The sequence below is a fragment of the Lipophrys pholis genome, assembly GCF_963383615.2.
Source record: "Lipophrys pholis genome assembly, chromosome: 6".
Lineage (NCBI taxonomy): Eukaryota > Metazoa > Chordata > Actinopteri > Blenniiformes > Blenniidae > Lipophrys > Lipophrys pholis.
Genome location: NC_137629.1, coordinates 9,485,358 through 9,773,715, shown reverse-complemented (window position 1 = coordinate 9,773,715; position 288,358 = coordinate 9,485,358). Strand labels below are relative to the sequence as shown.

The window sequence follows — 288,358 nt, the reverse complement described above, 5'->3', positions numbered from 1 at the left end:
ATGGTTGACACAGAACTTAACCAGACAAGAGAAGAAGGACCTAGCAAAGTTGTCAGATAGGTTGAAGGAAGTAGAAAGAGGGGAAGAGGAAAAGAATAGAGAGAAAAAGAGAAACAGAGACTAGAAGACATAAAGGAGGACAACCTAATTATTATGCGCTGAAGGATAAACCACACCACATTGACAAGAGACCAGATGACTCTGAAGACAGAGACAAGCAGCTCACAGAACTGCAACTAGAATTGACACGTACCCAATCACAGAAACGCTCAACAATTCCAATAGGAGAAAGAATTGAAGGTTTAAGTCATAAATCAATACACTTGAGCTTTAAAAAACTGGATAGTGAACCCATCATAGGTCAGGGCACTGTGTGGGAGTGCCAGGGGACCTTCCAGACGCCGTTCTTCATGTGTGAGAGCTGCAAACTGATATTTCATTACAATGACATCTGCCAGCACATGATCAGCCGGAGTCACGAGGTAAATTATGTGCAGAAACATCACACTTAGTTATTGTATTTCTGAACCCTTCAGGATTTGAACAAGGAAGAGAAACTGGCCCTTTCAGATTTAGTCACCTGGGAGCTGGCGAAGCGGGAGTGTTTCCAGAAGATAGATGATGGATTGTATTGCTGGGAGCAAAGCTGTATGAATATCTTCAGAACACCCCATTCTGTGAAGCTTTAAAACCGGTGCAGAGCATTTGTGAATGGAAACTGATAAAATGTATTGTAGATACCACAAAAAGCTCAATCCAAGCCCAATGTGACGAAATGATAACAGAATGAGACTATAAAAGTGATAAGACTAAAACTGAAAAACTGGACTCTAAGGAACTGTTTATTGGGGGTAAAAAAGGAAGACAGAAGTGAGCGATAGAGAGCAGAATGGGGAGGGCTTATATTGTGAATGTGCGAACAAGAACGTGCCCACAACAGCTTCCCTTATTAAACTGGCGAGTGTGCCAAGGACACACAGAGAGAGAGAGAGAGAGAGAGAGAGAGAGAGAGAGAGAAGGAACGCAGAAACAAACACACAGAGCAGGGATAACTGAGAGAAGACTTGACTATTAGAGGATGAAATTATTTTCGGTTTTGATATATGATTACATTTGAATTATTGCAAATGTCCACAGATAAAATGATTAAAAACAACAATAGATAACATGGCCATTGAACTCATAGATTTACTAAAGTAGTTGATCCCACAACTACTGTTTTATTAACTTTTTAAGTGTCACACATGTCCTTTCTGCAGCAGCAGGAGCAATACAGTGGCTGCAAAAGTATTCATACCCCTTGAACTTTTCCACATTTTGTCACATTACACGCCACAAACATAAATATATTTTATTGGAATTTTATGTGAAAGACCAACACAAAGTCTCACACAATTGTGAAGTACAAAGAAAATTATACATGACTTTTTTCACAAATAAAAAACTGAAAAGTGCAGCGTGCAAAAGTATTCAGCCCCCCTGAGTCAATACTTTGTGGAACCGCCTTTTGCTGCAATTACAGCTACAAGTCTTTTGGGGTATGTCTCTACCAGCTTTGCACATCTAAAGACTGAGATTTTTGCCTATTCTTCTTTGCAAAACCGCTCAAGCTCAGTCACATTAGTTGGAGAGCTTTTGTGAATGGCGGTTTTCAGATCTTGCCACAGATTCTCGATGGGATTTAGGTCTGGACTTTGACTGGGCCATTCTAACACATGAATAAGTTTTGTTTTAAAGTTACTCCTCATTCACAATTTTTACACCTACAGCAATAGACTGTGTCAACAGTGTGGAAACCCTGGCATTAGTGGCCACAGAAATATGGTAAAGTAATTTGTATCATTGCAGAAGTCTGTGTTGGACAGTCCTCATTAGTCTTAGTGCTTTCACCTGTTTGTCGTTGACTTGGGTTCTATATAAGGGGACAAACCGAATCACTGGGACAAAAATCTCCAACCAACGTTTGGACGGTTACCTAATTGAAGTGTTTCTTTGCAAAATGGTCACAATTCTGTCAGAAAAGGTGGAACTTTCTTCCTTCCTCAGGAGGTGACTGAGAGCAGGAAAATAAGTGGGGAGTGAGGAGAATCTGTAGGGCTGGTGCGCCAGACAATTGTCTTCAAAACCATCCAGGACAATGTGGTAAAGAGTCGTCTGTGGAAGTAATATTGGTGAAAAAAGTTTGTGTACTTGTAAAACTGAATTTGTAGTTGTGTATCGTGAGTTGTGTACCTGTAGAATTGTTTTTTTGTACGTGTAAAATTCTCTTCTCTCCACAAATACAACACCACACTTACAAGTCACTACTTCTTTTTTTTTTTTTTTTTTCTATTTTTTTTTTTTGCCCTTGTCCTGTTCGGCAGCTTGGGCCAACAATATGATGTGATTGTGAGCCTTCGGAGTCAGAACAGATTTTGGTCTTGCAACAGGGAGAGACCTGGAGTCTCCTCCTGTTGCCTTCTCCGTCAGAAGATGGCATGGCTGCCGTACACGACCGGGGGGGAACGCTCAAAGAGAGAGAGAAGAGAAAAGAGAGAAAAAGGTTGAGGGAGGAGGGAGGAGGGGGGAGGGGGTAGGGGTATAACATACAATATCCTTGTTGTGCTACATATATTATTTGCAGTTATCACACTGATCCAAATATTTTCCAACTGTTTTTGGATTAAACCAGCCTGAGCTGCTCTATCTAGACAGTAAAATGATTTCTTAGATTAACCAGCCTGAGCAGCTCTATCTAGACAGCAACGTGAAGCAGGAACATGAATTAACAAAGAGGCGACAACAAAAGAGGAACATGACCTCCAAAGTTTGAGCAAATGATGATAGAGAACAAGCAACTTCAGAAGCACCTTTCGTGAGGAGTGGAAGTGTGTGTGTGTGTGTGTGTGTGTGTGTGTGTGTGTGTGTGTGTGTGTGTGTGTGTGTGTGTGTGTGTGTGTGTGTGTGCGTGTGTGCGTGTGGTTTGTCCACTGGGTGGGACCGGAACTGCTGTGGGGGGACCCGTGGCGAGACCCCGGGGTCCGAGGCCATCGGGCCCGGACACCGCCACCCCGGCAGACGGAAGCCCCCCAGGCCCGGGGAGACCCCAGCGAACCACCCCAGAGAGCCACGTCCCCGCCCAAAAAGCACCCGACGGCGAATGCAGAGAGGAATCCCCCCCAGGCAAGAGGGGCCCACAAGAGAAGGATAAAGGGCACAGGACCCCAGGCCCCGACCCAAGCCGCCAAGCCGAGAAAAGGCCGGAGCAGGGCCCCCGGGCCGAGCGGGTCGAGAGCCCCCCCAACCCCGGCGGCGAGTCCCGCCGCACCCCCGGGAACAGGCCCACCCACCGCCCCCCCCCAACCCGGCAAGGCAGAGACGGCCCCAGCCGCCGCGCCCCGGACCAGCCCCGCCCCAGCCCCGCCCCCAGACCCAGGAAAGCGAAGGCCGGCGCAGGCCCCGGTCGGAGGACAGTCAACTCTGCACCCCCAGGAGCCTCATATCCCACCCGCCCCATGACCCTCCCCCCGGGTTTTAATTGAAATACCCAACCCCTGACCCACCCCCCACAGACACCCACCCCTGACGCAGACGCAGACGCACACACACACACACACACACACACACACACACACACACTCGGGACGGTGGGGGAGTGATGACTCTCGCCCCCCCAGGCCGCCGGCCGGGCCCCCACCCGGCCACCGCGGTGTCCCAACCTCCACTAATCCAACAGCAAATGGAGAAGGAGCACCGCGCCCCAGCCCCCCCACGAGCGCCATGCCCGAGGGAGCGCGCCCCCCGCATCCCAGCCGCACTCACCCCGGGCCGGGGCGGGACCCCAGCAGGAGGTGCTGGGGGGAGCCACGTCTCCCGCCCTTCCCCTGCCCTATATGTGTGTTGGATGTATGTAAGGGTGTGTCTTTGTGTTTTGAAGAGGTGGATGCAATGTGTGTGTCTATGGTGCGGTTTAAAATTGGGGGGTAGCGGGGCCCGGGCATTCTACCGCTGACAAGCGGCAGAACCCCGAAAGCGGCTTATCCCCTCAAGACCCTGCGTGACTAAGTGTGGTTAAAATTGTGGGTGGTGCAAAGTCGGGGGAGGACCCAGACCGCAGTTAAGTAGCCCGGACCCCCCACCTAGGCACCGCCCCACTGTTCCCTATTGTGGAGTAATATAAGGTGAGGTAAGGCAGGGAGGGTTCTGAGGGAGGGGGTCCCCCCGTCGCTAGGACCTTGGCCCAGCTGGACCCCCCGCGCTGCCCCACCCCACCCCCGAGCGGCCGGCCTAGGACCCGGGGAGCCACACCCCCCGCAACAAGGCGCCGTAAGGGGACCCGGGCAGGGAGCCCCCACCCCACCCAACGGCCAGACAGCAGAGTCTGAGACCCGCAGGGCCCAGTGCGAGCCCAGCCGGAGGCCAGTGGTCAGGGCACCCCCCCTCATTCGCCCACACAGCCCCACCCCCCAACACACACACACACACACACACACACACACACACACACACACACACACACACACACCAGGCCCTGGAGGTCACTCTCAGTCAACCGTCCATCCAGAACCCGGAGCCCCCCCGTCCCCCGCTCCCCCCAATCCAGGAATGAGGCAGACCCGGAGCGCGGCAGCAGGGGCCAACCCGCCCCACCGGGGGAGGGGGCCAGAGGGAGGACCCACCCCCAGCGCCACAGCGGGCACCCCCGCCGGAAAGGGGGAGGCCCCGCACCCCCAGGGCCCGGACGACCCGCCCCCAACCCCCCCCAGCCGACAGCCAAGCCGGGGCCCGACGCCCAGCCCCCCCACCCCACCCCAGCGGGCCCAACCCCCGCCCAGGGCAGAGCCCCCCCCACACCCCCGCCCAGGACTCCCCAGGCCAGGCCGCAGCCCCCCAGCATAGACGCTAGGACCCCCCCGAGCCCACAGAGCCACCAACCACCAAAGCCACGACGCCCCAACCACCGACGGTCCCCAGAGCCCCGGGGTGGAGCCACCACCCCCCCACAGGGCTACATGGTGTATTTAATTATTGGAGACCATGTGGACTCAAATTGTGTCAAATGATTTTTCCTACAAGCAGACATTCTCTCCAATGTGATGTGGTCTAGAAGTAAGTTTTTAAATAACTTTATATTCAGATTACTTTTGGATTTCCAGTTCATGAGGATCGCCTTTTTTGCGACGCTTAGAGAAACCAGGAGCATGCAGGACTCATTTTTTTCTCTTTTAATTTCTGTGAGATCTCCTAACAAGCAAAGTGAAGGTGAGACCGGAATTGGGTAGCCCAGGCATAACGATAAGTCTTCACAAATCTTTTGCCAGAACGTTTGGACTGGCGTACACAGCCAAAGTGCGTGTAAATAGGTATCGGGGAGATCACCTGTGCAGTTTGAACATATGTTAGTGGGAGTGAGCCCCATCTTGAACATCCTTTGTCCTGTGTAATGAACTCTATGAAGGACCTTGTATTGTATGAGCTGTATATTGGGGTTTTTGCTCATTTTGAATGTATTTGTACAGATTTCTGACCAAAACGTTGGGTCTCTGTTGATGTTGAGATCTTCTTCCCATTTGAAGGTGGGAAGGGATATTGAGATATTTGAACCTGACAGGATTGAGATAATTTTAGAAAGAGGTTTAGGAGCTGAGATCTTCAGGAGATTTGTCACTGTCTGAGGTAAGTTCAGGTTAATCTGTTCTAGTTTGAACTTAGTTTGTATTATTGACTTAAGCTGAAGATATTCCAGATAGTTGCTTTGACTGATGCCATATGTTTCTATTAGCTCATTAAATGGAATAAAAGAGTTATTGGAGATAAGTTGTTCTAAGTGTCTTATTCCTTTATTTTGCCATCTTGGGAAGTTTATTGGTTTCTTTCTTTGCAGGATGTCAGGATTGTTCCAGATGGGTGTGAGTTTGCAGGGAATGAGTGAAGATCCATTTATTTTAAGAAATTCCCACCAAGCTGTCAGCGATGTGTTTATATTGATGCTTTTAAAGCAGCTGTGCTTTTTAATGACAGGACTGAAGAAGGGAAGATCTCTGACTTGGAGATCTTCACAGAATGTTTTTTCAACGTCTAGCCAGCCTTCATCTAAGGGTTTCTGATTGATCCATTTTACAACATAAAGTAGTTTATTGGCCAGATAGTAATTATAAAAATTTGGGAGTTCTTGGTCCTTGGTGTTCTGTAGTGTTTTTAAACTTATACGTGATGGTTTATTTTTCCATAAGAATTTTGAGACATGAGAATCAAGAGTGTTAAACCAGGTTTTTGGTGGTTTTGCTGGGATCATTGAGAAGATGTAGTTAATTTTAGGCAAGACCATCATTTTGATTGTTGCTACTCTCCCCATAAGTGAAATTGGGAGTGTCCTCCATCGAATGAGGTCCTCCTCTATTGCTTTAATAAGGGGGGTGTAGTTTAAGTGTACCAAGTCTGAGAGTTTGCCTGAAACGTTAATGCCGAGATATTTGATGTTCCCTGGTTTTAGTGGGGTGTTCGGTGTGTGCTGAAATGTAGAGTTGATAGGCAAGACGACTGATTTGTTCCAATTTATAGAATATTCTGAGATTGAGGAGAATCTGTTTATTAACTCTTTTGTTTCTGGAAGAGAGGTCTGTGCGTTTTGCAGGAAAATTAGCACATCATCTGCATAGAGACATATTTTATGTGTTACATTTGCTGTTCGTATTCCTTTTATGTTATTGTTCTGTCTGATGGCTGCTGCTAGTGGTTCGATAAAGATTGCAAAGAGAGATGGTGAGAGTGGACACCCCTGTCGGGTGCCTCTCTCAAGATTGAACCTTGAGGACATTTGGTCATTGGTTTTAACACAGGCACTGGGTGAGGTATACAGTATTTTTATCCAGGAGAGGTAATTTTCTCTAAATCCAAATTTCCGTAGTGTAGCAAGAAGAAATTTCCAATTTACCCTATCAAAGGCTTTTTCTGCATCTAAGGAGGTGATAATGGCTTTTTGTTTATTGTGGTGGCAGTGGTCTATAAGATTAATTAATCTACGTGTATTAGTGGAGTGTCGTCCTTTAATAAACCCAGTTTGATCTGGGTGTATGATGTGGGGTGTGATTTATTCCAGTCTGCTTGCTAATGTTTTACTAATTATTTTAAGATCTACATTGATTAGTGATATCGGCCGATAGCTAGATGGTAGTGTGGGATCTTTATCCGGTTTTAGAAGAAGACTGATATTTGCACAGTTCATATGTTGGGGGAGAGTTGAAGATTCTTTAATTTCCTCAATTATTCTGAAAAAAATAGGTGAGAGTAAAGACCATAATTCTTTGTAAAATTCAGTGGGGTATCCATCAGGTCCTGGAGCTTTACCATCAGGCATGTGCTGGAGAGCTTCCTGCAGTTCTTCAATTGAGATGGAAGACACAAAGTCACAACTTCTTAACTACAGGTGCACAAATCCTGATTAAAAAAAAGTCATGCTGATCTTTTTCCTCCAATTGTTGCAGTGCATCTGGTGAAAAACATATTTGTGCATCTGTATCGATGTGAAGTTCTTCCACACAAGTCACAGATTGTTTTCTTTAACTACAAATCACACATCGCGGCTCCCCTCCGCTGAGATATCTGGTGAAAAAGACCTGTGCTTTCTGTCAATGGAGAAAAAGGCGGTGTTTATCTGAGATTGAAGGATTTCACAGCCAATCAGAGAAGAGGGACTTCTGACCCACAGCCAATCAGAGAAGAGGGATTGCTGTCCCAAAGCCAATCAGAGTTTGTCTGTATCAGGGCTGAGAAGCAAAGTTTCCGCTGCTTGGAAGAAGCGTTCCCGCTGCTCCAGATCAAAATCATCAATCATAATTCATTGAATCAACAGCAGCAAAGAGGTATTGTCTTTTAAGTCACATTAAAGGGAGATTTATACTTCAGAACAAGAAGAAAGTTCGGCAGTGTGGGGTCCTGCCGAACAAAATGACGTCATTTTCTTCGGCCAGAGGGAGCTGGCCAAAGAAATTTGTTTCGGCTGTGCCAAGTCTGCCAAGTGTCCTGGCCGAACTGTGTAGGCCCCTTCATACTCCCTTAAACCCATAAGAACAAGAAGAAAATTTGGCAATGACATCAGCCAGCTGCTGAAAAAAAAGCTTTTTCAGCAGGACTGTTCATACTCCGATAAGAAGCTGCCGAACTCGCAGGCCACACCCCCTCACAGCAGCCACATGTCTGTGAAGTGTCATTTAACCTTTTCAACAGCAGTTTATTTTTCGCCTCCAGTGCTTTCAGAAATACATTTTGCTGAACTGTTTCAGTAATAAAAGAGAGTTTTTGTCCAAGCGCGAAGTTGGTCCGGATCTAACTACAGGAGCTGACAGCTGTTCGTGATGCGTTCAGGTGCATCACGTAAGCCTGCTCTCCGACATTTTAACGAGCTGCGGCGCTGACAGTAGCGATGTTACAAGCTAAATATGTTTAAAATATGACTGATAGTCATGAGCGAACTGGAACACGCATGCATGTGGTCGACCCCGTTGCTATGTATGATGCAGTCTGCTGAAAGCTGTGATTGGTTGTTAGAGAAAGCGCTCTGTGCTCCTAGTAATGAATGGAGAGTAAAATTAACCCATCAAATATCTTGAGCTGTATAAGTTAAAGAAACTTTAATTTGATTTGTACACACCTTAAAAATGATTGAACTTTCCTCGTTCACATGCCGATTATTACATTGATTTGATTATTATCTTTTCTGTCAATGAAGGTTATTTTTACCACTCAATGAATTTGATATTAATGGTGGATGCAGCAGTAATCAATTTGTGCGATTTACTACCAATGTGGGGCTGTGAAAGTGCCATAACGGTCAGACTGATCACTTTGCTGACGGAGGGTTGTGACAGAACCCAGTCATCACTGCTACACTGCTGCATCTTCCCTGTTGCGATGTACCGCAATGTTGTGATAACCTTCATCTCAGGCGTTATTACGTTGCTTTACTGTGGGTGAATTAAGCTTCTGCCTGATGAAGTCGAACACAAACATTATTCCTGCACGATCGAGCCGGTAGTGTGTCATTAATTGTTGTCATTAAACACAGTTTCACCACCAGGCTTCAATTTCATACTACGCACAGACCCTCCCCTCACCCCCGAGCGCCTTCGCGAGCGCAATTTCCCAAAAATTGTACACAGTGCGCAGCGCCACTGATTCAACGAACATCTTTCTTTTCTCTTTGTGTTTTCGTCATCTTGTCTGTTTAAGAAACTCGTACACTTCTTAAAAGTCCTCCTCACTACTTTTAGTGGTTTTCCACCTTAGGGGCTCTCTTGGGGCTTAAGAAGCTTTGTGAACTACTTTTATCTCAGTAAGGAAAAATTCTAAGAAATATCTTAAATTTCGAGGAATTCCAAGATTTTTTTTTTTTTTGAAGAGTGATGTCACTAAGCGCTACTTTTAACCTTAGGTTGCTTTGTGAAAACGGGCACTGGTTTTTAAAAGAAAAAACTTAAAGAACAACAACAGAAAGGTGGGAAATTGGCCTATGACATGCTGGACCTCTAAAAATCAACTATAAGCTTTAGTTTCAGTAGTTTTCAGTTTAGTTCAGTCACTGACTGCAATATGGAAGGGGACCAACAAGAGCTAGAGTGAGGTAGGGCTTATTACGGTGTGTTTGTTTTTTTTGGTGGTAATGTATATATCAAAATGTGGTTTTGTTTTTGTCAGTTGGATGTGGTGGATGCTGGGGTTCCATTGTGCAAAGGTGGACACTGGACTGCGGATGTAAAGTGCATTGTTCTGTGAATAAATGTTCCACTCTATTAAAACTCAGACTGTGTGACATGTCGTGTTTCCAAATGGTTGACTACTTGGTGCCTCGACAGTCCAGCTGTGATTCCCCAAGGTAAACAAATGCAAGTGTTCTCTGAAAAGTTACTAGATTTGTCCTCTGTGTACTGGACAGATGGAGCTTTGTTTAGGTCAGCCGTGTCAATGCTTATGAAAAATATCAGGACACGTTCAGAAAAAGGTTTTGAAATTGATTATAATTCTTAATGTATAGCTTGTCCTGGTTCTGTGAAATTGTGGACTAAATGCAGATTAAATAGTTTAATCTTTTGTGATGTTTTAGACTTCACAAATTAAGCCAAGTTTCTATTGTTTTTAACAATGTACATATATATAACTTATCAGCTGCTACTCTGCATGATACTGTCTTTGAAGGTCACACAACGGAAATCATGAGAATATACAGTCCAACATTTACATATGCTCAAATGTCTTGGATTTGACATCAGCTATCTGGAAATGTAAAGGCATCTTTCAGTTCTCAGTGGAATTACAAGTGAATGTGATTTTGATTTAGTTTGAAATGTAGTAACCAGTTATTGTGAAATAAAACTAGGATTTCTAACATGTGCTGTTGTGTAGCAAGTGACTTCAAAACATTTCTTACACCTTTATACTAAACAAAAACAAATAAAGCATCACTAAGTTGCGTTTCCTCAGTGTTTTTTTTTGTTTAAAAGAAATTTGCCCTGGAAAATATGAGTGTGACACCTCAGGGTTTCCTCTACATTCATTTAGGAGTGGCAGGCCACCATTCCGAATGATCGCTGCAGCTCCTTCCTGCAAGTTTCTAAAGGTTATCGCCTTCACATGAGGTCATGTGCCCTAAATAAAAGGTATTCTAATGAATGCCAAACACTCAAGAAACATGTACATTTAATATAAAGATTCCCCAGAGCTTATTTGTCAAAACAAGAAAAAAAAAACCCACCTCAACACATCAGTGTGATCCCCAGGAAATAATTCAGACAGTTATTGCTATTGATAAAGTCTTCTTTTTAATTTAACACTAAGAAAAGTCTGGATTGGACCTGCAGTGGGCCACATGTTGAACACACAGACTATCCAGACAGACATGTGGAGACATGGTGCTGTGTGAAGTTGGGAGTCCTACTGATGAGCGCACTGGTTCTCCGAGCTGCTGTCTGAGCGAATGTAGAGCATCTCCACAGCTTCCTGTTTCATCCACCTCTGATCCTTCCTCTGCTGGTTCTCCTCCATGTCTGCAGCCTGACACTCAGCCAGAGGGGAGCTGCGCGCGCACACACACACACACACACTCAAGTGATTCAAAGTCTGTGTGCAGATGAACCAAACTGTGAACCTTTAATGAGATTACAGAGGAAATGGAAGAGGTTTTTCATCCGACTGATACAGGTAAGATTCATCCAGATTATAGGGAACTGATTCTGGGAAGAATGAAAATCAAGTGTGCTCAAAAAGCTGACTTGTTAAACAACAGGAAAAATTCCCTGAACCATCTTCAGATTAATATCAGGCTCAGGATGATTCTTTAATGAGCAGAATTAATTTCACGTTACTTTGTGAGAAGAACTAATACAAATAATGAAAGGTAAAACTATTCATTTTGCTGAAAAACCAAAGTGTAATATTGACAGATTAAATTCTAAATAGAGCTTTAGAATCGTCCCACATTTTAATACAAGTGATCAGATGGTGTGATGATCATCAGGCAGCATGTCATAAAAAACTGCAAACACTTCACTTCCTGTCTTTAGTTCCATGTTTGTGGCTCCGGTTTAGACTCAAAACTGCACTGGATGTGCTCGATTAATGTTTTAACACAAACCTATGAGATCATTTCAAACATATTAAGAGAGTTGAACACCTGAAAGGCTTGAATGTTTGGGGTTGTTGCTGTGGTTTATGACAAAAAAAGCTGAAAAATACTCATAATACTGAAGTGTGATGAGTTTGGCCACATAAAGTACAAAAGAAAACACATACAAATACTGATGCAATCCTGTGTTTTGGGAGGAAATAATGAAAACTTTAAAATACATTAAAAGACATTTATAGTGACTTGATGAGTTACCTTTCAGAGCTTAAGAGAGTAAACTTTAAAAGTTTTGACTCCTGATTGACTGTGTAACCACACGCACACACACACTGACCAGGGGTTTGGAATGACATCTGGCTGATCTTCACTGATCTTCACACACTTGGAAGGTCGCGGTGCAGCTTCAGCAACTAAATTATCAGAGGAACATTTAGAATTTATATTTATCCCCTTTGTTCCATCTACTCCAGACACGCCCACGAACGCCCGCCCACCCGCACACACCTTTAGCTGGGCTTACTAGCTCTTTTTTTGGACTGGTTTCCGCTTCAGGCTCTGTAGGTTTAGCGTCTGTCTCGTCCGTTGCTGTAGCAACAGCCTGTTTGGGTTTGTCCGACTTGGCATTCCCTGAGGAAGCAGTGACGTCCACAGGAAGCCTCTCCTTCTTCCTCTTCTGGACGAGGGTCTTCTTGGCCTCTGCAGATAGAAAAGAGCACAGTGAGCAGGGTCTTGGTGTCAGAGTGTCGGGCTCAGAGTCTCCGTGTTCACCTTTTGGCTCGTATTTGTTCTGCAGCTCCTCCACTCGCAGCTGCAGCTTGAAGTTGTCACTCTGAGCCTGCGAGAACAGCAGAATTAAATTTGGGGAAACGTCAGGACATCTCTCAACAGCAACACAAGGCTCTGAGTGTTCATGTTGAAGAGGACGGACCTGTTTGAGCATCTGCTCAGATCTGAAGAGTTTCCTCTCCAGCTCCAGAGCTCTCTGGCTCTCTGACAGAGACTTCATCCTCTGCAGCGACAGCTCGTCCCCCAGACGCTCCGCGTCCTTACTGAGGACAAACACACTTCAGTGTCACGCAGAGGCAGGCTGCTGGCAGGTTCATTTATCTCCTTCTTGGTCTTCAAAACTCCTTCAGTGGACTGGGCAAAGGTCAAAGTCCCCCTCCCCCGTCTCAGCCAGAGGGGAGCTGACAAGACACACCCACGCACACATACTGCAGTGAACTCACACACTGTTGTTGAGCTTCATCTTGAGCAGGTCTGTGTAGTACGTCTCGTCTTGGTCCTCTGACACAACAGGATTGGCTGGCCGAGACTTCCGCAGCATCTGGACGCAGAGACGGCATGTTTAGTAGCGATGGCCAAAGGAAGCTTCACCACTTTATTTTCTGACTCTATCAGAGGGCACTCTTGGTTAGAAGAAAAAGGCTGAAAGACTGGCAATGAAGTGTGCTTTCAAACATTTGTTGAACAGACAGCGCCATCTAGTGTCTTCAGAAAATAAAGACAGTGGTTCATGAAGCCTCATTTGGCCATCACTAAGTGTCAGCCTGCTCAGGACCAAGCAGTCAGTCAGAAACACTATGTTTTGATTCTAGATTAGAGTCTTTTATAAACTTTAACAGTCTTTTAAACCAAATAGATTCTGTCTGGAGCCACGAAACCTTTAAAATGAGGTAACACAGCTTAATTTCTATTTACAGAGAAACTGTATCTGATACTGCATTTTAGGTTTTTTGACTCCACATTTGAAGGATAGAAATGTGATTAATTATTAGCCGTTTCGGTGATCTTGGCCATTTTACTTTTTTTTTTTTTTGCCGTTTCACTAGCTTTAGTTGTTTAAGTAGTCATTTTCCTCACGATTTCAGCCTGTCTTTGCAATCCTCACCTCCACCTTCTCCAGTTTCTGCAGTTTGCCCATCAGACTCTGGATCTCCCCATTCCGTTCCGTCAACATGGCTTGCAGCCTCTCTAGCTGAGCCGGGTCGGCTCTGGAGCCCTGCAGCTGCATCAAAGTGGCCATCTGGACCTGCAGCATGCACACAGACACTGTCATTGTTCCGTCATGTGCAGAGGGGTGTCCTCTGACCTGTGGTACCTTCATGCGCTGCATCTGCTGCTTGCTGAAGGCGTGGATCTTCTGCAGTGACTGATACTGGACCTTCATACTAATGAGCTGTCTCTCCATCTCCGCTCGCTTGTCCTCCAACTGCAAATCCATGAGTCAAAGGTTTAATCACTTCTTTTCTGACACTGATTCTCTGCAGTGTAATCAGACTTTGTGTCTGCAGTGTTTCTCACCTCAGCGAACAGAGAGTTTCCTTTGCTGTTTGGATCCTGGGCCTCCTGAAGAACCTGGTCTAACTGGACCTGCAGGTCTCGGTTCAGCTCACGAGATTTCTGTCAAGCAGAGTGAGAAACACACCTCCAGCATGAACAGAAAGGCACAGAGACGATGCCGACGGACTGACTGGGATGGAGAAGTGACCTCCAGAGCGTTGAACCAGGACACAGCCTCCTTCTCCCTCTCCTCCTTCTCCTCTGTGATGTGTTGGAGATGCCTCTTCAGGCTGCAGCTGCTCAGCTCCAGCTGCTGCTCCCTGTACCGACTCTCCTGCAGCGTCTGCTCTAGCTCCACCTGATGCGCGCGCGCGCACACACACACACACACACACACACACACACACACACACACACACACACACACACACACACACACACACACACACACACACACACACACACACACACACACACACACACACACACACACACACACACACACACACACACACACACACACACACACACACACACGAGTGAGGGAGTCTCTGCATGTGATCCTTCTGCTTGAGATCTCCTCAGTCTCCCTCACCTTGACACTCTCCAGGTCTATGATCTTCATCTGCACCTCTATCATCTCCGAGGTCATTGAAATCTGCGTGTGCTCGCTCAGAGCTCGCAACTCCTCCAGCTTGTTGTTCAGCGTCTCCGTCTGCACCTCCAGCTTGTGCTTCAGCTGCTTCTCGCTCAGCTGCGATTCGTCCAGAGATGCCTGCATTCGCAGCATCTAACACAACAATCACATGATCCAAATATCAGCTTCTTTAGTAGACTTTTACTTTTTAAACTCTCTGAATCCAGGTGAATGATTTCTCTGTGATAGTGAACTTCTGGAAAGGAGCTTGTGAGATGCATCTCACCACTTGCTGGTAGAGGTGCACAAGAGTGCACACGAAAAGAAGTTTATGATGGAACTTTCATGCAGCATAAACACAGAAAACTATGTTTCAAACCTTCACAGCTTTAAATGACTAATTCTGTTCATCTGTATTGAATTGACCTCCATTTCTTAAATACTTTTAATTCTGTGACACCATGTCTACTAAAAATATATTTCACAAGGATTATTATAGCTCAATGGAGCATCAGATGATGGAAAATCATTTAAGAAGTGATGTTATAAACGAGTATTACAGTATAGTTCAGCCCAAATATTAGATCACATTTAAAAATAGTAAATTTAAGAAATTAATGAAAATTATAATAATTTTTTTTTTTTTTTTTTAAATGGGTAAAAATTAGGGATGTCCCGATCCGATCGGTAGATATCGGATCGGGGCCGATATTAGTGATTTGTGAGTGATCGGGGATCGGCAAATCCAGCCGATCACCCAACCAATCTAAAAATAAAAGAAGAAAAAAACGCGATCCGCAACGTCACCTAATAACCACAAAAATCACGGACTACAAGCTCCGGTCGAGCTGCAGAAGCTAGAAGCAGGTGGAGACAGTTTTTGTGGAGAAGGCCAGGGAGAAAAAATATATATATTTTTTTTTCGTCGTGTGGATGTACACAACAGTTTACAACAACAACTAAAGAGAAAAAGAAGAATTCTAATTCAATAAGTGAGTTTTACAATAATTTCTAGCTAAACAAAGCTTCTGCCAATAGTGCTTTTAGCTTCAGACATCTTAGTTGCTCCAAAAATAGACTATTGAGTATATTTGCAATAGCAATGTGAGTATCGGATTGGGAAAGTATCGGTATCGGCCGATACTCAATTCTGAAAAATCGGATCGTATCGGGGGCAAAAAAGTGTGATTGGGACCATCCCTAGTAAAAAGTGTGACAAAATATGACATGGAAGCTCGTAACAAAATAAATAACTCAGTTTTCAGTAATACATTTAGAAGAAACAAAACATAAATGCAAAATTCTGATATGACTGGTTGTGAAACACTTTATGAACTCTTAACATAAAGTGGGACAGAAACACAGTAGTAGCATTGAAAAAGTTCTCGGTGTAACTATTTGGTTAATTAAACCGTCAGCAGCTTCTACACACACTGTCATTTTGCAGCGTAAAAGCAGCAGTGTAAATGTTTGTAACAATGCTGTGATTGCACTTCAATATGTGTGTGGCTTGAAGAGGAAACTGATCATTTTGAGACCATAAAAATCTCATTCCTCACTCCTGAAGGGCAAAATTACCTAATCGCCATTATTACATCTGACACAAGGATGTAGGAGCATTACGAAGGAAAATATAAGTAAAGTTGCTGTCTTTATGTGCACTCTCTGTGGAGATGAGCTGATAAACCTTAATGTGTCTGACTGTAATGAGAAGACTGGTTATGATGGGGATGATGCACCTTGCCCTGCAGCTCAGTGAGTGCCAGGTTGTGGCTCCTCTCCAGACACTCCTGCTGCTCCTGCAGCTGCCGTCTCTGCTGGAGCTTCACACATTCGTAATCCGACTGCAGAGACTCCAACATGCGAGCCTTCAGCTCCCTCTCCTTCTGCAAGGAGTACTTGTCCTGCTCCAGAGTCTGCGGAGGACAGCAGAGGACGACAGGACAGTTAAGCACAAAAGCAGTCCAGGATAAGTGAGAACATGTAGAGTTTCTTCTCTCGTAGGTGTACCACTGACCTCCAGCGCCTTGGTCATCTCCACCCGCTGCTCATCCAGCCTGGTCTGCAGCTCCATCTGCTGGTTGAGGAGGTCCAGTCCGGCCTGAGCAGCCTGATGGACCTGCTTCTCCCGCTCCCTCAGCTGACTCTTCAGCAGCTCTACCTCCTCCTGGCTTGTCATCTGGAGAGCAGCAGGGAGACATATTGTGAGCGTACAGCCTGCTTCATGTCTCCAGAGGGAGCTTCATACAGGTCTCAACATGAAGCCAGAGACATAAACTAGTGCCGTGATAAGAGTTACATTTAAATTTGAAAGTTTGTTTCCTTTGTTGTGGTGCAGAAGATGAAAATGTCAAGACTTATGTTTGACACTCCTGTTTTAATCCATCAGTAGGACCACAGAATACAAGCAAACATCTGATTCCTTCGATGGAGTTTTAGGTTTAATCCATCAGGAGGACCAAGTGTAAGGAAACACGAGGATCTTTTTAATATACAGTATTTCAATGAAGAAATCAACTGTCAATAGAATGTTAGGTCTTTGCTTGGAGCCTCATTCTTCCCCATGATCAGTGGATCAGAGGTTACACATTGCATGCATTTACAAAATACTACACACAGTGATCAGGAAGCTCTGGAAACTCAAACACGACTTATTTATTGAACTTTTGACAGATAACATCTACAAAACATGCCCGATGTAGCCGTTGTAGACGTTTAAATGTTCTGAAATGGCCTTTTAGATTATAAGACCTTAGAATACACGTGAACCATGATAGACTCAGTATATGTGGGCGTACATATTTTAATTCTTTATATATATTATTTTATAGGGTTTTTTTGACTGTTTACTTCAAGCTATGCTAGCGAAGCTAACTGCTAACTCAACAAACTCCGTAAACTTTCCTCAACGTAAACGAACGCGTCACACTAAAACTACTGTTACTGACGTGGTACCCAGAACGATATAAGCATAAAATGACACAACGGTGAAGATATGAAACAAGAATTGAGTTACTTTGTCGATGTGCCGTCTTGTCAACCCGCCACAATGCTTTGAATCCTTCTTCTTCTTTTGCGTATTATGGCAGTTTGCTACCTATTTCAAGGAGCATTACCACCACCTACTGGGCTGGGGTTGGAACGAGATTAGGCAGGTACAGAACAGCGTTTATCCCAAATTCTTCCTACTAATCTTGTTCTCTGCAGAAACCTAAATAGACTCCTCACTATCTCCTAATGTTCTGCTCTAAGTATATTAATTAAATTAAAAGCACCCTTTGTTTTCTCAACTGCTTCCTTTAATGTTCTTCTTTCATCCTCATATTGTTTTTACATTCCATCATGACATGCTGTATTGATTCAACCATCCCACACTGTTCATATTTCTCATCTTTATGTTTTCCCAACTTATTGTGTCCCATTTAATCCAGTATGCCCAATCCTTAATCGTGTCATTATAGTCTTTTCCTTCCGGTTTCTTCCTATCCTTCTACCCTCACCAACTTGTTTCTGAATTGCATAAAAATCTCTCCCTGTTTCCTGAGATTCCCAATATTCATGCCACCTTTTTAGTATATGTTTCTTAACTAGTGTTTTCTCCTCAGCTTTGCTCAACTGAACTGGAAGTTCTATTATTTGTGATTTAAGAGATTGTTAGTTAAAATGTCTACATTCTCACTCCCCTCAATTCCAACATGAGCTGGAATCCAGACAAACCTCAGATTCCCCCCTGTTTTCTGGATGTTTTATATTAAACTGTGTATTTTAAAAATCTACTCCTGCTTGCATGATTTCATTGTTAATATGCTTGTGAGGGCTGCCCAGCCATCTGATGCTATCACTGGTTTACATATTTCATATTCTGTTATATATTTCAATGCCATTACTATTGCTATCAACTCCAATGCATACACTGATAGATGGTCTGTACACCTTTTCTTAACGTTTATTTTCCTGCTGGAAATATATACTACTGCTCCACACTGACCTATTTGAGGGTATTTTGATCCATCTGTAAAAACGAATGTATTACTTATGTATTTGTTATATAAATATTTTTGAGCTACATAACCCGCTTCATTCTTTTGCTTTATTTTCTTAATCTCATTTATGATTTCAAAATCTACCACTGGCATTGTAAATAACCAGGGAGGGATATTTGATAGTGGGACTGTATTACTATAACCAATCTGTTCTAAACCTGCCTGCATGCTCCACAATCACATTACCAATACACCCAAAGCTATTTACATATATGTGTTCATACTCCCAACAGTCTCTTAATGTATTTTTGATTGGGTGAGATATTCCATGTCCCCTGATATTTATCAAATAGGCCAACAAGATTTTTAACCTCCTTAGTATTAGTGGTTGCTCACCCATCTCAACTTGTATTGCTGCTACTGGAGAAGTTTTAAATGCTTCACTACATATTCTCAGTCAGCTTGTTGAACATCTAACGTTTTAAGATGGTTTTCTGCTGCCAACATGTAGGCTATACATCCATAATCTATTGCTGCTCTCATAATTGCCTGGTCTATATTAAAAAGTGATGCTCTTGATGCTCCCCAGTCTCTTCCTGAAAGGTATCGCAATAGATTATTCACTTTTTTTGCATTTTTCTGTCATTTTATCAATATGTTATTTCCATGTTAGTTTCTCATCTAGCCACAAGCCCAGAAAACTTACTACTTTAACCTGTTCAATTTCTTGACCATATAGTTTCAATGTTATGTCCTTATGCCTTCCATAAAAGCATATTGTTTGTGTCTTACTCACAGAAAATCGGACCACTCAGCTCTATGCCCACTGCTCCACTTTCTCAATTGCCCACTTTAGCTTTTTCTGTAACTTTTGAATATTACACCCTGTTACCCATAAAGCTCAATCATCCGCAAATAAAGATTTTCCTACACTTGAATCAACATATCTAAACATATTTTTTATCATGAAATTAAATAATGTGGGGCTACACACACTTCCCCGGGGCATTCCATTCTCTATTTAATATGTTTTTGAATAGTCCATACCAACCCTGACTTTTATCCTTCTATGAAATAAAAAGCTTATTATCCAATTATACATTTTATACCTAATTCCTCCAGTTCGATTAGAAGACCGTCTTTCCATAACATATCAAAGGCTTTTTCTATGTCAAAAAAGATTGCAATCACCATTTCTTTGTTAACCTGAGCTTTCCTAATCTCTGATTCTATGCTCAGGATGTCATCTATTGTTCCCCGCCCTTTACAAAAACCACTTTGGTATTCAGATATTAGACTCTTACTTTCTAAGAAATACTTCAATCTTTCCATCACCATTTTCCCCGTAGTTTTCCCCAACTGCAATGTCATTGCTATAGGTCTGTGGCTTGTTGGCTTTGATGGATCCTTCCCCAGCTTTGCTATTGGTATTATTATTGATTCCTTCCACTGGTCTGGAATTCCAGTTAGTAGTCACTTCCTTGTAAACACGTTAACATCCATTGATGTTGTCATGAGACGGAACTGAGGCTCAAGCGCAGACAGCAAAACAGGAGACACAGAATTTGGTTCACGGATTTATTTGAACCAAAAGAAGAGCGGAAACAAAAAAACTACTAAGGCAAAAAACTAATACTAAGAAGTAAACAGAAAACGATCAGGAAACTCCTGACGGAAAAGCTACTAGAAAAGGTAAATACAACGAAGCAGGCTCAGGGGGGGGGGGGGGGGGGGGGGCTAAACTAACTGCGTAAAACATAAGGTACAAACGATCGCAGCCAAAGAGGACGGGCGGAGGAGTCTGGCACAGGAGTGGGGAGAATCGGCCGAAGAGTGGGAAGGTTAGAGGGGATTGTAGTTCCAGGCAGGCAGGAGGCAGACAGGAATCCAGCGACAAGGAGGGCCAGAGTGAAGTAGTTTTACGGTTTGGCGTCGGTTCATGGTCAGCCGGTGTTTATATAGGAGGTGCAGGTGGGGAGGCCACTCCCCGCCGCAGCTGGAAGCAGTTGAGTTGATTGGAGGTGAGAGGTCATGCCCATGAGGCAGGGAGGCCACCAGATGGTGCCAACGGACCAAATTAGGGTTGAGAAGTAGAGGGCATGACAGATGTTGAGTATAAGTGAAACCAACATGGAGGGAAATGGAGGGAAAAGCACATGGAAGGACGCAATCCTATTGTCTCTAACAGTGAAGCTCAGATGGTAGATGACATAGAATAATTTAAGTTAAAATAATCCAACAGTTCAACAAGCCCCCTATGACAAAACAACAGAAGAGGAAAGGGACGTCGCCCGGCGAGGCGCAGCCGGGGCCTCACCCTGGAGCCAGGCCTGGGGTTGGGGCCCGCATGCGAGCGCCTGGTGGCCGGGCCTTTGCCCGCGGGGCCCGGCCGGGCCCAGCCCGAAGGGATGACGCGGGTCCCTCCTCTTCCTCCTGTGAGCCCACCACTCACAGAGGCAACCGTAGGGGTTGGGTGCAATGTGGATTCGGTGGCAGTCGACGGCAGGGGCCTCGACGACCTGATCCCCGGACACGGAACCTAGCTTTTGGGATATGGAACGTAACCTCGCTGGGGGGGAAGGAGCCTGAGCGTGTGCGGGAGGTAGAGAGATACTGTCTAGATATAGTCGGGCTCACCTCCACCCACAGCTTGGACTCTGGAACCCAGCTCCTTGACAGGGGCTGGACACTCCACTTCTCTGAAGTTGCCCGCGGTGAGAGGCGGCGGGCTGGCGTGGGCTTGCTTATTGCCGCACAGCTCAGCCGCCATGTGTTGGAGTTCACCCCGGTGAACGAGAGGGTCGCGTTCCTACGACTTTGGGTAGGGGACAGGTCTCTGACTGTTGTCTCGGCCTACGGACCGAACAGCAGTACAGAGTACCCGACCTTCTTGGAGTCCCTGGGAGGGGTGCTGGATAGTGCTCCAACTGGGGACTCCGTTGTTCTATTGGGGGACTTCAACACCCACGTGGGCAACGACAGTGAGACTTGGAAAGGGGTGATTGGGAGGAACGGCCTCCCTCATCTGAACCCGAGCGGTGTTCTGTTATTGGACTTCTGTGCTAGTCACTTTGGCCATAACGAACACCATGTTCGAGCACAGGGGTGTCCATAAGTGCACTTGGCACCAGGACACCCTAGGCTGGAGGTCGATGATAGACTTTGTGGTCGTGTCATCTGATCTCCGGCCACGTGTCTTGGACACTCGGGTGAAGAGAGGGGCAGAGCTGTCAACTGATCACCACCTGGTGGTGAGTTGGATGCGCTGGATGGGGAGAAAGTCGGACAGACTCCGCAGGCCCAAACGTGTCACGAGGGTCTGTTGGGAACGCCTGGCCGAGCCCTCTGTCCACGCAGTCTTCAACTCCCGCCTCCGGGAGAGCTTCTCACGGATTCCGGGGGATGTTGGAGACATTGAGTCCGAGTGGACCATGTTCTCCACCTCCATTGTTGAAGCTGCTACTCGGAGCTGTGGTCGCAGGGTCTCTGGTGCCTGTCGTGGCGGCAACCCCCGAACCCGGTGGTGGACACCGGAAGTAAGGGATGTCGTCAAGCTGAAGAAGGAGTCCTATCGGGCGCTGTTAGCTAATAGGACTCCTGAGGCAGCTGACGGGTACAGGCAGGCCAGGTGGGCCGCAGCCCGGGCCATGGTGGAGGCAAAAACTCGGGCCTGGGAGGAGTTCGGGGAGGCCATGGAGGAGGACTATCGGTCCGCCCCGAAGAAATTCTGGCAAACCGTCCGGCGCCTCAGGAGGAGGAAGCAGTTTTCCACCAACACCGTTTACAGTAGAAGTGGGGAGCTGTTGACCTCAACTGGAGATGTCGTCGGGCGGTGGAAGGAATACTTCGAGGACCTCCTCAATCCCACCATCACGTCTTCCGCTGAGGTAGCTGAGGCTGGGTTCTCAGAGGTAGACTCGTCCATTACCCAGGCTGAAGTCACCGAGGTAGTTGCTAAGCTTCTCGGTGGCAAGGCACCGGGAGTGGATGAGATTCGCCCTGAGTTCCTTAAGTCTCTGGATGTGCAGGGACTGTCCTGGCTGACACGTCTCTGCAACATTGCGTGGCGGTCGGGGACAGTGCCTCTGAAGTGGTAGACCGGGGTGGTGGTCCCTCTTTTTAAGAAGGGGGATCGGAGGGTGTGTTCCAACTACAGGGGGATCACACTCCTCAGCCTCCCTGGGAAAGTTTATTCCAGGATACTGGAGAGGAGGATCCGGCCGTTAGTCGAACCTTGGATCCAAGAGGAACAATGCGGTTTTTGTCCAGGTCGCGGAACACTGGACCAGCTCTATACGCTCCACCGGCTACTCGAGGGTTCATGGGAGTTCGCCCAATCAGTCCACATGTGTTTTGTGGACCTGGAGAAGGCGTTCGATCATGTCCCTCGGGACGTCCTGTGGGGGGTGCTCCGGGAGTATGGAGTCCGGGACCCTTTGCTAAGGGCTGTCCGGTCCCTGTACGCCCGGAGCAGGAGTTTGGTTCGCATTGCCGGCAGTAAGTCGGACCTGTTCCCAGTGCACGTTGGCCTCCGGCAGGGCTGTCCCATGTCACCGGTTCTGTTCATAATTCATCATTATGGACAGAATTTCTAGGCACAGCCAGGGACCGGAGGAGATCCGGTGTGGGGACCACAGGATCTCGTCTCTGCTTTTTGCAGACGATGTGGTCCTGGTGGCTTCATCAAACCTGGACCTTCAGCGTGCACTGGCGCGGTTCGCAGCCGAGTGTGAAGCAACTGGGATGAGGATCAGCACCTCTAAATCCGAGGTCATGGTTCTCGACCGGAGAGCCCTTGTCCCAAGTGGAGGAGTTCAAGTATCTCGGGGTCTTGTTCATGAGTGGGGGGAAGATGGAGCGTGAGATCGACAGGCGGATCGGTGCAGCGTCTGCAGTTATGCGGTCGCTGTATCGGTCCATCGTGGTGAAGAAGGAGCTAAGCCAAAAGGCGAGGCTCTCGATTTACCAGTCGATCTTCGTTCCTACCCTCACCTATGGTCATGAGCTTTGGGTCATGACCGAAAGAACGAGATCCCGGATACAAGCGGCTGAAATAAGTTTCCTCCGTAGAGTGGCTGGGCGCACCCTTAGAGATAGGGTGAGGAGCTCAGTCACCAGGGAGGAGCTCGGAGTAGAGCCGCTGGTCCTCCGCATCGAGAGGACCCAGCTGAGGTGGCTCGGGCATCTGTTTCGGATGCCCCCCGGACGCCTCCCTCGGGAGGTGTTCCGGGCATGTCCCTCCGGTAGGAAGCCTCGGGGCAGACCTAGGACACGCTGGAGAGACTATGTCTTTCGGCTGGCCTGGGAACGCCTTGGGGTCCCACCGGAAGAGCTGGAGGAAGTGTCTGCGGCGAGGGAAGTCTGGGCTTCCTTGCTTAGACTGCTGCCCCCGCGACCCGGCCCCGGATAAGCGGAAGAAAACGGATGGATGGATGGATAATCCAACAATGCATTTTAAGGAGCCTAAATTCCTTATTTCTTGCTTTAATTGCTTTGTCACATTTCTCAAACCACCATGGGACACTTTTACTAGTCTTTGCTCCTTTTGTTTTTGGGATTGTCTGTTCCACAGCTTGTATTATAGCCTTGACTATAACCTCATAAAATTTCTCAATATTTTCCATATCTCCCTTCTCAATAGCTTTACGTCTGTCCTCACTCGCAATTCGAAAAGCTTGCCAGTCTGCTTTATCCAATTTCCATCTTGGTGGTCTTTTTCCTCTATCCTGGTTTGGATTAACTCCAATACTACTTTCTATTGGATAGTGATCACTCCTTAGCGTTGATTGATTTAGTACACACCATGTTGTGATACCCGCAACATCAGATGATATAAGAGTTAAATCTATGGCACTTTCAGTATTTGTTGGGCTGTTATATCTTGTACCTCGTCCATCATTAATCCAAACCAATTGATTTTCTTCTAAAAACTCTTCTATCACTATTCCATTTGTGTCAGTTCCTTGTCCCCCCACAATGTGCTACAAGGATTAAAATCCCCACACCATATCACCTTTCCTTGTGTTTTCCCACTTGCCTTATATAAATCTTCCTTATTAATTCTATTACCTGGATTGTAATAATTAATTATTGATATTTCTATCCTCTCTATCCAAATTTGTGAATTTATGAATTCATATTTCTTACTTATTTCCTCCATTTTATAATTCACCCCTTCTTTACAAATGTAGGTACTCCTCCTCCCATTCTATTATCCCTATCATTTCATAGTCCTACATACCCATCTATTTTAAAGTCCCATGGTGGTTTTAACTAAGTTTCCTGGGTACATATCAGGGGTCGACATTATGGCTTGTCTGAACGTCCGGGGCTCGTAAAAGCTTTGCTCAGGCAAGTGAATCATCTGCCCACCTTGCCCGAACGGGCTAATGGTTTTTAGGGATGGGGCCGATCCGATCCAGGATCCGATATCAACGTAATTCATGGATCAGAAATTTCCGATCCAACCTGCGGAGATCTGATCCATGAAGCCTCGTCTGTGCTTTACTGTTGCTGAAATGACTCCACAAGTGTTTCCCTGCCAATGTTGCCAACTCCTCAGTAAGGAAAGTGGCTATTGGCTGTCCTCAACGTGGCTAGAAGTCACTAAATGTGACGTCATCACCTAATTCGCAATTGGACATTGGCGTGTAATTGTAAGGCACGCTGTAGGAAACAGGAATGACGTCGTGGAAGAGACAAAGTAAGTTAAAAAAAAAACCGCTCTGAATATGTTTAGAACTGCAAATGAGCTGTGTTAATGTGATTAATTTTGTTGTGATTGAAAAAACATTTATATTTACTTGCTGCTCGGTAAACCAGCAGTGGCCTTGCGCATGCGCAGTTCATTCTCAGTGTGGACGCAGTGTGGTGAGGGTCTCCTCTGTCTGACTGCAGCTGGGACTGCTGCAGGAGGGATGGAGGCTACTGTGAGAGTGACCGCAGGTCTGTGAATGCTTTGGGACGGAGGAGGGGCACACAGCAGTGCCCACTGCTCGTTTGACGACAGTGGCTGTTTTCCAATACCCATACTTGTTCATACTTGTGCTCTTGTGTATCCGTGAAACATCATCAGTGGGAGACCAAGTACCGTTCCAATTCTTAGGCCGTTTCTCACAGAGTACACATGGAATACACAGATGTGTCCTCACTCTGCCCACTTTTTCGAGGATGCATTGACTCAGACCTGTGTAGGATTTGGAAGCCAATTTACCCATAATGCATTTGGCAAGAGACACCGGAGGAGATGGCAGAGAAAAAAAACGCGTGAGTAGAAAATGTGAAATATTAGCGTAATTGTTCAACAGAGTGTAGTTTTATGAGTGTTTTACGCGCCAATATAGTTGCCAATATAGGTCGACATTTCTAAATCACACTTAATTGAACATTTGTTCCGACATTTTCGGAGATTGTGCATCCAGACAGCCGGCTGAGATGATGCTGGCTGTGATTTTTCTACGGTGGTTAAACATGAGATATAAATCATTTTGTCTGAATCGTTTTTTTTTTCTAATCTGTTTATTGAAGTTTTCCAACTGTTAATATATAATTACAAAATGCAGTGCATAGAGGACAGATTACAAAACATCAATTATTTCTCCAGACTTCAAATTGAAATATTCAATATAAGTATTGGATATTCCAATGTACATACTCGCACTAGATTATATTTTTACCATGATGTAATTAAAATAAAGGAATAAAATTAATACAATAAAAAATAACAATAAAAATAAAATAAACAAAAGGAAAATATATATTAATTAAAAAACAAAAAAGGGGGAGGGGGGTCCTCGTAATTTGTTTCATGTTCAGCCATTTGTATGCTTGTGTTTGCTAAAGTACTCCAGAAAGCCGCTCCATGTTGGATAGAAATCTATTTTTCCTTGTAGTTCAAACTTCATAACATCATGTAGCAGGTTCATATAAATTGGAGGTTTTGTTTGATTCCAGTTTAGAGGATCAGTCTTCTGGAAAGCACTGTAACAAATGTTATGACTGTCTTTTGTCTATTCAAGAGAGTAGCAGTGAAAGGGAGCACTCCACATAGTGCAAGTAAAGGATCCGAGTGTAATTGAGTTTGACAAACATTTGACAACATTATAAATATTTTAGTCCAATACGGTATTATGTTAGGGCATTTCCAGAAGGTGTGGGCAAGTGAAGCCTGTGCAGGACTTTGAATTGCAATAGTCCATGCTGGGCACAAACTGAAGATGAGTGGACGTTGTCCTGAGCCTTAGTCCATTGAGCAGGAGTGATGTTCATTCCCAGGTCTTGTTGCCAGGCTTCTTTTAGGTGATTAAGTGAAGGCATATACAGTGGCTTGCAAAAGTATTCATACTCCTTGAACTTTACCACATTTTGTCACATTACACGCCACAAACATAAATATATTTTATTGGAATTTTATGTGAAAGACCAACACAAAGTGTCACACAATTGTGAAGTACAAAGAAAATTATATATGAGTTAAAAGATTTTTCACAAATAAAAAACTGAAAAGTGCAGCACGCAAAAGTATTCAGCCCCCTTTTCTCTGAGTGCAACCAATTGCCTTCAGAAGTTGCCTGATGACTGCTGAATGATTGAATGTTGACTTAATGACTAAATAGAGTCCACCTGTGTGTAATCTAATCTCAGTACAAATACAACTGTTCTGTGATGGCTTCAGAGGTTTGTTAAGAGAATATTGGGGAGCAAACAGGACCATGAAGTCCAAGGAACACACCAGACAGGTCAGAGATAAAGTTGTGGAGAAGTTTAAAGCAGGGTTAGGCTATAAAAAGATTTCCCAAGCTTTGAACATCTCACGGAGCACTGTTCAATCCATTATCCGGAAATGGAACGAGTATGGCACAACTGCAAACCTACCAAGACACGGCCGTCCACCTAAACTTACAGGCCGAACAAGGAGAGCACTGACAAGAGATGCAGCCAAGAGGCCGTGGTGACTCTGGACGAACTGCAGAGATCCACAGCTCAGGTGGGGGAATCTGTCCACAGGACAACAATTGGGTGTGCACTCCACAAATCTGGCCTTTATGGAAGAGTGGCAAGAAGAAAGTCATTGTTAAAAGAAAACCATAAGAAATCCCGTTTGCAGTTTGCCAGAAACCATGTGGGGGACACAGCAAACATGTGGAAGAAGGTGCTCTGGTCAGATGAGACCAAAATTTAACTTTTTGGCCTAAATGCAAAACGTTATGTGTGGCGGAAACCTAACACTGCACATCAAGCTGAACACAACATCCCCACTGTCAAACATGGTGGTGGTAGCATTATGCTCTGGGGAGCTTCTCTTCAGCTTGGTCAGTTGGTCAGGGTTGATGGGAAGATGGATGGAGCCAAATACAGGGCAATCTTGGAAGACAACCTGTTGGAGTCTGCAAAAGACTTGAGACTGCGGCGGAGGTTCACCTCCCAGCAGGACAACCATCCTAAACATAAAGCCAGGGCTACAATGGAATGGTTTAAAACAAAACATATTCATGTGTTAGAATGGCCCAGTCAAAGTCCAGACCCTAAATCCCATCGAGAATCTGTGGCAAGATCTGAAAACCGCCGTTCACAAACGCTCTCCAACTAATGTGACTGAGCTTGAGCTGTTTTGCAAAGAAGAATGGGCAAAAATCTCAGTCTCTAGATGTGCAAAGCTGATACCCCAAAAGACTTGCAGCTGTAATTGCAGCAAAAGGCGGTTCCACAAAGTATTGACTCAGGGGGGCTGAATACTTTTGCACGCTGCACTTTTCAGTTTTTTATTTGTGAAAAAAATTTAAAGTCATGTATAATTTTCTTTGTACTTCACAATTGTGTGAGACTTTGTGTTGTATCTTTCACATAAAATTCCAATAAAATATATTTGTTTGTGGCGTGTAATGTGACAAAATGTGAAAAAGTTCAAGGGGTATGAATACTTTTGCAAGCCACTGTAAATTATATTCATTAGTCTTCTTATATTAAAGAATAGGTGTCTGTTTTTTATGAACCCTGTCTGGTCCAGAGATATAATGGTGGGGAGTATAATTTTTTATAAAGCCTATAAACTCTGCCATGTATTCATCGGATGCTGGAGCCTTTGAGTTTAGCATATTATTTATCGCTTGTTTCACTTCAGTTAATGTTATCGGATTCTCTAATAAAGTCTTGTTTTTTGTACTAATTTGAAGAATTTCAAGGTTTCTAAAAAAATCATCAATTATTGTGGCATCATTTGTCGATTCAGAGGCGTATAATTGAGAGTAAAAGTTCTTAAAGTCTTCATTTATTTCTTTTGGATCTATTGTCGTTTGTCCTGAGTCCGTTTTAATTTCAGTAATTGATCTTGATGCTTCTTGTTCTTTAATATGAGATGCCAAAAGCCTTCCTACTTTCTCTCCATGTTCATAATATCTATGCCTTAATCATGTTAATAATCTGGTTGTTTCAGTAGAATATAATAAATTAAGTTCTGTTTGAAGAGATTGTCTTTTATTATAAAGGTCATTTGTGGCAGATGTTGCATATTGCTTATCAATCTCAGAGATTTCATTAATTATGTTAAGTTTTTTTTTATTTACATTTTTTATTATTAAAGCTACATAAAGCAATCAGCTGTCCAGGCAAATAAGCTTTATGTGTTTCCCAAAGGGTACTTTTAGCTACACCTGGTGTGTCGTTTGTAGCCAAGAACAATTCAATGTGTTTTTTAATTTCTTCCTGACCCTTTTTGTCAAATAATCGATTGTTATTAAGTTTTCAATTCTTTGCAGTTTTATATGCAATATTAATTTGTAATAAGACAGGACTATGATCTGATAAAATAATTGCTTCATGCTCGCATTACTGAACTTTTGACAGTTAATCTCGATCTATCGGAAAAAAATCTATCCTAGAGTAAGAATGATGTACCAGTGAAAAGAAAGAATATTAAATTTTATTAGGAAATAGAGTTCTCCAAGGATCTACAACTTTGTAAGTGTTCATGAAGGTTGAGCCGGTTTTAGCTGATTTTGATAGAGTCACTGTTCTCCGTGAAGATCTGTCCAGTTGCAGATTTAATATCAAGTTGAAGTCCCCACCAAAAATGAGTTTGGGTGTGTCCATATTAGGTATTGCTGAGAAAAAAGACAATATGAACTGGTCATCATCAATATTGGGATCGCAGATGCTGACCAATATGATAGGATTGTTATAAAGCGTTTTTGTTAGAATGATATACCTGCCCCTACTATCTGGAATTACTTTGTTCGCAACAAATGGGATTGTTTTTTTAATTATTATGACTGCCCCTCTACTCTTAGCACTGAAATTAGAATGAAAGATCTGCCTTATCCATTTTTGTCTGAGTCTACCGTGGTCTTTATCTTTAAGGGGAGTCTCTTGGAGGAGACCGATATGTGTGCCCAGTTTCTCTAGATGGGAAAGTATATTGCCTTGCTTCACAGCTCCATTCATTCCTTTGCAGTTCCAAGAAACTATCTTAACTGTATTCTCTGACATTCTTGTTAGTTAGCGGTAGAAGAAGTCATACAGGACCAGATCCCAAGAGGGTAGCAAGATGAGTGGGAATGGGGAAGGGAAGGTGACAAAAAAATAAAAAAAGGTAAATAAGATGCATAGTAAATAAAGCACAACTTGGCCTGTGTCCCAGAACTCCAAAACCTCCTCAGTCTTTCCCCAAATGAAGAACACATCTTCTGCAGAGAGTGCAATGAAAGTAAACAACCAACTAAACTTGAGAGGTATGAACCCCTAGCTTTGACTTCTCACTAAGTTCTGCTTTTTAATCATTAACTAATATACAAATTCACTTTCCAGATCAGCTTTGACTGTTAGAATATCTGGGAGCTATCACATTTTTTCTCCTTTGCTTCTAAATGAATGAACTACAATAGTTTAAAAAATAAAATCTGTGGTTATCTTAAAGAATAGAGAAAGGAGAAAAGAAAGAAAAAAAAGTCTCATGTTTATAATATGACGATATACGAGATTTATCAAACAGAATGCAATTATAAGCCAGATCTTCAAAATATGCCAAATTAACATGAAACATATACACTCATTTGTATAAAGAATGAAATATCAGATCAGACCGTATTCTCTCTAAACCACAGAAGCAGTATTTCCATTGTTCAAACTCCAAACTTCTCAGTTAAACCTCTGTGAGCATAAACAGTATTCAAAGCTTCACATTTCTTCTTCAGCAGATGCAATTCTAGCAACAAACCTTTCAGCCTCCTGTGGATCGGTAAACACGTATCTGGATCCCTTAGCAGTGATCACCAACCTGGCGGGGTAGTACAAGCTGTATGTGGTGTTCGAGGCTCATGACTTGGCTTTGACCTGCTTGAACGACATGCGGAGCCAAACCACTTCTGGAGACATGTACAGAAAGATATGCATGGGGGAACCGTTGTATAAGAGCTGGCCCTTCTCCATGGAAGGAATCTTCTCCTTATCAGCATAATAATGCATGCAGGTGAGGAGTGCACGGGGACGCTCAACTGTTTCTGTGTTGGGGCAAGGGTCCTGTGCGCATGGTCAATAATGAGTGGGAAGCAGAAATTTTCACTCCCCAATATCTGCACCAAAATCTCAGCCACGAAGCGGGTGGGATTGCACCGTTCTGAGTTTTCCTCAATCCCAATAATCCAGATATTCTGTCTGCGGCTTCTGTTTTCAAGCTCCATGCACCTTTCGAGCGCCTTTTTGTAATCTTTAGACAGCCGATCGTTTGTTTTTTCCAGTGTTGCAACACTATTTCCAAGATCAGTGAGTGACTTTTCCACCTCGTGCTGTGTGTTTATCGACTCATTATGATTATCAGCCAGTGTCTTCATCTGCGAGGAAAGCTCGTCTCTGAGGGTTTTAATGTCATCCTGAGCTTTCTGCTGAAGCGTGGCTATGTCCCGGCGTAACTCTCCACGAATAGTCTCAATCTGTGTTTTTATGTCAGCAGACAGATCCTCTCGAAACAACCTCAGTTAGTTTTGCAATGTCCATACCGTAATAGCGAAGTCTTCCATATGTTCACTGGCCTTTCTTGTGATTTCCCCCACGTTGCTGTCCTCCGGTGTGACTTTAGCATTAGTGGGGGTCGGAGCTAGCTGGCTAGCGTCGTTAGCATTTGTCAGAGTTGCTTGGATAGTTCTTTGCGTGAGCTTGCGGGATGCTGATTTGGATGTCATCGTCAAGTTAGGCTCACCAGACGTCAAGTATATCACCAATTGGTCTTGTTGGTCTGGCCTAGAAAGTGTAAATTGTTGTTTTGTAAGCGGAGCTGCCCGAACTCGATCTTCACTCCATTGGGCGGAAGCGGAAGTCCTCCATTTTGTGTGAATCTTAACGTGTCTGTGTAAATTTAGATTAGTTACTGGCTTTGCTAAGGGTAAAGATCATGTTTAAAGCTATTAAACTTGACTTTAATGCTTAACGTGCCTACGACACCAAAACATTTAAAAAAAAAAAAAGCAATAAGGATTAAAGTATTTTCATAATAAAATGTTTTTGTCATGCTCCCATCATCCACAAGTAAACAACTCTGAAAAACGAGTGAAATTAGTCGTGATTTTCAATTTCCGCCGAGCGAGCTCTCTCAGCCCCTCCATTTTGACGGTGACGTCACAGAAGTGCAGGTGCCAGCAGTCGGACAAGGATGGACGCGCCGCAGCAAAGCGAAGAGAGAGAAAGGTTTTCAGACTATTCCTCTGTAGTTTAAGACTTTTTTGAAGAAAAAGAGAATGAGAGTGTGTCTGAGGGGGCATCATGCATCCGACCTTATGGATTTGAGCCGTATCTTGATGACCCGAGAAACACAGATAAAGAATCTGAAGACGAGACTGTCAACGATCGTCACGGCAACATCAATGTGAATGTGTCCTTACCAAATGACATCGGGAGACTACAGAATAAAGAATGGTAGATATATGATGCATCTGATCTACCACTCAGCCACGTCCTAAATCCAATATCACATTAACAATGGTCATATATTCTGTACAATAAATTAATTATTACTAGTCTACAGGCGAGGCTGAGCTTGAAATTAAAGTGGATCTCATTATATCTTACTTTATTGCAATACAAAAACTAAATAATAATAACAACAACATAGTAATATATTTGATAAACAATTTGTTGTTACATTTCAAATTTGGATCTAATAATGTTTTACATTGATCGTATTTGTTTTATTCAATTTGATCTAGGTGTTCCTGTGGGCAGTATGAGCCAATGATCTCTGTGGAAGAGAGTGTGTGTTGTAGAGAACAGGCCAGAGTGATAGAGAAGAGAGAGGAGCAACCTGAAATCAGGTGTATAACTGAACACTGTGGGTTTGAACCTGTGTGTCTCAACACTAAGGTCTTAGCGACTACATACAACATGTACCGTCAACACTACAGACATGATGTAAGTATCCCATATATAGGCCTATGTGTAAATTCCAAATACAAGTAACCCAAAAAGTAAATTTGCTTTATATTCATTTTATCATTTAAAATCTGCAAAAGAGGTTGGTCACAATCATATTTTAGTTCAAAACATATAATATAAAGTAAACTTGCATGTCATTGTAGCTTTGTTTTTACCCTGCTATTTTTAAATGTGAAGTACTTTGGTCAACCTTGGTTTTTAAATGTGGTACAGAAATAGATGATTGATGTCATTTCAGCTGGAAGCGGTACACTGCCTACAGACAGTTTATCTATGGGTGCTACCAATCACTTGCGGGTGCCACTTCCATCATTTGCGGTGACTGCCATCAGGAGGAGATTTTTCTCAGTTGATCACGTGGGATTTAGTTACCAATGATATTAAAGGTATATCAGATACTCTTGGAATATTGTCACTTTTGTTACATATAAGTTAGTTGAGGATAAATGGGTTATGTTTCATGGTGTACATATTTGCTGTTCATGAAAAATAGATACTAGTATTTTGAACATATATTTGTGAGCAATCATAATTCACCACTGCACCACTTAACTGAGATATCAGTTTAGCAAACAATTTTGTTTTAGGTCCCAAAATGACTGCCTGTACCAAAACCTTGATTCAAGAAAGATTTTACCCAAAAATTGGATCCTGTGACAAGATTCTAACAGTGACTGTCAGTGAATATGGCAGAGTTTGCAAAAGGTATTAGGATATCAGTTCCCCAAAACGTGTAAGATGTTGTATTTGGGAAACATAAACCATGATCCTATGCAAACAAAATATGAATATCTGTTTAAGATATTGCCAGCAGCAAGCAAGAAAGTGATTACCAGATTGTGGTGCAAAGTTGAACCACCGACCTGGGAGCACTGTATATGTGCTGTTCAGGAATTATTTGTAATGGAGAGACTCACGCACAAACTAAGATTACAGGAGTCCCAATTTTAACAAAAGTGGGAAAAATTGACTGATTTCAGGAGGACAGAACAAGACACCACCACCACCGGACAATAGAGACACTGGTTGATGAAAGATGGATAGATTTTGTATATCTGTTTTGCCCTGACACTGTAACTGTGAAAACTGAATGTTATCAAGTGGTGTGGATAACTTTCTATCTTCTGCTGAGTTCAACATGTCCAAGAAAGAGGGTCAATCAAACTCTGTGTCCAGCCAGATGGAGTCAGCACATGCTGTTCACAAGTGTACTGGACTTTGGCTATGCTAGGCCACCCCCAGGTGAACAGGAACAGACTGTCACAGGTAGACCACTCCTGGGTATGTTTAATCTTTTGCTGATACTTCTCTTGGCTGGTGATGTTGAACTAAATCCTGGGCCACAGCCTTTACCTGGATCAGCCCCAAGGCTAGCTGGACCACCTCCGGTGCTAGCTGGGCCTCTACCTCTGCTAATGGGGCTAACACCACTACTAGCTAGGCCTCCACCTCTGCTAGCTGGGCTAACACTACTTCCAGCTGGGCCAACGCCACTGCGAGCCGGACTATTACCACTGCTAGCTGGGCTTCCACCTCTGCCAGCTGGGCCTCCACCTCCGCTAGCTGGGCCTCCACCTCCGCTAGCTGGACCACCATCTCTGCTAACTGGGCCTCTACCTCTGCCAGCTGGGCCTCTGCCAGCTGGACCTCCACCTCTGCCAGCTGGGCCTCCACCTCTGCTAGCTGGGCCTTCTCCTCTGCTAACTGGGCCTCCACCTCTGACAGATGGGCCTCCACCTCTACGAGCTGGGCCTCCACCTCTGCTAGCTGAACTACAACCTCTGCTAGCTGGGCTACCATCTCCGCCGTCTGGACCTCCACCTCTGCCACTTGAGTCTCCACCTCATCCGGTTGGACTTCCAACACCACTGGCTGGGCCTCCACCTCTGCTGGCTGGACCTCCACCTCTACTGCCTGGACCCCCAACACCGCTGGCTATGCTGACATCGCTGCCGACGGGACCCCCACCACTGACAGCAGCTCATTCAGACTCCATCAGCAGTGCAGCCGGTGCTTGCCCGTCGGAGCCTGTACCCGGACCTTCCCCATCGCGAGTAAGGAGAATCAGCTCGCCCCTTGTCAACGGAGTGTGCTCCATCGGAAGGCCGGAGTGCATAGAGAGTCTCAACAGCGCGGATTGTGTATCTCTGCCAGGGTCTGGGCCACACGCTTCAGTAGTCCACCAGCAGCGTAAACAACCAAGGGCAACAAAAATCCAAGAGGAGTACAGGTACTTCCAAACTGTAAATCACGTTAAAATAATCTGGGAACCCAAATGTAAATCACGGAGGATTCTTGGGGGTCATCTTAACATAAGAATTTTCATATCAAAGAGAGATCAAATCGAACACTTGCTCACAGACTCTAACTATCTCGCGATAGTGAAAACTAGTTAAACTGTAATATACCATCAAATGTGATCGACATTCCAGAATATTCTTGTTTTCGTAAGGACAGACAAATAGGTAAAGGTGGTGGTTTGCTTGTATATGTTCGAAACATACTTAAATGTATTGAATTTAAAGTTGACCCCTGTGAGTTAGAATGTTTGGCTTCAAACATTGTTTTATCACCTAGAATGAATTTTAATATTGTAACTTTATTCAATCCGCCATCTTTTAATGTATCTTTTTATAGGAACCAGGACAAACTGCTTAAAATGTTTACATATGATAGGGAAACCATTGTGCTTGGAGATTTTAATATTAATTGGTTGGACAAACATGTTAAACAAAAACTGAAAATAATAACCTCAAAATATAAGTTACAGCAACAAATTGCTGGGCCATCAAGACTAACAAGAACTAGTAAAACTTTAATAGACCTCATTTTTACAAATAAACCAGAGCGTCTAACAAAATCCTATAACCTCATAACAGGATTGTTCAACCACAACTTAACATTGGTATTGAGAAAATTGACACAGAAGTGGCTGCAATATGTTACACAGGGTGCAAAAATTAAAACGATGAAAGGTAATCGGAAAAAAGATTTGCCCCAAATGGAAAACGATATGTGTAATATTAACTGGAATCCTGTCTTACAAATGCAGAGCCTAAACGAGTGCTGCAATCTACTCACAAAAAGTGTAACACAATTAATTCAGAAATACACAAAGCCAATTAAATCTCGGATAAAACGCCAGTCTTTGCCCTGGGTCACTAAAAACATTTGTCATTTAATGAAGCAAAGGTATCTGGCATCTAAAAAGTCAATCTTAACTGACCTAAACACTGATAATGCAATCTTTAGAAGCCTCATGAACAAAGTGGTCAGTGAAATGAGAAAAGCTCAAACTGAGTACTTTATGCACCTGATGCAGGAGTCAGGGTGAAACAGCTCTTGTCTCTGGAAACATATTCATAGACTGACCAAACAAGACTCTAAAGAAGAAAACAATCGACGTCCCAAACAACTAATTATCGATGGGGAGCTAATTAATAACCCTATAGAGATTGCAAATTAATTTAACAATTATTTTGTGACCTCAGTTGAACAAATCACTGAAGGTTTTAAATCAGTAGCTGTTTAAAATATGGCAGTGACTCAAACTGGAACAGCATGCTCTTTAGAGCAATCCAACAAAACTAATATTAAACAAAAAATCAACAAACTCAAAACTTCTAAAAAAAGGGATATATTACGTTTGGACACTGATTTTTTAAAGAAACACATAGATTCTCTAACCGGGCCCATAACTCACTTGGTAAATCTGTCCACCACTAAAGGGGAATTCTAGGTCAAGTTCTAATCTGCCCAATCTTTAAATCCGGTGACTCTGACCATGTTTATAACAACAGGCCAATTTCAATTCTCCCTGTGATCTCTAAAGTGATAGAAAAGGTTGTGGTGGAGAAATTGATTGATTATACCAAACAAAATTAAGCTCTTCATCCAAAACAATTTGGCTTCAGAGCAACATATTCAACAGAACTGGCAACCTGCTGCCTGACAGACTCAATTAAGAAAAGTTTACATGGAGGGAACGTGGTTGGGGCAGTGTTTTTGGACCAGCGTAAGGCCTTTGACACAGTCAACCACAACATTTTGATAAATAAACTTCAAAAACTATATTTTTCCCAGCAGGCTCTCAGTTGGTTCAAATCTTATCTGGAGTCAAGAGTACAGAGTGTACAGATAAATGGCACAATTTCAGCCCCTCTGGAATACAAACCAGGGATTCCTCAAGGCTCGATACTGGGCCCCCTGCTGTTCTGTCTTTACATAAATGACCTGCCAAACATCTGCAAAGAGGCTGAGTGTCAACCTTATACTGATGACACCGTTATTTATGTCTCAGCTAAGACTTTAGAAATGGCTGCAGAGCTACTAAACAAACAGTTGGTCAGTGTCTCCCAATAGACCTTTTTCACGACAACCGGAAGTAGCACCTCATGGAGCTCGATCACTTCCTGTTTGTGCCGGTCTCATTGAAAATGGACCTTATCTTTTCACTGATGCTCCTGAACTTGCCAGCTTTTTCATTTGCTGATGCGGAGGCCATCACAGCGGGGAATACACGAACAAATACACTTGAAGAAGGGTATAAGTTCTTCCATGAAGAATATATCCACAGCTATCAAGGTAAGAAAAGACGTACTTCAGTGAGCTAACCGCTAGCTAACCGCTAGCTAACCGCTAGCTACAACATATGATGAACATAAACATGGTGATTAAGAAGCCTCATCTAGTCTGCTTAATTATTAGAGGTATTTATTGGAGGCATGATCTAGATTTTTAAATAATATTTTACATTCTGATATGTGTTTGCTATTATAATATGAGAACGTTATTATGATGATGCCAGATGTTCACCTTGACCCTGCTTTGCTTCTGCATGCTTCTAGTATCAGATATTGTGGAGGGACAGGTAGTGGTCAGAGCTCCATGCTTCAGGTCCATGAGGAAACATGAAGAACCTCACAGACTGCAGGTTGAAACAGTCAGAGAGTCGCTGGGCTCATGTTCAGTGGTTTGACTTCCTGTTCTTCAGCTGTCATAGATGAGAGCTGAAGAACTTTCATGTACGATGGACAACTCCTGTATGACTAAGAGCTTACTATTTCTCTTCTGCTGTTCTTGATTCTATTACTTGATTAAAGCTAATTATGTTTTAACAACATTTAATTTCTATATATGTGCTAAAAACACTTCTCTGTTTTAGATCTCACTGGGTGTTGACAAACTGAGTTGTTGGTTTATTCCTGTAGTTGTGCAGCTGGTAAAGGCTTTTTCAACCATGTAGTTGAACTCCTGTATCAGACTGCACACTACGCCCAGCTCCAGCTGCCAACGCTTTCTCCTGCACTGACCTGCACAGGGGATCCATCCTGAACCTGCCAGTGAGGTGGTGGTGGGGAAACAGATGTGTGCAGTCCACGCTGTACAGAGCGTACACAGGTATCATTTATTGGTAATTAATGTTTTTATGCTTGTAATGTTTCCTTTGTCTTAACTTACTGTGATTATGTCACTCATGTGTTTGTAGGACCACTTCCTGATCCCAACATCCTCACATCCTGACATCCTGACATCAGGAGAAAAACTATGCCAACTGGAGTCCCAACCACTCATAGCTTTCATTTTAGATTGCCTCTCAACTTTGGAGTTAGTCCCAAACAAATGATGTGTCCCAGGTTGCTTACCTCAAGGTTCAGGATGGCCACACAAGTCTGAGGCGTTCACACACATACGACTGGCAGGTACAGGGTCAGCTGGCAACACTGGATTGGAATGGTGCAACTTTGTCACTGACACATTTATAACAATAATTGTTGAGCGAGAGTGGCGTGATGAATCGTTCATTGACCAGATGAAATCAAAACTGGACATGTTTTACTTCAACACCATTAATGTGTTTATTTCAATGTAGTAATGATCATATTAAAATGTATAAATGACCCTTTTGTCACTTTGTGTTTTGAACATTAAATCTCAAGTTGTGTGAATCACTGTAAATAGTGTCTAACACATCAGCAATAGGCTGCTCCTTCATGCCAACAGCCACCTTGAAGGAGAACATTAAAACTCAAGGCATTCTGGGGCAGCGCTGGGTTCAGGCGTCATCTCCAACTGTCTGTGCTCTGGTCCAGTATATGAGGCGGGATGCAGATGGAGCAATGGACTCCCAGAAGATCCGGAACACACTCTCAGATGGGAATTTCATCTAGTGCACCTGTGAAACCAAAAAATAAAATAAGATCATACAATAAAATAACTCACAATGTTATAAACGTTTTAGTATAAAAATTTTTCTCATAATTTCATTACTTTATTTTTCAAATGTAAAATTAAATTGAAACCGTCTTGTTTTCATTTTCACTGGTTAGCACGATTGTTTTAATTATTGAGCTCCTGTGACATTATTTCCTTGTGGATCAACACATTGTGTGAGTCTAGGTGCAAGAATACAGTATATGTATCCGTCATTGATTTGATCTCTAGATGGTCTAGACTCTAGAGCTACACACTGGTGCTGCAACGCGTCCTGCAATTGCATTATTAGTTGTATTTGATCTTATATGACAAACTTATGCAATTTACCATCTTAGATATTTACCTGTGGGTGGATGAGCCACATAATGGTGGTCTGCAGTAGCAGCTTCAGCCTGGAGAGCTGTGAGAGGACAAGCTGTCATTTCTGAGCCCTCTGGAAGACAGAATCCCTCCTAGGTGGTGCAATAAAGTCATTCCAGGGAAAGAGACATGGAACAGTTCCACTTTTAAGGCGACTGGTGGTGGATCCGCTGACAAAATCCTCCTGGGTGAAGTACTGGCTGCATACAAAAGTGCTCCCTGGCTTTATGCAGAATTTCAGACCCTCATCCCTTCTAATAGCTTGGATTAACTGCCTCTTTTAGCCTGGGTCCCTAGGAAAAGCGTGGTAAGAGAGGTATGGTTGTTTTCTTGCCCCCCACAAGAGCAACCAGGAACAGAACAAAAACAACCGCGTCGAGACTGAGCCATTATCGTCACTGTCCAACACTAAAGCGATAGCCACCGGAAGTAAATGAGACCACATCCGGTTTAAAACCCGGAAGTGTGAAAAAGGTCTATGGTTAGAGGAAAACTGCCTGTTTTTGAATCATTCAAAACAGTGGCTATGTGTTTCTCTCTGCGCAATAAATCCCTGAAGAACTTCCAGATACTGAAAAAACAGTTGATAATGTTGAGAGCACAAAGTATCTTGGAGTTCTCTTGGACTGCCACTTAAAATTCGAAGTGCACACAAAGAAAATATCAAAAACGATCAAGACCAACTTGAATTGCTTCCGTTTATTAAGACCTTGCTTATCCATGAATGCTGCTAAATTGTACTTCCACTCAATGATTCTCTCACATGTTTCATATTGTATCACTATGTGGGGACAGGCTTCGCAGTCGGCCATGAAAAATGTCACCTCTCTGTACAAACAGGCATTAAAAGTGATGGACAGAAAGCCCATGAGGTGGCACTACTGTACAATTTTAGAAAAACACAATTTTTTAAGTCTCGACAGTTTTATTAAATACGCGTTCTTAAAATTAAACTTTAAATGTGTGTATAATCTTGCGCCTCAGTTTGTATGCAAAATGATAGAGGTGCTGCAAACGGTGACTGTAAACTAGCCAAAAGTAAAACCACTTTCGGTCAAAGCAGCTTCTCAGTTAAGGGTCCACAGATCTGGAACAACCTACCTGCCGAACTAAAAACCCTCACAGATCTGAACCAGTTCAACAGCAAAGCAAAGCGCTGGTTAAAGACCAACCAAGCATGCGGACATTAAATACATTTTTAAAAAATCTGTAAACTAATTATATTATAGCACGTTTTATGTATAACTATGTATAACTGTTTGCTTGTGTCTGTTTTATGTGTTATGTATAACTATGTACAACTGTTTGCTTGTGTCTGTTTCATGTTGGGGACCGGGTCTGCAAATTAGCCTTTGGCTAGATGGCTCATGGACATGGCATCGGTTGCTATTTTTGTAACAATGCTCTCTGTTCTGTCCCTCTTAAATAAACTAATAAAAAAAACTAAAAAAAAACCTCTTACCATTTCTTCCATGGCCTTCTGCAAAGAGGTTTATATTTCAGTCAGCACACCCGAGTCCAAGGTTAGGCAAGCAGGCGTCGGATTAGCACTAGCGCTGCTCGTGCCAACATTTTGTTTGGCCGCCGCTGCATTCTTGTTCGTCATTGTTTGCTCCAAAACAATTACCACTCCAACATAAGACGTAATGACTACCAAATATTAACAGTTTGTTACCGAAAAGCCGAATTTGGATAGCGAATTAAGGTAAAATCGAAGGGTTTGATCGGGAGCCCTCTGGAAAGTGTCCATCTTCCTTGGCAACCACACCCCCTTGCATCATACTATTATTTAAATTATATAATATTATGTTATATGCCACAATGCCACAAAATTCATTGACTTGATAATCAAATTGAACAAAAGGTGAATTCTCCATCTCTGAACGACAACACACGGTCCACCTTTCCACTTTGTAGATACTGGTACACCTCAGTACTCTTAAAGTTTATCACAACTGCTTCGTGAGCCACTAACGACAGGACAAAGATGTCATTCTACGTTACCACAGTCCACTTTCTCATGTCGTCCTCTCAGGTCAAAACTAAGGAAGGATGAGGCAACATATGATGCCATCCGATCATCCCAGCACAATTTTCATGTTTTCCCACTTTAATATCCTGGTAGCAGTGTTGTTTGTTATGTTTTATAGTAGTTTTAAAGATGAAATAAAAACACTGAGCTGCCGTCCACCATAATGTAATCTGTCAGTAACTGAAAATGCCCAAGACAAAATACGGAAGAACGGAGAATTGAAAGTGGGGGGAGCAGAATATGGTCAATAAAGCGTCCAGGGAATTGATACCAGGTGTGCAGGACTTGGAGAGCAATCAGTTCTCCAGACCATGACAAGTAGACAGGTCAGGGTGAGTGGCAGTCTGAGGAAAAGTCTATTTGGTTACAGGAACTCAGCAGTGGGCAGAATAATTGATGATAAGCATCAACTGTTTGACTGTGGATATCAATAAATTAATTTCTATGTTCAAAGACAAAACTGCGCCTCGGACCTTGATCATTGTTGCCCCTGAACGCATCAAAACCAGTTATCGGTCCTCCAGAGCTGCATTTTATACAGGTTAAGGTGCCACTACTAACTAACTAACTAACTAACTAACTAACTAACTAAATGTTAAGTGTATGTATTGTCATGTAGGCTGATTATTTGAGTTGCATCCATGAAATATTGTAAAGTTATAGGAATAAGTATTCTGAGCTAATGTCTTTCAATACCACCTTTCTGTGTGGAGTTTGCATGTTCTCCTTGTTTCCTCTGGGTACTTCGGTTTCCTCCCACAGTCCAAAAACATGCATGTGAGGTTAATTGATGACTCGAAAAATGGCCCAGAGGTGTGAATGTGAGCTTGTGGTTGTCTTTCTCTGGGTACATCCGAAAAGTCCCTCCTATCTCCTTATCTATCGACATCCTGTGGATGACGTCACGGGGTTAACGAAAGGTGTTAGAGGTCTTCCTAAAGGAATTAGTGAAAGGCGATCACGTTAGTGTGGCAGTCGAACCGCACTTTCACTTAGTGACATTATAATAATGAGACGGTGCCACAAGTTAGTGACGACCGCCACGGTGGGGAAAGAACTACAAGTTTCCGAAAATGCGACTACAAAAACGCATTTGGGTTTTATATGATTTAAAGTTGTGCAAGGCAGATTATTACGTTGGTAACTTACATGATCTGCTCCCTTTTTCCAACATCGTGAGTTTCCCTGAATGCTTGGATGAGCGGGTCCCTTTAAATGTTGTCGCCGCAAGGAATTGTGGGGCAGCATGAGCTCGCCTCCTTTGCGAAAGGATGCATCAGTGGTTCTTAAGCTAAAGGAGGCTCTAAAGGAAGCAACTAGACTCCTTTCCTTTGCTTATTGAGAATTCGGACAGTCCTTATCATGGCCGCCACACAAAACACTTCCGGGGTTCAGGAAAAGTCGATAGATAAGGAGAAAGGAGGTACAATTCAGACGCACCCCCTGTGTTTTTGTACTGTGATGGACTGGGGTCCTGTCCAGGTGTATCTTGCCCTCAGGCAAGGGCTCCAGCACAATGTGACCTTGAACAGGATATGTGGTACTGAAAACGAAGTGGTGTTTTTGTTGAAAGGTGGGGTAATGTAGGCCTCTGGCACACCGCCTAAGCTTAATGGCCTTTTCCCTTAATTATATTACTTTAAGTTTTATACTTTAAGTAGTTTTCAAGCCTGTACTTGTACACTTGACTATAAAACTGGAGTTGAAACTTTATGTGGTGGGGGAATACCTGCAGGTGCAATACTGCAGGTGCAGGCAGCCACATAATCAGGGCCAGGCTATTTAAGACAGGTGCTCCCCTTTGTTCTCTCTCTGCTTCCTGATCTCTGTTCCTGCTGTGGCTGGCAGTGGTTGGTCCCCCAGCCCTCTCCTCTCTGCATTTAAGGAACTAGCTATTGCCCCATACCAGAGGTGGTTCTCCTGCCACGTGACCACTGCTGTTTTGTCTTAGTTTGATTTAGTTTAGGTTTCTGTGTTTACCAACTGGGTTACATTACATTATTTTTCTTTCTGTTGTATTGAGTTCTTTACTTTCTAGAGCTGTGTGTCACGATGTGGAGAGTCTAGGCACCTGTGGTGAGGTCCCTTCACTTGGTTTTTTGCATGTGAGTCGATACACAGGGACACTTTGTAGACTGCACCAGTTTGACGTGAGGATTGCCGTGAGCTTGCTGAGTTGCACTAAGGTGAGTAGTGGTGGCACCCCTGGACACTCCTCCGTGTAGTCTGCCTCTCCACACGTGGCGCCGGCCCGGTTTTGTTCTTTTTGCTTTGGATTGAATTTTACATTGAGATTTCTTAAACTGTAATTGTAATAAAACAAGACTTTTATTCCACTGTTTTCTTAAAGAGTTGTCTCTTAACCCTTCTGTTTTCCGCAGTTCCAGTCCCTGCCGGTTCTGTTCTGTTTTTGTTTATTAAAAATAAAACTATTTGATTTACTCATAAAATTGCGTCTGTCTGCCGGAATGAACCTGGGTGCCTGTTGATCTATTGTTCAGACACTTTTATAGTAGATTAGTATTTCCTGGGGTACCATCCCCCAGGTGGCGTTGTTGGGCATTTTTCATATTTCCTATTTTAGTACACCTCGCCACATTTAACTTCTACAAAAGTAATTTTTTTTTTTAAAACCAGGATTTATACTTATGGAAGAGTAGTAGGGCCACTGAAGAAAATTTTTTTTTTCGGAGGCTCAAAAAATCCAAAACCTTCAGCATTTCAGAAAAAGTCGCAAATCAAAGTCGAGATTATTTTTTTTCACGGACAGACGTCTATCCATCGCTCATCATTTGCTCTTAGATGTTAAATCACGTAATTCTGATTATATAGGGTTGCTTGCTGCTTATGGAGATGTGATTTTACACAGGACACAGGATTTACTTGATAAGAACACATTTAAATTAGCAGCACGGGATCCATGCCTTTGTCCTTCGAATTCGACGAACTTCCACAACAGAACAACGCTGCAGGCTGCACTGTCTCTGATAGTCCCAATATTGATGATAACTGCACCGTGTTTATGAGCTAAATTCCATCCTGAAGCATCTTTTCACCACTTCACTAAAGCGCCTGCGATGCACTTTGTAGAAGCAGTCACACGCGCTGGCATGTGGATAGACGGACTTTGTAAAATAAACTTCTTTCCACCGTGAAAAAAAAAAAATCTAGACTTTTTATTAAGTGCATGAAGGTTTTTTGGGTTTTTTTTCAGCCTCCGAATTTTATTTTTCTTCAGTGGCCCTAAAACTCTTCCGCATATACTTAATACTTGATCAATGAATAATAAATGTGAATACTTTTCACACTCGGTGTTGCAGCAGGTCGGTGTGTTGCAGCCGGTCGGGGTGGGGGGTACTGCAGCGGGTCGCTGTTGTGCTGCAGTTGGCCGCAGTGTGCACACTGCTCGGATTTTTGTACTCCGCCTGGCCTCACGGTGCTAGAAAGCGCTTTCTCCATGCAGCTTCCCAGCGACGGCTGATCCCTCTGTGTCTGGATGGAAGAGACTCCTTTTGCACGCCCTTCACCAGAGACAGGACTCGGCTCTCCGGCTCTCCTCAAACACCTTGAAGGACGACAACCCCGACCCTGGGCGTCCCTGGAGGGCTCGCCCCTGTGTGAGGACAGAGGAGGACGGCTCGCTGCATCCGTTGCCTGGATCAATTCATTAGCCTTAGCACCCTGCTAGCTGAATGTGGAGCTTCGCCTGCTGCAGCTGCCATCGAATATCACGGGTGTCATCTCTCGTTTCTGGCTCACAGCGGCCGACATGAACCTGAACTGAACCCCGCGTCTGTGTGCGGGGGAAACACTCTGTCTGGAGGAGTAAACGCATCTTGCGGGGTGTTAGTGGATTCATGTCGGCTTCAGGAGCTAAGGGGCTAGCAGGCTAGCTTCATGGAGACTGCCATTGCACAGTATGAGCTGCTGGATAATATGGATTGTAAACACTGATGTGCCCAACACGATGAAATTGAATTCTTTACGTTTGATAGCTTGTTAGAAAGCCACCGTGACAATGGAGTCTTTTCTGCAGATAGCCCCCCACTCATTGGCCATCGTGCTGTCCAGGGTGGGGGCGGCGGAGGCGCTGGGACCGGCTCGGGTGTCGGAAAGCGACGAACTGCCTCGGCACCACACCGGCTACGAGATCTTCGCAGACTTCAAGGCGGAAAACACCCAGCAGCATGTGTGGAACCCCCGCATCACCGAAGCTGTGTCCGAGACCTTCTTCCTGGGATGGATAGACGAGCATGTGCTGCTTATACAGGGGAAGGAGGACCACCTTGAGGTTCTGAGGGAGGGATGGATGCGCAGATCTCTCAATCCACCTCGGGGATTCACCATTAAGTACTTGGGTAAGGCCTGCACAACTCCCGGAGGTAGCTCCCAGGGGTCAGTGTGGAAAGATCAACCCACCTCACACTGTCATCCAGCTGAGTAGGACATACTGCATAACTACAAAATAACAAACAACCAAACAATAACATTAGGGGGGAGATGTAGGATCATCCCACCTCACACTATCAACTTGAGACCTGTACTATGAAGCGGGCTTAACATACCCGGGATATCATCTGAATTGACAAAGCCAGACATGCACAATCCTTGATTAGACATCCATATGGACTGATGACGCATCGGATGCTTTCAGTTGTGAGTCTCAACTATTAAACTATTGATATAGACTATAAAACTAGAATACGGACCACAAGTCATACCACTACGGGTCCGCCATGTTTGTTTACAAGTGTATGAGCAGAAGGAAGGGGAGGCAGGGGGAGAGATGTGCACATACGCAGTAAGAGTGCTCATAGCCTCCGGCAGTCTCTGCAGAAGGGAATAGCGTCCTTGAAAGAATCTTTCCACCTTGGGAGCCGGTATAAAAACTTTGCGGATACAGTACGCTGGTGTCGTGTAAACGGACCCCGCAAAAGTGAAGAAAGTTGTGCAGATTCACTCTTATTCGTTGTCGTGTAAACGGGGCCTAAGAAGCGGGTAATCAACTCTGTGATTCAATTCAGGCTTTTCCTATTGGGATCAGTGCACATTTACCTAAAACGGGCGGAGTTTGCAGTGTCTGGCCAATGACAAACCCTGCTGATCAGCTTACACAATAGAGGAGCAGGCAATTAATAATGAATATAATTCATAAACAGACAGCACTGCGATCATTCAATTAAATTTTATTACATCTCATATGTTTCGGGCAGAGCTTCCTCAAGTGCTGTTCTTTTTGTTTTTCCATAGAGTTATTTTGACGCTCAGCCCCTACCCCCACGCTGGACCGCGGTTTTTCATTTTAAAAATAAATTTTGCATTAATGCTTTACAGGCTTGTGTGTGTGCGCGTCCGTGCGTGAGTGGGTGATATAGGGATTCACCGATCCACGTTTTTTTGAATACTACACTAAACACAATAATATTTAGTTATTTATTTCTGTAAAGTCTTAGCTATTTAATCATGACTAAGAACAGACAAAAGTGGCGGGAGCAGCAATTGCTGTTCACACCAATATGGATATTCGTACCATTTGGACAGCTGGCAGTACTACTCCCCACTACCAAATGTGCCCTTTTCTATCTCTACCGTCAAGCAAAGCCATGTTCTTGAAGAACGCAGGGTCCATATTCTGGGGGTACATTTACAATCTTACATCGGATTGCAGTAGTAACTGAATTGAACCTAGACTCATCAGAAAAAATGTCAGATTCCGTTTTTTTTTGTTTGTAATACCAAATGATAAAATGGATTAAAGAACAGTCTGCAAAACATAAAAATTACTTTATTCAACAGCACTGAACAACAGTAGGTCTTTTAAAGGGGACATATCATGCTAAATCCACTTTTTTAGCCCTTAAATGCATTTTGTTGTATATTTAGAGTGTTTAGAAGTACAGAAAAGTTCAAAGTAGTCTCTTCAGGTGCTCCGTTGATATCTTTATATTCTGTTTTGGTCATATTTTGCGATCGGTTTCGATTTTTCTATTCTCTATTACGTTTTTTGAACAATGACGTCACAGTATTCTCAGCGGAACTGCCAAATTAGGACATCGACATTTCGAGCAATCCGCCATTTTTGTTTCTCGCTGCGATTTTGTAGTCCAACCGAAGTTACGAGAGGATAAGTCGAAATGTTTGGTTGTTGGATGTAGTAACCCACAAGCTTCGTTACACCGTCTCCCAGCATCAGAACCTTTTCGAAGTGCCTGGTTGAGTTTGATTTTTCACAGAAATGTACCCACATCTGTGGGTAAGGTCATTTTTGTGTGCGCGAATCACTTTAAGGATGACTGCTTCAGCAACCTCCGCCAGTATAAAGAAGGATTTGCCGAAAGACTTCGTCTGATTGAGCGGTCAGTTCCTTCTATCTATGGAGACGACGAACAGAGCACTTCGGTAAGCTGTATATAACGCTAAAAAGTGTGATGATAAGACGTCCCTGTCATTGTTTTGTTAGCATTAGCAGTTGCACCGTCTTCATATGTTAGCGCTGTGTGCTCGTTTTAGATTATAATGTAACTTCTGTGTTAAATAGTCGTTGTAATACAGGCAGTATTGTAGTAGTGGGCATGGATGGAGAAGTTAGTGTAAATATAGAAACACACCATTGCGTTACATCCATATGAAGACGTTGTTCTGTAGGTGCATCATCGTCATTTTCATCTCGCTCCGCCGGGTCCGACTCTGGCTCCAACATGTATGGCTGGATGGACAAATCTTCCGTTGTTGACATTTTGTAAATAATGTGTGAATATAAAGTTTCTGCGCCGCTAGATAATTGTATCTGTTCTATCAAACTACAAAGATGGCCGAACAGGGTGGCGTTGAACTGAGTGTCACCTCTGCAACCTGGAGAGGAGGAGGGGTATGAAGTGTCTCATTTGCATTTGAAGAGACCGCCCCAAAACGAGTTGCTCTCAGAAGCGCATCAGAAAAGGGGTAGAAAAGGGGCCTGTGGAGCTATAATAATGAGGAATTCAGACCCAAGCATTGCAGTTTCGCGTTGTATAGACCACAACTGTATGATTTATATGTAAAAAGGAAGGATTTAAAAGCATGATATGTCTTCTTTAAGTAGAGATGGGGCCGACACGATCCAGTATTGGGTTCCGATACCAATGTAATTCACGGATCGTGACTTTCCGATCCAACCTGCAGAGATTTCCAATCTATGAGCCATGTCTGTGCTTTACTGTCTGCTGAAATCACTTCATAAAGCCTGGCACACATTACAGGATTTTTAAAATCTTCAACGATAAAGAGACCACACACTTGATGATCAAAAAATATTCCTCTTCTGATCTGGTAATGTGTGGTGTGACTACAGAGCTCATCACACACTATCAGATCCTTCAGCAGAGTATCAGGCTCTGCACCATAGACTTCTATAAAACTATATATATAGGTCTGTGTTCTTCATGCTCAATATTCCAAATCTTGCTTAGTCAAACGTGACTTCAGTGTGAAACATAGCATCTAGATGTAAACAAACATGTTGCCACATATCAACCTCGGGCCTATATTATGACTCCTACGATTTTCTTTTATCAAGGTACCTTCAGGATAAACCCTGGGATATCCGTACTGCGAAGCAGATTCACTTCTTACTGGGATAAATCACCCCGGTACTCTGATGTACCAGACAAGGTAATGATAATTGGTCTACTGACCAATCAGATTGCTTGGAAAATGACTTGCCTATTTTTAGAATATCCTGATTGGTGCGCGGATTGTGCCACCCACCTGGTATAGTCGGAGTACAGGGCTTGACATAAAGGACAAATTTTTACTTGCCCGGACAAATTTTTACTTGCCCGGACAAATTTTTACTTGCCCGGACAAAGTTTTACTTACCGAAGTTTAATTGAAATTTATAAGCTTGGGTAATGTATGAATTCAACCAATAAATACATTGTAATATGTTTCTGTAATTGTTTTTTGAATAAACTTGAGGCTAGACAAACAAAATAGGATTTCACAAATTATTTTTACAATTTACACTTCTTTCCATTGGAGAATCCATACAGATTCTGACAAAGTACTGAAACATTTAGATATTTTGCCTTTAAGAGTTCATTTACATATTTAATTTAGGCCCTGTTTACACAACGTTTCCCGTGACAACACCTAATCCGCCAAAAAAAAGGAGTGCATTTACACTGCAGCAGCGGACACAGAGACGACGATGTAGTTAGTATGCCAGGCCCCTGGAGGGTGCTGTTGCTTGATTTTATAATGAAACTACACAGACGTGTGCAGAGAACAATACACTATAAACGTGAAGAAAATGGAGAGAACCTGACATCCGCATGGACTGATGACTGATGGAGGCTATCAGGGGTGAGTCTCAACTATTAAACTACTGATCTTGGACGATAAAACTAGAATATGGACCGCGGGTCGTACCACTACGCAGCCGCCACGTTTGTTTACAAGTGAATGAGCAGGAGGGAGGGGGAGAGATGTGCATGCGCAGTAACAGGCTCTGTGGCCTCCATCAGTCTCTGCAGGAGGGAATTGCGCCGTGAAAGAATCTTTCCACCTTGGGAGCCGAATTAAAAACTTTGCGGATACAGTGCATCCGCAAACTGGTGCCGTGTAAACGGACCCCCCAAAAGTGAAGAAAGTTTTGCGGATACACTCGAATTCGTTGTCGTGTAAACGGGGCTTTATTTACACATTAACAGAGTCATTTCAATTACCTTAGAATAGTTGAAATAACCTGTCTGCATTATATACAAGTACTGCATTAATGATTTAAAGGGAAGAATTAAATTGTTGCGCATACTCGGGCTGAACGATTTTGGAAAAGAGTCCAATTGCGATTTTTTTTCCTCAATATTGCAATTTAATGTGCGATTATTTTTTCAAGGTCCTCTTCTCATGAATTTTTCAACAAACATAAGAAATAAATCAGTCTGTATTATAATAAACAATATCAGATTTATTATACATAAGTTGTTCTTTCTTATAGGCTAGGCTCATGTTAAGATAAAGTCAAATGAAGCATGTATTAATATGAAAGACAGTATATTTATCTTCTACTTCAATTACAGTAGTAAACTTACTAAATACAGTGACTTGCAGTCTTGTAAGCATTCACCACAACAAGCCAACGGCTTGTCCATTGTGCTTATCAAAGCCGTAAACCCAGGCTTGGTCAGTATACTAATGCAGGGCTTGACATTAAGGATTTTTAGCGGTTTGCTCATCTACATTGATGTAGGGAAGCACCGTTCCGCGTTTTTTAACTTCCGATCTGATCCCGATATTTAAATTTGTTTATCTGCCGATATGATTCTGATAGCAGAGCTCTTTTTGCTTTAATATTGTTATCTTTATTGTTGACTTTATATGAGGCTGTAATAATCTCCTCTCTACAGTAAAGTATGAAATGTACTAATGTATAAATGTATTCTCTCAAAAGGCAACTTGAGGTTAGTATAACATCAGAAAAGGAAGCAGTACAAACTATTTTTGTTCCATTTGGACAATGTGGGGGTCTGCGTGACGTCATCATCTCATAATAAACTTGTTATAGCTTTAAAGGGGACATATCATGCTAAATCCACTTTTTTAGCCCTTAAATGCATTTTGTTGTATATTTAGAGTGTTTAGAAGTACAGAAAAGTTCAAAGTAGTCTCTTCAGGTGCTCCGTTGATATCTTTATATTCTGTTTTGGTCATATTTTGCGATCGGTTTCGATTTTTCTATTCTCTATTACGTTTTTTGAACAATGACGTCACAGTATTCTCAGCGGAACTGCCAAATTAGGACATCGACATTTCGAGCAATCCGCCATTTTTGTTTCTCGCTGCGATTTTGTAGTCCAACCGAAGTTACGAGAGGATAAGTCGAAATGTTCGGTTGTTGGATGTAGTCACCCACAAGTTTCGTTACACCGTCTCCCAGCATCAGAACCTTTTCGAAGTGCCTGGTTGAGTTTTATTTTTCACAGAAATGTACCCACATCTGTGGGTAAGGTCATTTTTGTGTGCGCGAATCACTTTAAGGACGACTGCTTCAGCAACCTCCGCCAGTATAAAGAAGGATTTGCCGAAAGACTTGGTCTGATTGAGCGGTCAGTTCCTTCTATCTATGGAGACGACGAACAGAGCACTTCGGTAAGCTGTATATAACGCTAAAAAGTGTGATGATAAGACGTCCCTGTCATTGTTTTGTTAGCATTAGCAGTTGCACCGTCTTCATATGTTAGCGCTGTGTGCTCGTTTTAGATTATAATGTAACTTCTGTGTTAAATAGTCGTTGTAATACAGGCAGTATTGTAGTAGTGGGCATGGATGGAGAAGTTAGTGTAAATATAGTAACACACCATTGCGTTACATCCATATGAAGACGTTGTTCTTCAGGTGCATCATCGTCATTTTCATCTCGCTCCGCCGGGTCCGACTCTGGCTCCAACATGTATGGCTGGATGGACAAATCTTCCGTTGTTGACATTTTGTAAATAATGTGTGAATATAAAGTTTCTGCGCCGCTAGATAATTGTATCTGTTCTATCAAACTACAAAGATGGCCGAACAGGGTGACGTTGAACCGAGTGTCACCTCTGCAACCTGGAGAGGAGGCGGGGTATGAAGTGTCTCATTTGCATTTGAAGAGACCGCCCCAAAACGAGTTGCTCTCAGAAGCGCATCAGAAAAGGGGTTGAAAAGGGGCCTGTGGAGCTATAATAATGAGGAATTCAGACCCAAGCATTGCAGTTTCGCGTTGTATAGACCACAACTGTATGATTTATATGTAAAAAGGAAGGATTTAAAAGCATGATATGTCTCCTTTAAGACCTCAGAATCATTTTATTAATCCCTGGGGCAATTCTTTAGCAACGCCACACAAACAGCAGTGTTTCCAGCTCTAACGCAACACAAATGATTGGGACTGTTCTCCGACAGTTTTGTGCGGAGTAGGACGAAGCTTCATGGAGGTGTGAATCACCTGCTGAAGTGGAGGAGCTGCTGTTCATTGTTTTGATTCCGCGATCAGTGCCATTTGGCCTGAGCAAAGGTTTCACTAGCCCCGGACGTTCGGACAAACCTTAATGTCGAGTGGAAAATGCGCTATGTAAATTTTTATTTAGCTATCTAGCTATTTAGCTATCCAGCCACCTACACATGAATGGCATTGAAAGAAGAACTGGAGGAGAGATTAGTTAATCAATAAGATGGAGTATGTCATTGCTCAAGCCTTGAAGGTTGGTGCTATTAATTCCTACAGATGTTCCAACTTTTTTGGATTAGTTACAACCCTCTCTGTCTGCATTAAATCAGTGTTGGACCACACTGTTATACCAGACCCATGTGAGTATCAGTCAAACAGTACTGTACTTAATAATAATAATAATAATAATAATATATTTCATTTGTATTGCACTTTACATTTGTGAATCTCAAAGTGCTAAAAACAACAATATAGTCTAAAAGCAGCAATTTAAAACATTTAAGAAACTGCAATAAAATCAATAAGAACACTTAAAAAAAAAAACGGCGATGAAATTCAATACGAGCTGCAAAACAGAAATGTATTTCGTCCCTATTATAAAACAATCAACAGTCTGTGGAGCCCTCAGATGTTCTGGAAGAGAATTCCACAGGCAGTAAGCAGTGGAGCAGAAGGCCCAGTCACCCATGGTGATGAGTTTGGTCCCCGGGATAAGAAGGTGTGAGGAGTTATTGGAGTGGAGGGAGCGTGCTGTGGTGGGTGGGCTCTGCAGTTTTTTGAGGTAGAGTGTGCATTGCCATGAATACATTGGTAGGGGAGGAGGCAGATCTGCAAATGTATTCTGGTGGTGACGGGGAGCCAGTGGAAGGATTTCAGGACTGGTGTGATGTGGTTATGTTTTTAGGTTTTGGTGAGGAGAGTCTAGCTGTGCTGTTCTGAATGTATTGGAGTTTCTAAAGGTTTTTGTTGGTGATGCCATAGAGGAGTGAGTTGCAGTAATCCAGCCTGGAGGAGATGAAGGCATGGATGAGCTTCTCAGCATCAGCCACAGCAAGTGATTGGCAGAGGGTTGCAATATTTTTGAGGTGGTAAAATGATGTTTTGCACAGGTGTTTGATGTGCGTTTTAAAACAGAGATAGGAATCAACCCGCAGACCAAGGTTGGCGACAGTGGAGGAGAAAGGAATGTCCTAACTGGAAAGGTTTATGGAGGTAATGGAAGATGACTGAAGCTGACGTAGCATGCCAACTAGTTTGGCCTCTGTTTTGGAGCTGTTAAGTTGGAGAAAATTGAGGTTCATCCATGCCTTTATCTCCTCCAGGCAGAGGGCGAGTGTGGAGGTTGACGGTGGGTGTGAGGTGGAAGCTAAAGCAGGATAGGGGCGAGGGTCTGTTTTTATGTACAGTTGGGTGTTGTCGGCGTAACAGTGGAAGGATATTTTGTAGTGGGTGATAATTTGACCAAGAGAAAGCATGTACACTGTAAAGAGGGTTGGGCTGTGGACAGACCCTTGGGGAATGCCACTGCTGACATTCTGCATTATTGACTTGGCTCCAGCAATGGAAATGTATTCTGTTGTGTTTGTGAGATAAAACCGGAACCAGTCAAGACCAGTGTTGTGAAGCCCGATGGAGGTGGTTGAGGAGGATGGTGTCATCGACGGTGTCGAACGCTGCAGACAGAACAAGGAGGATTAGGAGGGAGGGTGGGCCAGCATCTGCTGCCATCATTTGTGACCCTAATCAGGGCTGTTTCAGTGGAGTGTGCAGGCTAGAGACCAAATTTACACAGATGTTTGATATGATTTTCAAAAGTTAAGTGATGGTCCAGTCTCATGCCAAGGTTGGTGACAGCAGACAATGACGATGATGATGATGACGGAGCAGTTGAAGAGAATGAATTGGTTTTCAGGTATAGTTGGGTGTCGTCGACATAGCAATGAAATTAAATTCCATACTGGCTGATGACACGACCAAGGGGGAGCATGTAGATGATGAACAGCAATGGGCCAAGGACGAATCCTTGGGGCACACCGCAGATAACCGGAAGAGTTTGAGACCTTACAGTACTCATGCTGACAAACTTTGTCCTCCCAGAGAGGAAGGATTCAAACCAATCCAAGGCAGAATTTTAAAGTCCAATGTCTTCATGGAGGCGTTTGAGGAGAATGAGGTCCACAGTGTCAAAAGGTCGAGGAGGATGAGCATGTAAGGAGACCCAGCATCAGCTGGCAACTGCTAAGCTAAAGAGCTGATTGATATCTATGCTGGGCTTGAGCGGTGGGCGCCCAGCCAATCCTGGTCTCAACCAGCCAGGCTGAGCCGTCTGTACCCGAGCCCGGTTCCGGCCCAAGTGAGCCAGACAGAAGGGCATCTGTCCCGCATCGTGTCTGCCCTGCACCCCTGCGGCTGACCCGCCAATGTGTGGGGAAGAGAGCTCATCTCCGTGCTAACAGCTAAAAGCTGATTGACAGCTAAGCTAACAACTGAATGGTGTGGTGTGTTCTCTGCGTGTTCTTCTGCGTTTTCCGAGACCAAAGACCACGAAACAGAGATTCATCCTTTCAAAACAATGTCGAGTTTGATTAAAACTAACAACTGGAATTCAATGTGGACCGCCGGGAATGTTGCTACAGGCCGCACTTTAAGAACCTATGATGTAGAGGAATCATTCTTTTCCAAATTTTTTGTACAATTCTTGCTTTCTTTGTTTTTAATTTTCCTGTTCCTTTTTCCGACTTCTTTTATTGTTGTATTTGCTGTTATACAATCCCCCCCCCCCCCCCCCCCCCCCCCCCCGTATTACAGGTATGTCTACTGTTTGAAGGGATGCTTTAGTTTAGATTTGATATTGATGATTGTGTGTATAGATTCCTAAAATACTCTCTAATTATATTTTCTATTTGTTTTGGCTCATGTTAGTTTGTTTTTAGGTCCTGTTTTCTATGAACAGTCCTTCATGCATGTTGTTTTCACACTTGTCCCACCAACAACTTAGCTGCTCTCGGGCCAGATTTGTAGTGAACTTTTTTTTAGTATGGGTGCTTTCGGTTCAGTTTCAAATTGAAGTAGTTCATTAATTTGTTTCCTCTTTTTGGTAATGTGTTGCTATAGTTTGTGGTCCAACTTTTCTCTATGTTTCTACCCCAATTAGTTAAGTTCAACCTCTAGCTTGTTGTATTGTTTTACCTTTTCTTTTTTATATTTGCTTGCAATTGCAATACTTTTCTTCTTAAGACTACTTTTGTCTGCTCTAACTGTCCAGATTCAGCTTTTTGTGCAATTCACTCTCCTGCTGCAGGCTGTGTGAAAGGCTCTACAATATTAGTAAATATATTAGCATGTAGTCTTTGGTCTTAAACTGTATTCATAAAAGTTTATTCTCTCAGTCCTGCATTGCGTCTCTCTGACTACAGCAGCATGATGGTTGCTGTTCCGCTTTCAGGAATTTTTATTTATTTATTTGTTTGTTTATAATGACGGTTGAAACAGACACATTGCTATTTTTAGATACTGCGGGATACCGCTCAACCCCACTGCCACATATGGACAAGTTGAGCATATGTGTTCCTCTTCTATTGCTCATATAGGGGTTCTCCTGACGAAATAAAGGCTAATGAAAATTTAGGGCATGTGTTCCTGCACTCTGCTGGCTGGAAAGCCTATTTTGTTTTCATGTTGCTTAGAACTTGGACACACAGAATTGTCTAATTTCTTTAATTTCTTTTGAACATAGCTCCAGGAGAGTGTGGTCTGATGGAGGGAGAGAGGAACTGAGGCTGGATGGATCATCTGAAGTACTGGCTGGCAGATGATTACCGTATTTTCCGGACTATTTAGCGCACCTGGAAATAAGCCATACTGGCAAAATTTGAAAAAAAAAAAAAAAGTACATAGATAGGCTGCACTTGACCATAAGTCCCAGGTGTTGAACATCATCCCCTTTGCTTGCTCTGTCATCAACTTTACCATCAGAACCAAGGAGTGAATCCAGCAGGGTGGCAGGAGGTGCTGATTCAGCAGCTGGAGTATTGGTGGAGGTGCGACTGCGACTCATTTTCTCTGCAAGTACCATTGTTTGCACTTTAGTTTGGACATGTTGGACATCAGCAGGTGAAAGATACTTAACTCTCCTAAACCTTGGGTCAAGGGCTGCTGCAAGAATCACTGTGTTAGTTGCTTTATCTGAGAAAGCAGTCTCCCCTGTCCATTGCTCCTGTGGCTGCTCTGTAGCTTTTTGTTGCAAAGCCCGGAGCGGGGCTGATTCGAGGCAGCACTCTGGGTAGACTTCAATAACCCCTTCACAAGTGGAGGTATGGCAGATATTGTGGTGTATTTCTGTCCACTCAGGAACACAGTGGCACATTCAAAAGGTTTTAGAGCTGTTGAAAGCTCTTCCAGTAGACTCCACTGTTCTGGTTTCAAACACAGGTACCTTTTGTCTCTCTGAGTGACAGAGCTGTCAGACAATGTTGCTGTTACAGGCCACCTTTGCACAAGCATTCAGGTTATCATATAAAATGTACTATTTCACCGAGTGCTAATGTCTTGAATGAGGCTGTGCTCAGGTGTGACCATTTGTTGTTGTTTTTCTTTCAGCTTAGTGCAGGCCAGCTCGCTTTTCTTAAAATGCTCAACGAGACCTCTTGCGGCTCCGATAGCTTTTTCAATGCTTGGATTCTTTAACACAGCATTGATCACAAGTTAGCCAGAGCAACGCACAGAGGACCACCCATACTTTTCCATCAGGATTTTTGCTGCAGCCACAACATTGGCACCAATGTCATGCACTATGGCAATGATTTTACTAGGAGGAATTTCAAACTTCGCTACTACCTCCTCCAAACACTCTGCAATGTTAGCTGCAATATATCTGTCCTGCAGTGGCATGGTGGTGAGGCAGGTTGACTGCATGTCCCAGTCATCTGTGATTTAGTGGCAGGTAACACCAAGGTAGGCTTCATTGGCTACACTTGTCCACAGATCAGCAGTGAGAGCAAGTTTGCTGTGGTTAGTGTTAATTGCAGTCTTCACTTCCTTGAAAGTCTCTTCATATTTTCCCTCCATGAGCTTTGTAAAATGTGTCTTTGAGGGAAGAGTGTAACCTGGATTAAAGGTGCGGATCATTGCAGTGAAGCCTTCATCTTCGACCATCAACAGAGTCCTCATGTCAGTTACAATCATGTTTAGGATCCTCTCAGTCAAGACAACTGCTTGCTGTGTTGTGCATGTCTTTCCCATCATGAAGCCTGTCATTGTTAGCTGCTTTTTTCTCGAATGAGAAAGACAGTATGAGTATGTATGATAGAACAATTTACAACAACTCAATAATGCCTTATTTTATTTGCAATATTAAGTGAAGGCAAGGAAGTAGCCCGCCGAACGAATGCACACACACACACACACACACACACACACACACACACACACACACACACACACACACACACACACACACACACACACACACACACACACACACACACACACACACACACACACACGTACTCTTATCAACTGTCATTAACCGGCTAAAAAGCAAACAGCAGCATCAGACGAGCTACTGGAGAGACTAAGGGCCTCTTCATACTCCCTTTTTGAACCCATAAGAACAGGAAGAAAATTCGGCAGTGATGTCAGCTAACTGCCGAAAAAAAGTTTTTTTCAGCTGGACAGTTCATACCCCGATACGAAGCTGTTGAACTTGCAGGCCACGCCCCCTCAGAGCAGCCACATGTCTGTGAAGTGACGTTTTAACTTTTCAACAGCACAGTTTATTTCTCACCTCCAGTGCTTTCAGAAATACATTTCATTTAACTGTTTCAGTAATAAAAGAGAGAGTTTTTGTCCGGTTTTAATTACAAGAGCTGACAGCTTTTCGTGATGCGTTCAGTGGCATCATGTAAGGCTGCACTCCAACATTTTAACGAGCTGCGGCGCTCGTACAGTAGCGAGGTTACAAGCTAAATATGATTACAATATGACTGATAGTCATTAGCGAGCTGGAACACGCATGCGCAGCACACGGCAGTGCAGAAGTTTCGACAGTGCGGCACCTACAGTTTGGCCAGGACGGTTTGCACAGCCTAAACAAATTTTGTTCGGCCAGAAGGAGCTGGCCGAAGGAAATTATGTAATTTTGTTCGGCAGGACCCCGCACTGCCGAACTTTCTTCTTGTTCTTATGGAGTATGAATTGGCCTTTACGTTACGTTTCCTCACTTCGAAATTGGAACAGACGTAGGATATTGTAGTGACTTACCCTGCTGTTGAGCTCCCTTCATCCTCCTCGATGACTCCGACAAGTTTACGTTTCAGGTGCTGTATCATCACCGTGGTGCTCCCGTGCCATGTCAATTTGCTTTTGCAAAGCTTGCATGTTACGCATTTTTTAGTGTTATGAAGCGTGACGTGCTCCCACACTTTTGAGGAATTTGGTCAAACTTTTTTTTCTGCGTCAGTCATTTGGAGAATGTATCTAATTTTTCGCTCTGCCTCTGCCTTGCTCCGTTAAACTCACTCGGCAAATTGGTTATTTGTTATTTTTTTTTAACTTTATTCCAGTCAGTCAACATTGACAAAGCTCTGCAGGTGAAGTAAACGGCTCCGCGACATGGCGAGTGACACAATGTATCAATACATGTATTAATTGCCAACACTTTTATTAATCAATTATTATCGATAATATCAATTCGTTGTTGCAGCCCTAATATCTTTTATTAAGTTGCTCTTATGTGACACTTTTCTTTCTAAATAATATATATATATATACATATATATATTTTTTTATACTTGAGTTTGTAATTGAACAGTTTTCCATATAACAGTCACAACAACACAACAAAGTTGTCAGCATTTTAACATCGAGCAACATTAAGCAGCATTCATGTAACAATAACATGGTATCCGTTGTAATGAACTACCATAGAAAGCAAATGGTAATGAGGTGCCAACATACAGCAACAGCCATCCTTCCATACATGATTGCAGTTATTTGTCTAGATACATTGTCCATTTTGAAGTTTAAGTATCGATCTGCAATATTAAAGCAAAAGTTAACCTTTCCATCTCATGTATGTCCTTAAGGATTTCAAGCCAATTATCTACTATGGGTGGGTCAACTTGTAACCATTTGCGAGTGATTGCTTTTTTTGCTGCTGCAGTTAAAGCTTTCAATAAGTATCTATCATTTCCCATAATTGTTTCTGGTATATCACCCAAATAGAGTGTCATACAGGTGAATGGGATCTGCAGCCTGAGAATTTCTTTTATAGTTTTCCAAATATTTACCCAATATGTTTTAATTTTAGGACAGTTCCAAAAAATGTGGTAGTGATTTGCCTCAGCACATCCACAAGACCTCCAACATACATGGATGGATGATGTTTGGTATGATTTCAATTTTGGAGTGATAAAAAAACGAACCAGATTTTTCCAACAGAATTCACGCCAGTCAGCAGAGCATGATGTTGACAACACAGCCTCACACATATTCTCCCATTGTTCTGTAGTTATTGTATGACCCAACTCCTTTTCCCATCTTTCTTTAATGTAATTGGTGGAGGTTTCCCCTGCCCGTCGCAACTCCTTGATATAATTTTGAAATGATGGGTTTGGATGTGGATCGACCAGTGTTTACCTGTGTGATCAACTGTATTATTTCATTGGGTTTCGTATTTGTATCTCTTTTATCTATTTCTTTTAGGATGTAGTGGCGTCGTTGTAAGTATCTAAAAAAATCACCCTTTACCAATTTGTATTTTTCTCTTAATGTCTGAAAACTTGTAATGTGTTTTTTTTTCCATTATTGTACAATAGGCAGTGATCCCTCCACCAATCCAGTGTTTAAACCCAGGGTCCATATTGTTTGGCTTAAAGTCGGTATCATAAGCGACCCACCTAAACTTTTTTAATTTGAGTTGACAAGTTCAACTGCTTAATGACCTCAAACCAAATGGACAAAATATGGGACACGATGGGGTTCAAATCGTTCTGAAGAGTAGTTGCCAGCTTCTGGTCTCCAAACATTGCTTTTATTGGGATGTTACTGCAAAGTTCTTCCATCTCCTTCCATCTGGCCTCATATTTATCATCACACCAAAGAACTACAGTTTTCATTTGTGCAGAGAGATACTAATTTCTGAGGTTAGGCAGTGACATTCCGCCTCCTTCTTTACTAATGGTCAGTGTATCATACTTAATCCGTGGTTTCTTCCCTCTCCAGACAAAACGTGAAATCTGTTTGTCCCATTCCTGAAACTGACTCACTGGGATTTTTACCGGTAAAGACATAAACAAATACAAGATCCTGAGTAAAACTGACAATTTGATGGTTTGAATCCTTGCACTAAAACTTGCTAGAAATGTCGACCAGTGGTTAAGGTCTTCTCTAATCTTAGTATTAGTTGGGTCATATTTCTTTTTATACAAGTCGCTGGGGTTATGAGTTAACCACACCCCGAGATATTTTATTGTTTTTTGAGACCAATCAACAGTGCTTTTTTTGTATATTTAGTTTATATCCAGAGAGCGAACCAACCATGTGAAGGTCATAAAGATTGACAAGGGATACATCTGGGTTGGTGACATATACCAAAACATCGTCAGCATAAAGTGCTACTTTATGTTCTACTTTATTGACCATGATTCCCTGAATATTATCATTTTCTCATATTACTTGTGCTAGAGGTTCTATATAAAGTGCAAAAAGGGTTGGTGAAAGGGGACATCCTTGCCTTGTAGACCTTTCCAATTTAATACGGTCAGTCAAGCGTCCATTTATTTTAATACATGCCGTTGGGGCTGAATATAAAGTTTTAAGGGTATTAATTGAATTTTCAGCAAAACCCAAGACCAGGAATAAATATTTCCAATTAACACGGATCAAAAGCCTTTTCAGCATCAAGACTAACCAACACTGCCTCTAGTTTATTTTGGTGGATATTTTGTTTGATATGAAGAGAGCGTCGTATATTATCTTGTGTCTGCCGGCCTCGAACAAAACCGGTTTGATCTTTGTCAATCAGTTCAGGAGAAAAAGAGTCTAGCCTTTTAGATATAATAGATGTGTACAATTTGTAATCTTGATTTAAAATCGATATGGGTCTGTAGGAGCTACACAGCATTTTATTCTTTCCCTCTTTAGGAATAACTGAAATAATGGCGAGGGAGGGAGGTGTTGACATTTTGTCAAGTGTATATAATTAAAAGACTTCAGGAAGACTGGAATCAAATCTTCTCTAAAAGTTTTATACCATTCAGCCGGTAGGCTGTCAGGCCTTATTATTTTTCACTTTGATACATTTTTGAGATTTGGTTTCTAATTTCTTTAATTTGGCTCATTATCTGGTCATTTTGATTTTCACTGTGTTGCTTCTCCAATTCTTTCAATTTTTTCTCAAGTTGAGTGAGTGGAGATTCTCTAGCTTTCTTGATTGCCGTACTGAGAGATATAAATTTCCCTCTTACGACAGCTTTTAAAGTGTCCCCTAATATATTTGGGTTCTCCATTGTCATTTAGTTCAAGGAAGGATTTAATTTCAGCTTTTATTTGCTGTAGTACTGTTTTATTATTAAGTAAACTTGTGTTTAGTCTCCAGATTGTTTTCTTTGGTCAAAGTGCAGTGTTAGATAGACTGGTGAGTGATCTGAGATGTCCCTGCTTCCAATCTCACAGTTCTGAATCTTATGTCTGTCGTTCTTAAGGATAAACAAAAAATCTATTCTCGAGTACACAGAGAAGAGAAGAAAGTATAATCTTTATCCGTTGGATGCAGGTCTCTCCAAACGTCTAATAAGCCAAGCTCATCCAGCCCTTTCCTCAATAATTTATTCTGTGGAGTAATAGTCCTCTTATTATTTGACGTGTCCCATTTATCTATCACTGTATTGAAATCTCCTGCACAAATCAGTACCCCTATTGCTTCTGAATTAGCTCCAAAACTTTTTTCAGAAGTTTTAAAAAGGCTTTGTGGAGGAAGGTAAACAGAGAGAAGAGGAACCAATTCACGTTCTACTCTACCAGAATATATCTACCATCATCATCCGTGATCTCTTTTATTAATTCAAAGTTTATAGAGTTGTGTAATAATATCGTAACTCCTCTTTTGTGGCTTTTCTTACAAGAGCTGTAAAATGTGTTTTCGTATCCCAGCTTTTCGTGTTCAGTTTGACTTAAATGTGTTTCTTGTAGAAATATTTTTTGGTTCTTTTCTCTCTTTAACTTTGCCAATATTTTGCTCCTTTTAACAGGGTTATTTCTCCCATTTACATTTCATGTAGCTGTTCTATTATTGTTATACCTCACAACAGTATTTAGATCCACTTATGCTGACAACGCAGCGCAAACAACAAGTAAAACATTGAACTGGCCCAACATGAACATGTGCCACACTTACCGACTGAGAATGTCCCTTAATGGGCAAAAACCTGGTAAAAAAAAAGTGAAAAAAGACTTCCACTTGTGGGATCCTGTGCTGGTCTAGTGTACAGAAATCTTTGCAGTGAGGTATTAGTCTATAACTGGAGATGACCTCACCGGTTCTCCCCCTTCACTTGTTTTACTAAAACATCATCTCCTCCCCATCTCATCAGTGAGATACTCCGTAATTTAAAGGTCATTCGCTTCACACTCCAACATTTAACAATCCAGTGTTTACAGTTACTCTGGCTCCTGGCGACTGAATGCCTGAAGTTTCTCTTTGTAAACCAGGCTCGTAGTGGCGCTCCTCTGGTTCCCCGGTCCCCTGCTCATCTGCCACGAGAACCACTGAACCTGCTCCAATAGTGACTCCGGTTGCTTGAGGACTTTCCCCGGGAATCCTCTCTTGGCCATGTCTCCGGTTGCCTCCTCCGCTGATTCGTACAGCACTGTTCCCTCCTGGTGATGAACCCTCAGCTTGGCTGGGAACGGAGTTTGGAATCATATCTTTCTCTCTTTAAGCGCCGCTTTCACCTCAGCATAGTTCCGCCGCTTTTTCTTAACATCGGGTGCATAATTGTGGTCTAGGTTCACCTTTTTACCGAGGTCTTGGAATCCCTTCTTTTGCCAGGCCAGTCTCAGTATTTCTTCCTTCATTCTATAACTTGCCATTTTGACCACAATGGACTGTGGGCGAGGCGTCTTCAGGCAGCTTCGTCATTAAGGCAATTTCAATAATATTTTTATTACATTTTCCAGCAAACAACAAACACGGAAACAACACAACAGCTCACATACAGCATTTATACCTTCGTTTACATCCAAATATTTCTCCATTCTTGATAGTGATTATATAAAGTATCAGCTCAGAATACATACATCCTGGTACAAACAATAGATTACGCTGACTTTGAGAATCCCTGTAAGAGCATTGATGATATTGGCGGTCCGACATATTGTAAATGAGATCCCAGACTCTATAGAATACAACCAACCTTGAGTGAGACATACAAGTAATACGTTCACTTGGAATGCAGTCCCTGACTATATTGTGCCATGACTTTATAGTTGGAGTAGGGTTGGTCAAAATATCAATTTAATTGACTAATCAAATTTGTAGCTGAAATCGATTTTAATTGTGCAAATCCCCCCCACCACAGTTTTTCCTTTTTAAATTTTTTTTTTTTTGAATTCACGCAAATCTACCACCACCGCAAGTCTCCACCTTCACAACGGTCCTAGAGTGGGTCCGGTACTCGCAAGCTCATCCTCCAATGAAGTGTGGGGGGGGGGGGGGGGGGTGTTTGAACAAACAGTCAGTTTTTTGCTGCTAAAGTCAGTTTAAGTAGCAGCAACTCCATTTCACTGCACAGTTTAAGGCAGCAAACTGTCCAGACGTCATTTGGACGGTCGATCTTTGAAAAAGATGGCTGAAAAAATAGTGCACACCTTGCTTAAAGACGTTTAACTTAGGTGTACAGTAGAACCTTGGACTAGGGAACCCGGTAAGAGTGGATGAATAGTCGAACACAGAGAGGTTTTACATGTTTACGCACCTTGATGAACGGACAGCCTCCCGCAGCATGGTGTTGCTGTGAAGTTTACTTCAGTCAAATATAAGGCCCGTGGACCACAACTGGCCGCAAAAACCTCCAATGTGGCCCCAGAAACCACCAAGCAAGGTGGTTATATGGGATTTTCTTTTTACATTTCACTATATTTTGCAGCAGAATGTTTCATTAGAATTGACATTATGTTGAGATTTTTGTCATTTTCAGTACTAATTGTGTGATTTTGCAAAATTCATCACGTACACTGTGGCCACAACAAAGAAACACTTTCAAGTGTGAATTCGAAGGTTATTATAGCATTATTTTACCAGTCCAGCCCACTCAAGATGAAACTGGACTGTATGTGGCGTCTGAAGTAAAATTTTATTTTGTATTTATTTTGTATACCTCTTTGTATATATTCTATTCATGTATGTATATATATATATATATATATATACAGTACAGACCAAAACTTTGGACACACCTTCTCATTCAAAGAGTTTTTATTTTCATGACTATGAAAATTGTAGATTCACACTGAAGGCATCAAAACTATGAACTAACACATGTGGAATTATATACTTAACAAAAAAGTGTGAAACAACTGAAAACACGCCTTATATTCTAGGTTCTTCAAAGTAGCCACCTTTTGCTTTGATTACTGCTTCGCACACTCTTGGCATTCTCTTGATGAGCTTCAAGAGGTAGTCACCTGAAATTGTCTTCCAACAGTCTTGAAGGAGTTCCGAGAGATGCTTAGCACTTGTTGGCCCTTTTGCCTTCACTCTGCGGTCCAGCTCACCCCAAACCATCTCGATTGGGTTCAGGTCCGGTGACTGTGGAGGCCAGGTCATCTGGCGCAGCACCCCATCACTCTCCTTCTTGGTCAAATAGCCCTTACACAGCCTGGAGGTGTGTTTGGGGTCATTGTCCTGTTGAAAAATAAATGATGGTCCAACTAAACGCAAACCAGATGGAATAGCATGCCGCTGCAAGATGCTGTGGTAGCCATGCTGGTTCAGTATGCCTTCAATTTTGAATAAACCCCCAACAGTGTCACCAGCTAAGCACCCCCACACCATCACACCTCCTCCTCCATGCTTCACGGTGGGAACCAGGCATGTAGAGTCCATCTGTTCACTTTTTCTGCGTCGTACAAAGACATGGTTGTTGGAACCAAAGATCTCAAATTTGGACTCATCAGACCAAAGCACAGATTTCCACTGGTCTAATGTCCATTTCTTGTGTTCTTTAGCCCAAACAAGTCTCTTCTGCTTGTTGCCTGTCCTTAGCAGTGGTTTCCTAGCAGCTATTCTACCATGAAGGCCTGATTCACACAGTCTCCTCTTAACAGTTGTTCTAGAGATGTGTCTGCTGCTAGAACTCTGTGTGGCATTGACCTGGTCTCTATTCTGAGCAGCTGTTAACCTGCGATTTCTGAGGCTGGTGACTCGGATGAACTTATCCTCCGCAGCAGAGGTGACTCTTGGTCTTCCTTTCCTGGGGCGGTCCTCATGTGAGCCAGTTTCTTTGTAGCGCTTGATGGTTTTTGCGACTGCACTTGGGGACACTTTCAAAGTTTTCCCAATTTTTCGGACTGACTGACCTTCATTTCTTAAAGTAATGATGGCCACTCGTTTTTCTTTACTTAGCTGCTTTTTTCTTGCCATAATACCAATTCTAACAGTCTATTCAGTAGGACTATCAGCTGTGTATCCACCTGACTTCTGCACAACACAACTGATGGTCCCAACCCCATTTATAAGGCAAGAAATCCTGTGAAGTGAAAACCCTTTCAGGTGACTACCTCTTGAAGCTCATCAAGAGAATGCAGAGTGTGTCCATAGCAGTAATCAGAGCAAAAGGTTGCTACTTTGAAGAACCTAGAATATAAGGCGTGTTTTCAGTTGTTTTACACTTTTTTGTTAACTACATATTTCCACATGTGTTAATTCATAGTTTTGATGCCTTCAGTGTGAATCTACAATGTCAATAGTCATGAAAATAAAGAAAACTCTTTGAATGAGAAGGTGTGTCCAAACTTTTGGTCTGTACTGTATATACAGTGTATATATATATATATATATATATATATATATATATATACACACACACATTTGTTATAGTTAAAATATAACTAATATATTTTTACATTATTATTACTGTTCTTTATTTATTTGAGAAGAAAACTTTTGTTTTTTTCCCTATTTTTTTGTTTCGTACCTTGATATTTGAAATAAACATTTCAAACAAACAAACAAAAAAAATACCCCTGAAGTCCGCAATTTGCCTTTCAAAATAAGATTTGCAAGGGTGAAGAGTGTATCGGCTTCAAAACACTATTAAATGACAGAGGAGACTTTCTTCCTCAATAATTCAGAACAACTTTTTGATTAGTTGAGCGGTTTCGTTTTTATTAGCTGTCAAAGTTCCGAACGCCAAATGCTGCCGCCTCCCTCCTCTTAAAACCAAAATGTCTCCTCAAAAACGAACAACTGTTTTTAATCACCCATTTTGTCTGGGGCACTTCCTCTCCGCGAATCAAGAGAACCTCATTAGAGATGCCCAAGAGTTTGGGGCGACTGGCCCTACCCAATTTCTTGTTCTACTATTGGGCAACCAATCAAAATTTAATTGCTGGATTTCAACGCATGGAAATGGGACAGGACCAACATGGGCTACAATGGAACTTGACCCCAACTTGCCGATTTCACCAATCTCGATCCTAAGTAGCTCCCTGCCTATCAATGTAAGTCTGAAAAATCTGGGACTAGTTATTAGGAATTCTCTTGAAATATGGATACAATTCAGAAAGCACTTTCACCCAACAATCACTCTTCTCCCTTTTTTACAAAATCACCTGTTCCCACCATCACAAATTGACAATGCTTTCAAAACACGGCACAGAAATGGATTGGTTTTTATCAAGAATCTTTTTTGTAGATGGCACATTTGCCTCTTTCAAGTCATAACATCCCTAAAAGTCATTTTTTCAGATACTTACAGGTACGCAGCTTGGTCAAAAAACACTTCCAATTCCCCCACTTACCACCTAACAACATACTAAATGTTATTCTGGAGCTTGACCCCGACGGAAAGAGGAGGATGTGCAAGATCTACCAGGCATAACAGGAAATTGATCCACCATCATTTAGAGCTGAGGTCCTCAATAGGCGGCCAACTGTCTGGCCCGCGCCGGCCCATGAGCTGCACATCAACGTGAAATAAAGTGGGATTTGTGGGGGAAAATGCACTGCTAACTTGTTTGGACCTCATCCCACACCGTAGTCTGTGCATGTCTGACGTAATTACATCAATGCGTGCTCTCCTCGGACATCCACGGATTTCAATTTCACGATGAAAGTCAAAATTAAACAAAGAAGAACACGAGCTGCAGCATGTTTAAGCGCAAAGTCGACCAGGAAAAGCGTCAGTTGACATGGCCTTTGAATTCTGGACTGAACAGGTTGGTTTTATATTACCGGCCCGTGCTTGATATGCACGCAGACCGGAGCTGTGTGCTGCAGCGGGCTGCTGTGTGCTGTTGCGTGTTATATTTTTCTATCATTAATCTGTCAAGAATGTGGCAAATCGGGAGAATTTGTTCGATTCACTTGTGGATATTGCTGAGAGAGATGTATCCAGCCGCCACAGCACACCACGCACCAGAGGAAATGAGAATCACCATCTCAGGTGCGTCTTGTGGAGGCGCCGGGTAAGTCATATCAGCAACTGAGTTTAAAAACATATGACTCCACACACCTCAGTTATTCTACCAACAGCTACTGAACAGTTCACACACTCCAGATCGCTCAACATTCAGAGAAATTCCATGGAGTTGATCAGAGAGGAGGATGCTGTCACGATGTATAACACATCAACACACATCACTACTAATCCACACGCTCAGATACTAACTTCAAAAATACAGGTGATTCTTGATATTCTTGGAAGATTTATTGGAGCCAAAATATGTTCCAGGAATGTCAGGCCCATTTGAGAACTATATTCAGATCCATTATGTCACATAAAGAATGTCAGGAATGTGGCTGGAAAGCTGGAAAATTATATTGGTAACTGTCGGATAATACTGCGACAAGAAGAGTGGAGGATTTAGTGGAGTGCTCTTCACCTCTGATCAGTGACTTAAAGAAACAGAATCCAGAAACAGGCTTTCTACTGCAACATACATCAGAGGGATTTCCTCATCCCATCACTTTTCTCACTGATTCGTCAGTGAATTCATAATTTTTAGTTTATTTGGCATATAACTGGTGTATTATAACAAAAATTACAACAATAGTAATAATGTTTTTATACTTCAAATGCAACAGACCACAATTAAATAGAATAAATGCATGAAATGAGAACAGAAACCAAAGCAGCACTGAAACAACAATTCTGGAATTTAAAAAGTAACAAACTGTAAATCTCTCCCTGTATTTCTGTCTCGGTCTCTCTGTATGTAAATTAGATAGTTGGTTTTGCGAGTCCTTTTTTGGTTTTACACTTACTTTTTTCAAGAGTGCTTTTTTATGTGACCCTCAACACATGTTTTTAAAATCCCAGGCTTAAATTATTACTACAACCACCTTGACTACTACTACTACTATAATAACAATGATGATAACAACAATAGTAATAGTAGTAATGGTAACAGTAGCTAACATTTGCAATTAAAACAACTTCTACTGATGTCATGCAAATAAACTGCGACGGTTCTGGCCCTTGGTTCGGCATGCTGGTCTGATTTTGGCCCTCGGAGGGGAAATAATTTAGGACCCCTGATTTAGAGACACCAAAGAGGCATGGGAGGAAGATTTAGGCATCGTAATCTCAGATGAAACATGGCAAAATAACTTGGGTCGTATACACCCTATATCTTTGTGCATAAGACGTGGCCTGATTCAATTTAAAGTGGTACACCGTTTACACTATTCAAATTCTAAACTGGCCAGTTTTTATCCTGACATCAGCCCAAGATGTCCAAGATGCAGCCATGATCCAGCCACATTAGGCCACATGTTTTGGAAATGTAAATCTTTGAGCAGCTTTTGGACAGAAATTTTCAAGGCCATATCCTATATACGTGGGGTCACAGTACATCATGATCCGGTCATTGGAATTTTTGGATCAACACCCCCAGACAAACAGTGTACAAATTTACAATCAAATGCCATTGCTTTTTTAACGTTGATGGCGTGGAGATTAATTCTTCTGCAGTGGAAGTTGGCGAGACTTCCCTCATTTAAACGCTGGGTCAGGGAAGTGCTCTCTATGATCCCACTAGAGAAATTAAGATATAGTCATAGCAAACAAAAACACATATTCATTCAAACCTGGGCTCCCTTTATAGAATTTATTCAAAATGTACCACTCACTTAACAACATTAATAACACAATAACATCATATGGAAGACCAGCTGGATTTGGTTGGCTAATTGTGAGGGTTACACTTTTCGCTTTGTAGAAAACCATCATTTTGTCTTTGCCTTTTGCATTCTGATGTGTAATGCCTGTGTAATATGCTAATGTGTGGTTTCTGGACTAGCTAACATGCTAATGTGTGCTTTGTGAACTAGCTAACATGCTGTCGTCTGCTACATAAAGAAGCTAATATTCTAATATGTGGTTTCTGGACTAGTTAACATGTTAATGTGTGCTTTGTGAACTAGCTAACATGCTATCATCTGCTACATAAGTAAGCTAATATGCTATTGTGTGGTTTGTGAACTAGCTAACATGCGATCGTCTGCTACATAAAGAAGCTAATATGCTAATGTGTGGTTTGTGAACTAGCTAACATGCTGATATGCGGTTCATGGACTAGCTAACATTTTAATGTGCGGTTTGAGGACAAGCTGACATGCAGATTATGGACTAGCTACCATCCTAACATGCAGTTTATGGACAAGCTAACATGCCAATGAGCGCTTTCTTTACTAGCTAACACACTAATGTGCACTGTGACATAAATAAGCTAACATGCTCGTGTGTGATTTGAGGACTAGCTAACATGCTGTTGTGTGCTACGTAAACTAGCTAACATGCTAATGTGTGGTTTGTGGACTAGCTAACATGCGATCGTGTGCGACATAAGCTAACATGTTAATGTGGGGTTTGTGGACTAGCCAACATGGTATTGTGCGGTTTGAGGACGAGCTAACATGCAGTTTATGGACTCACTACGATCCCAACATGCAGTTTGTGGACTAGCTAACATGCAAAGCCCCAAACTCCTTCAAAATAAAACACATTTTTTATAATGACAATATAAACCTTCAAATTGGATATAAAGTGTTTAGCTAGTGAAGGGTAAGTTGGCTTTCAAAATAAAAGCCCCAGCAGGGATAGATCTTAATTTTTTTCCCACTAGTCGAGCGGACTAGTGAGCCATGGGTTGCACTAATCCTGCAGACTTTGCACTAGTCCTGCACCCAGTGAAATATATTTTGTTAAACAAAAACAGTTTCATGATCATAGAAATAACAATTGCTTTATTTTAAATGCTACATTTTGTGTTGCAGGTACATCATCTTAGAGTTTTCTTCCCTTATGGTGCATGGCAAAAAACTCGAAAAACGGCTCAGAATTTAGTCACCCCCTGCTTCCCTCATCACCTGTCTTCTGCTGTGTGGTTAAATTGGCTTTCACACTTTTGCTTAGGCAATAGCTTATGCACATCATGCAGCAACAGCTTGAAGTTCTCCAGTTGTTATAATTTTTATAATGACCTGATTCAAGCATACTGCAAGATGCTGTGTAACTGTACTATATACAACAGACTGCTGCTTGATTTATTAGCTCATATTCATGCACCATTGTAGATTACATTAAAACCATGGTGGTGGATCACTTGCTTTGTCTAAAAAGACTCACTCTAGTTACTTCATCCTGTATTGCATGCATTTAAGTATTTTATGGTATCTACAGGACTGAGTCCAGACTCCTCATAGTTCAAGCTTAGCACCCTGCATGCGTGCGCTGATTTGGTACATGTATGTCTCTGTTCTGTGTATTACCAGTCATGAGACAGATATATTTGAATTAAATTACATTAAAATGAAATTAAAATGAAACCGTCATAAATAACCTGGAAGAAGACAAATATTAATTTGAGTGAGTGACTTGAGTATTTTCGTGTACTGCACCTGCCATGCCTGGTATGGCAGCTCTGCATAGTAAGTAATGTGGGTGTTGTTCCCACTCAGCTATGGCTTAAACCCAGCAGGGTCTAGCGTGCCTGAAATGTTTGCTTGAGAGAGTTGCCATGCCAGGCATGGGTTAATGTCTGTGTGATTGGGATGATTGTTAAAGTTTCATTTCAATATCTTCTTTATTCTTTTAGTCTTAAGTTTCCAATTTTAATTACAACAATACACGATGATATACTAGCAGAATATAGTTTATCCACACAAATGATCCAAAAGTACCTTCTCACTATGATCAGTCAAATTTCTAGGGGGGATTTGCATGTGAAGACAGGGTGGATGTCAGTGCCAAAACCCTGCACTTTGTGCTTTCTTGTAATGCCTATTCGCTACAATATATTCATTATTCAATGTTTCCGGGGCTTGACATGTTGAAAGCAACAAATATTTACTTGCCCGAAGTTTAATGGAAATTTACAAGCTTGAGTAATGTATGAATTCGACCATTAAATACATTGTAATATGTTTCTGTAATTGTTTTTTGAATAAACGTGAGGTATATTTGACTCCAGTTAAAAATGGCTAGACAAACATAGGAGGATTTCATAAATTATTTTTACAATTTACACTTGATTCCATTAGAGTATCCATGCAGATTCTGACATAGTACTGAAACATTTAGACATTTAGCCTATCAGAGTTCATTTGCATATTTAATTTATTTACACATTAACAGAGTCATTTCAATTACCTTAGAGTAGTTGAAAACAACTGTCTGTATTATATACAAGTACTGCATTAATAATTTAAAGGGAATTATTAAATTCTTGTGCATACTAGATAATTAATGACTAGTTTTAGACAAAAAAATTATTGTAGTATCACACATTAAATTATATTATTCAGTGACTTGAGTACACCAATAAAAAGACACAAAACTGATGCATGACCGAGTCCAGTAATGTTTAACACAAACTGACAAAATATGTATCCAGTTTGTTGTCACTAAAATATTTTAAAAACAAATATTGAAGCACAATTCATGAACATTCAAATGTTCTTATGTCAGGTGTCTGATCAAGGGACAGCTTCAGGAACTTGCTCATCTACATTGCAGTAGGGATACACCGATCCACGTTTTTTCACTTCCGATCCGATCCCGACACCCAAATTTGTATATCTGCCGATACCAATACGACTCTACCTGACCTGTGTTTGCTTTAACATTATTATTATCATTATTGTAACTCCTCTCTACAGTAAAGTATAAAATGTACAAATGTATGCATGTATTGTCTCAAGAGACAACTTGAGGTTAGTATAAGATCAGAAAAGGAAGCAGTACAAACTATTTTCGTTCCACTTGGACAATGTGGGGGACTGCATGACGTCATCATCTCGTGATAAACTTGTTATATCTTTAAAACCTCAGAATCACTTTATTAATTCCTGGGGAAATTCTTTAGCAACGCAGCAACAACAGCAGTGTTTCCAGCTGTAACACAACACGAATGATTGGGACTATTTTCAGGGAGTTTAGCATAGAGTAGGACGCAGCTTCATGGGGTTGTGAATCGACTGCTACAGCGGAGGAGCGAGTTGTTTATTGTTTTGATTCAGTGCCGTTCTCCTTGGCGAGCTGGTATTTTAAAACGGTGACATCTGGCGGCAGAGTGACCGCCTGGTTGTTGTACGGCTTTGCAAACATCCACGTTGATGTGTTGCTTTGCGGTGTTTTGAACGTAACATCCATCCAAACAGCGACATGTTGTCATGAAAAGTTAGCTAGCACAGTGCAACTATGCCAGCCTCCCAGCTGGCTGCAAACTGTGGAATGGGATTCCTGACTCATTACTCCGCGTCTCATTGAAACCCGCCTCCCTTCAGGAAATCCAGTCCACAGTTCGCAGCCAGCGAGCAGAGCAGCGGCAGGGAAACACTTGTGGAGTCATTTCAGCAACAGTAAAGCACAGACAAGGCTCATGGATCAGAAATCTCCACATGTTGAATCAGAAATTTCAAATTTTGCACTAGTTCCACAAGCCATCAGAAATGTGTAGTAGTCTGTAGAAATATGTATTAGTCTTGGACTGGTGTTAAGATCGACACCTGCCCAAAGGTTTTCATAATCAAGTCCTTGGTTGAGAAAAATTTCACCAAAAACGTAAAGAAAATTATATTTAAGGATTAGCTAGATTGGATGAACTCCAATCTAGCTAATCCTTAAATATAATTTTCAAAAGAAAATCCCCCACATTTTTCAAAATATGCACGGTACTTCAAAATCGTCATCCGCCCTCTTGAGCGAGTGTCCACTCCAACCCCGCGGCGGGGGTTGTGACTGCGTGACCTGTGCACGACTGTACGCACCGACTGCGCATGCACCAGAGCCTACCGGTCGCTTGTGTGAGGCGATCCTCCGTCTCCCCGTCTGAGCAATCACAATTTATAAGCAAATAAAGGTTCCCAGATGGCTCAGAACTCCTGAAGTGAAACATAAAGTACTTTAGGAAAGGTGGAGAACGCCGGGCAGCAGAAGTAGAGCTATTTTTAGGATCATTACGTTACGTTATGGAACGAGCACGGAAGTGAGCCCACAGTGGAGCAAGGCCACAACCCGCAGACACTCATGGACACTCGCTTACTCCCAACACTTGCTGACATTGGTAGCATGAAAAGGCCTTTAGGGTGTGGCCATGACCACGCCGCGAAGTTTGATGTTTCGCCATGAAACAGGAAGTGCAGTGTATTGGCTGAACATGGTCACAGCCTCAAATCTGACACATGACATCACAGTTGGGTGCTGATCACAACCACATGATGACTCTAAGACTTAATGCCATTTGAGGGCGTAGCAATGGTCAAGACTGCTATGGAACAGGAAGTGCAAAGTAAATAGACTGAACGAGATCTGATTGACCTCAAACTTGATATACTGCATCAGAGTCCGGCCCTCATTACAGTCAAATAACAATTATGACCATCAGCCATGGCTTCACCTGCTGGAAACAATAAGTGGGGTGTACATGCTTAGATCTGGCTCTTAACTTCACACGTTTCTTGAGAGTCCACATCTGATCATAGTCAAAAGACAGTCACAACCATAGGGCGTAATGCACCTGCATTAGCTTACACGCTAATTAGCACACGCACTGACATAATCATCCACGTAGCATTTGCTTATGTGCTGTTTTAACATACATGCTAGCATTACCACACATGCTAATTAGCATACATGTCAATGCCAATTCATACTCCATGAGATCAAGAAAGAAGTTTGGCACTCCGGGGTCCTGCCGAACAAAATTACGTCATTTTCTTCGGACAGCTCCGTCTGGCAGTGCTAACCTTCCGGGCCAAAGTATGTCAGTGCCGCACTGCCAAAACTTCAGCATTTCCGTGTGCTGCGCATGCGTGTTCCAGTTAGCTAATGGCTCCGTCATATTTAAATATGTAGCTTGTAACATCGCTACAGTATGAGCCTCGCAGCTCGTTAACATGTCGGAGGGTGGACATACGTGATGCACCCGAAAGCATCACTCGGAGTTGTCAGCTCCTGCAGTTAAAACTGGACCAACATGGCGGCTTGGACAATAACTTACTCTTTTATTAGTGAAACAGTTTAGTGAAATGTTTTCTGAAAACATTAAAGGCGAGAAATAAGGTGAGGTGTACCTGCTCTATTATGGTTGAATTTTTACATATTGATTGAGAGTCCACATGATCACAGCCTGAAGACAGTTACATTGATTGGGAATAGTGCCACATGCTGGTAACAGGAAGCGGGATGAAGTGCACAAAACCTTCACATGAAACACATTTTGATGTGTGTGGGTGTGCAAGGACCTGTTCAACACTTCTTGCATCTTTAATTAAATTTAATTCTTCCCCATATGCAGTACCATATTTTGAGCCACACAAAAACACCACATAAACAGGCGCAATAGCAAAACAAAAACCTTAAGGGCCAGTCCCCAATTAATCAAGGGCTACCTACAATACAAACACTTTTCAACCACATACCAGGGAACAAAGTGGTTATTTGTGAAACAAAAAGTTCAGAATGACAAACTGCTCCTTGCAACAGGAACGACCAAAATAAGAACAATGCTGGCAAGAGAAAAAAAGAGAGCTATTACCTGGTGACAGACACGCAATCAACTTTAGAAAAGAAAAATGTTCATTTGTAGGCTGAGTTTAAAGAGCTAAATCAAGTCATAAAACTGTTTGTGTGACTGTAAACTGTTATGAAACAGTCATACTATCACAGTCAGTGAAGAATCAGTGCAGCAGCAGTCATTTAGGCAGGCAGTCAGTGAAAGCCCGAGCCTGCTCAGGGTCAGAAAACTTTTTCTTGGAGCCTCTGTGGGTTACCTGCAGAGTGGACGGGAATAGCATGACGTAACATATTTCCCGCTCCTGCAGCCACTGCTTCACGGTGTTGTACGCTCTGCACCTCTTCATCACTGATGCGGAGAAGTCGCTTAAGAATGAGATCCTATCTCCGTTGTGTTGTAAACCTCCATTCTGGCCGAGTCGTCGGACAGCATCTATCACCCTCTGCTTGTCTCTGAATGCGTGGAAACTTAGCAACATAGGTCTGGGTCTCTTATTCGGGTCCGGAGTTGGTATGAGGATGCGATGTGCTCTTTCCAACTTGATCCGGCCGGCTTTAGTTTCCACTTGAATGATACGGGGCAGCCAAGTCTCAAAATGCCTAACCGGGTCACCCATCTCTGTGCCTTCCACCAGACGGACGAACCGAATGTTGAGCTGTCTGTTGTAGTTCTCAGCCATGTACAGGCTCTCCGCCAGGGCGCTAACCTGTTTCTCCAGGGACAAGATCCTTGGCTCATATGCTGCAGTGGCATTCTCAGTGGCTAACCTAGTCTTGGCTTCTTCTAAGTGGTTAGGTGATTGAGTTTTTCATCAATCACCTTCATGATATTTGCAATGATTACATTAAATGCCTTACAAGAGCTGGATCGAGGCAGTCCAAGGTGTTTGGCTCCGGCTGGTCACCATCTTGTACATCTCCTCCATCACTGGTCTGTGTGCCTTTTTTGTCTTTGTTTCCTCTTGTTGTTCCCATACTGTCAGACGACTCCGGCCAGACGTTTTCCAGTGACATAGCCTACAACGTTTGCTCCTAGAAAAGCCTATGTCGTCAGGGCATAATCAGGACAGACAATGAATTGCCACTGAGTGGCGATTAGCTACAGGAAAGCATCTGCTCACTCTGCTGCCATCATGTGACCCCGATCTCACACATTTTTTTAATGTTTTGCAGAACAGCAGAGCATGATGCATTCAGTGATTCCACATTTGAATCACAGGCCTATGGTATATTACTGTAGGGATTTCGTACCTCATATAGATCACGTGGTACCATTTATGTAGTGCAGTTAGGGCACGGGGCACCAATTATGCTTGGTTTGAGGGCAGCTTGGCTATAGATAATGATTAATAATTATCAGAGATAGTTATTAATTATGTTGTGTAATTAGGAAAATTTAATCTGATCTGTATCAGATACCTCGAGACCACCAACAGGAAATGACAGCCAATTCAGTTATATCAGTCTCATAAGAATGTTAAACAGTTAATTAGGAATTTGAATTAATAGTTAAATCAATTACAATTACCAGAATTAACAGTAAAGCTTGGTGGATTTTGGAGTTCTTGACACAGAAGAGGTTGACATTTAATTCACCTTTGTGCACATTAATAAGACAGCAAGTATGATTCCTAAAATCTTATTTATTTTCAATGAAAACAAAACACAGATTCAAACTACTGATAAACTGCTTGGTGTGCGTAGGTGTGTGTAGAGAGAGAAAGCAGCAAGTATGATTCCTAAAATCTTATTTATTTACAATGAAAACAAAACACAGATTCAAACTACTGATAAACTACTTGGTGTGCGTAGGTGTGTGTAGAAAGAGAGAGAGGGGTGGAGGGATTGTGTGTGTGACCTGGGACTGAATTACAAAACAAGATGGCGGATCACAAGAAACTACATTCGAAAGGGTTATCAGAGAGACAGGAAGGCTGTCCTCAGTCTCGACCATGTGCTGGGAAAACAATAGGGAAGCCAGTCTTTAACTTGTACTGCTTGCGTGTTCCTGTTAAAGGTCCATTTCTAAAATGAGTTTATGTGAATGGGACTTGCTTTGTTAAACATCTGGAGTCATCAGATGGGGTTCAGTTACGTGTGTGATGTTGCTTTGAAGTGACGTGAAGGATTGCAACTTAACAAGTTAGTAAAGCAAAGCTTAGCATGCAGACCCTGTGTCTGTGAGGCAGAGCTAGCATTGGTTTACAGGTTAACTACTCCTAATATCATTATCAATAGAACTTAGTCACTGTAATAGAATTAATACATCTTCATAAAAGTTAAACAGCTCTGTGCCTAACATCAGGTTTAACTAATCATCTCGTGAAATGCCCAGTTGTTTGTTACCATTTCCTTGATATCTTTGAAGAAGGAGTTTGGTTGTTGTCCAGGCTGGAGAGAAGCTGCTGCTTCTGTAGCAGTTAGCACCTCTTGCTAACTGTGGTTGGCTGTGTTCAGCAGGCTGAGGAGAAGAAAATGAAGTTGCTGAACAAGGAGTATTCTTTCTAAGCAGCGTCGTGGTTGTTCCGTTGTCCCGACCAGAGGTGCGGGTCGCTCGGGTCTATGGTGCTTTTCCTTCTTGATTAGAAAAAAGCACAAAGATGTTCTGCGAGTTGTCGTTTCCCAGGTTTCTTCCTGTGGAAACTAGTTGGTCTTCCCTAGTTGGTGAGAGATCAGACGCTGGGTGCTTGTCTCTGGATCCAGGGGAAGCTCTAATCCTCGTGGTCGGTCAGAGGAGGAGTGGAGGCCTTCTGTTGCACGTCTCTGCTGTTAGCAGGATGCTAACGCTGGCTGAGCTGCTGCCAACAACTCACCTCCTCTGTCGAAGAGCAGGAGCAAAGCTTTTTTCAGAGAATCTCCAAAAGCTTTTGGTAGGGTGGGGGCATTCCAAGGAGTCAAATCCTGGGTCCTCACCCAATCGGTGACTGGCTGAGCATGGGGGCAGTCAGTGTCACTGAGGAGGAAAGGGGGTAGGATTTGCATAGGGCTGCAGTGTCTGCAAGACCTCCTGCTAGGTGTGAAGCTCAGGCAGTTTCCTGAGGCCACATCCACATGAGCCAAAATTATATTTTTTCTTCTCGGCATTCTAAACAAAAATTCCATTCACACGTCACTATGAACATGGCTCAACACAAGGCTTCAGGGCCTGTAGTATAAATGCTAAGCCTTTAGGGGTGCTGTAACTCACCAAACACACCAAAAATAGAAGAAAACATAGACATTTAGAAGTAGTCTCCTGCTCATAAACCTCTATACAACTCTGAATTCTATAGGTCTATGGCCCTGCTCCTCTTTCTGCGAGTGTCAGTAGCTTCTGCAGTTTGACCGGCGCTTTATTGTTGTGGTTATTTGATGACCTTTCGGACCGTGGTGGGGAGGAGAGGGAGGTGATTACGTAATCTTTTTTCCACAAATGATCGTCTTTGCCATCCACACCTTGGGAGGTGGACGGCACACGCCGGGGTTTTAGAATTTCCTCACTCTGGGACCCGTGTTCAAAAATACCCGTTTTCGCGCTTCTAAAACGCCGCCTCGTATGGATGATCGGCCAAAACCGGCTTGTTTACGTAAACTGGCGTTCTCGTGTGGACGGCCCGAGTCAGACTTCACATGTCATGACTGTATATCAGGACAAATGAAGATGGTCATTCATCAGAAATTAAGCACTTTTTTTGTGGTCTTGTGAGATCCTAACATTACCATAGCAAAAAGAAAACAAACAAAAAAAAAACATTCCCCCAGAAAGATCTTCTCTGCCCATTACTCGCATTGCTCACGTGGCCATTCCAGTCATCAGCTCTCTCCATTCTTTTGAAGAAAAATGGCGATTTGATTTCCATGTTGCAGAACTATCCTACAGGGAATGATTATGCCGAATCAGACCCATTGTCTTTCCCTGTCATTAGCAATCACTTTCTCTGGTAGTATGCCTATTATATAAAGGGCTATGCTTTCAATTGTAACCTAAATATTTCATCAGGAATTGCAAGTTTCTAATTTTTTTTTCCACAATTTGTGCAGCAATGTACCCACTTCCTTCCCACACGTCCAGAAGAATGCACTATTGCTTTGTTCTGTGGAGTTGGTTGCATGGCTTGAATAATCCCAGAGATCCATCCATCCATCCATTTTCTTCCGCTTATCCGGGGCCGGGTCGCGGGGCAGCAGTCTAAGCAAGGAAGCCCAGACTTCCCTCGCCCCAGACACTTCCTCCAGCTCTTCCGGTGGGACCCCAAGGCGTTCCCAGGCCAGCCGAAAGACATAGTCTCTCCAGCGTGTCCTAGATCTGCCCCGAAACAGATGCCCGAGCCACCTCAGCTGGCTCCTCTCGATGCGGAGGAGCAGCGGCTCTACTCCGAGCTCCTCCCTGGTGACTGAGCTCCTCACCCTATCTCTAAGGGTGCGCCCAGCCACTCTACGGAGGAAACTCATTTCAGCCGCTTGTATCCGGGATCTCGTTCTTTCGGTCATGACCCAAAGCTCATGACCATAGGTGAGGGTAGGAACGAAGATCGACTGGTAAATCGAGAGCCTCGCCTTTTGGCTTAGCTCCTTCTTCACCACGACGGACCGATACAGCGACCGCATAACTGCAGACGCTGCACCGATCCGCCTGTCGATCTCACGCTCCATCTTCCCCCCACTCGTGAACAAGACCCCAAGATACTTGAACTCCTCCACTTGGGACAAGGGCTCTCCACCGACCTGAAGGGGGCAAGCCACCTTTTTCCGGTCGAGAACCATGATCTCGGATTTAGAGGTGCTGATCCTCATCCCAGTTGCGTCACACTCGGCTGCGAACCGCGCCAGTGCACGCTGAAGGTCCAGGTTTGATGAAGCCACCAGGATCACATCGTCTGCAAAAAGCAGAGACGAGATCCTGTGGTCCCCAAACCGGACCCCCTCCGGTCCCTGGCTGTGCCTAGAAATTCTGTCCATAAAAGTTATGAACAGAACCGGTGACAAAGGACAGCCCTGCCGGAGGCCAACGTGCACTGGGAACAGGTCCGACTTACTGCCGGCAATGCGAACCAAACTCCTGCTCCGGGCGTACAGGGACCGGACAGCCCTTAGCAAAGGGTCCCGGACTCCATACTCCCGGAGCACCCCCCACAGGACGTCCCGAGGGACACGATCGAACGCCTTCTCCAGGTCCACAAAACACATGTGGACTGATTGGGCGAACTCCCATGAACCCTCGAGTAGCCGGTGGAGGGTATAGAGCTGGTCCAGTGTTCCGCGACCTGGGCGAAAACCGCATAGTTCCTCTTGGATCCGAGGTTCGACTAACGGCCGGATCCTCCTCTCCAGTACCCTGGAATAAACTTTCCCAGGGAGGCTGAGGAGTGTGATCCCCCTGTAGTTGGAACACACCCTCCGATCCCCCTTCTTAAAAAGAGGGACCACCACCCCGGTCTGCCACTCCAGAGGCACTGTCCCCGACCGCCACGCAATGTTGCAGAGACGTGTCAGCCAGGACAGTCCCTGCACATCCAGAGACTTAAGGAACTCAGGGCGAATCTCATCCACTCCCGGTGCCTTGCCACCGAGGAGCTTAGCAACTACCTTGGTGACTTCAGCCTGGGTAATGGACGAGTCTACCTCTGAGAACCCAGCCTCTGCTTCCTCAGCGGAAGACGTGATGGTGGGATTGAGGAGGTCCTCGAAGTATTCCTTCCGCCGCCCGACGACATCTCCAGTTGAGGTCAACAGCTCCCCACCTCTACTGTAAACGGTGTTGGTGGAAAACTGCTTCCTCCTCCTGAGGCGCCGGACGGTTTGCCAGAATTTCTTCGGGGCCGACCGATAGTCCTCCTCCATGGCCTCCCCGAACTCCTCCCAGGCCCGAGTTTTTGCCTCCACCATGGCCCGGGCTGCGGCCCACCTGGCCTGCCGGTACCCGTCAGCTGCCTCAGGAGTCCTATGAGCTAACAGCGCCCGATAGGACTCCTTCTTCAGCTTGACGACATCCCTTACTTCCGGTGTCCACCACCAGGTTCGGGGGTTGCCGCCACGACAGGCACCAGAGACCCTGCGACCACAGCTCCGAGTAGCAGCTTCAACAATGGAGGTGGAGAACATGGTCCACTCGGACTCAATGTCTCCAACCTCCCCCGGAATCCGTGAGAAGCTCTCCCGGAGGCGGGAGTTGAAGACTGCGCGGACAGAGAGCTCGGCCAGACGTTCCCAACAGACCCTCGTGACACGTTTGGGCCTGCCGAGTCTGTCCGGCTTTCTCCCCATCCAGCGCATCCAACTCACCACCAGGTGGTGATCAGTTGACAGCTCTGCCCCTCTCTTCACCCGAGTGTCCAAGACACGTGGCCGGAGATCAGATGACACGACCACAAAGTCTATCATCGACCTCCAGCCTAGGGTGTCCTGGTGCCAAGTGCACTTATGGACACCCCTGTGCTCGAACATGGTGTTCGTTATGGCCAAACTGTGACTAGCACAGAAGTCCAATAACAGAACACCGCTCGGGTTCAGATGAGGGAGACCGTTCCTCCCAATCACCCCTTTCCAGGTCTCACTGTCGGAGCCCACGTGGGCATTGAAGTCCCCCAATAGAACAACGGAGTCCCCAGTTGGAGCACTATCCAGCACCCCTCCCAGGGACTCCAAGAAGGTCGGTTACTCTGTACTGCTGTTCGGTCCGTAGGCCGAGACAACAGTCAGAGACCTGTCCCCTCCCCGAAGGCATAGGGACACGACCCTCTCGTTCACCGGGGTGAACTCCAACACATGGCGGCTGAGCTGTGGGGCAATAAGCAAGCCCACGCCAGTCCGCCGCCTCTCACCGCGGGCAACTCCAGAGAAGTGGAGTGTCCAGCCCCTGTCAAGGAGCTGGGTTCCAGAGTCCAAGCTCTGGGTGGAGGTGAGCCCGACTATATCTAGACGGTATCTCTCTACCTCCCGCACAAGCTCAGGCTCCTTCCCTCCCAGCGAGGTTACGTTCCATGTCCCAAAAGCTAGGTTCCGTGTCCGGGGATCAGGTCGTCGAGGCCCCTGCCGTCGACTGCCACCCAATCCACATTGCACCCAACCCCTACGGTTGCCTCTGTGGGTGGTGGGCTCACAGGAGGAAGAGGAGGGACCCGTGTCATCCCTTCGGGCTGGGCCCAGCCGGGCCCCGCGGGCAAAGGCCCGGCCACCAGGCGCTCGCATGCGAGCCCCAACCCCAGGCCTGGCTCCAGGGTGAGGCCCTGGCTGCGCCTCGCCGGGCGACGTCACTTTCCTCTTCTGTTGTTTTGTCATAGGGGGCTTGTTGAACTGCTTTTGGTCTGACTCGTCACCTAGGACCAGTTTGCCTTGGGAGACCCTACTGGGGAGCAAGCCCCCCGACAACGTAGCTCCTAGGATCATTCGGGTACTCAAACTCCCCCACCGCGATAAGGTAGCAGTTCAAGGGGGAGAATCCCAGATATATTGATGTGCATTATTTTTTTCTAGTCCATGTTTCAGTTTATTCCATACGTATGCCAACCCGAATGGCTTCCATTTAACTCGCCAAGATCCTGTCATCTGTGGCGCACATATTTTCTAAAGAAGTACAGCTTCCAACTCAGATCAGTTAATAAAGTCTCCTGGTATTTTTGAAAAACAGTCAGTTATAGAAGTGATCTTATTTGCAGTTATATGATGGATGCTGGAAACCAAAAGAATGTCATCAACATACAGAAAAAGCTTGTGTTTTTTTTTCTTTTTTTTTTTTCTTGTCTCGCAGAGCTATAGAAAGAGGTTTTATAAACAATCAAGTGGTTAAAGTAGGAATCCTTGCCTAATACCTTGGGGGATGTCAATGGGGGATAACCTCCATTAGTAAGAAAATTGGCCATAGGATCTTCGCCTAATAATTTTAACCATTGCATGAACATAGGATCAAATTAATTTTTTGAGCATGGAGAACAGGTAGTTATAGCGAACTTAGCCAGATGTCTTCTCTAAGGAAAAGGGAAAATTTTTCTGGCTTTCCAACATTATGTTCTGTACAAATTATCTGATGAGCAATGTTTCACAACAAATCCAAGCTCATCCATATTTAGAAGACTTGGAAATATTTCTTTCCAGTCTGGCTGCCAGTACCGTAGAAAGGATGCCCTTCTTGATGACATATAAGAGTTACCACACTGATCCAAACACCTTCCAACTAGTGTTGTCACGATACCAACATTTTGGTATCGATACCGATACCACCATGTATTCCATACTTTCGATACTTTGGTTAACATTAAAAAACTACACACAGGCTCTTTGGGCCAAATAAACTCTTCTTATGTTTTGGGATTTTGACACTAGCAGGAAATAAATGAATAATTACCATTGTATATACAGTAAAGCTGCTGCGATTTTTAGATGGAGATGGTAAATGGACTTCACATTTATAGCACCTTACAGCTGTGTGAGCAGCCTCAAAGCGCTTTACATAGCTCATCACATTCACCCATTCACATACCATTGGAGGCTGCAGCATGCAAGGCGCTGTCATTCCAATGGGAGCGCTTTGGGGTTCAGTGTTTTGCCCAAGGACACTTCCGCATGTAGACAGGCAGAGATGGAAATTGAACCTGCAACCTTCCGATTGGGAGACGACCGCTCTACCAACTGAACTGAGCCATAAACTCCATTTGTCAGAAATACAGTGCTGTACTTGAAAGGCATACTTCAGTAAAAGTAAAGATACCTTGAATGAAACCTACTTTGGTAAAAGTGAAAGTCACCAGTAAGAATAGAATAGAATAAAATAGAATAGAATAGAATGCCTTTTATTGTCACTTGTACTAGGTACAGTGAGATTATAAACAACTCCAGTGACAGTGCAGCAGTTAAAAAGAGCAGAATATAGTGTGAAAAGGAGGGTGGGGGGTGTAGGGGGTAAGGTGCACGGTCCAGTCCTGTGAACACAGTGTATTTACAGGAAATAAATAAAAACTATAAAAATTATATTGCACATTATGGGATAATCTGTAAAGTCAGTGCATACGAGAGTTCACAGTGGTTATGGCTTTGGGGAAAAAACTGTTTTTGAATCTGTTTGTTTTTGATCTCATGACCCTGTAGCGCCTTCCCGAGGGCAGCAGGTCAAATAGGTCAGAGCCAGGGTGGGAGCTGTCCTTGATAATATTTGTAGCTCTGCTGAGGCAGTAAAATAATTACTTGAGTAAAAGTTGTGAAGTACCTCATATGAAATTAACTTAAGTACCAAAAGTAAAAGTACACAACACAACCAGAAATATTTTTCACCTCAGAGCCAGAGGACTTACTCATAACACAACCATTATTACAGCCACAAGATCTTCAGGGAAGCCAAAATGAAAGTTTTTTTTACGTCTTTACTGGACATTGCATGGATGTCTTGTCTGGACGTCATACGTATAAATGTAAATTAAAAACAAAACCAAACCATGCGACTCCAATTGAACCCAAACCTCCTGTGTGACTAAGGACCCGTTTACACCACAAAGTGTGACAACACCTAATCCGTAAAAAAAAGGAGTGCGTTTACACTGCAGCAGCGGACACAGAGACAACGGTGTAGTTAGTATGCCGGCCCACAGGAGGGCGCTGTTACTTGATTTTGAAATGAAAACACACAGATGTGTGCAGAGAACAATACACGATAAACTTGAAAAAAATGGAGAGCACCTGACATCCGCATGGACTGATGACGTATCGGATGCAATCATGGGTGAGTCTCAACTATAAGACTACTGATATGGACAATAAAATTAGAATACGGACCGCAAGTCATACCACTACGGGGCCGCCATGTTTGTTTACAACTGGATGAGCAGGAGGGAGGGGCAGAGATGTGCATGCACGCAGTAACAGGCTCCGTAGCCTCCGGCAGTCTCTGCAGGAGAGAATAGCAGTCGTGAAAAAATCGTTCCACCTTGGGAGCCGAATTAAAAACTTTACGGATACAGTGCATCCGCACACTGGTGTCGGTAAACGGACCCCCCAAAAGTGAAGAAAGTTTTGGGGATACACTCGTATTCGTTGTCGTGTAAACGAGGCCTAAATCATGTCAAAACCAAAACATGCCAGTCTGGCTGCTAAGATGTGCAAAATAACCTCTGAAATACTTTAACCCAGATAAATAAGTCAATAATTGACACCATACACACATGACCATCAAGATTTAGAAAAAATGGTAGAGGGAACCTGACATCCAACCCTCAGCACCATCTGATACAACACAGAGCTAACAAATAATAATACTGTTTGTACACATTACCTTAAAGGGGACATATCATGCTAAATCCACTTTTTCAGCCCTTAAATGCATTTTGTTGTATATTTAGAGTGTTTAGAAGTACAGAAAAGTTCAAAGTAGTCTCTTCAGGTGCTCCGTTGATATCTTTATATTCTGTTTTGGTCATATTTTGCGATCGGTTTCGATTTTTCTATTCTCTATTACGTTTTTTGAACAATGACGTCACAGTATTCTCAGCGGAACTGCCAAATTAGGACATCGACATTTCGAGCAATCCGCCATTTTTGTTTCTCGCTGCGATTTTGTAGTCCAACCTAAGGGTGCCGAAGTTACGAGAGGATAAGTCGAAATGTTCGGTTGTTGGATGTAGTAACCCACAAGCTTCGTTACACCGTCTCCCAGCATCAGAACCTTTTCGAAGTGCCTGGTTGAGTTTGATTTTTCACAGAAATGTACCCACATCTGTGGGTAAGGTCATTTTTGTGTGCGCGAAGCACTTTAAGGACGACTGCTTCAACAACCTCCGCCAGTATAAAGAAGGATTTGCCGAAAGACTTCGTCTGATTGAGCGGTCAGTTCCTTCTATCTATGGAGACGACGAACAGAGCACTTCGGTAAGCTGTATATAACGCTAAAAAGTGTGATGATAAGACGTCCCTGTCATTGTTTTGTTAGCATTAGCAGTTGCACTGTCTTCATATGTTAGCGCTGTGTGCTCGTTTTAGATTATAATGTAACTTCTGTGTTAAATAGTCGTTGTAATACAGGCAGTATTGTAGTAGTGGGCATGGATGGAGAAGTTAGTGTAAATATAGTAAGACACCATTGCGTTACATCCATATGAAGACGTTCTGCAGATGCATCATCGTCATTTTCATCTCGCTCCGCCGGGTCCGACTCTGGCTCCAACATGTATGGCTGGATGGACAAATCTTCCGTTGTTGACATTTTGTAAATAATGTGTAAATATAAAGTTTCTGCGCCGCTAGATAATTGTATCTGTTCTATCAAACTACAAAGATGGCCGAACAGGGTGGCGTTGAACCGAGTGTCACCTCTGCAACCTGGAGAGGAGGCGGGGTATGAAGTGTCTCATTTGCATTTGAAGAGACCGCCCCAAAACGAGTTGCTCTCAGAAGCACATCAGAAAAGGGGTAGAAAAGGGGCCTGTGGAGCTATAATAATGAGGAATTCAGACCCAAGCGTTGCAGTTCCGCGTTGTATAGACCACAACTGTATGATTTATATGTAAAAAGGAAGGATTTAAAAGCATGATATGTCTCCTTTAAAACAGAAGGACCACAGGTCCGGATCAGCTTCCTGCTCAACTGTCCTGTTGCTGCTCCTCAGTCATCGAATTCTTTTTCTTTGTAAATCCAAGGTTACGATTATTCAGCCCCAGCAAGTGTAAAGATGTAAGTAAACAGACATGTGACGCCTCCATTTCCCATAATGCATCATTTGGTTAAAGGGACGCAAGCCCGCAATAGAAGTCTTTTAATCCAAATGTGATTCACACGTGCTGTGATGCTCCTTAAGGCCCCTCCATGCATTCCGCATCGCGCGTCCGCAGACCGTGCGCAGGCCGAGGGTGCTCACATGATTGGGTCCATGCTCCAATTTTGGGCTTGTGGCAGCACATATTCCATGCATGCGCAATGGTCCACGCATCCTCATCAACATGGACGCTATGCATCAAAAATGGCAACCTTCGGCGCATACGCAGTTGGCGCACACAGGTCGCACAGTCCGGGAAACAGACTGGTTTGTCCCCCCCTATCGACGGGCGTGCCCAATGGGCAGGTGAACTAAAATAAACCGAGACATCTGCTTTTAAAGCCTTTAGAAAAGGCAAATCCATGCTGCAAAGATATCTACTGCACAAGCAGGGTGGACATTCACTTCCTGCAAGACGGGTATCGATGTTGGCTGGAATATCAATCGTGTATCATTTAAAGAAATACCTATATAAACCTAAGTATGGTGGACTGATTGTGCCAAAATTAAATGAATAAATACACCATTAAATAATTAATTAGATTAGTCATTAATTTATTAAAATTGGAATTAGATATAGAAATGTGCCATTAATTAATTAAAATACCTATTCATTTTATGTGAAAAACAATTATTTCACCATTTAATGAACTATTTCATTGTCTAAATGTGCCAAAATTAAATAAATAAATCCACCATTAAATAATTAATTAAATGTGTCATTAATTAATTAAAATTGGAAATAACTATATAAATGTGTCATTCATTCATTCATTCATTAATTAAAATATGAATTAATTTTATGTATAAAGAAACATATAATTATTTAACTATTTAATTATTTCATGGTCTGGTGTTGCACTGCTTCATGAATTTGTTTTATCTGTCGAACACCCATCAAATTCAGTGGGCGGGGCTAACGCTGATAGAGTCAAACCTTTTGCTTTGGTCTGAAGAGTCTCTAATCACGACTGCTCCGTTATCGGAAGATCTGCATGAACTTTCTATAAGGAGTTGGTGAGAGATGTTTCAGAGTGTAAAATATCTCTCACCCCTGAGGTGTTTAACTAGCACGACCCAGTCTTCACCTTGGTTTTTGTCGGTTGCGAATAAAGATTTGTTAAATAACATATCCAAACCAATGAAGAGATGTATAGCAGGGGTGGGCATTCCTGGTCTTCGAGGGCCACAGTCCTGCATGTTTTCCATGTTTCCCTGCTCAAACACACCTGAGAGGTCATGATGAGGCTCTGCAGAAATCTTGATAACGAGCCAATCATTGCTGTCAGCTGTCTTGATGTGAGGACACATAGAAACCGTGCAGGACTGCGGCCATTGTGGACCAGGAATGCCCACCCCTGATGTATAGTGTAGCAATAGGAACCATTGTTAGTTATGTGTCGCTACAGGGACGTTTTACGCTGCGAAACCTGGGATACCCGACCGCGCTGAATGTAACCTCACGCGAAGAAGTTAAGAAATAAAAGTTCTCCACCCATCGGGTGGAAACAAGATGAGTTTGGAGTTTTACTGTGAGTGAGGAGCAGACTTTAACATCTAGAGCAGGGGTGGGCATTCCTGGTCCTGCATGTTTTGCATGTCTCCCTGCTCAAACACCTAACTTGTCATGATGAGGCTCTGCAGAAAGCTTGAAAATGAGCCAATAATTGCGGTCAGCTGTGTTGATGTGAGCACACATAGAAACCGTGCAGGACTGCGGCCCTCAAGGACCAGGAATGCCCACCCCTGATTTAGAGCCACCCATTATATCAGAATATATTCACTTGCTCTCCAGCAATCCATTATCTGAGATCGATCTGTACTGACTTGATGTGCAGGGAAACCAATCAGGTGTAAGGATCCGCCCACTAACTTTGATGGGTGAGTTTGACAGATGCAATTAATTCATGATGCAGTGCAACTCTGGACTATGAAATAATTAATTAAATAGTGAAATAATTTAATGTGTTATTTTTAACATAAAATGAATTAATATTTCAATTAATTAATGACACATTTAATTAATTATTTAATGGTGTATGTATTTATTTATTTTGGCACATTTAAGCAATGAAATAATCAATTAAATAGTGAAATAGTTATATGTCTTTTACATAAAATTAATTTGTATTATAAATACTTAATTGCACATTGAATGACACATTTATATATTTAATTAAAATTTGAATGAATTAATAACACATTTAATTATTTAGTGGTGTATTTATTTTGGCACATTCAGTCCTCCATACCTAAGGCCCTGTCCACCTGAGCTCAAACCATCTTTTTCCTTCCCATTGTTAAATAAAAAAATACGTCCACACGTCACTATGAATGTGGCTCAAAACCATGTAGTACAAATGCCTGGCCTTCAGGTGGCGCTGTAACTCTGCCACAGAACTACATCAAAAAGGGAGAAGAAGACACTGAGCATGCAAATCTGCAGACAAAGACAAGGAGATTACTTTCTCATATCGGAGAAAAACAATATTTCGCCTTATTAAACAGACTAGCATGAGTAGCATCTGCAGCACGACCTGAAGCATGTAGTCCGCCATTGCTGTTAAGTGACGTTGTTGAGAGGGTCCCAGGGTTAACAGGTCAAGAGGTAAGGCGATCATGTCATAGTTTTCCGCAAATAGGCGTCTTGTCCATCCACACTTTAAAGTTGAGGCGGTGTTTTAAAAGTTCCCGATTCTGAAACCCGTTTTCACGCTCCCAAAACGCCGTGCGATGTAGATGATTGGCCAAAAACGATGAAACAGCGGTCTTGTGTGGACAGGCCGTAAGTATCCATATTTTTGCCACTGTTACCAATGATCTACGATTGAGTGTGGTTGTAGAGGCCAATCCTTGGGTGTGGATGGCATGATGTTCCTGACTTGTGGCCATACAAATAATTCAGGTCCAAGAATATTTCTTTAGGTCACCTTTTCATTTATTTATCTTCTTTAAAAACAGATTTATTCAGTTATTCCCCTGCCAATCTGGTGCTGGTAGTGACTGCCTCTGTGGTGAGCATGGCCACGGTAGGAACCATGTTTCTTCCCACCTTCCACACCTGTGCCTCACCTGTGTTACCTGCACCTTTAACTACCTAAACCCATGTGACATATGCAACCTCAGTAAACTACTGATTTGTAAACTACCGTGGTCAAAAATAATAACACACACGAGTAATAAAAATTAACCTGAAGCTGGACTGAAATGGTTCCATATTGGTATTTAAGTAAAATTCACTCAATATGACTGACTAAACAGATTGCGATTGAAATAGTTTTCTGTGTACAGTTCAAGCACAGTTTGTCATATTTTTAAGATAAGTGCATCAATCAGGTCACTAATGGAATAAAACATGTTTTTTTAAGTAAAGAGGACAAACATTGTGATGTGCATGATCTTATAATAATCACCTCTCAAAGATTAGCGTGACTATTTTCCACTGTATTCTAATATTTCTTTCTTTTTCCAATCATTACTTACAAAACATAAACTCATTGATTTTCATACATTTTTAATTTATTGTAATTGCAGAAATGCAGCTCCTCTATTGTTTTACAAATGGGGTGCTGCAGCATCCTCAGAAACAATGGTTGAAGCGCATTAAAACATCAAACTGGCCCAATCCGGCCCTCAAGGGGACTCTATTAGGGCTTTTGCACGAAAAAGAACCAGTGGCAAGTAGGGCTGAACGATTAATTGCATTTGCGATAATGTCGCGATATGATAAAACGGGATTTTCTAATCGCAAGGGCTGCCCAGCCGGGTCACAGTGCCCAGCACCCCCAACCCACCCCAGCGGGACCACCCCCTCCCCAGAGCAGACCCCCGCCTACACACATCCCCCAGCACTCCCCAGACCAGGCCAGCTCGCAGCCTCCCCAGCATAGACGCTAGCACCCCCCTCCCCAGCCCGCAGAGCTGCCAACCACCCGAACCACGATGCCCCAGCCACTGACGGTCCCAAGAGCCCCGGGGGCGGAGCCACCCCCCCACAGGGCTACATGGTGTATTTAATTATTGGGGACCATGTGGACTGAAATTGTGTCAAATGATTTTTCCTACAAGCAGACATTTTCGCCAATGTGATGTGGTCTAGAAGTAAGTTTTTAAATAACTTTATATTCAGATTACTTTTGGATTTCCAGTTCATGGGGATCGCCTTTTTTGTGACGCTTTGGGAAACCAGGAGCATGCAGGACTCATTTTTTTCTCTTTTAATTTCTGTGAGATCACCTAAGAAGCAAAGTTCAGGTGAGATTAGAATAGGGTGGCCCAGGCATAATGATAAATCTTCACAAATCTTTTGCCAGAACGTTTGGACTGGTGTTCAGCCAAAGTGCCGGTAAATAGGTATCAGGGAGATCACCTGGGCAGTTTGAACATATGTTAGTGGAAGTGACACCCATCTTGAACATCCTTTGTCCTGTGAATGAACTCTGTGAAGGACCTTGTATTGTACGAGCTGTGTATTGGTGTTTTTGCTCATTTTGAATTTGGGATGTCCCGATCAGATCAGTAGATATTGGATCGGGGCCGATATTGGTGATTTGTGAGTGCTCGGGAATCGGCAAATCCAGCCAATCAGCCCGCCGATCTAAAAAAAGCAAAAAACTAACTTTTTCACATCAGCTGCCGTAAAGCGAGCCCCGTTTGCGACCTGCCGTTAACTGACGTTAGCAGCCTAAAGCTATTGAGTGGATAAAATGTCAGCAGTCTGGAGGTATTTTAAGGTTGATAACGAAACTAGTCCAGCGGCCAGTTGTACTATTTGGGAAATGTTTTTTGTTTCCCAATATCAAATTGAAAAATTAAAATCGGATGTTTTCCAATTTCCCGATATGCGTTTCATAAACAAAAATTGGGAAATAAAATACGACCGTAATTCTTTATTTCAAGTTTGATTTGCCAAAAAACCCGGAAGTCGAGTCTCTTCTTCTTCTGTTGCTGCTGCTGCTGCTGCTGCTGCTTCACCGTCCATACTCATCTGGCTGTCGCCTTGGTGATATTCTTGTATAAACTTAATGATTAAAAACTTTGCGCAACTGTCCAAAGACATTTTTATCATGTAACAGTGGACATGGACCCCAACGGCATGACTGCGGGTGAAATATTTCAGGGAGAAATGTGTGAAGATGGATCTCCAGCAGAGCGAGGCTTCTCCACCTACATGACGAAGCATCACCTCCAAGCTGAAGCTGCTTCAGCTACTGCTGAGGTGAGTAGCGTTGTACCAGATTAATTTATGATATACAGTACATGATTAAAATTGCGTCTTTTCATTGATTTGACCGCAGTCTCACAGTGCCCCCTACTGTCAGAAGCAGCACACTTGCAGATTGTCCTCAGAGCTCAGTCATCACATTAAATGAAACATTTTTCAGGAGAGAAAAATACAATCTAAAAACTAAATGATAATTACTAATGTGAGGCTACAAATGTACTGAGATTCAGTAGAGTTAATTTGTAGTTACACTATAATATTTACAGATTCTAAAAAACAGATGACACCGTTTTGTATTTTGGTCAATGTTTCATAATATAATGCAAAAATGTATTATTAGTGTTGTTCTTCTTGATAATATTACTATTAGCAAGCTCTGTATGCAGTTGTGTGTCATTGTCATCATCTTACTGATTTATGTGTTGCTTTAATTGATAGGTTGAAATGATGACAGGATTTCTGTCTTCTAAAGGAAAACATGCCAGTGAAAGGTGGGGAGCAGCTTTACAAGAGATTCAACACAACAAAACACATTTTCTACAGACGACATCAACATCTGTAGGTTTTCTTTGTTGCTCTTCTTTTTCTGAGCGGTACTTTGTGAAAATGACGTGCTCTTATATTTAAAATTCTGATGATTAAATTTCGATGTTGCTTTGCAGGACTGGTATTGTTAAAAAAAAAATTATGTTTTACTTTATCATGCAATTAAATTTTTTGTTGTTTACATGCACTCAGAGGTTATTTGTGATATGCAAATCCTTTTTCTTTACTTTCAGAATCATCACGTTGAAAGGATTTGGGTGAAGGATTGCATGTTTTTCTTACTGTGAGCCATTAGGTTCGTTGAACTAAAATTGGAATTATCATAAATTTGCTCTTTCAATAAAGTTAGTTGAAAAAAGGTTGGATTTCTATTTTTTATTTAAATCTTTTTTTCTGTTTTGTGGCACAATATTAAGACAAGGTTTGTTCATCAATTAAATGAATAAAAAAAACATTTAACCAACACCTGGGATATGAAATAATGATACATTTGTTCCATGCTATTTCAAATAACATAAGAAAAATAAGAATATATTTTGTCATTTGTTTAATTTCAAACATAAATATAAGGTAAAAAGATAGATTGCAGTAGAAAAGCTGACGTGTGTGAAAAGGAGTAAGGGGTACGCTGAATTCAATTCAATTCAATTTTATTTGTAAAGTGCTAAATCACATCAACAAACATCTCAAAGCGCTCTTACAATGATAGAGTACAACAGAACCCAACTAAACCCTTCCAAAGCAAGCAGGTGTAACAAGCAACAGTGGCCAGGAAAAACTCCCTTGCATGGAGAGAAGTTCATAAGAACTCCCTCTTCAGGAAGAAACCGTGTGGCGGGCCCTAACTCTGGAAGGGTGGCCATCCGCCTTGACCGGTTGGGGGGAGAAGTACATGGGATAGGACAGGGAGAGAGAGGAATAGAAGAGGGAGAGAGAGAGTGGCAGACAGGCGAGATAAGTACATATACTAAGAAAAGTCTATGATGATCGTTGGTCTGATGATGAACCAATCTCAGTCTGGAGTTTAAGGGCCGTGCCGTTGCGGTGGGGTCACGGTGCTGTGGTGGGGTCGGGTAGTAGGACCGTCGTAAATCCACTCTGTGAGTCTTGGGTCTGATCCCCTGGATCCTGCTCCCCTCCTGTCAGGGAGAAAAACAGACGGCGGCAGTATCTGGTGGCTACAATAATGTTGTTACACAGAGAGAAAGAAAGAAACAGATGCTCCAAATGTATAGTTACTCCCTTTAACGGGAGAGAGAAAATCCCCTCAGCAGTCTAGGCCTATAGCAGCTCAACTTAGTGGTCCTATTTTATTCCTAATGATAAGCTTTATCAAAGAGGAAGGTTTTTAGTCTACTCTTAAATAAACTAATGGTGTCGGCCCTTCGGACCGAGGCTGGTAGTTGATTCCAGAGTAAAGGAGCCATATGGCTGAAACTCCTGCCTCCTGTTTTACTTTGATGGACTTTAGGGATTACCAACAGTCCTGCATCCTCAGAGCGAAGGGCTCGTGGAGGGTGATACACTTCTAGAAGTTTCTCGATATAGGACGGAGCTTTCTGATGAAGAGTTTTATATGTGATCAGAATGATCTTGAATTCTATTCTAGATTTAATTGGAAGCCAGTGTAAGGATGCTAAGACTGAGGAGATGTGCTCTCTTCTTCCAGTTCTGGTTAGTAAACGTGCAGCAGCGTTCTGCACTATCTGTAAGATCCTAACAGAGGAGTTTGGACAGCCTGACATTAGGGAGTTTACAATAATCTAATCTTGAAGTCACAAAGGCATGAATAATTTTTTCTGCATCTTTGAAGGACAAGAAGTTTCTAATTTTTGCAATATTCCTTAGATGGAAGAAGGCTGTCCTGGAGACATGTTTAACATGGGAAATAAAGGACAGATCCTGATCAAAAATAACACCCAGGTTCCTAATATCAATGTTAGAGGTTAAGGTAATATTATCTAAGGTAATCAAACTATCTGAAAAATTATCCCTGAGCTTTTTAGGACCTAGGATTATAACCTCAGTCTTGGATGTGTTGAGCATTAAGAAGTTGATAGACATCCAGGACTTAACGTCCCTGAGGCAGGACTCTAATTTAACAAGTTGGTCGGCCTGATTGGCTTTAATTGATAAATATAGCTGAGTATCATCTGCATAACAATGAAAGTTAATGTTGTGTTTCCTAATAATATTTCCGAGTGGTAACATATAGAGATTAAACAATATGGGTCTGAGGACGGAGCCTTGTGGTACTCCACACAGGACCTGTTCATGCATTGAAGATTTGTTATTTACATGAACAAATTGAAACCGGTCAGATAAATATGATTTAAACCAGTTTAAGGCTAAGTTTTTAATGCCGATGGCATCTTCTAATCTCCTTAAAAGTATATTATGATCCACAGTATCAAATGCGGCACTAAGGTCCAGAAGAACTAAAACAGGTAGAAGACCTCTATCTGAGGCCATTAGAAGGTCATTAGTAACTTTTAGCAGTGCAGTCTCTGTACTGTGGTTCATTCTGAAACCGGACTGAAGGTCCTCTAACAGATTATTCTCGTGCAGATAATCGTTGAGTTGTTTAGCGACTATTTTCTCCAGAACCTTTGACAGGAAAGGAAGGTTGGAGATAGACCTGTAGTTTGAGAGAAGGCTTGTGTCTAAGTTTGGCTTCTTAATGAGAGGTTTAATAACTGCTAGTTTAAAGGATTGTGGCACATAGCCTATTGTTAGAGACTGGTTAATAATTGCGAGTATAGAATTATTTATTAGTGGCAGTGCCTCTTTCAGAATTCTAGTAGGAATTGGGTCCAACAGGCTAGTAGTTGGTTTAGCAGAAGAAATAAGGGAATTTAGTTCGGCTAGTTGTATTTGCTGAAAGCATTCCAGATGACTGTTAGGTTTAACCAGTTCCTCTGTTATGGGGCTAACAGACGGTAAGGTTTGATGGATGTTATCCCTAAGCGTTGTAATTTTATTTTGAAAGAACTTCATGAAGTCCTCACTACATATATTGATAGGAATGGTGGGCTCGACGCTATTTTGGTTCTTGGTCAGTTTGGCTACAGTACTGAAAAGAAACCGAGGATTGTTTTTGTTTTCCTCTATTAAGGATGAGTAGTAATTAGTTCTACTTTTACTCAGAGCTTTCTTATAAGTTTTGAAGCTGTCCTTCCAGGCTACATAATCTTTGTCTGTTTTTGTTGAACGCCAAGTTCTTTCTAATCCACGGGAGCATTGTTTAAGCTCGCGGGTTGATGAGTTAAACCATGGGGATGACTTTTCCTGTTTTTTCATTTTTACTTTTTGAGGAGCTATGTCGTCTAGCGTTATTTTTAGCATATCTGTCAGACTGTTTGTTAGGTATTCAATGTCTGAGCTAGTAACAGTATACGGGTCAGGAAGATTCACTACTGATTCTATAGCAGTGGGAATTCTTTCCTTGAATTTAGTTACTATGTTATGAGAGAGAGACCTGGTTAACACGGCTTTAGCCGGAGGTTTCTAACTATTTAGAACAAAGTCAAAGGTTATTAAGAAGTGATCTGACAGGAAATCATTGTGGGGAGAGATGGTCAGATGCTCTATACTCAAACCATAAGTTAGAATAAGGTCTAGGGTGTGGAGATGTTTATGGGTAGGCCCGTCTACTACCTGAGAGAAACCTAGAGAGTCAAGTGTAGATCTAAAGCTGGCACTGAAACTATCATTTTCTACGTCAACATGAACATTGAAGTCTCCTACCATGATAACCTTATTTTTAGTCAGGGCTAGATCTGACAAAAATTCAGAGAATTCAGTTAAAAGAGTTGAATAAGGTCCAGGAGGACGATAAATGATTACAAATTCTACAGAATTTACTATTTTATTTGACGGGTGTCGCATGGTCATGCTCAGACTCTCAAAAGAACTAAAAGTTGGATTTTGGGCAGCCAGCGGTTAAAAGATGACGTGCGGCTAAACATCTCGTCACTGATGAGGTTTGGGAGGGGGCCAGAGAAAACTACTACTACGTCTGTAATGGTCCGCGCTTATGTGCACACTGACTCTACGTTAGGTTTGAGGACCTCAGACTTCTTCAGGCGAACGTCGTTTCCACCGCAGTGGAATACAATCCGTTTGAATCTCCGTTTACTCTTGGTCATTAGCTTTAGCTGGGACTCAATGTCACCTGCTCTGGCCCCAGGCAGGCAGCTAACTGTGGCCGCTGGTTGTCCTAGGTTAACGTGTCTCACTATTGAGGAGCCAATAACCAGCGTGTCCTTCTCAACCAGCGTGCTGCTAAGTGGGGCAAATATATTGGAGACACTGACGAGGTGGCAGCGTCCGGGCCCGATTGACTCGGGTGCCGGGGTGTCACTGCGGGCCTCCCCACAACAGTTCCGACCAACCAAACCACACACACACACACACACACACACACACACACACACACACACACACACACACACACACACACTCCCATTCCCAATCTGTTTATTAAATGTATGAATTAGATATTTGAACTTGTAAAAGGCTCAGTGGACTTTGTGTTTTATCCTGTCACTCGAGAGTTGGAGGCGGAGGGTGATGAGGAGGTCGTCACAGCAGCAGTGCGTTCCGAGGGCATAACCGTCCCAGTGTTGTGCTAAAAAGGGATTCCCTGCCAAAAACTTATTCCCGTCCACGTGAGCGGCTTTTATTCGGATTTACAGCCATAACATAAAAATATACTAAACTGTATCATGTATCACATATGTATGATAATAAAATAGGCAATATAAAATCTATCATTTCTTTATTTTACATGTTGCTTGCTGCTGATTGGTCAATCATCTCAATTGCAGTTTGTTTGTTGAGACTTTCCCAGAGACTCACTTTAGTTCTTACCATGTACATACAGTTTAGTATATTTGTACAGTATAGCTGTAAATCCTAATAAAAGCAGCTGGAACAAAACAGACGTCCCAAGCGACTGACGACACAACACAGGCGCATCCACACTGCAGCTTTACGCACGGCTGTCACCGTGCTATTTATGGCCTTCCTCTGAAATTAGACTGATTGTTACACACTTTGTCACAATTGATAATAAGTTCTATCCACCGCTCTGTATCATTGGAAGATGAAACTATGACATATGAACATCATGCTGCTGATTCAGTAGTTATGTTCCACTAAAGAAACATCTATACCACTGCAGCTTGGCTAATGATGATTACGTGTGTCTATAAGTCTGATATTTGAAGATATTAAATGTATGAGATGAATCTGCCTTCAATTCACCACCTCACAATCAGCGCTGCCAGATTCCCTGTCTCCAACATGTGTCTGCGCATGGTTCAAAATTTGCGTACAGGTACGCACATTCTCCTGCTAAGTTTATTTTTTTAGATCACAAACTTTGCATAGGAAGTGGCGTACGCATCTTTCAGGACCCGTTTTGCGCGAAAGCAACCTTTATAAATTAGGCCTCAGATCTTTGCACTGAACCATATGGAGTTGTTGGAAAAAAACAAAGCTTGTTTTCTGAGACTTTATTTTCGTTGGCCAAATTTGCTGTATTGAGTTTCAAACTGAATAGGTCTATTTTGCTATCTATTGTTTTACTTAAGGTTTTAGTTAGAGGCATAACATTAAGAAGTAATTAATAATGTCAAAACTTCTCATTTTTGCATTTTAATCACCTGATTTTCAAAAGTGAATTTTGTCACATAAATCGTCTTGTTTTTTTCATGTCAGAAAGTTGTTACTGAAAGAACCAGTTCAATTGCCAGACAACCTCAGTAAATGCATTTTTTAGCACAATCAAATGGATTTTGACCAAAAAACATAAACATATTAAACTGTGCACCTGTGTGTGCTACTAAATTTGTCTTTGTGCTACTGAAATATTTAACTTGCTAGTAAGCGTACAGTCCTGTGATGACATAAACATTATACTTTGTTTAAGACTCAAGCCATTTTGTTCTGGAGAAAGAGGGAGAAGCGGTTTTTCTGAGTGGTTGTGATGTAATTAATTTTTGACATTTCTGCTTAAAGTATTTACAGATCTGTCAGGTTTCTAATATGTTTCCCCCCAATGTTAGTCATTCCTATGCCCTTGGTAGCACCGTTGCATGAGAAAAACTGGGATTAAAAAAAATTAAATAGCTGCCAGACAAAAGTTTTGAATTATTGAATTCTCCAGGAGCCGCCCAACTTGTGTCCTACTACATGGTATGCTGGCAGAAGTCGGTCCTAGCGACATTAATATTTCTAAAATTACTTTAAGAGACAAACTTCAGAAAACACCTCCAAATCCAAAAGACACTTCCAAATCGAGAAAACACTCCCCAATCAAAAAACACTTACGTATAACAAAAACACTTCTAAATCCATAAAACACTTCCAAATTTACCACGACACAACAGAAACATGTGGTACCTGCTGACTGCAAGGTCGTCACTGATTGGACGCGCTACCAATGACACCCTCACCACTGATTGGACAGAATCACGGCCCGTTTCTGTAACAAAAAGTCATTCCTGCCACGGTCCGCGGTCCGTGGATAGGAGACTGTCTTCCATAGTTAAGAGACAAGATATTTTGTCCTCATTGTGGCTTCCAGGTAATGACAGCTGGTCGAGGCTTTATTGAAGCTTTGACAGTTCATTTAATACATGGTTCATTATTCAAGGCTTCAATGACACACAGTGCTCGAGGAGTACAACTAGTGGTCAGTAAAATGATGTGCAATGGAAACGTGCTGTTGATAGGTTCATAATAGATGCTTTGGATTTGACTGAACATGCTCTTTCATGTTCAACTAATGTTCAACGAATTAATGTATGGTTTCTTGTGGATACAATAATAATGAGTCATTGGCAGCACATCCATTCGGTGTCGACTCTGCCATCAGCAGATACCTGATGTTTCTGTTGTGGTGAATTTGGGAGTGTTTTCACTATTTGGAAGTGTTTTTTGAATTTGGAAGAGTTTTCTCTTTTTTTTTCTCATTTTAAACACCTCAGTTTCACATTTCCATCTCGCAAAGGTCTCAGAGTATCAGTGATCATCATAGGTATCTTTTTTTTTTTTTGCATTTTAGTGACCATCGACAGCCCTCCTTGAAGGTGAATGGTCGCATTGTATCATTATTTACTCTGGACCAGGGAGAGTAGTGTCACACCTCAGTGTGTGTGTGTGTGTGTGTGTGTGTGTGTGTGTGTGTGTGTGTGTGTGTGGGGGGGGGGGGGGGGGGGGGGGGAGTTAGTAAGTGCTAGGTCTACAATGGCACCGGTGGTCTGTATCTGTCATCTTGGTGGAGATCTTGATAACCAGTGTTTTCCAACTATGCCTACCGAGTCCTGGGGGGATTCTGCACGTACGTGGGTCTTGTCAAGAGTCGGAGCTATTTTCACGCATGCAGGTGGGCCTGCCAAAAGAGTCCTGAGGTCTTGTCCAGACGTGGCGGAGCTCCCCAGACCAACACCGCCCCAAAGCCACGGGCCACAGGATGCGACGCCCAGACACCTGATGGACCGCAGAGAAGGGCCGCCAACCCCGAGATCCCCGATGCCCTCCCAGAAGGAGCGAGGCAAGGGGTTAGCCCCCCAACCCGACCACCACCCACACCCGGACTGTGTCCAGGCCAGGGAGACGGCTGGGCCCCATGAGCCATGCCAGAGGAGAAACGTGATGGTCTTCATCCCTTCCTTTTTAATATGTTTCCCAAACCTGGGTGAGCAACATTCCCCAACCCTGTGACTTGGTGTTAGCTAAGGCAAGAGTCGATCTTAACGCCAGTCCACCAGTCCGCCAGTCCAAGATTAGTACATATTTCTACGGACTACTACACATTTTCGATGGCCAGTCCGTGGGACCAGTGCAAAATTAGAAATTTCCAATCCAACCTGCGGAGATTTCTGATCCATGATGCCTCATCTGCGCTTCAGTGTTATTGAAATGACTCCACAAGTGTTTCCCTGTCGGCTGCTCTGCTCGTTCGCTGCAAACTGTGGACTGGATTTCCTGAAGGGAGGCCGGTCTCAATGAGACGTGGAGTAATGAGTCAGGAAATCCATTTCACAGTTTGCAGCCAGCTAGGAGGCTAGCATAGTAGCACTGTGCTATCGAACTTTTCATGACAACATGTCGCTGTTTGGATGGATTTTATGCTCAAAGCACCGCAAAGCAACACATCAATGTGGATGTTTGCAAAGCCGTAGTACAGCAAGGCGGCGCTCTGCTGCCAGACGTCACCGTTTCAAAAGCCAGCTCGCCAAGGAGAATGACACTGACTTCCGTCAAAACAATGAACAGCAGCCCCTTCGCTGTAGCAGTCACTGGTTTTACCACAACTGTGGTAAAACCAGTGAATATAGAAAATTATGCCAATCTCATTATGTAGGCACTTCAGTGTAGTCCAATGTGCTGCTTATATAAGGTTGTAGGTTGGGGTGTGCGTGCGTGCTGGCATGCATGTCTATGTCTTTGCCTCTTTGTGTGTGTGTGTGTGTGTGTGTGCGCGCGCGCACGCGCGTGTGTGTGATAGAGAGTTTGCATGTGCACATGGAACTAAAGCTCCATGTTCTAACTGGGTCAACAGAACCCAGCTGCAGTACTGCAATATGAGTGTGTGTCTGTGTGTGTGTGCGTGCATGCCTGCGTGCATGTGGGTGTCTGAATGTAGTAATACAAAGGGTACAACAAGGGATGCGTTGTCATGGCAACCTTTTCTGTAGCCCGCCCACCCGCTTTTTATGTCGGTGAGTATTATACGGTGAGGGAGGAAATAAACATGGCTGCAGACTGAGGTAGTGTGTGATTGGTCACACCCCCTTGTCTTTGTGTGGTGCAAGGGATTGTGGGTATCCCTGAACTGAATGCTGGTGTGTGAGTGTGAGAAAGAATGGGGAGGAGCAGAGAGAGAGTGTGTGAGGAGGGAGGAGGGAAAGAAGGATGAGCCAGTGTGTGAGTTTGTGAGAGAGAGAGAGAGAGAGAGAGAGAGAGAGAGCGAGAGCTACGCGAAAACAGCAGACGCTAAAGGGCAAAGCTTTTGGATTTGATTCTGATTCTCTGGTATGGACCGGATTACTGTCAGCTGAGGTACGGATGTGCTTCTCACCTTATCGTCCCTTCATTCATCTCTGTCTCCCTTACTCATTGCATTAGCTAGACTGTTAGCAGCATCTCCTTGGTAGCATTAGTAGCATAGCGTCAGAGAAATAAAAAAAAATTCTGACACAAAATGGAGCGATAGCGAGGCAAATATAGACCAATTACAACCAAGAGAGGTAGCAGAGGGTTTTCAGAAGCACACAAAGTGTAGGGATGGAGGGAAGGGAGAAATAGAATGGAAGAGAGGGAGGGAGAGCATGACAAAAGGAGGGGGTGTGGTTTAGTGCTGTGGACAAAGGAGGTTGGCTGATTGTTTACTACCACTGCAGTGAGAGACATGGCTCCCCTTCTCTTACCCTATCTTTTCTATCCTTCATCTTTTTTGTTTTTTGTCCCTGCTGAGGATTTAATTTCTTCCTCTCCAGGGTAGCTAGCTCCCCGTTCTCTGCTTTTGGATAGTCTGGTAGTAACGGAGGCAGGATGTGCTACAAAATGGCTCTTTACCTACAGGACAGGAGCCAAAACTAAAGAGCAGTACAGAACCTTTTAGACCATCACTCAAACCCTACAGTTCCACTGTGTCCTGGAGTCATGACTTCATATTCTGTAGTTCACAAATTATGTAGAACGACAAAGTTCTACACAATTTGTAGTTTAGTATTTAACCATTGTCCCTGAAATACATTGTGTCTTTAATCACAGTCTCCAGTTCATTTGTGTCCCCGTTGGGAAATTTGTGTACATACATGGTAATATTTTAAAATCCAAGATGAAGGCATAATATTGTGTGCTGAAACAACATCAGTAGCAGTGACTCAATAGAATGGTGAACTGAAGTAAAATAGGCTAGCTATGAAATCATAATTGTTTAAGTGTCATCAGTGCCTAATATAGAATCCTGCCTACCTGGGAGAAGCCACACAATCAAATTTGGTATGTCTCCTCCTTCCCTGTCCTGAATTCAGAAGGGAAATTGATTTAGGGACGAAGGAGTTTTTTGTACCTGTTACCCTTCATCCAAGAAAGTCTGAGCCAAACGCCATGAGGCAAGAACTGGAACCCTTTATGTAATGGATAGAAGTTGTCGGAAATGAAGGCATTGCTCTTCTTGTTGTACAGATCTGTGTGCAGTGATTTTTTTAAAACTTTTATGAACACAATCCCTTGACAATGTGTTTCACATCATTGACGTTCACAGAATGATATACAGGTGGACAGATGAGAGGGGAGAGAGGGTCCTCTTCACAAATGAATAATACAGCCTCAGTCCAGTTAGTGTTACAAATACTGTATTCAAGTATTCCTTTACAAGGATCCATCTTTTTAAGTAGGAATCCAATTTGACTTGTAGTTTTGCTGTCAAGTTTTCCATTCAGTTCATAGTACTTAGTCTCTGTATCCACTGATCCAAGGTGGGCATGTGAGGTTTCAGCCAATTTATTGTAATCATCTTATGTTCTATCAACAGAAGAGCTCTTTAAATAAATAGTTGTTGTTTTTTCATTTCCTTTAAAAGGCACACATCCACAGCTGTCGCAACTCAAACGTTTCACTAAGATTTAACATTTTTCCTATTTCCCTTTTTTTTACGCCTTCCCAAAATGTTCTCAATTTCATACAATCCCCCCCCAAATGTGGGAGGAATCTGTAAGTGCACCACATTCCCTGCAGTAGAGGGGGAGGCATTCTTATTTAATGTAAAAATCAACAAAGGTGTTTTTAAATATCTCATTCTCAACTTCTATCAAAATTCTCTTCAGTTTGGGCTGTTTAAACATTTTTGCCACAACACCCAGGACCCCTCTAGTTCTCCATCTACAACCACCACCCTGGCGAAAAAATTAAGGAAATGTAAAAAATAACCCAAGTGCCAAAATGTGCTCTCTAGCGCCACCTAGAAACACTAAAACGGCCACCACGGCCCGTAGGAATGTTGTAGGGAGATCAAACCAAAACTCAATTGTTCATCTCATCAAGAGCTAAAATTCACGCGCCAATACCCTTCCCTGAATCCAACAGGAAGTCCGCAATTTTCCTTTCAAAATAAGATTTGCAAACGCTATCGCCTCTGAGGGTGATTATCGTATCGGCTTCACAACACTATTAAATGACAGAAGAGATTCTCCTGCTCAATAATTCTGTTGGACTTATTAATTAGTCGAGTGGTTTCGTTTTTATTAGCCGTCAAAGTTCCAAACGCAAAATCCCGCTGCCACTCTCCTATCATTCAAATACATCGGAAAACCAAAATGTCTCCTCAAATACAGCTGTGACAGAACACCCCGAACAAGTGGCTACTGTGGCTAAACCGTGACTCAGATTGACAAAATGAGGAGATCAGCAGCGCGACAAGAACCTGCCAAACAAGACAATGTAACAGGGGAAAATTCCATAAAATATGACATTTTTGACGAGAGAGAACAATGCTGTCATTTGGTTTTTTCCCCGCAATTTCAAGCGATATTTATCATTGAGTCAGATGGAGCAAAATAGTCTGTGTCAAACTGCGTCTCTGAGTGTCTAAATTTTCCATCTGACTGCTTCGAAACCCACACAGACTAAAATACAACAAATTTTCATCTCAAGAAATAATCATTTTCTCAAAATATTTGCCCGAAAACTCTGAGTTGTTTCCAAAATATGTGGATAAAATCCATACTCTCCCCCACTCTGGTGACATTACTAACTACAGGTGGTCATAAAACTGCTGCGTCATTCACACCCAGGATTGTGCAATACCACGATATTCCTTGTTTATGAGCTAACCTCATCATCATGTACTACATAAACAAGCTAGCATGCTAATGTGTGCTTTGTAGACTAGCTAACATGCTAATATGCGGTTTGAGGACTAGCTAACATGCAGTTTATGGACTAGCTAACATGCTAATGTGTGCTTTGTGGACTAGTGACCTAGCTAATATGCTGTCATGTATACATAAACTGGCTAACATGCTAATTTGTGCTTTGTGGACTAGCTAACATGCTAATCTGTGCTTTGTGAACTAGTGACCTAGCTAATATGCTGTCATGTGCTACATAAACTGGCTAACATGCTAATTTGTGCTTTGTAGACTAGCTAACATGCTAATGCGCACTCTGTGGACTAGCTAACATGCTAACATGCACTTTGTGGTCTAGCTAACATGTGGTTAGTAGAAGAGCAAGCATGCCAACAAAGAGTTTGTGGCTTGCTAACATGCCAAAGCCCCAAACTCTTTCAAAATAAAAGTCCTTGTTACTTATATTGACACTGTAAACCTTCAAATAGGGCTTTTCCACTAAAAAGAACCAGGACCTAGTTTGGGGCCGGTGCCAGGGCCAGTTCTAAATGAGCACCATCAAAGAACCGGTTCTTTTTCCACTGTTAACGAAGCCAAGCGAGAGCTACGTCATTTCGTCACTCCAAAACGTGATACGTCAATGATTTCACCAATTTTGCACTGCCAGCACTCATACAGGTACAAGGAGATGGACTGTATTCATCGGTTTCGTCCGGGTCGCTCCATCTAGTTTGGCCAGAACCTCAGATGCACCAAAGAGCCAGAAAACATTACGTCTCTTCGTATCTCTATTGGTGTTTTTTCACGTCCGTCTTGCTTTAGTCCAGAGCCCCGGAGTGGCCATTGAGGGGGGAAAAAATAATGCCTGTATGAGTTTGGGGCTTATTTTTTAACATTTGGGCATTACATTGTGAATTTCTGCTCCTTTCACTTTATTTCTGGATGTGTCTGAATCAAATGCTTCAACATCGGAGAAGAATGGAGGTGTAAAATGATAGAACGAAGCTCTAAAACTGTTTCCAAAGGCAACCTACGTAAACACACTGATTAAAGTTCTTTCACATGAAGCGCCGTTAAAAGGCTCATTTTATGCCTATAAAATCCAAGCTTTCATTTACACTAGTATGTAGTTTGTGTTTTAGTTGCTGATGAACCAAAACTATTATAAAGAAGTTCTGTGGGTTAGTAAATAATATTGGTGCGTCTCACAGCGGAGCGCAATGCAGCCGCACACTGCATTGCGCAGCAGCTGAAGCCCCTTAGCCTGCGGTCATAACGCGACCCAAGACTTAGACGTGACGTTAGTTATAATAATGTTACGAAAAGTGTGAAAAAAAACCCGACAATGACAAACTGCGTCTAAATTATATCCGACGCAGCTGACTGACAACGGAGGAGCATGCCAGAGCTCTCAAATGTGGATTAAATAATTCCGTTCCCTCGTATTATTAACTTCAGGGAGCGACCTATTATATCGTTCCCACGCGTTATTTTTTATTCTTTTCTCTATAACCGCTCTGGGGCTCCGTGTTCGCTGTAGTTTTCAGAAAGCCGGTTCAACCGTTCTTCCGCCTTGTAGATAGCGATAACTCCAGCGATAACTCCGCCCCCACCTGATGACGTATCGGGCCCCGGTCTGGCTCCTCTTTGGCCCAGCAACGAAGTGGGGCCAGCGTAGCACCAGTTTAGCCCCTGTTTGGCCAGGGCTTTGGCAGTGGAAAGACAAAGAACTGGTGCTCAGTCTGGCCCTGGCTCCAAACTGGCACCTGGTTCTTTCCGGTGGAAAAGCCCCCAAAGTGGATATTAAGTGTTTAGCTGGCTAGGGGTGACGGGGCTTTCAAAATAAACCCCCCAATTTTTACAAGATAAAAGTCCTTGTTTATTAAAAATGACATCACAACCCTAAGAAATATATATTTAAGGATTAGCTACTTTAGAGGTTATTTGACTTTCAATACTGATGCTTTTTAATGCTATTGCTAGGCTAGTTAGTTTAGCAGATTAGCATGTGAGAAAAGACCAGATTCCAGGTCAGGGATACCTGGGGAGTAACTTATAGGTAGATAACAGCTACTAGCCTTGCATGCTGACAAAGTTTGTTCAATTGAGCTGATATTTGGGGGATGGCCTAAAGGGAGGCTAGGGTTACGGATCAGTAGCTAATTAGCCAGGTACCGCCCACTTTTGACCCCACCCTGGGGTTAGGGTTACAGGACCAAGCCTAGCTGAAAATGGCTTGCTTTGCTTTATCTCAACACCACCCCCATTATTCACGCCCACCATAGTAGATCCTTTTTTCTGGAAACCAGAAAAATTAGGGTTAGGGTTGGGGTAAAGTGGTGGCCTATATGCCACGAGGTACATTATAGTTTAGTTGGTTTTCAAAATACCCCCCCCCCCCACACACACACACACACACACACATTTTTCCAAATAAAAGTCCTTTTTTGTTAAAACCTTCAACATTTATATTTGATCAATATTTAAATGGGCCAGAGGCCATGATTGGGCCAACCCCGACGGGCCAGAGGCCAGAGTGCGAGGTCCCGATCAAAGATGCTTGCAGCTTTAATTTTTCTTAAATCTGATTTTTGATTTTGATATTTCAATCTAAAACATCTCAAAGTTAGATGGGAAAGCCTTAATTTTGTCCAAATCTTCATGTGACATTAAAAAGTGCCTCATTTGAAAGTATCTAAACAAATCTTTGTGCCCAATGCTGTATTGGATCTGCAGTTGTGAGAAGGCCCTGAGGGCCGCTCATCCAAACAGCTAATTCACTCTGGTCAGACCCTTCTCCGCCCGCCTGGGGCGATGGTGGCTCGGCGGTAGAGTCGGTCGTCCAATAACTGTAGGGTTGGCGGTTCGAATCCTACTCTATCAAACAGTCATTGTCGTTGTGTCCTTGGGCAAGGCACTTTACCCACATTGCCTCGTATGAATGGTGCATGAATGTTGGTGGTGGTCGGATGGGCCGTTGGCGCAAAATGGCAGCCACGCCTCTGTCAGCATGCCCCAGGGCAGCTGTGGCTACAACGTAGCTTACCATCACTGTTGGGACTGGTGTGAATGAATAATGGTCTCTGTACGCGCTCTGAGTCAGTGCAAAAAAAGCGCTATATAAATCCAAGCCATTATTATTATTATTGTTATTATTACTTAACAAAACCTGTCATCTTAAACAGGCAAGAAGTCATGAACATAAGCCAGATTTGTTGTCCTACCTGTAGACAGTGGACAATTCAATGGTTTCCTAATCTTTTCCCCAACCTTTAAAGTAGGGCTGTGCGACATTGGCAAAAAACAAAATGAAAAAAAGCTATCTCGATAATTTTTTTAAATATCCCAATAACAATATTCTGACGCTATCTTATGAAATGTGATTTCTTCACAAAAAAAAGTGACAATTCTTCTTGCTTACCAGGACATACATTTATGGATGGACGCAAAGTTTCCCTTGTTTGTCATGGGGGTGCCTCTTACATTGTCGTATTCATACCACAGATTTACTTAAATCTTCTACTCCTTTCTGTTTTAGTTCCAGTCTTCTGCCTCCTCTGCTTCACCTCTTTCCAGCTAAAAACACTGGGAATGAAGCTAGAATGTATTCGTGAGCCTGAAAGGTTTTGAAGGATATGATACTTGGCCTGGGCGATTATATGATCGTGATTAATGATCGTGAGAAATTTCAGGTTGATTACGGTGATCAGCTGTGACATATTTACTCGATCACATGTGGTGGAAATGTGTGTGGTTGCAAGACACATATAATCCAGTAGGTGGCGGTAATGCAAAGAAGAAGAAGGGGGCCATGTATTTGACAACAGCCAATCAGAGTCAACCTTTTCCTGCTCCACTTCCGCTTGTGAGTTGCCGGAGATGTAAACAGAATGAGCGAACGTGGAGATAGACGGGGAGCTGAGAGCAGCGAAACAGATGTCAGCCATGACTTGGACTTATCCTCCGAAGATGAGGCTATTGTTGAAAACAAAAGTTACTCGTCGGTTGTGTGGCGGTGGTTTGGGCATCTCCAAAATGACGTGGAGCAAATTAAGCCGATGTGCAAGATATGTCGGCGGTCAGTGCCCTCAAAAACCGGCAACACAACAAATTTGTTGAATCATTTGAAGAAGTATCACCCAAGTGATTATATGGAAAGCATGAAAATGCAAGCGGTGTCTGCACAGCCTGCCACTGCTGCTAGCACATGTAGCATTAGCAGTTCAGCCATGAGTGGTGCAGCCACTGAACCAAAGCAGCAATCAATCATGCAATTTGTTTATTTGGGGTCTTGTATACCTGCAAAAACACTCCGGACTGTAAACTAGTTCCTGTGTTATTTAATATTTTCTACCTTTGTTATACTGTCGAGTAATTTAAAAAGAAAATATCTATTTTTAATTTGCTTTGTTATTTATTCGTATGTTAATAAAATGTTGAAGTGATCTCTAGTTTCTTTAGTTTTCAGTACAGATGCTTCAAAACTGGCAGTTATCGTGATAATAATCGAGATTGGACGATATGAAAAAATAAATCGGGATAATTTTTTTTGCCATATTGTCCAGCCCTACATGATACTGTTTGTGATATTAACACTTAGTCTGAATATTATCCAATTTTACCCCAAATTGACACATCAAATGCTGTCTGTCTCTACTTCTCTCTTTGCATTATCTGAACTATATACATTGCTGGGATTTTGTTCTCTTTGTCCTTCTTTTTATCCCCCTGATCTAATTTCTCTGCTCAATCTCTTTGGAAAAAACCCCAAACAATTGAAAACTATTTGACCGGTTACATTTTTTTCGCTCCCGCTATTTCCGTCTGTATCATTACTGTTTTGAGCGCTTCTGTTTCTCCATTTCTGTCTTTTCGACCTTGTTGGGACAAAGTCATGGTATTGTTGTCATTATGTGCTGCTTGATGTTGACTTTTAGTGACACAGACATTGTGTTTCTATGCACTGCGCTCCGTGGCACGGAGGCTGTTTAAAACAGGATTTTTCTTTAAAAAAAGAATAGAAACGGAAAGAAAACCACACCTGCAGATGTTGTCAAATCTGAAACCCATCCCCGATTAATTGCGGATCTATGGACAGTTTTATACAGCGCAAAAGGTGAACTCGCTGGGAAGAAGTTAGTGCAGCAAGTGGACTTCGCTTTTGCCCACACACACTGGGGAAATTCTTTCGCAACGCAGCAACAACAGCAGTGTTTCCAGCTGTAACACAACGCAAATGACTGGGGCTATTTTCAGGGAGTATAGCGTGGAGTAAGGACTGAGCTTCACGGAGGTGTGAATCGACTGCTACAGCGGAGGAGCGAGCTGTTCATTGTTTTGATGCCGCGATCAATGCCGTTCTCCTCGGCGAGCTCGCGTTTTATAACTGTGACATCTGGCGACAGAGCGACCGCCTCGCTGTACAACTGCTTTGCAAACATCCACATTGCTGTGTTGCTTTGCTGCTTTGCGGTGTTTTGAGCGTAAAATCCGATTAAACAGCGACATTTCATCATGAAAAGTTTGATAGCCGCAGTGCTACTTCCCTAGCCTGCTCGCTGGCTGCAAACTGGGGCCTGGGGCCCTGTGCCCTTTATCCTTCTCCCGTGGGCTCCTCTTTCCTGGGGGGGATTCCTCTCTGCATTCTCCATCTGGTGCTTTCTGGGCGGGGGCGTGGCTCTCTGGGGTGGTTCGCTGGGGCCTCCCAGGGCCTGGGGGGCTGCCGTCCCCCTGGGTGTCGCTACAGGCCACCCCCACAACAGTTCCGGCCACACCCAGTGGACAAACCACACACACACACACACACACGCACGCACGCACGCACGCACGCACGCACACACACACACACACACACACACACGTGCACACACACTTCCACTCCTCACGAAAGGTGCTTCTGAAGTTGCTTGTTCTCTGTCATCATTTGCTCAAACACTCAAAGTCATGTTCCTCTTTTGTTGTTGCCTCTTTGTTAATTCATATTCCTGCTTCATGTTTATGTCTAGATAGAGCTGCTCAGGCTGGTTTATCTAAGAAATCATTTTACTGTCTAGATAGAGCTGCTGAGGCTGGTTAATCTAAGAAATCATCTTACTGTCTAGACAGAGCTGCTCAGGCTGGTTTAATCTAGAAAATCACTTTACTGTCTAGACAGAGCTGCTCAGGCTAGTTTAATCTGGGAAATCATCTTACTGTCTAGATAGAGCTGCTCAGGCTGGTTAATCTAGGAAATCATCTTGCTGTCTAAATAGAGCTGCTCAGGCTGGTTTAATCTAATAACAGTTGGAAAGTGTTTTGATCAGTGTGATAACTGCAAATAATATATGTAGCACAACAAGGGTATTGTATGTTATCCCCGCCCCCCTCCCCCTCAACTTCTCTTCTCTTCTCTCTCTTTTCTTCTCTCTCTCTTTGTGCGTTCCCCCCCGGTCGTGTACGGCAGCCATGCCAACTTCTAATAAAGGCAGCAACAGGAGGAGGCTCCAGGTCTCTCCCTGTTGCAAGAGCAAAAACTGTTGTGTTGTGACAAGGGCAAAAAAACTAAAAAAAAACAAAAAAAAAAAAAAACGTGGAATGGATTTCCTGACTCATTACTCCACGTCTCATTGAGACCCGCCTCCCTTCGGGAAATCCAGTACACATTTTGCAGCCAGCGAGCAGAGCAGCGGCAGGGAAACACTTGTGGAGTCATTTCAGCAACAGTGAAGCACAGACGAGGCTCATGGATCAGAAATCTCTGCAGGTTGGATTGGAAATTTCCGATCCCTGAATTATGTTGAAATTGGAACCCGATCCCGGATCGGATTGGCCCCATCCCTAAAAACCACTAGCCTGTTCGGGCAAGGTGGACAGATGATTCACTTGCCCGAGCAAAGCTTTTACTAGCCCCGAACGTTCAGACAGATGTTGATCCCTGATCTTGGCTTTCGTGAACACACCAATCCACTATTCTTGCTGTTGAAAACATTAAAAATCATTGACCTTGTGAAGTTTTAAACCATTCAATTACTATAAATGGCAAAGAATCACTTACTGCTGGGTAACATCCTGAAACTGTTTCACGAAAGAGAAGAAGGTTACAACGTAAGGTGACATTTACAGTTTCAAATTCATAACCATCTTGAAATGCTTCTCTATCACTGAGTTTTAAACTCTTGAACAAAAAAAGTAGAAATCAAACAATTGCCAATTTGATTCCAATTAAAAATACATATAAAGATCAGATTCTAGCATGTATAGACTTTTGTCACAGCAACGAGGGTTTGGGTGCTTATGGTGTCACATAGATTGATTGCTGATTGCTTGATAATTTTTTTTATTGTATGCAGTACAAGTGTCACTGTAGATACGCGGGTGTTGAAGTTAAATTGAGATAATAAAAAAATATATTGTACAACTAAAAAGAGAAAATGACAATGCAAAGTGGTAAGATTGAATAAGTCTGGTAAACCGACTTCAACTTATTTCATACCTTCAACTGTATGAAATAAGTTGAAGTCGGTTTTCAATCGCTTCAGTCGCTTTTTTCAATTTGAGAGATGGCCTGTTTGCACGGTTAGGTGAATGTACTTTGTGTATGTGTTCAATGAAATATCTGTCTGATCGTAATTGCAATAGATGAATGGTTAAATAATGTCACACAATTGGTCATACTATCGGTTCTCATTTGCTTGTGCACTGACTGTGTGCTGATAGGCTATACCTGGAAAATTTTCAGTAGATTTCTCTTGTAGCTGTGCCAGATGGGGGCCAATTATTGCATTGCAATCCACGACTTTGTCTCGTGGATTGTCTTTGGCTCGTTTTTATAGATCAGGAGAACCACTTTAGCCAATGCAGCATGTCAGCAGTGTTGTTTTTGCAGCCATTCTAGTTTTAGTCGTAGTTATAGTCTTTTGGACAAAAATGCTTATTGGTTTTAGTCACGCTTTAGTCATTTCTATATGTGATAATTTTAGTCCAGTTTTAGTAGACAAAACCTCAAAAAAGTTTTAGTGTAGTTTTAGTCCGTTTCAGCAAGAAAAATTAAAAATTGTCTCAACAAATTAATTTACCGTGCATCTGGAAAGTATTCACAGCGCTACACTTTTTCCACATTTTATGTTGCAGCTTTACTCCAAAATGAATTGAATTCATTTTTTTCTTCAAAATTCTACATGCAACACTCCTTAGAAGAGAGACAGAGCCTCTCCTTCATTCCTCTTTTATGCTTATTAGTGTGTGAATTGACCTTGATATGAAGCCTCCTTTGAGCCAAAAAATTATTTAACAGTAGTAGCTGCAGAGCCAAGATGGGAAAAATGTATTAATTGAGAATTTAGCAGTGGGGAGGTGCTCACATATAATTGGATGTAGGGGAAACGCCACTCATTCATAACACTTTGGCTTTCCGGCTATTTGTCTGTAGGTCTGTAAGTTCATGTCAGCTTAACGTGATAAAACTCTGCTCTGATAGTCTAAATTCAGCTTTTTGTGCAGTTCACTCTCTCGCTGCCAGCTGTGTGAAACTGCTCTGACAACATCATGGTATAGTGCGAGGATGCACTCGGTTTTCTGCCTCTGAACTGTATTTGTTAAAGTTTATTTTATCAGTCCGGTATTGAGTGCAACAGCTAGATAGTCTGCTGTATGGCTTTAGGGAAAATACGTTTTCTAGAGCATTTACATAAAAGTTTCCATTTAGGTGTTATGGTGTGGACAGACACTGAGATATATGGTGTCATGTTAACTGATGACCACATGCAGCTGTTGGGATTCCTTCATAACTAATTTGTGAACTTCTTTTTATTTGTGCCTGCCTCTTTCAGAGTAACTAGTCCCGCATCGTTTGGAGCACGTACACAAAAAGCACATCAAAACGTGCAGAATATTCAGGAATAATGTGCTATGACTTTTATAAGCGCCACGAAATACGTAAAAAACAATGAAAAATGTCTCAATCAAAGCGGATGGGAACAAACTTTTTTTTTTTACTTTTTCGACGCCAGATTACGTCACAATATTTTCAGCTAGAGACTTGGTTCAAGTTTTGAAACATTGCCGCTCTTGTCTTCTATTCAGACGTGAAAACATATTTTTCTCATCTCTGCCCAATTTTTATCTGTGAGCCTTCAAGTTTGATAAAGTTTTCAGCCGTTTTTGGAGTTTATCATGGGTGTGTATTGGAAAAGTTAGAGTGGGGAGATTTTCATTACAGTGGGAGAAGGTGTCAATTTTCCCCCAAAAAACTGTCTCTATCTTGTCGCCACGGCCACATTTCTTCCTCTTTCTCATCATATTATACATGAAAACGTAGCTACAGGCCTTGTGCTTCTAACAAGGGGCCCCTTTTGTCTGGGAAATAAATGGTTGTCTCAAAAAAAGACTTAATTCGCAGCAAGTGCGCAATTTCCTCCCATCCACTCCAATGTATTTTGTTGAGAATATTCTTGCTCAAACCTAAAATTTGAGACATTTGTCTCAACTCCTCATGGGGAGACGGGACGTTTTTAAAACATGAGAAGCTCCTCTCATGTCCTTCAACGCTGACGATGAAGAAATTTTTCAACCAAGTGTCACGGTTCTCGAACTCTAATCAATTGTTCAGGAGGTGTGTATCACATTTGGTGACTGTATGTGAGCCAGCCTCTGCAACTCAATGACAAGTGCTGAGCCAGTGTCAGGAGCTCCGTCTCCATGGCAACAGACACAGCTGCACCTAAACAGGCAGCCAACACACACTGCTGCACCTAATCTGCCTGGTAACACACACTGCTCCTTTGAAGTAGACATGTGATGTCGTGGTTTACCAGCCAGTGCACACGCACACGTACACACACACACACACACACACACACACACACACACACACACACACACACACACACACACACACACACACACACACAGTCGTGTTAGGTGGCATGCTTTTTAATGTTAATGCTATGCTATTTAGCTTAGCTGATTAGCATGTGAGATAAGACCAGGGGTATGTCCAAAAATTCTGTCCTATCTCGTTATCTATGGACTTTACCTTATCCAGTGTTGCCAGATTGGGCGGTTTTCATCAGGCGGGGAAAAATTATATTGGGCTAGTGATTAAAATTTGGGCTGCTTTTGTCCACATTTGGTGAGTTTTTAATATTGTGAAAACAGCTCTCTCTCTCTCTCTCTCTCTCTCTCTCTCTCTCTCTCTCTCTCTCTCTCTTTAATTAAATAGCCTAAATAAATAAATACTTGAATATAGCTTAAATGATTTGATTCATCCACATATTAGCCAGCTGATCTGGCTTCCAGTGACTGTAAATAGTTCTTCAAGTTCTCGACATTGTTGAAGTTAATGGAAAGACGCTGATTCTGCGTGAAGGTAAGATGACATTTATGTCATATTAGCTTATTTGCACTGGGACTGATTTTGGTAACTGTAGCCCACTTATTCTATGGCATAACTTTGCTCGTTGAATTAAAAACTCAATCAGCTGCTGTGCAGCCAGGTCGTTGTGCGTCTTTCAGCACCACAGGTGTGGAAAGCGGCGAGGAGAAAAAAAAAGAGAAGGTAGAGAGGGAGGGAGGGAGATGCGCTCTGTATGTGCGTAATTTAGTTTTGTTTTAAATTGTTTTGCATGTAGTCGAAGTAAATAACGAAATATATGAGGCCTGCACGGCTTAAAAGTGCACATTTTTACGTGCAGTTGGCGTTATTACTAATCAGGGCCTGGCGCTACGATGCCACAGTTTCATTTTGCAATTTGTGTAGCCTATGGTTTATTTACTGTGCTCTTCTTGGTTGCAATTTGCAAGAACTCATTTATCTATCATTTATATGTGGTTATTTGATACAGATATGAAGCTCTGGATGTGTTTTCTTTTGCATGTGGTATGATTTTGCGGGTCTGCACGGGTGTCTGGCAACTTTGTGGTTTGAGCTGGTTTTTATTGGAATGGGCGGGTTCTAAGACGTGATTTGGCTGGAAACTCAATCTGATCTGGCAACACTGATTAAGGAAAGGTGTTAGAGGGTTTCCTAAAGGAGTTAGTGAAAGGCGATCATGGTGGTGTGGCAGTCGGACCGCACTTTCACTTAGTGACGTCATAGAAATGCGAATGCCGCACAAGTTAGTGACGTCCGCCATGGTGGGCAAAGAACTACAAGTTTCCGAAAAAGGACTACAAAAAGCGCATTTGGGTTTTATATGATTTAAAGCTGTTCAAGGCAGATTATTACGTTGGTAACTTACATGATCTGCTCCCTTTTTCCGACATCTTGAGTTTCCCTGAATGTTCGAATGAGCGGGTCCCTTTAAATGTTGTCGCCGCAAGGAATTGTCGGGGAGCATGAGCTCGCCATGTGGTTCCATGTGGTTCCTATGCTAAAGGAGGCTCTAAAGGAAGCAGCGAGCCTCCTTTTGTTTGCTTATTGAGAATTCGGTCCTTATCATGGCCGCTCCACAAAACACTTACGGGGTTAAGGAAAAGTCGATAAATAAGGAGATAGGAGGGACCTTTCGGACATACCCCAGATTCCAGTTCAGGGGCCCCTGGGGAGTAACCTGTGTGATTTTCAGGTAAATAGCAGGTGTTAGCCTAGCATGCTAGTTGGCATGCTAACAAAGTTTGCTCAAGTAAACTGATATTTGGGGGGTGGCCTAATGGGGGGGACTAGGGTCACGGATCACTAGCTAATTCACTAGGTCCCGCCCACTTTTGACCCCACCCTAGGGTTAGTTGGGGGTATCTGTCAGCAGCAGGAGGCAGGCACAACAAAATTTCCTCTGGAAGTCTAACTATTATTTAAATCTGGAATGGCTGTTTTGGAAAAGTATTTCCATCCAGGCAGCTCGTCTTATTTGGGACTAATTGGCTCGGTGCACTGCTACTTTTCTTCAATTTCACTTCTGGCGGTTGGTATAGCTCGGTTGGTAGAGCAGTTGATTCTCAGTCGGAAGGTTCAATTCCCATCCCTGCCTGTCTACACGTCGAAGTGTCCTTGGGCCAGACACTGAATGTGACTAAATATGTAAAGCGCTTTGGGGCTGCTCACACAGCTGTAAGGCACTATATAAGTGAAATCCATTTACCATTCTGAGCGGTCACCTGTCCAAACTTTATTAACTGTCATTTCATGTAAGAACAGTTTAGAGAAGCATAATGCTTACTTACAGTTTTTATAGCATTAAATTAAAAAGTCAACCATACGCAAGTGCTGGACAAACACTCGTTATTTAGGTATAAAGCCAATATGTGCAGCAGATTATTAACATTTTTCATAATGATGTAATAAAACTGATACCGTTGCTATATTTAGATATCGTGGGATACCTTATTGCTGTTTTACCGCCCAGCCCTAATACAGGCCAAATTTTAGGTCTCTTGGATTGACCCTGAGGAAGGGTTTAACACGGGTATTTCACAGTTGACGCCAAATAAAAGACTTCCTGTTGGGCTTAAAGTATAGGTGTCGGTGACATTTTTGTGTCCTGATGTGCTTCATATCCCTACCAATCTCAAGGACTATGTGACAAGGTTTGGGGCCATGGTATGTGAAAATAAAGTGCCTTTAACTTAAAAAAGTTCACGCATAACGCAAAATGACTGACTTCATGTTGGGTTTAGAGTATGGGTGTCACTGACACAGTTACCTGCTTCACTCATCCACCCTCCCAATCAAACTCTCTAACAATATCTATGAAAGGTTGGTCAGAATGCCCCAACTTGAGCATCAAGTGAGAAAAGAACATAGGGAAAGAATAATTATTTGCGTTCCAATGGAGTCTTGTCCAGCTCTGCTCGGGCTCGTATCCTAAATACAGTCATTATGGCATTGAAAAGAAATTTACGTTTTGTTGGAAAATAGGGGTATTGCACTATGGGAACCTCTGACACGCAGCCTACGCTGCTTCTTAATGGGATTTCGAGATATTACCTTTACTTTTATACTTTAAGTTGACACTTAAACTTCTCCAAAAGTATTTTTAAGATCCAGCATCTATACTTCTACTCAAGCAGTGAATGTGAATTCTTTTGACACCTGTGAGTGAGTGAGTGAGTGAGTGAGTGAGTGAGTGAGTGAGTGAGTGAGTGAGTGAGTGAGTGAGTGAGTGTCTTGCTGTATCATGGGTCTGTTGTGAATGATCTATTGGTCTATTGTAAACTGTCCTGACCTGTGCAGAAATGTGATATCCTTCAGTGGAAATGAGGTGTATTATCAGTGTTCTTCACAATGTGTGCTTCCTGTCTGTTCACAGGTGATGTGTCTCCCATCAGTATGTCCCCTATCAGCCAGTCACAGTTCATTCCTCTGGGAGAGGTTTTGCTGTTGGCTATCTCTGCTATGAACTCCGCCCACAAACCTGTCACTCAGGAAGCTCTGACTGAACACTTGCAGACATGTTTTCCAGGTAAGACTGACATTGTTTTATAAACTCTGAACTTCGTTCGTTTCCAGTGATTTTCATTTGGATTGATGTCAAGCGGTCAGCTGGGCCATTGTAGCAGTGAAAGTTCCTCAGAGTAACTATAAATGCTAAATTATTAAGCAGTTACAAACTGTCGTAAAATCTCTGTCATGGGTTTGTCTGAAGCCATCATGAACAATCTGACTTTCTGTGGAGATGGTCACTCACATCATTTTTGTTTTTTATCGCTACAAAAAACTATTTTCTTATTTTAATACTGTTTTGATATTGTTCATGAAATCTTTTTTATGTTTCCTGTGGTTTCAGTCGTCATCAAGGTAATTTAGACGAAAGAGGTAGAAGTACAAATATTTCTATGAGTAAGCACATTGGTGAGCAAATATGCTTTTAACAGCTTAGGGATTTCTTACCTGATATGAATCAGTGATGCTGTGTTTTGGCCATTTGGCTATTGATAATGATTAATAATTATCAAAGATAATTATTCTTTTTTTTTTTTTTTTAAATGGAGTCTGATCTGCATCAGATACCTTGGGGGCACCACCTGTTTAACAGGAAATGAAAGCCAACTTGGTAATATCAGTCTCATAAGATATACTAAACAATTAATTTGGAATTTGAATTAATGGTAATTGAATAACAGTCACCAAAATTAATAGTAAAGCCTTAAGGATTTTGGAGTTTTTGACACATGTGCGCATTATTATGACAGCAAGTATGGTTTCAAAAATTATATTTACTAACAAAGAAAACACTGTGTGTGTATGTATGTGTGTGTGCGTGCGTGCGTGCGTGCGTGATGCAGAGAGAAAGGTGGGAGTGTGGAATAATGTACAATCATGGACAGGCTCCCATCCAGTACCAACTGGCAGTCAATGACCTGGCCCCAACCTTCAGGGGGAAATCACTGGATCTAAATATCCAAAAGACAAAGGAGCTGTGCTGTGTGTGCCGGGACAGAGCAGCAATTACATCTCAGCTTTTTAATCCTCTGATTGATGATGAACAGGTTGAACAGGTGGACTGTTTTAAGTATCTCAGGACACAGATAGACACCCGACTGTCCTTCCAAACACACTCTGACACCATTTACAGTAAAGCGCTCTAGCGTCTCCATCTCAGGAAACTAAAGCACTTCAACATCAGTAAAAAGATTCTAACAATGGTTTACTGGTCGCTCATAGAATCTATTCTGACCTTCAACATCACATCTTGGTACAACTTCCTCACCAGCAAACAGAAAATAAAACTATGCGGCATCACCGACCAAGCCAGCAAAATAATTTGCTCAACACAAACTCCACTGTCTCACCTGTATGTCATCAGGAAAGCCATCCTTGTCACAGAGGAACCCTCCCACCCCCTTCATCACTCATTCACCCTCCTCCCATCAGGCAGAAGATTCAAAGTCCCACAGGCCAGAAAAACAACATACAAAAAATAATTCATTCCATCTGCAGTCACAGCCCTCAACAGCAGAGGAAACATAATTCCAAGAACTGAACAACTTCCAGCTGGTCCTTTCCCTTCTCGGTTATTTTAAGTAATAATGTTGTTGTATATTGTCTTTTATTGGTATTATTATGAGTAGGGCTGCAACAACGAATCGATAAAATCGATAAAATTCGATTATTAAAAGTGTTGGCAACGAATTTCATTATCGATTCGTTGTCTTGCGCGATTTATGCATCATTCGGCACGTTGCGGAGCCGTTTACGTCACCTTCGGAGCTTTATCAATGCTGGCTGACTGAAAAAGAGTTTAAAAAAAGGACCTCAGCCTGCAGAGCGAGTTGAACGGAGCGAGGCAGAGGCGGTATAGTAGAACCAGTAAGGAGCGGACCTGGTAAGAGCGACATGCTGTACTGGACACGTCACTGTGCACAGACACATATTTAACTGTTAACACGCCTTAATGAGGACAACCTGCCTGATGAGGACAACGGACAGGTTTTCCTGGTAAATTTCAAGCTTAGCGACACTAAAACCAGCCAAAATACTTGGGCTGGGCCGGATTATTGGAATATTTATGCCGCGGGTGATGCGCGTAATGTAACGATCCCAAAAATCCCCTTAGAGGGACGAGTTTGACGTCACACATACTTAAGTTTCACTTTCAGTTAACAGCAGAGAACATAAGGCCCGTGGGCCAAAACCGACCAAGAGGCCCCAATCTGGTCCCACCAAGCAAGGAGGTCATATAGAAATCCTATACAAGGATTTTTTTTTAACATTTCACTCTATTTTGCAACAGAATGTTTCATTAAAATTGACTTTATGTTAAGATTGTAGTCATTTTCAGTAATAAGTGTTTGATCTTACAAAAATATAGACGATTTCACTGTGACCACAACAAAGAAAAACTTTGAAGTGTAAATTTAAAGGTTATTTTAGCAATATTTTATCAGTCTGGTCCACTCAAGATGAAAGTGTACTGTATGTGGTACCTGAAGTAAATTAAATCTTAATATTTATTTTGTATACATCTTATATAGATGTGCATGTGTGTATACTGCATATATATATATATATATATATATATATATAGTTGGGATTTATGGTTGTTAATAGCATTAAATTACTGTAAGTAATAGATTACTGAAAGTAATAAATCACCGGAAGTAATTTATGAAAAATTGTAGTAATTGAGTAAGGTTACTTGAGGAAGATATTAAAGATCAATAAATTATCAAAAATAATTTATTGATGAAAATTTTTTAATTTTAATAAATTCGTTATTTATCTATTAATAATGAAAAGGGGGCACCACCAGATAAACTGGAAATAGCTAATTACCAAAATATCAGTCTATTTGGAAACGTCATCGAACACGGAGAGATAATCTACTAAACAGCAACTATATTTCCCTGAACGGTTCAACTCTGGCTTGGTAACTGCTCAGGTTGTCTAAGGAGACAGCGTTAGATTTCTGATGGTGGCAGGGTTAGTACATGCACCTCATGGGATCTGAGCACGCTGTGACTAAACCCTACTGATAAAAATCTCTTATGCTCCTGGGTTGGAGGTTCTCCCCCCTCACTAGGGGAGGAGTTAACTTTACTCCGAGGGAGTAAATGGATTGAGTGGCTCTGCTGTGCAGGCCGAACAACACTGCCCTCTTCTGGTTGGTCCAGATGGTGCAGTGAAAGGTCGTTTCTCTACCAGTCATTCATTTGACGGGAGTGAAACCTGTGGAGTGGTGCACGGTGGACCGAATGGTCACCAGCACCCGTTGGAGGTTCACCTCTCCATCTGTACCAAAATACTGTTGCCATACCGGAGTATGTGGGTGGTGCTGTGGTTGACCTGGTCAAACTGGGAAGATGACTGGGAGTGTTTTGGTAAATGGAGGTTGGCCTCCATTACCAAAATGTCGTACAGAGCAGCCATGACACTGGATGGGACATGAGTGCCTCTGTCTGAGTCAACGGAAGGTGGGAGGCGCCAGCCGCTGAACGCTTGGTTCAGAAGGAGGACAGCAGACGTGGTGGCGTCAAGGTAGAGCTGGAAGTCATCGACATAAATGTTAAGCGGGCCCTGACAGACATTTCATCATGATCATGATGACTGGATGGAACAGTTTGAGTCGTGGCGAAGGCTTTCTCACAGTGGGGTACCTGTATCTTTCCGCTGTTAAGCTGTCTGCTAGCGTAAGTCACAACCTTGTCTGTGTCATGTGACTGCGCCTGGGCAGCACTGAGACTATGAGTGGGAAAGTCTGTCTGGAGGAGGAACTCTGTGTCGCGATCTAGGTGGGCCAGACAGGATGCTGAGTCAAAGTTTCTCTTTTGTGAGACAGAACAATGTTTCTGCAGGAGTTTCCCACTCCAAGGGCTTGTTTTCGCTAAGGAGGTCTCTGGGGGGTCCAGCACTCAGTGCACAGTCTCTGGAGGACTGTGAGGAGTGGCTGCAGACCACATGGAGGCTCCTAAGTCCTGACACGTTAGTCGGGGCTCTGAGGCTTTGAATGGCGTGAACTCTCCCTGCTTGGGGTTCACTCCCATCAGTGCCACATATGAGCCCGATGTGTTCAACTCTGGTGCGGCACCCCTGAAATTTGCTGAGAGCAACTTTGGTTCCAGCTACCTGAAGTTGATAAAGGACGTGTCTTGTTTCGGCTAAATGTTCCTCAAAGGTGCAGTGACGCATGAGGAAGTCGTCCATATCAATGAGATTGCCGTGAGCGGCAGTGTTGCTCATCGTTGTGTGGAGAATGATGGTAGACACCGATAGTGGATCTAAGTAGTGGATCTAAGTAGCCGAACTGGCACCGGTTCCAGGCGGACTGGTGATTGCCAGTACCAGCTCACTTGTTCCTTTGAACAAGTGAGCTGGTACTGGTTAGCGGGGTCCAACTTCGTGGCCCAGAACCGCTTTGCCACATATGTAGCGAGAAAAGATATGTACTGGTGTACAAAAGATAGCAGTGCCTTTCGGTCAGTGGGGACGCACACCAGGTGGAGGTCTGTGACCCCCCCCCTTTCGTGCAAGTCCCGCGCGAAGATCGTGTGATAATCGCGGAAGACCTCAATGAATGCATCTCCTCGTTTCTGCGGTGTTAAAGCGTTAGCCTTAGCAGAATGTTGCTCGGTCTTTGACTCGAAACCTGAATAAGGTTCTTCTGGTCCAGACGTGGTCTGTTTACCTGAAGTATCTGTTTTCTTTGGTTGAGTCATCGGAGCGCACACAACCATGTCACCTTCGGTGCTCGGTTTTGTACCATTGAGAACCTGTTCGAGGTTCGCATGGCGAGCGCTGGTGATGGCTTTGGTTGTGAAAATGAGGAGAGCGACAATTTGTCCGGGCAAGTGAAAAGTTGAAAGCACTTGCCCGAGCATCTTTCTGTGGTCCACCGCAACGCGATCACCTGCTAACGTGACAGGTGAGCGAGCCAGCTACGACCGCCCACCTGTGCTTCATCGTCTGCTGACATAAGGGTGACTATGGGCAGCACAGCAACGCTGCATGCAGAGGTTATCTGGTGTCTCAACACAGCAGCAAATCACCATTCAATGAACTCAAATGAAGGTATTGCGGATCTTTTTAAGTCGATGTTTCCTGATTCGGACATTGCTAAGACGTTCACCTGTGGCAAGGACAAAACTAGATACGTCATAAGATTCGGGTTAGCACCATACTTTAAGCAGCAGCTTGTTGACAGCATCAACAAAGCTGGCCTGTTTGTGTTGATGTTGGATGGGTCTTGTAATAAGTTCTTGTTTTCCACCAGTTGGCGTTGAATAACCGTTGTTACTTTTTGTGACCGTTAGTTTAATTCATTCTTTTCAGTTTTATTAATTCTCAGCATACCTCATATCTGTTAAATTGTAAACTACAACTGTTAAAGATGTGTTGGTAACAACAACTTAAAGTGGTGAGGTCTTAATTTCTTTTGAAAGGTTTTTAAAAAAAGTCTTAAAAAGATATTGAAATTAACCTCAGGATTCTTGCATATACCCTGGAACAAAAAGTGACTACATTGGTTTCAGCTGCTGTGTTAGCTGACAAATACTTGTTAATGCCCAAAATGGTCTTTTCTGGTGCGAGAGATTAACCATGTTGTCCCTTCAGATAAATCTGCCTCTGGTGCAAAACCCACTCCACTTAAAGAAGAGAAGGAGACCGATATCAGTGAAGCAGACTGGACTAAAATTTAAAAAAAAATTTATTCATCTTCAATGTGCGCAAGACACTCTCTTATTCAGTTTAAAGTGGTACACCAAGCTCACATTCACAAATCTAAACTGGCAAGAATATACCCTTATATTGAACCAACATGCGACAGGTGTAAATCTGAGGAAGCCACTTTAATACATATGTTTTGACTTTGTCCCAAAATACAGCAATATTGGGAGGGTATTTGTGAAGCACTTTCTTGTGTACTTGGTGTAAATATAACATTGAATACCCTTTTGCTGCTTTTCTACTTTTCAACTCTGTTGGCACGCCGCTTGATCCTCTTGAAATGGAAGGATGTTGCCCCACCTACTGTTCCACACTGGCTGAAAGATGTATTATATTATCTTAAACTGGAGAAAATTAGATTTGTGTTGAGGGGTTCTGAAAATAAATTTTATCAGGTGTGGGGGCCTTTTCTGACTTTTTTTAACCATCCATCGACAAAAGTACAAGAGTGAATCTCCATTCAGTATTCTGGCTGTTTTACTCACTGAAGGTCTATATATATTTGTGTTTTACAGATTGTTTCTTTTATAAGTGACAGTGGGGATAAGGAGTTTGTTTTTGTATGCGGTGGAGGTTTTTTGTCTTTCTACATATCATTCTTCTTCCTTTTCTTTCTTTTTCTCTTTCTTGAAAAATTGTTAATGCTGTTCTTTGGACACTTCTGTTGAAACGTTGATAAACATATTAAACACTAAAGAAGAGAAGGAATGTTTTTACTGCCACAGGCCTGGCCATGTGATTGCTAACTGTTTAGCCGCGAAACGTAAGGAGGCCAGTGAAGCCTCCCAGTCAAAAGCCATAGCACTTACTAATACCCCGGCAGGACTGAGGTCAACAACTGTGAACCTTGTTTCAAACCTTCTGTGTTGGATGGCTTTGTTTCTGTAAATGTACATGACGAAGCAGTCCCGGTGAAAATTTTGAGAGACACGGGATGTTCACAGAAATTAGAAACTCTGAAAATGTATGGGATGTATTTGTGGTAATGTAACAGATTTTCTATCTTTTGGGGATGAGGTGTTACAGCGCACAGGCTGTATGGCCTCACCTCTGCCTCTTTGTTTGTGTTCCGTTTGACAGGAGGAATCCTCACCGGCTTCCTCCTCCGCCTGTTCTCATGTGAAGCCCTCTGATTGGAGGACGAGGGCTGATTGGCTCAGCTCCGCCCACTATCTGAGGCCATTTAACAGCTCCAGCAGACTCCTCATGGCGGCTGAGGCAGGAGGTGTCTGCTCAGTCTGCATCAATAAACTTTGGTGTGTGTTTGGACTAGTTAATGTAATCTTTTAAACTTGGCTCCTCTCCGATATTTGAGGGTTTGAATTTAGTGAAACTTTAGTCAACCTTAACCTTTGTGCAGCAGTTTGGTGAAGGTACCAGCTTTTTTGGTATGTGTTAATTAGGTGTTTTGTTCGTTTCCATTTTGCCATTCTCTTGTTTAGTATATTTGTGTTAATAGAAACTTTAGTTCACAGCCTTCTAGTGAAGAAGCTGCTTTTTAGATTAAATCAATCATTGTATTAGTGTTGTCACGATACCAACACCGCCATGTATTTCGATACTTTCGATACTTTTCCAAATAAAAAGAGAACACAGTTGCGGCCTTGTGGATGTAGCAGCAGCCATTGTTTCCCTTCTGTCTCTCTCTCTCTCTCTCTCTTATTCCTCTTTCGCCAGACTCTTGCTCTTTGCTGCTCCGTTAGTGAGGCACTCGATTTCTTTTTACGGAGTTTCCACGTGTTGTTTGAGTGAGCTACACATGTGCACTCCCACATGGATGCAAACGGCATGTCATTTACGCATGCGCATCCAGTATTCTTTTCAAGATAAAAGCTCGGTTGGGAGAAGATTTTTTTGAAAATATGTTGTTTTGACTTATTTTGAAGTTGTGTCCAGGAATGTTGTTGGTAATTAAGGTCAAGTATGACTTTTCAGGTCCTGTTGGGGACTTTTTTTGTGAAAAGCGACTAGCGACAAATCTAGCAACTTTTTCTTGTGTCATTGGCGACTTTCTAGTGTGTTTGGCGACTCTGACGGGAAAGCACATATCGTTCTGCAGTGACTGTTGTGAGCGAGCAGCGGGTACTGCTGTGTGCCCCTCCTCCATCCCGAAGCATTCGCAGACCTGCGGTCAGTCTGACCGCACTCCCTCCTGCAGTCAGAAAAGAGGAGACTCTCACCACACTGCGTCCGCACTGACAATGAACTGCGCATGCGCAAGGCCGCCGCTGGTTTACTGAGCGGCAAGTAAATATCAATGTTTTTTCAATCACACTAAAACAGCTCCAATAAATCACTGCATCTGACTGTCCTATTTCAATGACAAAAACAAAAACACTGGAAACTCCAGCAGAAAGCTCATTTGTGGTTCTAAACATATTCAGGGCTGGGTTTTTTTATTTACTTTGTCTCTTCCATGATGTTATTTCTCTTTCCTACAGCTTGCCTTACAATTACACGCTGATGTCCAATTATGCAAATTAGGCAATGACGTCATTTAGCGACTTCTAGCGACATCTTTGAGGACAGCCAACAGCTAATTTCCTTTCTGAGGAGTTGGCAACACTGGTATGAAGCGCTTATTATTAAATTGTTTTTTTTTTATAGCTTGAATTTGTAAAATGGCTAAATTTACTCGCGAATAAATAAGACAAACACCAAAAATTAAAGTTACAAGCAGCGTTGGTCAGGACCTCGCCCCCTGGCCCAATCGCAGCCTCTGGCCCCTTTAAATGTTATGTACCTGAAAATCACACAGGTTACTCCCCAGCTGGCCCTGATCTGGAATCTGGTCTTATCACACATGCTAATCTGTTAAGCTAACTAGCTTAGCGGGACCTAGCTAATTAGCTAGTGATCCGTAACCCTAGCCCCCCTTCAGGCTGTTTCCCAAAAATCAGCTCAATTGAACACATTTTGTTAGCATGCTAACGAGCATGCTAGGCAAGTACCTGTTATCTACCTGAAAATCACACAGGGGACTCCCCAGGTGTCTCTGACCTGGAATCTGGTCTTATCTCACATGGTAATCTGCTATGCTAACTAGCCTAGCATTAGCATTAAAAATCATACCATCTCCTGCTCCTCCTCCTAGATATTCGTGCTCAGAGTAGCTAGCATTTGAAATCTTATTTTGAAAGGCAAATTGCGGCCTTCCTGTCGAATTTAGGTCAGGGGTACCAGCACGTGATTTGTAGGGCTCGATGAGATGAACAATTGAGTTTTGGTTTGATCTCTCTACAACATTCTTACGGGCCGTGGAGCCGTTTAATCAATCAATCAATCAACTTTATTTATATAGCACTTTTGTATACACTTAATGTAAAACAAAGTGCTTAACATGATTTAAAAACAGTGCAAAGATACAATAGATAAAATGAACTCACACACACAGACACACACAGACACACACACACACAGACATGCCTAGTGGTATGGAGACATGGCAGGGCACTGAGGACTTAAGGTGAGGAAAGGCCACATTTGGGGGCCGTCCACATTGGGAGTGGCACAGCCTCTAACCACAGTGGGCACTGCCCCACAGATCCCCCCAGCCCGGGCAGACTGGCAAGTCCCGCAACATACGTGGGGGACCAACCATGTGCCCGGGACGGGGGAACCCACGGGAACGCCCCACCAGTGGGGAACATGGCCACCACCAATATAGCGACACCTGACAGGAATCACTGGAGATAAAAGATTCAGTTAACAACCTATTAAAAATAGATAATAGATAACGTAGATAAAAGTAGATAAATAAATATATATACATATACACACAGTGGCATTTCTAGATGTAAGTACTTGGTGGGGCAAGATATTATTTCAGGTTGAGTTACACCACTGAATTCCAAAGTAAAGTGTGTGCACAACCTTATAGCCCCAACATTATAACACGTTGATCCCATAAAAAGTTGAGCCTTGGAAATAGCCGATCAAAAAAAAATTATTCAATAAAAAAAAAAAAAATCAATGATGGCGTTTGAACAAGGTAATAATGTTTCAAAGACGGCATCTCTGCCACTCGACCAACGGTAAAGATGCAAATTGATGAGATTCTTAAAATGTCTTGCTCACTGTGTCACACAGTGTACAACTACTTACTTTAATTTTCTCTGCTAAACTAAGCGTTTCAAACTTGTACTCGTAAATAATCAAACTAATTAATTTATATTCTTAACTGTTTGTTAGCTTTAGCTGCTCACAAGCTGGTATTTGTGACGACTGGCTCCAGTTCTGTGAAGCAGTGCCTAAATCAGCGCCAGCCAATCAGCTCTGAGCATCTAATGACGTTAGTGGGGCTTCGGGCTCCAAGCCCCACTCGGCATCAAAATCTGAATGAATGGAGCCACAGCCTGAGCACTTTCACTTGACTTCATCCAATACACACTGCATGGTGAGAGAGGGGCTAGCCCCACTAATGCACCATCTGTGTAGATCAGGAGGAAACAGCCTGAAACAGAAAGAGGAGACCAATAACCAGGGAGTACCGTCCTCACACAGTAATTATATGCTCTATAAGAGGAAGTTTTATTCACAGACAAGAAAATATTGTAGATAATCTTAAAGAATTAACAGCATACTTTGCATGCAGTCCTTTCTGATGACACCAGGTGGGGCTCAGCCCCACCTGCCCCTAATGACCAGACGCCCCTGTATACACATATATAAAAATCTGTTAAAAAAGCCTGATTAAAAAGGTGAGCTTTTAACCTTTTTTTAAAAACCTCAATAGTCTCTGCAGCCCTGAGGCTCCCCAGAAGGCTGTTCCACAGACGGGGGCCATAGGAGCTGAATGCAGCCTCCCCGTGGGTCTTGGTCCTGGTTTTAGGCACAATTACAAGGCCGTCGCCGGAGGACCTCAGGGCCCGTGAGGGTCGATTTGGTAAAAGTAGGCCAGATAAATAGGAGGGTGCAAAACCGTTAAGACACTTAAAAACTAATAAAAGAACCTTTAATCGATCCTGAAGCGAATGAGGAGCCAATGCAGCGATTTTAAAACAGGCGTGATGAGGGCCCGCCCTCTGGTCCTCGTCAGCACTCGTGCAGCAGAGTTCTGTAGTAGTTGGAGTGTTGATAATCTTTTTTTGGGGAGACCAGAGAGCAGGGCGTTACAATAGTCTAGCCTAGAGGAGATAAAAGCATGCATTAGCACCTCCGCGCTTGCCTGAGAGAGAAGTGGGCGGACTCTGGCTATGTTCTTAAGGTGACAAAATACAGTCTTTGTGACATTTTTGATATGTGAGATAAAATTAAGCTCAGAGTCAAAAGTCACGCCCAGGTTTTTTACGGATAGGGATGGATTAAAATCTGACAGTTTTGGTCACAGTTTCTCTCTCTGGCGTTCAGGACCTATAACTAAAACCTCTGTTTTGTCCTGGTTGAGCTGAAGGAAGTTTGCTGCCATCCAAGACTTAATATCTAAAATGCAGTTAAGAAGGGTATCAATTGGCCTTGTGTTCTCAGGAGACACCGCCACATACAGCTGTGTGTCATCAGCATAGCTATGGAAGCTGATGCCATGTCTCCTGTTGACGTCCCCTAGTGGCAGCATGTAAAGATTATAAAGGATTGGGCCTAAAATCGATCCTTGGCGAACCCCACAGCTGACTTCATGAGTTCCTGAGGAACGTGTATCCATATTTAGACAGAAGCGTCGATCTGTGAGATAAGAACTGAACTACTTAAAAACATTACCAGAGACGCTGCCCAGATTCCTGAGTCTATCTAATAAAAGGACATAATCAATGGTGTCAAAAGCAGAACTAAGATCCAATAAAATCAAGACTGTGAGCTGTTGGGGGTCTTGACTGCACCTGATGTCATTTAAAATCTTCAAAAGGGCTGTCTCTGTGCTGTGATTTTTCCTACAACCAGACTGATGCGTCTCTAAAATGTTCTTTGTAAGTAAAAAATCATCTAATTGAGTAAAAACTTTTTTTTCTAAAGATTTGCTTAAAAATGGTAACTTGGATACAGGAAGGGAGTTAATAAGAACCTTGGGGTCTAAACTGCTTCGCCATGGCTGTTTTAAAGGTGATGGGGAAAACATCCGTCTGAAGAGAGCAGTTTACCATATTTAAAAGCTGTTCTTCAAAGAATTCATATAATGACTTAAAAAGTGATGTAGGAATTGGATCTAAAAGGCAGGTTGTTGGCTTAACTTGGGAGAATACCAAGTGTTCTTGCATCAGCCAGGGCAAAACAGTCCAGTGATTCCCCAGGTGAAGACACCAATCCAGGTGCGTTAAAAGGTCAACTTTGTAAAGGTAAAAGACTGGATGTGATGTCATTTATTTTGCTTCTGAGGTGATGGGCATAATCCTCCCAAAAGGAGATAGTGGGTGATGAGTTTTTATTGAAATTGGTGTTTGTTAAAAGGTCGAAGGTGGAGAAGAGGCGTTTGGGGTTATTTTTGTTGTCTCTGATGAGCTTTGAGAAGTAGAAAGTCCTTGTTTGACTATTCGATTGCAAGATTTGAGATGGTCACGGAAAATTTCGGAGTGAATGGTGAGTTTTGATTTTCTCCACCTCCCTTCAGAAATCCTGCAGTTTATTTTGTCTTGATCGGTTTCTTTGTTTCTCCATGGTGCTGGTGGTTTGGCTTTATTTATGTTTCTTGTGATCATTGGGGCCACCAAGTCTACAGTTGACTTTAGTGTACTGTTAAAATTGTCAACAATAACATCATATGGAGCAGGTAAAACCTCAGCAGGGATATTCCTTAAAATTTCGATAAAATTTTCAGCCACCTCAGAAGTTATGTAGCATTTCCTCACCGTTCTGACCGGGGCCTCCTGCTGATTAAGACTGATGACATTAAAAAACACACAAAAGTGGTCGGACACAGCCAGGTCAACAACAGAGGACACATCGAAGGTCAAGCCATAAGAAACGACCAAGTCCAGGGTGTGGCCTCTGCTGTGAGTTGCAGGAGGTTTAAGAATTCTCTGGACAATGAAGCCGAGCGGCGATCTATGTGTAGATTAAAATCACCAGTGATTAAAATTTGTTCATTCTTTGTATGAATAATTGATAAAAATTCTGAAAATTCAGAAATAAAAATGCTGGAATAATTAGGTGGTCTGTATATAATTAGAGGGAGGATGGGAGGGCAGCAAAAAACTAAAGTGTGGTACGCAAAAGAGGTAAAACTGTTAAAAGTCACTTTAGATGGGCAATATTTGTCGTTAGTGATGGATGCAGTTCCTCCTCCTCTCCTTCCATCCCTGATAGAAAATAAAAAATTTGAATTTGGTGGGGAGGCCTCAGTAAGAACAAATGGTGCATCAGTGCCAAGCCATGTCTCAGTAAGTAGAAGGCAATCGTAAGTTGTTATCTAAAATCAAGTCATTCATAATAAAAGTTTTGTTTAAAATTGAGCGCGCATTTAAAACAGACATTTTGATGTTGGTGCTGGGTGTGTGCTCAGTGTGATGTTTAAAAGGAATAAGAGTTTGTGTTCTGGCTTTAAGAGGTCTCCTGGAGGTGACTATGGGAATGGGGTGGATCATGTTGTCCTGAGTTTCTGTGGGGAGGGGAGGAGTGGAGGGGGTGGGCGTGGCCTGCAGGGAGTCAGTCACCTATCCACGTCAGTCACTTATCAGGTAACATCCAGGTGGATGTTACCTGATAAAACTGTGTTGCCCACTTTAGTCGGATGGAGTCCATCGTGCTGGTAAAACACAGAGCGGTTCCAGAACAGGTTAAAATTGTCGATAAAATGAGTGATGTCGTGATGACGATGAGTGTCGTGGGGCTAAACAGAGGACAAGGGCATCTGACTGCGTTAGGGACCGGAGCTGGGGAGAGGTGAGGCGTAGGGGACCAGAGCTGGGGAGACATGAGGCGTTGGGGACCGGAGCTGGGGAGAGGTGAGGCGTAGGGGACCGGAGCAGAGGAGAGGTGTCCGGAGCTGGGGAGAGGTGAGGCGGTCTAGCCGCAGTGGGGACCGGAGGTGGTGAGCGGTCCGTCGGCAGCCCCGGGTGGAGGGCAGGGAGAGCAGGTGGCTCCTCCGGCGCTGCCCTGTCATCTTGGTCGGAGCCGCGAAGCCTCCCAGAGTGTCTCTGCATGGCTGCCTGCAGCAACGTGGACTCGCAGCCAGGCGTTGAGTTGCCGGCCGCAAGGGAGATGTGGGGTCCCACTTAATTGTGTCCTGGAGAGCCGTTTGCAGCGATGTGATCTGGACTGACTGATTGTGGGCCACTTCCAGACACGAGTTCAGTAGCTCGGACTTAGCTTGAAGCTCCTCCAAGAGCCGCCTAATGTCTTCCTTGAGGCTGGTAAACGTGTCGTTCACTCGTGTGTGTTTGGTGTCGTCCATCTTGACTGTCTATAATGAACAGAGGAGCTGCTCCGACAAGCTGAATGTCAGAGGTGAGCTGCTCTGCTGCTGCTCTGCTGCTGCCCTGCTTAAGTGTTTTTGTGGCGTTAGAGAGCACATTTTGGCACTCCGGGGGTTAGTTTTTTTACATTTTCTTATAATGTTACCCAGTGTTAATGAGTGTGCCAAATTTGGTCCGTTGTTGAGCATGTTTAGGGGGTCAAATGTTTTCTCCTTCAGAGGTTGAGGGCCTTTTTGAGTGAAAATCGCACTCTGAAAGGCATACTGCGGACTTCCTGTCGGATTTAGGTCTGGGGTACCAGCGCGTGATTTTTTAGGTCTCGATGAGACGAACAATTGCGTTCTGGTTTGATCGATCTATGACATTCCGACGGGCCGTGGTGGCCGTTTTGGTTATTCTAGGTGGCGCTAGAGAGGCATTTTAGCACTCACAATGATGCACAATGACAGCATTGATTCACATCGCCATCTTTAAGATACCCCTTTATTTTTAAATTCACGCAGCACGTCTGTACGGCCTTGTCACCATTTCCTGCGCACTCTCGCCGCAATCACACAACGTGCACGGCGGCGTTATGGGTCAGCCCAGAAAGGACGACATACGCTCACCTCTTGGTTATAAATCGGCGGTATGGAAGAATTTCAGATTGCTACGGAAAGATGGCTCAACAGACAAAACTCACGCCATATGCAAACAGTGTTTAAATACTCGGGAAACACTTGGCCGGGCACCTAAAGAAGAAGCACAAGGTCGACCCGCATGCTCGCTCCGCCGTGACCGTGTCTGATGCCAGCTTTGACCAGTTTCTTTCCCAAAACACTGAGCAACAACTCGAAAAGACCAATGAGTATCATAGGTGCCATTTCATATTTCATTTGTGAAGATATGAGACCTTACAGTGTTTTATTGTTACACCTCTACTGTTTACACTGTTTATGTAATGCCTGATACCTGAAAGACCGACAATAAAATAGTCAAATCATATTTCAGTTGTTTTTTGTGAGTTGATATAAATGTAAATGATTGTGTGAGATGGGCATATGATATCACATCATATCAATCGCAGGTTTGTGAATCAAATCGAATCGAAATCGTATCCTGACAGACTTTGTGACATTGGCAAACATCATGTCGTCATCCAAACATATCGACATCGTATCGTATCGTGATGAAACTGGTGATTTACACCTCGAATCCTAAAGCCATCCCTGTTACGCATTTAATTGAATGAGAGGAGGGAGGCAAGGGGAGTCGGCGTTCGGAACTTTGACGGCTAATAAACCCAAACCGCTCGACTAATCAAAAAAGTGAACAGAATTATTGAGCAGGAGAGTGTCCTCTGTCATTTAATAGTGTTTTGAAGCCGATACGATATTCGCCCTCAGAGGAGATAGCGTTTGCAAATCTTATTTTGAAAGGGAAATTACAGACTTCCTGTTGGATTTAGTTCAGGGGTATCGGCACGTTATTTTTAAGTCTTGATGAGACAAACAATTGAGTTTTGGTTTGATCTCTCTATGACATTCCTGCGGGCCATGTCCACCGTTTTAGTGTTTTTCGGTGGCCGTTGTGGTGTTTGTAGGTAGTGCTAGAGAGCACATTTTGGCACTCTGGAGTTATTTTTTCACATTTCATTAATTCTTTTGCCAGTCTTGATCATCGTGCCAAATGTGATCAACATTTGAGCGTATTTAGTGGGTCAAATTTGGGCTCAAAGCCGTGTCAATCAGGCAGGATTTGGCATTCGGGAACTTTGATGGCTAATAAAAACAAATCCGCTCCACTAATCCCAAAAAGTGAACAGAATTATTGAGCAGGAGAGTGTCATCTGTCATTTAATAGTGTTTTGAAGCAGATACGATATTTGCCCTCAGAGGAGATAGCGTTTGCAAATGTATTTTGAAAGACAAATTGTGGACTTCCTGTTGGATTAAGGTCAGGGGTATCTCATGCTTTTTAGGTCTTGATGAGACGAACAATTGAGTTATGGTTTGATCTCCCTACAACATTCCTACGTTGGTGGCCATTTTAGTGTTTCTAGGTTGTGCTAGAGAGCACATTTTGGCGGTTAATTTTTACATTTTCTTATGTCCGTGACAAGGATGCCAAATTTGGTGAGTTCTTGATTGTGTTTAGGGGTTCAAAATTGAGCTCAATGCTGCGTCAGGAGTAAAAAATAAAAGAAAGAAACATTACAAAAACAATAGGGTCCTGGCCTCCAGGAGACCTTCGGAGACCTGGCCTTTCGTGCTCGGTATATTATAAAAATTGTACTCTTCTGAATTATATTTGGTAGAATACCTAAATATAACCTCAGATGCCATTTTTGTCTGTATAGTAAAACTATTTATACATCTTTAGGAGCTGTGTTGTCTTCATTCTAAAGGTTTATCATATTTTGTGGCTCCAGATAAATTCATATGGTGTAAACTAGGGAAAACATTCTATTATATAATACGTTATAATAGTTCACGGCACCCCCATAGTCCACAGCACCCACAGGGTCCGCAGTACCCACAGAGTCCACAGTACCCACAGAGTCCACAGTACCCACAGTGCAGTGTCATGGTAGACTGGATCCATGACCCCAGTTCTTTCGGATTTTTTGCAGGAGGTTCCATCTCTAAATAACCTGCAGAAACCTTCTTACAATCTATAGATTGGACAGGTCGTCTTAAAGTTGGGGGGTAAATCCCCCTTATACTGTAGGTTCTGTCTTTGATATGGGATGACTGATTAATAGAAAGAGACAGTGGCTTTCAGGATTGGGCAGCTCTTCCTGGATGGGTGTGACTGGGTGCCCATCTCTGTCTTGGTTTGGGATTCTGTTGCGGCACCGGGGGTCTCTCTCTGTTCTGTACTCACTTGATGCTCTGAGGTGGGTTTTTCTGACCAACCTTTCAGAGATATTGTTGAAGGATTTGATTTGAGGGTGGATGATTGGAGCAGGTAACCGTGTCAGAAATGAAGGAATGTATTTTGTCAATGAATCTTGGTCTACAGATAAGTGCACAAATGTGTGTGCAGTAGTTTGTGCAGTTTTTCTGCCTTTGCGTCATTCTGGCAGCTTTTAAATGCTGCCATGATGTAACTGACAGTAATACCAGCAGACTGACAGAGAAGATGACAGACGATGTGAAAAAAGAAAATTAACAAAAATAAACGACAAAGAGGGAAAAAGACATCCTGGAAGGACTGAAACGAATACCCTCAGTGACTCAGTTTCGGTTGGACTCAGAAAAGGAGACAAACTGTTGTCTGGGATTCACAATGGATTTATTTGGTCATGTTCTGATGCTATATGTGTAGAAATGAAGAGCTAACGTGTACAGGCAGCCAAGAAGTTCTAGTTTGGACATCTGCAGCTCTCTCAGACAGTGGTGTTGGAATTTATGTTTGGTCATTAGCATTAAATTACTGGAAGTAATATATTACTGGAAGTACTAAACCACATTATTTCTGTGTTTGGTGATGATCTCAGAGAAGAAAGATTGCCTGGCCCTCTTTATTTCTATACATTATACATGCGAAGCATTTCTTTGTAGATGCCATAATGAACGTGGAGCTTTGATTTTCTCCACCTGCGCTCTGCCTGTCTGCACTGTCTGTTTTGGGCCTTAACCAGTCTGTTTTTCCTCCATGGAGCTTTTCTCCTATCACACACTCCTTTAGCTTTGACTGGTGCTATGCTATCAATTATGTTAATAATATATAACTTTAGAGCTGCATTGACCTACAAGGTCGTTAATAGAATGCTAGTGAATGTCTGGCTGAAGATTCGCCGTGTGTTTTCATCAATGTGAGGTTTTCTTATCAACTCTGTTTTACTTCTACTGCTGTCCTCTGAGATAGAGACTTTAAAAGAGACAAGGTAATGGTCAGAAACAGCCACATCTTTCACTACAACCTCAGAAATGTTTAGGCCTTTGGAAATAACTAAGTCTAAGTGTGTGGAATTTGTAACATGGTGGAAAAGTCAGACATTTTCGAGGATGTCCCTTAGCACTGTTATCTTCTGGATTATCACATCCATCCATCCATTTTCTCCCACTTATCCATTTCCGGGTCGCGGGGGTGGCAGTCTGAGCACTGTCACACAGATCACATTGCACCGTTGGAAGAACCTTTCCTGCGGGTGGTGAGCCCACGGGAAGGTGGCGCCCGGCGTGGGACATGAACCCACTACCTTGAGATTGCGAGTCTCATTCTCTACCAGCTGAGCTAGCCGGGGCCTGGATTATCACTATAAATATTAAATACACCAATTACCACAACAGAGTCATAATCAATACATACGGCAGACAGTAGTTTGCTAAAGTCATGAAAGAAGTTTGCATTGTATTTGGGTGGTCTGTAGATGGCTACTAATATTGCCCGACAGGAAGAATTCACCTGAAGCGCAACATGTTCAAAAGAGTCAAACTTTCCATACGACAGCTGTTTGCATTGATACGTATCATTATACAAAGAAGCTACATCTCCTTCCTTCAACACTCTGACCTCGCTGATAAAACTGAAGTGTGGAGGAGCTGATTCAGTGAGAGCTGCTGCACTGTTGTTTTCATTTAACCAAGTTTGTGTTTAAAACATGAAATCTATTTTTTCCTCAGTGACAAGATCATTAATTAAAAGTTACTTGCTCGACAGAGACCTAACATTAAGTAAACCAAATTGGAATGTGTCATGAATCCCACTGGGTTCACACTGAGGCTGACACACAACTGTTGTCAGATTAGATAGCGGAACTGTATGTTTGTTCTTACTGAGAGGCTTTTGACCATGCTGCTGGCCACTTGAGATCACCGGAATGTTAAACAAAGCAGCATGGGGTCTCTCTCATACAGATGTGATTCGGGAAGGCGGGGGGGGGGGGGGGGGGGGGGGGGTTGCTGGGTCCTGGACTGGGGCAGAGAGGTCCTTCTGGTTCACTGGTTGATCTGGGGCACGGGAACACCGGAGAGGAGAGCGGTAGATCCTGAGTCTCTGTTAGTGCCAGTGTCCTTGGTGGCTATCGTCATGCTCCTGTTTGAGTGTGTTATCCCGAGGGCGTGACGTATGTTGGCGCCTAGCAGTCTGGATCCAGTGATATTCGGATGAACCCCATCCGGTTTGAAGCGGCCCTTACAGTTCCAGAACAGGTTGAAGTTGTCGATGAACTTTCTCTCATTGGAGAAGCATGTTGAAGTCAGCCACGTATTCAAGCCTAAGAGGCGAGAGAAAGATTCAATTCCTTTCCCCAGGGTTGGAATGGGGCCTGAAATGAAAACATTTTGGGGCTCAAACTCCTTCAGAGTCTCCACTAGTAGTGAAAAGTCATTTTTCAGGACCAGAACCAGTCTTGCTCCAGAGTATGTCGAAGGAGCCTGCATGGATGACGATGTTCGTGTGGCTGGGATGTGTAGACAAAACAGTGGGTAACATCGCTGTCAGCTCCTGCACTGTTATGTCGGCCACAGTGAGATTGTCAGTCTTTCTCATTCTGACTTGCCTGGTAATTGAGTCCCCAATCAGTAGAGTGTCCAGCTGGTCAAGACCTGATAAGGAACTTGATGAGTTTCTTAAGTTTCTCCTTGCCCTTGGTTTAGTTGTGGTTTTGGGGTTATTTCTGCAACCCTGTTTGTGTTTCCTGCTCGTTGTGTGATGAACATCCCCGAGTCCAGGCTGGTCCGTGTTATCGCACATTTCGCTCGGAGCCAGGGGATCATACCTGTTCTGCAGAGGAATTTCAGCTGAAGGAGTTAGTGTGGGAGGCCTCTTGGTTGTTTTCTTACTGGGCTTGCCTTTGTTACGCACAACATCAGACCAGGTCTGGGCTGGAGTTAATGCCTTAGGTCTGGCTCCGGTGCTGCTCCAGTAATAAACGTTGTTGGAATTGTTGAACTTTGAAGCCTCAGCAGCTATTTCTACACATTGGGACAAGTCCAGGGAATTGTTGTAGCCAAGTCCATGGTGCGGTGGTCAGCATCAGATGTATTCCCATGCAGTACAATATGTTACTGTTCAGTGATATTTCCTCCATGTACACTGGTTACCACAGAATCAATGAACTCCTCACTTTCACGTATATCACGCAGCGATTCAACCTTCTTTTCAAGCTGCTTCACCTTATCAGCCAGTTTCTCACAGTCCTTGCAACTGGAGGACATTCTTTCGCCGGACTGTAGGATTCCTCTAGTTGCTGGTTGAGAGAAAAAAGTCCTGTGTCCCGAGTAAGGTTTTTGTTTCTCTTATCAGCTTTCGGGATAAGGATGATATTGACAGAAACACAAAAATATTTTCTTTAAAACGCCCTCTTCTTTCCCTAAAAGAAGGGAAAAAGAAGAAAAAAAACCCCCAAAAGATTAGGGGCAAAAAAAGGGGCAAAAGCAAAGCGTGAAGCGAAGAGTGAAGAGGACATGTCTGCACAGTAGCAATGCCTGTATCATTACTTACTCTGGACCAGGGAGGGTAGTGTCACACCCCTGTGTGCGCGTGTGTGTGTGTGTGTGTGTGTGCGCGTGTGTGTGTGTGTGTGTGTGTGTGTGTGTGTGTGTGTGTGTGTGTGTGTGTGTGTGTGTGTGTGTGTGTGTGTGTGTGTGTGTGTGTGTGTGTGTGTGTGTGTGTGTGTGTGTGTGTGTGTGTGTGTGTGTGTGTGTGTGTGTGTGTGTGTGTTTCACATTCAAGAGTTTAATTGTGAGTGTGTTTAAAATGAGTGGCAGCAAACAGGAGAGATGTTACTATGTCTAGGACGATTGTGATGTTTGAATAGAAATCATCTTAAGGTTGAAGCTTCCAGTTCCTCCTGAGGGGCACACAGGCTCTCTGCAGCTTTTCTGGAGTTCCTGCCCTTCCAGCTAAAATGAAGAAGCATAACACACACACACACACACACACACACACACACACACACACACACACACACACACACACACACACACACACACACACACACACACACACACACACACACACACACACACACACACACACACACACACACACACTGAGGTGTGACACAACCCTCCCATGTCCAGAGTAAGTAATGATACAATGCGACATTCACCTTCAGGGAGGGCTGTCGATGATCACTAAAATGCAGAAAGAAAAAAAACCCCACCTATGATGATCACTGATACTCTGAGACCTTTGCGAGATGGAAATGTGAAACTGAGGTGTTTAAAAGAAGAAAAAAAAAGAGAAAACTCTTCCAGTGGTTTGCAATCTGAAATAGTCTGTATTTTTGCTGTCTAGCCATAGCGGTAGATAACACAGCTTGAAAGAGTGAGGCAAGCGCAGTAAGCCATGCGCTGCAACTGTGTTTTCCGCCACGCCGTTCGGTAGATTTACTTAAATTTTTCACCAGTCTTGATTAATGTGCCAAATTTGGTCAACATTTGAGCGTGTTTAGTGGGTGAAATTTGGGCTCAAACAAGCGTCGGGAGTCAAAGAAACAAGAATAAGAAACACGAAAATAAGAAATACAATGTGGTCCTGGCCTCCAGGTCTCCTGTGGTGGTCTGGCCTTTTGTGCTTGGTCCCTAATAAGAAACATTACAAATACAATAGGGTCCTGGCCTTTCGGGCTCTGTACCTAATAATAAGAAACATTACAAATACAATAGGCCTTTCGTGCTAAATATATTTAATTTCAATATACTGAATTATTTAAAATTCTGATTTGTTGGTTCATTGAAAAAATTTAATAAAGCTAATATCTGTCTTGGCATTACAACCTCATTCGGAATCATAATTAACTAAAAGAAACAACAATCATGCATCTAAAAAATCAGTTGTAAATATATGGAATTATGTATTGTAATAATATGTTAAAATATATCAAAAAAATACATAAGGAGTTGCTGCTTTTCATACATTGAAAAATATATGATAATATATTTCCATTTATATTAAAATATATGTAATAATATATTCAATACACTTTGTTATGTATATAGATGAATATATTGACATATATATTGAACTATATGTAATAAAACACTCAAAATGAAGCTGGACTATATATATATATATATATATATATATATATATATATATATATATATATATATATATATATATATATATATATATATATATATATATATATATATATATATATATATATAGTGTAACTGACGCTGTGTAAGAGTCCTTTGGTTGTTGTGACATTACAGGAAATTTGTCATCTTACAATTGTTAAGTGAATTTATTTACCAAAGTAGTGTTAAGATATTTGTTCTGTGGTCATTTTCTAATAATTTTGCTCAGGAAAAAACAATTATCATTACCTAGTTTTTTGTTTGATATGTTAATAAAGTTGTACTGAATGTCATGTGACTCAGTGCAGCGCGGGAGATGAGCGAGCGAGCGGAGAGATCAGGCGGGTTCAGCGACTAATTTTACATCCCGTCTGCCTTTTTTTGTGTTTTCTGTTGGTCATCCAATCGAACACGGTAATTATTAACTTTTCTATGTTCTTAGAAAATTGTATGATCTGTTAGAGAGAAGCAAAAGACGCAGGTAATTGTTTTTGTTGTCTTTATGAATCAAATGTGTTATTGTTGTATTTGTGTTTATAGTTTTCACGGTGTACCATCAACCAATACAGCTTCTGTGAAGAATAAACCTTGTGGACATCAGTATGAATTGTCGACTCTCAATGACCGACAGTTATAGTGAAAACTCTAAAGTGAAAAGGTGCGTCTCCTTCTGCGGGGACTTCGAAGCGTGCTCAGCTCCATCCTGGGCAGTGAACTTCAGGTTCAGCGTGCAGTTCAGCATCTTCTACAGCAGCGATTATTGTTTCATCGTGCGGTTCTGCTTCATCCTGTGGTGAACTGTCGGGCTTCAGCGTGCAGAGTTGCTCCATCCTTGGCAGCGGACTTCAGGTTTCAACGCACAGCTCTGCGTCATCCTACGGTATCCTGCCTTCCCCGCAGTGGACTACAGGTTAAATTGTGTGTCTTCAGGGTGGACTGTGCCACTAAAACGGTTGTATTATTTATGCTTCTGTTGACATTGATTAAGTTACTTATCCATTTGATTTAAGGCCATAAAGTTAAAAAAAAAAAAAAAGTAAGGTTGGTTAAATTCATGTTTGAGACACAATGTTTCATGTTGTATTGCCTATGTTTGCACATGTTGCACATAAAATGTCAGTTCATAGTGAATTTGTGGCACAGTGTGGTGAGTTAGATGAGCAGACAGAGGATCACAAAAGATGATCATCTTGAAACTGAATAAACTGAAACAATGCCAAAAGAGCTTAGTTTAACCGATGCAAATTCAGATAAATCGAAACATGATCGATGTTTAACCCCAAAAATGCTGGAGCTTAAAGAGCAAGAATCAGCTAAGAGAGAAAAAAAGTTCAAATCAGTCTATGAGGAATGGAAAACCCTTGCCAAAAACATTCGTACAGAATTAAAACATGAGTGCTCTGAAACTGATTTATTGGGTATGATGGACGCAGTCGAAAAACTAGAGACTGAATTGAAAGAATTATACAGCATAAGACTTCAAATGTCACCTAGCCATGAGATCAGAAGGAAAGTAGACAGTTAACTGAAGAAGGAGAGGAGTTCGATGCAGAGGCAGAGAAAGCAAGGTTACGCATGCTGTTCGATAATGACTATGCAAAGTCCAGATATGGATCCTCAGTCTCCAAAGCTACTTCGGTTAGCCATACCTCCAGCTGCTCTTCAGAGTCTCAGCATTTCGGCTAAGAGAGCAGAGACAGCTGCACAGTTAGCAGCAAAGAAAGCTGAAATCAAACTAGAAGCTGCAATTGATGCTCACCGTCAGCAGCTAAAAAGACTTGAAAACCAAAGAGACATTGGAGTCATTGAAGTAAAGCTCAGGGTGTACAAAGAAGAGGAGTTAAAAGTCAAAAGTGATAGCAGTAGCCTTTCACACAGTGAGGCAGCATGTGCTCAACTGCTTAATCCTTGCATAAAACATCAAGAAGTCTCAGAACATGGAGCAATCTTAGCGCAGACACTTCAGAATTCGATAGCGCTAACCCGACTCCCCGTACCAGAACCATCTGTCTTCCACGGTGACCCAATTAAGTTCACAGAATGGAGCACAAGCTTTAAAGCCCTTATTGAGGCACAATGCTCAAATCCTGCAGAAAGGCTCTTCTATTTACAAAGGTATGTCGGTGGAGAGGCAAGATTGGCTCTGGAAGGCAGCTTCTACAGGAAGGATGAAGAAGCCTACCAACAAGCTTGGGACAAACTAAACGCCAGGTATGGTCACTCCTTTGTAGTACAACGGGCTTACAGAGACAAGCTTAACAAATGATTGGTGGAAAAGAATATGTTAAGTTAAGAGAGTTAAGCAATTTCCTCCAAACGTGTAGTGACGCCATGCCTCATGTAAAAGGTCTTCAAGTTCTGAATGACTGTGAAGAGAATCAGAAGCTGCTTGTCAAACTTCCTGATTGGGTTACATCTAGATGGAATCGTTATGTCACAGAGCAATTAGACAAAGATAAAGACTACCCAAGCTTTAAAGAGTTCGCTTCATTCATCTCCTAAGAAGCTCGCGTAACTTGCAATCCGGTGTCCTCACTCGAAGCCTTCTGAAGAAAAGCCCTTGAGAGAAATAAAGAGACCAAAGGTAAACACATTTGTCACAAACGTAAAGGCCTCAGTTGTAAGTCACACAACCAGAGCCATCGATTGTGATGATACTGTAAGTCAAAAGATTCAAACAAACCAAAGAAATTTAACACACCAGTACACAGTCCAAATCTATTTAAGTGTATATGCTGTGGAGAAAACCACTCAATACATAAATGTCAAAAACTCATGGAAAAATCTTTGGAAGACAGGAGAATTTATTCAGGACAGTAAGCTATGCTTTGCATGCCTGAGAAGGGGGCACATCTCGAAAGACTGCAGAAACCAAGCCATGTGTGGTGTATGCAAAAAGCACTACCCAACTCTGCTGCATGAAGACCATCCACCCCCAGATAAGCCTTCTACACAAGAGGGAGAAGCTATGTCCTCATTATCCTGCTGTGTCAAAGGAGATGAAGGTGGGAGCACATCAATGATCCTGTCAGTATGGATATCATCGTCCAGCACCCCAGACTCTGAAATTCTGGTGCATGCCTTACTAGACACACAAAGTAGTCATACATTTGTGGACAAAGACATACATGAGATAATAAGGGCTGCAATGGAGCCAGTAAAACTAAAGCTGTCCACGATGATGGGTAAAGACTCAATCGTGAAGAGTGTAAGAGTCAGCAGACTTAAAGTAAAAGGCTTCAATTCCGATAAATTTATCAACTTGCCTCCTGCCTACACAAGAGATTTCATTCCCTTTGAACGTGCACACATCCCCATTCATGAGAGAGCCAGCAAATGGAATCACCTCAAAGCCATAGCTCCTGAAATGCCTTCATTGATTGTGATGGATTTTGAGGTCGGGCTACTGATTGGCGATGACTGCTCCATGGTGCTTGCTCCTCGAAAGGTTATCACTGGTGGTGACTATGAGCCGTCTGCAGTCAAAACAGACTTGGGTTGGAGCATCATGGGAAGAACATCAAACAAAGCCAACTCACAGACTTTCACTGGTTTGTGTCACCGTATATCTGTCAAAGAAGTTCCACCTGTGGCACCCGCCGCTGTTATAAAAGGCAGCTGTTATAAAAGTGCTTGAGTTAGACTTTGCTGATACCAGACCAGGTGAACAGAGCATCTCTCAGGAAGATATTCAGTTCCTGCAGATCTTAAAGGGAAATATTCAGCAGAATGAGCGTGGTCACCTCGAAATGCCCCTTCCCTTCAAAAGTCGTCCTCATCTCCCTGACAACAAAAGGCTCGCCTTAACCAGGCTAATGCACCTTGAAAGAAGGCTTGACAGAGATCCTAAATTTAAAGATGATTACGTGAAGTTTATGGAAGTCATCTTAAAAGATGGCGATGCTGAGAGAGCAGACAAGCTTTCAGAGCCTGGTCATGTGTGGTACATTCCACACCAAGGGGTTTACCACCTCAGAAAACCAGACAAAATCAGAGTGGTTTTTGACTGCTCAGCCAAGTACCAAGGCACTTACTTAAACGACCATCTGCTAACAGGGCCTGACCTTACAAATGGACTTACTGGAGTACTCTGCCGATTCCGAAAACATCCTATCGCAATCACATGTGTTGTGGAGAAAATGTTCCACAGGTTCCATGTAAGCCAAAGGGACAGAGACTTCCTCCACTTCCTGTGGTGGGACGACGGCAACACAAAATCAGAACCCAAGGAGTACCGAATGAAGGTCCATCTTTTTGGAGCATCATCATCACCAGGCTGCGCCAACTATGGTTTGAAGCATCTCGTCAGCCAGAATGAGAGTGACTATCCCTCGGCAGCAAGCTTCATCCAAAATCACTTCTATGTAGATGATGGCCTTATAAATATGGAATGTGTCGATGTAGCTGGTAAGCTGATTAAAGAAGCCCAAATGGTGTGTGTTAAAGGAAAAGTGTCTTCACAAATTCACCTCTAACAATCGAAAAGTCCTTGAGTCCGTCTGTGCCACCGATTGTGCTGCGGAGGTGAACAACGTAAATCTCATCCATGATGATCTTCCGATGCAGAGTGTGCTAGGAGTAAGGTGGAATGCAGAAAATAACACCTTCAGTTTCAAACTCTGACTTGACAAGAAACCAGCCACACGCCGTGGAATCCTCTCAGTGGTAGCATCAGTGTATGATCCCTTAGGTTTCTTAGCCCCATTCATCTTAACAGAAAAAAGAATCCTTAAAGAAATGTGTCAAAATGGCATTAACTGGGATGAGCCGCTGCCACTTGAGTTGGAGCCAAGAAAAATCTTGATGGGATTCAGATCCCAAGATGCTTCATCCCAGAGAATGTTGGAAGAATCCTGAAAGTAGAACTGCTTCACTTTTCAGATGCGAGTACTTAGGGCTACGGTCAGTGCTCATATGTCAGACTGGTAGGTGAAGGTAAGGTGCACTGTTCTTTGGTCATGGGCAAGTCTAGAGTTACGCCCTCAAAAATCGTCACCATACCAAGGTAAGGGCTGACAGCAGCAGTGGTTTCAGCAACTGTGAGCAATGTGTTAAAGGAGGAACTTGAGCTCAAGAGTTGATATAGAGTATTTCTGGACAGACTCACGAGTTGTTCTTGGCTACATCAGCAATGAAGCAAAACGGTTTCATTTCTTTGTTGCGAACCGCGTTCAGAAGATATGTGAAACTACAGATCCAGAACAGTGGTTCTATGTTGACATCAAAGAAAGCCCAGCTGATCATGCCTGAAGGGGCATCAAGGTGGCAGAATTAATCAGTTCAAGCTGGTTTACTGGCCCAAAGTTCCTATGGGAAGCAGAAGTTGTTGTAACACCAGGAACTGGGGAGCTGTTGGTGGGAGATCCTGAGTTGAAAGCTACCCAAGTGCGAATGACAAAGGCTAAAAGGCATGTCCGTTTTCAAGAGCTACTGTCCCGGTTCTCAAAATGGACGATTGCTGTGAACGCAATCACTCAAATCAAGCGGCGTGCAAAGAGGGTAAAGCAAACAGAACCACTAAGCGTTGAAGAAAGAAGGAGTGTGTCACTCGCTCTTGTTAGGCTGGCTCAGCGAGATGCATTTAAAGACGAGCGGCACACATTTGGCCAGAGGTCTGGAAAATTGCCTCCTAACCTTAAACTCTACCAACTCGAACCACACCTCAAAGATGATATACTGAGGGTGGGTGGAAGATTGAAAAGAGCATCTGCACCACTTGATTTCAGACAACCAGTCTGATAGTGTTGTCACATGCCTCATTCTTGCACACTATCATGAAAAGACACAACATCAAGGCAGAGGTCAAATCCTGAATGAACTGAGGACCAATGGTTACAGGATCATCGGTGGCAGTAAGGCAGTAGCCCAGTACATAAGACAGTGTGTTCCCTGCAGAAGAGCTTGCAGGCCATCAGAGGAAGAGCAGATGGCAGACCTTCCCAATGACCGAGTTGACCCTTCGCCAGCATTCACCTACTGTGGCATGGACTGTTTTGGAAATGTTGGAAGACATGACAACAGATGCACTCATTCATGCTTTCCGCTGCTTTATAGCCATCCGTGGAGCTGTAAGACATATAAGATCAGATCAGGGAACCAACATTGTTGGCGCAAAGAATGAAATAGAAAGAGGTCTGAATGAAATGGACAAAGACAGGATTGCAGTATTTCTGGCAGACAAACAGTCTGACTTCCTCATGAATACCCCAAGTGCAAGTCATGTTGGTGGTAGATGGGAATGGCAGGTTAGGACAGTGAGAAGTGTACTCAGCTCTGTTCTAGCAAGCAGCTCTGGAAGACTGGACAACACCTCTTTAGGACGTTCCTTTATGAAGCCATGTCCATCATTAGCAACAGTCCACTCACAGTGAACACAATCACTGACCCAAAAAGTTTGGAACCTTTGACTCCCAACCATCTCCTGACAATGAAATCCTCAGTCCCCCTGCCTCCATCAGGCAAATTTATCAAGGAGGATTTGTATGCCAGAAAGCGTTGGAGAAGAGTGCAATATCTGTCGGAGCAAATGGAGGAGGGAGTATCTTGCCAACATCAATCTGAGGCAAAAGTGGCTCACTCCAAAACGAAACATGAAAGTTAATGGCATGGTCATTGTGAAGGAAGAGGAGCTTCCTCGAAATGAATGGAAGCTTGCCAGGGTTCTTAAAGTACATGAGGATGAAGATGGACTGGTACGGAGAGCAACAACACAGATTGGAGAGCGGTTAGGAAGTTAGAAAAAAATGGTGAATGCTCAGCAAACCATCCGTTCTGGAAAGACCCATTCAGAAGTTAGTGGTTCTTGTAGAAAGCAGCTAATAATTCTGCATTAGACCAAGATTAAGCCAGTTTCTGATAACAAATCCACTGCCAGAGAAAGCTATGAGGCTATTTATCTAACTAACAAAGGGAACAGTTTAATGTTTGACTGTTGTTAATTACAATCATACAGGTCAGTTTCAACAGGAAATTTAGAAACCTTTACCAATCATATTGTCCTGGTTTTAATGAGTTCTGAAGGTTATTGCAGGTTGCTTAGAAATTAACCCTGGTTTGATCTATCGAGTGTAACATTATGTTTGGCTACTGTTGGTGTTTGGCTACTGTGAAGAATATACCTTGTGGACATCAGTATGAATCGTGGACTCTCAATGACCGACAGTTATATAGTGTGTGTGTGTGTGTGTGTTCGTATTGATTTAGTTATGTGCTTTTAAATAACCGTAACATATTTGGTGTTTGGTTCGTTCAATATCAACTGGTCCTGCAATTTGTCCTTGTGACCTGTCTCTCCGACGAGAGGACACCTGTCTTTAGGGGACACCTGCCCTTGGATTTTAGGGTGTCTCTACATCAGGTTTTACTGTATATACTGTATGTATAAGTGTTTCCTCTAGGATCCTTTTCATCAGTCTAGTTTAATCTTGAGTGGGCTGGACTGGTAAAATATTGCTATAATAACCTTGAAAGCAACACTTGAAATTTTTGCTTTGTTGTGGCACACAGTGTACATGAAGAAATTCGTCTTAATTATGCAAGATCACACAATTAGTAGGGATGTCCCGATCACACTTTTTTGCCCCCGATACCGATCCGATTTTTCAGAATTGAGTATCGGCCGATACCGATACTTTACTGATCCGATACTTACATTGCTATTGCAAATATACTCAATGGTCTATTTTTGGAGCAGCTAAGATGTCTGAAGCACTATTGGCAGAAGCTTTCTTTAGCTAGAAATTATTGTAAAACTCACTTATTGAATCAAAATTCTTCTCAGAATGACTTAAACATAAATGCTCTTAGGCAATGTAACTTCTTTGTGTATTAAATTTCAGTTTCACTTAAAGCAGTATGAGAGATTTGACCTGAATTGTCACAAAACATTTACATTTCAATGTGAATTATAAACACTTAATTCCACATCAAAGTGGTAAAACCTGTTTGACAAAAGTAGTCTGAACATAGTTCTCTCAAAAACTTATTCAGAATATCCCAGTCTCCCTTCAAACTAGCGTAACCTTCTGGGTTATTTTTTTCGCCATGGCGCTCCCCTGTGGGTACTTATACTTTATTTTAAAATCCTTTATTTTAAAGGTGCACCGAGTTTGCTGCTTTGGTGCGGCTGTTTCTTTAGTTGTTGTGAACTGGGGGTACATCCACACAACGAAAAAGACCTATCTTTGTTCTCCCTGGCCTTCTCCCAAAAAACCTCCATCCACACCTCACTATGAACACGACTCAACAAGAGGCTTCAATTCAATTCAATTCAATTCAGTTTTATTTGTAAAGCGCTAAAACACATTAACAAACATCTCAAAGCGCTCTTACAATGATAGAGAACAACAAAACCCAACTAAACCCTTCCAAAGCAAGCAGATGTAACAAGCAACAGTGGCCAGGAAAAACTCCCTCTTCAGGAAGAAACCGTGGGGCGGACCCTAGACTCTGGAAGGGCGGCTATCCGCCTTGACCGGTTGGGGGGAGAAGTACATGGGATAGGACAGGGAGAGAGAGGAATAGGAGAGGGAGAGAGAGAGTGGCAGACAGGCGAGATAAGTACAAATACGAAAAACAGTCTATGATGAGCGTTGGTCTGATGATGAATCAATCTCAGTTTGGAGTTTTAAGGGCCGTGCCGTTGCGGTGGGGTCACGGTGCTGTGGTGGGGTCGGGTAGTAGGACCGTCGTAACTCCACTCTGTGAGTCTTGGGTCTGATCCCCTGGATCCTGCTCCCCTCCTGTCAGGGAGAAAAACAGACGGCGGCAGTATCTGGTGGCTACAGTAATGTTGTTACACAGAGAGAGAGAAAGAAAGAAAGACAAGAAACAGAAGCTCCAAATGTAGAGTTACTCCCTTTAACGGGAGAGAGAAAATCCCCTCAGCAGTCTAGGCCTATAGCAGCTCAACTTAGTGGTCCTATTTTATTCCTAATGATAAGCTTTGTCAAAGAGGAAGGTTTTTAGTCTACTCTTAAATAAACTAATGGTGTCGGCCCTTCGGACCGAGGCTGGTAGTTGATTCCAGAGTAAAGGAGCCATATGGCTGAAACTCCTGCCTCCTGTTTTACTTTTATGGACTTTAGGGATTACCAACAGTCCTGCATCCTCAGAGCGAAGGGCTCGTGGAGGGTGATACACTTCTAGAAGTTTCTCGATATAGGACGGAGCCTTGTGATGAAGAGTTTTATATGTGATCAGAAGGATCTTGAATTCTATTCTAGATTTAATTGGAAGCCAGTGTAAGGATGCTAAGACTGGGGAGATGTGCTCTCTTCTTCCAGTTCTGTTTAGTAAACGTGCAGCAGCGTTCTGCACTATCTGTAAGATCCTAACAGAGGAGTTTGGACATCCTGACATTAGGGAGTTACAATAATCTAATCTTGAAGTCACAAAGGCATGAATAATTTTTTCTGCATCTTTGAAGGACAAGAAGTTTCTAATTTTTGCAATTTTCCTTAGATGGAAGAAGGCTGTCCTGGAGACATGTTTAACATGGGAAATAAAGGACAGATCCTGATCAAAAATAACACCCAGGTTCCTAATATCACTGTTAGAAGTTAAGGCAATATTATCTAAGGTAATCAAACTATCTGAAAAATTATCCCTGAGCTTTTTAGGACCTAGGATTGTAACCTCAGTCTTGGATGTGTTGAGCATTAAGAGGTTGATAGACATCCAGGACTTAACGTCCCTGAGGCAGGACTCTAATTTAACAAGTTGGTCGGCCTGATTGGCTTTAATTGATAAATACAGCTGAGTATCATCTGCATAACAATGAAAGTTAATGTTGTGTTTCCTAATAATATTTCCGAGTGGTAACATATAGAGATTAAACAATATCGGTCCAAGGACGGAGCCTTGTGGTACTCCACACAGGACCCGTTCATACATTGAAGATTTGTTATTTACATGAACAAATTGAAACCGGTCAGATAAATATGATTTAAACCAGTATAAGGCTACGTTTTTAATGCCGACGATATCTTCTAATCTCCTTAAAAGTATATTAAGGAGAACTAAAACACATAGAAGACCTCTATCTGAGGCCATTAGAAGGTCATTAGGAACTTTTAGCAGTGCAGTCTCTGTACTGTGGTTCATTCTGAAGCCGGACTGAAAGTCCTCTAACAGATTATTCTCGTGCAGATAATCGTTGAGTTGTTTAGTTTACTTTCTCCAGAACCTTTGACAGGAAAGGAAGGTTGGAGATAGGCCTGTAGTTTGAGAGAAGGCTTGTGTCTAAGTTTGGCTTCTTAATGAGAGGTTTAATAACTGCTAGTTTAAAGGATTGTGGCACATAGCCTATTGTGTGAGACTGGTTAATAATTGCGAGTATATAATTATTTATTAGTGGCAGTGCCTCTTTCAGAATTCTAGTAGGAATTGGGTCCAACAGGCTAGTAGTTGGTTTAGCAGAAGAAATAAGGGAATTTAGTTCAGCTAGTTGTATTTGCTGAAAGCATTCCAAATGACTGTTAGGTTTAACCAGTTCTTCTGTTATGGGGCTAACGGACGGTAAGGTTTGATGGATGTTATCCCTAAGCGTTGTAATTTTATTTTGAAAGAACTTCATGAAGTCCTCACTACATATATTGATAGGAATGGTGGGCTCAACGCTCTTTTGGTTCTTGGTCAGTTTGTCTACAGTACTGAAAAGAAACCGAGGGTTGTTTTTGTTTTCCTCTAATAAGGATAAGCAGTAATATGTTCTACTTTTACTCAGAGCTTTCTTATAAGTTTTGAAGCTATCCTTCCAGGCTATATAATCTATGTCTGTTTTTGTTGAACGCCAAGTTCTTTCTAATCTACGGGAGCGTTGTTTAAGCTCGCGGGTTGATGAGTTGGGGATGACTTTTCCTGTTTTTTCATTTTCATTTTTTGAGGAGCTATGTCGTCTAGCGTTGTTTTTAGCATATCTGTCAGACTGTTTGTTAGGTATTCAATGTCTGAGCTAGCAACAGTATACGGGTCAGGAAGATTCACTACTGATTCTATAGCAGAGGGAATTCTTTCCTTGAATTTAGTTACTATGTTATCAGAGAGAGACCTGGTTAACACGGCTTTAGCCAGAGGTTTATAACTATTTAGCTCTATATTCAAACCATAAGTTAGAATAAGGTCTAAGGTGTGTAGATGTTTATGGGTAGGCCCGTCTACTACCTGAGAGAAACCTAGAGAGTCAAGTGTAGATTTAAAGCTGGCACTGAAACTATCATTTTCTACGTCAACATGAACATTGAAGTCTCCTACCATGATAACCTTATCTTTAGTCAGGGCTAGATCTGACAAAAAATCTGAGAATTTAGTTAAAAAAGTTGAATAAGGTCCAGGAGGATGATAAATGATTACAAATTCTACAGAATTTACTATTTTATTTGACGGGTGTCGCATGGTCATGCTCAGACTCTCAAAAGAACTAAAGTTGGATTTTGGGTTAATATTAATTAGTAACTGAGAGTTATAGATGGCTGCCACGCCCCCTCCTCGACCACTTTCACGAGCTATTTGAGTGTTAGTATGACTTGGAGGGGAGGCTTCATTTAGACTAACATACTCATCTTTACGTAGCCAGGTTTCTGTTCATCCAAAGAGATCAATGTTGTGTTCGGTTATCAGATCATTGACTAGAAGAGCTTTGGATGATAAAGATCTAATGTTTAGGAAACCACATTTAATTTTTTTGTCTTGATTTTGTCTAGTTTCACACTTGATACGGATTAAGTTTTTGGAGTCATTAGAAGTTGTTTTCCTCGGTTTAGATAGTTTTATACTTGTGGTGGTCCGAGGGATAGACACAGTCTCTATGGGATGTTTAACTAAGTTAGCTATGGTTGGTGACTGCCGAGAGGGAAACTCAGAGGGGCGTGTAGGACTGCGTCTCTGTTGCCTGGTCCCCACTCTGGTGCGTCAGGATGGAGGAGCTAAGCTTTTAACTATGTTTCTAGATAAGAGGTACGCTCCATCCAACGTGGGATGGATGCCGTCCCTCCTGATGAGATCAGGCTTGCCCCAGAAGGACTTCCAATTATTAATGAAGCCTACAGAGTTACTGGGACACCACCCTGACAGCCAGCGGTTAAAAGATGACGTGCGGCTAAACATCTCGTCACTGATGAGGTTTGGGAGGGGGCCAGAGAAAACTACTTTGTCTGAAATGGTCCGCGCGTATGTGCACACTGAGTCTACGTTAGCTTTGAGGACCTCAGACTTCTTCAGGCGACGTCGTTTCCACCGCAGTGGATTACAATATGTTTAAATCTCCGTTTACTCTTAGTCATTAGCTTTAACTGGGACTCTATGTCGCCTGCTCTGGCCCCAGGAAGGCAGCTAACTGTGGCCGTTGGTTGTCCTAAGTTAACGTGTCTCACTATAGAGGAGCCAGCGTGTCCATCTCAGCCAGCGTGCTGCTGAGTGGGGCAAACTTATTGGAGACACTGACGGAGGCCTGCGGGGTGTCCGGTAGACTTCTTGCTGCTACGTTTACCCCTGACAGTCACCCAACCGCCCTGTTCCCCCGGCTGCTCGAGGGCCACTGAGGGGGGGCCTTCAGGGCATGTAGTACACATGCCAGGCCTTTAGGGGCGCTGTGATCACCACACACAACAAAAACGCAGAAGAAGACAGACCACATAGAAATTTAGAAGTAGACTTCTGCACATAAACACATAAACCGCTATATATAACTCAGGTTTTATAGGTCTATGGCCCTGCTCCGCCTGCTTCTAACCTCTGCAGCTCTACCGGAGCTTTTAATCCGTGTTTGTTGTGGTTATTAGGTGACGTTGCGGACCGCGTTTTTTTATTTTATTCAATGAAATATTCTGCTGCAAAATACAGTGAAATGTAAGAAAAACCCTCCTATAAATCCTATAAAACCACCTTGCTTGGTGTTTGTGAGGCCAGATTGGAGCCTTTTGCAGCAGGTTTGAGAAGCTTCTGGCTGCAGGACCTCCACTCTCAGGCATTTCAGGTGCAGCCTCCACTCTGAGGCTCCCTCCACTGGCTCGAGCTACATAGCGGTAAGTTGCTACTTTTAATTTTCCAGAAAACAGTCTGAATGTATGGTTTCTTGTGTGTGTTCGCCGTTGATATACCTGCCGCAATCTAACATATATATATGATGCAAATAACAGCGTGTTACAGCAGTGGCTTGGGTTACGTGTCATTTTAAAGCTCAGTAATGCTAACGGTGGCAATCATCAAACTGTAACTGTTCGTATATCCCATGAGTGAAACAGTTTGTAAAGAGTACGTTTTAGGCCCCGTTTACACGACAACGAATTCGAGTGTATCCGCAAAACTTTCTTCACTTTTGGGGGGTCTGTTTACACGGCACCAGTTTGCGGATGCACTGTATCCACAAAGTTTTTACTCCCGCTCCCAAGGTGGAAAGATTCTTTCACGGCGCAAATCCAACTTGCAGAGACAGATGGAGGCTACAGAGCCTGTTACTGTGCATGCACATCTCTCCCCCTCCCTCCTGCTCATTCACTTGTAAACAAACATGGCGGCTGCGTAGTGGTACGACCCGCGGTCCATATTCTAGTTTTATCGTCCAGATCAGTAGTTTAATAGTTGAGACTCACCCCTGATAGCATCCGATGCGTCATCAGTCCATGCAGATGTCGGGTGCTCTCCATTTTCTTCACGTTTATAGTGTTTTTTTCTCTGCACACAAGTCTGTGTAGTTTCATAACAAAATCAAGCAACAGCGCCCTCCAGTGGCCCGGCATACTAACTACACTGTTGTCTCGGTGTCCGCTGCTGCAGTGTAACGCACTCCTTTTTTTTTTTTGCGGATTAGGTGTTGTCACGTGAAACGTTGTCGTGTAAACAGGGCTTTAGAGATGCATGGTTCCCAAAGGACAGACAAAGTATCCATGTAAAATGTAAAGCAACATGATCTATTACTATAGTTTAGATTAGTAACTAAAGTTGTTAAAAATAGCTCAACCTTAATCAGTTGTAGTTAACAAATAAACATATATCAAATGCAGGAGTGATATTAATCCAGTTGTGATTGAAAAAAGTTGCTGCTTTTTCTCCTTTGATTTTCTCTATAGAATTATAATTCCGAAGCATTTTCGCTGTTTTCATTCAAAATATTCCTTTATATTAGAACGATGCTACAGTCAAAGATGCCATTGTGATCTCCCCCAACTCCCCCCCCCCCCCACCCCCCATTACTTTGGCACTGCATTCTGCTGCACATGCACATTCCAGCTCGCTAATGACTATCAGTCTTATTTTATTCATGTTTAGCATGTAACATGTTTCGCATGTTTTAAGAAGAGCAGTGCACTAATGTTTCTTTCAGATTGTAACTGTATGAGCCCCTCAGCTCGTTAACATGTTGGGAAGCGGACTTACGTGAGACACCTGAACGCATCACTCAATGCTGTCAGCTACTAAGTGGCACAGCTTATTTGTTTTCAGAAAGACATTTCTCTGAACTGTTTCAGCAATAAAAGAGAAAGTTTGTGTCCAAGCTGCAATGTTGGTCTTGTTTTAATTGCAGGAGCTGACAGCTGTCTGCGCAGACAGGGGGCCGCGTCAAAAGTCCGTGTCTGAGCCGGTGCATGGTGCGCTCTTGTTTAGTTAGCGCATATAGCAAATCCACTGATTTTATATATTTATGTGTGTTTGTATGATTTAAGAAGAGCAGTGCACTAATGTTTCTTTCATATTGGACGTCACTCCACCAGGTGGGGAGACAACAGTGAAAGAGGAGTCTTGTTTCATGATCTCTGTCTGTCAAATACTTTTGAAGCAGCATTGGAAAGATCATTTTTCTGTCTGTCTTTTCACAGACACGTGTGAATCCAGGATTGTTGATGACTGCAGATCTGCAGCCGAGTTGACCTGCCTTCACTACTGGACTTGGAGGAGCAGGAACAGGCCGAGGCTGGTCTGCGGTACAAAGTCTTGTGTAAAGACGCAATCCTGGACGAGTCAGAAAATGAATCAGTTTTTGAGCCATTTAAATTTGTTTTCTATAATATTGGAGATGTGGACAATTTGCAAAGAACTAGTTGACAAAAGACATTATCCGGGATATTGCGAATGCCACATAGATGACTAAATAAAGAATAAAGCTTTGACTTTTTGTATTGTTTCTTTATGGAGCACTTTATATTTCACTCCAATTGTACTGTGGACATCTAAGAGCTAAGGTAGTATATTTATTTGACATTCCCTCAGGTGTAAATCTATGTGTTCAGCAGAACAAAAAACAAAACAGAACAATAATTGAGACCAAATATGTAATGAATAATGGCCACTAACACAGAATAAGACAAAAGAAAAGATAAAATGGAAAATGGAACAATATACATTTAACAACAGCAATAGTGAATACAGTTTAAATGATAACAGTGAAAGTACATCATATTTAACACATGGTAGATCACTTTACAACAATAGGTATGACATGTTGGCTTAGAAAATAAGTCATTTTAAGAAAAAGAACATTTTTAACTGATTGGCCTCAAGCTGATTTATAATATAAACAGACTTGAGCCCTTAATCCGATTTTTTGCATGTTCAAAATAAACAACAACATTTATAAAGGATTAAACTCTAAAATGCCGGACTATAGACCTATGATTCTTCACATCATAATCATGAACTGTTCAAGTCATAAGCTCTGATTTTCTATTCATTTATATCCTAGGATGGGGTCTAAAACTTAAATTACCTGGGGTCCGCTGGAGGCAGAGTCTGGGTGAGGCTATTCACAAAAAAAGTTGTACAAAAAAATCTGTTTTAATGATTTCTTCTGAGCATGGAAGTGTCCTGAACATGTATGGAACATTGAATGAAGATCATGAACGGTTCTTCTGAACATGAAGTGTTCTGAACATGTATGGAACATTGAATGAAGATCATGAACGACTTTTCTGAATATGGTTTCTCTTGCCTACTCCTTGCGGCCAGAGACTTGGCAGCGCTTCATCTCACATATCTGAGCAGTTGAGACCCTCAGAATGTTTTGATCAGGGGTCGACAACCTGCGCCTCCGGAGCCACATGCGGCTCTTTGGTCTCTCTGCTGCGGCTCCTTGAGCCTCAGTCCCACTGCAGTACATCCCTGAGCGCGGTGGGCCAGACGGTACGGTATGGTAAGGCAAAGCGCACCCAGACCAACTGTGTCTCGGTCCCACGACAGAGAGTACAGTAAAATGTAAGCAGGGTTGTGAACGACGCAGGGATGTAATGTCATTACGCAACAATAGTGTGAAGTCCGCAGAGCTGTTGGGCGCCACATTTCAATAAATCCAGTCAACAAAACCACCATTGTGTGCAAAGCGGCGTATATGACCAAGACGTTGTCACTATCGGTGCTTCATGCTGAAGCTCACAGCCACAGAGAGTGGAAAATGCTCTCTTAACTCTAGATATTCATGAATCACACAACAACTAAATTACATTAAAAGCCACACCACTCACACTCATGGTTCTAAAAACCCAGATCTCCCGCATATATCCGCAGTTTTAATAATATGCAATGCATTATAGGAGTTTCTGTTCGTCGTGTTTTAGATGTAATTAATTTTAGATGCTTGCTTTGGAAGGGTTTAGTTGGGTCCTGTTGTACTCTATCATTGTAAGAGCGCTTTGAGATGTTTGTTGATGTGATTTAGCGCTTTACAAATAAAATTGAATTGAATTGAATTGAATTATTGGTGGTTATATTAGGTTTGTAGTGTAGGTATTGATTGTGTTGTGTTGTGTTTTTGTTGCTTAGTTCATGTAGTTAGTTAGTTTAGTTTAGTTTAGTTTTTCAGTTGTATCTTGGCAACCGGGAGTGAAGAGGGTTTTGTGTGTAGTGTGGTCCTGCCATGGTGTTCTTGTAAGTTTTAGTGTCAAACTAAAAGCCTGTGCCACTCACAGTAGGCATAAAGGATAAGCTCAACTTCTTGAGTTCTTCATTAACAAATTTTTTAAGCAGGTGCGAGTGTGTTTCATTGTAATTCCTCCGTAAAAGTACGGGATCTCCTATGCTTTAAGCCCCTGGTTCAAATTCGGTCAATGCGTCATATTTTTGTGCCGATCATGAGTGGCGGGCTCAATAAAAGTGACTGCTGTCTGGCTGTTCATTACACGCCGGAGCTGGTTGAGTGTCATCGTCAAAGGTCCTCTCCCATCACAGGCCGCACTGAATACTTTTATATCAAGGTGAGGGCCACAAAATATCGTCCTGCTGGCCACAATTGGCCCGCGGGCCGTGAGTTTGAGACTCCTGTCCTAACACTATATGGGCTGCATTTTTTTTCATATCAAAAATACTGCATGGAACATATTATTAATGACTGTATAATATACTATATATCATTTGTGGCCATAAATGATTGTATATTATACATTCAGAAATAGTATAATATATGATCATTTATCTGCATAAATACTCAGGGTACATGTGCTATGTAGATAAAAAGGCAAACGGCAAAAACTATATTGACTGTACTACTTTCAAGAAAGTTGTTTTTAATGTTGCGTTGTTGAGTAATTAATGCAATCTGAATTTTCCACAAGCATTTCGGCATTTTATTCTGTCGCATTTCATTTTGAATTGTCACATTTTATTTTGAATGAGCACTTCCTGTCTGACACTGGAGGGAGCCGGAGAGTGGAGAAGCTTAAGAGTGGTGGTCCTGCAGCCAGAAACCTTTGGCCGGTTTTGCCACAGGCTTTATGTTTGACTGAAGTAAACTTCACAGCAGCAACGTTCTCCGCTCTCCACTCATTGAGGTGCGTTAACAGTTAAAACCTCTCTGTGCACGGTGGTGTGTCCACTCATACCTGGTCCCCTAGTCCGAGGTTCGATTGTACACATATTGTAGACAACTTTGAGCAATCTGTACGCTATTTTTTCGACTGTCTTTATCAAAAATTGCCCTTCCAAATGACCTGCTGGAGACTTGCTGCCTAAAACTGTGTAGTGAAATGGACCTGCCACTTAAACTTAAACTGGCTTTAGCAGCCAAAATACTGCCTGTGTTCATTCTGTTCCACCAAGCACCCCCCCCCCCCCCCCCCCCCCCCCCCCCCCCCCCCCCCATTCGGACAACGTGCTCACAAGTATCCAGTGCAGGTCAGGACTCTACAGTGAAGGTGCAGACTTGAAATTTGAAGGGACTGCGGCAAGGATTTCTGAAGGGCCACTCCTAAATTAATGTAGAAAAACCACTGCATATATATATATATATATATATACCACTGCAGATATATATATATATATATATATATATATATACATACATACACATATTAGGGATGTCCCGATCATACGTTTTTGCCCCCGATACCGATCCGATTTTTCAGAAACGAGTATCGACCGAAACCGATACTTTCCCGATCCGATACTTACATTGCTATTGCAAATATACTCAATAGTCTATTTTTGGAGCAACTAAGATGTCTGAAACTAAAAGCACTATTGGCGGAAGCTTTGTTTAGCTAGAAATTATTGTAAAACTCACAAAATTCTTCTCAGAATGACTTAAGAACTTATTTAAACTTTATTCAGTCGTAACAACAAAAAAAAACAATTACACTCTGCAGTCTTGTATCTCTTATTTATGTTAACCTAAACAACTTCACCTGGATTTTGTGGCTAATAAAAATTTTTTTTAAATGAAACCCAGTGAATCAGTTTGACTAACATAGAAACTATAAAAAACTACAACATAAACAGTATTCAGTAAAACCAATCAGAAGAACCCAATTCCCGATTGCCTTTAGGGGCGCTGTGACTCACCAAACACAACAAAAACGCAGAAGAAGACAGACCACATAGAAATTTAGAAGTAGACTTCTGCATAAACACATAAACCACTATAAATAATTCTAGTTTTATAGGTCTATGGCCCCGCTCCGTCTGCTCGACCGGAGATTGTAGTCCGTGATTGTTGTGGTTGTTGCGGACCGTGGTGGGGGGAGGAGGGGGGCGATTACGTCATAATTTTTTCCACGGATGATCGTCTTTGCCACATGTTTACATTTTAGATTTCTTATCAAATGAGTTGTGTTAAACAAAGCTCTGGTACTCCCACCTCTCGGGACTGTGGCTAAGCAAATAGTACAACTGGCCGCTGGACTGGTTTCGTTGTCAACCTTAAAATACCTCCAGACTGCTGACATTTATCCACTCAATGGCTTTAGGCTGCTAACGGCAGTTTACGGCAGGTCGCAAACGGGGCTCGCTTTACGGCAGCTGACGTGATAAAAGATTTTTTTCTTTTTTAGATCGGTGGGGTGATTGGCTGGATTTGCCAATTCCGATCACTCACAAATCACCAATATCGGCCCCGATCCAATCGGTAGATATCGGATCGGCGCCGATATCGGTCACGATCCGATATCTACCGATATATATATATACACATATATATTGTCATGGTATCAATCAGGCATGTTGTTCTGGGCCGTCTCTAATTCTCCAACACTGCTGGAAAATAGCTGATCCTTGAAGCAAAAATCAGATGAGAAGCTGGACTTGGATGTAAATGAGTGTTATTCCCAAGAACAGTCAAAACTCAGAGTCTTCAACTGGTTCAAGACTGACTATACAGCATTTCATTCTGCCTTATATTCTCTTCTCTGGTCTTCAAAAGTCCGCCTTGGAAAGCCCCTCCCCTGGGTTTCTACCATTTTTGGGTGAATTAATGGTATCGTATTCCTTGAGGGCCACTCAGCAGTCATCTTGACCTACCCTCATTTTGGAGTTTTAATGGTGTCGTCTTCCCTTGAGGGTCACTCAGCATATTTGGCCCTGCTTATGAAATGATTAAAACTTTTGGCAGAGCGTCCCATTTAAAAAAAACAAAAACAACATTGCAATGGGCAGCTATGCCACCACTCTGGCACAGGTGCATAACAGATTTGACATATTTATCACTCTGTTTATATTTTACAGCTTACCCCTATAAAACGTTCAAGGCACCGCTTCCTAAGCTAGTGTGATTTTTATCCCTCCATATCTCATGAGCTAGTATGATTTTTCTCTCTACATATGTCTAAGCACTACTAGATGTGACCACCGGGCGGCCGTGCAAAGCGAGATAGCAATGACCCATCCGGCCACTAGAGGCGTGGAGTGTGCTTTTTCTGGGATTCTGAAGTCGCTGGGTTGCTGTTTCGTGCTCCATGGATCCAAAGTAAAAAAAAAAGAAAAGTACTTTCCATCACTTTCTCACATGTACAGCAAGTTGACATCCCGGTTCTGGTCCACATGTGTGAACATGTGGCTATTTGTGTCTCCTTGCGAGGCTGACACGGTCCGGTCAGCATTGGTTCGACTTGGAGTGCAGCCGGGTGTGGTGGACTTTGTGGAGCCACCTACCAGTGATGTGCAATGGTACAGCTTATGGAAGGGGTCCCAGAGGGCCTCCTGCTCGAGGGGGGGCTTCATTCAGATAAATTTAGTTCATTTTAGAGATGCGTTTTTTGTTTGTCTGTTTGTTTTTTGATGAGCTATTCCCCAGTTCTTTTTTATATGTAACATTGAGGTTAAAAGGTTTTGTGGCTCCCAGTGTGTTCTTTACAGAAGGAAACGGGTCCAAATGCCTCTTTGGACCCCTGCTATAAAGCCTGTAGAGGCTCCCCACTGAGCAAGAGTGGTCCAAATCACGTCTTTAAGACACCATTTCCATACCGCCAGAAGATGTTTTTGGGGAAAACAGAATTTAAAAAATTTTGTACGTCTTTCCTGTACATTGCATGGATGTTCTATGGGACATAGGTCATATGAACGCCCAAACAAGATCTCTGGATGATGTTATTAGATAGTAGATTACATTGATTCTGACAATAACTTTGTAAGCATGTCACTAATATATGATACGCTTAATAAAGTATTGAATGAATCGATGTTATCTAGGGCACACTGTTGGTCCTTACTTTATTAAGCTTGTAAGCTTTATAAGTTTCATGCATACAAAATTATTGTCAGAATTAATATGATCAGGAGTGTTCTGTTGGTCTAGTGCAGGGGTTGGGAACCCTAGTCCTCGAGGGCCGCAGTCCTGCATGTTTTCCATGTCTCCCTGCTCAAACACATCTGAGTTGTCATGATGAGGCTCTGGAGAAAGCTTGATAATGAGCCAATAATTGCTGTCAGCTGTATTGATGCGAGGACACATTGAAACCGTGCAGGACCGTGGCCCTTGAGGACCAGGGTTCCCCACCCCTGGTCTAGTGGATAGGAATGTTGTCTGTCATTATAGTGTTTTGGGTTTCCCGGTGTGGTCTTTTTTTTTTTTTTAACGTCATTGGATCAAGTCATCCAGAGGTCTTGTTTGGACGTTCATATGTCGTCCAGACAGGATATCCATGCATTGTCCATGAAAGACATTCAAAAAGCTTTCATTCTGGCTTCCCTGAAGATGTCTTCTTAAAGTATAGAAATTATGTCTTTAAGATGTGATTTGGACCACTCTATGCTCAGTGGGTCTGCAGTCAGAAAAAGAAAACAACGAGCATTACAAAGGTAAAACTATAAAATGGCTTGAACAACCGATACAGATGAAAGTACATATCTTGATATTCAATTTAGCTCATCAGTTTCAAGCTCTACTCTCTCTTGACTTTGTTCTTGTTTTTATCTCTGATTGGTAAATAATTCACAATGTTAGCAGCAAGGTTCGTTTTTCATTTCAAGTAACGGAATTGTTGGGCCTGGCCACCATGTTCACCCCTCCAGACAAAGAAGAGGGGGGAGGGTGACCACATTTCTTTGAGAACAAAGAAACATGTGTTCACCACTGGAAAAATTCACCATTGGTCATGTGACCCTCACCAGGGGCCCCCGGGCACCCCTCCTTGGAAGCTTCATCCCTGCAGCTCACAACCAGGGGGCTCCACCAACTTCTTCACACCCATGGTCTGGAAACCAGCCCAAGGAGATTAGGTAAGGAGCAGCCTGGCACCACAGGGTGCCTCAACATGAGGCGCAGGTACAAAAGTCTAACCCGCAAAAACGCACCCTTTTCCAAGACGGATTCGCCTCGAGCAAGATGCAGGACTTCGTACGGGGATACAAGAAGCCACGTGTTAACTCACGCGGACCGGGCCCGGAACCTTTCCAACTTGCTGGACGAGCTGGAAAAGCCGTGGAAACATACTTTTTCTTTTCTTCTTCTTTAACTGGACCTCCGGAGCACCCTTCTCCAGCTGCACAGACGCGTTTCCCCTGATCAAGCAGGGCCCAGGTCGAATTCACGGCGCTGAATTCCAACCCGGTAACAACCAGTTACTGCTGCCTCACAGAAACGCGTAGCCCCACGAACGGTGCTGAACAACACAGCACAATGACCAAGTAAGGGTTTTTGTCTGGGCAGCAATTTTTAAATTAGCGTGAAGCGAACCTGCAATGTGTTTTAATGTGTCGCTGATGAATTCGCAGCTGCACGAAGATGCAGCTTATGTTTGTGTACGCGCGTGAACCATCGCGGTCCAGACTCAGGTTCCCCACCTCAGAAACCAGAGAATTAAGTGAACTTCCAGAAGCTACTTCAATATCTTTGTGGAAGAACCAGGGTTCGGAACTGAACCAAACAAACTCTCTGTCCGTCACTTCTCTCCCCCCTCTCTCTCTCTTCCCCCTGCACTAACCCAACTCTGCGCGCCGCCGCTCATGTTATCTGATCGAGATAAGCTCACACACATAGCCACATTTAGCAACCGAACTGCTATCTGGTGCCTCGAAACAACATCCGCACGATGACCAGAGTTCTGGCTGCATGTGCCGACATCCAGTTAGAACTCCGGCGCTCAGAACCGGGCCGACAAAGCTGCCCGGTCGTCATGGGAGTAGGTGAGACCCCGTCACTCTGAGACCCCTTCCCGCATGTGCATGCGACGGGCGTCTTGTTTTTCTGGTCGCTAAGCAACCGCCATGCCCCAGAAAGAGCAAGTCAAACGCCTCTCGTGGTCGCGTAGGTCATCGCAATCCCTCTTGACGTCCATCTGGTGGATAAGTCATTGCGCTCTTCCTCTGTGCGCTGCCGCATGCCCCCTAGTGGTTTTCATGGTCACCACACTGAACCTGACGTTTATCTACACCTGGTGGACGTTCGAGGTCATTACACCCACTCACACTGACCCACCAACGTCTGCCTCCATTGGGTGGACGATGGAGGTCATTACACCCATTCACCTTCATCACTCCAGTACCGCCCCCACACACACACACACACTCTTTGTACATAGTGTTTGCTGTTTAGTAGATTAGAGCTCCGTGTTAGATAACGTTTGATACTTAAATATGTTGATTTATAGAATGATTACTGAATTATGTTTGAATTAATACACTTTTATTAATAAACGCCTGTTAGCTGAATTGAACGATTCCTGGTGATTATTGTGTATTCATTGTTGACAATCACTGGTTTGTAACAGTCTGTACTCGGCTCTCACACCTTCCCTTTTATTCAAGATTCTTATATTTTTACACAGAAAATATTAACTTAAATAAACCTTTTTCCAAATGAGACTGATATTTTGGTAATTAGCTATTTCCAGTTTATCTGGTGGTGCCTCTTTTCCTTAATAATAAATAAATAACAAATTTATTCAGATTAATAATTTGTCATTAATAAATTATTTTTGATAATTTATTAACTTTTAAGTAGTTACTCAATTACTTTAGGAGTTGTTATGAGTAAATGACCGTTGACTTTCATTAATAATTAAAAATTTTCATAAAATACTTCCAGTGATTTCTTACTTTCATTAATCTATTACTTCCAGTAATTTAATGCTAATAACCAACAGTAAATCCCAACAAAATACAATCATTTGTATACGTCATACAGTCAACATAGAAAAATTATATTTCTTTCTCTATTATAAACTATCTCTTTGGGTTTTTGTGACTTTCACTAAGTTTTTTTTCCTCTGCTTTTGCTCAGGTGTTCCTACACCAACGGAGGAAGTTCTGCACCACACACTAAGCATGCTGGTCCGTGAACGGAAGATCTATCCAACGCCAGACGGATATTTCATTGTAACCCCTCAGACTTATTTTATCACTCCAAGTCTAATCCGAACTAGCTCAAAGTGGTACCACTTAGACGAACATTCATCTGACCGACACCAACACCAAAACCAACAGCCACATCAGCAGACTGAGTGCACATCTCCTCCCTCTGGCACCATCACACCATCCACTTCTGGGGGAGTGCGAGATCGAACACATCCAAAATCCAGTCAGAACCACTCAGGGGGAGGTGGGGATTCTTTTTTCAACAGCAGCTACCGTGGAGACGACCCCCCTAGCCACCACACCACTCTGCAGCGCCGATCCCCCAAAGACCACTGGGAGGTTTACTCGTTGCCCCACTCTCCACAAACTCTTCCCCAGACAGCTGGACCCAACACAGAAAAGAGTCGGAGCGCCCTCGGGTTCTCGTTCAAGACGGACACTCTCACCAAGCACAGAGGAGGAGGAGGGAGCGGAGGGAGTGGGGAAATAGAGAAACAAGCAGGAGGTACCAGTACAGGAAGTCGAAAATTTGGCTTGAAGTTGTTCCGTTTGAGCTTTAAAAAAGATAAGACCAAGCAACTGGCAACCTTCTCTGCACAGTTCCCCCCCGAGGAATGGCCACTGCGTGATGAGGAGATGCCGAGCCAGCTGCCACGCCACATAGAAATGGAGATCATCCGCAGAATCAACCCTGACCTCACTGTAGAAAATCTTGCTCGGCACACCGCTGTCATGAAGCGCCTCGAAGAAGAAAGAGCTCAGAGAAGCAAAGCATCATCAGCCAATCAGAGCTCCAGGAGCAGAAGAAGTGGCGGTCGACACAGAAAACAGTCTCAGAACAAACTCAGTCGCTCACACAGCAAGACGAGGGCAACACGTGAGCACTCGGATGGTTCCCACCTGGAGCTGGCTGATAGAGACTACAGAGGCTACTCGTCCTCACTGGCTCGATCACCAAGGGAACAGGCGCTGGCCATGGAGCGGCAAAGAGCCCGGCTTCATCTGGCGCACAGCAACCCCAACATCCTGGACGCTTCTCATCTGCCTGTAACACCAGAGTGGGACGTATCTGGAGAGCTTGCAAAGAGACGTACAGAAATGCCTTTTCCCGAGCCAAGTCACGGCTCGTCAGCGTACCATTCCAAAGTCCACCGCTCACACTCCCACACACAAGAAAGGAAGTCCAGAAATGAACGAAGCGATAAAGCCAAGGAGCGTTCAAGATCCATGGACAATTCTAAGGGACCACTTGGAGCTGGACTAATCGGACCACCTGACTATTATGATGAGCGGAGCCGTTATTACACTGATGACGGCACCCTGCGAGCTAATCAAAGCACATCTCACTACTCACGTGCCGCGCCCCCCTCGTCTAAGGTGCCTGTGGATTCTCTGGGGTCGGATGGTGGCAGGAACTTAGAAAAGAGTAAGAGCAGGGACAGTCTGCCAGCATACTCACCCAAACCACTGCCTGCCTCCATGCCTCCGGATGATTACTTCCAGTGCTCCGGGTCTTCTGAAGCACTTCTCACAGCGAGTAACCCGCTAGGAACTTTGGGCAAAAACAGCCATGATGGAGTGAAGGCAAGCAGCACTGACAGGCAAACAGATAGACAGACAAGTCATCCTCCAGAGAGTAAAGATGATCTGTCAAAGGTAAGACCAAAGGGTGGGAGTCTGCCTCCAATACCTCTCTCTCTTCCAGACCCTCCCATTGCCAATGGCAGACCTTCCTTCAGTGCCACGTCTGTTCAAGAAAAGCGTAAAGAGATCTTCAGTAAAGACACACTCTTCAAACCTCCTCCAAGCCTCCCATTGCCTGGTTATGGCTCCCTGAGACAATCCAACCCCCTCGCCACCTCCATTCTCTCATCGTCCTGTGACGCTCTTGATTCCCAAGAAGCCTTTGATGCTCCCAAGCCTCTGGTGGCAACCTCCTCTGCTCCCCCACAGGGGATTGAATCCACATCTACTCCTGCAGAGGCTTCTTTCGATTACTACAACGTCTCTGACGATGATGAACTGGAGGAGGGCGGTGCTAAAAGTCGAGGGGAGGACGAGACACCTGGAGGAGGAGCTTCTGGGATTGCAGGAGGTGGAGCAGGAACAATGCAGTGGCTTTTGGAGAGGGAGAAGGAGAGAGATCTACAGAGGAGGTTTGAGAGAACCCTCACATTTCCCGGTGCTAAAGAGAACCTTCCAGAGCCCAGTCAAAACCAGCAGTCTACCCACTCTGCCAGACTGGACAGTATGGACTCCAGCTCTGTTACAGTTGACAGTGGATTCAACTCTCCACGGTGAGAAAGCTCTCCTACAACATACACATGCTTACACATGCTCTATAAGTCCTAGTAAACTCTGACTTTATTACACATTTAAAATCATACTGTGTGGTTTCCGCTTTCCACTGACATTTTGATGTCTTCTCTGATCATAGACAAGCTAAAACCGTCCCTACCATGGCAGAAACAGTGGCTTGCAAAAGTATTGATACCTCTTTAACCCGGGGGCCCCTGGTGAGGGTCACAGCGCAACCACTAATGTAATTGTATTAATTTGCAATTTTATGTGAGAAACCAACACAATGAGCTGCATAATTGTGAAGGCAAAGGCAAGCAAATTTATTTATAGAGCCCCATTCAAACACAGGGCAATTCACAGTGCTTTACAAAGAAATTAAAGAAATACAGAAAAACTTTACAAAGACATAAGAAATATATTAATAAAAGAAATAGCATTAATGAAATGAAAGCATAACATTTTTAAAGACAGCATAAAAATATAATAAATAAGGTAAAAGATTTAATAAGGTAAGTAAAATCTATTGTTTATTCAAAAGCCTCCGTCAAATATGAACGTTTAAAGTCCTGATTTTAAAGAAGTGAGTGTCTCAGCAGTCTTCAGGTGTTCAGGAAGTTTGTTCCACAGGTGAGGAGCATAGGAACTAAAAGCTGCTTCACCTTGTTTGTTTCTGACTCGAGGAACACTGAGTAAACCTCTTCCTGTGGACCTCAGAGGTCTGGAGATGTTATATTCTACAAGTCAATCTGAGATGCATTTAGGCCCGAGACCATTCAAAGCTTTATAGACCAGAAGTAAGATTTTTAAGTCATTCCTTTGCTACACAGGCAGCCAGTGCAGGGATTGGAGCACGGGTGTAATGTGCTCCACCCTGTTTGTGTTGGTGAGGACTCTGGCTGCAGCGTTCTGGATGAGCTGCAGTTTTCTGACAGATTTTTTACTAAGCCTTGTAAACACACCGTTACAATAATCCAACCTCCTAAAAATAAATGCATGAACCATCTTGTTGGGTCAGAAATCCTTTGATTCTTGCAATATTTTTCAGATGTTAGTAGCCGATTTTGGTATGAATTTCAAGCTGTGAAGTGGAATAAAAATGTTTTTCACATTTTTTTATAGATAAACAATCAGAAAAATTTACATTTTTGTCATCTCTGTAAATGTTATACTTGCTGCCATAATATTCAAGTTCTTATTCACGTGTGCAAGTAGATGGACAATAACAACAATGTTTCCTCTAGAGTGACTCGTGACTCCCAGTCTATGGGACTTTGTAGTTTTATAGTTGAGTCACCTGAAATCCAGCAATCCAACTTGTTTGTGTGTTACGAATGTAAATACTACATCAAGCCCATACAAAGGAAATGGAAATTGCATCATTAGGTGATTCTAAAGTTAGTAATATCTAGCAATATCTTCTTGCAGCTCTTATTCTTCATTATTCCCTGTGTTCAACTGCGCTGAACCTACACAAGGAAGTAGACATTGTCTTAGGAAAGTCTTCTGTAAAAGAAGAGAGAAGTTACCACAGTTCAGTTATTAAACACCAAGTCTTTACCTCAGTACACAACAACTAACCTTTAACCTCAATGTCCCAATTTCAAATGTTGCACTATATGCAGTTGCATATAAACAACAATACAAAATCATCTACCACATTGAATCAGATTTATTTAACATTTAATTTCTTGTCATTATACAGGCTATCAAATAGCCAATGTGTGGTGGAAAGTTCATCACTTGGGGCAAAATATGAAACAACTGATTAGACATGCAAACAATAGAAGTGATTGACCATGTGCTCATTGGTATCTTTCCTGCAACATGCGACAACATTCTGATGAGAAGGCTTCACTTTTGATTTCTCACTTTCAACCCTAAAGCTCACAATATGCACAGCCTCTGGTTTCACTCACACAGTCACATAGTGTCCTGGCTGAACGCACAAACAATCACACATTGAAAACAGAGGATCAACCATTCCAATCATGCTTATAAAAGTAAACCTAACATCAGAAATATCTACAGAATAAAACACATGATCTTATTACATCACAGTTAAAGTTTCATGGGATACTTGAGCTGAAATTAGACCTTCATGAGACAGGTTAGTTTTACCCTGTTGATGTGTTATTGCAATAGTGATTGCAACAACACATTATTTCAGCCTGCTTGACTGCAGTGAGACATTACATTGTGAATTTCTAACCTTCTCTTCAATCACTTTCTGGATATAACTGATTTTGGCATGCAAGCATAATTTGGCACAACATCTGTTCAGCTGACTGGACGCGAAGGAATAATCATAAGCAATAAAAAGTCCAACTGCCACTTTGACCGGTTAAATGATGTGTTTCTGATTAGACCAAACTCCAGGGTTGTGGAAATCACACTGTTGTGCCTTAACCAAGATATTGATCATTAAGATTAATTGGATCAGATCTGACTGGAATGAACCCACCAAAGTACTGGTAAACTGATTCAATTCACCTGCAAGGACACTAATTCACTTGCATTCAGTCGGTAGTGGGTGCTAATTTCCACCCCTGGTAAAAGGTATGTATGTGTGTCATCTGTGTGTGTTACCTATATGTTGTTAATTACACTTTTTGATCATTGTGTGTGTCTTTCTCTGCAGAACAAGGGAGAGTTTAGCATCCAACACGTCCTCTATTGTGGAGAGTACCCGCAGACAGAACCTAGCCTTGAGCCCCGGACACCTCGGTATCACCTCTGGAAATGGCCCTCCTTTCTCCTTCCGTGCCATTCCAGAACCTGCCAGTAGTCAGACAGAAAAGCTCCCGAAGTCCAGCACCTGCCTTGCATCCATCACCAGCGTGTAGGGTTGGAAGTGAGCACTCAGAGCAGAGCCCGTGGACTGAGGTCCGACCCTACAATGATTGTCACATGACTGAATGAGTGGAGCTGTGATTGCTCCAACTACCTTCTCTCACACAGTCCATAACTGAGCCACTGGGCCAGAACAAGCCACTCTGCAACTGGTCATTTACACTCCTGCTCCTCCTGCTGCTCTTTCTTCTGTGGTGTTTTTTGAGTTATGGACATTCTAGTGTGTGTGCGTGCAGGCTTGTCTCTTTGGGGTTTTTGGAGGTCTCTGGAGTCCCCGAGGTCTCTGGGGTCTCTGAGGTCTCTCAGGTGTCTAGGGTCTCTGGGATGTCTGAGGTCTCTGGGGTGTCTGAAGTCTCTGGGGCATCTGAGGTCTCTGGAGTCTCTGTGGTGAAATTCACAGTTAGCATATCACCAGAAAGGGACTGAACCTGTGTAGGTGAGACATTTGTCTGTATCAGATGATCAGTGTCACCCTGTGGGGTGAACCTGTCCATCCAGATCAGGACCGTCAGATCAGGACCAGTTTACTCACAGTTTCTGCCACACCAGTGAAACAGAAGCAGCACCTTCTGCAGCTTTTAATTTTCACTCACCCTGACAGTATGAATCTGATGCTAACCATCTGACCTGCTCTGAGGTCTGCTGCCACCTGCTGGTCAGTCCTGGCTTTTACTGTCCTTTACTTACTGATACACTGTGACCCCTCCTGGTCAAACTAGGAAAAGCAGCTCAACCTCTAATGGACCCATTGCAATCTTTGTCCCTGTCCATACAAGCCAAAAAAATTTTTTCTCCCCATCGTTGTAAAAAGAAATTTCTGTTCACACGTCACTATAAACACAGCTCAAAATGATGACGTAGATATGCCAGGCCTTTAGGTAGCACTGTAACTCAGCCATAGAAATACACCAAAAATGCAGAAGAACACACGGAGAACACAAAAACATAGACAAACATGGTATTCGAGAAATCCAACATATCACCTTATTAAATCAACGAGCATCAGTAGCTTCTGCAGCAAGACCTGGACCATGTAGTCTGCCATTTTTGGTGTTGTTAAGTGACCAGAGTGGGGAAGATTAGGGGCTCCGAATGGCGTAATCACATTCAGCACTTTGGTCTGGATGGCAGTGCTCTTCAGGGAAAAACCGTTTTGTTTGGATGACGAGAACACGGCCACAAACTCTGAACCAGAGCAAACGAGATCTCTGGGCCCCTTGAAAACCTCAGTCTCGGATCCTTTCCAAACGATCTTTCTAGCAGGCGGGTTAAGAGGACATGACGTAGTGCGCAATGCTATCTGGGTAGTAAACAAGGTTAACCGTGCAAATCAGAAGAATTAGACACAGAAAGAAAAAGTAGGAAAATATCTCGCGGGGTCGTGAGCAAGAAGTAGAGAGGAAGAAGTAGTGAAAAAGGCACTTATTGATATCTGGTCTGAAGACGATTTATTGCGTGTTTTTGTTTCAGGCGACGTCACTCCCAAATGAGCAGCTGTTGTAATTAATTGCATGACATTTTCCAGTAGGTTTCGTCTGGTCTCAGAAGTGAATGTGACCACCACCTGAACCAAATAAAGGTATGAACATTCTCGGTTGCCCTCCCTCCCAAGTGAACCGAGTCCTGGACTATCCGAATGTGAAAGGCCTTATCTGTTAAATTCAAACCATAGACCCTAATATGGAAGAATTCTCACCACAGGGTATTATACATGTTCCTGTCTCAATTTGATCTCTTTAGAGTAGGGCTGTCAAACATGCACAATAATGCAAAACAAAGAAAAGCTCTGTGTTTCAAGGACCTGCTGCTTCTGTAGGAGAATGAAGGTCATTACATGGTCACAGAGCTTGTAACCAGCAGATAAGTGATACAGCAGTAAACAAGTAAGATAAAGTAGCAAAACTTCATGCATGTTGAAAGTCCTGTTCTGACATTACCGGTAAATACCTTTCGGGCACGTTCACGCCAGACCTGGAAAATGTCACGCAATTACAACAGCTGCTCGTTTGGGGGCGTTGCCGCCTGAAACAAACACTGACTAGAGAGGAAGTAAATAAGAAACACAGCTCATTGATTGGTCTGGACCGAAACCGAAAGTCCCACTACTTTATCCTGTGGTGGCTAGGATAGGTAGCTCGTGGCTCGAAACAACCGCGATATATAGTCTTCAGGCCAGATATCATTGAACGCCTTTCTCACTATTTCTTCCTCACTAATTTTTCCTCGCTACTCCATGTCTGGCCGCAAGATATTTTCCAACTTTTTCTTTCTGCATCTAATTCTTTTGATTCGTGCTGTTAGCTTTGTTTGTTTCTTACCCAGAATGCATTGCGCACTATGTCACGTCTGCTTGCTTGTCCTCTCACCCTGCCCGCTAGAATGACAGTTTGTAAAGGAAGCGAGACCAAAGTTTAAAAGGGGACCAGAGATCTCTTCTTAGCTCCGGTTCAGAGTTTTTCCCCAAAGAGAACTGCGGTCCGGACCAAACGGGAAATTGAACTCTGGTTCACTTGAAAACGAGGGTGTCGGTTCACTTGCAACTTAACTGAGGTCTGGGTTAAGGCCAATGTGAATGCATCAGGGACTATCTGCAGACTTTCTAGCGAACAGAGTGAGAGGACATGATGTAGAGCGCAAACAAAGCTAATAGCGGGAATCCGAAGAAGCAGAAAGAAAAAGTTGGAAATTATCTTGAGGGCTGACGTGGAATAGTGAAGAAGGCACTCATTGATATCTGGTCTGAAGACTGCATATATTGCAGTTGCTTGTGGCTACCCATTAACCACAAGCCAACACCAGCTTAAGGGGTGGGAATTCCGCTTTCAGTCCCTACCAATCAATGAGCCATGTTTCTACTTTGTCTTGCTTTTCTTTCTTTCTCTCTGCTCAATTGAACCGAGTGCCGGACTGTCCTGGTGAAAGCACTCTTAAGGCCCAAACATACTTCCCGCATTGCACGTCCGCAGCCCGCTCAAACTTGTGCGTGGACCATGGATGCGCACATGATTGCATCCATACTACACTTATGGGTTCACTTTTGTGCACGTTCCATAACGTAACTTATTGATTCTGAAAATATCTCCACTTTTAGTGGCCAGTGTTCTCCTTTCCTAAAGTTGTTCATATTTCACTCCAGGAGTTCTGAGTTGTCTGGCTATCTTTATATTCTTTTAAATTGTGATTGTTCAGAAAGAGAGACGGAGGATCTCCTCACACATGCGCCCAGTATGCTCTGGTGCATGCGCAGTCGGAGTGCACAGTTCGCGCAGTCACAAAAATTGGGCTGTACGCGGTCGACCGCAGAGGAGTGGATAATGACATTTCCGTCACACGGACCAACTCTGCGGATATGCGGTCACGAAGAGTATGTTTGGGCCTTCAGTCTGAACAATGAGGCAGCTACAATTTAAGATCATGATAAGTTGTTACAAAGTGCAATATCTCAGCATTTTCCAGATGTACTTGTATTTTTTTGCACTACTAACTGAGGTAAAACTTTGTAGAAGTCATGATGCTGTTTTCCTTTTTGTCACCCCGATTTAAAGAGTTAAAATCCTCATGGTTCCTCTGTGTTGATCTCCAGCAAAAGAAATAACGTTTCAGACACAGTCACACCAGAAAACATAGAGTGAAACTCTGACTTTCTTTGGCTTGTTGTCATGATTGTTCTTTCTGGAAAATCCCTTCATAACATAATGAGTGAGAGAGAGTGTGCATTACACTGACAGTATTGTTCTTCATTTCATCCTGGAAAGAAGGACCTCATCCAGTGAGACCTGGACTTGTGTGGGTGGAATTGTTCTCTGTTCTGTGGTTTTGTTGATCATCATCACTGTATTGTCCATGTATGCTCTCCCCCAGCAGCAGGAGGCAGTCATCACTCAGCTCACTACTGATCTGAACCACTTCACCTCTGGTAGCAGGGTTTGAACTCCAGCACCCTGAGCCCCTTGTATCAAACGTTTGCACTGCTTCTCCGCTCCTGTCAGGCCTGGCAGCCTTGTATTGGCTCCTTGATCCTGTTTCCCTTCATGGCTTTTCTACACTGATGATCCATGAAATGTCTTCCCTGGACATTGGCAGTGGTTTTTAGAAGTGGAAGTTCAACAATAACAGTGTTTCTAATACCTGTAAATGATCTTTATCTGTCATGCCTAGTCAAATAATTTAAACAATAAAATCAGTGATTTTCTAAAATCTCTATATTATCTGAAAGTCCCTTTGATGTGTCGTACTAGTGTTACCGTTGTTGTAGTGTGTGTGATTCCCCATGGGGATTGTGTAATACTTTTTAAGATAATAAAATAATGTTTGGTTACACCACTGTCGTGCGTTTCATTGTGATCATTATGGAAGGAGACAGTGTGGACCAACCTGAGCAGTTTACAGGGAGAGAGATCTGTCAGTCAGACTTTTAATTATTTAAAATTTATTAAATTGTATTTTTCTGTGCTCTCTCTCTCTCTCTCTCTCTCTCTCTCTCTCTCTCTCTCTATCTATCTATATATATATAGCCACCGTCCATCCTCCTCCAGCCCAGGTACAATCAGTGGCTGAAGTAATCAGCTCTGGTGATGATGGAGGTGTTGGATTGACTTATCATAGGCCACCCTGCAGGACGCCTTGGAGACAACGGACTTGGATATGTTCTCATGCAGCTCTAATGGCGACATCAGTGTGTTTATGGAAGCAGTTGTGGGTTTTATTGGGAAACTAGCAGAGGACACCAACCCTGAAAAAACTATCACAGAGTTTCCAAACCAGAAGCCTTGGATGAACAAAGGCATCTGCGCATCTCTCAGGTCTTACGCCGCTGACTACAACGGCCCCACCGGGCTGCCACAAACAGAGTCCAAAGAGTCATGAGGGCTAAGCAGAAGTACGGGGAAAAACGGGGAGACGGGGAGTCACAGCTGAGGCAGAGTGACACTAGGGGACTTTGGCAGGGACTAAAGACAATAACGGATTATAAAGCAACACTGATGCCCATGGTGAGTGTTGATGACATCTCTGTAGCTGACAAATTTAGCTTTTAACACGCTTCGACGTTCCCAGCCGAGAGGTGTGCAAACTGCCCAGGGGACATGGACCGTGACAGAGCACGAAGTAAAGCTGGTCTTTCAATATGTAAATGCCATGAGAGATTACATGTATGTGACTGTATAAAATGTTCTGAAAACCTGTGCCAAACAGCTTGCACCAGTGTTCACCGAAATGACAAACATAAAAAAAGAAAGAAAAGAAACAACAAATACTTTCTTATTTTGTTAAAAAGTTGTCTTTTTTTTATTTTATTTATTTTATTTTCATTGGTGATGATTTTCACTTGTACCCGACTCACTTCACTCCAAACTTGTTTATGCCCCCGTAGTTGCCACTGTAGAGGCCAAAGAACAGTTCATAGTTTTGAATACAGTTAACATGATTAAAATGTGTTAAAAAGATGCATAGTTTAAATTGAAAGTTCATATGATAGTTAAAAATGTTAAAAGCACACTAGAATTCATGTTTTTATATGATTTGGTGCATGTTGATAGAAGAGAGTACTGCCCCTTTAAGACCGCATACGTGCGTGAGGGGTGCTGTTGATTTCAGGAAACGGTGAGACAGTGCTTGAGAGCTACAGGAGCAAACTGTTTTCTTACCTCTTCTTTTCGTCATTGTTAGTAAGTAATTTCAAGTGTTTTAGCCAGCTACATTCCTTTGTAAGTGAGTGGAATTATAACTTCGGAACCGAGTAATTTAATATACTTTAATCTTTAATATAACAACGTTTCTGGAGTGGACTTTTGTGAAGTGTGTAGCTGTGCTAGCTACTGACACTGCCTGTGGAATATCATTTCTAACTGACAGTTGACGAAGGAGTAAGCCATTGCAAATTCCCAAGTCATTTCAAACCTCTACAGCCACATTGCTTCTATCTGCACCCAGAAACTTAGCAGCTGTAGACTCTGAACTCTGAAATAGTTTCTATTATTCTCTTTCTATTTTTTAATTGAATATTAGATTCTTATTTCTTATCTGCAAGGTCGCAAGACTTTAGAATGTCACAGTCACACAAAAATTGGTTATGGAGCAAGCATGATTGTCAATACTTATATCAAAAGCAGCATTTTCACAGCAAAGAATATTTTATCCTTCAATGAAAAGCATGACTGATGGGCAGTTATCCAAACATGTGTAAACCTTTTGGAAATGAAAAATTAGAATGATCACAGATCCATAGAATTAATACTACCTGTGTGGATTCCGCAAATATAATTTGTCAGTATTTTGAATGCCACAGGATGAGTCAGAGAATTACGAACCAATCAAAAGGTGGTATCAATTGACCAATCACGTTGCTCGTTACTGGGCGTAATACAAACCGTAAGTCAGTTGTGAGTTGTGTACTCGAGCTGATAACTCGTTATATTCTGGCAAATAAATATGAATTTAAGCAAATTAGACGGTGAAAAGTAGTGATGGCCATTATACACATATTTTAGATGACTTTGAGCAACACATCCGCTATTTCTCCGGCCATCTTTTCCAAATGACAGCTGGACGGCTCGCTCCCTAAAACCATGCCCCAATCCCGCAAACACTTCTATATCCCTGTAAGCAAACACTCCTATATCCCTGTCAGCAACTCAGAACGAAAGTTCCTTATTGTGATTTCATATGTTTACAATAAACTATGTTACGATTGGCTTCAATATTCTCCAGATATCAAGCAACCCTTCATGAAGGTGAATCATTGTACCTCTCAAGAATCATTCCTTTATATCCTTTTTTAAAACTGATTTATATTGGATAATTGTTTTATCTCTGTTCCTAATTTGTTCCACAGCTTTACTCCACAGACGGTGACACAGAAACATTTCCGAGTAGTGTGCATTTTATGCATCTTGAAATTTAACTTCCTTCCAAAATCATGAACATTCACTGTTTCACGGAACATTTTCTGGATTTTCCCCATTAATAAGTTATTCTTTGCTTTCTTCTTAATTTGAATAGTTATAAATTCCACCAGATCAATGAATTTTAAAGTTTTTTCTTGTAGAAATAACCAATTAGTGTGCTCACAGAAACCAACCTTGTGAACAATTCTTATTACTCTCTTCTGCAATATACAGATTTTTTGTAGCGAACTTGCATATGTATTTCCCCAGACCTCCACACAGTAAGTTTAATAGGGTAACGCCATTGAATTATAAAGAATGAAAATCTCTAGCTTTTGCCAGGACTGTGATACTTCTGGATAGTTTGCTTTGAACATGTTTGCAGGTTTCCAGCAAATTTTGTTGTCAATAATTACTCCTAAAAAAGAAAAATGCTTTGATCCACCCTCTCTATTTACCTTATTCTGCTCCACCCACTTCTCCGTTCTTCCGCATTTTGTCTTAAGCATTTCCGGTTACTGAAAATTACATTGTGGTGGACGGCAGCACAGTGTTTTATTTTGTCTTTAAAATTACCATAAAATGTAATAAAAAAAAATGCTGTTACCAGGATATTAAAGTGGGAACACGTGAAAACTGAGCTGGGATGATCGGACAAGGCATCATGTTGCCTCATCCTTCTTTCACTTTGACCTGAGAAGAGGACATGAAAAAGGACTGTGGTAACTTAGAATGACGTCTTCGTCCTGTCGTTAGCAGCTCATGGAGCAGTTATGATACACTTTAAGAGTACTGAGGTGTACCAGTATCTACAGTGGAAAGGTGGGCTGTGTGCTGTAATCCAGAGACGGAGAATTCATCTTTTGAAGGCAGAAGCTAGTCCCAGCAGGTCAGCTAGCGCTCGCTAGCATGCTAACCACTTGGAGTGGGTGAAGTAGAGCAACCAGCTGTTTTTGCAGATTCAATATTATGGAAGGTTCAAATCCAATTATATGAAATAAACCAAGATGTAATAATTTCTAACTATTTTTTATTACAACATGAGTTTACACAGTGAGACATGTGGACAACTCTGCACTCACTCATCTTCCAAATCAGAGATTATGTTGCTTTAAAAGTTACACAGTGCTGCACAAATCCACAAGTTGTATGCTGCTCCACAACAGTCCTGTTTCTCCTCTTTATGTTTAGGATGTTGTTGTTTCAACTGCTAAACTCAGCTAGCCGGTTAGCCACGGAGCATAGACATACACAGCCAGCCGCGGCCAGACAGGGATCATCCAATCAGCCACATACACACCCAGAGGTGGAACACCGGAGCAGACACATGACGAGTGGTGGTTAGCCACAGAGCACCAACAGACAAAGTTAGCCACTTCTAGCTACGGAACAGCAGAGCAGCAAACCACACACCTCTAGCCACGGATAAACACGATGCACCGATCCACACACAGCCAGTTGGTGGGCCATGAAGTGTCAATCCACATGAGCGATTGTTAAAACTCTTTATTCAGAGATAGATGGTCCACCCCCATTCACTGTACAGAGCGAGCTGCTACAATGAGCAACGACACAACACTACAGGTCTCACCAACCGGACATTGTAAGACAAAATGATGCAATATGGCAGCCCCCTAATTTTGGCGCCGAATAAGGTAAATATCTACACCCTCTATCTGTACATTTACCTGATTGAATGCTTTACATTTACCAAATATCATGATTTTTGTTTTACACAGATTTAATTAGGGACCAAGCCTGAAAGTCCAGGACCTCCAAAGGAGGCCCGAGCCTGGAGGCCAGGACCCTATTGTTTTTGTAATGTTTCTTATTATTATTATTTGGGACCGAGCCTGGAGGCAAGGACCCTATTGTTTTGGGGATTTTTTTGGAAATTTATTTTTATTTTTAATAAACATAAGGACCACAGTACAGAACATAACTTGACAACATCGCAGAGAGTGAATGACAATGCAAGGAGAGTTAGAAAAAAAAAAGAAAAGACTAAAGGCTGACAGGGAGGCACGTTGGGAACTTAAAAGCTAAGTAAAATTAATGTGTGGAAAACAGTTAAGGTGAGTAATTAAGACAATACAGTGTGCTGGAGTTAAGAAGATATGTTGCCATTAGTGGTGCTCCGATCTATCGGCCAATCTTCGTGGAAAAGTATGTGATCGGCATTTGCCGATCAATGCCTTTCATTGCCGATCACAAAAACCAATCACCTGTAGCTAATACTTTGCAACCAGCAGAGCCCCCCCACCCCTCTTTCCTTCACACTGCACAGGCTGCAAACCTCAACAACAAACATGCCTGCTTTGTGAAACTTTAATAAGATCTGTTAGAGTGATGTAAAGTTTGCATCCTGCAACACATGCAACGAAAAAATACCTTGCAGGGGAAGCACGTAAAAGGCTTCAACACAACAAACTTGATGGAGTATGGTGAATTTTCGAGGCTCACGGCAGACAATGAAAAGAAGACGGCAACAGTCAGACGGCAGGTAACGCAGCCCACGCTTGGCAACACTCGTCCTTATGAGTATGACAGTCAGAAGGCTAGATGAGCAGCCTTTCTCAGTGGTGGAAGACACCGGGTTCTGTCGACTACTGTCTCAAGTGAAGCCCTGGTACGGGACGTAAATATTTGACAGACTTAGCCCTGCCAGAGCTCCACCAGTGTACTCTCACATTGAAAGTCTCCTTAAAGGTCACTCATCTTCTGCAAGTAGCCCTGTGTCAATGCTGAGTTTAACAGCTCACTGGATTGATGCAGATTTAAACAGACGCATTATATTTCTTTTGTAAATTATAAGAAAGGCAAGCACTAAGTAGTGTTTTTCTTTGACAATGCTCAGCAGAGTTTGCTAAGCAATGTTCTCAGGTATTTTTGATTTAGTAGATTATGATAAGTTTATTTGAATGCAACTTGTCATTTGACTTTGAATGTGTCCTTTGTTACTTGACATTATTTGATTTAGGCAGTGTTGTGAGATATATTGCCTTTTATGTATTTGATTTTCTGGACTATTTAGCCTGTTGAGAGCCTTAATATTTTCAATCTGTTAAAGATTGTGTTACTGATAGCAGGTAATTAAGTGTTTTTCAGTTGTTCTTTAAACGAATAGCTGCTGCATTGTTCCTGCAAGGTTTTGTATGTTTTCTCTTGAAAAAGTAAAAACATCCTTTTGTCTAAATTAAGGTGATTTTCTCGTTCCTTTTTTCCAAATCATCTTGCCAGTAGCACTCATTATAACAAAATTAAAAAATTTACAGCCAATCCATGTGATCGGTATCGGCGATCGGCACTTTGACTAATCGGTATCGGTGATCGGCAGCAGAAAACCTGATCGGAGCATCCGCAGTTGCCATACGTAGCCATCTCTTCATAAAGATATTAGACTTTAGTTGTAATTGAGTGGTTAAAGCGTCCATTCTGTACACCTCCCTCAACTTCTGGGGAAGCACTGGAACACAGTGGAACACTGTGCCACTGTAGGAGGTTGTGGATTTATCCACTTTATTGTCGCCCTAGCAGACATTAGGAGTATATGTAACAGATGCTTTTGGTCACTGGTGTACTTATCTGCATGGGTTAGATCAAGAAGAAACTGACTTGGGGTAAATGGTAAATCAATTCACAGAACTTTATCTATCTCATTCTTTATCCCCTTCCAAAAAGGAAGCAACACTGGGCAATCCCAAAATATGTGTGAGTGGTCACCCACTATTTTACATTCTCTCCAGCAGTATATTGCATCTCGATCATCTACAAATTTGGAAACTACCGAAGGCGTCTTGAAGAACCTTGTCTTCATCTTCCAGTCAAACTCCTTCCAACTGTTATTATGAACACTATTAATACCCTTGTGACATCCAGTGCATATTGTTTCCCACTCATCACCCGCAACTGTAACATCCAACTCCAGCTCCCATTTAGTTTTGGTATAAAAGGTATTGTCTGATGTGTCCAATAACAGATTTCTGTAAATATGGGAAATATACTTTTTGTTAGGTAGCTGGTTTTTTGAGATGCGTCTGGCTGCAGGACCTCCACTCTCAGGCATTTCCGGTGCAGCCTCCACTGTGAGGCTCCCTTCACTGTAGGACATGAAATGACACATTTAACGCAAACGCACAGGCACGAGCTACTTAGCGGTAATTTGCTCGCGCCTGCACGTTTGCATAGTGATGCAAATAACACTTGTGTTACACCCAGCGGTTTAGGTTACGTGTCATTTTAAAGCTAAGCAACGGTGGCTAGCATTAAAGCACCGTAGGTTTAACTTTTTTCAGAACATAACGTAAAGTAACTTCGTATATCCGATCGGTGAAACAGTTTGTAAATAGTACAGCAAGCGATAAACCCTCCATGCTACTGCATGGAGGGTTTATCCATGCATTGCATTGCAATGAAGTAGAAAACGTGTTTTTCTCAGCTTGTGAACATTTTAGAGATGCAATGTTCTCACGGGACAGCCAAAGTATCAGCATATAATGTAAAGCAACATGATTCATTACTGTAGTTTAGATTAGTATCTATAGTTGTTAAAAATACCTTAACCTTAATCGCTGAAGTAAAGAAATTAACGTGTATCAAATGCAGGAGTAATATTAATCCAGTAGCAATTGATAAAAGTGGCTGCTTTTAATTTTCTCCTTAATTATAATTCATTTTTTATATGGGTATGTGTTTACATTTCCCATGTATTCCATAGGGGAAAAGCAGTTTTGTGGTTGATTTCTATGACGTACCCACAGTGGTGTTTCTAGATGTAAATACTTGGTGGGGCAAGATTTTATTGCAGGTCTATTGACACCACTGAATTTTCCAAAGTAAAGTGGGTGCACAACCTTTTAGCCACAACATTCTAACAACCATATTAGGTGCTAAACCCGTAAAAACTTTTGAGCCTTTGAGATATCAAAAGAATTATTCAATAAAAAAAAAAAAATGTTGTAGTTGATGACAGTACTTAAATCAGGTATTGTTGATAGTATGACAGAAGCTTAACCACTCAACCACCAGTGAAGCTGTGACTTCATGAGATTTTTAGAAACTCTTCCTCACCCTGTAATTGAATACCACTAGTTACTTTCACTTTCTCCACTAAAGTAAGAGTTTTAAACTTGTAAATAATCGACCTAATGTTTTAATTCTTAACTATTTGTTAGCTTTAGCTGGTAACTGGTATTTGTGATGACTTGCTCCGGTTCTGTGAAGCAGAGCCTCTATCAACGCCAACCAATCAGCTCTGAGCATCTAAATTATGTTGTTAGTGGGGCTTCGGGCTTCAAGCCCCACTTGGCATCAAAATCACGTGAAATGAATGAATGGAGCTACAGCCTGAGCATGTGCACTTTCACTTTACTGCATCCAATACACACTGCATGGTGAGAGAGGGGCCAGCCCCACTAATGCACCATCGGCGTGGATCAGGAGAAAACACAACCTGACTGTACTCCCTGGTTATTAGTCTCTTCTTGCAGTTGCAAGAGGAGACTAATAACCAGGGAGTACAGTCCTCACACAGTAATTATGTGCTATATAAGAGGAAGTTTTATTCACAGACAAGAAAATATTGTAGATAAACTTAAAGAATTAATAGCATACTTTGCATGCAGTCCTTTCTGATGACACCAGTTGGGGCTCAGCCCCACCTGCCCCTAATGACCAGTCACCCCTGCGTACCGACATGGTGACAACCAACAGCCTGCAACACATTCAAAACTTTACCTGTAAGTGTACCATGTCATAATGATTTTCAATAAAATCATAATTGTTAAGCATTTTCACTGTTTTCATTCAAAATAGTCCTTTATATAGAATGATGCTACAGTCAAAGACGTCATTGTGGTTCCTGTGTGGAAACCTGCCCACTCCCTGCTGTAAGTAATGATGCTCACTGTGACATGTCACTTTTATTACTAAACATTATCAAATTTTCATAAAAAATATTAGTTTTGTATAAGTTGTGTTGTCTTGTGCTGTTTTGTTGTCTTGTTCTTTCAGAGAATGTTGAGTTCAAAGTACGGTTTTGAAGCCAACAATGAATCATTGTTGAAATGACTAATATGATATCAGTGTGGATGACTTAAAAACCCTAATAATGTCTTGCTTGTGTTTAAATATTGAAACTGATAATTTTCCATGTTTATGTGTGTATGTATGTTTTAAGAAGAGCAGTGCACTAATGTTTCTTTCAGATTGGACGCCACTCCACCAGGTGGTGAGACAACAGTTGAAGAGGCGCGTTTCACAGTCTCTATCTGTCAAATACTAATAATGCAGCATTGGAAATAAAAAAATTTTGTCTGTCTTTTCCATAGGGCACGTGTGAATTCAGGATTGTTGGTGACTGCAGATGTGCAGCAAAGTGGGTTCAGGCGAAAATGCACCTTTTTTTTTTTTTTTAACCGAGTTGACCTGCCTTCAGTACTGGACATGGAGGAGGAGGAACAGGCCCTTCAGTACTGGACACAGTAAATACTAACATACAAATGAATGAAATTGATCATTTAACCAAACTCAGTTTTTACCAACCTGTTGAGAACACTACTTTTAGATAAATAAGTAGTAATTTGGGGTTGGGAAAAAATGCTTAACTTGATGTATCCCAGTTACATTAACTTAGGAAAAAGGATGTATTTTCCCAGTGTCCTTTGTGCATTCTACATGCGTAGATACTTTTATCCCACATGTGCACACACATGGCTCAGTTTGTAGAGCAGTTGTCTCTCTATCGGAAGGTTGCCTGCCTGCGTACAAGCTGAAGTGTCCTTGGGCAAGACATTGGAGTGAATGAATAATGCAATGGAAAGCATCTTTGAGTGTCAAGAAAAGCGCTATATAAAACCAATGCATTATTATTATGTTGACTTTAAACTTAAGATAAGCTTTAGTACAGCAAACTCAAAATAAATAAGTTACCATAATCTAAATTCTTCCATTTACTTTGAGTACTGCAAACTCACAAGAAGTAATTTAAGTTAACATTAATTAGTTTTTGTAAGGCAATGAGTTTGCTTTTTTTTTTTTTAAATTAAAGTCAACATGTTATTTTTTTATAGTGCAGGAGCAGACCCTTCAGTACTGGACATGGGGGAGCAGGAACAGGCCGAGGCTGCAGTACAAAGTCTCATGTAAAGAAACAATCCTGAACGAGTTGGAAAACGAATCACTTTTCGAGCCATTTAAAGAAATTTTCTATATTGGAGATGTGGACATTTTGTGAAGAAATCGTTGACAAAAGACATTATCAGTGACATTGCGAATGCCACACAGATGACTGAATAAAGAACAATAAAATTGTTTTGACTTTTTGTGTTTTCTTCTTTCTATATTTGCTTTATGGAGTACTCTATATTTCAATTCAATTGTACCGTGAAATATCTCAGAGCTAAGGCAGTATGTTTATTGACATTCCCCCAGGTGTGAATCTGTGTTCAAGCAGAACAAGCTCCGAAACAGCACAATAATTAAGACCAAATAGGAAATGAATAATGGCCACTAACACTGAATAAGACAAAAGAAAAAATAAAATGGAAAAGGGAGCAATGCATGTTAAACTAAAGTAATCATATATACAGTTTAAATGATAACTAAAAGTACATCATATGTATCACATGGTGGAACACTTTTACAACAATAGGTATGACATGTTGGCTTATAAAATAAGACATTTTAAGAAAAAGAGCATTTTTAAAGCCCCCGGCGAGCTCAGTTGATACAGCATGAGACTCACAATCTCAGGGTAGTGGGTTCATGTCCCACGGGGGGCGCCACCTTCCTGTGGGCTCACCACCTGCAGGAAGGTTCTTAATCAGGTGCTATGTGATCTGGGTGGCAGTGCTCAGACTGTCACCCCGCGACCCGGAAACGGATAAGCGGAAGAAAATGGATGGATGGATGGCTGAGTTTGGGTCCACCCTTCAAATCCCTGACACTGACGACTTGTGGCAGAGTCAGAGGAGGCCACTTACGATGACCTGCTGCTTCACAACGACGAGCGCTGGTTAAGTAAAGGGAAAGCGCTGGAGCGCCTGTGTGCGCTACTGGATGAGGTTAAGGCCTTTTTGAGATTAAGCAAGATAAGAGCTGCAGACGACCACCATACCTTTCTACAAGATGAAATGTCCATGTCCAATGTAGCATTTTTAACAAATATTTTTGGCCACCTGAACTAGCTTCACCTGCTAGGGGTGAAGGGAGGGGCAAACCATTGTGGACCTGGTTGAAAAGCTGGAATCATTTACCAAGAAACTGGAGTTGTTCCAGTCAGACATATCAAGTGGAAGGCTCCTGCACTACACTACACTAAACTCACAGGGACGGGGACAAGTGACAGGGCTGATGGTTGATTTCGTCAAACAGCTACGAGCCAACTTCAAGTCCAGGTTTGAGGACTACTCCATCCCTTGGGACATCATTGTTTTGTGCGTGACCCACTCACTGTCCGAAGTGCAGCTTTTTCCTCCCTGGCTAAAAACGCCATGAGGCCGCATTTCAGCTGGAGCTTATTGATTTTCAATCAAGCTCCCAGGTCATTGATGCGCTCAGTTCGCAGTCCATGGAGAATGTTTGGATCACATGCTCAGAGGAGTACAGGTGGATCAGGAAACTTACTTTTTATGTGTTGACGATGTTTCCCTCTACCTATACTTGTGAGTCAAGCTTTTTTCCAATGAATGCCATCAAGACGCAGGAGAGTTGCCGCCTGACACACAAAAACCTGGAGAGCTGTTTACGGATTAAAGTGACATCCTTGTTGCCAGATATCCAAAAGATTGTGACTGCAAGGAGATGCCACTTTTCCCATTAATTGAGTAGCCATTTAAGTCTTTAATAGTATTATTGCTTTATATTATTTAAAAGTACTTTCCTTTTTGCTTTTTTTTTCTCTGTAATTTCAGGAGCGCAGTGCATAGGCCCCAATTTCCCACCGCAAGCGTCCAAAGTCAAGGAGAACTTGTTGATTATATTTCGCTTTATTTTAATTTGATCTTTGAGCCAAGCTTGTTTTTTTGTTTTAAAGAAATGAAACAGATTTTGCATTTTGTCTGTTGCAGTGGCACACAGAGAGATAGTTTTCTTTTTTTCCTCCTTTTTCTGAGAGCTCATGTGAAGTCAAGCAGATGGTTCTTTATTTTATTTTGTCTATTTTGTCAGACTTTTGAATAAATGTTCTGAAATCTGTGTGGTATTGTTGTTTTTGTGATAGCTAATTTATTTTTTAATCAGTTTTATATAATTTCACCTGGTGGGCCAGGTATTATTGGTGGCGGGTCAATTTTGGCCCGTGGGCCGCTATTTGCTGACCCCTGTCGTAGGGAACTCAAACCAAAATGAGATTGTTTGACTCATCAAGACCTAAAAATCACACACCGATACCCCTGTCCAAAATCCAAAAAGAAGTCCACAATTTGCCTTTCAAAATATGATTTTCACACAAAAAAGGCCCTGGTGCAGACGTTATCTCCTCTCACAGCGAATATTATATTGGCTTCAAAACACATACACGGTATCAATTTTATTAGCTATCAAAGCTCTGAATGCCGAATCCCGAATTCAAGCTGTTTGGACTGCTTGAAAGACAGCTGATAAATTGATTTCCCGCCCTCAATGACACAGGATTGGTGGACTACGCAGAAGAGGTGCTTTTTAAGAGGATGATCCACAGGTGCAGGACAGAGAACTGGGAGGGAAAAGAAACAAGAAGGGAAGATGGCAGAACGCAAAGAAGCGGGACGCAGAAGCTTGGTAGAGCTTGTCGTGAGACAGGTTAGTTTTACCCTACTGATGATGTGTTGTTGCAATAGTAATCCTAAATAGTTTTAAACATGATCTTTCCCCTCAGCAGCAAATATAAATTTACATGAACACCGTTAGATTTACACAAAAACATTTATATCTCATGTTTAACCATAGTAGAGAATCACAACCAGACTCATCTCAGTCTGGATCCACAATCTCTGAAAACTCCAGAACAAATGTTTAAGTAAACGTGATCTTGAAATATCAACCTCATAGCATCATTTTAAACAACTATATTCTCGCCTAAAACACTTTTAAAACTACACTCTGTTAAACAATGACCCTACTATTTCATATTTGTTCGCACCGTTGTGTGTTTTCTCCTCCTGGATCTCTTCCACCATCTCTTGCCAAATGCATTATGGGTAAATTGTCTTCCCAAGTCCGCACAGGTCAGTGTCGATGCCTCCTTGATAAAGTGGGCGGAGCGAGGATACATCTGGGTATTCCATGTGTACTCGGTGAGAAACGGCCTCAGAATTGGAACCGTACTTGGTCTCCCACTGATGTAGTTTCACGGGTACACGAGAGCACAAGTATAGGTACTAGAAAACGGCCCAAGAATTACGCAATACCATGTCAATCAAACTGTGACCACTTAACCTGCATGTCCTGACTTTCCAAATAAAAGCCCCAAACTCCTTCAAAATAAGTCCTTGTTTATCAAAAATAGCCAGGCGTAGATATGAGCTGGATTTCAAAATAAAAGCCCAAAAGTCCTTCAAAATAAAAATCCTTGTTCATCAAAAATTAAAATTTTTACTTCAAGCCAGATATTAAGTGTTTATATAGGCTAGGGGTGAGCTGGTTTTCAAAATAAAAGCCCCCATTATTTTTAAAATAAAAGTAATTGTTTAATAAAAATGGCATCAAAACCCTAAAATAATTATATTTGGGGATTAGTTGGATTAGAATTTAGTTGGCTTTCAAAATAGAGGCCCGCTGCATTTTTCAAAATAAAAGTCCTTATTTGTTAAATAGTTCAAAATTTATATTTTATCAATATTTAAAGGTTCCATGATTGGGACAGAAGACATGATTGGACCGAAACTGACGGGCCAGAGGCCAGAGTGCGAGGTTCCGATCAAGGCTGCTTGCAGCTTTAAATAGGGACTGAGCCCGAATGGCCAGGACCCTATTGTATTTGTAATGTTTCTTATTGGGGGTTTTTTTCTTCGTTTTTCTTTGACTCCTGATGCCTCATTGAGCTCAAATTTGACCCAATAAACACGCTTAAATGTTGACCAAATTTGGTACGCTCATCAAGACTGGTGAAAAATTTTAGGAAATGTAAAGATTAAGTCAAGTCAACTTTATTTATAGAGCACTTTAAAAGAGCTGTGGCTGAAGCAAAAGTGCTTCACATAAAATACAAAGTAAAAACAAATTACAATAGAGTAAAAACAGTTGAAATACAGTAAAACAAACAATAAGATTGGCAACAATATAACCAGGTACAGAGTCTCTCACATGGTTAAAAGCCAAGGAATGAAAATGGGTCTTAAGATTAGTTTTAAAAGTGGGCAGTGAGGGGGATTGTCCCCCAGATGGACAAAATGTGCTCTCTAGCGCTACCTAGAAACACTAAAATGGCCACCAATACACACTAAACAAATAAATTCTTTAAAAATCATACAATGTGATTTCCTGGATTTGTTTTTTTCACATTCTGTCTCTCACAGTTGAAGTGTGCCTATGATGAACATTACAGACCTCTCTCATCTTTTTAAGTGTGACAACTTGCACAATTGGTGGCTGCCAAATGCTTTTTTGCCCCACTGTACAACAGGTCTTCCTGATGGAAACTTATCAAAGTCTTACTCGAAACTCAAATGGCATGGCCACGGCGCTCCAATGAATATCAAATGGTTTGCATTAAACAGAAAGTGAGTGTAACTCTGCTCCACATACTGCAGTCTGCCTGAAACTTCACGTGTCATCACAGTGCTGCCCTGAACACATCCGTATGCTAAAGTCCCTTCACAGTCATAACGCCACTTATTGGTAAGAGAAATAAAAAAGTAACGCTTTGCATAAAATCTGCTCTGATGCGAGCGCACATCCACGGTGTGTGAGGTTGCTGATATGTGGCTGGAGAATGTGATTTAGATAATGAGGCTGATGAAAAGCGATAGCATTCCAAATAAGATTCCTCTGGGAATGACAGGACATTCCAAAAGCATGCACCAGCGAGCAGGTTCTGTTCACGAAGTCAGTTGTTGTGTGACTGACTTGGAGTTTAAGACCCTGAAGGAAATTCTTCACCTTAACAGAAGACAATCCTCGACCCTGTTAGGATACGAAAGACACGTAAAAAGAAACAATGATTTTTTTTTTTTTTTATATTTATTGAACAATGAACAAATGTAAATACAAAAACCTTGCAGAAGGAAAATAGCTATTCACGTACAATAAGATTTACATTATACAATATAACAAAGAAAATAACAAAAAAAACTAAGGGGGGTTTGAAAGAAAAGAAATATACATACATGTATAAACATAACAATATTTGCAAAAGGCAAAACATGTATTTATGAATGTATACAGATCATATGAATAGAGCAAAAAAATAAATTAATTAAAAATAAAAAAACTCAGTCGTAATCACCAAGAAAGCAACAAGGACTAAAATAACAAACGCTTTGAAAAGTCTGCACAATTTTTTTTTTTTAGCAAATGTAATTGAGCCCCTGGCTACCTCAGTTGGTAGAGCATGAGACTCAAGGTCAATCTCAAGATTGTGGGTTCATGTCCCACACCATTGGACCCAAGGTGCCACCTTCCTGTGGGCTCACCACCCGCAGGAAAGGCTCTTAATCGGTGCAACATGATCTGGGTGACAGAGCTCAGACTGCCACCCCCGGAAACGGATAAGCGGGAGAAAATGGATGGATGGATGGATGGATGGATAGAATATTAACTAACTTAAATAAACCTTTTTCCAAACAAGACTGATATTTTGGTAATTAGCTATTTCCAGTTTATCTGGTGGTACCCCTTTTAAGTAATTACTCAATTACTTTGGGAGTTGTTAATGAGTAAATGACCGTTTACTTCCATTAATAATTAAAATTGTTCATAAATTACTTCCAGTGATTTATTACTTTCAGTAATTTAACGCGAATAACCAACCAGAAATCCCAATAGACTTATTCATGTCTTCCATATAAAAAAGGATGTGACAGAAATCATACACACACAGCTGCTGATATCAGTAAACAGGGTTTTAACAAAATTACCGAACATTTCTCCAAATCCCAAAAAGCGAAAAGCTTCTATTAGGAACGGGTGTTCAATGACGTCGAAAGCTTTATAGAAATCCATAAATAAAACGTAACTTTCTGTGTCAATATATTTACTAATTTGTGTAATATCAGCCTGATATGATTATTTATATTTATACCTTTTATAAAGGCAGACTGACAATCAATTATTTAAGTTAATCCCTTATCTAATCTGTTTGAATAAACCTGTGCCAACAATTTTTAATCATTACATAATAAGGTTATTGGTCTCCAGTTGCCCAGTAAAAGACTGTCTTTATTGGCTTTTGGTATTAAGGTGATCACACCCCTTTTCATTGTAGGAGACGAACCATGTAGATGACCCAGATGTATACATTCTGTTAGGGCATTATATAGCAACTCTGAAATGGCGGTCCAGAAAAAGGTGAAAAATGCAACCGTTAACCCATCAGGTCCCAGTGACTTTCCTTTAGGCATCCGCTTTATTGCATGATCCAAGTCTTCAAGTGTAAATTTGTCATCCATTAGTTTTTTAAAGTCATCATCTATCATGTGTCTCAAGTCTCAAAATTGATTAAAGTACGAGGAATTATCCTCCTTAGAGAATTTAGATTTGAACAGATTACTATAAAAATCTCTAACTTCCTCATCCACTTGGTCATTGGATATAATGCCATTAATAAAGAACTTTTGTATTTTCTTTTGGTTTGTCTTTATCAAGGCTAAAAAAGTAAGAAGAGCTTTTTCTCACCTTCTTCCAACCGTCGAGTTCTTGAGCGTTCAAATGCCCCTTTTGCTTTATAAAGATCATGTAATTCCATTTGAAAATTCTTTAATTGTATATGTTCATACACAGACAAGTCTACTCTATGACATAGTTTGTTAATTTCACTGATTATTTTCAGCTGTGTTTGCTTTATTAGTTGAATTATTCATTTGCTTATTTTAATTGCAGATGCTTTACTTTGAAATTTAAACCATTCCCATCCACTTGAAGGCGACATTCCTGAAATTTCTTTGGCCAAACCTCTGACTGATTTGTAGTAATCCGTTTTCCAAAAGGGTATTATTAAATTTCCACACCAGGTTAATGCAAGATTTAATGTTACTAAACTGAAGAGTGTAGATACAGATCATACAGTGACCTGTTAAGGGAGATGCTGAGATTTCACATTTTATTATATTGATATATATTTATATTATTGATAAGACAATCAGATATTAACCAGTAGTCTAACCTTCAGCACTGTCCATTATTAGCAGGATTAAAGCAATACTGCTGGGGTTTTGTGTTCTCCAAATATCACACATGTTCAGGTCAGAGATAAATTTAGTAATAACTTCCTCAAAATTGTGAAAATGGAAGTCGATCTAAGCAGAGATCAGGGACCAAATTAAAATCTCGTCCCATTATAATTTTGTCAGTCATAAAAGCCACTTTCCAATTTTCTATTTGCCTACTTATGGATGACAAGAGTTTTTTGTTCTGAGATTTTTGGTTATAACAATACACACATTACAGGAAGGATATAATTTACATCATTAAGTTCAATCGCCAACATTATCCAGTGTCCACTTGTGTCATTACATCATCTTTTTTCCACAGATGATTGTCTTTGCCGTCAATAGCTCAAAGCAAAGGGTTAACATACACTGAGTTTTCACATAACCTGCTTTCTGAATACTCCCGTACATTTGTTTCTAAATACGGGGCGATTCCATTTTCCAAGGGACTTTGGCCAACCCGAAGTGACACAGCAAGGGGCCTGTTTCCATACAGGTGCTGACCACACTGAGGTTCCTCACAACCAGATTAATCCATGGGCAGCAGGTCGACTGATCAGAGCAAATTGAAACTGCATGCTTCAAGATTAAAGATTCAAATGCTCTAACAGAATTTCATTGAATTTGTGACAATGACAATAGAGTATCACAACCCAAGATAGTATTTTTTTAAATAAGTGAATTAACGGTGCAGAATCCCAGGAATAGTCATTATAATAATAGTATCCAGTGCAGCACAAGATGTAAACAGTCATCAATCAACCTCACAAGAATGTTTATTTACTGGAGAACCAGAGTACCTACAAATCGCACATGCGCACACGCACGCACGCAAGCACGCGTGCTTGCGTGCGTACACACACATGTACGCACACACACACAGGCAGACACACACACGCCATGCATGCGCCTCATGTTGAACCACAAGTGTCTAAATATTTCTTTGTGTGAACTGTCCGTCCACTGAATGAGCTCTTGTCAAGGAAATGGCTGTGTAAGCTTCTCATTATTGTGCGATTATAATTTCCTTGACTCAAATAATATGGGTGCGTAAACAATGTAAATTTTAAAAATATTCATTGATTTACAAATGTCATGAACATCTTTTTTTTAAATTAGTAATAAGGTCACACTGACAGGAATAAATATTTATTTTTAGATGTTTAGTTTGAAACGGTGGTTTTTTGATTTGTTTAGCAATGCCAGGGCAATAAAAAGTCACTCTTTTCACTATTTCAGCCCCTAGAAATAAAATGACGGGTCTTTGAAAATGGTCACTTCAGCAGATTCAAACACAATCAAAGCTGTACTTTGTTTATTTTTTCTCTTGTGATCAGAAAATTTGTAAATTTGAATGAATTTTCTCAAAGGTCTACAATTAATGTACAGTGTTTCAATGTGACTTTTGTGTGACACTAGAAAAATTGTTAAAACGTTCAAATCAGCGAGTAAAGATTCCAATTTTTTCCCCCTCCATCCATTCGCAAAACTCCTACAGTTCAAAATACCTTTGCAGTGTTTAATCAGCCTATAGATTACACAAGGACGGGGACAAGTGAGGGGTCAAAATGAGGCTCACCTGTGAAGAAAATACATCTAACAAGCGACAGAGAGGAGACAAGAGAGGAGTGAGAGAACAAACTGTTCCAGGAGAAAGACAGAAGAAATGTGTACAGCCAAGAAGCAGCCGAATGTCTCAGAGCTGTGGAGGCGAGCTGAAGCAAAGATACCACCTGAATGAGTTTCTAACACACGCAAGCAAACAATAGTGTAGCTTTGCTGTGTCTGACACAGATGGTGTTGAACCTGTTTAGACCTGCAGATGGCAGCATTTGTGATGCTTCAGTCTGTAGAAAAATGGTTTTCCTTGAACAGAGTCAGTGTTCATCTACTCACACACAAGCAGTAAAACAAACGATGATGAGTGTTTGTTAAAATTTAACAGCTCTTTTTTTTCACACTAACATCTGGAGACATCTAGACACATTTCTTCCATCCAGATACTGAGAGGACCAACAACCGAGAAAAGTAGAGAAAAGTTTTACATCATACAATTCTGTGTGTAGTTGGATTACTAAAACACAGCTCCTCGCAGTGGCCTAGTATGAGAAGTACAGGTTTTTCAACATTCTTTGTGTTCTGTGAAACAGGACAAAAGCTTTCAGCCGGTTGTTCTGATGTGAACAGAGTTCTGATGGGCCACAGTGATTCCCTTCTTTGATAGTCCATTCTTGCTTCGGAAAGAAGAATATTTATATGCTGTAAAGTTGGATTTGTTTCAAACTTGTACCTTTTTGTAACTTTCACTGAGAAATGCACAACACACAACCCAAACTTTTGGGTGAACCAGAGCTTTGAGATCATGATGTGTTTCTTCCGTGAAATTGTATTGTAAGGGCCTATGAACACTTGTAATCAAGTAATGTTTGTGAATTGCTTCATCCACAACTTCTTCCTGATATGATCTTTAATATTCACGGTCTCCATGTCTGACGGCAGCCCTGAGGTTTAATCTAATTTAAATTTGTAAGGCGATAGGATTGTGTTTTAATGACTGAATGCACTGGTATCCCGACACACTGTGTAGTTGAAAAGAAAAACGCAAAAAGTTTATTTTTCACATGATTATGTGACTTTAAGATTGTTGGACTGGTGTTTAATGTTGGTGTTTAGTCTTCAAGTGGGGAAAAGCCTGAAAATGAGGTAAAGGAAAAGTGGTCAGTTTTGCCACTTCATCACAAACATATCGGGGTATCATTTATGTTCATATAGAAATGCATGTTTCAATATTATCAAGGTCCAACACATTATGGTTGAAAGTTTAAGTCAGTGCTTTCCTGCACTTGTATTGGAATAAGTTCCATTGCTCTGTAAAAATCTGAACTGTGGTGACAAATGGTTTGGTTTAGTTCTGGTATCAAAGCTCACAAAATCATGAGAAAGAGCTCCATAAAAAAGAACATCAAAGAGGAGATGGACAGAGTTGTCGAGTTGGCTTTTCTTTATTGCTTCACACAGCCTGACAGTTCACCTGTCAAACATTTCTCCATTGCATCACCGGACTTCCTCCTTAAACACCTACCGCCTCACCAACACACCCCCGACACGTCACCAACACACCCACTCCATACTGACTGAAAGAACCTCCCCCAAGGTGCACAACACTGTTATGGCTTATATGCAAAATTCAAAAGTCTTAACTAAACCATGCTTTAGTTAAGAGTTTCTCCGGTGGCGCCGGAATTCATGATTTTGGTCTGTCTTAGTGGCTTTTTTTCTGATGTGACATTTGACCATCATTAACATTTACTGCAGGGCAGGAGAGAGAATCATTGTGGCAGGAATCGTTTTTCCCCCATTAAAAAGTCCTTGGTGCAGTCAAATAGCCACAAACACGACTACATCACCATGGAGGATTTGGAAACATCGACTGTTGCAGGAATCAAGACTTGAAACACCCACCGAACAGGAAGATGGACTCTTCAACAAACTGATGATCATCTTTACACTGGAGATAAAGTGAGTGTGCTGCATGGTACGTCAGTTTGCGCACAGATGGGGAGTCGGGTTGAGCAGATGTGAAGCTGGCTTATGACTCCTCAGGGAACTAGTTCACCCCCCACCATCACTATCACAATTATCTTCCCCCTCTTGGCCAAATCCGGAATGGTGAGCTCTACCTGACCAACCGGGCTACTCGCATAGCTTAATAGCTGCCTGATCTTTGCTTCACAGGTCTCAGAGCTGTAGTTATTGAGGTTTCTTCTCTCTCCTGTGGAGAGGCAACGGAGATCAGCGACCACAGTCTTGCAGGGCTGGGTCATGTGGCTCCCGGGGACACTGCGTGCTCTGCTCCAAGTGTCGGTCTATGCTAATTGTTCTAGCTGTAACCTCTAAAGTTAACAGGGTGTTTTCAGTACCTTGGGTGAGCAAGTACACAGCTGTGTTAGTGTACTTTTATCTCTACGCCAGAAACAAAACATGCATGAAAATGCAAGAAAATACTCTGGAGGCCAAGGGCCAGCAGGCTCTGTTCTAAAGCACTCAACAGCAGCAGCTGTGCACTTCAAAGATACAAAACATGTATCAATATGTTGTTACCACTCAGGCGAGTATTCTTGTTTTTGTGTTATCACTGTGTTTCTACGTTGCATTAGTGAAAACTGGTTTTTATGTTTTATTTATTGAAGTTGTAGAGATGTAGGTCCTCTATAGTCCACCAGGGGGAGTCACAGCTCACTCTTTCTGTCGTGAGCTTTCAGTGTGTTGAGTTGTGGATGTAAGAGTTATGGTGATGATGATGATGATGATGATGGTTCCTTTGTGCCTTCCCATGTTATGGCCCCTCCCCTCACAGTGTCAGCTTCTCCCACCCAGAGAGACTCTTTGAACCGTCCATCAGCTTCACATTCAGGGGACCGACAGCATGATGATGCAGACACGGAGCGCATCGGGCTGCCTGCTCCTGCTGCTGCTGCTGTCTGCTGCAGGTCTGCAGAGTGCAGCTGCAGGCTCTGTGGGCCTGCAGGGCTCCGCCAGACGGCCTCTACTTGTCTTCCTCATCGATGGGCTCCGGTATGACTACACGGATAGACTGCAGGTGCTGCCAGGCTTCCAGCAGCTGGTACGAGAGGGGGTGAAGGTGGACTACTTGACACCGGACTTCCCCAGCTTGTCTTACCCAAACTACTACACCTTAATGACAGGTAACCTTGCTCTTTTCAGCTATCTTCAACGACTACACCTTAATGATCGGTAACCATCCATCAGTCCTCATGTCACAGGCAGATGGGAAGATTACCGAAAAATTTGTCCAGTAAAAGTATTAATACTTTAGCACAGACATGGGACCAAGTAACACGTATAAAAGTAAGTCCCAAGTAATTATCTCTTGGTCAAGTCAAATCATAGGTTATATCAAGTCAAGTCAAGTCACCTTATTTTCATGTACTTTAATAACATATATTTATAAAAATCTAAATGATATGTACTTACTTTGCTAAGTTTTAAAACCATATTTAAGTTATGATCTGTTTTTTAAACAATATTAGTGTTTTTAGCTTGTAACTATTCCATTTCTGAACCCGTACTTCATTCACTACATCTCAAACAGTATTCAACTAACTTTAAAACATTATCTAATTAGGTATCCTGCCCTTGCCATAGTGAGTTGGAATTGGCTCCCCTAGCATGAAACCTGGCACATGATTAAAGAGATTATGACACCATATTCCATGTTGATTTAATTATTTTCACTGTCAAAAATAACAGTGAAAGGCATGATTGACTTCATGGGATGTGCCCTGGAATCTTTTTAGAATTTTGAACTGTTGAAAAGCAAGCCCTCTCCAGGAGGTCAGGGACTGGGGAGGAAAGGGGAAGTGATATTGAAGGAATAATTGTATGCATGCACAACATCACACAATATTGCAGCCGCAGTCTGTTTTCTCATTTAGGAGTGGTTAACAAGTAAACAGCCGACATACACGCATAGGAAAACTGATCCAAACCAGGGTGGTAAGACCCTCATGGGGGACACATCAGAGGGTAATAAAGTAAGAAAAACAGTAACAGTAGCTGACCCCCACTCATGGCGGTGTCCAAGAAATATCGAGAATTGTTTTTTTTTTCTCACGGCAGCTTCTAGAGAGCAGTCACAAAAAGGAACCCAGTGATGAAAAACTTTGCAATCTCAGCATTTACAACTCTGTAACTTTTCCTATCGAACACAGTAAAACTGTTGCATTCGCATTCAATTGAGAACCACAGTTTAGTGTCGTTATTTTCACTGTATTGGGAGTGCAGTGCTCCGAGTGACTTCAGGACACAGCCTCGGAGGAGAGATGAGATCCAAAAAGGAAAAAGCTCCTAGAATGTCACGGGAGTAATGGTTTCTATTGGGTCCCACAGGAAAGCTGCGTTTTCATATTGTTGTGGTGCTCTTTTTTTTAAGATTTTCAACACAGAAGAATCCATTACATAGATATACTGCTGGAGACCTCTACTAGAATGTGTATGTCTACACCATAGACATACATACTCCTCACTACCATCATTCACTATATCATGTAGACCAGGAGTGTCCAACCTCTGTCCTCGAGGTCTAAAAGACGTCATCTCTATACATCCAGAAGATGTCCTCAGAGGGGCCAGAATGAAAGTTTTTTATAAGTCTTTCTTGGACGTTGTCTGGATGTCTTTTCTTGACATCATATGGACATCAATGAAAATCAAAAGAACAACGACAAGACATCAGCCTATCACAGGCGTAAATTAGCATAGCTTATTTACTCACTATTTCACAAGCATGTTCTAGGAATGTGGGAGGAAACCAGAGAACACCCATGCTCAAACAAGTGAACTCCATAAAGACCTGCAGTTGGATTTGAACCCACAGTCTTCTAACTATGAGACAAGCGCACTAAGCATTACACCAATGAGACAATGGACTATGACAACTGATAGTGCTGATAAAATATTTACTCATGTACTTAGTTGTATTCACAAGATGAAAGTTTATCAAAGTGGCGAGTTTCTCCATGGAGAAAGTTCAATGCCTCGTGACCAAAACAATGAATCGTCATAAGTCAGACATTGTCCATTAAACTTCACATGCTGTCCCCTCTTGCCTGTCATGATCTACTTACCTCATTATTTTAATGACAAATCAATAATTATACAGGCAGTTGGACTTAACAGACAGCTTGTGACCTGTCCCTTTAACTGATTCTGGGTGTCTTAGATGTAAATAATTTTTATAATGTCCATTATTTTTATGTCATTTGTCAACTAGTTGTGGCTGTCAGATAGATGTTTTAAAAAGGTCGTAATCTGGATGTCTATTTTCGACTAGTTCTGGCTGTTCAATAGACGTCCAGATTACGGCCTGGACGGGGACGTGTTTTGGACATCTATGGACGTTGCTTGCTCATTGCTCATTGCTCATTGCTTGCTCACGTATCAAACATAAACATTAAAAAGGCATTACGGTGTTAATACCTACATTCACTTTTAGTGGGAAGACCCTCTTTGCCAGTATAGCAAAGTCTGGTGTGGGTTTTGTTGTGGTAGTTCTCAGAACAGATCTGAGGTGTTCATCACTGATCGAGGTAGGATCTGTGGGGTGATTATTTACATTTCATTTCATTTTTTTTTAAACACGCTCAGATTCAAATATTAAAATCAACAGTGCACATCAATCAACCAAAGTTATTTCAACAGTCAAACTGAATAAGTAACAGCAGAACTATATATCCCTGTATATTGTTGCATGTCTGAAAAGGAGTGGGAAACAATACAACTTATTAAATCCCACCGCTTCTCTACTATAATATAGCACTTTTATTTATTTATACCTTTATTGTAAAGTTAGAAATACATTACATATGTATTGTTTTAAACAATATAATGACGTATAATATATAATAAATCTAATAAAGGATAATCATTATTATGGAATCACAATAGACTTCATGATAACAAGCAGCAACTTTTTTCTCAATCGGCTCTCCGGACTAAAACAAGACGGACGTGAAAAAACAACAATAGAGATACGAAGAGACGCAATGTTTTCTGGCTCTTTGATCTGCATCTGAGGTTCAGGCCAGACTAGATTGATCGATCTGGACCAAACCGATGAATACAGTCCGTCTACTGGTTCTTGTATGAGCGCTGTCCGCGCTAAAATGGTCAAATCATTGACGTATCACGGTTTGGAGTGACGCAACGACGTGGCTCTCACTTGGCTCCATTAACAGTGGAAAAAGAAACGGTTCTTTGGTGGTGCTCATTTAAGAACCGGCCCTGAACTAGCTCCTGGTTCTTTTTGGTGGAAAAGCCCTATTAGTAGAGTTGAGTGTAATGAAATTTCTCTAATTTTGTGGTCGAGATTTTTTTTTCTGTCATAAGGTTTACTCTTGATCTCATCTGGACTTGGACCTTTGTGACTCGGACTTCACTTGGACTCGACAAGCCCCGACTTGGACTTGTCTTGGACTGGATAAAGGTGGACTTGACTACAACCCTGTTCACCACAGACGCACATTGGCGAGAAAGAAGAGTTGGAGCAGTGTTAGCGTTTGCTTAGCATAGCCGCCTTATCTGGTCTTTGTTTACATTCTGGACGCCGCCTTTGAGTGCTTCCACCTGGCCTGGCGGAGCGCAGAGAATCCGGTGCTGTGCAGATCTCAGGGATGAGTTTGGTAGATTGGTAATAGGACCATCGGAGTCGTAAAATCCAATATCTAGAAGCTGTTGTCTCCATGCACCTAATGCCGGCCATTACAGAAAAAGGTCCAATGAATGCAGTCATTATTATGATGATTTGATTTGGGTACTGGAGGAAACCCGCACACACACACGGAAAGAACATACAAACTCTACACAGAAAGTACACGGCTGGGATTTGAACCTTCTCGTTGTGAGGCGAGAGACTGTGGAGTCACTGTGGAGTCAGGACGTGGTGAGTAGAACATGTCTTATCAAATCCCATAAGCTCTACAGTCTTTTTTCTGTCGTTTCACACTATAACTGACATGGACGATTGTTGTTGGTGTCTCGTCTTCAGATGCGTCTGAATCTGTGCATAGTTGCTCGGTTGATCGTCAATATACGACTCAAATCTGTACAGTCTGACCTCCAACACCCACGTGAAGACTCTTTCATACGCTTCTTTTTCTTTAAAAAAGTCTTCAACTTCCACTGAACAGTGTGCAATGTCATAAAATATTATTTTCTGTGCATCCGTTGCTGTATTTTGAGCCTGGCTGCCTTCACATGTTACTCCATCTTGCGGTGATGTCACAGCAAGATGGAAGCTGTTGACAAAGCTCACTCAGCGGCAATCGAGAATCATTACTTAATTTCACTCAGTTTTCGAAATTGTATACTCGCGGATGACGGCAGTATTACTAAAATGTTTTCAACTTTATTTATATAGCACTTTTTATACAATAATGTAATACAAAGTGCCTAACATGATTTAAAAACAGTGCAAAGATAACATAGATATTTAAGAAACAAGTGAACGTACATGCACACACGCAGACACACACACACACACACACACACACACACACGCAGACATACCTAGTGGTATGGAGACATGGCAGGGCACTGAGGACTTAAGGTGAGGAAAGGCTACATTTGGGGGCCGTCCACATTGGGAGTGACACAGCCTCTAACCACAGTGGGCACTGCCCCACAGATCCCCCCAGCCCGGGCAGACCGGCGAATCCAACAACATACGTAGGGGGACCAACCAGGTGCCCGGGACGGGGGAACCCACGGGAACGCCCCACCAGTGGGGAACGTGGCCACCACCAGTTTAGCGACCCCTGGGAGGAATCACTGGAAGTAAAAGATTCAGTTAAAAACCCAATAAAAGTAGATAAATAGATAAAGTAGATAAATAAATAGGTAATACACATATCTACACATATACATATATACATATACACATATATAAAAAATCTGATAAAAAGCCTGATTAAAAAGGTGAGTTTTTAACCTTTTTTTAAAAACCTCAACGGTCTCTGCAGCCCTGACGCTCCCCGGAAGGCTGTTCCACAGATTGGGGCCATAGTAGCTGAATGCAGCCTCCCCGTGGGTCTTGGTCCTGGTTTTAGACACAATTAAAAGGCCGTCGCCGGAGGATCTCAGGGTCCGTGAGGGTCGATACGATAAAAGCAGGCCAGATAAATATCCATCCATCCATTTTCTCCCGCTTAACCGTTTCTGGGTCGCGGGGGTGGCAGTCTGAGCACTGTCACCCAGATCACATTGCACTGATTAAGAACCTTTCCTGCGGATGGTGAGCCCATGGGAAGGTGGCACCTGGCATGGGACATGAACCCACTACCTTGAGATTGTAGGTCTCATGCTCTACCAACTGAGCTAGCCGGGGGGTTACCAGATATATAATAATGGATCTCAAATTCATAGCACTTAAATGTATAACGTGCTTTGGGACTCCAAAGCACGTTATATATTTAATCACATCCACCCATTCACATTCCAATGGAGGTGGGTGCCATGCAAGGTGCTCAATCCATCCATTGGGAGCAATTTGGGTTCAGCTTGAGTACACTTTGATACGTGGACAGGTCGAGTATTGAACCTGTAACCTTCCAATTGAGACTTTAAAGCACTTCAGGTGGAAAATCATTCCACAGTAGTTGTAGGACACATCTAATTTCTGCTAGCATTTCTTTTTTAACTTTGAGGCCCTGATTGCACAACAACAAGAATGAGTGTGTCCGCAAAACTTTCTTCATTTTTGGGGGAGCCTGTTCACACGACACTGCTGGTCGGATGTACTGCATACGTGACTTTATTTATACCGGTTTTCAAGGTGGAACTGTTCTTTCACAGGCACGATTCCCCCCGCAGAGACAGCCGGAGGCAATGAAGCGCTATAACTGTGCATGGGCATCTCTCCCCGTGGTAAATCGTTCCTTCTGCTCATGCGACAGTAAACAAAAATGGCGGCCCCCATAGTGGCATGACTCGCAGTTCGTATTTTAGTTTTATAGTCCATATCGGCAGTTTAATGATTGAGACTCACCCCTGATAGTATCCAGTTCGTCATCAGTCCATCCGAATGTCGAGTTCTCTCGATTTAGTTCACATTTGTACCATATTGTTCTCTGCATACGTCTTTGCAGTTTCATTACAAAAACATGTAACAGCGCCCTCCCAAGGCCCAGAATTCTAACAACTACGTCATTGTCAGTGTGTCCGCTGCTGCAGTGTAAATGCAACACTGTTTTTAACGAATTAGGTGTTGCTACATGAAACGTTGTAATGTGTAAACGGGGCCCGAGCCTTCAGAAGATTCTTAGTTATCCCTCCACACTTTCTGTATTAGACTTCCTTCCAGGTTAGTCTGGAGCTGCTCCAGCTGCTTGAAAAACTTCAATGCTACCTCTTTATTTTGGTAACTTTCATCTCTGCCTCAGGTCGTCAGTCATCACTTAATTTTTTTTGTCTTTCCTGAACTCAAGCCGTTTCAGCTTGGTTAAAAAAAACCTACAGACATATATGTCATTAAAAGGGACTTCAAGAATTTTAAACAATCTTGTACTTGTTTGGTTGGTTATTTCTAGAGGTTCTGATAAGGTTATCAGAACTCTACTTGGTTTCATCATAAAGTAGAACAAATTGGATAGCCGCATCACAACGTCAAAATGTGGACTTTTTTCATCACATAAACTTTTAGCCATGCCAACCATGTTGAATTGGGAGGATGGAGTTGCTGGGAATTACGTTTGGTCATTAGCACTAAATTACTGTAAGAAATAGATTTCTGAAAGTAATAAATCACTGGAAGTATTTGATAAAAAATGAAAATTATTACTTTAAGTAAACTGTCAGTCAATAACAATTCCAAAAGTAATTGATTAATTACTAAATGTTAATAAATTATTGAAAAAAATTTTTAATAGAAAATTATTAATTTGAATAAATGTTATCTATTCGTTGATAATTAAAGAGGGCACCTCCGCAGAATCCGGAAATAACTAATTGCCAAACTATCAGTCTCGTTTGAAAATGATTTAAAGGAGACATATCATGCTTTTAAATCCTTCCTTTTTACATATAAATCATACAGTTGTGGTCTATACAATGCGGAACTGCAATGCTTGGGTCTGAATTCCTCATTATTAGAGCTCCACAGGCCCCTTTTCAACCCCTTTTCTGATGTGCTTCTGAGAGCAACTCGTTTTGGGGCGGTCTCTTCAAATGCAAATGAGACACTTCATACCCCGCCTCCTCTCCAGGTTGCAGAGGTGATACTCGGTTCAACGCCACCCTGTTCGGCCATCTTTGTAGTTTGATAGAACAGATACAATTATCTAGCGGCGCAGAAACTTTATATTCACACATTATTTACAAAATGTCAACAACGGAAGATTTGTCCATCCAGCCATACATGTTGGAGCCAGAGTCGGACCCGGCGGAGCGAGATGAAAATGACGATGATGCAGCTGCAGAACAACGTCTTCATATGGATGTAACGCAATGGTGTGTTACTATATTTACACTAACTTCTCCATCCATGCCCACTACTACAATACTGCCTGTATTACAACGACTATTTAACACAGAAGTTACATTATAATCTAAAACGAGCACACAGCGCTAACATATGAAGACGGTGCAACTGCTAATGCTAACAAAACAATGACAGGGACGTCTTATCATCACACTTTTTAGCGTTATATACAGCTTACCGAAGTGCTCTGTTCGTCGTCTCCATAGATAGAAGGAACTGACCGCTCAATCAGACCAAGTCTTTCGGCAAATCCTTCTTTATACTGGCGGAGGTTGCTGAAGCAGTCGTCCTTAAAGTGCTTCGCGCACACAAAAATGACCTTACCCACAGATGTGGGTACATTTCTGTGAAAAATCAAACTCAACCAGGCACTTCGAAAAGGTTCTGATGCTGGGAGACGGTGTAACGAAGCTTGTGGGTTACTACATCCAACAACCGAACATTTCGACTTATCCTCTCGTAACTTCGGTTGGACTACAAAATCGCAGCGAGAAACAAAAATGGCGGATTGCTCGAAATGTCGATGTCCTAATTTGGCAGTTCCGCTGAGAATACTGTGACGTCATTGTTCAAAAAATGTAATAGAGAATAGAAAAATCGAAACCGATCAGAAAATATGACCAAAACAGAATATAAAAATATCAACGGAGCACCTGAAGAGACTACTTTGAACTTTTCTGAACTTCTAAACACTCTAAATATACAACAAAATGCATTTAAGGGCTAAAAAAGTGGATTTAGCATGATATGTCCCCTTTAAGTTAGATAATATTTCTGTGCAAAATATAACAATACTTAAATAAAAGGGAAGGTGTGAGATTTGAGCACAGACTGTTACAAACGGGCAAATGTCAACAATAAATACACAATAATAATAATCACCAGGAATCATTCAATTTAGCTAACAGGCATTAATTAACAAAAATGTATTCATTCTCAAATCAATAAAGAAACTATTTCATAAACCAACACATCTAAGTAGCAAACAGCATATATAACACATAGATCTAATCTACTAAACAAGAAGCTATGTACAGACCCAACAAGTGTGTGTTTGTGTGTGTGTGATGGGGATTGAATATGTTTGTGTGTGGCTGTGTTGCAATGCCGTAAACGTGTCCACTGGGTGACGGATGAGTCAGGTAAACCCATCCAAGATGGCGACTCTGGTGGGGCTGTGGTGGTTGCTGAGCAGAGCGAAGATGGTGCAACATGTTCACCGACACGGAGCTGAATTACTGTGGTGACGGAAAGACGATTTACAAGGTCATGTGACGATACCAAGCGGGTTTGTCAGTCCAGTATTGAACGCACAAGTTTTACCTGGAAGTTGGAACATACAGTAAATCTCTGGTGGCCATACGGAGGTATCCAATGGCAAAATGAAGCACTTTGGTGGCTACATGCGACTGCATCTAATCTCAATCACTGAGTGGCAACGGGTGTGTACAGGTGCGCAAAGTCGACATTAGTGGAAGAGAGAGAAAGAAAGTAGAAAAATCTGCCTTGAAAGGTGCAGATACGATTCCCTGGTTTCTTCACACAGAGAGTGGAGTGGCTTTTGCAGCCCACCCGGATCGCTGGTGTCTAAGGTGAAGAAACGGAGATTCGTGTGCGTGCCGTACACAAACTAATGCATTACCGGCTGCAGTTTGATTAAAGACAGTTAAAAAAACATTGCAAATTCACTTCCGAACTGACTTAGTTTCACTGCCCAGACAAAAGCACTCTTACTGTTCTTCAGTGAGGTGAGCCAGCACCCCTGTGCTGCAGTGCTGGCTTTCGTTGAGGCCTACGATAACTCTTCTGTTACCGGGTCTGAAGTCGCCGTCCCGATCTCCAGAACTTTAGGGCTTTGCAGTTCGGCTGAAGAATGGCTGTGTGTCATTGAGGCAGCTGGACCGCCACCCGACGATCTAAGAGAAAAAAGTCATCCAAACTGTTCTGCTCATCCAGTGGGCTGAATCTTTGCTTGGCTCTGTGGATCCACTTTGTGCACTCTTTTTCCCTCCCGATGCAACAGAAACGTCTGTTTTTAAGGCCCCGTTTACACAACAATAAATACGAGTGTATCCATAAAACATTTACACGGCACCAGTTTGCTGATGCACTGTATCCGCAAAGTTTTTAATCCGACTCCCAAGGTGGAAAGGTTCTTTCACGGCGCTATTCCCTCCTGCAGAGACTGCCAGAGGCTACAGAGCCTGTTACTGCGCATGCACATCTCTCCCCCTCCCTCCTGCTCATCCAGTTGTAAACAAACATGACGACCGCGTAGTGGTACGACCCATATTCTAGTTTTATTGTCCAGATCAGATCAGTTTTATTGTTGGGACTCACTCCTAATAGCATCCGATGCATCATCAGTCCATGCGGATGTCGGATGCTCTCCATTTTCTTCACATCTATAGTGTATTGTTCTCTGCACACATCTGTGTCGTTTCATTACAAAATCAAGCAACAGCGCCCTCCTGTGACCCGGCATACTAACTACATCGTTGTCTCTGTGTGCTGCTGCAGTGTAAACACACTCCTTTTTTTTTGCGGATTAGGTGTTGTCACATGAAACGTTGTTGTGTAAACAGGGCCTAAATCTAACTCTTGTTTGTGTTTCATCATTTCAATCAGAAAAACCTTAGTGTTTTAGTACCCTTGGGCAACAAACCAAAATCTGGTTGGGGTGGTATGGGGGCTTTTGTCATGAATACATTATCAGGAACGCTAAAGCTCTCAAGAAGTGATAAGCAAAATTTTTCTTCGAAAATACAGTCATGTGGTGGAGGATTAATGTCCCTCAATATAAATATTCTGTAGCTCTGTGACATTTGAGGTCTTTTGTGCAGCTCATTACTGAATCTTAGCCAGAATATGAAAAGAAGTCTATGACTTAAGAAAGCACCGAATCATACGTGTTGGTTTGTTGTGGTTTTGTATTGACGTTTCTGTCCTCTGTGTCCACGTTTCATTCATGAGAGATGGAAAATAAGCTGATCACAGTCAGACTTAAAGTCCAGTGTCCTCTCTCTTTTATTACACACTGACTGTTGAGTCAGTCTGACCAGTCATGCAGAAAGCTGACAAAGCAAACTTAGAACAATGACAGAGCCTCAGCCCCAGGCCACTCAATCAATGCAAAGCTGACCTCCAGGATCTCATAATTGTTAAATCACGGAGGAATTTCTGTGAAATTCTTATTTATCGTTTTCTGAAAAGGTCACAAGGAATTATTAAAACAAATCTAAGAATTAGATGTCACAGGAAATGCAGGAAATTCAAAAGACGAGACAGCACAAACTACAATACAAAGGCACCTATTGTAATTACTTTGTTTTTTTTTTAGGGACCATGTACATAAAACATTGATCTTAAAGAAAATATGCTTTTTACCAAATTTAACCGAGGCTAGTTTCCATCTGCAGTACATGGGTAGGCACACAACAGTATAATATATATGACAAATATAATCGAAAATAAATAATTTGTAACATTAGTAATAACCATTAAATGTATTACCTGCCTTCATAAATTTCAGGCAGAGTACAAAAAAATACATGATACAAACAACCCAACAAGCAGGAACACACATTACAATACACATTATAAATATAACCTACAGTAAAATTAGAAATATTATCATTAACATCAGTAATGACCATTAGAATTCATCACCTGGATTCTTAAAATTCATACAGAATACTAAAATACACACATTAGACAACAACGCAATGGACAATTTAAATAGACGAATGCTGACAGCTGGTTTTCCATAATGTGATTTTTCAGGTTTGGAGAAAAGGTGTTCCAGTCACTTTTTTCGATCAGAGTCACGGTTTAGCCACAGTCACCGCTTGTTTGAGGTGTTCTATCACGGCTGTTGTTGAAGAGACATTTTGGTTTTCCTAGGCGGCGGGATTCGGCGTTCTGAACTTTGACGGCTAATAAAAACGAAACGGCTCAACTAGTCAAAAAGTAGAACAGAATTATTGAGCAGGAGAGTCTCCTTCATCATTTAATAGTGGTTTGATGCCGATACGATATTCGCCCTTAGAGGAGATAGGGTTTACAAATCTTATTTTGAAAGGCAAATTGCAGATTTCCTGTTGGATTTAGGTCAGGGGTATCAGGACATGATTTTTAGGTCTTGATGAGATGAACAATTGAGTTTTGGTTTGATCTCTACGACATTCCTACGGGCCGTGGTGGCCATTTTAGTGTTTCTCGGTGGGGCTAGAGGGCACATTTTGGTACTCTGGTGAAAAATATAAGAAAACATAAAAAATAACCCCCAGTCTTGATGACCTTGCCAAATTTGGGGTAGGGGTTAGTTAATAGGGTTAATCAACTTAGATCAACTAAGTTAATCAACTTTTTAAAAAAAATTAGGCAATGGATTGCTTCAATTTATTTGAGTTATGGTAATTTTGGAATGGTTTACAATCTGAAATAGTCTGTATTTGTACTGCCTAGCCATAGCGGTAGATAACCCAGCTTGAAAGAGTGCGGCAAGCACAGTAAGCCATGTTTCTGCAACTGCCTTTTCCGCCGCGCCGCTCGGTTCAGTCACCTGGCCACCTGGACACAGCAGCTCTGCGCTTGGTGTTTCAAAAAGATCTCTTTGTGCAACATCTGGGTAGCCCCTGGGCGAGGCGCGTCCAGCTCTAACGCGGGGGGACACTGCGATGTTACCTGTGTGTCATACCCCCTCGCTCAGAGTTGATGGCAGGCAACTTAGTTTGTGTGTGCTCACAAGGGTAATTCAATGCAGCTGTGACTGCTGCAGATCCACACCGGGGCGACAAACTGTGAGCTCCAGTCAGCTCTTCCCTGCCGACAGGTCCGGGATTTAGATGTATATCCGCGCACAATAAGAGTAAAGTGCACAGCAAGGCTGAAACAGCTGATGTTCGGCGGAAGTGCTTCCCAAATCTGGAACCGGTAGTAACAGGCCCAACTACGCGGCTCTGTTTCAGCACAAATGTGTAAATAGCGTGTCTGCTCCAGGTGTTGAATGGCAGTACACAATGTTGAACACAATGAATGTAAAGGTTCAAGAGTCAAAATTACTTATTCCTCATGATGGGCAAATCTTGAGCAGCAGTTTGTATGACATGAAAAAACAATACAGACCACAGATAAGACAAACTCATATAATAAAAATCTAACCGGAGTGTGAAAGACTAAGTGGTTGCCCCGGGATGTAGTTAGCCTGGATGTGGTGAGGACGATTGGAACAAATGAGGTGACAATTCCACGTTTCCAAAAACGTATTAATTTCATCTTGCAATATCTAATACTAGTATGAACACTGACATTGCATTCACTACCAGCCTCACATAGAAGGGCACCGATCCACTTTTTCCACTTCATATACTGGAAAACAGTGCTGAGTTACCTGACAAATAGTATGCGTTATTGTGTGGAAAAGACTGGGATCTTTCTTTTGTGCATCAGTCTTGACTTAAAAAATGTCTTTCTTAAACCTTACCTTTGCCAACACCACATTTGTTTGCAGAACAAAGTTAGCATCGCTAGCACAATAGCCATTAGCTCATATCGATGCTCACTACGTAGGTCAGGCACATTACTGTTTGAAACACTGACCAGGGAGCATCTCTACGGCAATAGGTCTCCTTTGATCGCCTCCGTAAGGTGCCTCTCTCATTTGCTTTGTATGGGATATTTTTTTCGCAGTTTTTTGGGCTTTATTCGTAAATGGCTCGCCGTTAACATCCCAAAATCTAAATGATTGGTCCTTGGATAATGACAAATCATCCCTCTAAATGCAATTCATACAAGTCGCGATTTTGCGAAAGTTGGTAAAATACATACTACATATATAAATACATTTAAACCAACAAATACACACAACTGATAAATAAATACACAGACAAAAAGATAACCTTTGACAGCAGACAGCGGACAGGTTTTCCTGGCAAATTTCAAGCTCAGCAGACACTAGGGCCCCGTTTACACGACAACGAATTCGAGTGTATCCGCAAAACTTTCTTCACATTTGGGGGGTCCGTTTACACGACACCAGTGTGCGGATGCACTGTATCCGCAAAGGTTTTACTCCCGCTCCCAAGGTAGAAAGATTCTTTCACGGCGCAAATCCCTCTTGCAGAGACCGCTGGAGGCTACAGAGCCTGTTACTGCGCATGCATATCTCTCCCCCTCCCTCCTGCTCATCCAGTTGTAAACAAACATGGCGGCCGCGTAGTGGTACGACCCGCGGTCCATATTCTAGTTTTATCGTCCAGATCAGTAGTTTAATAGTTGAGACTCTCCCTGATAGCATCCGATGTGTCATTAGTCCATGCGGATTTTGGGTGCTCTCCATTTGCCTTCACGTTTATAGTGTGTTTTTCTCTGCACACACATCTGTGTAATTTCATAACAAAACCAAGCAACAGCACCCTCCAGTGGCCCGGCATACTAACTACATCATTGTCTCTGTGACCGCTGCTGCAGTGTAAACGCCCCAATTTTTTTTTTGCAGATTAGGTGTCACGTGAAACGTTTTCGTGTAAACAGGGCCAAAGGCCGAATACTGAGTGAATCCGCAAAACTTTCTTCACTTTTGGGGGGTCCGTTTACATGATACCGGTGTGCGGATCCACTGTATCTGCAAAGTTTTTATACCGGCTCCCAAGGTGACAAGATTTTTTCATGGTCACTATTGCCTCCTGCAGAGACTGTCAAAGGCTATGAAGTGCTCTTACTGAGTATGCGCATATTTTTCCCCCTCCTTCCCCTTGTTTCTGCTCATCCACTTGTAAACAAACATGGCGGACCCGTAGTGGTATGACTCGCGGTCCATATTCTAGTTTTATTATCCATATCAGTAGTTTTATTTTTGAGACTCACCCCTGATAGCATCCAATGTGTCATCAATCCATATGGATGTCGGGTTCTCTCCATTTTCTTCACGTTTATAGCATATTGCTCTCTGCACACATCTTTCATTACAAAGTTAAGCAACAGCACCCTCCCATGGCCCAGCATACTGTCCGCTGCTGCAGTGTAAATGCAGTCCTTTTTTTTAACGAATTTGGTGTTGTCATGTAAAACATTGTTGTGTACAGGGGGCCTAAAACGGCCAAAATACTTGGGTTTGAGCCGATTATTCGCATATTCAGACATTGTGGTGGTGTCAGGGGATTAGTTTTAAGATCTGAATAATCGCCTCTTCCCCGCAGCACGGTGCTGCACGGTGCTGCACTGTGAAGCTCCTCTCCATCAGCCCTTCCATGCTTTCCGCATTGTGTGTCCGCAGACTGTGTGCGGGCCACGAGTGTGCACACGATTGCATCAATATTACACTCTGGGCTCACTTCCGTGTGCGTTCCATAACATAACATAACATAACAATCCCAAAACTATCTGCACTTCTTCTGCCCGGCGTTTTCCACCTTTCCTAAAGTAGTTTATGTTTCAAATCAGATAATGTGTGAATATAAAGTTTCTGCGCCGCTAGATAATTGTATCTGTTCTATCAAACTACAAAGATGGCCGAACAGGGTGGTGTTGAACCGAGTGTCACCTCTGCAACCTGGAGAGGAGGCGGGGTATGAAGTGTCTCATTTGCATTTGAAGAGACCGCCCCAAAACGAGTTACTCTCAGAAGCACATCAGAAAAGGGGTAGAAAAGGGGCCTGTGGAGCTCTAATAATGAGGAATTCAGACCCAAGCATTGCAGTTCCGCTTTATATAGACCACAACTGTATGATTTATATGTAAAAAGGAAGGATTTAAAAGCATGATATGTCTCCTTTAAGGAGTTCTGAGCCATCTGGCCATCTTGTTTGCTTTTAAATTGTGATTGTTCAGGGGGGGAGAAGGAGGTTCTCCTCATACAAGCGCCTAGTAGGCTCTTGCGCATGCGCAGTCAGCGCGCACAGGTCACGCGGTCACAAGATTTGGGCTGCGCCGTCGACCGCAGAGGGCCGGAGTGGACCCTAGCGCACAAAGGCGGATGACGATTTTGACGTCACACGTACTCTGCACACACGGAAAGTATGGAGGGGCCTTCAGTTTCACTTTCCCTTTACAGCAGAGAACATAAGGCCCATGGTCCAAAACCGACCTGCAAGAGGCTCCAATCTGGTCCGACAAACCCACCAAGCAAGGTGGTTATCTAAGATTTATACAAGTTTTATTTTTTTTACATTTCATTATATTTTGCATTAGAATGTTTTATTAAAATTTACTTAATGTTGAGATTGTAATTATGTTCAGTAATGTTTGATCTTTCAAAAATAGACAATATCGATACATACACTGTGCGCCACAACAAAGGAAGACTTTCAAGTGTAAATTTAAAGGTTATTATAGCAATACTGTACTGGTCTGGTCCACTCAACATGAAACTACTGTATGTGGTCCCCGAAGTAAATTCAATCTTATTTAATAATTATTTTCTATAAATCTTGTATACATGTATATACACTGCTCCAAAAAAATATAGGGAACACTAAAATAAGACATCCGAGATCTCAATTAATGAATTATTGCAGTTGAAAGTCTTTATTTGATGTATAGTAGAGTGCAATGAGAACAAAATAAAAGAAAAAATTATCAATGTAAATCAAAATTATTATCCCATGGAGGTCTGGATTTGGAATCATACTCAAAATAAAAGTAGAGAATCACATTGCAGGCTGATCCAACGTCAGCGAAAATTCCTCAAGACAAGTCAAAATAAGGTTCAGTAATGTGTGTGGCCTCCATGTGCCTGTATGACCTCCCTACAACACCTGGGCATGCTTCTGATGAGGCGACGAATGTTCTCCCGAGGGATCAAAGCATCAGTCAACTCCTGGACACTCTGTGGTGCAATGTGTCGTTGTTGGATGGAACGAGACATGATGTCCCAGATGTGCTCAATTGGATTCAGGTCTGGAGAACGGGCAGGCCAGTCCATAGCATCAATACCTTCATCATGGAAGATCTGTTGACACACTTTGGCCACATGAGGCCTGGCATTGTCATGCATCTGAAGGAACCCGGGGCCCACTTCACCAGCATCTGGTCTCACAATGGGAGAGAAAAAAAAAAGTTGTGGAGTCCTTCACAGAAAAGATGCTCGAAATGGAAAAAACAGTGTGCACATATGTGAACGTGACGGGAGGAAACTGGGATGGAGATTCAGGACAGATGAATTCCTAGACACTGTCCAGCACCTGGTTGCACATGACTAAATAGAATGAGAAATAGTCTGGATTCCTTCAGGTGGGAAAAAAAGTCAGAGAAACTTAAACTTTCATTGCTCCTAACGTAACTACATAACTACTCCTACTCTCATTAATACTGATATAACTGCTGCTTCTTATTAGTGCAGGATGATTGTTTCTATAAATACAAGAAGACAAATCTTTATTAGAAGACAATCCTCGACTGCGTTGTGGAATAAACGTCCCGTTTTGCCTCTTTTCTGGCGAATGACTTCTGTCTTGTGTCATTTGCAACGAGTGGGTTCCGCTACGTCCTTTCCTGTAGGCGCGCTCCCTCACGTCCATTCCAGTGCATCGCCTCTCGAGTACGTCACTTCCGGTGCGTCACATTCCGTGTACATCACTTCTGGCGCGTCGGCTTCTGATTGCGTCATTTCAAGATGAGTGAGCGAAGAGAGCGAGTACGGAGGCGCAGTAGCACCGCCATCTTGGATGTCTGCACTGACATATCTAGCACAGGTGTCAGCCAGACAGGAACAGGCTAATCAGGGCCCAGCCACACAGAATCCGATCAGACAGAACTTGGCCGTTCTGGGCCCGGCCACACAGGAGCCTTGAAGTGGTGAGATCTTGGTTGAGTCCACTGGGTCCATGAGTGGTTGGCTCGTTCTGTCAGGACAAGTGGGGATGGATCCAAGCGCAGACTCTTAGAGTTCCATAGAACTAGAATTTATTGTACAAAAGTGCCAGGGACCACAAAGAAACAGGAGCGACAAGACGAGCCAAGGTGGGGGAGAGAGGTTTAAATACACAGGGAAGACACAGTTGGAACTCATTACGACAAATAGGAGCACGTAGAGGGAGAAGACAATTGGTTAATTGGAAACATGAGGTGAGACACAAGGGGCAGACAGACCTGACAAGTACAAAGACCTGACAAGTACAAAGATAGGAGATAAAAGAAAATGGAAGAATAAAAGATAAGAAAGAAAGAAAAGAAAAAGGGTGGGTAATATCCTGTTGGGAGCTTCATTCTATTTTGTCCATTCTTTCGCACAATTTTCATCTTCTGTGTGATTAATCTTTCAATTGTCTGTCACGATCCCAGTTGCTGAAAAAACTCAATTCCTTCCACTTATCTTCTAGTTGTGCTTCTTGCAGTCTCAATCGATAAGTCAGTTTTTCCATTGTGTCTATTTCCTGTCTGACCATTGTTCCCATGTAGGAGGATTCACTTCACCACATTTCCTTGTTAACAAACATAAAGTGGTACGACTCGCGGTTCATATTCTACTTTTATCGTCCAGATCAGTAGTTTAATAGTTGAGACTCACCCCTAATAGCATCCGATGCATCATCAGTCCATGCGGATGTCGGGTTCTCTCCATTTTCCTCACTTTTATAGTGTATTGTTCGCTACACACACGTCTGTGTAGTTTCATAAAAAAAAATCAAGCAACAGCGCCCTCCAGTGGCCCGGCATACTAACTACATCGTTGTCTCTGTGTCCGCTGCTGCAGTGTAAACGCACTTCTTTTTATTTGGCGGGTTAGGTGTTGTCACGTGAAACATTGTCGTGTAAAAAGGGCCTTAGAGTTATTTGGCACTCAGACCCCGGAGGAAGACTGCGACGAGTAATGGATGCATGGACATGATGATCTAGGATTAGTCTTTACCTTGGAGCCTGGACACTGGTGGTGGCGAAGATGAGGCCTGAGTAGGCGATTCGATTCTTTTGGATGGTGAGAACAAAACAGATCCACGTGAGCAAGTGCGAGCGACTGTGGAAAGGAAAAAACTCCCTATAGCAGAAAGAAACCTTTTCAGCTCCAGAATCAGAGGTGGCGGCTTTCTGCTAACTGGTTGGGTGACGATGTGAAAGGACGATGAGGTACACAGTTCAGGTAGGGTGGACGATATGCGTTAGAAGAGCTTTGTTGGCTTACAGAGTTATTTGGCGCTCATACCCCTTCAATGAGTAATGGATGCATGGACATGATGAAGTCTTTCCTCCAAAACAGGTAGCCGGGGTCTGCGCCTGATATGTGAGAATGACAGAATGGTGGGATACTTGACATACCCGGCTGATGGATGTTATGTGGAGCCTGGGCCTGGCAAGGGCGATGGGGAGCCTGGCTGCAGATGAAGACGGACGCCCGCTGTGGGTGACGGATGGCCCGGGGAGGGCGATGTGAAGGGCCCGTCAAAGACAACAGACAGAGACAGAAAGGCCTTATGAGGGCAACATGGAAGGTCCGTCGAGGGTGATAGACAATGACAGACGGTTTGGCGATGGTGACATAGAGGGCCTGGTGAGGGCGACAAACGATGATGGACAGAAGGTGACAAACGATGACAGACAGCCTGGTGAGGACGACATGGAGGGCCCGTCGAGGGCAACATGGAGGGCCTGTTGAGGGCAACAAATGATGACAGACAGCCCGGCAAGGGCGACATGGAGGTCAAGCGGCCGCAGACAAAGATGGATGCCCACTGAGAGCGACGGACAGGCTTGATGAGGACAACATGGAGAGCCCGGTGAGGGTGGTGGGTGGCCCGTAAGGGCAACAGTGACTCTGCATGAGCGAGAGATACAGTAAGCGCCACCACCAGTTATTTGACGTGAACTATTTAAGTTGAGTTTATTTATTCGAGTGAAAAGAGCGTTCCGCTGATAGACTGGAGAGCGGATTGGGGCAAGTGAGAAGCATAGGCTGAGGATGCCGAGCTGCACGTTTGAGTGAATTTGAATATGTTGCAAGACGGGTGGAAAGGCCTCTCTAAAAAAAGCTTTGCTCCTGCTCTTTGACGGAGGAGGTGGGTTGCCGGAAGCAGCTAACACCAGAGGTCTGCAACCAAAGGCCTCAACTCCTCTTCTGACCGGACCACAGGGGTCAGACCTTCCCTTGGATCCAGAGACCAGCACCCTGCGTCTGATCTCCCATCCAACAGGGAAAACCAACCAGTTTCCCCAGGACGAGAACGGGGAAACGACACCTCACAGAACTTCTTTGTGCTTTCTTCAACAAGCAGGAAAAGCGAGCGACCAGATCCTCCGGTCTGGACAAGCCAACAACCAGGAGGCTGCAAAGTAAGACTCTCCTGAATCATCAACTTCCTCTTCTTTTCCTCCTGCTGAATGCAGCCAACCACAGTTAGCAGGAGGTGCTCGCTGCCACAGAAGCAGCAGCTTCTCTCCAGCCTGGACAACAACCAAACTCCTTCTTCAAAGACTTCAAGGAAATGGTAGCAAACAACTGGGCAAATACCTGAGATTAGTTAAACCTGATGCTATGCATAGAACCGTTTAACTTTTATGAAGATGTATTAATTCTATTACAGTGAATAAGTTCTATTGATAATGATATTAGGAGTAGGTAACCTGTAAACCAACGTTAGCTCTGCCTGACAGACACAGGGTCTGCATGCTAATCTTTGCTTTACTAACTTGTTAACTTGCAGTCCTACACATATCACATCAAAGACGACATCACACACATAACTGAACACCATCTGACAATTCCAGATGTTTTACAAAGCAAATCGTATTCACATCAACTCATTTTAGAAATTGGCCTTTAACAGAGGAAAGGAAGCAAACGCAAAAGACAAGCTGCCCTTTGTTCTCCCAGCACGTGGTCGAGACTGAGGACAGCCTTCCTGCTCTCTGATAACCTCCATTTGGAATGTAGTTTATTATGATCCGCCATCTTGTTTTGCAGTTTCATCACACGTCTCACACACACACTCCCTCCACCTCTCTCGCTCTCTCTCTCGCTATACACACACAAAGCTGTATATAGGTACTTAGAATCTGTGTTTTATTTGTTTTCATTGTAAATAAATGTAAGATTTGAAATCATACTTGCTGTCTTATTAATGTGCACAAAGGTGAATGAAATGTCGACCTCTTCTATGTCAAGAACTCCAAAAGCCTTCAAGCTTTGCTGTTAATTGTGGTAATTGTAATTAATTTAACTATTAATTCAAATTCCTAATTAACTGTTTAGTATATATTATGAGACTGATATAACTGAATTGGCTATCATTTCCTGTTAGACAGGTGGTGCTCCCAAGGTATCAGATACACTTCAGATAAAATTTTCAATAACATAGTTAATAACTATCTTTGATAATTATTATTCATTATCGATAGCCAAACTCCCAAAATGCAACATAAATGGTACCCTGTGGGTGGACTGCACTACATACATGGTTCCTAGTGATTATTATGAGATAAGAAATCCCTACACTGTTGTGGATGAATGAACTGCCAGTCCGGTCAGGTCACGAGCCCGAGTCAGGTGCTGTCGTCGTGCGGGTTAGGGTTAGGGTTAACCTTAGGGTTAGGGTTAGGGTGCAGAAACCTAACCCTAACCCTAACCCAACCCCCACAAGGAGTGAGAAGGTCCTTTTGCCATTTCTTTTCATTTCAACAAATGGCTTTTCAACCCACATTTACTTTAGCAAGTTTTCTTGTGGTAATAAATTACACGTTTTTAATAAACCAACACATGGGACAAAGATAGAAAGAGCAACATAAACATTCGAGCTGATCTTGCGTGCATTGCTCCTAACAAAACTATAAAACTATTCCTACTCATGAATACTGATATAACTACAGCTACCATTTCATTCTTATCAGTGCAGGCTGATATTTTCTAAATAAACAAGAAAGCAATTGTTTACCTTAACAGAAGACAATCCTTTACTCTGTTGAGCTTCGACTACACGTGTGAAGAAAACAAAGACGAAAAAACAAATGTGCGCCGATTTAATTTACGTTGAGTGGGTCCTTGCACATCACTTCCGGCATTTGCGTGTCGTCTACGTAACTTCCTGCATGTTTGGTCCATCGCGTCCCACAGGTCGGCTTTCGTGTACGTATCTTCCTTCACGTTCAGTCCATTTCGTCACTTCCTGTGGGTCGGCTTCGATGTACGTCACTTCTGGTTCGTCATTTTGCATCATTTCCGTCCATGCTTCCGCATAGCACTATTTCAAGATGGCGGCAACCGAGAAATAAATATGGCGGCGCCCGCAACACCGCCATCTTGGTTTTCCGCACTGGCATCTCTTGGATGCCTCTCGCTTTTAGCAGGGAAACTCCTTCAAGGTCCGTTGCGATGAAGTTTTGAAGCTTCAGGAGCAAAGAGGAGCTTATCAAGATCGCATGGCAAGAAATGGCTTCATGTACAAGGAGAGGAAGGTGTTTCTGGACCACAATTATGCGCCTGAGGTCTTAAAAAAATGCAAAGAATATACGGAGACTGCATCATACATAGCAACAAAGTCAACCACACCTCCTCACTGAGATAAAAGTTTCTGTCAACTCCTTGCTCAGAGTTGCTCTTAGAAACTTCCTGAATCACTTTTAAGGTAAGACTCCTTGCTAGGAATTTTTAGTCACATGATGGCGGTAACTCCAGCTTCTCCCGGAGGAAACGCTCAACAAAAGCGACAATAGATTGTGCGTTTCCCTCCGCTCCTTCCCTGTGGATCCGGACATTCTCCCTCCTCGAGCGGCCCTCCCGAGTCTGTATTCACAAAGCATCCTAAGACTGAAAGTAGCTCTTAGTGACGTCACTCTTAAAAAAAATCTTAGTGTAGCAGGATGGATTTTGCGCCGTCCTCCCTGCTCTCGCTCCCTCACAGCTGGTACACTGATTAGTGGGCGGTGCCCCTGATAGCGCAGTGTATTTAGGCTCCTCCCACACCTGCGCCGCACTCTGACTTGGTGGATGCAGCGGTGTGGCTCGTTGTGTGAGACTGCTGTGAATTGTGCTGTGCGAGTTTCTCCGGCACCTGCTAGGAGTCCTGTGCTGCTCCAAAAGGTGAGCTTGGTTTCCGCCTCCTCTTCTGATTGCTGGGATACACAGCCGTTCATTCTAGGTTGTGTGTCTGCAGCACAGAGCTGGTTTGTTTGGACGCAGATGGTGCTGCGGTCTCTACGCTCCATTCCGGCTCGGCACAAGCTTGTCATTGTCTCCGAAGTAGGTTTGCTTATTCTCTCCCAGCAATAGCGAATCGACCTCTTCACTGTGCCTTTTTTAATTCAATTCAATTCAATTTTATTTGCAAAGCGCTAAATCACATCAACAATCATCTCAAAGCGCTCTTACAATGATAGAGTACAACAGAACCCAACTGAACCCTTCCAAAGCAAGCAGATGTAACAAGCAACAGTGGCCAGGAAAAACTCCCTCGCATGGAGAGAAGTTCATAAGAACTCCCTCTTCAGGAAGAAACCGTGGGGCGGACCTTAGACTCTGGAAGGGCGGCCATCCGCCTTGACCGGTTGGGGGGAGAAGTACATGGGATAGGACAGGGAGAGAGAGGAATAGAAGAGGGAGAGAGAGAGTGGCAGACAGGCGAGATAAGTACAAATACTAAGAAAAGTCTATGATGAGCGTTGGTCTGATGATGAACCAATCAAAGTCTGGAGTTTAAGGGCCGTGCCGTTGCGGTGGGGTCACGGTGCTGTGGTGGGGTCGGGTAGTAGGACCGTCGTAACTCCACTCTGTGAGTCTTGGGTCTGATCCCCTGGATCCTGCTCCCCTCCTGTCAGGGAGAAAAACAGACGGTGGCAGTATCTGGTGGCTACAGTAATGTTGTTACACAGAGAGGAAGAAAGAAAGACAAGAAACCGAAGCTCCAAATGTAGAGTTACTCCCTTTAACGGGAGAGAGAAAATCCCCTCAGCAGTCTAGGCCTATAGCAGCTCAACTTAGTGGTCCTATTTTATTCCTAATGATAAGCTTTATCAAAGAGGAAGGTTTTTAGTCTGCTCTTAAATAAACTAATGGTGTCGGCCCTTCGGACCGAGGCTGGTAGTTGATTTCAGAGTAAAGGAGCCATATGGCTGAAACTCCTGCCTCCTGTTTTAATTTGATGGACTTTAGGGATTACCAACAGTCCTGCATCCTCAGAGCGAAGGGCTCGTGGAGGGTGATACACTTCGAGAAGTTTCTCGATATAGGACGGAGCCTTCTGATGAAGAGTTTTATATGTGATCAGAAGGATCTTGAATTCTATTCTAGATTTAATTGGAAGCCAGTGTAAGGATGCTAAGACTGGGGAGATGTGCTCTCTTCTTCCAGTTCTGGCTAGTAAACGTGCAGCAGCGTTCTGCACTAGCTGTAAGATCCTAACAGAGGAGTTTGGACAGCCTGATATTAGAGAGTTACAATAATCTAATCTTGAAGTCACAAAGGCATGAATAAATTTTTCTGCATCTTTGAAGAACAAGAAGTTTCTAATTTTTGCAATATTCCTTAGATGGAAGAAGGCTGTCCTGGAGACATGTTTAACATGGGAAATAAAGGACAGATCCTGATCAAAAATAACACCCAGGTTCCTAATATCACTGTTAGAGGTTAAGGTAATAACCTAAGGTAATCAGACTATCTGAAAAGTTATCCCTGAGCTTTTTAGGACCTATGATTATAACCTCAGTCTTGGATGTGTTGAGCATTAAGAAGTTGATAGACATCCAGGACTTAACGTCCCTGAGGCAGGACTCTACTTTAACAAGTTGGTCAGCCTGATTGGCTTTAATTGATAAATATAGCTGAGTATCATCTGCATAACAATGAAAGTTAATGTTGTGTTTCCTAATAATATTTCCGAGTGGTAACATATAGAGATTAAACAATATCGGTCCGAGGACGGAGCCTTGTGGTACTCCACACAGGACCCGTTCATGCATTGAAGATTTGTTATTTACATGAACAAATTGAAACCGGTCAGATAAATATGATTTAAACCAGTTTAAGGCTAAGTTTTTAATGCCGACGGCATCTTCTAATCTCCTTAAAAGTATATTATGATCGACAGTATCAAATGCGGCACTGAGGTCCAGAAGAACTAAAACAGATAGAAGACCTCTATCTGAGGCCATTAGAATGTCATTAGTAACTTTTAGCAGTGCAGTCTCTGTACTGTGGTTCATTCTGAAGCCGGACTGAGAGTCCTCTAACAGATTGTTCTCGTGCAGATAATCATTGAGTTGTTTAGCGACTACTTTCTCCAGAACCTTTGACAGGAAAGGAAGGTTGGAGATCGGCCTGTAGTTTGAGAGAAGCCTTGTGTCTAAGTTTGGCTTCTTAATGAAAGGTTTAATAACTGCTAGTTTAAAGGATTGTGGCACATAGCCTATTGTTAGAGACTGGTTAATAATTGCGAGTATAGAATTATTGATTAGTGGCAGTGCCTCTTTCAGAATTCTAGTAGGAATTGGGTCCAACAGGCTAGTAGGCTTGGTTTAGCTTGGTTTAGCTTGGTTTAGCAGAAGAAATAAGGGAATTTAGTTCGACTAGTTGTATTTGCTGAAAGCATTCCAAATGACTGTTAGGTTTAACCAGTTCCTCTGTTATGGGGCTAACGGACGGTCGGGTTTGATGGATGTTATCCCTAAGCGTTGTAATTTTATTTTGAAAGAACTTCATGAAGTCCTCACTACATATATTGATAGGAATGGTGGGCTCGAGGCTATTTTGGTTCTTGGTCAGTTTGGCTACAGTACTGAAAAGAAACCGAGGGTTGTTTTTGTTTTCCTCTATTAAGGATGAGTAGTAATTAGTTCTACTTCTACTCGGAGCTTTCTTATAAGTTTTGAAGCTATCCTTCCAGGCTATATAATCTATGTCTGTTTTTGTTGAACGCCAAGTTCTTTCTAATCTACGGGAGAATTGTTTAAGCTCGCGGGTTGATGAGTTAAACCACGGGGGTGACTTTTCCTGTTTCTTCATTTTCATTTTTTGAGGAGCTATGTCGTCTAGCGTTGTTTTTAGCATATCTGTCAGACTGTTTGTTAGGTATTCAATGTCTGAGCTAGCAACAGTATACGGGTCAGGAAGATTCACTACTGATTCTATAGCAGAGGGAATTCTTTCCTTGAATTTAGTTACTATGTTATCAGAGAGAGAGACCTGGTTAACACGGCTTTAGCCGGAGGTTTATAACTATTTAGAACAAAGTCAAAGGTTATTAAGAAGTGATCTGACAGGAAATCATTGTGAGGAGAGATGGTCAGATGCTCTATATTTAAACCATAAGTTAGAATAAGGTCTAGGGTGTGTAGATGTTTATGAATAGGCCCGTCTACTACCTGAGAGAAACCTAGAGAGCAATGTTCCCTCTAAGCTGCGCGCTTGGGCAATCGCGCACTGCTCGCACATTCTCAGCGCACAAGAAAATCTATGCAGCGCATAAAATAAAATTCAACATAAACGTATTAATTAATATCTAATATTAGTCCTAATCTTATCTAATCAATTAAACCAATAATAATAATAATAATAATAATTTTGTTTTCTGTACTATTTTGCAACGTAACTCAGTGAGTGACAGGTGTCCAGCCAATGATACGATTCGGTTCACTTACGCTACGCAGCCAATCATAGCATTGACACTATTGCCCTGCCCATTCGCGCCGTGCAGGTTAGCTAGCTAACAACAGTGCGGCGGAGTTACGAGACGCAAATACTAACCCCTTATCATGGCGAAACGAACGGGCAGCGACACATCCACTCACCAAGCCATTGTAAAAAAGAAATGCGGTTCTTTTAAGATGGAATGGCTGTCGGAGTATGTTCAAATAGAAGAACAAGCGGTGAAACTGGGTGAGATTTTTTCTTTTTCGAGTGAGAAGGGTCTACTCTGCAAAACATGCCGCGAAGCTAAAGTAGCAAATGAGTTTTCCGAGGGAAAAATGTGGACTGAATGGAAGTTGGACTACCTCAAGCGTCACATTCAGCAGAAAAGTCATTTGAAAGCTGTTGGAATTGTACAAAGACTCAAGATGGGACAGGGGATTGGTACATTATTGCAGGAAAACGCAAAAGACAGAGAGAAAAGGAACGAGCTGTCACACAAAACAAAATCTGACCCCAAGCAAGTTAAAGTTGTCATTGACAACATTTTACTAGCCATCAAAATGAATGCATCAATGCTGTCAGTTCAACAAATCCACGATCACATGGCAAAGTATGTGAGTATACCAGAAAGCTGGCGAAGCAAAAACTATGCCTTTGAATTTGTGAACTCAATCAATGAGACTATGTGCAGTGTTAAAAATGCACCCTGGCATACCCTGATAGTAGATGAGAGCACAGACATATCAGTACACAAAATGCTAGTCCTATATATTAAATACAGGAAGGAAAATGATGTTAACTATAAAACTGTGTTTGGTGGCATCATCAAGCTGACAGAATGCACTGCTCGGGATATTGTGCAGGCAATAACTCAGTTTTACTTCAAACATGGACTGGACCTGCAGAGAATGGTGATGCTGACCTCCGATGGTGCCACAGTAATGCTAGGAAAACACAACGGAGTCGCGGCTTTGTTAAAGCGCCAAATACCACACCTAACCGAACAACATTGTGTGGCCCATAGAGAGGACTTGGGCATTGATGATGCCTGGAAAAATGTACCTATGATGCGAGATGTGGAAACTCTTCTTAGAACTGTGTATTCCACTTTCTCTCGGTCCACTGTGAAGAGGGGCAAAATGGAGGACCTAGCAAAGATTCTTGATGAAGATACACTGTCATTCAGGCCTCTGAATGAAGTGCGATGGCTGTCGCGGCACCAAGCTGTCAATGCTGTTCTGAGGAACTACACTGTGCTTGAAGAATACTGCAAGAGAGAATCCAGTGATAACGGAGATCCAGTGGCAAAGTACTGCTACAAAAAGCTGAGTGATTCAAAGTTCAAGGTTACTGTCACTGCTCTGGGAGATGTTTTGGGTGAGCTAGCACAACTCTGCCTCACTTTGCAAAGACGCAACCTGACTGTGATGGAAGGACATTGCTTTGCCAGAGCAAAGATTGAGAAGTTGCGTTCCCAATACTTGAAGCGGAAGGATGTACAGTGGAGTGACCGTGTCAAAGAGGCAATGGGGACCTCATCAGCTGATGGCAGAAATACTGGTGAGATTACTCTTTTCATTAGTAAGCTCTGTGATCACATGGATGCTCGTTTTCCAGAGTATGAATTAAAGGAGTGGTCTGCATTTGACATTGAAGCACTGAGCTCAGACATCAGTTTTGACTATGGATCAGCAGACATTGCCACACTGGCAAAGAAGTATGAGGCCATTCTCCACCACCCACAGTCTATGGAGGCCATTAACAGTCAATATGCTGAATTCAAGCAAAAACTTAAACAGGGGTCAATCAGCACATTCTCAGATATGGTTGCTGCAGCACTTAGATGTGAGGAGCTAAAGGAGATCTCACAGCTTGTGGATATTTGTGCTACATTTCAAGCTTCCAGTGCAGATTGTGAAAGAGGATTCAGTTTAATGAATCATATCAAAACAGCATCCAGAAATCGTCTTGAAGTGGCACATTTGGACCAGCTGATGCGCATAAAGTCAAAGCAAGAAGCAGACGAAGCCATCAACCTGGACAAAGTGTACAACCATTGGAGAAGTGAGAAGGACAGACGTGAAAAATAAGGTAAAATTTAAGTCAGATTTGTGCATATTCTAGTGACATTTATTAAGATTTTTTACTTATGGATATTAATCATTAAATTATGTTTCTACTAGATAATTTATGGGTAGTAGAAATGATAATAAAAAACTGAGTAATTACATATTTTACAGACAGAGTTACAGGAATTTACACTGTATCACAAGCTACAGCACACGTCATTGTGCAAAATGTGAATGTTTTAATGTGAACAAAATGTTATGTCTGAAAGGTGTATATGTATCATTTCTTCCAGAACAGGACCCTCACACAGGCCACAACAGGACCTCACACAGGCCAAAGCAAGACTCTTCCCATGGCCAAAGCAGGACTCTTCCCATGGCCAAAGCAAGACTCTTCCCATGGCCAAGCAGGACTCTCACATAAAACATACTACACATCTCATGAACAACAAGATTTTTGTCTTTTTCCTTTAAAGTTTGTCAAATCACTTATATTAAAAGTAAACTAGTGAAAATTGCTGCTGTAATTTGATTCTTTTAATAAGCCATGTAACCTGCTATGAGCCAAGGTTTTGAACAGGTGTGATACTGGTGTGTGGCCACAGCGTGCACATCTGATGTTGCTCACAGTGGTCCTCAGTGTGCTCAGGGAGCTTGTGTGTATGCCCAGACACATGAAAAATTAGAGGGAACATTGCTAGAGAGTCAAGTGTAGATCTAAAGCTGTCACTGAAACTATCATTTTCTACGTCAACATGAACATTGAAGTCTCCTACCATGATAACCTTATCTTTAGTCAGGGCTAGATCTGACAAAAATTCAGAGAATTCAGTTAAAAAAGTTGAATAAGGTCCAGGAGGACAATAAATGATTACAAATTCTACAGAATTTACTATTTTATTTGACGGGTGTCGCATGGTCATGCTCAGACTCTCAAAAGAACGAAAGTAGGATTTTGGGTTAATATTAATTAGTAACTGAGAAATATAGATGGCTGCCACGTCCCCTCCTCGACCACTTTCACGAGCTATTTGAGTGTTAGTATGACTTGGAGGGGAGGCTTCATTTAGACTAGCATACTCATCTTTACGTAGCCAGGTTTCTGTTAATCCAAAGAGATCAATGTTGTGTTCGGTTATCAGATAACAGCGAAACCTGTGATTCCTTTTAATCCCTTTTCATTACATTAACTATCTCCTGGGGCGAAATTCCCCAGGTGGCATTGTTTGCAACCAGATTAATAAAAACAACCCCACCACCCTGCCACATTAGAATTTTTCCTATCTTAAGCCCTAAGAGTGCTCCTAAGGTGAAAAACCACCTCTAAGAAGCCTACATAAGAGTTTCTTAAACAGACAAGATGACGGAAAGAAGGAAAGACGTTCTCCGTTTGTTTAACGGCAACAATTTAATGACATGCTACCAGCTCGATCGTGCAGGAATAATGCTTGTTGTCGACCTCGTCAGGGATGAGCTTACTTCACCGACACAGCGAAGCAACGCAATAACGCCCGAGATGAAGGTGATAACAACATACCTCGCCACAGGGAAGATGCAGCAGTGTAGCGGTGATGACTGGGTCTGTCCCAACCCTCCGTCAGCAGAGTGATCAGTCTGACCGTTACGGCGCTTTCACAGCCCCACATCGTTACACAATTTATTTGCTTTCGAGTAGATGCTCACTCATTGCAGGCAAACAAACGGGCATTCATGGACATAGCGGGTTTCCCTGGTGTTGTTAGTGTCATTGATGGCACTGACATCTGCATAACGGCACCGTCACAAGACGAGGCTGTTTATGTCAACAGAAAATGCTACCACAGCATCACAGCATTGTTTTTTTCTTTTTTACTTTTTATTTATTCAGAACATTTTTCAATCGGAACAGAACAGTGAGGTGTACTTCACCTGAAGACAAGGACAGATACAGAGCAATCAAATACTAATAATTGAAAAATAAATAAATAAATAAAATCACACCTACAAGCAAAAATAATCAACAAACATATCAAAATAGAGGAGGCGTCTCGGGCCCATTCAGTTTTATCAAAATTGGTTCCCAAAATTTCTCAAATTTTTCAAACTTCAATTTTAGCCTTGCTGTAATCCTTTCCATGATGCATAAGTTTATGATTTTGTGTCTCCATTGTATTATTCTGGGCGGTTGTGTATTCATCCATGAAGCTGTGATCGTCTTTTTTGATACCAAGAGCATCACTCTCAGCAGGTAGCTGCAATCTCTATCAAACATATTTTCCGGTTGAATGCCTAACACCTAAAGAGCTGGAAAATAATAGGTTTAACACCTACTAGTTTCTCTATTTCCTTTTCTATACCTCTCCAGAACTCCACTATCTTAGGCCAATCCCAATATATATATATATATATATATAAAGTCCCCAACCACTCCACAGTTCCTCCAACATAGATTAGATGTGTTGTTATATTTTTCTGTGGTAGTTGGGGTTATTTTACCTTCCAATCCAATTCCCTCCATGATGGACTATTTGTTAGTTTATGTCCTGAAGTGAAAGTGTCCTCCCAATCTTCGTCCGTTATTATAATGTTCGCTTCAAGATGCCATTTTTCTTTTTCATTATTGTTTCCGGATAATTATTTTTGTAGTGCTTTATAAATCTTTGAAATCGGTCCCTTTTTGCATGTATACGACATGAACAATTCTTCTACTTTGGTTGGTTCTTCACACATTTTTTCCCACTCTTTATGCTTCTGGAGATAATGTCTCAATTGCAAATATTTGTAAAAGTCACTGTTTGGTAAATTGAATTCCTGTTTGAGTTGTTCAAATGATTTTACGATTTGTCCCTTAAAGATTTCCTTCCATCCATCCATCCATTTTCTCCTGCTTATCCGGATCGCGGGGGTGGCAGTCTGAGCACTGCCACCCAGATCACATTGCACCAATTAAGAACCTTTCCTGCGGGTGGTGAGCCCACGGGAAGGTGGCGCCCGGCGTGAGACATGAACCCACTACCTTGAGATTGCGAGTCTCATGCTCTACCAACCGTGGGCCCCTTAAAGATTTGTGCAATGAATATTAACCCTTACACAGATTGTTTTTAATGCAAACTGTATGGTTGTGGACGTCGTGGCAAAACGGCCAGGTTCAACGCACGACTCCCGGAGTCTGAGAGGTCTGGGTCTGAGAAGTCCTGGTCTGAGAGCGGGTTGAGACAGCTGTTTGAAGGACGCTACGTGCCAGCTGGATGCCACTTGTTAGAGGACAGTGGTTACCCGTGCAAACCTTGGCTTCTCACTCCTTACCTTCGTCCAGAAGGCCACAACTGAATTACAACAGGTAAATAATGTTAAATTATAGCCTATAATGCATTGACATTAAGGAGCAGCTGGTTTATTTAAATGTCTCCCTAAAACAATTTACAGTCATCTATGATTATTTACAATTTCCAGCTCTTGTGTGCAACTGCTTTATTTTTTGTTTTGTATGTGCATAGGGCCCATAAGAAAACACAAGCGATGGTTGAGGGTATTGGACAGTTAAAACAGAGATTCCATGTGTTGCACGGGGAAGTGAGGCTGTCACCAGGAAAGGTCTGCCAAGTGATAATCGCCTGTGCAGTACTTCACAATATCTGCAAGGCCAGGCACCTTCCCGAACCTCCCGAGGAAGGGCAGGACAGCAGTGATGAGGATGGTGACGAAAATGTTCTGCAACTGTAGCAGGAGGGCAAATTCGCGCTGACAGGGAATCCGTACAGAGCTGAATTTACACAGTTGCACTTTAGGTAATTTCCAATCAGTGACTGCATTGAACCAATATATATGTAAACAGTGAAACGTGTTAAAGTAAATCACAAGATGCATCATTTATTTGTCAGCCAATTAATTTTTCAAATGCTCAATTTTGAGCCTGTAATACTCCTCCTGGAGGAGAAGGACTTTTTTGTGCTGTTTAAGAAAATCCATGTCTGCTTCCAACTTCTCCTGCAGGGATGTTGGCGAGGAAGCAGCAGCAGGAGGAGGAGGACGAGGAGGAGGCATCTCAGGCTGATCGTGGTCCTGTGACGTGGAAGGCCCCGGTTCCTCTGATGGCTCAGAGCTGTAGATAAGAGAAGATATTCAGCCTTGGTCATTATTGCAGATTTTTTATTTCTTTTCCTGCATTCCACATGGCTACATAAAACCTTAAAAATATAACTGATTTCCATTTTATTTATATTACACCAATTACAACAATAAGTCTTGTCACAGCGCTCATCACAATATATTGAATTTTTCAGAGAAAACCCAACAAATCCACCTGAAAATAGACTATGCATCCGACTGTAAATAAATGTTTTTCTCTTTATGTTCTCTGGTGAAAATCAATTTGTCCTACCTTTGACGCAGTTCTGCCAGCTGAATCAATGAGCTATCAATACCCTCCTCCAGGCCACTGATGCTGGTGTCAGACCTTCCCAACACACTAAACAGTGTCTGCCAGCTGGGACAGCGGTTTAGCTGGTGATCCACCCACTAAAGAGTTCAGTAAATGAGCATATCAAATTCACAAACATTCATACAAATTAATATCAAAGAAAGTGATGTCAGCAGTCATAGCTTTAATGGTATATACTACAACATTCACCTGTTTGAGAAGAACTTCGTTTGAATGCTGCAATCTCCGCTCTGGCTTTCGACTGCAGCACGTACCAGTGCTTCTCACACTCGTCACTTGTGCGTACAAGGAGAAGGAACGAGGCATTGAGTTGTTGGGCAATGCGCTGCCAGGTCTGCCTCTATTCCCTTGTGCAGTGATCCCGGGACCTAGTTTACTTCTTAATATGGTTTTATTTTCCTCCACGAGCTGTGCTAACAGCAGGCACTGCTCTTCTGTCCAGTTGGGCTTTCTAGTTTTTTTTTTTGGTTTCCGTTCCATTCCGGTTTGTTTTGTTTGTTTTCATCATTCTTCCAAGTCTAATCTCTTTTTAGAAGAGCTCCACCAATCACAGTAATTGGTGACAGCTGCGTCGCGTCCACCATTAATATCAAATACATTAAGTGGAAAAAATAACCAGCGTGGACAGAAAAGACAACAATAATCAAATCAATATAATAATTGGCAGGTGAATCAGGTAAGTTCAATCATTTTTGAGCTGTGTACACATTAAGCACCAAGCAGAGACAAAAAAAACAAACACCCCTTCAAAATATTTACTTTTTTCACACCTTCAAAGAAATTGTACGCACAGTGAGTGGCACCACTGATTAAACAAACAGAGAACATCTTGTCTGTTTAAGAAACTCCTCGGCTTCTTAAAAGTCCTCCTCAGTACTCTTAGCGGTTTTCCACCTTAGGGGCTCTCTTAGGGCTTAGGATGCTTTGTGAATTACTTTTATCTTAGTAAGGAAACCTTCTAAGAAAAGTCTTAAATTTTGAGGAATTGTAATATTTTTCTTAAGAGTGACCTCACAACGAGCTACTTTCAGCGTTAGGATGCTTTGTGAATACGGACAAGGAGCACAGAGGCTTTTTTCTGTCTTCCTTTCTCTAACAACCAATCACAGCTTTCAGCAGGCTGCATCATACAAAGCAATGGGGTCAAACACACCTCCTCACTAAGATAAAAGTTGCTGTCAACTCCTTGCTAAGAGTTACTCTTAGACACTTACTGAATCACTTTTAAGCTAAGAATTCCTTGCTAGGAACTTTAAGGCTAAGATAGGAGCTCCCTGAGACGCTTTGTGACCGTGATTCTGGTCTCTATTTTGAAGCTCCAGGAGCTCCACCGTGGCTTCCTCCAAGTTCTGGGTGTGATTCTCTGACTCCACGATCCATGTTTCCACGTGATCTATCCTGGTATTAGTCTTCTTTATTTCGTCTTTAATTTCTTTCAGGGTTTCGGTGCTCTCATGGCAAAATTCCTGAATCTCTTGCAGAATTGTTTCCAGGCCTTTCAGCTGGTGTTGATTTTCCCTCGTGGCTCGTTCGTGCTGCTTCGTTAGCTTCATTGGTAACACCTGTTGACTCCGCTAGCTACTCTGGCTATGATGCTAGCTCTGCTAACTCACGTGCAAGCAGTGAAGTCAGCATTTTTAGTCGACTTTCTGTTTTTGTCCTCTGCTGTTACTTATAGTGATGAGTAAGAGAGGAGGCCTGGCCTTTTCGGCTTGGTCCCTAATAATAAAAAAACTAACAAAATACAATGGGGTCCTGGCCTTTCTTGCTCGGTCCCTAATAAATATGGTGTGGTAGTAGGTTGTATGTAGTATGTAGTAGTATGGTAGTAGGGTGTGGCAGCTCCAATCTTAATGTGGTCAAATGTATTTCAGACCAAGAACAAACATAAAATATATATTACTATTCCTTCAGATTGAAGAGTATAAAGAGATACACCTTCCCTGAATGTTTCATTGAGATATCTTGATTATTAAAGAAACTACAAGTGTTTTTAAGTAAAAAGTTATGTTTTTGGTCACAGATTTGTGTACCAATTACCAATTTAAAAAATCGCACTAATTAGTACTTCTTTTGCCTATAAATTCCTTATTTGCTAAGATACCTGAATGGTTTGATGTCATTTTCTTTTGTTTTTCCAGTGGTACCAGTTATATTCAATTTATTTGGCTTTTAAATTTTTCTTCACATACCTACTAAATGTTTTATGTCACCTTTTAGAGACTTTGTGGATATTCTCTGGTTATAAAATCAACAGTGGCATGAGTGGCTTATTACTGTTGAATAAAGAAAGAGAGGGTCCACCAGTCCATGCAAAGCCATTGCCATAGAGGGATTCACTTACTTATGAATTAACCCATTTTCTGAATTGTTTCGGAGGAATATCATTTTATCAGTTGAGTTCCTCTGAATCATGTTATGTATTTATTTTTTGCACTTTGTTTTGAAGAAAATATTATTTTCATGACACACAGCTTGTCACTAGGTCAAATGTCACCTAATGATAATATAGAAATAATAATAATAGTCATAAAAGAATGAATAAAGTCCTATTAAATAATAACAAAAAGGTGGAGGGGGGTGGGGTGTTTAAAACAAACCTTTTTTAAAAAAAAAAAACTGTACATGGATACCAATGGATGTTATAATCCCAAGAAGGTAACTAATGGTCGTGGTTCAAACCTTGGTTCCCTCTGTATAAAATTCAAAACAACAAACAATTTGAACTGGTTTTTTGATTTATAAATAAGCTTTGTATCAGATGTACATCTCAGGCCAAGTCTGTATGATATAAAACAATCTCCAACAGGTTAAAACATATCAACAAAAGGTTTCAAAAATGTAATTCACGCCGCCAATCGAAAACCTGCCAAACAAGCGTAGAAACAAGATGGTGGAAATAAAATCATATGCTGTTACTGATTTTGCAAATGAAACGGAACAGAAATATTAATTTCCATGTTGCAGAAATGCAATTCATATGAAATAGATAACCTAATTATTCTCAAATACCCAAAACCTCTAAAAACTGTTTTTTCTTTGAACCTCTAAAAACTGTTATTTCTTCCAATCCATTCTATTATCTTTCATGCATGTTCTGCGCAGTGTGGTACTTCTTGAAGTAATGCACATGTTGTGGCACATCACACTTTTCACACACAAAAGATGCATGTCTGTCACATTTCTTGCATTGCTTGTACCTGCTACCAGTGTTGCAGGGCCAGTGCTTGAGATTATCAAACCTGATGGCATCAGTTGTGGCCACCACCATTGAAGATCTTCTGCCCTGCCAACTTGGCTTTGTTCAATAGCACGGGAGGAGGGTCTAGGCTACCAGCCTCTGGAGTAGAGGAGAACTTGTCCCTGCTGAATGACGAAACAAGCATGATAGATGCATGAATGTGCCATGTTTTGTTTGATGACTCATCTATATCATCCTTTGTACAGCGTCGTACCGCATTTGTAGAAAGTTCTGTAAAGGGAACGTTATGGAACTGATTATGGCACAGCGTGCCACAGCTGCCATAGCCTCTCAGGGTCATCCACCAGGGACAGTGTTCTGAAGACATTGTCACCATGAAACTTGACTCCAAGTGGCACAGCTTTCTCTGCCAAACCTGAATTTATTTAGCTAGGAAAAGTATTCTACGAGGACTAAAATGAGACATTGTACATTATTCTACAAGTAAATTAGTAAGTTCTAAAAGTAAATTATGAGGAATCCTGCAGACAGTGTTTTAAATTAGTTAGCCACAAGCTATGTGCCCACTGGCAACTTATGTTGCCACTCACAGAAATAAGCCCAAGAACCAAAGAATATTTATCCCAGGTACAATTTTTGGGGGGAGGGTTACTCTAGAGACTTGAATGATTAAATATTTGTGAATAGGTCTGGGGTAAAATCACAAGAAATATATGAAAATGACCTATTTCCAGGAGGATTTGCATTGGCCATGTCTTCAGCCAAAAGGAGCAGGAAGCAGATGATGTCATGTGACAGGAAGCACTTGGAAACTATTTATTTTTAAGCCAAAACCTTTTTCTAAGTTGTCTACTAGCATATAAGTGGAAAAAGTGGCATTAGTACCTTTGAGAGTTTTTAATGTGAGTAGAAAATGACAGTGATTCACATCGGCAACAATTGTTGCTAGTGAGGGATAAATAGTTGATTGGGATGATGTTGCCATTGTCTGGGTATTTTAACCTATGACCCCATGGTGAAAGAAATAGGGGAATCTTTGGAGAGATGGAGCGTGAGGCCTATCTCCAGGTTAAGACGTTACCACCCACAACAACACTACAGACTATACCCCACCCCCCTCCACCTTTTTGTTATTTAATATGACTTTATTTATTCTTTTATGACTATATTATTATTATTATTTCTATACTCTCCAGGAGTACACTGACACAGTCACTGCCTACATCGCCAAGTGCACGGACGATGTAACGCACCTCAAAAGTATCACTGTTCGGGCCAACCAGAAGCCGTGGCTGTCAAGGGAGGTCTACAGGCTTCTGAAAGTTCGGAACGACGCCTTCAGAGCAGGAGACCAGGTAGGCCTCAGGACAGCCAGGGCCAACCTGTCACGCAACATCAGAGAGGCTAAGAGGCAATACTCCAAGAGGATTGCTCACAAATTTAGTTACAGCAGAGACTCACACAGCCTGTGGCGAGGAACACAGGCCATCCAAGACTACAAACCCTCACCGCAGACGGGCAACAGCACCACTGCTGTGCTGAACAAGCTGAATAGGTTCTTCGCTCGGTTCGAGGCGCACAACAGCATGCCAGCACAGAAGTCCACACCTCCTCCGGGCGACCAGGCGATCATGCTGTTGAAGGACAGTGTGAGGAGAACACTCCGCAGGATCAACGCCCGCAAAGCTCCTGGTCCTGACAAAATACCTGTCCGGGTGCTGAGAGACTGTGGGCGAACCCACGGATGTCCTCACAGACATCTTCAACATCTCGCTGAGTCAGGCTATTGTCCCCACATACCTCAAAGCCACCACCAGCATCCGGGTCCCAAAGAAGTCGCCACACTCCTGCCCCAACTACTACCATCCGGTTGCACTTACCCCCATCCTCATGAAGTGCTTCGAACGGTTAGTTATGGGAAAACATCAAGGGCCCCCCCCCTCCCTGCCCTTTCCAGTTTGCATCTCGGTCAAACCGCTCAACCGATGATGCCATCGCCACCATCCTTCACACGGCCTTAACACATCTGGACAAAAAAGACTCTTATGTTAGAAGGCTGTTCATTGACTTCAGTTCAGCTATCAACACAATCATCCCCTAACAGTTGATCGCCAAACTGGACCGGCTGGGTCTGAACACGACGCTGTGCAACTGGCTTCTGGACTTCCTGCCTGGGAGACCACAAGCAGTACGGGTTGGCAGCAACACATCAAGCACCATCATTCTGAACACGGGGGCCCTCCCCATGTGTACTGAGCCCCCTCCTCTTCACCCTGCTGATCCATGACTGCACATCGTCGCACAGCTCCAACCTCCATCAAGTTTGCGGACGACATGTCCGTGGTGGGTCTCATCAGCAATGCCGATGAGACGAACTACAGCCGATGTGGAGCCACAACAATCTCTTCCTGAACGTGGAGAAATCAAAGGAGATGGTTGTGGACATCAGGAGAGCACGCACCCAGCACTCCCCTCTGTCCATCAACGGTGCTGCTGTAGAGAGGGTGAGCAGCACCAAGTTCCTGGGTGTTCACATCACAGAGGACCTCTCCTGGACCATCAACACCACATCCCTGGCCAAGAAAGCTCACCAGCGCCTCTACTTTCTCCGCAAGCTTAGAAAAGCCAGAGCCCCGCACCCCATCATGTGCACCTTCTACAGAGGCGCCATCGAGTCACTCATGACCAGCTGCATCACGGTGTGGCACGGCACCTGCACCACAGCCTGCCGCAGAACCCTCCAGCGCATCGTGAGAGCAGCTGAGAAGATCATTGGTGCCTCTCTCCCCGCCCTCCAAGACATCTATGCCACCCGCCTCACCCGCCTTTTATCTGGATATTCCTAATAATTTCGATAAGTGAGGAAATTGGTACGCTGTTCCAGTGCATGTAGGAATGTTAAAAACTTCCGACGTTCTGGAGAGAGGTACTTGGACTGATCTCTAGATTGACAGAGTGTTATTCCTTTTTTTTTTTTCTTTCCCCTTGTCCTGTTCGGCAGCTTGGGCGAAAATTGCAGCCGTCACGACCAGCGGCGCGACGCTGGCACCGACCGGCATTGTGACACCAGTGTGCGCTCCGGTGCCACTTCACCGGGCCGACTTTTGCTCTCTCAGAACCAACACGGAAGTTGCAGTTGCAGCTCTGTGGCTGCAAAAATAAAAATTAAATAACTAAACAACAAAGGATTCATAAGTTCTAGATCAGCCGCCCCGGCTGACATTACTGTTGCAGCGTCACATATCTGCGGAGTTCGAAACCCCACCTACACTTTAACCCTCCCCTCTGCGGTCGAAACGCGACCCAGTTTGCTGTACTCCTCCAAAACCGCTCCGTTCCTTCCCTGCACTTTTTATGCAGTGGAAAAGTGGCTATTGTGTTTCATGTGTTTCTGGAACTCTGCAGAAATCGGTTGATGTGGTTTTTGTTTTTCAGGCCGTCACAGTGAAACACATCACATGACTGGTAACTACATGTGGAATGAAGACTCCAACAAAGAGTTTCTCATCGGCACCAATGCTGAGAGCCTATTACCTCTGTGGTGGGATGGTTCAGAGCCGCTGTGGGTCAGTCTTCAAAAGCAGGGGAAGAAGGTTTTCATGTACTACTGGCCTGGTGAGTACACACACAGAACAAAAGCTGTCTGCACTGTAGTGTCTTTGTTATGTTTATGTTTAATTGATATGAATCATCTGGTGCTGACCAGTACCAGATATCAGTGTGGTCCCTAAGGCAAAAAGTATGCCCACCCCTGTCTTAGGCCTTGTTTACACGACAACGAATTTGAGTGTATCCACAAAACTTTCTTCAGTTTTGGGGGGTCCGTTTACACGGCACCAGTGTGCGGATGCACTGTATCTGCAAAGTTTTTAATCCGGCTCCCAAGGTGGAAAGATTCTTTCACGGTGCAAATCCCTCCTGCAGAGACTGGTGGAGGTTACAGAGTCTGTTACTGCGCATGCACATCTCTCCCCATCCCTCCTGCTCATTCACTTGTAAACAAACATGGTGGCCACTTAGTGGTACGACCCGCGGTCTATATTCTAGTTTTATTGTCCAGATCAGTAGTTTAATTGTTGAGAATTACCCCTGATAGCATCCGATGTGTCATCAGTCCATGTGGATGTCAGGTTCTCTCCGTTTTCTTCTGGATTATAGTGTTTTTTTCTCTGCACACATTTGTGTAGTTTCATTACAAAATCAAGCAACAGCGCCCTCCAGTGGCCCGGCATACTAACTATTTTGTTGTCTCTGTTGCAGTATAAACGCACTCCTTGTTTTTAAACGGATTAGGTGTTGTCACGTGAAATGTTGTCGTGTAAACAGGGCCTTAGAGAAAGGGGTGTGACCAGGAAACCTCTTATGGCCTGCAGGACAACTGAAAATTTTTCATCAGGATCAGTTCTTGTTGCTGTAGTTCAGTGAGCAAGTTATTCTAGACTGCTGGGGCAAAGAACATAAAACCTTTTTGCCAAGTTCAGTCAATAAAATAATGCCATTTGAGTGCAGACAATAATTGCTAGTTTTAAGTAACATATGCCCACATAGGTAAGAGGGGAGCAGGACAAGGATGAAATTATAAATAAAATTGTACCAGTGTGTGTGAGTCGACACGCGGTCAGGGAGGGCCACTGAACTCTGGCATACAAGATGCAATGATGAGTTAATACTTTGCAGCCTGTGACAAACTTCCAAGAGCCATGGTACACAGTGATGAACCTCCAAAAGCCATGGTACATAGTGATGAACCTCCAGGAGACATCGTATATAGTGATGAATCTCCAAGAGACATCGTACATAGTGATGAACCTCAAAAAGCCATGGTACACAGTGTCCAGGCAATGCAAGCATTGGGCAGGTGCATGCATATACAGCAGATCACCAAAGTCAAACAATTGAAGGAATGTTGCCTCTACCATTTCTTAATTGGCTGCATAGGCAAAAAAAAAAGGATTTGTTTCTTAAATAGCTTGAGCTTAAGCTTCTTTACAAGGGTTTGAACATAAAATCTAAAATGTTAATGTTCATCAATTAAAATATCAACATACTTGTGACATGTCACTTGTTCAGTCGTCTCTGTACAGTTTTAAAACAGCATAATTTAGTTTTTTTGAGGAATTCAACAGATGTTTCAAACCAAACAGATGTAGTTGTACAGTGTAAAAGACAGCCTGCAGAGACTCAAGTGATTGAGCAATGGCAGCACAACAGCAGTAAATAACAGCATTCTCAATGAAAATTAAGCTGCATATGTGGAATGTTATGACCCAGGTTGTTGTCATAAATAGTAAATAAAAGTGGAAGCAGGACAGAACCTTGCGAGACTCCTGAGGCCTGAGGTACTACGAAGTTGGATTTTCATTTATCGAGATAACTTCAAGGATTAACCCTAGGTTTTCTGAACTACGACGTTCGCTCACTTCTCACCGGGATAAATCACCCCGGCAACTTGCTCTGAATTTCTAACCTACTCCGGAGCAGATTATGTTCTCAATAAGCGGTCAGAGCTCCGCCTCCAAACCAATCAGATCTTATGGAAAATGACCTTTCCATTCATAAATGATGGTGATTGGCGGGGAAGGTTCAGCACTGAGCTGCAGCAGAGAGGAGATGAGAAATTTATTTAGAGCGATCTTTTTGACATAATAAAATAAATCCTTGTCTCTGAGGCTTTGAAGGATGTTTTTATTCTTGACTTGTTCCAAGTTTGTTTATCTCCACGAGGGTTGATCTGTAATAATGAGGTCAATGATCACACCTGACACAACTGCAGAAACATGAAACTATGGAACACAGAACTTCTGGTGTCGTCACGGTGATGAATTAATATTCCAACACAAAACATTCTCACAAGAGAAACTCAGCCTCAAAACAACTGGATGGAAAATCTAAACTAAAAGAAGAGCAGTGAGGAAGTTCAGCCAGAAACGATTCTGCTGTAAAAAAAAGTGAAACTGAGTGATCACAGTGCCGTGCTGTTCATTTATATCGCTGATTGAAATGAATGTCGTATAATCTCACGAAGTCATGGAATGTTCTGGCTTTGGCTGCAGCAGCAGTGTTGCTTTTAGCCTGATAGATGTGTTTTAATTCTTAATTTTCTCAGCGAATAACTGATCCTTCAGTCATCTGTAAACTGTGCTGCAGAGTTTCTCCGTGTGCGTGATTGTCAGCTGCAAACTCCGCCCCTTTCATGTGAACGCACACACGTAGGTTGGGTTTGAACCAGCGAGTTGATAACCAGCTTCGTAGTAATGATCATCAGGATCGCGCACATCTCGATAAGTCAACCCAGGAAACAGGCCTCTGATGTGCCATATAATACAACAGAGACTATGGCTGTTTCTCAATATGAGTACCTGTCTGTGCTTGCGTTTTCACGTACTTGTGAAACGTCATCTTTCGGAGACTTAAGTACTGAGCCATGCATGAAATACCCGGATGTGTACTCCCTCCACCCAAATTATCAAGGATGCATCCAGACCAGACTTGTGTAGACTTGGGAAGCCAAATTGCTCATAACGCATTTGGCAAAAAATGGCGGAAATATGTTCTTGCGTCTTACAAGTCCGTACTTTCGAGAACGTAATTGCAAGTATGTACTCTATAAGTATGTGAGTACTTAACCTGACAGGTGTAAGCAAGTGAACTTTCTTCCTCTTCTTCTTTTTTTTTTTTTTTTTTTACTTTTTATTGACAACAGTCAACTTAAATACAAACGATAACAATAGTCCTGAGATTGGGCCCGAGCCCAATCATATTTATATGATTGCAATAAAAATCTGAGAAAATTAAAAAAATATAAGAGTAGACATACTTCAAGATAAAACACAAAATTAAAAGATGCATAATTAGCCTATCCAACAAGGCTTAAAACTGGTACCCATCTTCTTGTGAGTCTTCATGTGTAGTTGTGCTGTCAACTGTTCTATTGAGTATATCTGTCTGACTTTCTGTATGTAGGAGGGTCAGACCGTAGGTGGTTCAGGTTTTGACCAATTAGTTTTTATCATTTTTCTTGCAGCCATTAGCAGGAGATGCAACAGAAACATCCAATCGTGGGACAGATCATCCAGGAATATGTCCAGTAAAAACGTTAAAGGGTCTCAGGAAAGGTTCACTTTAAGTAGCGTTTCTTCTAGGCTTTAATTTCAGTCCAAAAGTGTTGTACAATGGGGCAGTCCCACAATGTGTGCTTGATCACCCACAAGACTACCGCTACCAAAATGTAGAGATTTTAATGGAGTTCTAAAAAATCGGATTTTCGTCTTCCAGTCAAACTCCTTCCACATTTGACTCCCCACCCCCTTGTGAAAACCAGAGCAAACATTTCCCCAAGTGTCATCATCCAATCTCACATTCTGTTCCCTTTCCCATTGTTGTTTTATATGCTGTGTATTATCCGACATATCCATCAACAGTTTGCGATAAATTAAAGATACTTGTTTTTTCATTACACCATTGTTTTCAATCAGATGAATCAAATGTTTTTCTATGTTTGTTGGTTCTCTTCTGAGCTGATCCAAGTCCTTATGTTTTGTTAAATAATCTCTTATTTGTAAATATCTGTAAGTAGATTAAAGTTATTTCTGAGTTGGGCAAATGTTTTCACTACATTTCCTTCAAAAAGCTGGTTTACAGTGATAAGCTGTTTCTCCGCCCACCTATCAAAACCCCTGTCTGTTAGAGATGGAAGAAACTCAATATTCTTACTTAAGGACATGGCTCGCGAGAGGGCCTCTTGATTGTTTTTGTACCTGGTTCCAGACTTTTAGAGTATGTTTAAACCCATACATTTTCTATCTTCATTTTCTTCTGTGTCTCTACCAATAAATGGGAGACACGAGAGAGTTATTCCCGGCATTGACGACTCCTCCATAGAGACCCATATTGTTTCTGGATCGCGAATGATCCAGGCCACTATTGCTCTTATTTGAGCAGCCCAATAATAGATTTTTATGTTAGGCAGCCTCAGGCCTCCGTTCTCCTTATCTGACATCAGGAGTTTAAGGCGTTCTCTTGGCCTTTTGTTCTGCCAAATAAATTTTGAAATAAGGTTGTCGAATGATTTCAATGCAGACTGTGGTACAAAAACAGGCAGGCTTTGAAATAAGAACAGTAATCGAGGCAGAACATTCATTCTAAAACATTGAATTCTTCCAAGGAGAGATAGTGGAAGTACGTCCCATCTATTCAAATCGGTTTTGATTTCCCTAAATAACTTGTCATGATTAGATGAAAATAACTATGTGGTCTTAGGGCTAAGTGTTACTCCCAGATATCTAAACCCCTGTGTGGAGTGTCTGAATGAGACCAGATTATCCAACTGTGACGGCCAGTTCCCAACAATCATTAAAGCTTTGGATTTGTTTGTATTAACCTTGTATCCTGACACCGTACCATACTCATTAAGGCTATGGAGCAGAGCAGGAACAGTGGTAATAGGATTCTCCAAAAATAATAAAATATCATCAGCAAAAAGAGACAGCTTATGAGGAGCATTGGTTTCATCTCTTATTCCCTGTATGAGAGGATTGGATCTAATCAGTTCGGCCAGTGGCTCTATGCTATGTCTAGTGTCGCGTCCCAGTGAGAAAAAATCAGAGCAGTGGCCATTAACCCTGACTCGTGACCTGGGGTCTTTCTAAAAGTTTTGGATCCATTTAATAAAGATGTTTTTAAAACCCATATGTTTGAGAGTCTGTTATTGAAAGGCCCAATCCACCCGATTGAACGCCTTCTTAGCATCCAAAAACTGAGAAGCATCGTTGGGGTGTTCCTTTTTGGCGCTAGGGGTAAAACTGTCTGCTAGTGCGTAATTGTAGACCTTATGCAAAATTGGAGAATCTTTTTCAAACACTCTGTAATATTCTCCGGGGAGGCCATCCACTCCTGGAGATTTGTTATTTTTGAGTTTCAAAATGCGTTTTTTAATTTCTTCTTTTGTAATTGGCTGTGTTATTTGATTTTCTTCCTCCTTGGTCAGTTTACTAAGATTAATTGATTTAAGGAGGTTTTCAGTCTCTTCTATCTTATTTGGGAATTTTTCTTCCTTATATAATTCCTGGTATTATTTGGCAAATGCTTTTGTAATATCCTCGGCTGTAGCATCCTATCCCCAGTTTTTGGGCATTTTATTTTATGCACTACTCTGCTTGATAGTGATTTACACAGCTGAAATGCTAACAGGCGGTTAGTTCTGTTACCAAATTCGTAATATTTTGGATTTGTGAATCTCGGCTGCCCCTCTGCTTTGTAGGTTAACAAGTTATTTAATTTTTGGCTAGTCTCTTAGTTTGTCCAGTAAGTCATCCTTTGGTGGCCTCCAAAGGAGGCCTGGGCCTGGAGGCCAGAACCCTATTGTATTTGTAATCTTTATTATTATTATTATTATTAGTTTTTTGCAAAAGAACTTTATAAAAACTCCCTAAACATGCTCAAGAACTCACCAAGTTTGGCACGCTCATTAACACTGGATGAAACTATATGAAAATGTAAAAATTAACCCCCAGAGACCCAAAATGTCTCTCTCGCGCTACCTAGAAAAACCAGAACGGCCACCACAGCCCGTAGGAACGTCGTAGAGAGATCAAACCAAAACTCAATTGTATGACTCATCGAGACCTAAAAATCTCGTACCGCTACCCCAGAAACTAAATCCGACAGGAACACCGCAGTTTGCCTTTCAAAATACGACTTTCTACCAAAAATTGCCCTCATCCTCTGAAGGAGAATACATTTGACCCCATGAACATGCTCATGGACTCACCAAATTTGGCCCGTTCATTAACACTGGATAACATTATAAGAAAATGTACAAACTAACCCCCTGAGTGCCAAAATGTGCTCTCTAGCGCCACCTACAAACACTACAACGGCCACCAAAAACACTTAAACGGCGACCATGGCCCGTAGGAATATCGAAGCGAGATCAAACCAAAACTCAATTGTTCGTCTCATCGAGCCCTACAAATCACATGCTGGAACCCCTGATAAAAATAAAATAAGATTTGCAAGCGCGAGCTACTCTGAGCAGGAATATCTATCGACTTCAGAAACCTATTAAATGACAGAGGAGACTCTCCTCCTCAATAATCCAGAATATCATTTTCAGTTGTCGGTTTTGTTTTAATTAGCTGTCAAAGCTTTGAACACCAAATCCCGCCTCCTTGCCCCAGTTTAAAGCTATCTCCTCTGAGGGCGAATATCGTATCGCCTTCAAAAAACTATGAAATGATAGAGGAGACTCTCCTGCTCAATAATTCTGTGAAATGTTTTGACTTATCCAGCGTTTTTTTTTTAAATTAGCCATCAAAGTTCCGAACACCGGATGCCACTGTCTTGTCCATGTGGCTTTCAACAGGCAATTCACCAACTAAACATGATCAAAGGTTGATGAAACTACACCAATACATAGGTACAGGTCTTTTGCTTTGAATGACGGTGTACTTTTGTCTTTATTTTAAACGGTTCTCAATTAACAATAATTTTTTGGAGATGTCCGCATCAACAGGGATCACTGTCTCTCACGGCTGCTGGCTGCAGACGGAACACACACACACACACACACACACACACACACACACACACACACACACACACACACACACACACACACACACACACACACACACACACACACACACACACACACACACACACACACACACTCAAGAGATCGACGAACAGAAACAGCAGCCCAAGGCTTTTACACTGGTGGCGCCACTGATCCTTAAAGCCTGTTTTATTCTTGACGCGTCTGCGAGCTCTGCACGGCTCCGTGTGGCCGAATTACGTCATTTTAGCCGGCATGCCCCACTGTGCGGCCCTGTTCATGTGGACGTCACCGCTCCATGCGCCTCCAAATTTTTCTGACTACAGTAGAACCTCTGACGTGCGGACCCGGTAAGAGCGACACCCTGTACTGAGCAGACACATCACTGTGCACGGACACATATTTAAGTGTTAACACACCGTGATGTGGGGACAATGACAACCTACGGAAACACTGTGACTAAAGTTTTCTTTCACATGACGCCATTAAAAGGCTCATTCTATGGTTAAAAATCCAAGCTTTCATTTCCAGTACTATGTAGTTTGTTCAGTAGTTACTGATGAACCAAAAGTCTGGCTTCATTATAAAGAAGTTCTATGGGTAGAAAATATTAATAATGCTTCTAGTAGCGGAGCACAATGCAGCCTCATGCAGACCTCAGCCTGCGGTCATAACGCCATACAAGACCTGGAAGTGAAGTTAGTTTCATGATTGCCTCCATAATACACTCTGGGTTCACTTCCATGCGAGTAACGTAATGTAACGATCCCAAAAATCCCTGCAGATTGGAGCTGAGCGCACAGGGTGGATGACGAGTTTGACGTCACGAGTACTTCAGTTTCACTTTCCCTTTACAGCAGAGAACATAAGGCCCGAGGGCCAAAACCGACCAAGAGGCTCCAATCTGGTCTCACCAAACTAGGAGGTTTTAAAGGATTCATACAAGTTTGTTTTGACATTTCATTGGATTTTGCACCAGAATGCTTCATTAAAATTTACTTAATTTTCAGGAACTGTTTGATCTTGTAAAAATATAGAGAATTTCATTACATACACTGAACACAACAAAAAAAACTTTAAAGTGTAAATTCCAAGGTTATTATAGCAATGGAGGAGGAGAACAGAGCAAGAGGAGGAGGGGGAGAAGGAGAAGGAAAAGGAGCAGGAGGAGGGGGGAGGAAGAGCAGGAGGAGGAGGAGGGGGAGGAGGAGAATAATAGAGCAAGAGGAGGAGGGGGAGGAGCAGGAGGAACAGCAGGAGGAGCAGGAGGAGAAGCAGGAGTGGGAGGAGGAGGAGGAGCAGGAGCAGGAGGAACAGGAGGAGGAGTAGGAGGAGCAGGAGGAGGAGCAGGAGGGGGAGGAGCACCAGGAGGAGGAGGTGGGTGATGAGGAGCAGGAGGGGTAGGAGGAACAGGAGGGGGAGGATGAGGAGAACAGAGCAAGAGGAAGGGGAGCAGGAGGTGGCATGCTTTTTAATGGTAATGCTAGGTGGGTTAGTGTAGCAGATTAGCATGTGAGATAGAACCAGATTCCAGGTCAAGGACACCTGGTGATTGGTTCTATATTACATTGAGTGGCTCTAAAGGAGTCCACTCCAGACATCAGGAACATATCCAACCTTGAGTGGGCACAGTGAACCTGTGAGAAAAAGGTATAATCTCTCTCCTTGGGATGTAGGCAGTGCCAAACATCTACCAAGCCTAACTCCCCCATCAGTGTTAAAAGAGCCAGAGATTTGGGGGATTTGGAACCTGAGCCAGCAGGGAGCATATCAATAGATGGTCTCAAACATGAAGAACATTAACAACCGAAAACAAAAGAAGTGAACAGAACAATGTAGGCTTCCGCATACCAGACTAGATCAGTCCGTTATCAAACCTGAGAAACCCAGTCCCTGGTGTATCCTGGGCGGAGGATGGTTACTGATCCGCCATGGAAAAACTAAATTGAATGTTTTGCGTCGCTGTGTCTGGCTCTCAGAGCAATCTGTTGCACGTATAGCCGTGGAAAGATGAAACTCCACTCGCTTTTCCTCGCGCCCCGTCTGGTAATAAAACACTTTATTTTAATTCTCCTAACTGGTATTAGTCATAAACATCAGATGAACTCGGCGAAGAAACAAAGAAAAGAAAAAAGAAACAGCTCACTCCTTTGTGCTGAAGAAGGATTCAATCCCTGCGTATGAAAGTGTGGCGGGGCCACTCTGTGCTCTCACTCCCACAAAGCTCCATCCGCGTTGGGATAGCTCCGCTTCCAGTCGCTCCCTCTCGTCCAGGCGCACCTTCACCCCCATCTTCTCAAGTACAGGGAGAGCATCTGACATTGTCAGATAGGTTTTCTCACCGTCTTCGAAAAAATACATTTTGCTCTGATGTTCTTCATCCTCAGCTGCTTAACTGCGTGCCGCACAAGCAATCTCTTCTTCTGCAGCTCAGGAGAGAAGTCGTGGTCCAAGTATATCTGCCCTTCATTATACATAATTGTTTTCTGCACCCATGCTTTCCTTAGGATATGTTCTTTGACGGAGCAATCCAGAAACTTTCCAATCAAGGAGCACAGAGCAGTGTCGGGGTTTTTGGGCCAGGCGGTGAAGGCTCTGTGATCTCTCTCAATGCCGATGCTCAGCTCTGGAGGCAGTTGAAAGGCAGATTTAAGCAGCTCTTGTACAAAAAAGTTTTACATCCCTTCCCTCGCTTCCCTCCGGCACACGGTAGATTCTCAAGTTATTTCTCCGTAGTCTGTTCTCCATGTCCCTGCAGCCCACAGTCAGGTGCATTTTGCGCTGCAGCAGGTGCCGGATGGCCTGTTCATGGCGCTTAGCAGTGTTCCCATTAGGGCTGATGCGGTCCTCCGCCTCCGTAGTTCTCTTTTCCAAATTTGTCACATCATCTTTTAATCTCTTAAAGGCGGTTTCTAGTCTCGTTAAGGAGAGCTAAGTTTGCGTGTGTCCCTCTTGATTGTTTTTCCTCATTTTCTCGAGCTCTGCTAATATTTTTGACTCAGAGTCGTGCATGTTAACATCTGCAGCCGCAGGTAAACACGAGGCTTGTTTCTGAGTCAACTGTTTCAAATTGTCGCCCTTGTCTTTTGCTTGGTCCTGTTTGTGCGATCCCTTACCTCTCAGGGATGATGCCATGCTGTCTAAGTGAAGATTGGCCGTGTTTTGTTTAGGTTTAGTTAGGAAATATTCATATATGAACGTAGCAAGTTCTTCAAGCTGCTCCTTAAAACATGACGTCACCGGAAGCCTTTCTTCTTCTTTTTCGAGTATGCAGAGGCCTTTAGTCCCTTAGAATGAAGCTAATCTGTCCCTCTTTTCCTAGCCTTTGCCAAAGCCTGATTTCTCTCCTGAAGTAATTTAGGGTTATCAGGGGACAACCAATCATTGTCTTGAAGTTTTACTCTAAACCCTCGTGCATGTTGCAAAAACCAATCAAAAAGAGTTCCAAGCTTTTCCAAAGTAATAAAAAGATAATTTTTCCCTCAATAATGTTTCCCAATTTCACATGATAAAATAATTAATGTAAAAAGCCTTGATCAGAGAAATGCTTCATATCATAACGAGTCATAAACCCTTCAATCAGTTTAAGGAGTCAGGTGTGCCATCACTACAGGCCAGTCCACCACTTTATTTCTTTTGTCACTGTGCTAGGCTTTTCAACTCAGGAAGGAAAGTAGTCTTAGCCACTATTTCACAAGCAATTGCAGCACTGAGAGTATTATGGAAATGTTGCTTTGGCTCATAAGTTTACATATTCTCCCTGTGTGTGTGGGCGTTTCCTCAGGGTACTCCGGTTTCCTCCCACAGTCCAAAGATTATGCAATGTGAGTCGCTAATGAAACAATCCCCAAGGAGTTTAACACAGTACAATAAAATAAAAAAAATAGATAATTGAAAAGGAATTTCAGTGCCGAGTAAAGTGTTATGGAAAATTTTTGTCTCATATAGAATGAAGTGAATCCCAGAATGCGAGAAGGGAGGCCGACTGAATTTGTTTCTGAACCGAGTTACTGGGGAAGGTCCTCAGTTTTTGCCTCCTTGATTGTTTTGTTTAGGGAAGACACCAGATCCCTGAGATGTAGTCAATGGATTCAAGCTTGGTAGATTTCCAAAGGCGCCCAATTTTGCGACAGGATCTTTTCAGATTCCTGATATTGTCATCAATCCAGGGGCATGGCAGATTTCGAGAGACATTATTGCATTTTAGCAGTGCCACCTGGTTGAGAATAGAACTACAATGTGAATTAAAACAGTGCATTAGGTCACCAACATCAGCACATTGGTTGAAAGTACAAGGATCAAACATGGCACAAAACGTCTGAGCTGCAAACTCTGTAATGATCCTTCTTTCTGCCCTTGTAGCTCCTACAAGGGCAGAAAGAAGGATCATTACAGAGTTTGCAGCTCCAGGCCTGGGCTCTGGAGGTACAGTGAGATCAAAAAACATACAGCTATGATCACTAAGGTGGACATCCTCGACTCTAACATTTTCAACATGTAGGCCAAGTGAAAACACCAGGTTCAGGGTGTGTCCCTTGCTGTGGGTGGGGCCTGATACATGTTGTTTAAAATTCAAAGATTCCGTCATAGATAAAAGTTCTATTGTCGGCCTGGACAAGTCATCATCGATGTGCAGGTTAAAATCTCCCACAATTAAAACTTTTTCAAGTTTTATTATGGACGTCAAAAAGTCAATAAAATCATTTAAGAAAACACCAGCAGGGCTAAGAGGACAGTAGATCAAACAGCAATAAAACATGTTGGAGGAGCCGACTTTGATCATTTGAAGCTCAAAAGAGGAGAAGCTGTCAATGTTCATCATTCTGCATGTGCAACTGTCCCGGTACACAGCAGCAAGACCACCCCCGCGGCGACAGGGGCGGGGCAAACCGAGAGCTGCACATCCTTTAGGGCGCAGCTCGTTCAGGTGGATAAACTCTCCATCTCTTTGCCACGTCTCAGTAAGAAACATAAAATCCAGTTTTCCTCGGGTGAACAACTCATTTAGCGAAAAAGATTTATTTGCTATGGAACCAGGGTTCAGGAGTCCAATCCGACTCGAGGTAGATGACATCGCTGCGTTTGTGCCAGCTGAGCGCAGTGGGATTAGCCTCAACCATCTTCCGTGGTCACGTGACTCCCAGCTGTACCGGCATGTCGGCTTGTTCGTCGATGTAGACACAGAGCTCCAGGATAATCCCGATGGTCTGGTGGCTCGGCTACAGGACTGTCAGAGGGCAGCGGAGGGGACATGTTACCAAACACGTCCCGCTGGAGTCCATGCGGTGCGCTTGGTCTTCACTTGGAGATCGGTCCTGCAGCCTCTTCTCCTCGCCCTCTTTTTAGGATATTCTGGGAGACGTGCCAGCAGCAGGTATTCTGGGGAGGTGGGCGTGCACACAAATGGTGGTGGAAATGCGTGTTTGTAGCTCCCCCAGTCCTTTCACAGACGCTCCATCGAATCCTTTATGTTGAACAGAGGGTCACGATCGTAGGTTCGAACAGCGTGGGCACGATCACGGAGCATTAAGGCCAGCATGACCACATAACTCATGGCAAATAAATACAAATAGCCTGCAGCATAGCAGCAGTTGAGCTGCGGCGCACACACACACCGCCGTCTTGGAAGCAGACATTCTGTTCAAAAGATTGCTTAATTTGTAAATAATACTACTTTTTGATTAGAAATTACCGTTTTATATATTCTATATGCTGCTTATATCTGAATTTATGATCTAAAATTATTCCCAAGAATTTAGTTTCTCTTTTAATTTTGACTCATGTACGATTAATTGAATTTCACAATTTGCCCAAACACCACCATATAGTTTGTTTTATTTCCATTTAAGGATGAGGTTATTCATATCAAACCATTCTTTTAACATGATCAGCTCCTTTTCTACTGTTGTCAATAATTCTTCAATGTCTGGTCCTGAGCACAGCTAGATTTCTATCATCCACAAATATAATAAATTTCGACTTAGAAAATTGACGTGGGAAAAAATACCGAGACAGCGAGACACAAAACACAACATGGCTCATTTTGTGCATGTTTTATATAGAATTCTGTCTAAATGTAAAGTGCTCCCCAAATAACACTGTAGAATAGACACCAGGATCAGGATGTGAACAGGCAATTAAGACACAGTATGAAACTAAGACAACTAAACTGTGAAACGTAACAAAAAACACAAAACCCATCCGTCTGTTGCTGTTCTGCTTGTCATTGTTCTGAATCGTGTCGCAGAAGCAGGGAAGAAAACTTTACTTCTTGTCCTTCTGAAGGCCCCTCACGACTTTCCGCATTGCGTGTTTGCAGACCATGCATGGATCAAGCACATAAAAAAATGAATACCATGAGCCTGGTTCCAACAAGTGCTTTATTAACAGGTCTATGGTAAAATGGTAAATGGACTTCCTATATAGTGCCTTTCAGCTGCATTGGCAGCCCCAAAAAACTTTACATAGTTCATCACATTCAACCATTCATTCACACACCAAAGGAGGCTGCAGCCATGAAAGGCGCTGTCAGTCCAATGGGAGCAGTTTGAGGTTCAGTGTCTTGCCCAAGGACACTTCGGCATGTCCGATTGGGAGACGGCCGCTCTACCAACCGAGCCATGCCGCCCCCTTCTAGAACCTAGAACCTATTTGCATATCATTCAGTTTGTATCTCATTTCTTACCTTGAAAAAAAGGCCTGCAAGTCGAGATGTGTTAAGCAGCTCTCTTTGGAGACCCGACCTGACTTACATAAACAGCACATTGGTTTTAATTCTGATCTGAAATTCATCCATTCAGTCACATTGAAAGTACTTTTTTGACAATACCACATGATAATGCACAACAGAAGAATTTTACAGAAATGTAAAGAGAACATGTTTTAATATATATGTAACATATGACATGTTTTTATCACTACAAAGTCATACAGGTTAAAAACGTCTAGAAACACCCTTCAACACCATGGGATGAAATATTAGCTTTACAAGTACTTCAATGAGCACCCTATAGACTTTTAACCTTCCCATTAGACATAACCAAACTATAGTTATTATGAAACTGTATCCATTAACCAGCAGCAGTAGTCTTACAGTGAGTTAAGTAAAAGCAGGAGGAACATCACTGAGCTGTGGACTGATGGAATGTGACAGCTCAACAACATGTTTCTGCTCCATTAGCCCATCACAAACCGTCTGATCACTTGAAACAATAGAAGTCTGTGAAAGCTGCAGTACAGCTCCACCCCTCATTATACCTGCTGATCACTTTAAATCCCTCAAAGGATACAACCCACCCACTCACTTAATCCACAGACCTTCACCTTAGGTTAGCCACAAGCCTGAAACAAAAACCCTACTAACTCTTTTTCCTTTTAGATATACTGTATATTACATATTTTGTTAAAGATACGGCACACGGCCCAAATGAGGGTCCCATCCAGCCTGTATAGTAGCCTAATAAGATGCAGAACAAATCATATTAAATAAAACAAGTAAGAGTAGTTTCTGGGTTATTTACTGTATAAGTGAGAGGAGCTGTTATCAAAGCTCAATAACTTATTATACCGTGAGGAAGAATTGATGAAAATGTGCTGAAAGCTGCACAAACCTTTACTGGGTGGCAGTGAGACCAAAATGCAGAGCAGTGAAACACAACACACAGATTCTAAATTTATAAATAAACCCTGATTTGTATTTCTCCCTGTCTAACAAAAACATAAGATTTTTTGGAAATAGGGAACAGAGAGCTAACTGTATAAAGGTATATAAAAAATACAGCCAACTAGCAAACAGAAAGAAAACTACACACTGAATTAACCACAAAGAAAAACAAACAAAACAGAGGCGTCGACCAAAACACAGGATTACCAAACTACAAAAACGGTGGAAGTCACTAAACTCAGAAATCTAGAAAAGGCATGAAAGAGTTTGCACCAAGCTGGCAGAATATAATACAATACCTTTAACCTGCGCCAAACAAATAAACACACATGCTGAAACGGTGAAATAGCGGCTGTGAAACAAATCCTAGCAAATAAATCTAATCTACACTCAGGAGGAGAGCACGGAAGTTAGATTATATTCCATTTCAGTATGGCAGGGAAATGCAGCAACTGTCCACCAGCTTCTATCAACACAAATTGTCAAAAAAGCCAATAAATATAAAGTACAAAGACAAAACACAAACAATACAGACAAAACACAAATAGGTAAAATATCATATATAAGAAGCCAGTGATTGGTCGTGCATTTCAGACCTCGGCCTTTCGTAGTGCTTGGTCTGAATGAATCCACCCCTTCACATCAACACCTTTACATCAACTGTACACGTTTTCTTTCTTTCTTTCTTTCTGTCACGTGTGGACGTGTGTTTGAAAGAGAGCGAGTTGAGAGCGAATTGTTGCTGAAAACAAACGTGTTTGCTTGTTTATGTTTTTCTTTTTCCGACTGTGTGTTTTTGTATGATCCTTTTATGTGTTGTTAGTGGAGTTTAAACTTAGTTTGCTGGTGTTTTTGTGTGTTTTTCCGTGTCTCGTGGCCGGGATGGCGTCCTCTGAGACGTCTCCCGTGTCTCTGAGACATGGAGTTCGGTTGGTGCCGCAGCCCAGCTCCACCGTGGAGCAGGTGGTTGGGGAGAAGGTTGGATGTGAGAGCATCACCTACGCCTCCCGCATGAATAAGGCAGTGGTGGTCTTTTTTAAGGACCCAAAGTTTGTGGTGGATTTAATCGAAAGTGGAGTCGTCATCAACGAAGAGTTCTTCCAGGTCTCCCCGCTGGCTGTACCGTCCACGCAGATCACCGTGTCCGGAGTTCCTCCGTTCATTTCGAACGAGGCTCTGGAACGAGAACTGAGGAGGTTCGGTAAGTTTGCGAGTGGTTTCCGTACTGTTGGTCTGGGCTGCAAGGACGCGAAACTGAAGCATGTCCAGTCTCTGCGGAGTCAGGTCTTCATGTTTCTGGACTCTCCGACTCAGACACTGGATGTGTCTTTCCGGGTGAAGCATGAGGAGGGTGTGTATATGGTCTATGCCAACTCTGGGAATTTTAAATGTTTTGAGTGTGGAGAGCTGGGCCACAAAATGATTGCTTGTCCGCGGCGGCAAAACGCTGCGAGAAACGACAGCACTGACAGCAGAGAGCCGGGCGCTGAGGCTGCGCCGGCGGACTGCACGGGCGGATCCGCGGGCACCGTGGTCGCGCCTGGGGGCTCCGGGGTGGCGGGGGCCCTGCCGGCCCCGCACCCGCACCCGCCCCCGCCCCCGCGGGCGCGTGGGGTCCTCAAGGTTCTGCTGCTACTGACTCTGGTGTTTCTGAAGCTAAGTTGGTGCAGAATGAGAGAATGGCAGAGGTAGTGAAGGAGATAACGGTGGTGAGGGAAGAGGATGACAATAAAACTGACAGTGTGGGAAAAAAAATGAAGAACTAGAAAAAGCTAAGGCTTTTTCTAGTTCTTCTGATGAACAGGTGACTGATGTACAGGTGAGGACTGATATGGAGCAGTGTGTTGAGATGGCGGAGGCACTGCAGACCCTGAGTGATCAGACAGCAGAGCAGCAGGCGGCTCCAGAGGCTGGAGAACTGGACTCAGAGGAGGAGATTGACTCGGATACTACATCGCTTGTAGGCAGTGCCTCTCAAAATGCTGATATTTATTCCGTGGATGAAATCAATGAGTTTCTGGAGGATTCCTTTGGCCGGCCAGTTGATGTGGGGAGTTATTTCCCTAACGCAGAAAAGTTCATCCGGACGGTGAGCGCTCTTCAATAATCGGTCAGCACAGAAGTGCTGGATGAGAAAAAGCGCTATCGTTTAATAAAACATGTTACTACAGTTAAAAGGTCTTTAAGGGGCCGCAAGAGGGCCAAAAAGATGAAATTATCGAAATAATTTGAAAGTGATCATACTTCACGGGGTGTCTTTCTATCTGTTGGTTCTCTTTGTCTGTTCTATGTCTTCCGCTCCTCCTTTGATGGCTTTGACGGTCGCCTCTCTAAATATGAATGGGGGTAGAAGCGCACACAAAAGGGGTTTGGTGATGGAGACAATCAGACAGAAAAAGATAGATGTAGTGTTTTTGCAGGAGACTCACAATGACGCCCTGATGGAAACAGAATGGGGTTTGTGGTGGAAAGGCCAGCATGTAATGAGCCATGGCTCTAATCTTAGTGCTGGAGTTGCCATCTGTTTTTCTCCTAATTTTAATGTTCAGATTTCATCAAGTTCAGAAATAGAAAAAGGCAGAATTTCAATAGTCACAGCGAAAATTCATGATCTCAGTTTTTGCCTCATTAATGTGTATGCACCAAATGGCGGTGCAGAGCGTCTGGCTCTTTTTTAAAAATTGAAGGCCATAGTAGAAAACGTTAGTCGTGGTGAGATTGTAGTGATGGGAGGAGATTGGAACTGTTGTCCGGATGACAGTGTGGACAGGACAGGAGCAGAACCCCACCTTCAATCCTCCCGTTTCCTCTCTCAGTTGGTGACGGAGGCTGACCTGGTGGATGTGTGGAGGAATAAACACTCCTCTGATATACAATTCACATGGGTCAAGGTAGTGGATGGTCAAATCAGCGCAGCCAGGCTGGATAGATTTTATATGTCGGCCTCTTTTGTCACTCGTGTTGCAAACTGCCACATTGTCCCTGTTGGTTTTACAGATCACCACTTAGTTTTAGCAGAGCTGTTTTTAATCTGGCAATAGAAAATCAGGCTCTTTTTGGCATTTTAATGTTAAACTTTTAGATGATCTAAATTTTTGTGAGAATTTTAACTGGTTCTGGAAGTACTGGGCATCAAAAAAGGGTGTTTTTCTTCTCTCAGTCAGTGGTGGGAGGTGGGGAAGGGCCAGATCAGAAGTTTCTGCCAGCAGTACACCTCCTTCTCCACAGCTAGGATTCGGAGGGCTGTTGAAGAGTTGGAAGCAGAAATCAGTGGTCTGCAGAATCGTTCTGATTCTGACGCTGGTTTGCTGCTCTCCAAGCGGCACCAGCTGAAGGCTTTTCTTCAGGAGAGGGCAAAAGGAGCCTTGGTCCGAGACAGGCTCAGAACGCTAAGGGACATGGATGCTCCTACCTCCTTCTTTTCTTTGGAGAGATCGGAGGCTCAGCGGAGGCAGATGGTGTGTCTCCGACTGCCAGATGGGCGGCTGACCTCTGATCCAGCTGAGATGAGGAGGCATGCTGTGGCCTTCTACGAAGACCTGTTTGGAGCGGAGGACTGTGATGGGGATGCTGCTGCTGAGCTGCTGCAAGATCTGCCCCAGCTGAGTCCAGAGGACCGTCTCGTCCTGAGCTCAGACCTCTCTTTGGAGGAACTGAGTGCTGCAGTGTCACAGATGGCCTCTGGGAAGTCTCCAGGCCTTGATGGACTCCCCCCAGAGTTCTATAAACATTTCTGGAGCCTGCTCGGGGGTGACCTGTTGGACGTTTATAGAGACTCTTTCAAGAATGGGACCCTTCTTGCTTCCTGTCGCCGTGCGGTGATCTTCCTGTTGCCTAAGAAGGGGGACGTGACCCTGCTTAAGAATTGGAAACCTGTCGCTCTTTTATGCACAGACTATAAAATATTATCTAAAGCTCTGTCAAACAAACTAAAAGTTTTTATTGACCTTTTAATTGGCAGAGAACAATCTTACTGTGTCACCGACATGTCAATACATGATAATTTGTTTTAAATGAGAGACATTTTTGAGTGCTGTAAACTGTATAACCTGAACACTGCTATTGATCAAGAGAAGGCCTTTGATCGTGTTGATCACTCTTTTTTGTTTTCGACACTGCAGGCTTTTGGTGTTGGAAAAACGTTTGTGCCATGGATTAAGTTGTTGTACAGTCAGGCATCATGTGTGGTTAAGGTGGGGGGATGACTGAGCTGTCCTGTAGCTGTCCGTAGAGGCATCCGGCAGGGTTGTCCTATATCAGGCCAGCTGTACAGTATGGCTATTGAGCCACTACTACCTCAGCATGAGGAACCGGCTGACCGGTCTGTGTTTGCCAACACCGGCTTACGCGGACAACATAAATGTTTTTGTTGAGGGACAAGAGGACGTGCTGGCGTTGCAGGACAGTTTAGCCCTGTATGAGAAAGCCAGGGTGAACTGGGAGAAAAGTGAGGCATGTTTGGTGGGACGCTGGAGTCCTGAGGACACTCCTGACCTCCCTGGACGTCTCAAGTGGGGGACCACAGGAATAAAAGCCTTGGGTCTGTGGTTGGGAAACGAGGACAGAGAGAAGCAGAACTGGGAGGGGGTGCTGGATCAGGTGCGGGCCAGGTTGTCTAAATGGAAATGGGTGCTACCACAGCTGTCCTACAGGGGACGAACTCTTATAATCAACAATCTGGTCGCCTCGGCTCTGTGGCACAAACTCAAAGTCCTGGTCCCTGGGCTGTGTGGAGTGGGCGAATGAGGGGGGGTGCCCTGGCCACTGGCCTCCGGCTGGGCTCGCACTGGGCCCTGCGGGTCTCGGACTCTGCTGTCTGGCCGTTGGGTGGGGTGGGGGCTCCCTGCCCGGGTCCCCTTGCGGCGCCTTGTTTGGGGGGGGGTGGCCCCCCGGGTCCTAGGCCGGCCGCTCGGGGGGTGGGGTGGGGCAGCGCGGGGGGTCCAGCTGGGCCAAGGTCCTAGCGACGGGGGGACCCCCTCCCTCAGAACCCTCCCTGCCTTACCTCACCTTATATTACCCCACAATAGGGAACAGTGGGGCGGTGCCTAGGTGGGGGGTCCAGGCTACTTAATTGCGGTCTGGGTCCTCCCCCGACTTTGCACCACCCACAATTTTAACCACACTTAGTCATGCAGGGTCTTGAGGGGGTAAGCCGCTTTCGGGGTTCTGCCGCTTGTCAGCGGTAGAACGCCCGGGCCCCGCTACCCCCCAATTTTAAACCGCACCATAGACACACACATCGCATCCACCTTTTCAAGACACAAAAACACACCCTTACATACATCCAACACACATATAGGGCAGGGGAAGGGCGGGAGACGTGGCTCCCCCCAGCACCTCCCGCTGGGGTCCCGCCCCGGCCCGGGGTGAGTGCGGCTGGAGTGCGGGGGGCGCGCTCCCTCGGGCGTGGCGCTTGTGGGGGGGCTGGGGTGCGGTGCTCCTTCTCCACTTGCTGTTGGATTGGTGGAGGTTGGGATACCGCGGTGGCCGGGAGGGGGCCCGGCCGGCGGCCTGAGGGTGCGAGAGTCATCACTCTCCCCCCCCGTTCCGTGTGTGTGTGTGTGTGTGTGTGTGTGTGTGTGTGTGTGTGTGTGTGTGTGTGTGTGTGTGTGTGTGTGTGTGCGGGGTGGGTCATGGGTTGGGTTTCCCAATCAAGACCCGGGGGGAGGGGTTATGGGGCGGGTGGAATATGAGGCTCCTGGGGGTGTAGAGTTGACTGTTCTCCGACCGGGGCCCGCGCCGGACTTCGCTTTCCTGGGTCTGGGGGCGCGGCGGTTGGGGCCGTCTCTGCCTTGCCGGGTTGGGGGGGGCGGTGGGTGGGCCTGTTCCCGGGGGTGCGGTGGGACTCGCTGCCGGGGTTGGGGGGGCTCTCGGCCCGCTCGGCCCGGGGGCCCTGCTCCGGCCTTTTCTCGGTTTGGCGGCTTGGGTCGGGGCCTGGGGCCCTGTGCCCTTTGTCCTTCTCTTGTGGGCCCCTCTTGCCTGGGGGGGATTCCTCTCTGCATTCTCCGTCGGGTGCTTTTTGGGCGGGGGCGGGGCTCTCTGGGGTGGTTCGCTGGGGTCTCCCCGGGCCTGGGGGGCTTCTGTCTGCCGGGGTGGCGGTGTCCGGGCGCGGTGGCCTCGGACCCCGGGGTGTTACCACGGGTCCCCCCACAACAGTTCCGGCCACACCCAGTGGACAAGCCACACGCACTCACACACACATACACGCACACACACACACACACACACACACACTTTCACTCCTCACGAAAGGTGCTTCTGAAGTTGCTTGTTGTCTGTCATCATTTGCTCAAACTTTAAAAATCATGTTCCTCTTTTGTTGTTGCCTCTTTGTTATTTCATGTTCCTGCTTCACATTACTGTCTAGATAGAGCTGCTCAGGCTGGTTTAATCTAGGAAATCATCTTACTGTTTAGATAGAGCTGCTCAGGCTGGTTAATCTAGAAAATCATCTTACTGTCTAGATAGAGCTGCTCAGGCTGGTTCAATCTAATAACAGTTGGAAAGTATTTGGATGAGTGTGATTATTGCAAATAATATATGTAGCACAACAAGGACATTGTATGTTATCCCCTTCCCCCCTTCCCCCTCCCCCCTCACCCCTCCCCCCTCGACTTTCTTCTCTCTCTTCTCTTCTCTCTCTCTTTGTGCGTTCCCCCCCGGTCGTGTACGGCAGCCATGCCAACTTCTGACGGAGAAGGCAACAGGAGGAGACTCCAGGTCTCTCCCTGTTGCAAGACCAAAAACTGTTCTGACTCCGAAGGCTCTCAATCACATCATATTGTTGGCCCAAGCTGCCGAACAGGACAAGGGAAAAAGAAAAAAAAAAAAAAAGTCCTGGTCCCTCCACCAGGCCTCCTGGAAAGAGTGCAGAGAGTTCTGGTGGACTTTTTTTGGTCTGGCCGGCACTGGGTGCGAGCGTCTGTCCTGTATCTCCCTTTGGCAGAGGGGGGGCAGGGCCTCATAGACACCGTCTCCAGAACTGTGGCCTTCAGACTGCAGGCTTTACAGAGACTGCTCTATGGCTCTTCTGTCTGGACGCCACTTGCACAGCTGCTACTCGGGAAGGCTGGGAGACTCGGACTGGACAAACAATTATTCCTGACACATCTCACGGTGACCTGTCTGGGTTGACTCCCTTCTACAAGTCAATGATGGAGGCATGGAGGACACTGGACATCTCCCGTCCGGACGCCAAGGCTGGGCTGTGGGTCTTTGAAGAACCTCTGCTCCACAACTGCCTGATCTCCACCGCGGCCTTCTCCTCAGCCACCTTGAGAAGCCAGCTCACTGAGGCAGGGATCACAAAGGTGGGCCATCTAGCTCGGACAGACACACAGCAGCTAACAGAGATGATGGGGGTCCGGTCCAGCAGAGCAGTCCAGCATCTGATGGATGAGGTGTGGCAGTCGCTTCCTGCTCCTCTTCGTTCCTTTGCGCAAAACAAACATCATGCGGACCAGTGGAGTAGAGGAGGAGATTATGTTTTCCCTTCCCGGAAAATTCGTCCTGCTGTGGGAGAATGGGAGGAGGAGGAGGGGAAACTACTGACTATTAAAACATCAAGACTGGGCCTCTTCCAGTCCTGCCCTGGGAAGAAAGCTGTACAGCAGCTGTGTGAAGGTCCTGAATCTGCAGTCGCTGGCTGGAGTGAGGGAGTCGAGGTGGACTGGTTTGTTTGGTGGTGATTCTTCCCCTAAAGGGAGCTGGCGGGTCCTGTACAAACCCCCCGTGGAAAAGCGGATGGGTGACCTCCAGTGGAGGGTAACACATGGAGCTGTAGCTACGAACAGATACAGAGCCCGCCTTGATCCAAGCACTGGGGAGAACTGCTCTGTTTGTTCAGAGCCTGAAACTCTAGAACATCTAGTGGTGTCCTGTCCTAGGCTGACTGGCCTTTACAGGCTTCTACGAAGGCTGGTGGAGGCTCTGGGAGAGGTTTTTTCTGTCCCCCTTTTTGTTTTTGGTCCCAAGTACACCAAACAAAAGAAGGCAAAATTGGTCTAATTGAATTTTATCTTTGCATGTGCAAAACTTGGCATTTGGCGAAGCAGGAAAAACCAGGTTTCAGGTGACGGTTTTACTGATCCTCTGCATGTTTTTAAAGGTCTGATCACAGCTCGCCTGAGAGTGGAACACAGTTTTTATAAACTTACAAAGAACGTGACTGGTTTTATTTCAGTGTGGGGAATCAGGTAGGTCCTGTGTTCTCTTGGTGAGGGGGACTGTCTTATCGTGAATTTTTAATATTGTATGTGATCTTGTGTTGATTTTATAGCCGATTACAGTCTGTGACCTGTTTGAGGTTCCACACTGTGTGTTTGTCTACATACTATTGTTCTCTTTTGTGAAGAGAATAAAAGTGTAAATTATTGATTTTTGTGTTTTTTGAATAAAGGGTTTTTCAAGTCTTTCTGTCTGTCTGTCTGTCTGTCTGTCTGTCTGTCTGTCTGTCTGTCTGTCTGTCTGTCTGTGTCTGTTTGTCTGTCTGTTTGTTTGTTTTTAGGGAAAGTTTGATGCTCTCAGGTGATGTGCGGTTTCAGGAAGAGGAATGAAGACCGGACATGGATTCGATGCAAAAGGTTCTTTATTCAAAGTTGCAGCAGGAGCTCCTTCCCCACAAGCATGTAGCACATATGCAGCGTGAGACAAGACAGCCTGGTCAGGTCCCCTCTGTACCTCAAACTCCCCTTCTTATGCTCCTCTCATCTAATCAGGCCTTGGGGAAGTCCCCAAGGCCTGGTCTCTGCTTCAATAAAGCACTGCAAGGCCTTGTGAAGTCGTTATAAACAGCGTTTACAGACAATATTTCTACTTAAATACTTAAATACTAAATCTTCTCCTCTGCAGTCAACGACGCTCGCTCATCTCTGATACAGTGTTGACAGGAAGGCAATATCCTCCGATATCGGCCAAAAGGCAGCCCAGAGTTTGAGATGACCCAGGCCCATCTGTGCATTCCGGTAGATAACATTTTACAGGACTGTTTCTGCATTAACAGGTCAAAGGTTCAGGGGAAACCTTATGGTTTTCCCCTACAAATCTCCCCCCTTTTTGATCATAAGATCAACACTACCGATACCAAACATTTAACATAACTTTAAGATGAAAACTTCAGCAAACATGATGGAATGTGCTTTCACAATTACAATTACATAATATATTCATGGTGGTACTCCTTCATTACCCCTTTGCATTGTTATTTTCTTAGAATTAAAAGTCACACAAACTCACCCTTGACTCGCAGCCCCCCCCAAGATACATAAACCATATCTTCCAGCGCAATTAAACACATAAAGATGTGCAGAAGTTTATCAAGGCTGCTGGAAGGTCTTAGAGAATGTACCTTAGAGACTTTGAGCCGAGAGCCGAGCCCAGACCTCACCTCCCCCTCCAGCCAATCCAGGGAAGGAGTAAAAGAACTTGCTCTCTCTATATCTTAAGTGTGACACAGAGAAACAGAATACAATGTTACTACACAATGCAGTGCATAATTACCTTGAAATCATCTATATGACAATACAATTGCAACACATAGACAACAATGACATTCATTGAAACAAGTCAAACTGTAACCTGAATGAGAATAATACTGATTGGTCTGTAAACATATAAAAGGTAGTAAAGTCTTATTTTTTATCCTTAGCTGCAACAGCCTGGGTTTTTTTTCAAACTTTTATGCTTTTTTTCCGATGAAAAAGAAAATGAAATGAATCTTTATTGGAAATCACAAGCATCAAAAGATAGTCTATGGTCCGTCTGTGTTGCAAGATGTAATAACAGAGAATACAGTGACATTGTTTATCTGAAACCTTAGTGCATTCTTGAATATACTGATCACAGTGTCATTGATTTACAAAAACAAGCTATAACCCAAACTTTATTCTTCACACACAATCAACATTTTGAATCAATGCATATTTGTCTAAGCGTTGTACCATACTGATTAGTGATAAATCCCAAATTCAATCAACTATTTCTAAACTAATTTCTTCAAACTACTGGGTAATGTAAATTAACTACCCCTACTGATTACTTCTATTGATTTGAAAACAAAACCTCCTCACTCCACTTTATTCATGATCCACTTCAATCTGTACTCATCTCCCCTGAGGGCACCCTGATGACCCGAACAGCCTGTACTGTCTTCCAAAAATTTGTGGGATCTCATTAAAAGTTAAAGATAAGTTAAAAAGATAAGTTTAAGGATGAGCAATCAAATCTGAGGCTAATTTTTTAAAGCGTGGCTCCAAATTGTCCGGACCCGCTTTCTTATTTACAATCAAATGTTTCAGTGCCTTATTTACCTGAGGGATTGTAATTGGCTTGAAGGTGAAGGAACGACTGTTGCTGTTTGGGACCAGTGTAGGAGGTTTCTGAGGATGACCACAAGAGTCGAAAATTGACCCTGATGCAATGAAGTGTTCATTAAAGCAGTCAAGCATCACAGATCTATCAGAAACAGTTTAAGAGTCCTTAATTATACAAGAGGGAAACTCAACTGTTTTTGGCTTCCCAGATAAAGATTTGATTGTCTTCCAAAACTTCCTTGGGTTGTTCAAGTTTTCTGTAGTCTCTGTGAGGTAGTAATTTGCCTTGGCTTTTTTTTATTTTCAACTGTACATTTATTGCGCAATTGCCTAAAGTGTAGCCAATCTGGATCTTGATTTGATTTGCGGGCTTTAGCCCATGCTTCATTGCGCTCATGCAGTAAAGAAGGTAAATCCGACTTAAACCAGGCATTGTTTTGTCCACTTATTCTGTACCTCTTCAAGGGGGCATGCTGATTGACAGTTCTAGTAAACTCATCACAGAAGAATGTCCATGTACTTTCAATGTCAGGAATTAGGTGAATTCTATCCCAATCAAAACGAGAAAGAAGAATGGAAGAATGTCTGCTCCACAAATGGCTTCATATTTTGTCTTTTCACGATTCGAGGCTTGAGTTTGGGAGTTTTTACCATTCGGACTGTTGCAATAACACAATGGTCACCGATGTAATTTCCAAATATAGAAGCAGTTGAATATTTATGAGGAGCATTTGTCAGTATCAGGTCAATAATAATAATATTTGTCAGGACATTTAAGGTTTGATCTTGTGGTACCATTCACTAACTGAAAAAGATTTAATGAGTTACAAAAGGATTTGAGCTCATCTTAGACCGGTTGTAGCCAGTTTAGCTTTAGGTCACCCATCAAGATAACTTCGTTTGACTTCATGGCAGACAAGAGATTCATCATTGATGGTAAGGCATCACTGGTAGCAGAAGGGGGCCTATACTATCCAATAACAGTGAAATGAAGTGTTTTGGATACTTCAAGGTCAAGAGCTAAAAATTGAAAATGCTTACTCACTGATTTGGACAGGGGGGAAATTGAACTGAAACTTGCTTTTTATGTAAATTGCAATACCGCCCCCTTTCCTGAGACGATTGGTCCTATTGACATTTTACCCATCAATAACAATATCCTTGTCCAAAATGGATTTGTTTAGCCAAGACTCGGATATTATAATTACATCAGCATCAGTTGAAACCGCCCATATGGGAACCATGTCCATTTTGGCAAGTAGACTGCGCACATTTAAATGAATAAAACCAAGACCTGTCCTTGATTTACATTCAGCAGGGGTTTGCAACTTTTCAGTATCACCAGGGCCTGGATTAGGTTGCGCATTTCCAGAGATCAGAAGCAACCAAACAGGCAATCAGCGATCGGTGGCGTCTTCACACTGTGAGCCACCGATGGTGTTAGCCCCCCGGCTAACACTGGTGCTGGTGGAGGGTGCCACTCATGGTGGGGCTCGGGTTACGGATCATTCGCTAATTAGCCGGGTCCTGCTAGGCTAGTTAGCTTAGTAGATTAGCATGTGAGATAAAACCAGATTACAGGTCAGAGACACCTGGGGATTAACCTGTGTGATTTTCAGGTAGATCACAGGTATTAGCTAACAATATTTGCTCTATTGAGCTGATTTTTGCGGGCTGGCCTAATGGGGGGGCTCGGGTTATGGATCACTAGCGAATTTGCCGGGTCTTGCCCACTTTAAGTTGAGGGTGCAAACAAAGTTTGTTCGATTTAGCTGATATTTGGGGGGTGGCCTAATCGGGGGACTCGGGTTACGATTCACTAGTTAATTAGCTGGACCGTAATGAGTTTAGACCGTCGTGAGACAGGTTAGTTTTGCCCTACTGATGATGTGTTGTTGCAATAGTAATCCTGCTATTGTAATACTGCCACTTTTAACCCCACCCTAGTTTGAGGGTGCTGACAAAGTTTGTTCAATCTAGCTGATATTTGGGGGGTGGCCTAATGGGAGGGCTAGGGTTACGATTCACTAGCTAATTAACTGGGCCCCACCCACTTTTGACCCCACCCTAGGGTCAGGGTTACAGGACCAACCCTACCTGAAAGTAGCTTAATAGATCCTTATCTCTGGAAACCAGAAAAATTAGGGTTCAGGTTGGGGTTAGGTGGTGGCCTCTATGCCAAAAGCTACTTTAGAGTTTAGTAGGTTTTCAAAATAAAATCCGCACCCACATTCTTGAAAATATAAGTTCTTTTTTTTTTTAAAACCTTCAAAATGTATATTTAATCAATATTTAAAGTGGCCAGAAGCCATGACTGCGCCGATCCCAATGGGCAAGAGTCCCGCAGGGTCCGAAGTCCCGACCAACGCTGCTTGCAGCTTTAATGTTTCTGATTCTTTTTTTTCTTCTTCATTTTTTCACTCCTGAGGCTTTGAGCCCAAACTTGACCCACTAAACATGCTCAAAAAATCACCAAATTTGGCACGCTCATCAAGACTGGCGAAAAAATGAAGGAAATGTAACAAATAACCGCCAGAGTGCCAAAATGCATTCTCTAGCACCACCTAGAAACACCAAAACGTCCACCACATAGCATATGGCCCGTAGGAATGTCGTAGGGAGATCAAACCAAAACTCAATTGTTCGTCTCATCAAGACCTAAAAATCACACGGTGATACCCCTGACCTAAATCTGACAGGAAGTCCGCAATTTGCTGTTCAAAATAAGATTTGCAAATGCTATCTCCTCTGATGGCAAATAAATTTGACCCCCTAAACATGCTCAAATGCTCACCAAATTTGGCATGCTCATCAAGACTGGCGAAAAATATAAGAAAACGTAAAAAATAACCCCCAGAGTGCCCAAATGTGCTCTCTCTCGCATACTCCGAGAAGAAGCTGTCAAACTCACAGGGGACACCTCCTCACGGCAGGCACTTTTCTGTGAAGCGGCATTTTAGCTTTTGAACTTCAAATGCCCCCCACCCCCCAAAAAAAGAAGAACACACATGCTTCTGTGTTTTTGTGCTGCTTGGTTTGAGGTTGTGGGAGGAAGGTGATTGGAGCCACTTGAAGCTCATCAGGACCTAATCACCTCCTCCCCATAAAAAGCGCATGCTAAGTGGACTCTAGAGAGAAGACACACAAAGGAAGGAGAGATTGCAGCTAAGCAAGGCAAGCTAAGCTTGGCAAATCGAGCTCAAAGTTCCAGCCGGCCGATCCCAGCACTGCGCAGGAAGACGGGGCAGGTGGGGGCTTGACGATGCGTTGCAGAGGAGGCACTGAATCGAGCCCTGAGCTTGGGGTGGCCGATACAAAGGAAGACTCCTTGAATGAATTTGAGTACACTTTTTTATGAAGTTTTGGGTGTTGTTTACTGGGATACAACACTTCTCTGGGGCAATCTGTACAGATATGGTCCACTATGTGAGTGCCCTTCCTTTGTTCACTAAGTTTATGTCTGGACACAATTCTCTGCACTTACAGTAGAACATTTATAAAAATGGTGATCAAAATGTCAGGAACTTGTCCACATGAATGCTCATTTTATAAAACATGAGTGCAGCCCCTGTGTTACCAGCTGTGATTACTTCTGTCCTCTAAATACTGTCTCATTATGTATTGTACCATAGTCAGGCCAGTGTGACTGAAAAGTGATTTATTTTTTCTTCTTTTATGTGTTCCCAGGCTGTGAGGTGGAGATTCTGGGCATCCGCCCAACATTCTGTGAGAAATATGTGTACAACCCATCAGTTGAAAACCTTACAGACTCGATCACAGACGCTCTCAGTGTGTTGAGGTAACAAAGTCTGACCTACCTCATGACTTCTGTTTTAGATTTGAAACAAGATTTTTAGGCATTTTACTGTTGTGGGGAATAACAACGTTTGATTTGGTAGAAAATATATTCAAACAAGGAAAATGCTTCATTTAACAAAAACTGTTGATACATTGATCATGTTTTGTTTGAAATTTCAGCTTTCAGCCTGTTATGTGTTTGTTTAGGTCGGGCCGAGCAGACATGGCTGCCATATATTATGAGAAAATAGACGTTGAGGGTCATCACTTCGGTCCAGAGTCTGAACAAGTCCAAACTGCTTTGAGACAGCTGGATGTCAGCATGCAAACACTCAACAGAAAATTAAAAGTAATAATTCAATCTTAAATGATCATGTTGTAGTTAGTAGCAGTATTTGTTATGATTGCCTGATACGAAGCTGATTCCCAGTCTCACTCTAAATTGTGTATTACCTAAGTTTGTCCACAGCTCAAAACTTAGTCATTTTACAAAAATGCACAAAACTGCTCTGAAATTGTAACATGGGTATGTTTCATCTGCATTATCTTTTCTGCGGGCAGAAGGGGCATGAAGATGAAACATGGCAGACATCCCTTCTATGTTTGGTGCAAATTGCTACATTTTAATGTAGCCTGTGTCTTTAACTTCGTTTTGATAGGTTTTTTTAGCAGCAAATGTACCCTTTATTTTCATAGTATCCATTCTGTTTGTATATGAGCCAGGCTTTTTTTTTTCGTTTCAATGTACATTCATTTAGCTTTCTCAAGAAAGATTTTTTTTTTCTTTTTTTGTGTGGTTGCTATGGCGTTGCTACAGATGCTATCGACAACGAACTGAAAGGAAGTTGATGTTGCATCACAGCACTTTTATTTTTAATTATTTATCATACTATATTAATCACCCATGGGGGACATTTCTTTACTGCATGCAGCCACATAGAGCAGTGCTCGGGGGGACCAGATTTATTGACTGATTTACCTCCGAATGGGAATATTGTTGTAGCAATATGAATAAACACATCTGAATAAAAAAAATATATAAAATTCATGAAAATAAATGACCTGTAAAATATATAAAGCAAATTAAGCAGAAATTAATTTGTCATATTGGATCATCGTTTGGTCTAACAAAACATGTTTTAAAAGATGCTATTAATTTGTTAGGTTTATCATATCAAATACGATTACACAATAATGTATTGTATAAATTTCAATGTAAATACTTACATTCTGTAGTTTGTATTCTGGCTAAAATGCTTTAATCTGTTTCATTAATTTTTAAAAGATTAAGCTATGTTTTGACAATCAAACAGAAGTCATTATTTACTGCATAGAAGTGTATTTGTGGTCAAATGTAACTAGTTTTAAGAGCTGTAGTGCGACATTAACTTCCTTCCAGTCCATTGTTAACAGCGTCCATAACAACACCATAGCAGTCACAAAAAACCAAGGTTTGTTGAGAGAACTGAATGAATATATGTTAAAATGAAAAGACTGGATACTTTGAAATTAAAGTGTACATTTGTCCCTAGAAAGGCTATCAAAAGGTTGCTAAAGCCACAAGCCATTTTAAAATATAGCAATTTCCATTCAAAATAGAAGGGATGTCCACCATTATTTGTCTTCAAGTCAGGTGTATCTCAACAGTCACGTGACCTGAAGTCTGCCCGCAGAAAAGAATAAGCAGATGAAACATACTTGTGTTACAATTTCAGAGCCGTTTTGTGCTATTATGTGAAATAACTATGTTTTTGCGGATTCTTATGTGTTTCTGTGTTTCTTTCAGGAGATGAATGAAGAGGAGCAAATCAATGTGGTGCTGTTTTCAGATCATGGTATGACTAAGCTTCAGTGGATGGAGAAGGTCATAGAAATGGACAAGTACATCAACATGTCAGACATCATGAAGGTGATGGACCGAGGACCAGTCGTCAGTCTGTGGCCTCGTCATGAAAAGTATCCACAGGTAAAACTATTAAATCTGCATTCTGCAAAACCAAACTCAGACGTGAAAACTTTCTGCAGCGCGAGACGCGGAGTAGGAGAACCCTGCAGATCAAAATTCAGGGCACTCAACTCATGTACTATACTTGAGTTCAATAGAAATTTGCGTGGAACATTGCCCTAAACCACTTGAATTTTTTACACATGCTAAAACTAAACAGCTTAAGTTTTATTGACATATACTGTACAATCATTGGTCATTACTGGAACTCATTTGTTCACCTAACACATTTTCCAACCCCAAGTTTTTTTAAATAACTATCTCAAGCTGAATATACATAAACATATTTATCACTGCTTGAATTAATTCATTAATATTGATAATGTTTCTATAAATGTAAATATACCATTTTGTTTTTATATTTTGTATTCTAGTCAACTAGGGCCGCACGCTCTCGCCTCACAGCGGCTAGCCATGAGTTTAAATATGCCCCGGGTCATTTTTGTGTGGCATTTGCATGTTCTTCCCGTATGTGTGTGGTTTCCTCCCGCAGTCCAAAAACATGCATGTGAGGTCAATTGGTGACACTAAATTGCCCCGAAGTCTGAGCGTGTGTGGTCATTTGTCTGTCTATATGTGTTTGCCCAGTGACAGACTGGCGACCGGTTCAGGGTGCATCCTGCCCTTGCGCCCACATTAGGCTGGGATTGGCTCCAGCAGCCCCCAACCCTGAACAGGATAAATCGGATAGAAGATGGCTCTATGGATGGATGAATATTTCTGTGCAAAATATAACAATAATTAAATAAAAGGGAAGGTGTGAGATTCGAGCACAGACTGTTACAAACCAGCGAAAGTCAACAATAAATACACAATAATAAACAGGAATCATCTTTTCAGCTAACATACATTTATTTACAAAATGTATTCATTCACAAATAATTCCGAAATTATTTCATAAACCCAATACATCTAAGTAGCAAACATCATCTAACATGGCTATCGAATCGACTAAACGTGTGTGTGCGTGTGTGTGTGGCAATGCTGTTTCCACTGGGTGATGGATGGCGGCTCTGGTGTCGCTTAGCAACCAGATAAGATAAACAGGACACCCGACGCTTGCGCAAGCGCAGGCGTTGTCTCTCACCCCATGCAAAACTCAGTAAAAATAGTCCCAATCTGCGTTAGTGCTGGTTTGTGCCCAAAAAAATATCGTTTGTGCTGCTTTTTATTTTCAGATATTAAACAATATTTTAAAAGGGACAATCTCAGTTCATGTAGTTGTTGTAGTTGATGTAGTTTTTTGTCTTTCAAAGCAGCGGGACACTGGCTGTCTTTTATCAGCCACGTGAAAATATGGGAGTTTGGCAGGGCAGATCATAACAAAAACTGGTCTCTTCAATCTTGCCACACTTATGTGTGCTCTCAGCACTTTAAACTAAACCACAACATGAAGTTTAAAGAGTGTACAATGAAAACAGAAGCTAACTTGCAGCCGAAGTGTTCATAAATAAATATGAGATCATAAATGGAGCCCCCGGCATTGTGGGATTTATATGTTTGGAAAGACAACCTCAAAAAAAAAGAGGAAGAGGAGGATAATATGGACATGGTCGAGGCTCGCAGAGACTGCAGTCAGGGTAATTTTTCGCATCAGACTTCAGGCTGGTTCGTGTCCGGACGAACACATCTGGAGAGGCGTGAGCTTTATCGAGAGGAAAGTGGAAGAATTAGTCAGGAGCATGTAACAGATCTTCAAAGAAAGCTGACTGATAAGATGACTGACTGATGTGGATTAACGGTCCTGCTTCAAGTGGAGTGAGGAGACCAGTTAAATAGTGGAGCTTGAGATCCTGAAACCACCTCCACCTGGTAACTGCAGCAGCGCCCAATCCAGATAATTACCCAGCCGGCTCTCCCCTTTCTGTACACAACCGTCTGGCACGCTCACCTGAAACCTGCAGAGGAGGGGGAAACACACCTGCAACACCATAACCCTCCTATGAGGCTGCAGAGGAGCAGGACATGACAGTTACAAAATAATAAAGAACACATTGAAACTTACATCTATATTAGGAACTTTAGTATAATATGAACATATTGAACTGGAAATTCCAGTTTGAGATTTTGATTGAATGCAGATTTATGTTTAAAACCGAGTAAATATTGACTTGAAAGCAATGATTTGATATTTATAGTAAGGATGCAACTATAAATGTTACAACATTTTGGCATAATTTACCTGTAGAACTCTAAAGCCGCTGTTCCACTGCGCAGTACGTGGCGGAGCGGGGCAGAGCGGGAGGTTATGGTACGGCAAAGCGCATCCAGGACCAACTCTGTCGTGTGGTCCCACCACAGAAACTATGGTAAAAATGTTAGGCGGGATTGTGAACGACTCTGAGACAAGTCCAGCGAAGAATACGGAAGCGGCCGGCGGCCGTCCAAGTCGTTCTGTGACACAATCGTACCCGGTGGTTGGGGTTCGGTTTCTTTCTGCACCATCCACAACTTTTTCAGTTGGACCATGCGAAAACTGGCCCTTCGACGCTCCGGCACAGAAAGTGCGGTGGAACCGTGGCTTAAATGCAAATGAGGGGCTACCATTTCTTCAAAATACTCATCCACGCCGAGCTTTGCTCGAAGGGCAAATACATGGTGGCATGGAAGCTGGTTCATGGCAGCGAATTGGCAAGTACATGATGATGCAGTGGTATGTGTTGTTGCACCAATTAAGTGTATTGTTCTGTGCAATATGAGCTGATGAGTGATACCCCGAGCATTTGTCTCTAATTATCCAACTCTACTGGTAAAAACTGATCCACGAAGCAAAAATCTGATGAGACGCTGGACTTGGATGCAAATGAGTTTTACTCCCCAAAACTGGCAAAACTCTGAGTCGCCGACCAGTCAAAGACTAATTTGTACAGTGCTTGACCCCTTCTTTTATTCCCTTCTCTGGTCCTGCCTTTATTTTTTGAAACGTCCATCATACACTTGGATCTAATCATGTCCTCAAAAGTCCCCTCTGGAAAGCCCCTCCCCTGGATTTTTACCTTGTTTGGGAGTTTTAATGGTGTCGTAGTATTAAAAGTCTGTCTATGGGTCATCTTGACCCACCCTCAGCTTTTGGCATTGCTTATGACACGATTAGAACCATTGATAGAGCGTTCCATTTTTTTTAAAAACACATGTGTGGATGTACAGTATAACAAAAGACAGCTATGCGAATTAAACATAACATGAGTGCAGCACAGACATGCAGCTGCATGCTCACTCTAACACAGGTTTTTAACGGATCTACTTAGCCACTACTACACAAGCTGGTATGTCTCTAGACACCTTTCTACATGAGCCAGTATAATTGCCTTCCTCTACACAACTACATACATAGGGAAGTATGATTTTTTCCTCTACATGTCTCCTTTTGAGACTTGCAAAGTCTCACAAACTCAATGATCAAAATCACAATTGCAGGTGTATGTAAGCATGTATCATCAGTGTCAAACTGAGGTTGAACTTGCACCTTTAACAAGGTTATCTGGTTACTGCACACACTTATATGATAATCAACATTGGGTATTATTAATATAATGATTAACTGATATAATGAATAACATTGCGACACTACTACATCAATAAGCAGTATGGTAGGATATGAGAATGATTAATACATAGCTGCAAGCATTTTCAGGCAACATTGTCCGGACTGTTCTCAGGTCCAAGCTTACAGGCAGAGTCTGTATCTCTGTCTGTACAGATGCTGGTACACCAAGCACTGTTATCTGTCCCATCAGCATGACCATTGTACATAAGTCTGCCAAGGTTACTGGCAGCCTAGCCCTTATCTGTGTATCACTCTCACATAACCATAAGACATCGGCTAATGGACGCATGCCCCCCGTGGCTCCCAGAAAATTTGACAAAAGCTGTTGTACCAATTGTGACCCATTAAATACATTTACATAAGATCTGGCAACTACTACCTGCTCACAATGTAATTTTGACTTGTTCGTTGTGCTACAAAATAGAAGAAAATCTTTCGCCTTGCCTTTGATTCTAGGATTCGGTACCTCAACTGATCTGTTCACGCATCTAATCCTGTCATCCGTCCCTTCCCCTTGTACTGCCCTCTGTATGTTTGGGTCCCTGGATATGCAAACCGGATATACTGTATCGTTGGCTCTTTCGACTACAGGGGGAATCCAAATATTTAATCCGTCCCTTGAAAGCTGAGGGCATGCAACTCGCACACGTGCTTGCATCAAAACCTGGCATGGGATACACGCTGGGTTTCCTCTTAACATTGTAACAGGTCATGCAAGAGCGCGTGCTCACCTGCCTGGCTAAGTACGTCATCCGCTGTGAAAACACATTTTCTTTCATAGTTTTAAAATCAATAATTAGGGGGTTTCAGGTTTCTCTTAATCCGAATTTATCGAAGCGCATCATTTTATTTGCTTGTTTGTAACTGACTCGAATTCCATATTTATCTTCAATACAGTGATTTGGTGTACAGCTGATCATTACGGTGACAACCCCATCTAGACTGCCCTCTGCTGTTTGAGCCTTGCATCTAATTTTAACATTGTTCGGCCCTATAGCGAGTGTTGTCCTATACTCTATAGACCTGACATAGGTCAACTCTACATTCCCCTCCATTGGTATTACTCCTTCTACGGCAGCTCTCATTCCTACAGCTTTTGCACATCTTTTTAGCTGCACCTTCTCTACAGCCCCTACCTCTTGTTGGGCTTCTCCCACCAACACTTGCATTATTAATATTAGCAGCTTCATGTCTATGTGGACTGAGATCCTGAAACTCCCTCCTCTAGATCTGTGTCTTGGCTTATGTCTGGATGTTCCTGGCTCTGTGTTGAATCACTATCCAAGTCACTTCCTTGTTTGCTTGGCAATGATCCACTGCTTCTGGTTTCACTACTGGTCTGTCTGGCCATCAGTCTCTGGGATCTCCTTGATTCTGGCTGTGCAGTTTCTCTTGGGGAGACGTCGTCTTCCCCCTCCTGTGGCTGGCCTAGTTCCTGCGGGGCAGGGTCACCAGCCCCTTCCGGCTCAGGCATCGTCTGTAGGTGTTCCGAGGGTGGCCTGTCCGCATTGGTTTAACTAAAACCAAACAGTCTTACCCTTGACTTTCAAGGCTGTAGGAGTGGTCAGAATGACTTTGAATGGACCTTCCCGTCTTGGTTGATGACACTTTCTTTTGAACACCTTCACGTTTACCCACTCTCCTGGTCGTACACGTTCAAGTGGCTCTGGGATCATCCTGTACACATTTCATGCGGTGTTTGATGGGTTACTCTGTTAGTTTGACATCGCATAGCCATTAGTGCCAGAGGCAAAGCATCCACCCAACTCAGTTTTTTCCCACTGTCAGCTATGATCTCAGCTAGCTTTGACTTAAGGATCCCATTCGCTCGCTCAACAGCTCCTTGTGACAGTGGATTATACACACATCCAAACTTCCGCTTGATCCCAAGCATTTTTGTCGTGACTCTTATCACCTCTGCCATAAAGTGCGATCCATTACATGAAACTAATGGTATCTGGGAAACCAAACCTTGGAAACACTTCTCGACACAAAAACTTTGCCACTGACCTGCTGTCCAGTGGCAGGGTTGGCACTGCTTCCACCCATCTGCTGAAACGAAATATTACCACAAGAATATAGCGCATTCGTCCTATCCTCTGAACTATGTCCACAAAATCTATCATTAAATGACGAAAAGGGCCATCTGGTGGTGGTATATGTGTGATAGGTGCTGAAAAAGTCTTTCTCGTGTTATATTGGGCACATACCTCACATTCATGCAACACTCGATCTACTGTCGCTGCAAAAAATTGAGACCACCAAATGGCTTTTAAGCGTCTTATCACCTCCCCACTTGCTCAATGGTCTTGGCCATGCGTCTGATGGCGAAACTTAATAATAACAAAGGTAGGACAAAGTGTCTTGTACAACTTCTCCACAAACCCTTCTGTGGCCCGTCCAAGGTGTTCTTTACGGCCCCTCTTTTGAGCCATACACTTATTTCTTGCGGAATCGCTCTGCTTTGAGCTGCTATGAGAGAGGACAGGGTCACAATCTTCAGCAACCAATATGGGATTCATACTTACACCTGCTGCCTTTTTTGCTAATTCATCAGCTAAATGGTTTCCTTTAGCTACCAGAGTGTCTGGTTTTTGGTGGGCCCGCATTTGATGACTGCAACAGCTGTTGGAAGCAATAAGGCTTGCAAAAGGGCAGCTATCCCTTCTGCATGACTTACTGGTGTTGGGCTGAAGATTCCAGTGAGCTGCTCCCCAAAGTTTCTCTGACTGAGGAGAATCACCAGGGACAATGAACAGGCCATAAAACAGCAGGGGAGCAAGCCACTTTTATGACCCCCCCAGGTCGACAGCCAATGAGGATGATCGAACCCGACCCAAACACCACAGGGGTCCGAAATTCAAGCCTTAGTGAAACTTTTCCAACCAACACTCTCGGCTTCTCAATCTGACCATCGAGGGAGAGACATGTCTCTCCTACCTCAGGATGGTATAGAGAGCACCCAACTACCAACAAAAGAAACACCAAGACCAGCCCGCTGGACGAGCAGGACACAGTTTGGACTCCTACTTCTGTTTACTCTATTTTGCCTTTTTTGGGGGATTCTGGAGACCAGAGCTAGCGTCTCCTCTCCTCCTTCATCTGCCTTGCTGTCCCCTCCTGCAGCTGGAGACAGGCCTCTGAATTCAGGACGCTGAATTCAGACCCGGTAACAACCAGTTACCACAGCCTCCCAGAACCAACAGCACCAAACCACAGAGGATGAGAGCTTTTGTCTGGGCAGACATATATTGTTAGAATGATGTTCTCTTAACATGATGTGTGTTTCAATGTGCCGCTGATAAGGCCGCAGCATCGCATATGTTTGTGTTCAAGCGCACCAACCAAGTCCAGGACTCTGGTTTTTCACCTCAGAACCAGAGGTCCAAGTGAGCTCCAGGCCCACTGGGAGCTCTGTGTGGAGGAACCAGGGTTCAGAACCGAGCGTCGTCAGAATTCGCTGTCGTTCTCTTCTCTCCCCCCTCTTTCACTAACCCGCCCCCACTACACGCCCCCCTTAACTGATCAAGATAAGCTCACACAGGCAACTGCATGTAACACCCAAGTGTTACATGCAAGTGTAAGTGCAAGTGCAAGTGTTACTGCAAGGGCACATCTGCTTCGATCACAAGAGTTCTAACTGCAGGTCCCGACCTCCACTTAGGACTCCAGCGCTCAGAACCGGGCCAACGGAACCGTCCGTTTGTAACGCCCTCGGTAGACTGCCTCGCTCCGAGACCGCCCTCGCGCATGCGCGCTCGTCGGACGTCTTGTTCATCTGGCCACTAAGCAACCGCCGAGTCCCCAGAAAGAGCGAGTCAAACGCCTCTAGTGGTCGCGTGGGTCATCGCAATCCCTCTTGACATCCACCTGGTGGACACATCAAGTCATTGTGCTCTCCCTCTGCGTGCCGCCGCACGCCCCTAGTGGTCGTCACGGTCACCACACTGACCCGCCAACGTTTGCCTCCACCTGGTGGACGTTCGAGGTCATTACACCATCACCCTCATCTCTCCAGACCACACACACACACACACACACACACACACTCTTTGTACATAGTGTTTGCTGTTTAATAGATTAGATCTCCGTGTTACATGTCGTTTGCTATTTCAATGTGTTGATTTATGGGATGATTTCAGAATTATTTATGAATTAATACATTTTTATTAACAAACGCCTGTTAGCTGAATTGAACGATTCTTGGTGATTATTGTGTATTTATTGTTGACAAGTCACTGGTTTGTAACAGTCTGTGCTTGGATCTCACACCTTCCCCTTTTATTCAAGATTGTTATATTTCACGCAGAAATATTAACTAACTTAAATAAACCTTTTACAGACGAGACTGATATTTTGGTATTAGCTATTTCCAGTTTATCTGGTAGTGCCCCAATTTATTATTAATACATAAATAACAAATTTATGCAAATTAATAATTTTTTATTAATAATTTTTTTTGGATAATTTATTCTTTTTTTTTAAGTAATTACTCAATTACTTTAGGAGTTGTTAATGAGTAAATGACCATTTACTTCCATTAATAATTTCAATTTTTCATAAATTACTTACAGTAATTTAATGCTAATGACCAACCATAAATCCCAACAGTGATAAGTGTTTTGGCATGATGGATATGTAAGATTTGGAGACTGATAATGAGAATGTGCAGCCACTGGTGTGCTAGTTTGTACAGCGCATGACCCCTTCTTTAATTCCCTTCTCTGATCCTGCCTTTATGTTTTGAAACACCCTTCATACACTTGGATCTAATCGTGCCATCAAAAGTCCCCTCTGGAAAGCCCCTCCCCTGGGTTACTACCTTGTTTGGGAGTTTTAATGGTGTCGTAGTGTTAAAAGTCTGTCTATAGGTCATCTTGACCCACCCTCAGCTTTTGGCATTGCTTATGACACGATTAGAACCATTGATAGAGCGTTCCATTTTTTTTAAAAACACATGTGTGGATGTAGAGTATAACAAAAGACAGCTATGCGAATTAAACATAACATGAGTGCAGCACAGACATGCAGCTGCATGCTCACTCTAACACAGGTTTTTAACAGATCTACTTAGCCACTACTACACAAGCTGGTATGTCTCTAGACACCTTTCTACATGAGCCAGTATAATTTCCTTCCTCTATACAACTACATGCATAGGGTAGTAGGATTTTTTTCCTCTACATGTGTGTTGGTCCACGCAATGAAGAAATTATTGAAATTAAAAACCAGGAATTGAAAGAAAAAAAGGATATTGTTAAAGGATATCATGAATAAAATAATAATGAGCTAAAATTAGATTATCCATCCATTTTCTCCCGCTTATCCGTTTCCGGGTTGCGGGGATGGCAGTCTGAGCACTGTCACCCAGATCACATTGCACCGATTAAGAACCTTTCCTGCGGGTGGTGAGCCCACAGGAAGGTGGCGCCCGGCGTGGGACATGAACCAACTACCTTGAGATTGCAAGTCTCATGCTCTACTAACTGAGCTAGCCCGGGGCTAAAATTATATTATACCTGGAATATTGACCTTCAAAGATAATTCAATCTGTTTTTGAACAATCTGGTAAGCATGAGGGGTCAGAAGTCTTGAAAATCTACCAAGTGAAGAATCTGCAGCATGTATCCACATGGACATGTCATGATGACATAGGATAAACGACTATCTCTTTCTTGGGGCAGACATCTGATGATCAGCTGAAGATCAGCAAAGAATTTCTTCAAGTTGGAAAATTTTGTTATGTTGGGATTTATGGTTGGTTATTAGCATTAAATTGGCGTGGCGATAGGGAGACGCTTTCCGAGGTCACGTGACGACCGGACGACGCTGTCAGTCCGGTTCTGAGCCGGAGTTCTAACTGGGTGTCGGAACATGCAGTCAGAACTCTGGTGATCTGACAGATGTCGTTAGCGGCACAAGTTAGCAGTTCGGGTGCTAAATGTGGCTATGTGTGTGCGCTTAGCTGGATCAGATAAGACGAGCCGCAGCGGGCGCGTGGGGCGTGCACGAATGGGGTTAATGAAAGAGAGAGAGGAAGAGAAAGGGAGAAGAGTTCTGGCAGGTTCTGCTAACATGATAGTCCAGTAGTTATCCACAGAAGCTGGGTGAGCTGCTCAAGCTTTCTCAGCTTCTGATAGCTGCGGGATAACTCCTGGATGCTTGTGCGCGCATACAGTGATTTGCGTGGATGGCTATCTACGCGTGGGCACAAACTGCTTGGAAACAGAGGAGGGGATCATCATCCCAGAGTCTCACAAGCACAAAATAAAACACACACAATATCAATAGCACGTTATTCTACCTATTCTGCACACAGCCCCTTACTTGGTCAGAAGGTGGGTGGAACGTGCCTCCATGGCCGGGGGAAATCCTTTGATTCGCGGCCGCGGGCAGGTCTTTTGTGTCCCAGGGACAGGAAGACCTGAGTTGCATTTTGTGGCGTGGAACACGGGGAGTGCGCAAACGCACTGTGAGTAACCTGGCACTTCTTGCGTGGGTGCAGAAGCGAGATTCAGGTTAGCAGGCACGGGGAAGCTGCACGGCTGGAGGGGAAGGACGTTGGCTTGCAGTTGTCTGGGTCCCATTGAAGAAAAAGAAAAGAGAAACAAAAGTACGTTTCCACGGCTTTTCCAGCTCGTCCTGCGAGTTGGAAATGTTCCGGCCCAGTCCGCGTGAGCTAACACGCGGCCCTTTGTGCCCCCATACGAAGTTCTGCGTCTGGATCGATGCGAGTCTGTCTTGGAGATGCTTGGATTTTCACGTGTTGGACTTTTATAGTGGTGTGTCATAGTCTGACCCCTGCTGCGCTCAGGATGCCTCTCAGCCAATCTCCTTGGGCTGGTCTCAGGTTTCCAGACCATGGGTGTGGCGCAGTTGGTGGATCCCCCTGGTGGTGAGCTGAAGGGATGCAGCTTCTGAGGTGGGGGCCCCCTGGTGGGGGTCATGTGACCAATGGCGAATTTGTCCAGTGGCGACCACATGTTTCTCTGTTTGAAAAAAAACATGGTAGTTGGAAAAAGTTTGTTAAATCATTTACTCAAAAATGCATTGTTACTGAATGACTCTCAAAAATATAGATTGAAGTGTTTGGAAAAGGTTTTTACCTGCTTGAATTTTTCGTTAATACTTTCTAATCGATTAGTTGTGTTGTTGCTGTAGTTGCAGAATTGTTTCAAGGCAATCACCCATTGATCTCTGACTGGATACCAAGAATGGTTGAAATACTCAATCACAGGTTTGACCTCAGTGTCTTTCAGCAACTGAAGTTTGCGTGTGTAGTCATCTTCACCTAAAAAATAAAACTTTTCAAGTAATAAAATGGTGTTTAGCAATCAAATACATTTTGACAGTTTCACTGTGCAGAAGATTTTGTTCATATTTTTTTTTTTTTTTTTGTTACGTGATCCTTTGTCATTTGCAGAGGGACCTTTGGGATGTTTTTAGTAAACACACTACCAAACTTACTTTAGTCTTTTTTGTACTTAAAGTTCCTATTTGACAAAAATTTTAAAATAAAAATAAGAATTACCTGTTGAATAGGCTATCTTCTGGATGATTTCCAAACAAAAGTTACTCTGCTCTAACCAAATTTTCATCTTCTATGTTGATTTCTCTCTTCATGGAACGTAAGATATGGAAGAGACAAAGCTGAAGTTTAGCATCTGGGAACGCATTCTTGTATACAGTTCGTTCGGTGAAGCCCTTGTCTGTCAGTACAGTTTTGGTATTCTGCCAGGCTGAGTTGTGCGTCTTTAAAATCTGGAGTAATGCTTGCACTGTGTCGGCATCCTCATTCCCAGGTATCAACTCGTCACCCTGAACAGAAAGACCCGCCCACAGCCTTTGCTGATTTGCATTGTATTGCTTTTGTCTTTTCCAGACGGCTTGACTCATGGAGTAAATGCAATGACAAAAAGCAAATGGAAAAGACAAAGACAAAACAGGAGAAGCATTGACAAAATGGAATAAGCAAACACAAGATAGAAAAAGAATATGACTATCTTTGTATATTTTTTGTATTATTGATTCTCTTTATATTTCCAGATTTATTTCCTTAAAATTTTGGCACTCCTGTGATTCCATAGCTCTGTAGTCAGTGTGCTGCGAGGGAGTAAAAAAAAAAACCCAAAACCCTGAAAGTAAACAAAACTATGTTAATTACGTTAATTTTTGTTTTAACTAATTAAACGTTTCAAATCAATTAATTAAATTAACGCGTTATTTTTGACAGCACAAATTATTTGTAAATAATAAGTGTTAACAATTAATTCATTTTAAGCAACAGAATCTCACTTTCACATTTTAGTTTCATGTATATTTAGAATAAGCAGGGCTTTGAATTCGTACATCTGTGATCTAAACTTACCATTTGTGTCTAAATCACCAAGAGTATCTTCAAGATTACCAACTTTTGGGTTTAACTTGCCCAACTTGTTTGATAAATCAAGCAAGGTGACCATTTTCCCTTTGGTCCTGGAGCTCTTTCTTGTTTGGTCTGGTATGGAGAATAGTGGCCACCTCCTCTAGCTCCTCGTTCAAACGACGTTGCTTTGGCAGGTGTTTAAAAGTTTCCTAAAAATAATGATATTGATATCCTGAAATTATACCCTATCACAAATATTTCTCTTGAAAACTGGGTATTATTCACACATCCAATTTTACAAAAGGATGGCGGCTTTAAAGCATTTTGGAAGAGTGTATTCGATACAACCAGTCATCCACTTGATATAATCATTTTGAGTGTTGTGAAGACACAACTAGGGTAGGGGAAATGTATAGGGTAAAGGTCTGTATATAGTTGTACTGTACTGTAATATACTTCATTGCTGCTCATTACTCCCCAAAAAATGGAAACAAATTAAAAAAATGGCTTTGGAATTTACTGCTAATTGTGATATGACAAACAATTGGAGCAAAAATACATTTTAGTACATCCTTAAGAAGTACTGCAATTTCAGTGTTCCAGCAGAATTACAAAGGTTACAGGAGGTACTCTGCCTTTTTTTATTAAGTGAATTTAATTCCTTAACTTCATGTTACGCTTAATACATAGTGACTATAATTTAGTACTGACCGTTGATTTGGCCTTTGACCTGTGGCTTTCGTCTTGTAATTCTTCCTACCTTTTAATACACCTGAACTTGACCTCGTAATAGACTAAATCTGCATTTGCTGATGGCAAGTTCACTCTTTTTGATGCTGCCTCTGTGGTCCTGGTGTCTCTTTTATAATATGTAATACGCTGTTCATTTTAAAAGTCTTGTAAATGAGTGTTTAACTCTGCAAAGGAAGAAGAAGTATCTCCAACGCGAAACGCTTCGGAGATAATCTTTGCATGACCCGCTCTTTGCAAATCACCTGATGAAGTAGGTGACATAATGACATCACCATGCTTTGATTTTCGACTCTTTCTGTAGTGCATGAAGATTTTTTTTTTACCTCCGAAAAAAAATATCTCAACTTTGATTTTCGACTTTTTCTGAAGTTCATGAAGATTGCTTTTATTTTAGCCCTCTGGGTTTTTTTTTCTTCAGTGGCCCTAAAACTCTTCCGTACATGTGGAATCAGTCAAAACAACTATTTGCAATATCTTCAGCTCTAGTCAAAATTACAAACGAAGTTCAAACTAGAACAGATTGACCTGAACTTACCTCAAACAGTGACAAAGCTGAAGATTTCAACACCAAAACCACTTCCTAAAATCATGTCAATTTTGTCATGTTCAAATATCTCAATATCCTTTCCAAACTCAAAATGGGAAGAAGATCTCAACATCACACACTCACGCGCGCACGGACACACACACACCTTATACTGTTGAACATCAGCCCCCACCCTATTGTGGCTCTTGCTCTGTGTATCAATGGTGGTTTTTAAACCATCCTAAAAAAACTTTGTAATTTAATTTAATTTATCTTTTTTATTTTTTTATTTCACTCTTGGCGCTTTTGCCACGCAGTGAGGAGATTGTGGTTTCAAGACCTTTGTGATGGAGCGGCTCCATCACTCGCGCTGACGTGCCACATATCATCGCGGCGCACCCGCCGTGTACCGCACACGCACACAGACACACACACACACACACACACACACACACACACACACACACACACACACACACACACACATGGACACACACTCACTTACCTACTCTGCAATAACCTACACTCACATACAAGCCAGTTTCTCCCCCTCTTTTGTCAGTATCTTGACCAAGGGTGCACACTTGTAGCGGTATGATTTCTCTCGCTCTCCTACATTCACACACACCTTCACTCACCTTCCAGTGTAGCGGAGAGTAGCCGGCAGTGACGCACCTGCAGGGTGACTGGCGAACCCGGACCATACCACCAGTCGGGTTAAATGGTTTGGGCCCGGAAGGTTTCACGGTCACGTGAACAATGTTATTATTTTTTTCCCTTTAAAACTTATTGCTGTGTTTACTGAGGGGTTATTGTGGGAGTGCATAATCCTGTCAGTAAGGGTTAATTTGTATTTAAATATGGCCAAGGTAAATGATGGAAAATCTATTTATTTATGTATTAGGGTTTGTGTTTAAGAAAAGATAATGTATTTTGTCAGCGAAAGGTTACGGCCAGTGGGAGGGGTTAAACAGATAAAAACGGGCTGCGCTGGGCCTGATGGGAGAGTTGGACTCTGGTTAGAGGTGGTGACAAGTACTGATCTGTGGAGCTTCATTGTTGTATCCTGAAGTTGAGGAAGAACTCATATGTATATAACCTGTACAGATTTGTATATACAGTTTTTTTTGCTTTGTTTATTTTCACATTTGGGTATTTTTCTTTTTTTTTGCACTTTGTAAATAGTATGATTCACTGTTTGGAGAGGCCTGAAAAAAAAATTAGAAAAACAACAACACAGCTGACAACTACGCCATCGTTTTTCCCAGTTTGGGGAGGTTGTTGGGTGGACCCCGCGACAGCCTTACTGTGTGGAGTTTCCATGTTCTCCCTATGTGTGCGTGGGTTTCCTCCGGGTACTCAATTTTCCTCCCACAGTCCAAAAACATGCATGTGAGGTCAATTAGTGATGCTAAATTGCCCTTATGTGTGATTGTGAGTGTGTGTGGTTGTTTTGTTGTTTGTGTGTGTGTGTTTGCCCTATCCAGCACCCTGTCACCATGAAGAGGATAGAAGTGGTAGAAGATGGATGGATGAATGGATGGAATGTTCATTCTTGATTTCCCCTTTAAGCAGATTAAGCTCAGTAAGGTTACCTTCTCTGAAAGGCTTTCTGTTTTTCAGAGATTTTGAGGCCCAGGGTTTACTATTTGGAAATATTTTGACTTCTATTTTTGGAATTACACCATTTTCACAGAACGTCATATAGCTGCTGACCACGTCAGTAAGCTCTTCAAATTACTCATCAATATGAACACTTTGTAACAAACTATAGTGAACTGTTCTGTAATGCAATTTTATTTTTTAGTAAAAAGCTATTATTTTTTTGACTGATCTGTGTTTGTTTCAGGTGTATGCAGCACTGTCTCAAGTCCCTAATATGCGTGTCTATGGCAGGCAGGAGATCCCTGAGCGGTTCCATTACAAGAGAGGGAGGTTTGTTTCTCCTCTCACACTGGTGGCTGATCCAGGCTGGTTTATCACAGAGGTAATAAAGCTGAATAAACCTGTGCATCATCATATTTAGGGCAGCAGCCCAGTGAATTGGAGAATGGACCAAAACACACTGAATAAATATGCGCATATATTTCACCTTCAGTTTGGCAGTTGCAGCAGTCTAAACATGCAGTACATCAGTTTAACTAACAATGTGATCAATGACAGTCCAAACTAACAGGTTCGTCAAACCTGGACTTAAAAGTAGAAATTGTTATCCCACAAACTGAAACTGGAGTTCCAGAAGAGCTTGACGAATGCAAGTTATTCAAAAACTCACTTATAAGAAAATGTGGGATACCCTGATAGTGAAGTGCAGTGCACATATTCTGTCTGCCTGTATCATACAAATCAATCAGCATAAATGAATCTGACCTTGAGGGCAGTTCAGGGTGCACAACTCTGAAAACATAGAAAATGGGATACACTGTCATTTATGATGCAAAGCTTTGGGGTTTTTTTTGCATAAAGAGTGAAAGATGGTTTAGTCCACAGACTGTAGGTTGGCACATTCAATTCAATTTTCAATTCAATTTTATTTGTAAAGTGCTAAATCACATCAACAAACATCTCAAAGCGCTCTTACAATGATAGAGTACAACAGAACCCAACTAAACCCTTCCAAAGCAAGCAGATGTAACAAGCAACAGTGGCCAAGAAAAACTCCCTCGCATGGAGAAAAGTTCATAAGAACTCCCTCTTCAGGAAGAAACCGTGGGGCGGACCCTAGACTCTGGAAGGGCGGCCATCCGCCTTGACCGGTTGGGGGGAGAAGGACATGGGATAGGACAGGGAGAGAGAGGAATAGAAGAGGGAGAGAGAGTGGCAGACAGGCGAGATAAGTACAAATAATAAGAAAAGTCTATGATGAGCGTTGGTCTGATGATGAAACAATCTCAGTCTGGAGTTTAAGGGCCGTGCCGTTGCGGTGGGGTCCCGGTGCTGTGGTGGGGTCGGGTAGTAGGACCGTCATAAATCCACTCTGTGAGTCTTGGGTCTGATCCCCTGGATCCTGCTCCCCTCCTGTCAGGGAGAAAAACAGACGGTGGCAGTATCTGGTGGTTACAGTAATGTTGTTACACAGAGAGAAAGAAAGAAAGACAAGAAACAGAAGCTCCAAATGTAGAGTTTCTCCCTTTAACGGGAGAGAGAAAATCCCCTCAGCAGTCTAGGCCTATAGCAGCTCAACTTAGTTTTCCTATTTTATTCCTAATGATAAGCTTTATCAAAGAGGAAGGTTTTTAGTCTACTCTTAAATAAACTAATGGTGTCGGCCTTTCGGACCGAGGCTGGTAGTTGATTCCAGAGTAAAGGAGCCATATGACTGAAACTCCTGCCTCCTGTTTTACTTTTATGGACTTTAGGGATTACCAACAGTCCTGCATCCTCAGAGCGAAGGGCTCGTGGAGGGTGATACACTTCTAGAAGTTTCTCGATATAGGACGGAGCTTTCTGATGAAGAGTTTTATATGTGATCAGAAGGATCTTGAATTCTATTCTAGATTTAATTGGAAGCCAGTGTAAGGATGCTAAGACTGGGGAGATGTGCTCTCTTCTTCCAGTTCTGGTTAGTAAACGTGCAGCAGCATTCTGCACTAGCTGTAAGATCCTAACAGAGGAGTTTGGACATCCTGACATTAGGGAGTTACAATAATCTAATCTTGAAGTCACAAAGGCATGAATAATTTTTTCTGCATCTTTAAAGGACAAGAAGTTTCTAATTTTGCAATATTCCTTAGGTGGAAGAAGGCTGTCCTGGAGACATGTTTAACATGGAAAATAAAGGATAGATCCTGATCAAAAATAACACCCAGGTTCCTAATATCACTGTTAGAAGTTAAGGTAATATTATCTAAGGTAATCAAATTATCTGAAAAATTATCCCTGAGCTTTTTAGGACCTAGGATTGTAACCTCCGTCTTGGATGTGTTGAGCATTAAGAGGTTGATAGACATCCAGGACTTAACGTCCCTGAGGCAGGACTCTAATTTAACAAGTTGGTCGGCCTGATTGGCTTTAATTGAGAAATATAGCTGACTATCATCTGCATAACAATGAAAGTTAATGTTGTGTTTCCTAATAATATTTCCAAGTGGTAACATATAGAGATTAAACAATATCGGTCAGAGGACGGAGCCTTGTGGTACTCCACACAGGACCCGTTCATGCATTGAAGATTTGTTATTTACATGAACAAATTGAAACCGGTCAGATAAATATGATTTGAACCAGTTTAAGGCTAAGTTTTTAATGCCGACGGCATCTCCTAATCTCCTTAAAAGTATATTATGATCGACAGTATCAAATGCGGCACTAAGGTCCAGAAGAACTAAAACAGATAGAAGACCTCTATCTGAGGCCATTAGAAGGTCATTAGTAACTTTTAGCAGTGCAGTCTCTGTACTGTGGTTCATTCTGAAGCCGGACTGAAAGTCCTCTAACAGATTATTCTCGTGCAGATAATCCTGGAGTTGTTTAGCGACTACTTTCTCCAGAACCTTTGACAGGAAAGGAAGGTTGGAGATCGGCCTGTAGTTTGAGAGAAGGCTTGTGTCTAAGTTTGGCTTCTTAATGAGAGGTTTAATAACTGCTAGTTTAAAGGATTGTGGCACATAGCCTATTGTTTGAGACTGGATAATAATTTCGAGTATGGAATTATTTATTAGTGGCAGTGCCTCTTTCAGAATTCCAGTAGGAATTGGGTCCAACAGGCTAGTAGTTGGTTTAGCAGAAGAAATAAGGGAATTTAGTTCGATTAGTTGTATTTGCTGAAAGCATTCCAGATGACTGTTAGGTTTAACCAGTTCCTCTGTTATGTGGCTAACGGACGGTAGGGTTTGATGGATGTTATCCCTAAGCGTTGTAATTTTATTTTGAAAGAACTTCATGAAGTCCTCACTACATATATTGATAGGAATGGTGGGCTCAACGCTATTTTGGTTATTGTTCAGTTTGGCTACAGTACTGAAAAGAAACCGGATGAGTAGTAATTAGTTCTACTTTTACTCAGAGCTTTCTTATAAGTTTTGAAGCTATCCTTCCAGGCTATATAATCTATGTCTGTTTTTGTCGAACGCCAAGTTCTTTCTAATCTACAGGGAGCGTTGTTTAAGCTCGCAGGTTGATGAGTTAAACCATGGGGATGACTTTTTCTGTTTTTTCATTTTCATTTTTTGAGGAGCTATGTCGTCTAGCGTTGTTTTTAGCATATCTGTCAGACTGTTTGTTAGGTATTCAATGTCTGAGCTCGCAACAGTATATGGGTCAGGAAGATTCACTACTGATTCTATAGCAGTGGGAATTCTTTCCTTGAATTTAGTTACTATGTTATCAGAGAGAGACCTGGTTAACACGGCTTTAGCTGGAGGTTTATAACTATTTAGAACAAAGTCAAAGGTTATTAAGAAGTGATCTGACAGGAAATCATTGTGAGGAGAGATGGTCAGATGCTCTATATTTAAACCATAAGTTAGAATAAGGTCTAGGGTGTGTAGATGTTTATGGGTAGGCATGTCTACTACCTGAGAGAAACCTAGAGAGTCAAGTGTAGATCTAAAGCTGGCACTGAAACTATCATTTTCTACGTCAACATGAACATTGAAGTCTCCTACCATGATAACCTTATCTTTAGTCAGGGCTAGATCTGTCAAAAATTCAGAGAATTCAGTTAAAAAAGTTGAATAAGGTCTAGGAGTACGATAAATGATTACAAATTCTAGAGAATTTACTATTTTATTTGACGGGTGTCGCATGGTCATGCTCAGACTCTCAAAAGAACTAAAGTTGGATTTTGGGTTAATGTTAATTAGTAACTGAGAGCTATAGATGGCTGCCACGCCCCCTCCTCGACCACTTTCACGAGCTATTTGAGTGTTAATATGACTTGGAGGGGAGGCTTCATTTAGACTAGCATACTCATCTTTACGTAGCCAGGTTTCTGATAATCGAAAGAGATCAATGTTATGTTCGGTTATCAGATCATTGACTAGAAGAGCTTTGGATGATAAAGATCTAATGTTTAGGAAACCACATTTAATTTTTTTGTCTTGATTTTGTCTAGTTTCACACTTGATACGGATTAAGTTTTTGGAGTCATTAGAAGTTGTTTTCCTCGGTTTAGATAGTTTTATACTTGTGGTGGTCCGAGGGATAGACACAGTCTCTATGGGATGTTTAACTAAGTTAGCTATGGTTGGTGACTGCCGAGAGGGAAACTCAGAGAGGCGTGTAGGACTGCGACTCTGTTGCCTGGTCCCCACTCTGGTGCATCAGGATGGAGGAGCTAAGCTTTTAACTATGTTTCTAGATAAGAGGTATGCTCCATCCAACGTGGGATGGATGCCATCCCTCCTAATGAGACCAGGCTTGCCCCAGAAGGACTTCTAATTATTAATGAAGCCTACCGAGTTACTGGGACACCACCCTGACAGCCAGCGGTTAAAAGATGACGTGCGGCTAAACATCTCGTCACTGATGAGGTTTGGGAGACATCTAATACATAGTCATAGACACAGTGGTGTATTTGTGTTGGTGTGCGTGTGCGTGTGCGTGTGTGTGTGTGTGTGTGTGTGTGTGTGTGTGTGTGTGTGTGTGTGTGTGTGTGTGTGTGTGTGTGTGTGTGTGTGTGTGTGTGTGTGTGTGTGTGTGTGTGTGTGTGTGTGTGTGTGTGTGTGTTTTTGTTTGTTTTTCTCTCTCCAGAACAAAGCCAAACTTCCATACTGGAGGAATAACTCTGGGGATGCCTCAGCGTGGCAAAATGGCTGGCATGGCTATGACAATGAGTTCCAGGACATGAGAGGCTTCTTCTTGGCTAAGGGACCTGGTAACTAACATCATTTCATTTTCTGTTAAGATGGTCTCTCATCAGTTTAATTTTGCAATTCAAGCAGCTGGACTTGCTTCAGGTTTTTGAAGGCATGCTGTCCAGACGGCTGTATAAGATCATACTGGAACTTCAGGTTTTATTTTCAGGGTATTGTAATTGTTGTTGGAAGTAGCTCTCTTTCCCCAATATGCAGTGCTGTTTCCCAAACTGTTGTATGCATACCCAGTGATGCCAGTAATGCATTACTTAATAACTTAGTTCCTTAGTAGGTACTTAGTAATGCGTTACTCTCATGTGACCAATTTTTTTAGCAACGAGTAATCCAAAGCCTTACTATTTACAAACCAGTAATAAGATTAAAGTTACGCATCTAAGTCATGTGCATTACTATTGTAGTGTTCCACAGGACATTGGAAAGGAAGACGAGTTTCTTGTCTGTAAAGACGCTATATTACTGAACAGAACCGGGCTGCTCCTTTATTGTCCTCCAACCGGACACACACACACACACACACACACACACACACACACACACACACACACACACACACACACACGCACACACAGACACACGCACACACAGACACAGAGGCAATCTCTGCACACTCACCTGACTCGCCCCCCTTCTCCACTCGCAGCCAATCACAGGACAACTCGCTCCAACGTTGCATTGAGGTGTAACACAAAAGAATCGGAACAAACACAACATCATCGCTAAACCTTAACATTGCAACAATAACACATCTGCAGATATGTTACACCATTTTCTGTCATTTTCCTGAGTAAAAATATAAATTGGCAGGGCGCCCCCCCAATTTTTTGGCAAAACCGGTTGTTATTTTTATGTTGAGACAGTGGGGGTATTGTCGGCAGCTGCTGAAAATAAGTAAACCGTATCTCGTAATCTAACTCAGTTACTTTTAAAATCAAGTAATCAGTAAAGTAACTAAGTTACTTTTATATATGTATATCACCTTTTATTGAATTAGTTTATCAAACTGTTTCAGACATCTTTACATACTATTGAAGGTTTTTTGGGGGTAGGGTATTTGTCTGTGTGTTCAAGAGTACATTTCTTTGTAATGTGTTGGAAACCTTTTATGAAGCATTTTGTTTGTCATTGCCTAAAACCTTTTGAATTAAATCAAAAGATTGAATATTATGTATTTAAGCCGAATGTCGACAAGTGACAAAAGTTTTGAGGGTGTTGATCTTTTAGGAAACAGTAGGTTGAATTGGAGATTTTGCACATTTCATCCTTCAAGCTGAAAACAAATCTGGAGGTATATTCTCAACTTTAATGTTCTTCCTTTCAGACTTTAAGCAGAATGTGCGGGTGGCACCAATCCGAGCTGTGGATGTCTACAACCTGATGTGCTGGACGCTGGGAGTCCAACCTCTGCCAAACAATGGATCCTGGTCCCGGGTGGAGTACATGCTGAGGGGCTCTGCTGGTCCTCTGCAGCCGGGCCTACTCTGGACCTGCTGGATGGCTTTACTAATAATACTTCTGACAAGAGGGAAATAAAACATGTCGAGTTTGGGGTAACTGGAAACTTTCGGCAAGAACAATTTTATTTTTTTTTTTATTAAAATGTAAAACAATTTTTTTAATTTCCACCTGGAATTATCACAAATAAAGAAATTAAATCCATAAAGTACTGCCTAGGCAGACTTACAGAACTGGTGGTTTTCCTTTGGATATTCTATGGATATTCATGATGATGAAAATTAAAAGTAAAACACAAAGTTAAAGACAGAGTTCTTCTTGTTTGAGTATTTTAACTTGATGTAGTCTGCCATTTTAGGTTCACTGTTAGAGACAACAGATCTTGCATTCTTCTGAGTTTTGCAATCATTTTGTGATCACAGTGATACTCAGTGAGACCCACTGCAGCCTGGCAAACTGGAGCCCGCCTCAGAGTACAGGAGTCCATTGTGAATGGTCAAAGGTCACAGGGATGACCCAGATGGAGAAATTCCTCCTCTTGGATTCAAAAGTCTGTGTTTCTTTATTTTCATCCCTTGTTTCCTACCTTAAGTTGGTGAGGGCATGGCCATCCTGTGCAGGCTACCATGTGGTGAGAATGTCTTCGTTAAATAAATAATTGTTAAACTCTAAACTATCTCAGGTCTGATTTCCATTGTCAGCCCCAATCGTGGCACATGCTTCTTGCATGCTGTTTATAGAGATAAAATATCAAACATTCTGAAGGGAAATTTTACAGTGTATGTATAAAACCATTTATAGTATTATTGTTTATTAATTCTACAATCAATAATTTGGATTTCAGGATCTAAGAAATTTTCAAAAATAATCAAATACTTTTGAACCCACTTTCTGTACAGTTAGAGGGAATGCTGGAAATCATAAAAAAGAGACAAGATATACTTTTTCTCTGGACTCCATTCAGCTGTGGTTTATAAGGTATTAAGTACACAATTAGAAGAACCAAACAAGAAAGTACAGCAGCAACTTGCTTTACAGAAGTGTATATATACATTGTCAGGTTCAACCTCTGGACATTTATTAAATCTGCAAGAAAGAACACACACCAAGTCCAGTTCTGGTCTTACTCGCAAGGAGAACGGACAGAGAGTGTTTCAGTTACAATCTCCAACCCGCTCTGAAAACTCTCTGCGTCTCCTCTCTTTTTATTATCTCGTTCCGAGGTCACAGTGGGGAAACACAAGTCACACAGTACTTCTGCAATTCATGAGAAAGACTGTTGGTACAGTGAATGTGATAACTTTACGTAGAATTATTCCAACATTTCCCCCCTGTTTATCACATGAACAAATACAGTGATAATCAATTTTAGAAACAATGAAT

General features: G+C 42.7%; 3 protein-coding genes across 10 annotated transcripts; 2 read left to right on the top strand and 1 right to left on the bottom strand.

Moving 5' to 3' along the window:
* Window positions 1–10,655: 10,655 nt before the first annotated feature.
* On the bottom strand, window positions 10,656–17,597 carry spdl1 (spindle apparatus coiled-coil protein 1). 6 transcript variants are annotated; one of them, XM_080465200.1, is made up of 14 exons: window positions 17,533–17,597; window positions 16,534–16,695; window positions 16,256–16,432; window positions 14,475–14,669; window positions 14,088–14,237; window positions 13,901–13,999; window positions 13,698–13,808; window positions 13,488–13,628; window positions 12,826–12,923; window positions 12,525–12,645; window positions 12,365–12,431; window positions 12,101–12,292; window positions 11,931–12,006; window positions 10,656–11,047 (listed from the first exon to the last, which is right to left on the bottom strand). In XM_080465200.1, exons 2-14 carry the CDS (start codon window positions 16,693–16,695, stop codon window positions 10,906–10,908), a joined length of 1,731 nt encoding a protein of 576 aa, XP_080321326.1. In that variant the 5' UTR covers window positions 17,533–17,597; the 3' UTR covers window positions 10,656–10,905. The 6 variants fall into 6 exon arrangements, with proteins under 6 accessions (XP_080321326.1, XP_080321322.1, XP_080321327.1 ...); XM_080465201.1 differs by having other exon boundaries at window positions 10,773–11,047; window positions 12,117–12,292; XM_080465196.1 differs by having other exon boundaries at window positions 14,088–14,669.
* Window positions 17,598–44,941: 27,344 nt separating this feature from the next.
* stox2b (storkhead box 2b) lies at window positions 44,942–171,535 on the top strand. Of its 2 annotated transcripts, none has more exons than XM_080464918.1 (4): window positions 44,942–45,883; window positions 118,302–118,454; window positions 164,434–166,804; window positions 169,447–171,005. In XM_080464918.1, the coding sequence occupies exons 1-4, from the start codon at window positions 45,544–45,546 to the stop codon at window positions 169,649–169,651; spliced, it is 3,069 nt and encodes a 1,022-aa protein (XP_080321044.1). In that variant the 5' UTR covers window positions 44,942–45,543; the 3' UTR covers window positions 169,652–171,005. The 2 variants fall into 2 exon arrangements, with proteins under 2 accessions (XP_080321044.1, XP_080321045.1); XM_080464919.1 differs by lacking the exon at window positions 44,942–45,883 and adding an exon at window positions 102,169–102,283 and having other exon boundaries at window positions 169,447–171,535.
* Window positions 171,536–195,242: 23,707 nt separating this feature from the next.
* enpp6 (ectonucleotide pyrophosphatase/phosphodiesterase 6) lies at window positions 195,243–287,645 on the top strand. Of its 2 annotated transcripts, XM_080465764.1 has the most exons (8): window positions 195,243–195,593; window positions 234,619–234,798; window positions 263,399–263,510; window positions 263,717–263,858; window positions 265,296–265,475; window positions 280,555–280,692; window positions 285,399–285,522; window positions 286,842–287,645. In XM_080465764.1, exons 1-8 carry the CDS (start codon window positions 195,314–195,316, stop codon window positions 287,051–287,053), a joined length of 1,368 nt encoding a protein of 455 aa, XP_080321890.1. In that variant the 5' UTR covers window positions 195,243–195,313; the 3' UTR covers window positions 287,054–287,645. The 2 variants fall into 2 exon arrangements, with proteins under 2 accessions (XP_080321890.1, XP_080321891.1); XM_080465765.1 differs by lacking the exon at window positions 280,555–280,692 and having other exon boundaries at window positions 195,258–195,593; window positions 286,842–287,644.
* Window positions 287,646–288,358: the final 713 nt, after the last annotated feature.

Coding starts and splice junctions, on each gene's coding strand:
- enpp6 (XM_080465764.1), top strand. CDS start 195,314: ATGATGATGCAGACACGGAGCGCATCGGGCTGCCTGCTCCTGCTGCTG. Junction 195,594..234,618: donor CTACTACACCTTAATGACAG/GTAACCTTGCTC, acceptor TTTGTTTTTCAG/GCCGTCACAGTGAAACACAT. Junction 280,693..285,398: donor CAGGCTGGTTTATCACAGAG/GTAATAAAGCTG, acceptor TTCTCTCTCCAG/AACAAAGCCAAACTTCCATA.
- spdl1 (XM_080465196.1), bottom strand. CDS start 16,695: ATGACAAGCCAGGAGGAGGTAGAGCTGCTGAAGAGTCAGCTGAGGGAG. Junction 14,670..16,255: donor TCACTGAGCTGCAGGGCAAG/GTGCATCATCCC, acceptor TTGTTGTGTTAG/ATGCTGCGAATGCAGGCATC. Junction 12,924..13,487: donor AGAAACTGGAGAAGGTGGAG/GTGAGGATTGCA, acceptor CTCTGCGTCCAG/ATGCTGCGGAAGTCTCGGCC.
- stox2b (XM_080464918.1), top strand. CDS start 45,544: ATGGAGTCTTTTCTGCAGATAGCCCCCCACTCATTGGCCATCGTGCTG. Junction 45,884..118,301: donor ATTCACCATTAAGTACTTGG/GTAAGGCCTGCA, acceptor GTCTGTTCACAG/GTGATGTGTCTCCCATCAGT. Junction 118,455..164,433: donor CTTGCAGACATGTTTTCCAG/GTAAGACTGACA, acceptor GCTTTTGCTCAG/GTGTTCCTACACCAACGGAG.